General features: G+C 39.2%; 30 protein-coding genes and 2 long non-coding RNA genes across 56 annotated transcripts in view; 16 read left to right on the top strand and 16 right to left on the bottom strand.

The window, feature by feature from the left end:
• Window positions 1-112, bottom strand: part of LOC135430951 (uncharacterized) — a 673-nt gene extending 561 nt beyond the window's left edge. Inside the window, exon 1 of the mRNA XM_064685791.1 lies at window positions 1-112. This exon is cut by the window's left edge and continues 9 nt beyond it. Within this exon, the coding sequence (XP_064541861.1) occupies window positions 1-109 (109 nt within the window). The 5' untranslated portion in view covers window positions 110-112.
• Window positions 113-532: 420 nt separating this feature from the next.
• On the bottom strand, window positions 533-1,268 carry Kaz1-ORFB. The gene is made up of 3 exons (XM_064685801.1): window positions 1,179-1,268; window positions 824-1,102; window positions 533-759 (listed from the first exon to the last, which is right to left on the bottom strand). Exons 1-3 carry the CDS (start codon window positions 1,198-1,200, stop codon window positions 719-721), a joined length of 342 nt encoding a protein of 113 aa, XP_064541871.1. The 5' UTR covers window positions 1,201-1,268; the 3' UTR covers window positions 533-718.
• A 4,417-nt stretch (window positions 1,269-5,685) lies between these two features.
• LOC135430958 (trehalose-phosphate phosphatase) lies at window positions 5,686-8,622 on the top strand. Its single transcript, XM_064685800.1, has 3 exons — window positions 5,686-6,051; window positions 7,244-7,865; window positions 8,419-8,622. The coding sequence occupies exons 1-3, from the start codon at window positions 5,987-5,989 to the stop codon at window positions 8,551-8,553; spliced, it is 822 nt and encodes a 273-aa protein (XP_064541870.1). The 5' UTR covers window positions 5,686-5,986; the 3' UTR covers window positions 8,554-8,622.
• Window positions 8,623-10,392: 1,770 nt separating this feature from the next.
• On the top strand, window positions 10,393-14,174 carry LOC135430977 (uncharacterized). The gene is made up of 4 exons (XM_064685835.1): window positions 10,393-10,574; window positions 10,635-10,959; window positions 11,018-11,204; window positions 13,692-14,174. The coding sequence occupies exons 1-4, from the start codon at window positions 10,510-10,512 to the stop codon at window positions 13,943-13,945; spliced, it is 831 nt and encodes a 276-aa protein (XP_064541905.1). The 5' UTR covers window positions 10,393-10,509; the 3' UTR covers window positions 13,946-14,174.
• Window positions 14,030-15,015, bottom strand: LOC135430979 (SOSS complex subunit B homolog). Its single transcript, XM_064685839.1, has 2 exons — window positions 14,810-15,015; window positions 14,030-14,721 (listed from the first exon to the last, which is right to left on the bottom strand). The coding sequence occupies exons 1-2, from the start codon at window positions 14,888-14,890 to the stop codon at window positions 14,248-14,250; spliced, it is 555 nt and encodes a 184-aa protein (XP_064541909.1). The 5' UTR covers window positions 14,891-15,015; the 3' UTR covers window positions 14,030-14,247.
• A 332-nt stretch (window positions 15,016-15,347) lies between these two features.
• chm (chameau) lies at window positions 15,348-28,633 on the top strand. Of its 2 annotated transcripts, XM_064685833.1 has the most exons (7): window positions 15,361-17,045; window positions 17,446-17,603; window positions 17,666-18,038; window positions 21,459-21,564; window positions 27,959-28,116; window positions 28,184-28,279; window positions 28,344-28,633. In XM_064685833.1, exons 1-7 carry the CDS (start codon window positions 15,573-15,575, stop codon window positions 28,458-28,460), a joined length of 2,481 nt encoding a protein of 826 aa, XP_064541903.1. In that variant the 5' UTR covers window positions 15,361-15,572; the 3' UTR covers window positions 28,461-28,633. The 2 variants fall into 2 exon arrangements, with proteins under 2 accessions (XP_064541904.1, XP_064541903.1); XM_064685834.1 differs by lacking the exons at window positions 27,959-28,116; window positions 28,184-28,279; window positions 28,344-28,633 and having other exon boundaries at window positions 15,348-17,045; window positions 21,419-21,541.
• LOC135430978 (uncharacterized) lies at window positions 26,115-27,120 on the bottom strand. Of its 2 annotated transcripts, none has more exons than XM_064685838.1 (3): window positions 26,917-27,120; window positions 26,472-26,784; window positions 26,115-26,415 (listed from the first exon to the last, which is right to left on the bottom strand). In XM_064685838.1, exons 1-3 carry the CDS (start codon window positions 27,056-27,058, stop codon window positions 26,262-26,264), a joined length of 609 nt encoding a protein of 202 aa, XP_064541908.1. In that variant the 5' UTR covers window positions 27,059-27,120; the 3' UTR covers window positions 26,115-26,261. The 2 variants fall into 2 exon arrangements, with proteins under 2 accessions (XP_064541908.1, XP_064541906.1); XM_064685836.1 differs by having other exon boundaries at window positions 26,851-27,115.
• A 5,682-nt stretch (window positions 28,634-34,315) lies between the features above and the next one.
• muc (dihydrolipoamide S-acetyltransferase muc) lies at window positions 34,316-37,897 on the top strand. 4 transcript variants are annotated; one of them, XR_010436712.1, is made up of 8 exons: window positions 34,320-34,682; window positions 35,110-35,297; window positions 35,359-35,772; window positions 35,876-36,093; window positions 36,747-37,095; window positions 37,154-37,256; window positions 37,327-37,650; window positions 37,719-37,897. XR_010436712.1 is itself a non-coding variant. In XM_064685793.1 (7 exons), exons 1-7 carry the CDS (start codon window positions 34,546-34,548, stop codon window positions 37,454-37,456), a joined length of 1,491 nt encoding a protein of 496 aa, XP_064541863.1. In that variant the 5' UTR covers window positions 34,316-34,545; the 3' UTR covers window positions 37,457-37,897. The 4 variants fall into 4 exon arrangements, 3 of the variants coding, with proteins under 3 accessions (XP_064541863.1, XP_064541864.1, XP_064541862.1); XM_064685793.1 differs by having other exon boundaries at window positions 34,316-34,682; window positions 35,924-36,093; window positions 37,327-37,897; XM_064685794.1 differs by having other exon boundaries at window positions 34,318-34,682; window positions 35,359-35,685; window positions 35,924-36,093; window positions 37,327-37,897.
• Window positions 37,898-39,342: 1,445 nt separating this feature from the next.
• On the bottom strand, window positions 39,343-42,604 carry LOC135430964 (retinaldehyde-binding protein 1). The gene is made up of 4 exons (XM_064685810.1): window positions 42,533-42,604; window positions 42,069-42,376; window positions 39,707-40,168; window positions 39,343-39,639 (listed from the first exon to the last, which is right to left on the bottom strand). Exons 2-4 carry the CDS (start codon window positions 42,306-42,308, stop codon window positions 39,457-39,459), a joined length of 885 nt encoding a protein of 294 aa, XP_064541880.1. The 5' UTR covers window positions 42,309-42,376; window positions 42,533-42,604; the 3' UTR covers window positions 39,343-39,456.
• Window positions 42,605-49,651: 7,047 nt separating this feature from the next.
• LOC135430961 (alpha-tocopherol transfer protein-like) lies at window positions 49,652-61,107 on the top strand. 2 transcript variants are annotated; one of them, XM_064685804.1, is made up of 8 exons: window positions 49,652-49,977; window positions 59,388-59,589; window positions 59,659-59,750; window positions 59,827-59,980; window positions 60,043-60,168; window positions 60,283-60,461; window positions 60,533-60,683; window positions 60,744-61,107. In XM_064685804.1, the coding sequence occupies exons 2-8, from the start codon at window positions 59,403-59,405 to the stop codon at window positions 60,791-60,793; spliced, it is 939 nt and encodes a 312-aa protein (XP_064541874.1). In that variant the 5' UTR covers window positions 49,652-49,977; window positions 59,388-59,402; the 3' UTR covers window positions 60,794-61,107. The 2 variants fall into 2 exon arrangements, with proteins under 2 accessions (XP_064541874.1, XP_064541875.1); XM_064685805.1 differs by lacking the exon at window positions 49,652-49,977 and adding an exon at window positions 56,292-56,418.
• Window positions 61,108-62,876: 1,769 nt separating this feature from the next.
• santa-maria (scavenger receptor acting in neural tissue and majority of rhodopsin is absent) lies at window positions 62,877-70,004 on the bottom strand. Its single transcript, XM_064685784.1, has 5 exons — window positions 69,790-70,004; window positions 65,206-65,369; window positions 64,736-65,041; window positions 64,154-64,673; window positions 62,877-64,028 (listed from the first exon to the last, which is right to left on the bottom strand). The coding sequence occupies exons 2-5, from the start codon at window positions 65,344-65,346 to the stop codon at window positions 63,289-63,291; spliced, it is 1,707 nt and encodes a 568-aa protein (XP_064541854.1). The 5' UTR covers window positions 65,347-65,369; window positions 69,790-70,004; the 3' UTR covers window positions 62,877-63,288.
• Window positions 70,005-71,441: 1,437 nt separating this feature from the next.
• Gr28a (Gustatory receptor 28a) lies at window positions 71,442-75,380 on the bottom strand. Its single transcript, XM_064685787.1, has 3 exons — window positions 74,751-75,380; window positions 71,695-72,297; window positions 71,442-71,634 (listed from the first exon to the last, which is right to left on the bottom strand). Exons 1-3 carry the CDS (start codon window positions 75,378-75,380, stop codon window positions 71,533-71,535), a joined length of 1,335 nt encoding a protein of 444 aa, XP_064541857.1. The 3' UTR covers window positions 71,442-71,532.
• On the top strand, window positions 72,795-73,248 carry LOC135430948 (uncharacterized). The gene is made up of 2 exons (XR_010436710.1): window positions 72,795-72,906; window positions 72,964-73,248. It is a non-coding gene; the product is annotated as an uncharacterized LOC135430948 (long non-coding RNA).
• Window positions 75,381-77,107: 1,727 nt separating the features above from the next.
• LOC135430946 (putative gustatory receptor 28b) lies at window positions 77,108-85,408 on the bottom strand. The gene is made up of 3 exons (XM_064685786.1): window positions 84,725-85,408; window positions 77,560-78,117; window positions 77,108-77,385 (listed from the first exon to the last, which is right to left on the bottom strand). Exons 1-3 carry the CDS (start codon window positions 85,367-85,369, stop codon window positions 77,257-77,259), a joined length of 1,332 nt encoding a protein of 443 aa, XP_064541856.1. The 5' UTR covers window positions 85,370-85,408; the 3' UTR covers window positions 77,108-77,256.
• A 2,652-nt stretch (window positions 85,409-88,060) lies between these two features.
• Window positions 88,061-88,795, bottom strand: LOC135430941 (uncharacterized). The gene is made up of 2 exons (XM_064685781.1): window positions 88,124-88,795; window positions 88,061-88,066 (listed from the first exon to the last, which is right to left on the bottom strand). Exons 1-2 carry the CDS (start codon window positions 88,793-88,795, stop codon window positions 88,061-88,063), a joined length of 678 nt encoding a protein of 225 aa, XP_064541851.1.
• A 2,789-nt stretch (window positions 88,796-91,584) lies between these two features.
• Window positions 91,585-94,428, top strand: Sardh (Sarcosine dehydrogenase). The gene is made up of 3 exons (XM_064685795.1): window positions 91,585-93,193; window positions 93,255-93,397; window positions 93,458-94,428. The coding sequence occupies exons 1-3, from the start codon at window positions 91,616-91,618 to the stop codon at window positions 94,416-94,418; spliced, it is 2,682 nt and encodes an 893-aa protein (XP_064541865.1). The 5' UTR covers window positions 91,585-91,615; the 3' UTR covers window positions 94,419-94,428.
• A 4,464-nt stretch (window positions 94,429-98,892) lies between these two features.
• LOC135430949 (uncharacterized) lies at window positions 98,893-106,590 on the top strand. The gene is made up of 2 exons (XM_064685788.1): window positions 98,893-99,032; window positions 105,750-106,590. Exon 2 carries the CDS (start codon window positions 105,788-105,790, stop codon window positions 106,445-106,447), a length of 660 nt encoding a protein of 219 aa, XP_064541858.1. The 5' UTR covers window positions 98,893-99,032; window positions 105,750-105,787; the 3' UTR covers window positions 106,448-106,590.
• Window positions 106,591-107,161: 571 nt separating this feature from the next.
• LOC135430970 (uncharacterized) lies at window positions 107,162-109,172 on the top strand. Of its 2 annotated transcripts, none has more exons than XM_064685826.1 (3): window positions 107,162-108,300; window positions 108,653-108,800; window positions 108,862-109,172. In XM_064685826.1, the coding sequence occupies exons 1-3, from the start codon at window positions 107,360-107,362 to the stop codon at window positions 108,892-108,894; spliced, it is 1,122 nt and encodes a 373-aa protein (XP_064541896.1). In that variant the 5' UTR covers window positions 107,162-107,359; the 3' UTR covers window positions 108,895-109,172. The 2 variants fall into 2 exon arrangements, with proteins under 2 accessions (XP_064541896.1, XP_064541897.1); XM_064685827.1 differs by having other exon boundaries at window positions 107,164-108,300; window positions 108,653-108,791.
• Ziz (dedicator of cytokinesis protein Ziz) lies at window positions 109,156-141,175 on the bottom strand. Of its 13 annotated transcripts, none has more exons than XR_010436717.1 (14): window positions 140,351-141,175; window positions 123,449-123,565; window positions 121,610-122,130; window positions 121,250-121,553; window positions 119,733-121,187; window positions 118,997-119,332; window positions 117,291-118,766; window positions 115,007-116,608; window positions 114,800-114,946; window positions 111,160-111,370; window positions 110,806-111,094; window positions 110,518-110,750; window positions 110,195-110,278; window positions 109,156-110,047 (listed from the first exon to the last, which is right to left on the bottom strand). XR_010436717.1 is itself a non-coding variant. In XM_064685818.1 (13 exons), the coding sequence occupies exons 1-13, from the start codon at window positions 140,444-140,446 to the stop codon at window positions 110,268-110,270; spliced, it is 6,798 nt and encodes a 2,265-aa protein (XP_064541888.1). In that variant the 5' UTR covers window positions 140,447-141,175; the 3' UTR covers window positions 109,156-110,267. The 13 variants fall into 13 exon arrangements, 9 of the variants coding, with proteins under 9 accessions (XP_064541888.1, XP_064541893.1, XP_064541892.1 ...); XR_010436718.1 differs by having other exon boundaries at window positions 110,632-110,750; XR_010436715.1 differs by having other exon boundaries at window positions 110,195-110,750; window positions 140,351-141,174.
• LOC135430969 (uncharacterized) lies at window positions 111,854-114,293 on the top strand. The gene is made up of 3 exons (XM_064685824.1): window positions 111,854-113,610; window positions 113,669-113,816; window positions 113,875-114,293. Exons 1-3 carry the CDS (start codon window positions 112,094-112,096, stop codon window positions 113,938-113,940), a joined length of 1,731 nt encoding a protein of 576 aa, XP_064541894.1. The 5' UTR covers window positions 111,854-112,093; the 3' UTR covers window positions 113,941-114,293.
• A 553-nt stretch (window positions 141,176-141,728) lies between the features above and the next one.
• Window positions 141,729-179,132, bottom strand: LOC135430950 (uncharacterized). Of its 2 annotated transcripts, XM_064685789.1 has the most exons (3): window positions 178,942-179,132; window positions 178,646-178,718; window positions 141,729-142,831 (listed from the first exon to the last, which is right to left on the bottom strand). In XM_064685789.1, the coding sequence occupies exon 3, from the start codon at window positions 142,829-142,831 to the stop codon at window positions 141,863-141,865; it is 969 nt and encodes a 322-aa protein (XP_064541859.1). In that variant the 5' UTR covers window positions 178,646-178,718; window positions 178,942-179,132; the 3' UTR covers window positions 141,729-141,862. The 2 variants fall into 2 exon arrangements, with proteins under 2 accessions (XP_064541859.1, XP_064541860.1); XM_064685790.1 differs by lacking the exons at window positions 178,646-178,718; window positions 178,942-179,132 and adding an exon at window positions 142,891-142,970.
• A 4,285-nt stretch (window positions 179,133-183,417) lies between these two features.
• On the bottom strand, window positions 183,418-199,952 carry tim (timeless). 2 transcript variants are annotated; one of them, XM_064685831.1, is made up of 15 exons: window positions 199,116-199,952; window positions 198,586-198,680; window positions 195,281-195,529; window positions 193,732-195,220; window positions 193,525-193,666; window positions 192,957-193,465; window positions 192,698-192,896; window positions 192,506-192,633; window positions 192,009-192,162; window positions 191,801-191,953; window positions 191,374-191,734; window positions 190,845-191,085; window positions 190,684-190,785; window positions 184,854-185,207; window positions 183,418-184,343 (listed from the first exon to the last, which is right to left on the bottom strand). In XM_064685831.1, exons 3-15 carry the CDS (start codon window positions 195,375-195,377, stop codon window positions 184,253-184,255), a joined length of 4,020 nt encoding a protein of 1,339 aa, XP_064541901.1. In that variant the 5' UTR covers window positions 195,378-195,529; window positions 198,586-198,680; window positions 199,116-199,952; the 3' UTR covers window positions 183,418-184,252. The 2 variants fall into 2 exon arrangements, with proteins under 2 accessions (XP_064541901.1, XP_064541902.1); XM_064685832.1 differs by having other exon boundaries at window positions 192,957-193,462.
• A 1,285-nt stretch (window positions 199,953-201,237) lies between these two features.
• LOC135430973 (trypsin-1) lies at window positions 201,238-202,699 on the bottom strand. Its single transcript, XM_064685830.1, has 2 exons — window positions 202,240-202,699; window positions 201,238-202,173 (listed from the first exon to the last, which is right to left on the bottom strand). The coding sequence occupies exons 1-2, from the start codon at window positions 202,512-202,514 to the stop codon at window positions 201,618-201,620; spliced, it is 831 nt and encodes a 276-aa protein (XP_064541900.1). The 5' UTR covers window positions 202,515-202,699; the 3' UTR covers window positions 201,238-201,617.
• Window positions 202,700-203,246: 547 nt separating this feature from the next.
• Window positions 203,247-208,036, bottom strand: LeuRS (Leucyl-tRNA synthetase). Its single transcript, XM_064685828.1, has 6 exons — window positions 207,880-208,036; window positions 206,882-207,717; window positions 206,255-206,826; window positions 205,183-205,641; window positions 203,871-205,117; window positions 203,247-203,808 (listed from the first exon to the last, which is right to left on the bottom strand). The coding sequence occupies exons 1-6, from the start codon at window positions 207,880-207,882 to the stop codon at window positions 203,371-203,373; spliced, it is 3,555 nt and encodes a 1,184-aa protein (XP_064541898.1). The 5' UTR covers window positions 207,883-208,036; the 3' UTR covers window positions 203,247-203,370.
• Window positions 208,037-208,365: 329 nt separating this feature from the next.
• On the top strand, window positions 208,366-210,146 carry LOC135430972 (PAT complex subunit CCDC47). The gene is made up of 3 exons (XM_064685829.1): window positions 208,366-209,304; window positions 209,367-209,714; window positions 209,776-210,146. Exons 1-3 carry the CDS (start codon window positions 208,459-208,461, stop codon window positions 210,013-210,015), a joined length of 1,434 nt encoding a protein of 477 aa, XP_064541899.1. The 5' UTR covers window positions 208,366-208,458; the 3' UTR covers window positions 210,016-210,146.
• A 635-nt stretch (window positions 210,147-210,781) lies between these two features.
• On the bottom strand, window positions 210,782-213,398 carry LOC135430943 (uncharacterized). Its single transcript, XM_064685782.1, has 2 exons — window positions 212,028-213,398; window positions 210,782-211,959 (listed from the first exon to the last, which is right to left on the bottom strand). Exons 1-2 carry the CDS (start codon window positions 213,176-213,178, stop codon window positions 211,098-211,100), a joined length of 2,013 nt encoding a protein of 670 aa, XP_064541852.1. The 5' UTR covers window positions 213,179-213,398; the 3' UTR covers window positions 210,782-211,097.
• A 1,521-nt stretch (window positions 213,399-214,919) lies between these two features.
• Window positions 214,920-217,314, top strand: LOC135430944 (myosin-4). Its single transcript, XM_064685783.1, has one exon. The coding sequence runs from the start codon at window positions 215,075-215,077 to the stop codon at window positions 217,055-217,057; it is 1,983 nt and encodes a 660-aa protein (XP_064541853.1). The 5' UTR covers window positions 214,920-215,074; the 3' UTR covers window positions 217,058-217,314.
• A 2,196-nt stretch (window positions 217,315-219,510) lies between these two features.
• LOC135430957 (uncharacterized) lies at window positions 219,511-220,097 on the top strand. The gene is made up of 2 exons (XR_010436714.1): window positions 219,511-219,794; window positions 219,852-220,097. It is a non-coding gene; the product is annotated as an uncharacterized LOC135430957 (long non-coding RNA).
• Window positions 220,098-220,730: 633 nt separating this feature from the next.
• On the top strand, window positions 220,731-224,954 carry LOC135430956 (uncharacterized). The gene is made up of 2 exons (XM_064685798.1): window positions 220,731-223,492; window positions 224,805-224,954. The coding sequence occupies exon 1, from the start codon at window positions 221,518-221,520 to the stop codon at window positions 223,477-223,479; it is 1,962 nt and encodes a 653-aa protein (XP_064541868.1). The 5' UTR covers window positions 220,731-221,517; the 3' UTR covers window positions 223,480-223,492; window positions 224,805-224,954.
• Spindly (spindly) lies at window positions 224,909-227,680 on the bottom strand. The gene is made up of 6 exons (XM_064685797.1): window positions 227,063-227,680; window positions 226,845-227,010; window positions 226,566-226,781; window positions 226,366-226,507; window positions 226,118-226,216; window positions 224,909-226,064 (listed from the first exon to the last, which is right to left on the bottom strand). Exons 1-6 carry the CDS (start codon window positions 227,609-227,611, stop codon window positions 224,996-224,998), a joined length of 2,241 nt encoding a protein of 746 aa, XP_064541867.1. The 5' UTR covers window positions 227,612-227,680; the 3' UTR covers window positions 224,909-224,995.
• A 594-nt stretch (window positions 227,681-228,274) lies between these two features.
• On the top strand, window positions 228,275-231,979 carry IFT57 (intraflagellar transport 57). Its single transcript, XM_064685796.1, has 3 exons — window positions 228,275-228,583; window positions 228,635-229,409; window positions 230,865-231,979. The coding sequence occupies exons 1-3, from the start codon at window positions 228,290-228,292 to the stop codon at window positions 231,008-231,010; spliced, it is 1,215 nt and encodes a 404-aa protein (XP_064541866.1). The 5' UTR covers window positions 228,275-228,289; the 3' UTR covers window positions 231,011-231,979.
• A 9,276-nt stretch (window positions 231,980-241,255) lies between these two features.
• Window positions 241,256-250,500, top strand: drm (drumstick). 4 transcript variants are annotated; one of them, XM_064685808.1, is made up of 3 exons: window positions 241,256-241,524; window positions 247,586-248,473; window positions 250,109-250,500. In XM_064685808.1, the coding sequence occupies exons 2-3, from the start codon at window positions 248,253-248,255 to the stop codon at window positions 250,149-250,151; spliced, it is 264 nt and encodes an 87-aa protein (XP_064541878.1). In that variant the 5' UTR covers window positions 241,256-241,524; window positions 247,586-248,252; the 3' UTR covers window positions 250,152-250,500. The 4 variants fall into 4 exon arrangements, with proteins under 4 accessions (XP_064541878.1, XP_064541876.1, XP_064541879.1 ...); XM_064685806.1 differs by having other exon boundaries at window positions 250,042-250,500; XM_064685809.1 differs by having other exon boundaries at window positions 241,259-241,524; window positions 249,417-250,500.
• The last annotated feature ends 31,385 nt before the right edge of the window (window positions 250,501-281,885 follow it).

Raw genomic sequence — 281,885 nt, 5'->3', positions numbered from 1 at the left:
GAAAAAGCCCTGGTTTCAGCATTTTGTGTGTATTATTTTTTTTTTTTTGTAAATCTCTCACTTGAAACGCAGCAAACAGCGAAACGTTTCGACTACGACTGTTTGGCATCGGCTTTTTACACATTAGACTAGCGGCGAATAATGCGAGAGTGTGAGCATTGAAATCTCAGTTGATTAATCTGTTTGTTATACCTTATAAAATGGCCCTGGTTGGGTATGCACTTGCGACTCAAGTTCAAAATGTAACTTATTGTAGTAGCTACAACTTACATTAGATCTATTCCTTACATTCGATCTATTCCTCAGTTAAAACAAGAGAACTTTAATTTTAAACAATGATTTTATAAAATCTTTTTTAAATCAGGCTTTAATCACATTACTCTTAATATTCGTCATAATTGTAATTACGTAATACAGAAATTTAAAATAAAATTCTCGTAAATTATTGTCCACCGCAGAATTTTGATTTTCAATTACAAAGATATTTTTCTCTCCGCATTTAACGAGTTTAGCCAAAATGTTGACTTAGTGATTTATATGTATAGGTATTTTTATTTATTTTTTGTACAGGGTATCAGTTGGTCAAGCACCGTCGCGTAATTAGCGCTCGCTTGTTTTTATTCACATATTTTTTTAAAGGTCATTCATTAAGCATTGAACTGTAGATTGTGGAACAGACTAGTTGCTGGAAGAATTAAAATTCCCATTCAGCTGTGCTCTACGTTGTGCTGCAGATTCCCAAGTGTAAACGACGAATATCTAAAAATAAAAGTTATTCAATTAATTTTTTTTTTGGCTAATTCGTAAGCAAAAAAAGACCTACTTTGACCACAGCGAACGGCGCAGTCGAAACGTCCCGCATTATAATAGTTAACATTGTCGCTGCCGCAAATGGGATTATATTCGCTGGTCGCCGGACAGGATTGGATGCAGGCCAGGACGCGGGACGATGCTGTTGTTGGCTGTGGCGTTGTCGTCGAGCTGGAAGGTCCAATCGGCTGCCCTCTGATGAATGTATTCAGCAGCTGATCGTCGGGGCTGCGTGCATTCCAATTCGCGAATTGCGGATAGGCGTTAACCCCTGCGATTAGCAAAAACAAAGCTGCAACCGGTAATTTTATTAGCTATTTGATTTCAAGTTTTTTTTTTGTTATCAATTACTAAAACAAAAAACCAACCGAATAAATGGGAAGTTTCCATATTTTTGTGTGCGAGAGCCGAATTTGAGAATTTGTCCGATTGACTGTGAAACTGAAACGCGTCTGAGAGCGTCAAACGACCCGTCGCGTGTTTATAAGCAAGGCCCAGGGCAGATATTTTGGTATTGATTGTTAATTCAGCGTCGTTTGTATTAAAACGTCACAAGAGTAGCACGCTTAGGCGTGTCTGGGTATATAGATCGAGGGGATTGCCCCCAGTTCGCTTGAAGGCACAACTGGTTACAGATGTTCTACTAGCTGCATTCATAAAACAGATGTGAGTCATTTTTAAAGCCACATAAAATATGCAGTTTTGCGGATCTGCAGTTAAGGCTTAATATGCTCTTCACGATCAAGACTTAATAATACGCGTAGTTTGCATCGTTGAGGGCATTAAATCAGTTGTCATCAATTGTGACGTATATATATTCTTGATCAGTATTCAACTTGAAGATCAAAAATTATGTTTTTGTATAAACTAACTTTTGTTTAAATATCTTGCCCCTATATAGTGAAATCTTATCAACATCGGACAGCTGACAACTGATTTATCGAAAACAAAGTTTTTTTTTTATAAAAGCTACTTTATGGCGTATGTTTACAAGGGTATTTAATCTTCGTCTATATACATATATCTACATATATCTATCCAGTGTACAAATAAATATACCAATCTTAAAGCTACAAACTGGTTCTTAATTGAGCTGCTTCTCTGTCTAATTGCTCTGATTGAATAGTCTTTTAATTATTTAATTCAATATAATTAACAATGCTTTGTAGAATTTAAGAAGCTTAGAACTATATCTATTTATTTCATTAAGAGTATTACAAATCAACAGCAACATATTAAATCATATACTAAAAAGAAAATATGTGTATAAATATATTTACATATTCCAATATAAAACGTTTGATTGGGTTAACGAATTTAAAGCAAATACAACTAAAATTATATTTAAATATTTAATTATGCGTATATTTATATTTTAATATAATATTTGGCCTAAAGAATTCAAAGAAAATAATACAACTTTGCATAAAAAAATATATTAATAAATCCATAAGATCAAATAATACTTCGTTTCTAATTCTAGCCCTCTGCAAAAGCTTTGCTCATTTTAATAGTAATTATTTACAATTATTGCACTTTAAATTCAAAATTAAAAATCAATATACACAATACACAATTCAGTTAATTATTTTTGTTTTAATTTTGAAATTTGTGTCTTTTATTTTTAATTTTACTGTTAATAAGGAACAACTTTAATTTAACTTTTATGAATAATTACAATACAACATTTTCTACAGTTAAGTCTAACAACACAATTCAGTATATTCGAAATTCAGTTAAAAAATGTTAGCATACTTTTAGGATCGTATAAACATAACATGAGTGCAACACAGCGCGGCGAGTTTAAAAAACTATTTGACGCCAGAAAGCATGCTACACGCATTTTGTCCCTTAAGATCTGTTTAAATTATAAACACGAATTAAAGTCTTTTATTTATAACATTGGGGTAAAGCTTTTTTTTTTTAAATTTTACTGTTATTATGGAAACAACTTTAATTAAACTTATATAAATATTTACAAAACAACTTATTCTACTGTTAGGTCTAACATAAAAATTTACAAAGTTATGGTGATTATATAAACCGATCTGAGAGATCGTTTGGATGATTGGGGTAATGCATGTCAGAAAGTAAAAACAGCATTATTATATTGAGAGAATGATTTACTTAGTACTAGTAAACAACTTGTTTACCTAAATGCCAGCCGAAAATAATGTAAGCAGAAAGTGATTTCTGGCCTTGGACAAACCAATATTAGATTTGGCTGTAGACATGCATTTAATTTGTATAAATATTTATATTCTTGATCAATAGAATAGCCGAGTCGATTAAGCCATGTCCGAGCCGGAAACGACCGGATCGAACTAGTTTATAATATAGGAAGCTAAGGAAGAATGGATCAAAATTGTATTACAGCCTGAATAACTTATTGTTTTCAAAATATCTTAACAAAACTTTGAATATTGAATTTTGAAATTACCAACATATCATATAGCTTAATATGGAAAACTTTTCACCTAACATATCTGCAAGATCGTAATAAAAAAAAAAATAAGTTGTTTGCAAGATCGATTATTTATAAATCGAACTTAATTTCACAGATTTTTACTTTTTACGGATTTGCTTTATTTTGCCCCACTGTGCGCACTTAAACTTAGCCATTTAGGCACTTGCGCTCTCTCGCCGTATTTTATGTTTATGGATTTTTCTATTTATGGTGCCCGATCGTTTGGAAAACAGATATTCTTGCAAAAAAAAGCTCTGCGAAAGCTATCGGAAGAAAACAAAAACATATGAGATCGTTTAGAAAATATATTTACCAATTGACTTGAACAAATAGAAATTACGTTGTCCGCTTACAAAGTTGAACATTTAAATATTTAAAGCCAAAAATAGCGACAACTAATCAAAGCAATCACAAGTGAGTGAACAACATTTGAATAGCTTAAGATTAATAGTAGCAAATTTTCTTATAATGGCCAATGGAAAAATCGATGTCAACAATATTTGATTGTGATAATATTTGAAATGCGACGGAGGCCAAAGACACTTGTTGACAACGTGAATTTCTCGTGTTTTTAATTGTAATTAACTCGTATTAGCACTCAGAGTGAGCTGTCTGCCCGAAGGAGCACTCGGAGGAGGAGCTATGACTAACTGGGCGACCCGACAGCCCGAGGCTGCAGATATACCTATCTTTACTTCTATGGAAAGCAACTTGTTTGTTTTAGATTAGGCGCTTTGGCTCTCCAATAAATGCGCGTATTTATCGCCTTTGCAGTCAAATATCGTGAGCAAACAGTTTGGTTCCCGGTCTGCGGATTGTGTGAGCATGAGCATGCGCTTATGGCATGCTCCAGACAGATTTGGCACTCGTGCAGCCCAAGCAGACAGCGTGATCCACTGTGCTCCATGGGGCACAGCTGGCGTGGAGTTTCAGTCGAACTGGTCAGGTTTTTTATCAATTATTTCCTGATTAGAGCATGACGTCCATAAGCCTGCCGCTTATGTTTTATAGGGAATCTCCCGCATATAGTTTATTCTAATTTTAGACAGGTGCTACTTTTAGAATACCTCAGGAAATCATGTCGTCATTATTAGCACTTTAAGCTTATAGCTAATCGTAACTCATAAATAAACTAATAATTCATCAAAATTGTAAGGGCGCATTACATAGTTTTGATATAGAAAACGATATTACTTAAAGCTCTTCAGATATTGTAAATTATAATATGTTAATAGACAAATATAAACCTGTTGAGTATGTGGAGTCTTGAGTCCGGAGATCAATAAATTGGAAATGCTTAAAGTTAAATACATCTAAAAGTAAACAGATAAAAAATTCTTATAATTTTGCAATTTTCTCCTAATACTTATATCAAGCCACATCTCTTATGGAAACAACACGAACATTTTTTTTACAAATGGGGTAGGGATTTATGATTATGCACATATATCTCTATATTAACTAATTATATTAGAAATGTGATCAAAATTGTTGTGATTTTCTTATCTTATTTTGGCATAGTTTTTAATTTTTTGTAGATCTAAAAATGTGTTCATTTAAACAATCAAAATCCTTAAATAAAAGGAATTACTGTATTTAATCTATGTTTGCTAGTATTTAGCCCGTGTAGCAATAAATATAAATATTAAACAAATATTTGACTAAAGTGCAATGCCTTAAAAACAATGTCATTAAACGTTGTTCTTTGTTTGTTACTAAATATAATTAATGTATTTTTTTTCGAGGTCAGCGAATGAGTTATTTAAGAAGTTTTTGGCAAAACATAAGTTTTGCTAGCCTTTTCTAACCATATTTCTTATTGAAACAACACGGAAACCTTTCTTAGAAATTTGTTGAGTTTTATGATTATTTTTAGATAACACCTGCCAAAACCAGTTAGTGCATGCGCCTCATGCTTCTGTGAAGAGAACAATTGAACAGACTTCTGGGACAGGACAGACAGGCACATGGGTAACCCCTGCCTGTTTAGCTACCCCCTGCTAGGTTAGGAGGAAAATTTATAAGACAAATGGAAAAATTATGAGCGTTATTAAATTGGAAAATTTATGCTTAAAAACGAAATTACGGATTAAATGGCTCTGCCGAAACGAACTTGGGGCGCGGGCGCAATGCCCCATTGTGTGTGGGGAGCATGCAACTGCCACGCAGGCAACGCATGATGCATTGCGTACTCCGGGGAACTGAGAGACAAGCCAGAGAACGTAAGGTCGGGGCTGGGGGGAAGGCGTCGCCTTTGTTTTCCCAAAAACAAAAAGAAAAAACAATGCGCGAAACAGTTTTTGTGGAAATTATTATAAAAACTCAAGTCGGCGGCAACAGAAGCGCACAGTGTTCAGATTCTCAAGTAGTGTAAGTTCAGGGCTTGATTAGAGACAGTCGGAAAGCCATAGGCCGTGAAAGAGAGCGAGTGCGAAAATCGAGAAACTTGTTTGAGCTGAGCGCGAGATATTCGTTATCAACCCAGACGAACTATCATCGAACCTCGCCGATTTAAAAAGCAAACTGCGCTATCCCAGCTACTCACAGTGCACCCTGAGCCGTCGCCGAGACAACAGCATTAGCATTAGCTAAGCCCACAAAATATATATTCTCTGAAAATTATCGCCACCAGTGCAAGTGCCGCTCTTATATCTGCAACTCATTTCGAGTCTCGTGTGGAACACAGCAACAACAAGAACAGCTGACAAAATGCCGGAGAGACAAATTGCACCAGTTATCAGCCGATTGGAGGAGTTTGAACAGAGTCTGCCCGGGTAAGTGAGATGGCATCAGCATTCTTATCAATATGACCTTGCCGGCGAGAGGAAGTCATGTAATGAGCGCCGACGATAAGGCGGATTAGGTAGTCAAGCTAGCAAATCTATACACTGAGAGAAAAGCAACTGCAATATCACAAAGATTACAATTTGCACTCGAAAGAAATAAGTTTATTTGTGACTAGATTAAGTCTTGTCAAGCAGCCTTAAGCCAAACAGCTTTATGCTCATATAATTATATTGTTTCAAAGGTTTTCTAAAACATAAATATACTTGAAATTAAGGAGCATGGGCAGAATTATCTAAAGCAAAATCGGTTTTATAAAAATAGCTCTATTTTCTGTTGATCCTTTTAACTGTGATATTAAGTAAACCGATATGCTTTTTTCTATTCTATATACTTTTATTTTCAATTTTCGTAAGCAATAACAAATAAGATGTTTAGAAATAGCCAGACTTGTACTTTGTCCATTTGTTGAAGTATTTTCGCTTTATACTTTATACAAATCTTGACAAAATAAAAAACAAAAACCATATGCACTGGGGAAACAATTGCCTTCTTATTGAATTGAAAACAAATTGAAAATTAATAAAATGTAAACTAATTAGTACACATTAATTGAACAATGTTTAAGGACTGGGATCCTTTCCATATATGTATTATTAAAATATATATTATTAAAATCGTTGTTATTTATACGATAACTATTACATATTATATTTTTATACATTTAGAATCTTTACTCAAGATTTTCATTCTACCAATTATAGTTCATTGTCATTCATCCCAATAATATTCGTTTATCATCAATCTATTTCTATGATTTTTAATAAATACTTGAAGTTTTATAAAAAACTTTCTACATTTGGAACCTTTGCTAAAGATATTCAACCAATCATCGATATTTCTATACATAAAATCAATCAATTCCTATTATTTTTAATAAATTCTTGACTGCCAAAAAATTTGTAATACTTTTGACGAACTATTAAAAGTTACATTTTTGGACTATGAATTTGTAAAATCGCTATTATTTATACAATTATTTTAACATATTAAATTGTTCTTCATTTTGAACCTCTGTTAAATATTTTCAATCCCACATTTATATTTCATTATCAAAAGTCAATGCCTAACATTTTCAGTAAATTTGTAAAATAAAGCTCATATTATATATGTTCTCTCCAGTTACCTGGGCTCCCACGCCAAGCTGGCCATACTGCTGGACTATGATGGCACCTTGGCGCCCATTGCGGACAATCCCAGCCAGACGAAAATGGACGATGAGCTGGAGACCTTGCTGCACAGGTTGGCCAAGCACCCGCAAATCTTTCTGTCTGTGATTTCGGGCCGTGGGTTAAAGGATGTCCAGGCGCACGTGAACATCGAGGGGGTCACCTATGCGGGCAATCACGGACTCGAAATTGAGTATCCGGATGGTTCGCGTCACGATTATGAGCTGCCCGCGGACGTCAAGAGGAACTACACGGCCATGGTGGAGGAACTAAGGCAGCGTTTGGAAAAGAATGGCGATTGGGTGGAGGATAAACGCGTCTCGCTCACCTATCACTATCGCGACACGCCCGCGGAGCTGAAGAATGACCAAATGCAGGTGGCTATCGAGATCTGTGAACGTCACGGCTTCCGTGCCAATCTGGCGCACGAGGCCATCGAGGCGAAGCCACCAGTTAATTGGAACAAGGGCGAGGCAGCGCTCTACATACTGAAGAATAAATTTGGCAATGCCTGGGCAGAGGAGGTGCTTGTGGTGTTTGCGGGCGATGATACCACTGATGAGGATGCCATGCGGGTATGTCCAAATAACAGTCAAACAACTTTAAGGAATTTTCATACCCTGAACCCATTGAAAATGGGTAAAAAGGGTATTAGGTATTTGTGCAAATGTAAGTAACAGGCAGAAGAAAGCATCTCCGACCCCATAAAGTACATATATTCTTGATCAGCATCAACAGCCGAGTCGATCTAACTACGTCCGTCCGTCTGTCCGTCCGTCCATCTGCCCGTCCGTCCGTCTGTCCATATGTATGAACTCAAGGATCTCAGAACCTATAAGAGCTAGAGACTTGAAATTTTAGCTGTAGGTCCTCCTAGTCCCCGCGCAGATTGAGTTTGTTTCAGATATTCGATAACTTGCCCCGTTTCCAAGTAATTGATAAAAATCGAACTAGACATGTAGCTTCTAGAATAGTATATATAAGTATAAGTATATATAAGTATCAAGTATCTTTCATTTTATACCTATCGCCTGTTGGAAGAAGAGGATTCAGGGTATCCCCTAGTCGAGAGCTGCCGACTAGAACCTCATACTTGTTATTTAATAAACTGGAAATTCTTTTGTTTAGGTGCTCCAGGGTTTGGGTCTCTCATTCCGCATTGCAGCCGATGCAAAGACGCAAACCTTTGCGGATTTCCGACTGCCCAAACAGGATCTGATGACGGATCTGTTTAAATGGATAGCCTCTGTTTATCTCTCCTAGAATTTCTAGCTATTTAACTACAATTTATTAAGTTATTCAAATTTGTTAAAATTAATCATTTACATTAAATCTAAAATTGGTTATGCTTTTTTTTTGTAAGTTTTTATTGAAAAATATAAACTATATTTTTGTAAATCCATATATATGCTTATGAATATATTCATTTTGATATCAAAACTAAAAATATATAGTAGATATACTAATATTTGATTATAAAGAAAAACTGTTTCTCTCTTTCTTCTCTTTCTCTCTCTATCTCTTCTCGATCTTATCGATAGATTTTTCGAAGTTAAATATGCGAAGTTCAAACTCATAAATTTAGCAAATAAATACTTCTCTGAATCTGACACATAAATTTGGTAAACAAAAAATTTTTTTAACATTTTTAGGAATAAGAAAGCATGTATTTATTATATATGTATGTATTAATGAATGCATGTTTGTATGTATAAATGTGTTTGTATTATATATGTTTATTAAAATGGAGACTAAGTCTACATCATATCAACACCTGCCCCAGCTGCACTGCTAACAATAATACAAACATATTTTTAAATAGCACCCTACTCTGAGATTCTCATGAATGCAAGTAAGCAATCAATTTTACAGGTTTTCATGCTCTGACTATAAGAGGCTTAAAAACAAGTTGTGTTGCGTCTAAAAAATGTAATTCCTGCACAAAGTCTCATTACAATTTACTTTATCTCTCCTTGAATCTCTCTAACTCTTTCTCTCTCTCTTTCGCTCTCTCTCTCGCTTCCTCAATTAAATTGCCCTTTTTATGATATTACTCGTTTTCCCGTTAGTCTCTCTTTTTCTCTGTGTCTCTTTCTCCCTCTCTCTCTCAATCTCGCTCTATCTAAATCTCTCTCTCTCTCTGTCTCTCTCTCTCTCTCTCTCTGTATCTTTGTCTCTCTTTCTCTGTGTGTGTCTCTCGTTCTCTAATTTTCTTTCTCTCTATCTCTTTCTCTCACTCTCTTTCTCTCTGTTTCTCTCGCCTTCTCTCTCTCCCTCATTTAAATTGTCTTTCTAATGATCTCGCTCTAGTCAACTCTCTTCCTCTTTTGGCTTTTTGTATGTTGTGTATAAATAAAAATCGTCTACCTTCTACTTATATTTGGCAATAAATTACAGTAATTGTGGTTATTTGTGTAAATTTATGGCTAGGTAAATATTTGCATATCAAGAAGAATTTATGTATGTTTAGCCAATTAAGACCTGGGCTATATCCGATTCCTAAACATAAACAATGTAACAATCTGCATTGTTTATATTACAATGCCAAAATCCACAATAAAAATCGTAAAATAAAAAAGCTTGATCAGCTGATCAACAGTTTGTGGAATCCCAACTACCATTCGTAGCATTCGTTCAATGAATGAATATTTTGGCAGCCAGCTGTCAAGGAAAGTCAAAAGAAAAACGCCCGCTGAAAACTGTGTCAACTGAGGCAAATCCAAAGAACAGCAACGACCTCAGAGGAAGGTGCTTAAAGACATCGTCAACGGTCACCAACCACTCGCTGAGCACCCACCTATGTATATAACATACATATATATATATATGTATATATACCATATAGAACACGATCTTGTATATATATAGAGCACTCACATGGACGTGATTCCAATATGGTGTGTGCTTTTTTTATGCGCATATGCCTCATAAATAACGTGCCAACCATTACTTAGCCAAGTCTCGGGCGGCGGCGACCAGGGTTGCCACGATCAGCCGGGGAGAGTTGTCGTGAGAACTGATGAGAGCACATTTCGGTCTGTTCTCGTACATATAGGATGGGTATAGTATAGCTGTGCAGCATGGGGCTAGCGTTGGTGCGCCTTGGGCATTAGTATTAAGTCGGTCGAGGTACGTCCAGCACGTCGCACAGTTTCCGGTAGATACAGCGCGATTTATCATATTATATATAGAGTACTAGTCTGCTAGTCTAGAGGCAAAATGGCTGAGCAAAAGAAGGCACCACTCTTGAGAAAGGAGGAGGACTACGTCAAGGCTCTGGAGGGGTAAGTGCACAGCGCGCAATGCGAGTGAGTCCTCCAAAATGGCTAACGTTGTGCGATTAGTTTCATCACGCCCGACAAGGATCAGGTTGTCCTGTTGCTGGATTATGATGGCACACTGGCGCCACTCACCGAGGAGCTGTCCGTCATGCCCAAGGACACGGAGATCAACATCAAGAAATTGGCCGCCAACGAAAAGATCTTCATGGTTGTGTTCTCCGGCCGTGAACTGAGCGAAATCAAGAACCATCTGAAATTCCCCAATGTCACCTATGCGGGCAATCACGGTCTGGAGGTTGAATATCCTTCCGGCAAGAAGTTCAAGATCGAAATGCCCGAAGAGCTGCTGGAGAAGCACAACAAGCTGGTCGCCGAACTGAAGGAAAAGGTAACCAAATCGAAATTCCAAAGTACTGAGAAATATTTTGTACATTTTATTACGACAGGTCGTTTGCTCCGGCGCCTGGGTGGAGGACAAGAAGATCTCGGTGACCTATCACTACAAGGGTGTCACCGATAAGCTGAAGGCCAAGCTGATTGCCGAGGCCAAGGGTCTGATCCAGTCCCATGGCTTCCAGCTGATCGAGACGCCCTACGCTCTGGAGGGCAAGCCACGCGTCAACTGGGACAAAGGTTAGTCCAACATCTAACAATATCCTATAATATATATAAATATATATATGTATATATATATATGAATCAATATATATTTCAATAATCTTGGCCAACTGTTGCCGCCCATTTGCTGTCGTCTGCGGCTGCGGCACCTGTTCGAAACAATTCGATTTTGAACGCGACGCTTCGATGATTTAATTATTGCTTTATTTTCTATGAAGCACGGGCACCCAGCATTTATTTTTCCACCCAGGCATGTGGGCGGCTGTTTTGCTCAGATATTCTAGAAAAGATCTACACACAAAACCGAAGAAAATATTCAAATATATATCTCAAAATTTATGTCGACAGTCGTCGCAGCAGTCAGCGCATAAAAATGTTTCAAAAATGCTTTTTACTTTTTTTCGCCCCTCTTGACAAACAACCAGAACGAAAGCTGATGTCAAAAGCGCGCCACCAAACGATTTTATTTATATATACATACATATATCTATATATGTACATATATGCCCGATTTTATATATAAACATTTACTAGCCTGATGATAAATTAACAAATTTCGTGCAATTTTTCATAGAAATTTTCGCTTTCATTTCAAGTATTTTATGAAAAATTGTTTTGTTTTATTTTCCCCTTCGAGATGAGGTTTTTTTTCTATTTTAAAGATACACAAAAAAACCATCTTTGTGGTCTATATACGCTTGTAATTATAGCGAAGCAATAGATCACTTTTTTTAAATTTATTTTTATTTTTTTTAGAGCTTAAGCTAAGCGCATCTAATTCGAAACATTTTTAGCTAATGATGCGTTGCTTGATAAAAATACATATATGTCTATGTGCATGAATATATTTATGTATATTTCGGTCGAAAAACATAAACTGTATATAGCGTGGGCCTTTGGAATAGATTTGATTCAGTTGTCTTGCTTAAGTTATAAAAGTTCGAATTTATTGAGATTTTATGGGCAAGCAAAAAGAAAACTTATTTCGATATTTCAAATCGACGGATGCAAAACATATTAAAAATGTATACTCAAAAGAATAAAGACAAACATTCAATTTTTAACTATTTCTAGTTAATTATAGCATTGCACTTTCTGACATAATATTACGTTTGTTACATTATAAATGTTAGGCAAAAATAGAGCTAGAATTTGAAATTTATGCGACATCTGTTGTTATCTCTCTCCAAAATTAATGCCCAACGGAAAACATAAAATCTGCGTAGATCACAAAAACAATTCCCACTGCAACTGACACAAAGTAGATTTCAAATAAAAATAATATCTGGTCTAGCTGAAAGCAAATCAGACATTTCCAATGAGACGCGACAAATGTGCATAATTCAAAAGACAAAAAAATATATACATATATATATTTACGAATGGCAAATGAAAATTAATTATGATTGTGCCCGCCTTCGGGAGCAATAAATTTCTGGTGGACAAAAAATATTGCAGAAGAGTAGAAAAACAAAAAAAAATAAAAATAAAGAGCAAAGCGATGCTCAGATATTTATTTTCTTTTTCTAACGTGAAAAATGAAAGCCTGCCAAGCGCATACTATGAAATGGCAACAAAAGATCCGAATTGTTGGTGCCGTCTGAAAAAAAGGAAAAAATGCAATACTTGGGTCGAGACGGGACGGGACGGGACGGGACGTTGGGCACCAGACGAATGCTAATGCGTCATCAATTAAACAAAAATGTAGCGATAATAGGTTGCAAAACAACAACAGCAAGATACAAAAACAAATAACAAACCAAAAACCAAAAGCTAGCATAATTAAAATAATCAAAAGGCAGCTCTACTGATGATACAGTATATACATATATGTATATGGATATAGATAAATGCGTGTGTAGTTGAATGCTTTTTAAATGTGGTTTGCATCTATTTACTTGACGGGCCGCAGGCCAAGCACAATTTGCTCACTCCACGCCCACGCAGACGCCTAAAAATAACGCCTAGTAGATACTGAACATACATATACATAGATAAATCTTTGGCTCTTTGGCGCTGCAGGCGGTTATGGATTTATATATAGCGAGTGAACTATTCAAAATATTTCAAAAAAAAAAAGAGAAAAAGGAACTTGTTGTTTGCACCACTTTTGATCTGTATTAATTGGCAAGAGATTTAATTCTCCAGAATGCTTAACGCATGAAAATGGAAATATTTTATACAAATTTAAAGATGAGAGAACATTATTTTTAAAGAACTGGGATCAGTTTACATGTACATTGCTTTATAATTAAGTGTTAACAGAATTTAGAAACTTTGGATGCATCTCTAACATTATCTATACAGATACATTATCTATACACATTTATAGTAAAGATTTTGCTTAAGCTTAACATTAAATATTAATGTTATGCAAATGCTGTAAGACTAACAGAAGCGAGCAAACCATAAAGTAGAGTATTTCAAAATGTTAACCACAAATGTTAAGCCAATGACAATATCAGTTGTTGAAAAAGTATTAATATATTGCCTTATTTGCAGGAGAGGGCGCCAAGATGATTCTGGAGAAGCACTTCGATGCCGATTGGGCCAAGAACTTGAAAATCATTTATGTGGGCGATGATACCACCGACGAGGATGCCATTAAGGTGCTGCATGGTATTGGCAAGACTTTCCGTGTCTCGGAGCTGCCAACGCTGAAGACTTATGCCAACTATCAGATCAAGACCGTCGAGGAGGTTGGCTGGCTGCTGAAAGCCATTCAGGCCTACTACGAGAAGAAGAAGAAGGTCTAAGCGTTGCGGCTAGCTGTAGCTTAAGCTAATTCCACACTCACACACACGCGCACACACACACAAACATTATTAGTTCTTGTCTTAAAAAAAAAATACAATATTTATTTATCATTATTTTGTATGTACGTATGTAATTTTTTCAGATACAATCGCTCGTCGCAAAAAAATATTGTTTCATAAACTTTTGTCTGTCCACGATTCGCAATAAAACTTTTACATACTTTAATAACTATTTCGTTTTGAAGCTTTTTGCCGGCCAAGGCGGCTGGTGTCCACCTGTCTTACCTGTGGCTTTCGCCGCTTCACCTGCGGTCCGCTTTGAGAGTTCCAGCTCGTGCTGTGCCGGCACGACCGCCGCGCGCCGCTTGCTTAACAATTGTTGGTGGCACAACCACTGCGGGCGTTGCGATCACAGGTGGCTGCACAGCGCCGGCTACCACGCCCACGGGAGTCACAACGGGCGTCGGCACGGCGACCATGCCGGCTTGTGGCGCAGGTGACTGCGGATCGCCACGTTTGGGCTCGCTCATGTTGACCGCCTCGTTGAATATCATGCAGAATTCGCCAATCTTGAAGACCTCGCCATTCTTGCCGGAATACAGCGTGAGACAATGCCGCCAAATGGACGCATAGCCCTTGGTCAGTCTTATGATATCGCCCGGAGCTATCAGCTTGCCCGGCTCATCCCAAATGGACACATTAATACTGGCTGTGGGATCGCCCACTTTAAAGTTGCGCACCTCACGGTTCTCTTTGGTTACTGTCGCGACGCCCACCTGGTAAGAAAAGCATATTTATAAACATAAACATAAAACACAACTGTTTGGCCTTGCACTTATTTGATTATCGATAACATGTGCACACCTCAAGTACTATGAAAATGACATTTATGTTTTTCAGTCCGGGCTTAATATCCTTTATGGCTATGCATTCTGCGTTGTACATGATAGTTTCCAAATGTGTATAACTTAATGCTTCAAATTGTTTAAAATAATAATTTGTTTATTTTATATATGCGTTTTAAAAGGACGCCAAATTTGAGTGCACTAATGCCACAGACAAGAAGCGCAGCAAAACAGCTGAGCAGCAATTAGAGATGGGCAATAATGCGATAGCTGTTACTTGTAACGATTATTGTTGTAGTCGCGCACAGCTGACACAAAATGAAGAGAGATTGCGTCACAATTTGTATTTAAATTCAGCTTAAGAGACATTACGTTCAGCTACATGGATACAAAGAATTTGAATTTCAGAATGTGTTGCTCTCAATTTACGTGCTAAATTTATTCTAAGCAATCAAGACATGATATTGTTGCTAAAAAATGTATATGAACATAAATGCGTGCCTTACCTTCTAAATTTATTGCATCTTGACTCAGCTGTGAGCGGTAAATGCCACTGCGAACTAGTTCAGTGCTGAGCAGAACAACTGAATTGTTCATTTTGGTGCAAAAATAATACAAACATAAAATTTGCAAATTTATTCATAGAATCTAAACAATTAAATACGCAAATTGAGCGCGGTGTGTTTTTTTGGTGCAAACATCTTTTATTGCTGTACAGAAACGCAGAATTGCCGCTCTGCAAGCGGCTGTGACGCACTTCTATTTACATATTGTTTATCAACATGGAAACTGGCAGCAGCTCGAGCTCCACGTCGGGCAGCACATCGTCGAGTGGCTCTTCCAGCTGCACGGATACGGGCAGCTCCTCGGACACCGATTCGAGCAGTTCTGGCGTTGCCGGCCCAGAGGAAAAACCGCAGCCGCCAAAAACACAACAAGCCGCAGTACGGCGCAAGGCGGCAGCGACGCCAGCCGACAATGAGAAGCCAAAAGCCGCAGGCAATAGCAACAACAATGCGCTGGCGTCGGCCGCCAGCAAGGTACGTTCCGTTGTGGCGGCCAGCAATCAGCGCAACGGTGGCATGTCCAGCGACGATGATGACGACGACGACGATGCGCCGCCGGCCAAAAAGAATGCGCGCACAATGAACAACACGGTGCCAGCTGCCGTCGCACGACGGAAACCATCAACAGGAGCGGCGACGACCAAGCAAGCGGCGGGCGGAGCAGCTGGCGGCAGCAAAGCACCGCTGCCGGCGAAAAGCAATAGCCAGCCGCAGCGCAATGGCGACAAAAAACGACCCTCTCTAAGCTCCTCCTCCAACAGCACAGATGACTCGCACAAGGATGTCAAGAACGGACGCAAGGTGCCGCTAAAGCTGGCCAGCACCGCGACGGCTGTGCGGGCCAAGCAAATGCGCGCCAAGGCGCTGCTGGCCAAGACGAGCAGCAGCAACAACAACAAGAATGGACCAGCTGCTGGGCGGCGCGAGAAGAGTCGCAGCAGTGATGGCAGCGATGATTCGGACAGCGGCTCCGGCTCGGAGACTAGCTCCATAAGCGAATCGGAGGGTAGCGATTCGAGCAACTCGTATAGCTCACAGCCGCCAACGGGTAAGTCAAATCCCAAGGGTAAGCGTGTCATTGGCGCGGGCGGCGACAGCGAGGAGGAGCGCAAGGATAAGGCGAATCCCATGCGCAAATTGACGCGCTCGCTTAGCATGCGCCGTTCCAAGCAGCAACACCTCAAGCCGGGCAGCGAGACAGAAACGGATGCAGATCTTGACCAGGAGGACGACAAGCAGCGCGTGCTCTCCAAGAGTCCGGCCAAAAAGCCGCCAACGGCCGCCGGCCTCAACAGCAGCAGCAACAACAACAGCAAGTGCAAAGTGAAGAAGGAAATGACCTCGCTCAAGTCTCGACCCATCTCGCCGGCTGTGCAGCTGGAAAAGAAGTGCCCCATCGAGGGCTGCGATTCGTCGGGTCACTTGAGCGGCAATTTGGATCGACACTTTCTGCCCGAGGCGTGTCCCATTTACCACAACATGTCCGCCTCGGAGTGCAAGGAGCGCGCCAACGAGCGCAAGCTGCGTGTCGAGCAGCGCCTTAAGATGCCCATCAACATTGTCAGCACGCCGGGCAACCAGCACAACAATCTCAAATCTCTGACGCCCGAGCAACGCGAATTCTTGGCCAAAATACGCGAATCACGTGCCAGCTTTCGTCCCATGAGCAACAGTTTTCTAAATGATAAGGTGCGTCTGCCGTGTTCCAATTAAGAAAACTTAAATTCCATTTAAGAATTGTATTCAATATGTTCCCACTCCCAATATTTGTACATCTATTGAGTTTTGTAGAGTGCAGTTCTTTCATGTTCCTGAATACTTTAAGTAAGAAGCCTTTCGAATAGAAGATTAAAAAAAGTATTCCTCTTTAGAGAAAACTTAAATTAATCAAATAGAGAACTTGTAAATATTGAGAGCTCTGCTATAAAACTTATATATTTATAAAAACTTTTTGAGTCCAAAGGAAATTGAAATCAAATTGTTTTGTAAAACATATAAACAATTTGATTCTTCTTCTTCAATCTCGTTAACTTTCTTAAACTTCGTAAAATTCATGATAATTAATATGTGTATTTTCTTCAATGCCCAGGTTAAGATAGACAAAGACTGCACGGATGAGGATCGTGAGCCGAATCTTGCGGGCCTGGTGCCCGACTACGATCTGCAGCTGTTTCGCGAAGCACAAGCACAGGCCTCCGAGCGTATCGAGGACGAGCTCAAGGATCTGCCCGTTGGCAAGGGCATCAAGTACGTTGGCTAACTTTCAATTCGCCTAATGCTATATCTAACTCCATTTCCAATTTTGACAGATATATCAGCATGGGCAAGTACAAAATGAAAGTGTGGTATCAGTCGCCCTATCCGGATGATGCCGCCCGCCTGCCCAAGATGTACATCTGTGAGTTCTGCCTGCGCTATCAGAAATCGGAGACGGGCATCAAGCGGCACGCCCAGAAATGCGTCTGGCGTCATCCGCCCGGCGATGAAATCTATCGCAAAGGCAAGCTTCAGGTGTGGCAAGTGGATGGCAAGCGCTACAAACAATATTGCCAGCATCTCTGCCTGTTAGCCAAGTTCTTCCTGGACCACAAGACGCTCTACTATGACGTGGAGCCGTTTCTCTTCTACATCATGACCCTCGCCGATGTCGATGGCTGTCACATCGTCGGCTACTTCAGCAAGGTGAGCATCAGCTCTAGTATTTAAGAGTTAATCACAGCAGTTAGATATTTAAGTTGATAAATTAATTATGCGGGCAGATTAGATTAACTTCGTCAGCAGGTTTCGGGTAATATTTGTTATATGTATATGGAAATTAATGAAATTTTTAACTTTTTGATTTGAACTTAAATCTTTTCTTTGGCATCTAGGTGTCTGGAATTTAGGGCTATATTTTATATTTTGTCATGCTCGGATTTTACCTCTAGCTTAATATTTTTTCTTAAATTCAATTTCGTATATATTTAAACGATCTGAAATAACTATAATTCAATTTTGTTTTGAACAGACTTAAGCGATTTGAAAGATAATTGAATAGTTGCTTGATAAAGTTGAGTTCAGGTTCTAAAAAGTCGGGTATTATAGTCTGGTGCATGATATAGAAATCGAGCAGTTTGTCATCAAATTAACTATATAGCTTATGGCTTATTAAAATTAATTAGCAATTTAGCCAAGCTTAGCTATTAATTAATTATGTTATAGTTTATATGTAGCTATAAAAAAAAAACTAAACTGGGCTACGAATCGGCATTTTTGTTGTCGAGCTGAGCAAATTGAGAATTAATATTTAATGAGCACAAAGGCTATTTTGGTTATCAATAATCGATTAGCATCGATTTTAGTTTAAGCTTTCCGAGAATAGCTCGGGCCTATTTAATATGTAGGTACTCGTATAGCTGAATAATATACCCTTGGCTACCACCCAACTAGTACTAAAAATAACTAAATTGACTAGTATTATTATCTCTATATATAAAACTGTTTGTCCTGACTGATTGGTGATAAACGCACAGCCCGAGCCGTAAGAGCTAGGAAGCTGAAATTTTCACTTACATGGAAAAATCGCACACTTTTCGAAAAATGTGTTCAAATTCATTGCCAAGGATCTATATGAAAAATCATTTGTGACGCATTTCACACTTTTCGCAGAATCCAAGCTTCATTGGTTTTTTTCTTTTTTTTCTAAGATTTTTTGGTGAAGTTTTAGGTTTTGTCCGATTTGTTTCAAACTTATTTTCAAAGCTCAAATTAAGATATGGTAAATTGGCGGAAAACGGATGCATGAAAGTATTTTGTTCAAACTCATTTTTATATATATTTGAGAGAATTTATTTTATACGTACCACGGGCATTTTTTATTTTTATATAAATTATATTAAGTCATTAAGGGATTTTTAAAAAATTATTTATGAAAAGGAAAATTTAAAAAAAATGTAAGAGTTAGTTTTAATGAGGTTACAAATTCGTTGGCCTTATTTATGACAATATCGTCAATCGTTATGTGTTTAATTCAGCCAAATCCAGAAGCCACTGCAAATTGATATGCCATATAATTAATCCTCATTCCTTATATCAATCTATGCCCAGGCATTTTGATGCCCAAACGCACTTAAAAAGGTATTTATTAGAGATATTACTGACCAGATTTTTTCTAGATACAATTCATAAGAAAGGAATTGTTTTGGTAAATACTTCAAATTAACTTAAGACGTTTGAGTATCAGATACTATTTCTTAGATATATCTTATCTATTCTATCCATATCTATTAAGTATACCGCCTTATTAACTAATTCCCTGGAAATACCTAGAACTTTAGTTTGTTACTTGCCATCAAATTGAATAATACCATTTCACAGTTTTATGATTCTTTTATGTGCGCAGACAGAGCCGAGAGCTCAGACAACAGCAGACACGACCCAGCCAAAGCCCAAGCCCAAGCCCCAGTCAGATCCAGAGCCAGAATCCATGTAATACATGGGAGCGATAGACGTGCTGCTATATGCCCAGACAGTCAGCATTCTTGACCATACCCAAAAATTGTTTTGTCAACCGCGAGGCGTTGAGGGGGGCGGTGTAGTAAATAAGCTGACACTATCAGAGGCGTGGCAGGCGGACTGAACAAAGTGGAGATTTCCCCAGCAACTCCAAAGAAATGGAAAAAAAAGGCAGAAAAACAAAGTATATTGTCTGCCATGTGCGCACGGTTTCTTGACCTCCCCCTGAACCTGATGTCTAGCCTGGCGCTCTGGAGCTGCAGCTTCGGCTCGGGCTCCCCCCTCCCCCCGCCTGCTGCAATTGCATATAAGTTTTTTGGGCGCTGCCAGAGACTGGGTTTGTGTTACAAATTGCGCATGTCGCGCCGGGCTGCTGCGCAGGCACAGTCCCAAGCCCAGTCCCAGTGCCAGCGCAATCGGAGTCGTAGTCGGAGCTGGAGTCTGTATTCCATTCATCCCAAACCCGTAGCAGCAGCAGCAGCTGGTAACACACTACTCGCAATTTGGGTGTCTAGTTTACATGGCTCACACCCGGACGCGGTGGCATGTTGATAATTTTTGGCAATGCTTTGTGTAGTACCTTGGCCCTGCCACCATGCGGCATCATACTGCGCAACTACGCCAATGGAGCTGGAACCAGACAGCAGCCAGACATGACGGATTGGGGCAGGCAGTCTGCCTGGGATGCTGCTGTCGCTGCCGCAGCTGCTGCTGTTGCTGCTGCTGCTGATGCTGGGGCGTACACGATTGAGGTCGTGCACCTCGACGGTTTTTGCTCGTTGTTTTGTGGCGGCTGCACTTTGTGCGCCTGCTCCAACTGGTTGGGGTGGTGGCCAAGCCCAGCAGCACCAGAGCGTATGTGCGTTCCCAGACATCATGGCAGACATCGCGGCAAACAAAGAATAAAAATTCAAAGTACATAAATGTATTTCCGAATTGCGAATTGTTGCCTTTTGGTTCACACCCAGCCAGCAGACAACGTCGCATTTTTGGCAGCCCCTGCCACCAGCACCCGCACCCGCAACCGCATCCGCATCCCATGGCCCGCCGTGCACCACGGCGTGCACAGATGCGAGTCGCAGTCGCAAAACTTGGTTGGTCTCTTTGTCGTCTCGCCCGCTCTCCACAAACGCGTATGTGCAAGCCCCTTACGCTTATATACCATATACACCAGGTCTCTATATACCTATATATATATATATATATATACACGTATCTGTATCTGTATCTGTATTTACGCATCGCACGCTGCAGAGCATCGATTCAATTCCTGCGACGCCTGGTCATTGAACTCCCGAAAAAGCTAGAAGCGATAAATGACAAGCCCCAACCAGAACTGTCTGACACTCAGTCTACCAAATATTCTGTCTATATGGCTTGTCTGTCCGGCCGATTGGCTTTTCTGTGTGAATGGCCTCAGGCATTTTCTTACTGATTAAATTCTCAAATTATTGTTAACATGGTATAATTTATAATTGTTTATAATAATCTTAATAGTTAGTTTAAGAGTTATGTATAGTTAATTCTTGCATTGTTATAAATTTAAAAAAAAACTATATTGCTTTCAGCCCATGTTAAACCTTGAATAACATTTATATCGACTCTCAGCATATTCCATTCTTGCAGGAAAAGAACTCCTTTTATAACGTCTCGTGCATTCTAACCCTGCCGCCATATCAGCGTAAAGGCTACGGAAGGCTCCTCATCGATTTCAGTAAGTGCCAGACCAGTTTATCAATGGGTCAAATAACATAACCACAATTTTTAATTATCAAATGCACCTAACCTCAATTTGAAGTTAGCACACGCGCACATAACCTCAATTTTAAGCTTAAAACTGGGCACACTTTTCTAACTAATTCCATTAAGCAATGTGCGAAAGTACACTGGGTATACATATATGCAGTAAATATTTGGATGTAGTCCCTATTGTAACCTTCACAGAGTTTCAGAAAAAAAAACTTCTGCTTTAGAGGTTCGATTTTCAACTGCAAATGATTTTATTTTGAGTGCTAACAAACTAGATGCGAGCTGTTGTCTATTTTGACAAGATGTTAAATTTGTAGTTGTGTCTAATCAACATGTCCACTTTTTATCCTCCATTTACAAAGGCAGAAAAATCTATTTTGGTATTCAACCAATTCATTTATGTATCAAGACAAAAGATATCGAGAATTTTGAGTGCTTGACATAGATATTGCCATAATTTTGAAGTTTTTTCGAATTTTCTAATAATTATGTTTCATTTACTTGTGGCTCGAATAGCTTCTACCTGAAACTTCTTGTCAACATATAACTAATCTTTTGTATAATTTAAAAAATTGATAGACATGGGTATTTTCTAGGGAAGTTACATTTTTTATGCTATTTTGGGTAATGTTTTGGATTTCGATCAAACGGTTTTCTCCTTTACCCGTTCTAGTTACATAATTCAAATCTATATAAATTCAAATCACATCAACTAATTTAAATTTATATTTATATAATATCCAAACATCTAATTTTACATTTATTTAAATTAAATTATTAAATTAAATAATTTATTTAATTTAAATCAATATAAAATAACTCAAAACTTAATAATTACTAAAACTATTTATGTATATAAATATCTAATATATATATTTCTTTTTTGGTAATACCTATAATTATTTGAGTTAGTATTAAGATACCAATTTTTGTTTACTATTTATTTCACAAGAATTGCTTTAATGCTTTTTGAGTTATTTTATCCGAATCTTGATATTAGATCTTAATACTAATACCCTCTTATATATATATCTATCTAATATCTATTTATATATAAATCAGCTTAACTGCTTTCTTTCTAACAATCAGACAACAGTTTAAACCAAATAATTTCTTTGCTTCTTCTATAAGATGGTATTCCTCCTATTAGGAGTTTAATGGCATATTAGAACAATGCGAGAGAAAATTGAAAAAATTTTGTGGATTACATTCATTTAGGTTTTTTTTTTTTGTTTGCTTTAATGAGCCGCCTATCGATTTAAGTGGGTACGTGGTGTGCGTGTGAGTCATTGGTTTATGTGGCTAGTGCAATATAGTTAATCATCATTGCATGAGAGAAGTCAAGCAACATGCCAGCTACATATATAGACAGTCGGCTATGGCTTTGGTTCCGGCACCATTCGAGCTTAGCTTTCCATGCTGCAGAGCGGTGCATGCAATTTCTGCATCAATTAAGCGTAGACCAAGCTCTGCAGGTGTCTATATGCACACACATCCACATACATATATCTCAATGTAAGTGTGTGCGTGTGTTTGTGTGTGTGTATAATGCATCGCATAAGTAATTTTTATCGTTGTTTCCACCAAAATTGTTTAAAATTAATCCGCCTTTGAAATGGACGAAGACAGCGCCAGACAATAAAGAAACGGGCGCAGCAGCAGCAGCTAAAAGAAAAAAAAAACAAAAAAAAAACGCACGAAAAAACAAAGAATTACCCCAGACCAGGGCCCAGAGCCCAGAGGCAGTCCGAGTACTTGAGTCATACGCGGCTTGGATGAATGGCAACGGCGTCAACGTCGGTCTCTATGTATAAACTCGATACATGCAATGCGGGCGTCCGCACGTTCATGAAAAAGGAGTGAGCAGGGGGTGGGGGGAGAGCATACCAGAACGAACGAAACGACATTGACCTTACACACACAAACAAACAGAGAGCGAGAGAGAGATGGAGCGCAAGAGAGAGATAGAGCAAAAGAAAGCAGGCGAACAAAAGAGCGAGAGACAGAGAGAGAGCGAACGTAGTGCGAGAGCAAACAGTTTTCGTCATTATTAGCAACACCCAGAAAATGTGTGTGCCGTTTCGGCCCTTTTGTATTGGAGAGTACAGGTGTCCGGCCAAGAAATGGGGGACAACACAGGGGTTAAGGACAGCGCCTGTTTCTGTCTGTCCATGCGGCCGGCATGTCTGGCTCATTAGCAGGCGGCCAGTCAGTCGAGCGAGATGGCCATATACATGTATCGAGTACATAGCATAGCCAGGTGTAATAACTGCATGCACGCAATATGCAAATGTGTAGAGCGGAGAGCGGGAACAGCAGCAGCAGCAGCAGCTAGGGTCGCCCTTATCTACTGGCTAATGTATTAATTAATGAAATCAAGCCCAACCACAATGCGTCGTTGTAAAAGTTTCAGCCCCAAAAATGTTCAGCAAGCGCTTAAAGCTCGCAAATAAAACAAAAAATATTCAAAAAAAAAATAAAAAATTATGCAGACAGCGTCGCAAAAACAACAACAACAACAACAAGAAGCAGCGCAAACGGCGGCAGACAACAAAGGTCAGCGCAGGTCACAATGAAAGGGCGTCGTCCTCTGCGTGCTAGTGCAGCGGGCGAGTAGTCGAGTAATCGGTTGTAGCTAGTCGAGTAGTCGAGTATCGTATACCCGGTAAACGAGCTTTTCGCTAATTGCAGCCGGCGCAACAGCAACAACAACAACAAAAATTAGTGCAACGCTAATTGACTAAGATTCTAAAGTCGTTAATTGTTTGTGCAAGTTCTCGGGTTGCTGTTGCTGGGAAAATCCAAACGTATTTATCAGCTGCAAGCTGCTTCTCTAGTCGAGGCGACTGCACGCGCCTGTTGGTATGCAGCATTGCGCAGTCCGGCCAGAAATGCGAATCAGCTATGGATCGATAAAGTCGTCTCGACGTTGCCTCTCACACCCACAAGCATACACACGCACACACACAGCCGACAGAGATAGAACGACGGCACTAAGACAGAGACAGAGAGACAGAGACGAGAGAGAGAGAGAGAGAGAGAGAGAGAGAGAGAGAGACAGAGAGAGCGAGAGAGAGAGAGAGAGAGAGCGAGAGAGAGAGAGAGAGAGAGAGCGAGAGAGAGAGAGAGCGAGAGAGAGAGAGAGAGAGAGAGAGAGAGAGAGAGAGAGAGAGAGAGAGAGAGAGAGAGAGAGAGAGAGAGAGAGAGAGAGAGAGAGAGAGAGAGAGAGAGAGAGAGAGAGAGAGAGAGAGAGAGAGAGAGAGAGAGAGAGAGAGAGAGAGAGAGAGAGAGAGAGAGAGAGAGAGAGAGAGAGAGAGAGAGAGAGAGAGAGAGAGAGAGAGAGAGAGAGAGAGAGAGAGAGAGAGAGAGAGAGAGAGAGAGAGAGAGAGAGAGAGAGAGAGAGAGAGAGAGAGAGAGAGAGAGAGAGAGAGAGAGAGAGAGAGAGAGAGAGAGAGAGAGAGAGAGAGAGAGAGAGAGAGAGAGAGAGAGAGAGAGAGAGAGAGAGAGAGAGAGAGAGAGAGAGAGAGAGAGAGAGAGAGAGAGAGAGAGAGAGAGAGAGAGAGAGAGAGAGAGAGAGAGAGAGAGAGAGAGAGAGAGAGAGAGAGAGAGAGAGAGAGAGAGAGAGAGAGAGAGAGAGAGAGAGAGAGAGAGAGAGAGAGAGAGAGAGAGAGAGAGAGAGAGAGAGAGAGAGAGAGAGAGAGAGAGAGAGAGAGAGAGAGAGAGAGAGAGAGAGAGAGAGAGAGAGAGAGAGAGAGAGAGAGAGAGAGAGAGAGAGAGAGAGAGAGAGAGAGAGAGAGAGAGAGAGAGAGAGAGAGAGAGAGAGAGAGAGAGAGAGAGAGAGAGAGAGAGAGAGAGAGAGAGAGAGAGAGAGAGAGAGAGAGAGAGAGAGAGAGAGAGAGAGAGAGAGAGAGAGAGAGAGAGAGAGAGAGAGAGAGAGAGAGAGAGAGAGAGAGAGAGAGAGAGAGAGAGAGAGAGAGAGAGAGAGAGAGAGAGAGAGAGAGAGAGAGAGAGAGAGAGAGAGAGAGAGAGAGAGAGAGAGAGAGAGAGAGAGAGAGAGAGAGAGAGAGAGAGAGAGAGAGAGAGAGAGAGAGAGAGAGAGAGAGAGAGAGAGAGAGAGAGAGAGAGAGAGAGAGAGAGAGAGAGAGAGAGAGAACGACGACCGCTGCTGACGACGTACGCAAAGAAATCAAAATGCTACCCAAAATGCGACTGCATATGTATGCGAGTAGCGTATATTCCCGCTTCAGCAGAGCTTTGCCAGCACAAAACGGTACAATGGGACGCACAGGTTGTAAAGTAGAACGACGAATAATGTGACGTAACACAGCTAAGACTTTTTCATATAAGTATATGTGCGCAAAAATCGTATATCTGAAGGCCCTTTTTTTCCCCTTTCTGATATAAACCGATTTTAATTTCGGGACGATTTAAAGCCTTCAGATTAGACAATTCTGCATATCTTAGAATGACTCTAAGACTGGCAGAATTCCCTTAATTCCTTTAATTCTATTGACATTAATTGTAGTCTGTTGTATATTTTCTTATTTTCTTTAGCTTAGTCGTAAAGTATTTTAAATTTATGGTACCACTTCTGATAGAATGTGTAGGCATCTAAAACTAGGTTATCTATTATTTCTATTATCTATTATCGTCTATTACCTATTATTTGTTTTCCTCTAGCTGCATCTCAAGCTGTAATATTTGCGATCTAGCCTGTTCCAACTTATTTTTTAATTCCCTGATTTCAGCATTGTAATTTTTGTGGACCACCTTAATGTTGACTTGTAGGCGAAGATTTTCCATACGCAGATCTTTGCTGTAATTGACGATAGTTTATAGCTAAATATTATTTATATAAATAATTTAACTTACACTTGGTTACTTAGCTCATCAATGACAGCCTCTGAGCTTTCCGTATCCAAATTATCAAAAAATTTGTCTGCCTTAGATTTAGCGGAGAGTATTGATTCTGACAATGCATGAGTTTCGCAGTTAGCGTCCTGTATATCCTCATTGTCCTCCGGCTCAGACTTTGTTTCTCCGACCTTTGAACTGGCTAAAAGATCGTTTTCTAAACGTTTGTTGTTGCGTTGTTTCTTTCCTTTGAGTCGGTCCTTTGATGACCCGCTACCTGATTTTCTGATGCATGGTATCGCACCTATTCTAAGTCGGCGTCTGCACATAGCTTCATAAAAATATATTTTGGGATTAGTAACTGTTCATTAATTAACTGTTAACCTTGCTAACAAACCTGTTCCGAGTGCCCCGCCGCCGCCTATGTCCTCGGGCCTAAAATGATCCGAGCAAACAAACGTACCTTTCATGTTCTTCAGCTTCGGGTTGTCGCAGAAAAGCAGCCACTTTTTGGCTGTTTTGCTGTTCTTCGGTAATTGGAAGAAACTAATTATTTTGCGATCCATGGCACTGGTAGAATCGCAATTTCGCACAGAGCACTTCATTTTTGTTTACTGCAAAATACAAATTGGCGCACACATATGTTTGGTTTGTTGTGACGCCACAAATTTGTGCCTATCGATAAACTGTGCTGCCAACCGTTGCACGCATAATGCTATCGATATATCGCACAGCTGTGAGCGCGAGAGATCAATTACTATTTAGCTTGTCCCATTGTACACAAAAACAACAACAACTGAAGCATAAGCTTTCACACGCGGTTTCCACCCACCCGCTGCCCGCCCATTCTTAAGTCGTCCGCCCTATAACTCAACCAGTTGCAGTTGTGTCTGCTGTTGAGTGCGTCTAGCGTCCGTATATGTATGAGTGTGTGTGTGTGTGTATGTGTATGTGTGTGCTGCGCGTACTTTTGTGTATGTATTGTATGTCTGTGTTGTTGGCTTTTTTTCCCGAGCCTGCCTCAGTGGGTTTTGTGTTGTGAGGGCACGCCGGGCTCGTCCTCGTTGATTTACTTGCTGCACCCATTGTTGCTGTTGTTGTTATCTAGACTCGAGAATTGTTGCTGCCAGACGACGGCGACGATGACAGCGACGGTGACGGTGACGGCGACGTCGAGCTTTGGGGGTTGAGCTTTTGGGTTGAATGCACGCCAGAACGTTGTTTAAATGCCCGCCGCTCGTCATTCATGTGGCCGGGCTGCCAACCGCCGTCGTCGTCGTCATTATTGTTGTTGTTGTTTTTGTTGTTGTTGTCGTCGCTCCCCACCCTCTTGGGACACACACTTTACGGAATCCTGTCTAGACACAACACAGAACGCTGAGTTGGGTTCGTTTGGGGCCATGTGGGCGGGGCAAAGTTGGTCACCATAAATAATGCGCCGGAACTTGAAAGCTAGTTCCATCTATAGCATACTTATGGGCATGTGTTTAATGTGCTTTTACCAGGCTATCTGCTAACCCGCGTGGAGGGCAAAATTGGTTCGCCGGAGAAGCCGTTGTCCGATCTGGGACTTATATCATATCGCTCCTACTGGAAGGACGTACTGCTGGACTATCTATGCAATCGCTCCGGCAATACGCTCTGCATCAAGGACGTATCTCAGGTGAATATTGAATAAAATGACAAGTTCCAAAGACTTAATACTCATAGTATCTATTGTGCTCCCACAGGAAATGGCCATTTATTCCTATGACATTGTGAGCACTCTGCAGGCGCTGGGCATGATGAAGTACTGGAAGGGCAAGCATATAGTACTCAAAAAGCAGGTGAGTTAAAGGAGATCTTTATTTTCTTTGAGCATTCTAACAATCTTGTGTGCCCCTTCTCTAGGATGTGCTGGATGAGTATGAGGAGCGCGTGAAGCGACGCGGCACATTTCCCAAAATCGACGATTCCTGTCTGCGCTGGCAGCCCTTTATACCGGCACAGCCGAGCGCATCACCTTAGCCACGTGGTTGGAAGCACGCCCAGGTGTGCTTGGTGGACTCTTCCTAATTTCCATAGAGATTTCATATTATATATTTTGTGTATAGCGCTTAAGACCTCACGTATTTGTTGGTAGCCAATTGATAATAGTGAAAATTCCACAATACCGATTCGGATTCTGACTTAAATATATATATATTCGAGTTGCGAACAAATGTTGAGAAAAAAAACCAGCCGCAGCCGTCTTGAGATTTCTTTTTGTTCACCACTGAGCTCATCACTTCAGGGGCCCCAAGATGAATCATGGAAGCGGGCAAGAAAAGCCAACGCGTTTACATGGTCGTAGTTGTGTTGTGGGCAAGCGGGCGGGCGGGCGCGGTGCTGGGGCGGTTTGTGTAGCAACAGCGCATCGCAAAAAGTGCACACTGTGGCACTGAGGCAGAGGCAGGCAACCGGCGGCGGCAGCAGCAGCAGCGCATTGACATTGCCGCCCAGACACTCCTCGGCAACGCCACACCAATACCAAAGCACAAAAAACAAAGCGTCAGACAGGTAGCGAGCAGCGAGCAGCGGACAGGGGCTGAAGAGACACAAAAACTGCACAAGCCGAGGGACGCAGCCGATGGCAGTCACTGCGACTGCACGCCACGTTTATGGCCGAAAAGCATATGCAGCAGCAACAGCAGCAGCGGCAGCTAACATCGGCAGCAAACATCGGCAGAGACGTCGGCAGCACGCGAAGCAGCCAGCCGGGCAGCGACAATTCCGCCCTACCAGACACAGACATCAATCTGTCGCACAGTGGAGCATGCGAGTCTCTGCAAGCAGTCAAAGCTTTTAAGTTCCAATGGCGCTTTTAAGCTTTTACAAAGAAAAAGTTGTATGGCGAAATCGTGTAAAGTGAATAAATAAAAATATAAAAATATTTACATTACTGATTGACTGACTGAATGATTGAAAAGGTTGTATGTAAACTTTACTGAGTCAGATTGAAATTTATTTTGAATTTATTTTATTAAAAATGAATGAATTTGCAAAATGCAACACAAGTGGGAAAAACGAAAAAATAAAAATGGATCTTTAATGTTATGAAATACACTTAAGCCCCCAAAGCGCACTAAAGCAAAAAATAAATGTGACTATTTGTTTTTTTTTTAATCTGTCCGAATTTATTTTAGAAACCCAGAAAAATACTTGCTTGCATTTATATTGACTCATTAGCGCATTGCTTAATTCGTGAAGTGCAAATAATAACTGGCGATTAAGCAACCCATCATATAACGCTGTATATTATATAATTTATCTGCTACTTTTCAGGTTCGTGTACTGATAAAAAAAAAAGACTAACTTCAAGAGAGTGGAAACAGTGTAATTTACTGTAGGACAAGTGCCGTTAAGTAAATATGGCGCTTGTGAGCTAATGAGCATGGCTTGCATTTTTACGATTATATTTGAATGTTTATATTAAACATCTGTTTGTAAATTAAGATAGGTAATATAGAATCGCTGTTCACAGTTGTTATTGCACATGTTTATATTAAGATATATGAACACATGTATGAAAATGTCAATAAGAAAGAGGTTGTAATGGAGAAAAAGTTCAACAACAAAATAACAGGATTGACAAATTACTGTACAAGTCATATTTAATTGGGAAGCTTTTGGTTAAAGGCTCATTTGTTTTGTTAACAACAATAATGGTAAAAGTTGATAACCAATTTATCATTTCATTGAAACTAAAAACTGTCTTATAGGGCCCACTGTGCGGGCTTTTTGTTGCAGTCAGTTGGCTGGTGGTGCCTGCCAGTTTTATAACAAAGGAACCCGTGAGTGAGAACTGGGCAAAAAGTACATGCAATGTATGCATGTGCATATGTATTGGTGAGCGGAAAGCGCGGTGTAGGAAGCAGGAAGCGAAAGAAACAGCAACACATACGGCTGCTGCTTTTGTATGGGTATGTGTGTGTGCGTGTGTTTGTGTGTTGCAGCACATAGACAGCTGACGACGCTGGCAGAGGCAGCGGCAGCGACAGCAGCGTCGACTTTGTGGCAGTGCGAAATAAAATTCGCGCATTCGGCTTTTGATTAAGCAGCAACATTGAGCATTTGATCACCAACAGCCGGCGTGCGCGGTTCGCTTCGCTTTGCTCAATCGACAGAGAGCTGGCAAAATAGCAAGTAGCAAAAGGCAAAGTCAAAATCAGAACCAAATAAAATAAAAGGCCACGGCGTTTCTAGGCGGCCGCACAGTCGGCCATTTGCACATCAAGTGGCCGATTGTGTCTCTCTGTATATACATATATATATATATATATATATATGTGCGTATATGTGTATGTTCTGTGCTTGTGTGCAATGAGCGACGGACAACTAAAAAGAAAATGAAGTTAAACTTTGCAGCGCGCGTGTGTGTGAACAATTAAAGCAACAAAGAAAAGAAAAAAGCTCAGCCAGCCAAAGCGACGCAGGCCAAGTGCAACGGAAGTTTAGTGTGAACGAAATATAAGACCAGAAAAGTTAAAAAGGAGAAATATAAAAAAAAAACGGACACAGAACATATTGTGAAATTCAATGCCTGTTTTCGTACAGGCGGGCGGGAGGCGGCGTCATTGACGCGTAATTGCTTCTGGGGTTTTCTGCCATTTAAACGGAATTAACGCTGGTCAAAAGCGAACCAAATGCTCGTTAAAAATGAAGACTTGAAAAAATTCTAGTTGAGGTTGGGTTTATTTTTAGCGTTTTGATATCACAAGGCACCAGCAGCAGCAACAACAACAAACGACACAACAACAAATTTTCGGTACGCACACAGAGGCGAAACACTCACGCAAAGAGGCAAAGAGACAACAACTACAATTCTTGCCGACGGCGGCAAAAGAGTGACGCAAATAGCAGCGAAAATGTTTGAAGCGACGACCACATGATTCTACACATTGTAGATTCTACATATTTCCAAATTTCTTTTGCCCACACAAACACACGCACGCACACTGAGACCAAAATCTACACTAACACAAACAGCCACAGAACTTTTTGTCGCTCAAATATTAATTTTAGACAAAAATGTTGCCCAGACCCGCGGCGACGTTACACACATACACACAAACAATTTTGGCAATTGTGCATGTGTGTGTCTGATCGGATTTGCGAAACTTTTTTGATAGCAAGCTCCAACTCAGGGTTAAGGGCGTACTCAGTTGAAAAGCATGTGCTTGCATTTTTCAGCATACATCGAGAAATGAGAGAGACGGAGCGAGAGAAAGAGAGAGAGAGAGGAGCAGGCAGCACCCACACTCAGACAGATAGACATGCACTCGGCTGTCGTCGGCGCATTGTTACTATTTGAGGTTAGGAATGCCCCACCCAAGCAAGGCACACATACAGATTGGCATATAAAGCAGTCATGTCTGCCAGCCTGCTGTTCATTATGTATATATATATATATATATAATGTATATGTATATATATCTATACGAACATATGAAGATACATACATATGTACATGGCACATACATATGGCAGCCCCGACGTCGTCGCCATTTCTATATACATATACAATTAAATGCCTCACACACACAAACTCATATACTACTCGGCTGGGCACGACAAAACGACATTCGAACAAAATTTGCAATTATTCACAACGCGCGGCAGTCAAAAGCTGCTCGCGATCGCGGCAGCAGCCGCCGTGACACATCACACATACACGCATAGGCACAACATACATATATATAGAGACTTGAGCGGCAGCAAGTCCAAGTTCATTATACCACAATCTGCGCGAGAGGCTTAAAGTTTATGAGCCGTTGTAAAATACAAAAGTGTAGCTGATGGCAATTCATTTAATTCCTTTTTGGCGAATAGCGTGCAAAAGACAAGACGCCGAGAAAGAGAGAGAGAGGCAAGAGCAAGAGGCGAAATACTTTGAACGCGTTTGCAAATTCGATTTTATGCCCTCTGTCTCTGCAGTAAGCTGCGTGTTGGTGTCTGTGCATATACATGCATATGTACGAGAGAATTCGCGAATGTAGTGGGGCACGTGTGTGTCTCGGCTGCGCCACAAAACTTGCCAGCTAGTATATGTGTGTGCGAGAGTGTTTGTCGGCGATCACGCACGTAGCGTTGCTGCGCTTAGTAACAGAGAGAGCGAGAGAGCATCGGACGAAACGCCGGTTCTTTTTCTCGTTTCTCTTTCTATATTGGATTTTTCATTTCAGCTTTCTTGGCTTTTTCTTTACAGCGTTTCAAATATAGAATATCAAGGGTCCCTGGCTGCAAATATGACTGCGACTAACTGTTGCTGCAAACAACAAAAAGAAATGTAAAATTTCGCATTTGGCCACTGATGACGTCACATCCGATTCGCTGGAGTGTGGACTATGTAGCCATTAGCACGTATGTATGTGTTTGTGCGTACGTATGGCCTGGCAGAACGAGGTGCGCAATGAAAAACATATGACTAATTTAGCATTGTTATTGCATAAATCTGCGTCAAGCAGCAAATTTCTCACAGGCTGCTGTAAGAATCGCCGAGGTTAAAGCGATGTCTGCGACAAAGCTTCAGCTCAAAAAGCTTACACATAATGGGCTATATATATGTATATATATGTGTGTGCACGTATACGTATCGTCTTTTATGGGTGTGAGTTTGAAATGAAGTCATCGGCGTCGTCGCATTAACACAAACACATACAGAGATCGTTAACCTTAAAGCTCAGCATGGACACAGCGCGCAAGGTCGTTTCCTGCGCGACTTTAGGAGTCGAAGCAGTGGCAGTGGCAGTGGCAGCGGCAGCAGCAGCAGCAGCAGCAGCAGCACAAGCAGAAGTTACTTCGGACCAGTTGGCAACATCTGTTGGGCTTATCTTGGTCTGCACTCTCCCCTAACTCGCTGCGCCGTCTTTTACCGTGCGCGCTAATCAGTGACCGGGGCTGGTTTTGGTTATCCCACAGTCAGGTACCTGAAGTAGCGCGCGTGGTGGCCAGACGCATTCATCTTAAGCTTTCCATAGCCTCCCTCAGATGGCAAACGTTTAATGTCTCCCATGTCTATTGTACTTCATCAGGTGCTCTGGTGTGACTCGTAACCCGGCACATGTTGAAGTACACTCAATATGCGGTGATTTGCATTTGCTGTTTTGGTTAATAAAGTGCATCAAATATTATGTATAAATAATTAAACATTCAAAATAAATAACGTAAAATGCGCAAATTGTTTTCTTATCATTGCAACATTTGCCTTAGCTAAATGCTGAGAGCCACTTGCTGAGGACAGGTGGCAACGCCGCTATATGCAAATGTCTTATTTTTGAGTTTCTACAATTTTTTTTTATGTGTATATAAGGCCACATTTGCGTCAAGTGAACAGATGTTTGTATATATATTTTGACAATAAAAACGTAAGATACCACAATATAAACAACAATAACTCATGTTTGTCAGAATGAACTAGAGAAGTGAGTTGTCGTTGCAAGAACCTTGTTTCCACTGTAAGCATTTTTTTGACCTTGTCAAACAGATGCATATCAACATGTGAGATACTTTTGCAAGTAAATTGGTGGACTTGAATTTGAACTGCTTTTGCAATAAAATTGTATGGGTTTAATAGAACATAAAGTATGCATAGTTAATTTTCTTTTAATTTTAATAAAATCCTTTGGTTTTTGTGAGTTTTTATGGAATTAATCGATAGCTGCCCTTGCCATTAACAGCCATATCTAACTACATGTTATATTCTCACTGTGGAGCAAACATGTAAAGTGTGGAGCAGCGGCGAGAGCTGCTTAACAAATTTAGATTAGTGAGGGGAGCATTTCTGTAAAATTATAATTGCGGAGCAGTTACGTTAGCTGGGGAGCAAACAGGGCTGCGTAAAAATAAATAAACAGAGTCGTCGTAGCAAGTTGTGACCTAGTGGCGTTAAATAAGGTCGGCTGCTGGCAAACCTTTGGTTTAAATTTTTCGACTCCGAATTCGATACGATTTATTCATCTAAATTACTAAAACGTGTAGTAAACTACTCAATTAAAAGCAAAAAGAACACTAACATTATCGCGTGTCAGTTGAAAGAACAGTAACAGACGTCGGCCACAAACAATAAAGGACAATGTTACGCTCAATCGCTGCGAAACGAAATGAATTGGGCGCCCTACGCGCCGTCTTTCTCAGAGCACAGGCGGTGCGACGTGGAGCCAACTTTGGAGTCCGAGCCCTGAGCAGCACACGCAACCATTGGGCAATCAGGTAAAAGGCTGCAATTCTAGTTGCGACCGCTCGCGTTGAGGTTAGAAAGTGTGTTGTGTAATATTGCAAATGCGAGGCTGCAGCGCATAGCCCACCCAGTGGGCGGGCTGCTTGGCCGGCGGGCAGCGGGTGCCAATATGCACTTGTGTGCGTGTGTGTGTGTGCGAGTGTGTATGTGTGTGTGTGTGTGTGCGTGCGTGCGTGCGTCCAGTGCGTGACTGTCAAATGAGCGTCGCATGATACCGTTGGTTAATCGCCACTGATAAGCGCTGGCAGCGAATTTTCAAACAAAATTCTGATTGGCATTCGCCAACTGCAATTGTTTACATTTTGTTTGCGTGTTATCGATAACAGCCATCAGCTGATGATAGCGCCTGTCAATCGCAGTCGATCGGAATGATTAACCTAATCTGAATCTAAACTGTAGGTCATCACCAAATGGCAAGCCGATTCTCAGCCGACCCCAAACACTGTCGCCATGGGGCTACAATTTCGCCCGTGCCTACGCCAACTTGCCGGAACATATACGCGTGCCGCTGCCCGCCCTGTCGCCTACCATGGATCGCGGCTCCATTGTGGGCTGGGAGAAGAAGGAAGGCGATAAGCTAAATGAGGGTAAGATTTCCATCTCCTTATCGATCAGGTAGTAAAAAATAATATAACTATTCTCTTGCAGGCGATCTGCTGTGCGAAATCGAAACGGACAAGGCCACGATGGGTTTCGAGACGCCCGAGGAGGGTTATCTGGCCAAGATTTTAGTGCCCGGTGGCTCCAAGGATGTGCCCGTTGGCAAGCTGGTGTGCATCATCGTGCCCGATCAGGCCAGCATTGCTGCCTTTAAGGATTTCGTTGATGATGCTCCCGCTGCAGCACCGGCTGCTGCTGCGGCAGCGCCTCCACCGCCACCGCCAGCAGCTGCACCGGCTCCAGCACCCGCTGCCGCTGCCGCTCCCGCACCAGCGCCAGCAGCAGCACCCGCATCAAGTCCAGATGCCGCACCAGGTACCGCTTCCGCGCCAAGCGGCGGTCGTGTCTATGCAAGTCCCATGGCCAAGAAATTAGCCGAAACTCAAAAGCTGCGTTTACAAGGTTGTTATCACTAATCCCGTATCCCGCTGTGTGCATGCACCGCATCTCCACTAATCCAAACACTGCTCGTACTGTTCGTTACTAATCCTGGCCTTTTGTGCAGGCAAAGGTTCCGGCGTCCATGGCTCACTTAAATCTGGTGATCTTGCAGCCTCGCAACCAGCAACGAAGCCAGCTGCCAAGGCTGCGGCCGGCGCGCCCGGTGCCCGCTTCAAGGACATCCCAGTGACCACCATGCGCGCAGTCATTGCCAAGCGCCTGCTGGAGTCCAAGCAGAAGCTGCCACACTACTATGTAACCGTCGAATGCCAGGTGGACAAGGTAAGTGCAAAAAGGCAGGCAATTATGATAGATACGCTAATAATATGTATGCTAATATATTGTTCAACAATATAGTGAAAACAAACTGAGATTAGTTATTGAGATTGAGACATTCACTCGAGAGCTAATGCAAATCAAGATTATTTATAATATGTTTGAACAGGGATGTGAGCTTATTTCTCCTAGGTAGCCTTGGCTAGCTGATTGCATATATAATTGCATAAAATACGTACAAAATGGACATTTAAGCCAAAAAACAAAATTTGATAGAAAATATTGTGTTGTCTACATTTTTTACATAAAGTTAAACTCTTAATTATGATCCTTACTCAAAATTGGCAGCCACGTTAAAATACAATTAATTTAAAAAATATCTCTTGCAAGTCTCCGAAAAATTAAATAATGCTCAAAAAATATCGTTCGGTTTGGGTTTGGGCATTGCTCTAGCAATTAATTAATGTAAGAGATTGTATTATGATAATTGAAAACAACACCTTTTATGATAGTTCTTTCAGCAAATGTTTTATTAGATTTAGATTAGTTAGCTGTACACATAAATGAAAACATTCACCGTTAATTATATATAATAGCATTTCTTTTTGATATAAACCCATAGAATCGAAGGCTAACAATTTTGATTTTCTCATTTGCAGCTATTGAAGTTGCGCGCTCAAGTAAACAAAAAGTACGAGAAAGAGGGCGCACGCGTTTCCGTTAACGATTTCATCATCAAGGCTGTTGGCGTTGCCAGTCGCAAGGTGCCCGAAGCGAATTCGGCGTGGATGGACTCATTCATAAGGCAATTCGACGATGTGGACGTGTCTGTGGCTGTCTCTACAGAAAAGGGGCTCATTACGCCCATTATCTTCGGTGCCGACCGAAAGGGTGTGCTGGAAATCTCGAAGAACGTAAAGGAGCTGGCGGGCAAGGCGCGCGCTAACAAGCTGCAGCCACATGAATTCCAGGGCGGCACCATATCCGTGTCCAATTTGGGCATGTTCGGTAAGGACATTATAAGATTATTATAGAGCATTTCGTTAACTTTTCTTAAATATTGCAGGTGTCAATCAGTTCTGCGCCGTCATTAATCCCCCGCAATCCTGCATCTTGGCCATTGGCACAACAACGAAAAAACTCGTATTGGATCCGGACAGCATCAAGGGGTAGTGCAACTATATAAATCAAAATTTTGTCCGGCTCTAATCTTGTGCTTTTTTTATGCCCCAAATGTAGATTCAAGGAAGTTAATATGCTAACCGTAACGCTGAGTGCCGATCATAGAGTGGTCGATGGCGCCGTGGCTGCCGTTTGGCTGAAACATTTCCGCGACTACATGGAGGATCCACAAACTATGATACTGTAAATTACGACGAAGTCCGCGTCAGCTGGCCAGAGATTTTGTAAATTCTGAATGAAGATGTCAACGATCACAAACTGGCTCACAAGCTGCTGGATACTTTCGGTGTTATTTTTATATATATTTAATTATATATATAAATATTGTATATTGTTCAATTGATTTGCTGCCCACGGCCTGCGTTCTGTGTCTTGGCCTAAGTATGGCATTCACTCAACTTTTAGCGCTTATATATTTAATTGTGTTATATCGACGTATTTTTTAACAGGATGGTAATCGATATGATTTTACTCAAGAACGCAAACTCAAATTGAACATTGTAAATTTTCGTTAAATATGCATATTACCAACATAATGTTATGCCATAACTCATCTGTTGATCATAAATAATAACATTGGAATGTCCAAAGTCGTTTAATAAACAAAGCACATGTATGTAGTATCCTATTCTTAAATAACAAGTAGCTTAAATTGGAATTGACGAATTCGCGATATTCAATTATTCGACTGCGGGGGAAGCTCTCGATATGATTGTATGATTTTCTTATATCCTGCCTCAATCTCTCTCTCTCTTCCTCTGTAAATATATGATAAATATAACTCGATGTTCCTTAAATTATAAAAAATATTGTTATATTGATCCTCCTGCGATTATCTCGTTTAAAATAAGAGAAACTTTAAATCCAATATCAATCAAAGCTTTTTGCTTGACATTTGTGATTATATCAAATTTTTTCTGCTATTCGCTCCGTTAGAGAACCCCAAAGGGGGAAACCCAAAGGGGGAGAACTCATGATGCGCTTAAAATGACTGAAATATCCCAATATATTAGTGAGCTATTAAAAAATAACAGAAACTATAATAGGTTTATATATGGGTTTACATAAAGCAAGTCTAAGGAAATTTATTGGCTCTTTAAATTTGAAATTGTATATTTGCCATATTTGGTTGCAAAGACAGTGCATGAAATATAATAACATAAATTGATTTATTATTATATTTCGGCTGAAATATAAATGTAAAACTTCATTCAGAATTAGAAACGAATTTGATATATATTGGGGATGAGGATTCATTAGACGATTTTAGAAAATGTTTTACTACTCAATTGAAAAGGAATAAGTTTATTGTTTAAAACTAATTTGAATTCTAATCATAATAGACAGAAACTGGCATTTATGTGTGGAATCTAGAACTGAGAGTGTTAAATAGTATATATGTCCAGATTATTATAATGGGGGCTATCAGCGATTTGTATACCCTTTATTTGTTGAAGCTCTATTCTTTTAGTATTCATTTGTTGTTTGAATATAAGAATGCGAGCTGATATATTTTCGACGCGTCTTCTGATAATTTTGAATACGTGCTATTAATTCCTAGTATTTTATGTCGTTATTTAAGTCAATTGAAGTGTAAGTATCATTAGTGAATTCTTGCCAGAAGGATGCTCGTTTGCATATTCAAGTCTTTAAATGCATTTTTATGCAATACTACTTGGTCACCTTTAGATCTGAAATTTTGATCCAGCTTAAAGGCCCTATATTGCTCTACACTCTATTTATCTAAGGGATGTATTTGCGGTGCATCATATATGCAAACCAAAAACAAAATTTGATGATCATATCCCTAATTGGCAAATATCTTAGATTATTCCAATTTTTGGGGCTCAAGCTATATATGCTTTAAGGCAGATTCTTCCTTAAAAGTTTTTTTTAATTTTTAAGCAAAGCTTTTTTGTCTGTTAAGCTCTTTTTTGGCCAACTGGTTTGATTTAACGTTCGGTTCAAATCTAAAAATAAATTTGAACTCTGACCTTAAATCGGCTTGTAGCCTTCTATTTAGTCTATTTATACTTCATTTTCTTAGTTCAGTTTTAATTTAAAGTCTCTGAATATTGCATTATGTAACTAGTTTATTGTCAAGTGCTAAGAACTAATCAAAAACATATATATTTATAATTACACACATTAACTAATGTTGGGCTGGCTGCCCAAGGACTTTAATTTCTACCATTCGGCGGGTCCCAGCTCGCTCCAGGTGTTCACATATTCGGCCTGCTGCTCGAGCGTGGGGAACCACTCGAGGCCGCCGTAATCGATGGCTGGCAAGGTGCCCTTGTAGTTGGCCGGCAGCACCGAGGGATCCAGGAACTTGTGCAGGGATTTCATGTCGCTGCCATGGAAGTGCATCTGGAGAAGAAGGAGTTAGTCAGTGCTGGCAAACAAAATATGGATCAAGCGTGGGCGGGCAACTTACGCGCTTGTTCAGCTTCTCCCTGACGAAGGGCTTGAAGAGCGTCCAGACCATGTTGAAGATGAAGGGCTGCTTGACGAAGTGCACCTCCTTCATGCGCAGCGGCATGGCGTCCTGTATGAAGGTGAGCAGACGCTTGGAGAAGCTGGGCGAGAGCGCCTTCACCTGCTTCATGGCCAGGCCATCGAAGTCCATGATGCAGACGACGCCGCGCACTTGGGTCTCCTCCTCCAGCTGGGCGGCAATGTGCACCATGTACAGCATGCGGAACATCTCATCGCTGGGCACCGTGCTCGGATCCCAGAGTTTGCCGCAGTTGACAATGAGGACGCGTCGCCCCTTCTGGTCGCAGTTCTTCAGCACATTGATGACGCTGCCCTTGATGAAGCGCTCTTTCACCTGCTCCACCTGCAGGCCATGCACCAAATCCTTGTATTCCTTGCGGAAGGCGGCGGTGCTTTTCATCTGCAAAAGACCGGCAAAAGGTGGCAAACAGGTAAATTACGGGCCCTGATAACAGCGTCTTTCTGCGCCGACCATTGGACGGCCATAAAAAACTATGTCATGATAAAAATGGCGCGTGGGTTTACGATCGAATCCAACAAATAGTTCCATAAGCCACGTCATGGCCAACAACAGCAGCCGCTTGCATTATGTATTCGCTCCGTTTAACTAGTCTGTGCTCAACATCCATTTGAATGTGTGTGAGTGTGTGTGTGTGTGTGTGTGCACATAGACACGCATGTACATTAAATAGGAATACTTGGGCAACGCTTATCGCTTGTGCTTTAAGTTTTTATTTTTTGTTATTTTTTTTTTGTTTTCCATGTGTGTCAGCGAGTTCAAAGCGTATCAATACGAGAATCGTCGTTCCACGTCTTAAATCGGCCTAGCGACAAATGTGGCGATCAGTCAAGCTATTCCTTTTCTTTTCTATAACCTTGTAGAGGGTATTACGCTTCTTGACTCAAAATGGATAATGAGATGAAAAGTTAAAATGAATATATTCTTGATCAGCAAATACAATCCGGCTGGATCGGACCACTATATAACCCAATTGGTTTTTGAGATATCAATGCTTCCCCATGATCTTTTCTTGTGTCCGAAATTTTTCCTGATATATATCTGTAACATATTAAAAATTTCCTTTGTTTTTCAAATATATCTTGACCCAACCTGGCATTTGTAAGTTTCACCATGATCCTTATACATCTACAAAATATGAACTACTTAGGAACCCTATATTGTATCGCTGGGAATACCTAACATAAAATAAAATTCTTTTTTAAGAAAGTGTTTTGTTTTTCAACATATCTGAATAAATCTCCCTATCATGGTCGAATATATCCAATAGCTGCCATTGGAACAGGCGAAAACTAAATTCTTTTCTATGAAAAAATATTTTGTTATTTTTTGTTTTAAGATAACTTGATCAAACCCAACACTTTATCATATAGCTGCCATAGGAACATAACTAAATTAAATATTAATTTAATTTTTTAAAAACTTTTTGATTTCAACTTAACTCAGCAAGTACGAGCTTAACTATTCTCATGACATATGTGGCTTGTATATAAATAATTGGTGCCAAATCAAGCTTTGCTTTGAAATACCCTAACTTTCCCAGCCCCAAGGGTATTTGAACTTCGGCATGCGAAGATAGCGCTTCTTTCTAGGTCTCGTTGTTTTTATTTCTGGAGCTCGGGTTTCGCTCAGATTACACAAAGCTGAGGTTGTAGACCCTGCTTTGTGCAGCCAGTTGTCTTATTGGGGGTCATTGGGTATGTCAGACCGAGTGATAAGGCGATCAATAAAAGTATTTTATGGCAAATACAATGCGAATCGCATGTTCCGAGTGGATGATATGTGGGTGGAGCAAGTTAAAGTTTCTTTACACCGAGGAGACTTGGTGGATCGTGTGTGAAGCAGATGTGCTTTATATTTAGATAGACATGTTTTCGAAATGAAATAAAATAAATTTATATATTCCTATTATATTATTACATTGAATTGTAATTGCTAAAGTATTCATAAGGATCGTGCTTGGATCGTAGATAGTGTGTAAGTTTTCAGGATCATTTTGTGGCATATGTGTGTTCTAAATGTGGTTAGCATTTTATTTATTAGCAAAATCTGAAGAGTATCGATATTGAATACTATATCTGAACCGCATTGTAATTATATTTGGGTCAACCGGAGTTGAAATATCTTTAGCTATCAGCAGGAATTGCATGTTGCAGCCACAAAAAGATTCAATGGAGTATATCACAGCTGAAAATAAGTCCCCGATTTGACTTTGTTTCAGTTTGAGGAACTTCACTTTTCACTTAAGATCTTAAGATTTTCTGGCATTTTTGATACGCACCTTCTCCAAAGCGCTTTCCGGATAAAAGTGGGTGGCGCGCAGAAAGATGGTGAGAAAGGCGTCGTCATCCTTGTAGTTGATCTCTGGCGTGGCTTTAAGCAGTTCGCGCAGCTTCTTGATGGCCTCCGCCTTCACCTCATCCGTTTCCCGCAGCTCGGCGCGTGCAATCTCCTTAGTTTCCGGCTTCAGGTAGCCGATGCGCAAATGGAAAGCCTCCTCGCTGATGTCCACTTCGGCCATGTTGTGTGTGTGTGTGTGTGTGTGTGTGGAATGTGTGAGTGTGTTAGATGTTTGATTTTCCGGCTAGCCTGCGTGTTTCAGAATGCATTTCAATTAGTTTACGATCACGGAGCAATTTTCAAATTGTGCTCAATTTGAAAAAAAAAACTTGAACACAGCCAAACGCAAATCCAACTTTCGATGTTGACAGTAATTTTCAGTAATAAGTCATGCCTCGTATTTACCTATGGGCGTGAAATGTTCAACGGCAAACGCGCTTTTATATATCTTAGCTTTTGTTTTATGTTTTTCCTGCTCTAACGGAATTCAATCGCGTTCTGGTTCTGCTTCCTCGCGACTCGTGTGTTTTATACCAACTGAAATTTGCTTTTGAAAAACCCTTACGAGTTAACGTTTACCTCTATATGTATTGCATACATGTGCACACCCATATATATATATATGTGTGTGTGTGTGTATAAGGCGTCGCAGCAGCGACGATCGACACAAGCGGCTATCGCAAATACAAGCACAAATACAAATACGAAGGCAGCGTCCGATCCATTGCTGTCGCCGCCGCTGTCGTCGTCGCTGTCGTCGTCGCAGTCGCCGTCGACGTCGAAGTTCACGGCTCAGTCGGCTTGTCTTGGGCATGACTCGATCGCAACAGCTTAAGATTATGAAAATTGTATTTGTATTCTAGTAATATGTTTGTGTTTTTTTCTTTTTTTCTTTTAGGATAGATATCCAGTTAGCTTTGGCTGTTAGCCTCAAGTTCTTATCAGGCGCTGCGTATCATAAAGCAACGTCTGCCAATCACCTTACGCCCCTTGACAGAGGGCACACCTGGTTTTGTGGGTCAGTTTTATGGCGTCATCAGCGATCAGCGTGCTCTACGGTGATCGCTGACCCGGCCTGCGCACACGAGGTAAGCTCCAGTCTTGAACCTAAGTCGAGCGGCGCAATAAATAAGTTTCAACTTTGCCAAGTTGACAAAAACAAAGGCCACAACACTCATTGACAGCGATAAGGCGGCAGCCCGGCTACATTCATGGTAACTAGTTGGATACTTATTGTTTCCCTTGCGAGTAAAGTCCAAGTTAAACAATTTCTACGCCTGATAACGGAGCCGAAAATTTCAGCTATTATCGTGTGTTTTATATTTTCATTTTCATGTTCAATTGACAGGCAGCATTTGCTGCCGCGCCCGCTCCCGCTCCCGCTGCCGTTCGCCCCCGATAGTCCTTATCAATATCGGCAGCGCAGCCCGAGATCGACAAGTGTCTCAGCAGCGACAGCGACGTCGACGTTGACGACGACGTCGCCTACAGCCGGCTAAATATCTTTTTGAAATACTCTTGCGGGGGGCTTAGTGAAAATGTCATCAGGTTTGTTATGTACTTAAAGATAAGCTTTAAACTTAAGATCTGTAAATGATCTGACATTTTGAAAACCATCTAACGTGATATATGCATATTTTATTTTATTAATAATTTACAGATTATTATTATAGCATAACTTATATGCTGGGTTTTTTGAAAAGATTTGAGTAAAGTAGAAAAGTATAGACGGGCAAAATTTATTTTCTTTTAAAACCATTTAATATATTTTATCTTATTATAGTTATTTCTTCTGTTGTTCTTTATAAAATTCTTATATACAAATTCTTCTTATAAATATGCTTAATGAAAAAAAACTCAAAATTTCGAAAATGTATTTGTATTGAGGACTTAAAACATATAGACTTTTGCAGCGGCAGGTAAGTACAGATTATTTTGTTATAGAATTTCTCAGCACAACTGTTATGGAGTCAAATCAATACGATAAGGTTCTGTTTTTTGCATTCCCACCTTGTCATAAGCATTCCATTCCTCAAATAAGAACCAAAAACTTAACTATCGGAATTCTAATTCTTTGTGATACAAGTTTTTTAAAAATGTATTTAAACTTATTTTGAGAGCACTTTTGTTTGTTCCGTTCACTCAATTTTGTTCATTTGTATTTGTTTCTTAATTACAGTAAATGCCTTGTTCAGATTTGATTAAAAATATGCTATTTTCAAAAATAATATCATAATCTACATATCTTAACTATACATATACTTTTGTTTCTACAGCAAACACAATTTCCCTAGTTGTATTTTACTTTCTCAAATGAAAAACAATTTATATATTTTTTTAAATAGTGTCGATCCTCCAAAATTATATAACAATCTACATATCTAAACAATATACAGGGTATTTCTTACATTAACACTTTTGTTTGCACAGTTAACAGAATTTCCCTAAATTTATCTTTATTTCAGTAAATGTCCTTAGTCTAATAAAAACTTTTTCTAATTTTTTTAAAATTTATGTAAACTACAATTTAATCTATATATTTTATTTACAGGGTATTTCTTACTTTAGTGACATCTTTGTTTTTTTACAGTCAAAATATTATCCTTAATTTTATCTTTATTTCAGTAAATTTCTTAATTCTTAAAAAAAAATTTTTTTCCTATTTTTTTTTAATTAGGAGATTTTTAAAAATTTGATAATAAACTGCATATTTTATATACAGGGTATTTCCTCCTTAACTCAGTTTTCATAATGTTATCTTAATTTCAGTACTTTTTTAAAACAGGCGATAATTTATTATTTATTTATTTTTAATTATATAATAATCTACATTTTCTAACAATATACAGGGTATTTCTGACTAAGCATTTACATCTCTCATATCAAATGTACGCTACGATAACTTTTGTTTTGTTCTTTAGCTCTTTAAGCATATTCTTACTTGGCTTCATTCACATTTTCATATATTGTACAGGGTATCATTTAGGTCAGCTGCATTGAATTTCGCAGCTGGTAGCTACGCTCATGTAAGATAAACTTTGAACAATTACCGTTCGATTTCATAATTTTAAGCAGCTTGACGTTGTATACACATTGGATTTATCAGGTGCCATAAAAACAGTTGTTCGTGCTTTTGATAAACCGGAGCACTGTGAGAACGTTATCTTTGAAAACTTTTTTTTCATACATGTATTTTATTATTATTATTATTGAATTTGCCAGGCGCTGCGAGACGTGCGTTTTGTGTTCAGAGAAACGCCCCAAACGCAAAAATACAAAGATTTCGTTAGCCAAGAGTTACTTTAGCCCATTTACACGTATATATATGGAATGAATATAACTGGGTACGCGTATTCGTATAGTGTAGTCATAGGGCAAAGTCTTTGCACTTGATTCGATTTGTTGTCATCGGGTTCGACGTCTATGTAAACTCTGTTCTTCTTCTTGTTCTTGTTGTTGTTGCTTTTCTTTGTTTAAAAAATGTGTACGAGTATTGTATGTTTTGAGCTTAGTTGCCGAGTGTGCTAAATTTATTGTTGTTGTTGTTGTTGCTGACGCTTTATCGAACTTCTGTTTTGCCGTTGTTAATGAGTATTTAAATATGTTAAAAGATAACACACATATTCACAGCTCAATTTGTATGGCCTGCTGCATACATTCGAATATTTTTTGCATTCATTTCATTCGAGAGCTGGCCACGATTACGATTGGTTGCCCTTATCTCTGGTTCAGACTGTAAATCCTTAGATCAAATGGTTAGAGAGGCCGGACGGAAGCGCATTTATTCAAATATTGCAATAAGAACTCTGGGAAGTGAAATATTTTGAATTGAATAAACCCTTTTTTTAATAAAAATATATGTTTTGTTCTAATATATAATATAATTTAAATATATTTAAGTATTAAATATAGTTTTAAACATTTTATATAAACACATAAATATTTTCTTACATCATTTTATTTATATTTAAATTTTTTCTTTTTTAGACAAAAACTTTAAAATCTTTTTATTATTACTTTAAACCTTCAATTACATATAATTACTTATATTTGCCCTTTTTCGTAATATTTAATATATTTTTTTTTAAATATATTATTTTTAAATATTTATTTATATATTTAATTTTTGTTTTAGATCATTTTTAGCTAGAAAAAACGGAAATATTTGTATTACTCTTTTTAAATTTTTATAAATTACCTATAAATATTTATATTCTCTAGATAGCACTGCGAATTTAAGGGCCTAGATAAAGCAATTGATAAGCGCTTATAGCTGATGACATATCAAGCTAGAAAGTCAAAGTATTTGAGAAAAAAGACAGTGAATTTATTTAAGTGCGTATTATTAGAATAAGAAATACTCGAAAAGAACCTAAGTATGTGTTCCATTTTAGATACCCCAGCTAACTATGCCAAGTACAAATGCTGTTCGGTTCCTTCCGTATTACGTGTTCCACATAGCGCTGCGACTTATGGAAACACTCGATTGTACTTTGCACAGGCCAGCGATTTCTTCCATTCATAAAGAAAACACTCGCGAGCAATTAAATTCTTCAGCGGCTCAACTCTCAACTCTTGGGCTATTAACGCGAGCCACTCGGAAATCGTGTGTTGTACTTTGGATTGACACCGCGACTTGGGCACCATTAAAAGATAATGAGGAAATAGTACAGGGTGTAGTTAGTAAGTATAAAGAGTAAATGAGTGTGCCTTACAAATTACAAGGCACAAGTGTTTGATCAATGACTTAACATTGTGTAAATCAAGTGGATCGGACAAAACTTTGAACGGCACCGCTCGATGACGTCATAAAGAATCTTTGAACAATAGGTTGAATGCTCTATGGCCCAAGCTGGGTACAACTTAGCACCTTGACTTATATTTTATGGGGATTATGTGGCACACCTTAAACCAAGTCAACTAAACTGGACGGATGTGCAGTTTTTGTTTCTTTGGGGAAAACCCATGAGTAATACTCGTGCATACTTGGTTTAAAAAACGCACCAGGACCAGATAGCAACAGGTTATATACAGTTGTTTCATTTATATACATAGTTAAAACTTTTTGCCCAGACTGATCAAATGATTGAGTGAAAGGTGATCATATAAAAGTCACCCCTAAATGGGCGATGTACATATATATGTATTTATGTTTGTTTGTATGTATGTGATTTGACCTAGCAATGGGGGTGGGATATTTCGACCTATGTTAGTCTATATACGAAAATTGAGGGTACGGTTTTTACATGAATTTTGACCAAAAATAATGTTACCAAATTTAGATGCCAAATTGATTAAGAGACCAAGCCATGAACAAAAAGCCAAACCTTATGAAAATCGGATGAAATTTGACCAAGTTATAAGGTAGGGGAATTTGGACCTATGTCTATATAGGATATTTAAGGCTCCCATTTTCACATGAATTTTGACCAAAAAAAATGTTGCCAGATTTAGATGGCAAATTGATCTAGACGCCAAACCAAAAACAAAGAGCCAATTCTAGTGAAAATCGCATGAGATTTGACCAAGTTATTGGGGTGGGAAATTATGAAATTTTCTCTTTTCAACGCTACCTGTTGCTCTGTCTCTCTCTCTCCCCCTCTCTCTCTCTCTCTCTCTCTCTCTCTCTCTCTCTCTCTCTCTCTCTCTCTCTCTCTCTCTCTCTCTCACTCTCTGTCTCTCTCTCTTTCTCTCTCTCGCTCTCTCTCTCTCTCTCTCTCTCTCTCTCTCTCTCTCTCTGTCTCTCTCTCTCTCTCTATCTCTTATTTCAATCCATCTTTTTCTCTTAATCAAACTCCTTCTCGCCTAATCAACCGCCCATAGTTTGGATTGGGTCCTACTAGGCATCAAACTCGACTGTTAATCTGCTTCCGGTCTCTTCTAGCCACACTCGATCATGTAATCTATATAAAATGATTGAAAATATATAAATTCTATAAAAAAAAACAACTTCATCCCACTCTATATACTATAAATATATTGGAAGAATTGCCTTCTACTGTCGTAAGCACATGACTAGTTGACCTTAAAAAGGTTAAACAGATGAACTGCAGTTATACGTGACTTTTTGTTACTCATGAATACATAAGTGTAATAAAACTATGATACGGTCAGTCACGGTTATACTTGCGGTTATATGACTTACATCATAAATAAATTTTATGCATATAGTTCAATGATAAGTAGCTGCAATTTATTTTGGCAAATTATTGTCGCAGAGATCTGTTAAAAATGATAAATTAAAATTACGTATACGTAAGACTAGTACTCCTTGAACATGAAATTATTATATATATTAAAATTATATACACTTCTTCGACAATCGCTTACATAATATGGTTAGTTATCAATCAACAAGCTATTAGACTATCTTTATGGTACACGTTTCTGCCAATTTCGTTTGTTTTTTATGGTAGCAATAATTTAGATAAGTAATAAGGCGACATTGGCTGATAAAGACGTTTAAAAATAAGCAACACAATATGTATCTAGCTTCTTGCATAGCTGCATAAATGAGAAATTGCAGAATTGCTTGAGTCAAGAACAAAAGCGTTGAACTTCAGCCAAATGCCCTTGGGCAAGTTAATGAAATGAAAGAAAGCTACGAATTTCATGCTTTTAAACGCCACAATCAGCAACATTGCCTTAACATGCCAAAAGCGTTAACGCCCCTTATCAGTGGGCGGCAAACTGGTTCCAGCTCGCCAAAGTCCACAGTAGAAAAGCCCCCCAGTAGCTGCACTTTATTGATAGATTAAACACGGACGATAGCACCCTATCGCATTGCTAATGAAACATATAATTGCTAGTTTATTGCAGAAACCAAAGCAAAACGCAAAACAAAAGCCAAAAGCAAAATCAAGTAAAGTCAAAAAAAAAGAAAAAAAAAACAAAATAAAAAGCTCTTTAGTGGCACAGCGGCTTTGAAATACCCTAACCAAACTAATCAGTCATAATCTGATCTTCTTTTTGCAGTGAAAATGAGTTAAATGTTTGTAAATACATTAAAATGTTTATAATTAAAGTGAACTTATTTATAATCAAATTATTTTTAATAATATCATTAAATAAATTACCATATTAAACAGTGAAATTCTTTTTTATTTATTATAAATTTCTAAAAATGACAATAATTATAATAATAATGATATAATTTATCAAGCGCATTCAGCCTCGCTTATTTGCCCGCGTCACAAACCGAATTTCAAATTCAAAAAGCTGCTTAGCGAAGCTGAAGCCAAGGCAAATCAAAACAAACACAAAAAGCGCTTGGCAGAACTTTGAAAGCTTGCGTTTTGAAGCAGAGCTTTGCCTTGAACAAGTTGGCAGCGCCGCGCAAAGAGCGCACTAGCAAGCAAAAGCTTTTTATGTCATTATTAAAGTGTAGTTGCTGGCATTTGTTGTTGTATGTATCTCTTTTTGCATTTCTGCTGCCTTTTGCTTCTTTTACTTAGTTTGTCAAGCCTGACTGGGCCAGTTAATTAATTTCATAAGCTCGCTCGTGAGCTTCCAATTCAGAGACGTTTTAACCGCGCTGCCAATTGGACGTCGTTTGTCGCGCTCGCATCTATACAACATATCCCACATATCTTAATTGTTAGCATTTGCGATAAGTCGCCGCCTTGCCACGCCACGCCGCGTCCTGCCCAAAAGCCAAAAGCCGCAGCCTTTGTACACACAATTGGACTATTTGTGTGAGTCTGCGTGTGTGTCTGTGTGTGTGTCTGTTGAGCTTGCAAAATCTCTGTAAAGTGAAACGTGAAATCTCTTTTTTTGGCCCATTGCCAAATTTTGTGCATTTTATTTTTAATATTCAAGTGAAACAGTGTGAATTTCAAGCAATTGTTACGGTAAGTGCCATTTGGTGTTGTTGTTGTTGCTGTTACTGTTGTTGTTGTTGTTAGTTATGCGCATGCGCGGCAGCGTTGACACACTTTCTGCCTTTGCCTGCCACAACGGGCAGCCATAAGTCTTGCCTGGCATTCAAGTGCCGCTCCAGCGGATTGGCAATAAAAACAATTACCACTTGCCGCCTGCAGCATTTCGTCAGCGATTCCATCTAGCTGCCCATTCATAATCAGCCCGATCAGCTGCTGCTACAACTTTCAGCTTCCAGCCATTTACAATGCATTTAGATACAATTAATGCCGCTTCTTTAAAGGTAGCCAATCTCTATATCTCCATCGCCGTCGATAATTACAGTGAGAATTGTTAAAAGGCCGTTAAAATTAAATTTGATTAAATACAGCGCGAAAAGCCGCTTAAAATACCTTATAATCAGTTTCTCCATGAACCGCTGCAACAAAACTAAAGAAAAGTAAGAAATTTTAAGTGCAAATTTAATTACCAACTTTAATTTTTATTATGGCTTTTGATTTCCTACTTTAAATCGAATATATTAACTACAGTTATCCGGTTTTTTGTGGCTCGAATGTATTTATTGCAGCGATTTGATTTGCTCGTATTTCTTTTTTAAATGCACTGACAATTTAAATTATTTTTCTTAAGTGCTTTAGAAATTATTATAAATTCCAAAAATGTATTCACAATTCATTTTAATTTATTAGGCGAGCCAATTTCGTTGTCTTCTCTTGGCAAAGGGTACTTAAGTTTTTTCACTAACTGTGTGATGCATTTAATGAGATATGCCTGACTCGATAAAGTAAATATATATATATATATATATATATATCTCTTTGATCAGTATCTAGTCCTTATAGCCATGTCCCAAAACAACTTTTCCTGTAAAACTCTATTAAATATCGTTCTACTCTTTTCTGCTTAAGATAGATATCTAAAAGGGTATTTAATCTTCGGCACCTCGAACATACCTATATTTCTAGTACTTTTTAACGATTGCATAAATTACCTGGAAAGATTCTAAATAGCACTTAAAAAGATTTTTAATGTTTGCAATTTATCACGGAAAAATTGTTATTCGCATTTGTTTGAGAAAGTTTATTCTAAATTGCCTTTAATTTTAAAGCTTCAATAGAATAAAGTTAGGTGGAATCTCGAGCTGTGCTTATCTAACAGATCGGCAATTTTATCATCTATAACCTAACTAGGGCTTGAACCGGTATCCTTTATTGGCTCAACTGCTTGAGGAACTTATTTTCTACACTCTATTTGTATGGACAGAAACGTTTTCCGCGCAATAAACCTCTATATTACTTAAAGATACACCAATAATAACAACTATAATATATTCGGTGGGACCTGGCACCTTTATTTTAATCGTAAGATATCGAGAGTGAAGTTGGACTTTATTTTGGTATATTTGGCATAACTTAAATGTACATTAACTTTGTGTTGTCCCTTTGTCAGTCTGTTTGTCAGTCTGTCTGAAGGTTGTTGAGCTTGACACGCACTGATTTTGATTGCATACAATTTGCGACTCGCACTTGTTTACCTTATGTGTAAATGCTGATTCATGGGATTTACGTACGCTGGCCTTATAAATATTACAGACGTCGCGGCCAGCGGACGGCGATCGAGCATTGTGCTAATGACACCAAAATACACGCCGATAGACGATAGGCATTCGACTTGTGCCTCAATTTGTGTTTGTCTAACCAATTTTAGACTCTTTATACACTATCAACTGCTGAAAAACTGCGACCTTGATGACGACTAACGTATTGAATAGGCCAACATGCAGTCAAGATCTGAGTACTATAATAAAAAGCGCCAAAATGTGAACAGTCCGACTGGAAACCAGTTAAACATCTTTAACAGCCGCTATACTTCAGTTATGTATGCATACATAGTTTCTCGTAACTGTCCGTGTATTTGGCCAAAAAGTTCATTTTTGTCAGGTGTGGGCTGATATATAGCGAAAAATAGCAAAAAATAAATAAAAGAGCATAAAAAGCGAACAAAAGCCGCTTTTGAGTTTTGGCATTTGTCTAAGCGAAAAAGTATATAAGTGTGCCAATCTGTACTTGAGCCGAAGTCAGGTAGTTTTGCCTATATACATATATAGTTGTATATAGTATATCGATGCCGACGATTGGCAGTTTGAAAATCGAAACCGGCTCTGCCTGATTCTAGAGCACGATTTCTAGGCCGGCACAACGCTTGATATATGCAATTACATTTTTATGCAAATTCCTCAGCAATTTCAAGTGGCAAACACTTATGGGAAGTGTGTGCAAGTCCAACATTGCAAAAGGTGGAGGGTTCAAAGTGGTCAGTTTCTTGTTTCCAGAAGACAGCCAGAGGGAGCGACATTTTATTAAATAATTGTTAACCGAATGTAATTGTGTGCCCAGAGTACTTTAAGCGGGGATCGAAACTAACAGTTACAGCAATATTATCAAAAATTTAAAACCCTTGTAGACATTTGTCTAACGCTCTTGCAGATAGCTCGTAAAAACTAATTTTTCGACCGATTCCGCCTATTGTGCTATATTATATAGAAGTGCGATATTGACAATACTTGGCTCCTATGTAGGCAACATACTTTAACTAAATATTGCCGGGTTCGGTCAAGATATCATAATAAACAAAAAAGTTGTTCATTCAAGAACTGGTAAGAACAAGGCAACTTTTTGATATAGTGGTCCGATCCGGCTCGTTGCGACATTGGTATATACTGTCTGCAACAGAAAGACGGACATAAGTTGCAAGACGATAGCTTTAAAGCTGAGAGACAAGTTCGCATAGGAACTGACAGACGGACGGATGGACAGACGAATATGGTTTTACCAACTCGACTGTTGATGCTGATCTAAAATATAAATAGTACTTTATGGGGTCGAAGATGTCTCCGTCTATATTTCTTGACAAAGTTCTAATAGCCTCTACAAGAGTATTAAAATTATTATGTGCAAATATTTCTACCCTTACTGTCCCTGATTTTAAACTTTAATCTCACCTTTTGACATCTTGAAAGGGGCTGGAAATTAATTCTTAAAAAATATCCAACAAATTTTATATTTCATTTAATTAAAACGTAAAACAAAGGATAATTGTATTATAAATCGGCATTGTTTAAATAGAGTTCCGGAATTTGCACTTTTATAAACAGGATTTGTAGTGTATTTGTTATTTATTTTAGCTCTAATTAATGTACATTTTGATATGAATTTTGACGAAGTATGAAAATTGTTTACTCGTTTATGTTGTAAGTGACCTGAGTTGGATATGTCTCCGAGTGCTTTACCATTTTTTTAATTGTTGTCCAAGCCACAAATTATTTTACATGGTTTTTATTAAGTCTTTTCAGTCAAGAGAAAAGTTTTCAAATAACTCAGTTTTCCGAGCTTTCATTTTCTCAGAAGAAGCTTCTAGCCCTCCATGGTCACTTCTATTGTGATCGCATCAGTCTTCTCTGACCTTAGTTGATATATTTTTTTCAAAATTTACGTACGTGATATTTTCAGGGATACTGCTGATGATTAGATCAAATAAATTCATTGAAATGTTTTGTCAAATTTATAATAATGCCTTTCATTTGAATGGAAATGTTTATGGGCAGAACCTTGCCTAATTTGTTGTCGAATCAACGCCTTTAGTCTTAGGCTATAATGAATTAAAAAAATGTTGTTAATCATACTCATTTGACTTGCGAATTTGATGATATCATGCATACTTTCAAATAAAGCACTTAAAAAACCACAGTTTTTATACCTTTGAGATAAAAAATGAACTCAAATGCAAAAATTAACAGTGGACAAAGTTCTTACAATATTGAAAGAGTCAACTATCCAAGCAATTTACATAACTATATTTAATTAAATAATAATAATTTCCACTATAAGCAGGCTTAGAGTAAATATAATTTCCATTCAGTTTTGGCCTTTGTAATGTCGGATACTGCAATCGCATTCAAAGGTCTGTTATGGATAGTCCCGACATATATAATTGCCTCAATTTGCATTTTGTATTGTCATTTCGAATTAATTGTAATTATGAATAATAGCCAAGTGCTAATAATATTGTTATAATACAAAAACACCTTAATGATTTGCATGAAATGTGTGTTATATTATTAATGTGTATATACTATATATATGTATATAGATAGACAGGTTATAATACACACCTCCGTTATAAGCAGTATTCATCCTCAGTCTTTCCGTTTGGCATATCCAGAATCTTCAGTTCTATTCACAGTAATACTTGTTGTTCGTACACGTTGCTACCACATTGTTATTGTTAATTCAATTAGCTCGTTACGATCTTATGAATGATCATCAGTGGGGCGTGGCGCGTGCAGTTCGCACATGGATTGCGATTATAACTACAACTACGACTACAACTATGTTTAAAGTATTTATGCACATTTTCAAGTCATCATCGCCAAATGCATGTGCTATTTTTTCTCTGTTTTTTCCCTGTACCCATAGAAAATGAATAAAACGGGTATAATGTTTTTGTGCAAATGTATGTAATAGGCAGAAGGAGGCAACTCTTAAAATGTATATATTCTTGGTCTCAATAGTCAAGTCGATCTAGCCGGCCTCCTCTCTCTGTCCGTCTGCTCGTCCGTCCCTCTGTCTTGAAATTTTGGACCTCTTTGGGCCCGCGCAGCATGAGTTTGTTTCCGATAACCGATAACTTGGCCCGTTTCCGAGCAATCGATAAAAATCGATATCGAAATCTAGATTTTTGGGGTAATTTCTTAGGTTTTTATAAAAAAGAAGTTTTAGGGTATCTCCTAGTCGGTCATTTCCGAATAAAGCACTCTTGTTTTTCCATACATTTCAGACAACAAGTGCTTTGTCATCTGGTTTGGGGTCTATAAGATTCTGTAAAAACAGTAATTTGCATTTAATGGTTGACTGCCTGATCAATTTTAGAGCTTGTTCATTTATGCGGATCACGCTATGTGTATTTCTTTTTCTTTATGATTTTTAATAGATATCGAGTGCAGTTTGAGCTTTATGAGTTTTTTTTAAGTGCATTACCAAGCAGCTTTGATATTTTACTGTACTATGTACAATTTGCTTCATGTACAAATTCAGTTTGCTTTTTTTTTTCAGCTTTTATTTATTTTTTTTTTGTTTTCCTAGCGCTAATCAGGCTTAAGCAACAAGAACAGCCAATTATCTGGCGGGTACTTAAAAGCTATTATACTTAGACGTTAATCGCTTGTGCAAATGCATTTACATTTTAACGCTATTTCCATTTATATATACATATAGTTTATATACACAACCCGATTAAACATTTCTCCTACATATATGTACAAAGGGTCGCCCTGAAACTGAAATACATGCAATACGATTCTATATAAAGACTCTTAAATGCAATACGCACAGCAATAATCGGCGGCTGATTAGGGATGGGCGCGTGAGCAATGATTAGTTTTTTTTATTAATAGAACAAAAGAAGTCCCTTAAAAGTAGTCCTCTATTATTACTTATCTCTATTGCTATACAAATTTGCACACATTTAGATATTTGGTTTGACCTTTTGTTATTTTAAACCTTTCTTTTCTGTAAGCGCAAACAGAAATTGTAATAATTGGGACTTGTTTTAAGCTTATTCAAGGCCTCATTTTTTGGGTAAACCTTACCAAAAACGAACTATCACATTCAAAAGCGAGCCGAAATATTAAGTGGAAGGTCGTTAAGATTGCTGTTAAGGAAAGGTTAGCAAAAGTTGAGATTCTCTCAACTTATTATTATACATACATTATTTATTATGCATTTATTTTTAAACCGACCTCGTGCTGCTTAACTCTTTAGCAGATGCTGAATGTGGGTCAACATTTTTTTATTTAAATTTTATTATTAAAAACATATTTTGATTGACTCCATAGGAATTTATGCGCCGGTGAAGTCTTTTATATTTGTGATACCATTCTGATATAGTTTCGAAAAATGTTTATTCCAAATGTATTCCAAATTGATCTGGTCCAAAAAATGGTTTTCCTTAAACCTTAAAACCTGCATGAAATTAAAAACAAAAATCTAATATACATTTTGTTGATATTATAAATTATAATAAATGTTATAGAATTTATATATAATAATTTTATTTAAAACAATTAAAAAATAGAATAGTATAATTTTTATAAAAGTTAAATTCACTTCTGCTCGATATTTTTGTATACACACACATCTCTAATTTCTATTGCGAGTGCATGTAGCCGATACCAGTTATCAGCATTTAAATAATGTTTCATATTTACCAGTTAGCCGGCGACTATTGTTGATTAAACGACTGTTTATTGATGGGCAGCTACTTAATTGCAGTCGAGCTAGAAAGTTCCCGGGTGCCTGTCGAGAACGACTCGCCTCATTTGAGTTGCAATTCAACAACAAATTATCCTAAGTGAGGTCAGTTGTATGTGACAAGAGAATATATACATATTTATTACTATATATACATTATTATTCATTGTGGAGCTGTGCAATAAGTCGCATATGTAACGTACGTATATATCGAGTAGGGTAAATTGCCCAATTAAAGTTCATAAATAAATAAAGTGATCTGATTTCCTGTGGACCTTGATTGGGACTGGTTGTTCATTGTTTATTTTCTTACGTATACAGCGAAATGAAGACTTCACTTTAAGTTGATATAACCTTGATAAAGATGACACAGGTTTCGGTTCAATGCTAAAGGGAGTTGTGGCTAATGAACTTTGAAAAGTGAGAAGGGCGAAGAAGGGCGTTGAGCAATATCTATTTCATTTGTTTCAAAGGTGCAAAGAAATAAAGGAAATACTTAGGTGAGAGTGTTACTTTGAACATCTATATTCAAATCCTTTCTATGAGTCAATAATAAGGTTTCTTTGTTTAGTATACTCTATGTTTTTACTATATAGTTATACTATATTTTTTTTTATTTTAAATATATGTTAATTCTTCTTTCTTATTGTTTAAAAGCAAATATTCTTAGAATGCTACAAAATCTTTTTGTATATCATGCGGCTTCTTTTCTTCAATGATTAGCAAATGGACATCTATAAAATGTTTTCAAGTTTTGTTTCGATTGTTGTTATCGATTTGTTGTTTTGCCTTTGTTTTTATTATCGATTGTTGCAATATTCAAGATCTTTGCTAAGTTGATCACATTTAATAATCTAACATCCACATAGATGGTATTATAGTTTTGTTGCATATGATCAATAGGTCAATACAGCCCTGTCTGACTCTTTCTATAAAAACAGTCTCACATTCGTATGGGAGACGGACGGGTCCACTTTATTATTTAATGTAGCTATATATTCTAATAGATTTATCAGATTTATTGAACATAGCTTTTGACAAGGGTTAGCTTAAAGGTATTTCATGATATTTATTTTGTAGCTGTTTGTTTGAACCTCATTTTAAGTAACCTTTTCTTATTGTGAAGACATAAATACCTTCATTCAAGATCACAACAGATTGTTTAAGTATTTCAACTGGCTGATTATATTTTCAAAGAGTTGACAGCTTAATTCCTTAAAATAGTCTCACCCTTATATAATGCCTTGATCAATTTAGTTTTGTTTTCTATAAGGGGGCAACATTAACTAAATTTTCCTGTCAACATTTTGTGATTTACGTGACACTTTGCATGTGGCTAATTGGTTATCACATTTCTGCCAAGATCCACAAATCAAATTAGCTGCACGCTGCTTTACAATATTATTTATTAATATATTTTTACGCTGCTCGATTCGAGTACTTTACTTTAATTAACAGAAGGTCCAAAACAAAATGTATGCGCATTACTTTATGGGCTGTTGAACTCGGGACAAAGTAAACCCAAATATAATGCCAAAAAAACAAAAAGAGAAAAGGAGAAAAAAACCTGCAAACAACCAACCCCAAGTTACAAAAGGTTTTATTTTTCATTTTTTGTACGATTATATCTGGACTTTTTGTGTGCCCAACAAACTGAAAGCCCGACATGCACGTTGTCTGAATATTAAAACCGAAATCGGTTTATATCTGATGGTTTCTATTGACGATTTCAATGAGTGCTCAAAATTAAATATTGAATTGGTTTTAGCTCTGCTCTGGCCTTGACTTTTACCTTGAAAATGTCGCACACAAATAGACTAACTAATTGCTCTTTGGCCGAGTCGTAAAACGGCTTTTGGGACAGTTAATATACGTTTGATGGGCGCTTCATGACAGCCAGCTAGATCTCCCTCTCGCTCGCTTAATATCTCTTTCTCACTCTCTCTCTCTCTTTTTTTATGTGTCTCTCTCTGCTTTGGGTCAAGTGTGGAGCATGTTTCGCTACGTCATGCTTAGTCAAGTTGGGCCTGGGTTTATTAACCAAGTCGTTGCCAAGTCGTCTACGAATAGTCAAAAATAGCCGCAACAATAAGCAGATAAAAAAATTATCATACACAAGTCGCAGCTTCAATACTCTTAACATATAATTGAGAAAATTAAACTACGGCAGTCAGCAATTAATACAAAACTGCAAAGATATTGAGAGCATAGTAGAAAAATCCATAATATATCTTATAACATTTATATCCTATTTAGTCTTTTATTAGTAATCATTTTATACTTACCCAGCACGACAGCTATAAAGTCTATAGCATATTTTCGACGAGTAAGCGATACTTTAAAGGAACTCCAATTTTATATGGATATTTCAGAATTTCGTAAATTTGCTTAAGATCTCCCTTTTGGCTTAAGAAGTGTATAAAATATAATATAACTATTGAAATATAATTTATCTGAGTTCACTTTGTAGTGCATTTAACCAATGTCTTTAGGTTCTTATGTTTCACGCTTTTCGAGTGCTGCCTGTAAAATAACAGTATAAGATTACACTCTGTTAAATACGAATGTTAAAAGAATGTTAAGCATAAGGTCAAGTTTTGCATGCGTACTTTGTTCAATATTTACCCATTCCTCGACTCTTATATAGATTCTATGTATTTGAACATATGAGATAAAGGCTATTTTAAGTTTTTTTTGACTGACAAGCGTTGTTATAAAATCAACTTACGCTTTTGTTAGGGTATTCACATAAACCTTAGCGGTTTTCGGCGTGCGGCATGCGGCTTGTGACGTTGTGTGACCAGTTTTGGTAACATTGTCTACATCTCGCCCTTACACCCGCTCTCAGCTCTCAGTCTGTCTCTCTTGGCCACCGTCTGTATTTGTGTGTGCGTGTTTTGTCGGCTTCGTCTTCCGCTGCGGGCTTGTTAATGAAGTTCAGCATTGAGTCATGTTTGAGCATTGGGCCAAGGCATTGAACCACTGCGCTAGGGCGGAAATAACCCAGTTGTGTCAAGCACTTTGACTACAAAAATCTTTGAGCTTATTGAATTGACTTTCATTCTCGATCGCAGCTCCAACTAGTCAAGATGGGCAAAGCGGAGTGCATTAGCTACGATGACAACCAGCTGCCATATATTGACCTGGGCAGTGCACAGATACGCATGGAAAAGGAGCAGGCGCCCGACTGGGCCCTGAAGAAGGCACAAGATGAGCTGCGCGAGCTGCCCGGCATCAAGGAGCAGGCCATTAAGGAGCTTAGGGAGCTCTTACAAAGTGAGTAGCCGCTGTTGGTTGGGCCAAGCTATTGTTTATTTACCTTAAATATTATTTCACGTCTCATAGATGAAAAGCACCTTCACTTGCCACTGGATGATGAGTACATGATGATGTTTCTGCGTCCTTGCCATTATTATCCCGAGAGTGCTCTGAAGCGCGTAAGTTTTGCTCGTTTTCTAGTAAAAAAAACCTGGACTGACTGATTTAGTTAATTTAATTTGTTTTATTCTACAGCTCAAGAATTTCTACAACATGAAACTGAAGTACGGCATTGCCTGTGAGAACATTGTGCCCTCCAAGCTGCGCAATGTGTTTGAGGGTGAGATCTTGAACCTGCTGCCCAACAGGGATCAGCATGGCCGTCGTCTACTTGTGCTGGAAGCGGGCAGTAAGTAACAGAACGACCTTTAAATATGCGTGAGCGTGTGTCTAATCTGTCGACCTTAATAGAGAAATGGAAGCCATCGAAGGTGCCGCTACCGGATCTGTTTCGTGGCATACAGCTGACCGTGCTGGGCTCCATGGTGGAGCCATTTTCACAAATCTGTGGCGCCGTTGTCATAATTGATATGGAAGGTAATAAAACAAAGCCGGCTACAAGTTTATTATATGAATGGCACATAATATGATGTGTACTTTGTTTTACGACCGGACGGAACATTAACAATAACGGCGCGTCTATTGTTACAGGTCTACCTTTGAGCCACATAACACAGTTCACACCATCGTTTGCCGCCATGCTGTTGGATTATGTGCAGGAGTGCATCTGCATGCGCCTGAAGGGTGTTCACATTATAAATAACTCGTACATATTCAATATGCTGTTTGCCATATTCAAGCCTTTCATTCGCGAGAAGCTGCGCAAGCGCGTAAGTTAACTAATAATAAATCTAAAACAGTTGCTCAAGTACTTAATACTAATTTGACTTGATTCGCGCAGATCTTTTTCCATGGCAAGGACTGGAAGTCTTTAACCTCGCACATTGATGCCGGCGCCTTGCCGCCTAAATATGGCGGCACCGCCACTTGGGAGCTGCCTCCTGGCAAGCTGCTGGGCGAGTTCTTTGAGTGCTACTCCAAGGATTACGAACGTAAGGAGCATAAATAAACTCACAAGCTCTTTAAAATAATATTGTTTTTTGATTTTACAGAGGCCGACAGCTATGGCTACACTGAGGACTACAAAAAGTCAAAGAAATAATTGGGATAACTCTTGCATACCTCATTTTTGTTTGATTTGTATTTTAAGTCTGTAAGTTGGGTCATTTGTGATATTGCAAATATTGTTGTACCATTGTAATTTGTAGTTATTTGCTCCAAAATTGTTTAAAGCTAAAGTGTTTTTAAGTTCAAATATGATCTGCAACACGCTACATAGAGCAAAGACTTTACTAGGGTTTTTTTTCGTAAGGTATATTGTACTATATATTATAAGTAAATATGTTATGTACATATGTACATATGTTTGTATGTGTAGCAATAAAATGTAAATTTGTTACCTTTTATACTGATAAATACTTCTTTTAAAATTACTTTGCAATAAGGCAATCTAATATAAGCACTCTGACCGTTTGACAGCCACTGACTGCAATGCAAGCAGTGAGTATGAATGCTGTATTTATATCCTTGGACAGAAGTATAAATGGTAATGAGCCCTTAAACTAACTTAAATAGAACAATTGATTACAGTTCTCCGAAAGTTTAAGGGTTATGAATAGTTCCCAAGCAGTGCATTAAGCACACATTAAAAGCATGGCACACAAGCAGTCTAGCTAAGCAGTATGTGTAAGCAGTGTTTAACGTCTTGCGATCGAATTTAAGCACGCATTACAGTTTGAGGGATACAGAGCTGCTGCCATAGTAGATACTACCGGGTATACCCCAGCCTTGCCCGTGGTTGGTAGGTATAAAATAAATTCTGTCAAAGTTCTTTAAAAATGAGTTGTAAGCCGATCGGACGGTAAGCCAATTTGCAGGCGAAATTTCCCAAATCGCTGAAACACGTATTCATTAAGTTCTTATGTAGCTTTGAAAGTAAGTTTAAAGCAAATCGGACAAAACCTAAAAACAAGAATAATGCTGTCAGATTTAGAAGCCAAATTGATCTAGAGGCCAAGCCATTACCAAAGCGCCAAGCTTCGTGCGAATCGGATGAGATTTGACCAAGTTATGGGGATGGGAAATTTTGACCTATGCATATATAAGACATTTGAGTGTACCATTTTTACATGCATTTTGACAAAGAATAATGTGGTGTGTGTGTGTGTGGGCGTGACCAAGCTTATTTGTCGCTGTACAGCAAATTTAAATAAAACGAATTTCTACCAAGTGCTCTACTCCTCGATTCTCAAGAATTCAAGTAGGCTCTGCAGCTTTTTATGCTTAGCTAGTAGTGTAAATTTTTTTTTGGATTTTTTTTTTTGTTTTTTTTTTGTTTATTTTTGGTGTTTTTTATTTTTTGTGTACATATATATTTACATATATATTTATGTATGTAGATATGTATATATGTAGATATGTAGATATGTATGTATGTAGATATGTATGTATGTAGATATGTATGTATGTAGATATGTATGTATGTAGATATGTATGTGTGTAGATATGTATGTATGTAGATATGTATGTATGTAGATATGTACATATGTATGTAGATATGTATGTATGTAGATATGTATGTATGTAGATATGTATGTATGTAGATATGTATGTATGTATGTATGTATGTATGTATGTATGTATGTATGTATGTATGTATGTATGTATGTATGTATGTATGTATGTATGTACATATGTATGTATGTATGTATGTATGTATGTATGTATGTATGTATGCATGTATGTATGTATGTATGTATGTATGTATGTATGTATGTATGTATGTATGTATGTATGTATGAATGAATGTATGTATGTATGTATGTATGTATGTATGTATGTATGTATGTATGTATGTATGTATATATGTATGTATGTATGTATGTATGCATATGATCGGATGGTAAACAAAAAAGTTTCATACAAACGTTCATCAGTCAATAAGTCAGTTAGGACAAACGGTTTTATATATAGGGATTATTTAAAAGAAGCTAAAAATAATGGCAGATCAATTTCTTTTTCCAGCCCTATAAACATTTTAATAAACGTCTACGTTAGTTATTTTTGAACAAACGCTCAATGTATTTCTTATATCGGAAATTTCTCGTCAACTAGCAAATTATTAAAAGAAAAACTTCAATTTGCAAGTCACTGAAACGAAAGTAAATATCATCAAAACACATACATATGTATAGAAAATGTTTAATTCGATATTGAGCTTTTACATATAAAAACATTTCTATGATGTATAGAAAACAATTTTATCAAAATTCTCGGTGTTCTAAAGTGTCTTAACATTTGAAATACAATTCTAAAACTATACATATTTATTTAGATGTAGAAAGAGTATTCGTTAGCTATGCAATATGCCATGCCATGCCATGGCATTTATACTACTCACCCTCAGCTATATAATCTTTGGCATTGCCACTATCCATGTATGTACTCCGGAATGAGGAGCTGTACCCAAACAGGATGAGGGACATATTTATATATATGCTTATACATATATTTGTATAATATGCATGTGTTACCTACACTAACTGACTATTAACTATGGTAAAGCACTAGGACGGCTCGTTGATCCTGTTTAGTCCGTTAGTCCTGTTTGCCGTCCGCCGTCTCGCTTAGGGCTGTTGAGGCAGTGGCCATGCTGTCACCTGTCTGCGACTTGGACATGAGCACAGTGGCCTTGCGATTCCGTTCCAGCAGTGGCGAACTGTCCGGCGTGGCGCCAACGCTCTTCTCGCAAACGAGCGTCGAGGCCTTGGACTTGAGCTCCTCGGCGCTGGAGAACTGCGAGCGACTTTTGTAGTGTCCGTTGCTCTTGTGCTGCATCTTCACGTCGTATTCACGTGTCTGGCACCAGGCGAGCAGCTGATGAACGGGAATCCACAGGAGCATGATGAGACCCACGGCCAGGCACACACCGGCAAAGATATGGCCAGACAGCAGGACCAATGGCAAGAGCTTTAGCTGATCGGCCAAATCGGGCGTGATTCTCACCTTCTGCTCAAACCAGATCAGCGGAAAGAAAATTCGTGGAATGTCCTGATACAATGCAATGCCCTCGATGGGCTCCACCAGCATGTTAACCTGAAAGCGTGCTGCCACCTCAAGCGGAATGCCTGTGCGTGGCTCCACGACCATATAGAACTCGTGCTCCTCCTTATTGGGCTGCAGGCCCTCCACCTGATCCACATAGAACGGATCGGCGTTGTAGAAATGCGGATACGACATAAACACGGGTGAGCCGAAGCGACAGGAACTGATATTCATTACGCCGGAGGGCACGCATGCGCCACCGCAGAAGCACAGATTCTCCGGATACATTGTGCCTGCAAGACAGATTTTTTTTATATTAGGTTTGGAGACGTCTCCTTCTATGCGTTGTAAATTTCATGGAAAATTTATAAAACTCTCTGGAATAGTATTAAAAAGGTATTCTTTCGCTGGTACTTACCATTGTCAACGGAACGCGCGCCGCCTGCGAACTTGTACGCTTGCAATCCTTCGATTTCCTGTGTCTCCGCGTAGTCCAGTGGCAGAGTACGACACATGTCCGGCGTGAAGAGACCGACACTGCCGCCCGGTTGCGGCTGCTGCGGCTGAAATTCGCCGGCCGAGCCATTGGCCAGGCCGCAGTATGAGTCGAAGAAGCCCGTGTGCGTCTGATAGTTCCAGGAATGCATTTGACCCAGCTTGGCCAGATCGTCGACGCCAGTGAAGACATTAAAGACACCTGTCAGATCGGCACTGCCATTGCGCGTGTAGAACCAACCGAACTTGTCGAAGGGCACCTTCACATCGTCCCCAAAAATGGGCATGGCCATGGCCACATCGATCATGGGATCGCTGTAGCCAGTGAAGAGCATTTCGTCGACCGTTTTCGTGACATACATTTCCTGGCCATAAAGCTTGAGGCCGACATCGACCATGCCCCGCTTGACAGGACTCCAATACTTGGCCGTGGCTGCCGCCGACTGCAAGAGCGGACAGTTAGCCCGGGTGAAAATGGACGGCTAAACCTACTGGGAATACGAACCAGGGCCACAGCATTGAGCGTGGTGATCTCATCATCCAGACTGCCCGCACTTCCGGCGGCATCAAAATAGTACAAGCTGCGCCGGCGATAGGTGACCGAGTTGTTCGATGGATGCCAGCTAATGTTAACCTTATCGGGCCTGTCTATAAACCGATATGGACCTAGCTGCTGTAAGATGGGCTTGCTGCTCAGATTGCCAAACTCTTCGGGATTTGTCCAGTTGTACAAGTAGATATCCAAGTGCAGCTCCATTGGCGGCGTCTTCCAATTCTCATAGACGCGTGTGTCGGGCGCGAGCGCCATTTCCTGTACAAAGATCAAATCCCAATTGCCATTAATTGAAAATCTCGACAAGTGTGCATCAATTGAGGCGGCCCGTTTGAGCCAACTGCTCGACTCGACTCGACTCGACTCGGCTCGGCTTTAATTGGCGTTAAGCGAATGCAGCTGCAGCCGTAAACTTGAATTACCTTGTGCTTGATCCAATTGAAGATATCCTCCCAGAACATGCCGTACACTATGCCAAATAGTCCAAGGCAAAACCCAAACAGGCCAATAATCAAACCCCGATTGCTTTTACGCCGCCACTGGCCGCTGTTTTCTGCGGGCATGGCTGTGCAGCTCCAAGGTGTCTCTTAAATAAAAAAAAAAAACAAGAAAAGGAAGCCATAGAGCATGAAATTTGAGCTTGTCAAATATGAAAACTTCTTGGTTGACCTGGAAAAAAATTGCTGTGCTTATGCAACAGCAACAGACGACGACGACGAGCTGTTCGTTAATAAAAATTGATATCTGGACCTAACTCAACAAACGTGAGGTAATCAACACTTAAAATGTGTATTTAATTAATCAACATTGACCCATATTGTATAATTGCTATAGGAACAGTTGAGCAGAGCTCGAGTAAAGATTTATGCAATAAACTAGCCTTTTTGTCTTTGCTCAATATAATAATAAAAGAAACCATCTTCGAGCACAAGTCTATATATTATTGATCAGTATTATCAACCGAGTTGATATAGTTATGTACTGTCTGTGCAAAAAATTATTCTTTTCGTTTTTAATCTATTGTCTAGCAATGTGTATATCGGAATAGGTCGGTTCGGACCACAATATAATATAGCTGTCATGGGCATGTTCGGTTGAAAATGAAGTTCTTACTTCAAAAAACTTGGTTTGTCTTTCAAAAAATCTTGAAAAAAACATGTCATTTATTAATTTCCTTATGCTCCTTATATATGTGCAATATTTTATCAACAACAGACAGCTATATCATTCAGATTGAGAGAAAGAATCGATCGAAAAATGAGTTTTTAAATTGAAAACGTTTCTGTTTTTTAAGAAAACTTGATTAAAGTTAGCAATTCACTATTCTCCTTACATACCCCTTGTTCCAGATCGGAATACTATATTATATGGCTTCCATAGGTAAATTGTTCGGATATAAAGCTACTAGGGTATTTAGTGCTCGGCGTGCTGAACTCAGAATAGATGACTTATCTCGTTTTTATATACTTTTCAAGCAACTCTTAATAATTTATTTATTAATGAAAAGCTTATTGAAACTTAATTAATTTCCTGAGCCAGCTTGCGTTAAAAGAATTGTAGCATACTTTAAGGAATGCCTGGCTTATACTCCTGGCTTAGATAGCTGGAGAGCTGTATAAATAACCATAAATTAAGTACACTTCCGATAGTTTTGCAACGGTAATTGTAACACGTGACTTGTTCACACTCTTGTTCAGCAAATAGTCATACATTTGCATGCATATTTATTTCTATTGATAGAGTGTATGTCATATCAGTGTTGATAATTACGGAGCAGCCTATATGCGGCGCACATGCAAGCCGGCGTTTTTACTTTATATTTTTATAATCAATGCAACCTGATACGTATACGTTATATACGTATACGTAATATAGCTCTAACTGTTTGAATTACAATTGGTATTGTTGCCGTACAGTCAGCTACCCAAAACGATATCCGAGTAGGGTTGTCTGGCGCAGAAACCAATTGATATGCAGACCAGAGCGTCATCAGTCGGTGTGAATCAATTGCCAGCTGTTATTGATAAGCGTACTTTGAACCCGATAAGCAACAGCTGAAGAGACCCATGGCGCAACAGTGCACCTATAGATAGCGCGAAAATCAAGGAAATGCTATGAAATGCATTTCACAGCAATCTTATCAATGGGTCGCCGGGTCACAAAATGCTCAACGTAATTGTTTCCTTAAAAATTCTCACGTAACGTGCCCTGAACAATTATCAACAATACAAATTGTTCAGATCGTAAATATGTAAATATGTATTTGTATATGAATATATGTATATATCTATGTATGTATTTGCCTGGGCGCTGTGCTCTGTGATATATTGCCATAATTGAGTCTATCAATTGACCCCGATGTGAGCTATGGTTGGGTCTTTGACACCTACGGCTCTGCCGCACCAAATGGCCGTACAAAACTATATAGGGAGCATCAGTTGATGAATGCATTCGTTTTGTCACAAAAAAAAAAATTGAAAAAAAAAAATACAGTTTGCCGGCACTTGGGCTTTCTTTTCATCATTTTTTTGTGAGTTTTACAAATTTTTATTGACAATTGTTGAGTTATATTGGTAGAGTTTCTTTTGAATGCGCATTAAATTAGAGTTCCAAAATGTTCTGTTAATTTGTATTTTTAATGTGTATTTAACTTAATTGAAATCAAGACCAATGCCCACGCATGAGACACAATGCACAAATATACTATATAAATATACATATACAAGAGAACGTATTTTGACTAAAGTCGAATAATTGCTTTCAATTAGGCTCGTTTTTTTTCACTGAGAGACAATTCTCGCGCTGCGGCAAGCATAAACTATTTTTCGTTATTAAATTAAGCATGTGATATTCCACTTTAATAATAAATCCAATCATTAAACGACAATGCGATTCGAGCACAGATGGCTATTTAAGAGGCGAATCGCGAATCGAGTTGTAAACGCAAAAATTGACAACAAAGAGCTCGAGTTAACCTCTGTGAGCCTTACATGCAATCAAATTTTTACAAATGGCTGCAAATTTAACCACAAATTGATAGACACCCCTCAGAATATACATATACATATCTAGACCGACAGTAATTTACAAATATAATGCAAAGTGATAGATACTAAACTATCTGCAGCGAGTCAGCTTGTATATTTTCATTTGTGTTCAACAGAGTACGAAGTGCCAAGGTTGGGGCAGGTTCTGATCAAGTGACATTAGCTAATGTCACTTTATCATATTATCATATTAACCCCCAAACTTAACCAGAATAGTTTGCAGTTGCTGAGTCTAAGTTGTCTATAAAACTAGGTTTAAATTTTACTTTTGCTTTTAATTCAATTAAATTCGTTTATTAGCTATTAAATATGTAAAAAATGTTAGACCTGGAGTACACTCAGGAAAGTGCTTATATAGAGAATCATTTTCCTACTGAGAAGCGAGAAACTTTGTCAATATTTGCGATGTTATGAGTTTCATTTTTTAAGTTATTTCAAGTGTAGGCAAATTATAAGAGTTAATTCGTGTATAGAAAAACTAAAATATTTTTAAACTAAATTGTAAAATTGTTAAAGCAAATTATAATCGTGAAAAATTAATACATGCCTTGCACAAATTACAATATAAAGTTTTATATTGTAAGTTTAAATGTACACAAAGATGAGAAAAATATTTTTAACCGATTTCAGCAAGAGCCAGAAAATAAAACAGATAATAAAAATAAACAGATAAGTAGGATTTCTTATGGAAGAAATATTTTTGAAACTTTGAAATACACAATTATTTGTGTAATAGGCACTTGATTCGATTGGAATTTGAGTAGTACCTAATAGAGTAGGATATTGTATAAAGAAGAGTTACGTACGTATACGTATTAAAAATTATAAATTCATCGATTCAATTCATAATTGAGCAAATGAGTCAGTAGCAATTATTTTTGTTTCCATTGATCAAAGCGAGCTGAATATGATATATAACTGTTTAACACGTGTATTTAATAAACATATCAGTCACTGAGCGGAACCTGATGCCGCCAATGAAAATACAAAGGCTTGGAAGAGTTACAAGTGCAGCTTATTTACAATAGGCTCTATACAAATTTAATTGATGCGCCATTCAACACTCAAATTGATATCCAGACTGAGATTCAGATACAGCTGACCACAAACAAATAAATATAATATGGCATTGTGGCATTGTGGCATTGTGGCAACCGCAGCGGCATAGACTTGACTCGACAGATTTCGAGGCAACAACGCAATTTGCATTTTTTGTCGCCGCATTCGCTGTGAGTACTTACTTATATTTACTATATCTTTGCACTTGCAGTTCTATGTGAGATTCAGCCGTACGTTGCTTCCTGACCTATGCAATTGAATTTGTATATATTTAGCGGCCCGTTAATTCTCATTAAATGCATCTCAAACTGAAAAGCTCTACAGTTCTGAGTGCCCTATTAACATTTGTTTACACTGTCGAGTTTTTTTTCTTGGCACGTGTGACAAACAGTTCAGAGCGTAAGCTACTTTAAGCTAAAAAACCGATTAAAACAATTAAGTGTTTTGTGTTGACAAACTTATTTCAATCGGTTTATAATTAGCACGCTGATTGAGAGAAGAAAAGGTTTGCAGCAACAGGTGCTGCTCAAACTGTGGCAACTATTGCTCATTAGCTGAGAAAATCTTTACAAAAGCTGCTGCCGTGTGCTATACAGTTGTGCCTTTGTATATGTATTTGTACTTTTGCCATTGTTCGTCTGCCGCCTTTTGGTTCTAGTAGAGTTCCCTATCGACAGCTAGATTAACAGCTCGAGTACTTACTGCCTCTACATATTGAATATACTACTTGTACTTGTGCCATTGTCCATCGTTTGTAATCTTAATAAGTCTGCGCGCGATTAAGCAATGAGTTTTATTTTTATTTCTTTTCTTTCTCTAATTGGAAAGCTGGAAAACAGCTGGCAGTTGTGTTAAAACCTTGTGTCAATTTGACTTGTTGTTTGCCTAACAGTAACTCACTCTTGCAGTATGTCCTGACGCGTGGCTGTAAGGATGTGGGCGAGCTGTTTGGGGCACGGATACGACACGTGGCACGTTGATGCGAAACTGTGAATGGATGCGAATGCGATCTAAATACAAAAAATGCGCTTGTGTACCGTTACTCGCCAACGCTTGATTACGACTGTGCGCGGCCCTCTCTGGCGGACGGGCAACTAACAGGGCTGCCGATGCCGCTGCCCCGACTTCGACTACGGCGTTTGTGTTCCTACTACGAGCTGTTCGGGCGGGCTGCTGCTGCTGATGATGAATGTTTGACGTGCGCCAGTACCTATGTACATATTTAAGTGTGTGTATGTATGTATGTATGCACATGAATATGCGCTCAATGAGTATTTGTGAGTGTATGTGTGTGTGTGTGTGCTAGCGTTAATTTGCGCTTCAGTTATTTGTCATTGAAATTTGAATTAAACTGCATTAAGTTTCAAGTCAATGCATGCACAACTGTAGCCCACAAGCTGTTCACAAAAAGCACAGCTTAGGCGCCCAAAGCAGTTCACAGTGTAAAGCTATTCAAACTGTAGCTCAAAGCTGCGTTAACATGCAAAGTCCTGTCATACTCAAGCTGTATATATCAGAGCTTCAAAGCAGTTAAACCTCTGATCAGTTCAGCCCAAACTGTATGACAAATGCAAGCAATATTAGTTTAAAATTTTTATTTAGCTTTAGCTTTATATCAAAAGCAAAAATTGCATTTGTAATCGTTGTTGTTCGGCAATCTAGAGCAATTTTACAGCGCCTTATCAACTGAACGTCCGATCCGACGCATATTACACATACCCAAGTACATAGCATGTATTTGGTTCGCTTTGTATATAAGCTACAAACCCATAATTTTGAGTGCATTTTGTATTTGAAAGGTGTATGTCGAAAAGTAAACAAATCATAAAAACGAACGATTTTGATAACAAATTGTCCAGGCCTTATCAATGCGGCTAATCGAAGTGATTAGCACTAAGTGAACATATATGAACTTACATGCGTACATACGTTGTAGTTCAATTTATTCACATGTTCGACTGTAAGTAGTCCTCTGGCATTCAGCAATTTTGCATATCGCTCGCCAATTGAGACAAGTTATCCACATATGTACATATATGAAAAAGCAATCACCACCCACGACGCTGGAAATGAGATTGGCACCGGCTGAGGCAATAAAACAATCAAATGTCGTTGCACTAAGCGACGTATTCGGCTTCTCTTATTGGATTATGCGAGAGTACGTGGTGACCAAATGTCGTGTCTATATGGATTACTAGTGCCACATATTAGTGGTGAATGGCGCCAAAGCCTGTCCACGATTATGCTTCACTGTGGCAATTAGATAGCGTGCGCCTTTCAAGCGAAATGCAAACTACAAACAAGTCAAAGTAGGACAACAGAGTTTGTCTCTCTCACACTTAACGGTTGGCGTTTTGAATTGTTGCTGCGCTGCCAGCTGCTGTTATGTCGCGTGCTGTGCACCGTTTTGGGGGACTGCTTGCTGACACTGCTTGCTACCAGCAGTATGTGCTTATCTTTGGTGAAAGTTGGCAACGCCGCCCAATGGGCATGGCAATGTGTCCGTTATATTTGAAAGTTGTTCAACGGAATAAGCATTATTTGCATGTCATTTTTATTTTATTGAACAATTCTGATAACAAGTTCTTTTAATATTATTGATTTTACAATACTTTACAAAAACGGCTCCAACCAGTAGTCGAGTTATATATAGTCCGTAATATTGTTAGATTCAGAATCTTCAACGTGATGAGTGGAACGAAACTGTATAAGTATAATGAGGTAGCAAGTGGCAGCGCCAGTTATCTAAAGAGAGAAGGGAAAATCAATCAGTGAGGAAATATTGAGCGATACTCCAATACGAACCGTAAATATCAGTGTGCGATCCAATCGAAATAGTCCTGCGGCAGTGAATCTCACCTTCCTGTGGGACAGCTGCAGGGACAGGCGAAATAGGCGGTCCCGCAGCTCCGTTTCATCGGTTAGGTTGAGAATCTTGTGGACAATGGCTGCGCTGAAGCTGCTATGTCGGATGGTGCTGCTGCTGGCCTCCACGATCAGAAATATGATGACAATGTACCACATCATTTGGGTCAGAAAGAAGGCAAAGAACTCGTCAGCCTCAAAGTAATCCAAGCGCTTCGGATTCAACAGTGCCTCCAGTATGTAAAAGTCGTCAAAGAGTATAAACAAAAATGATATAGCTATAATGCCGAGCAGCGGATACGTGAAGTACTCCTCGATAGTATGGCAAATGTCGCACAGCAGATTGTGTATGTTGGCCACCTGCTTGATGGCGTACTCTGGATTCTGACGTATAATCGAGGTAACACTGTAGCGCTGCATTGGTGTGCTGATCAAATTGCGTAGCCGATGCGCATAGCGCTGATGATTCACTACCGAGTGCATTGGCGAGAGCTCCAAAGCGCTGTTCAGTTCAATGTGGGCATCCAGAATATCCTGTAAAATCTATATACAATTTTTAATCAGTTAACGTTTCCATGTTAAACTATAATTATCCCTGAAAACCTTAAAATGTTAATTTAATTTAAATTTAGTTTAATCAGTAGTTATATAACCTTTTTCATCCATTACATTATTTAAATGAACATTTTGATATTTCTTTCCTTCTGGTACAGCGCGCCGCTCGTGTTATTTAACAGCGGCAGTGTTCAATTCTTCAGTTAACATCATGTTAATGGCATAAGCTTAACAGTTTAGCGATTTATACTTAACAGCTTACAGAAGCTATTTCACGGCCTTGGCCGTGGTAAGATTTGTGCTTCAAATTTTAGATATAACTTTTTTACATATTTTTCGCCCGTTCTATATAGCCAGTCAGTCAGTCAGGACAAACAATTTTTTATGTAGAGATTAGAATTTCTGTTACGTAATGCTAGCTTGTCAGATGTTGCTAATGGTTTATTTATGCAGTTTAGTAACACCTGTTATAAATCTGAAAAGATCTTGTATTTAAAGCAGTTGCAAGGGGAACTTCTTAACGGCATAAAATGAAATTCACGATTGCAGTTTTTTTGGCTTGTGGCCTCTTAGAAATTGTCTTGGGTCAGCAGCCCCGTAAGAATTGAAATATTGGATACGTATTACTCCCTATAAACCTGTTTTTTTTTTTAGCTAGCTGTTTTCAGGCACCTTCAGAGCATGGACTATGCTACGAAGGTACTGACCTGTGGAGCTACTATCCCCAACTAAATCAGTGCAAGGTATTCACTTACAATGGTTGCTTGGGAAACGATAACAGGTTCGCATCCCGTGAGATCTGCGAGAGAACGTGTAAGCAATAGAACCGAAAGAATATTGTGTCCGCATTTATATAGATCCGAACCAGTTTTGTATCTTAAGACTGGCAAGTCTTCGTCTTTTAATTTCATTTTACATAATAAAACGTAACGATTTCAATTGCTTATTTCTTTTATTACCTTTCCACAAACTATGCGCCCGTGGAAAGTTCAAATATACCCATCTTGATCTCTCCTTTTTTTTCAAAAATATATATTAAGTGCATCGATAAAAGAACCAAGTGTTGAACGTATCAAATAAATTCTCACAAATATCTTTGGAAATGATTTTGAAACCAAAATCGCTATCTGCGAGAGAAGGTGCAAGATCAAAAACCCAAAAAATAATGTGTTCGCATTTATATATTTCCAGATTACTTTTATACGTTAAGACTGGCAAGTCTTACGCTCTTACTATCATTCTACATAATAAAGCGTAACATTATTTCATTAAAAACATTTTCAAGCCCTTCTTTTGTACTCACTGACTTGTTTATTTCATTAAGAAATCGAGTAAAAAAGTTTTTTTTATGAAATCGTCATATTTATAGTTTGATCCAAAATTAAATATCGTGGCCTATGGATTTTCCAAGAAGTGCGAAACATCCATCAGATGAATTTTGACAAAGATCCTTGACAATGTTTTTGAGGCCAATCAGATGGTAAGCAAATAAGTTTCATACAAACGTTGGGCTGTGAGTTGACCACCAAACAGTAGGTCAATAAGTCAGTCAGTCAGTCAGTCAGTCAGTCAGTCAGTCAGTCAGCCAGTCAATCAGTCAGTCAGTCAGTCAGCACAAACAGTTTTATATATAGATATTCGGGGTTACGGTTGGATTTCCTCTAAATTAAAATTCTTTTATTAATGTAGCTTGTCAGATGTTGCTAATGGTTTTCTTATGCAGTTTAGTTACGGTTGATTTAACTCTTTTGGATTTTGTATTTAAATGAGCTGCGAAGAGAACTTGTACTTCTTAACGGCATAAAATGAAATTCACGTTTGCAGTTTTTTTGGCGTGTGGCCTCTTAGACATTGTCTTTGGTGGATGGCAGGACCGTAAGAAATGGAGTATTGTCTATGTTATACTTTCTGTAATTCTGTTTTTTTTTTTCTTTTAGGTCGCTGTTTCGAGCGTCCTGCACAGAATGGACCATGTTACGGGGGCGAAGACAGGTGGACCTACTATCTCCAAATGAATCAGTGCAAGGTATTCACTTACAATGGTTGCTTGGGAAACGGTAATAGTTTCAGATCTCGTCGAGAATGCGAGAATTATTGTAGGGTCTAAAACCAAAAGTAATGTGTTCGCATTGATATAGATCCAGATAACTTTTATATCTTAAGACTGGCAAGTCTTTGTCTTTTACTATAATTCTTCATAATCAAGCGTAACATTATTTCATTAAAACTATTTCAAGCTCTTTTTTTGTACTCACTGACGTGTTATTTCATGAAGAATTCGAGTAAAATAGTTTTAAAGTAAAGATATTGATAAGCAACAACTAAAAAGGGAACACGAATCTGGCAGAGATAATCAAGAACAGAATGGGTTGCACATTCTTTAAAACTCTGTTGCGTGATTAACTAGCTTGCTTTATTATTTAGTTATTTCGACTACTTACCTCATTCACCATACTAAAACGGCTCTGGGCCAAGTGGGTGGTGCACAGGAACTTGAAGACCATGAGACTGATGTTGATGTGGGGCAGGGCAAACGCCGTAAAGGTGACAAAGGACGGTGAGATGGTGGCACTGACCAACAATCCATAGCTGACACACAGATAAATAACATTAAAGATGACAATGCCCAGCGAGATGAGAAAGGTGAAGAGAAGAATTCTTCGATAGTCCAGCTTCATGCCCAGCCGCACAAAGATATCGTCCACAATGATGTTGTTTTGTATGATGCTGACCAGTCGCCGGCGCTTGAACATGGCAAATCCAAAGATTGTGGACATTGCAATTATTCCCGTTAGTCGCAAGGTGCCATCGCCCAGTTTGGTGATGTTCGTCTGAAAAAAGTAGCCAATGATGGAGTCCCCCTCGGATATGGATGCCACAAAGCACACCACAAAGAACAAATAGTGTACAATTCCGGCGATAAAGGAGTACGTTGAGGTGTGCACTTCCTTGTCCGCATTTAGGTTCAATCGAAACGGCGCCAGCCCCACCAACGATATGTACGTGAGCGGGCGCAGCGATTGGAACACATTATCCGCCTGTGACATGCGCTCCAAGAGCTTCAAAGCCATATCCAACCCAGTACCGTTTTAGGTTATCGGGAAATCGGGAATTCACGTTTGCTCGTCTCGCACGCTCGCCGCCAACTGAATGCGCAAATGTTGGCCACAGTCATCAGGCTCGCAGCTCATGTGTCAGAATCGTTAGCGCACCTGGGGCAGAAGTCGTTTGGACGGCTGGACGGCATAATAAGCTAATACCAATAGCGGTAAATATTTAATTAAGCTTCAATGTGTAGCATAACGCTAGGCGCAGACCGGGGCACAAGTGCAACAAGTTATTTACGAGATATTTTAATGCCCATACCGGCAACACATACCGAATTTCATGACTGAAATGGGGTAAACAATTAGAGTAACTAATGTGGGCGGTTCAAGTGGTTTACGAGGATTAAAAGCGGTCCTTAACCTTTTTGTACGCGTTTATTTTATATTTTTATACATTTTATTGTTATTATTCTTATTATTATTTATAATATTACTATTATTATAATTATAGTTATTATTATTAATATTATTATTGATAATATTATTATTATTATTATTATTATTATTATTATTGTTGTTATTATTATTATTGTTATTATTATTATTCCTATTATTATTATTATTGTCCTGAACCCATTGAAATTGGGTAAAAAATATAATGTTTTTATTATTATTATTATAGCCCTCGGTAATACATTAGCCTTTGGACAAAACAATAGCCAAGAATTCTAGCGTGGATCCTCGTTTATTCCATACTACAATACCACTCAAGCTAAATTTATATATTATAACTGGAGTATTTTTTATTTATTTATTTAATTTGTTCGATGAGAGCCTAAAATTCTACGTAGGGTGCGCGAATAAAAGAATAATATGTATATATTTTTTCTACAACACGCATGTGAAGACCACAAGATTATATAGTTTATATATTCTATTTCTGTTTAAATTTGGAAAAATATGTCCAATGTGAATTGTTAAATTATTGCCTTAAATTACTTTTTTTCTCCTGAATTATCAAGCAGTATCTAAACATGTTCAATGGAAGCTAAAAAACAAAATTAATCGCTTTCCCTTGTATAAAATGTTAAAATGTATTTTAAAATGTTGAACGCATTAAATAATGCATTTCCATTACTTAACAACATATTCTTTAATTAATTTTTTATGTTTCTGCGTAAAATAGTTTTGAGTTCGTTTTACTTAAACATGGCATAGATTCGTCTTTGTGCTGCAGGCAGAATATATATCAACTGGATCGCATCTCAATATTATATTAGGTGCGCATAGGGACTATCATTCGAAATCAATTTATGAACATTCTTGTTTTTAAAAATATAGTGACTAAGCTAAGCAATTACGCGCTTCACTGCGTTTTTAACTAGAGTATGAGTGAAATCTTATAAATATTTGATTATTGTATTATATAGAACAATCGGCTGCATATAAATCGATTTGAGAAATCAGCCATATGTCAGCAAGGGGTATTTTACCTTTGGCACCCCACAAGTTCACTTTGCATTCCATGGATTTATTCTCCTTTTACCTATAATTGTGTTTTTATTTTAATTTTCGGTGCCAACCTCCTTATAAAAGTTTGCGGCGTTGCTCGCATTGTGAAGTACAATAAACTTCTGGGACATAATGAAATTATAATGTTTTTATTTTTTCGTATTCGTATTTTGCCATTTCTCATTTTCACAATCAAGTTATTAATTTCTCTGATGCTTATCATTTTATTGCTAATAATAAATCTATGAAAAATACATTGACAATGCATGCAAAAGCAACAACATCTAAGAAAACCACTTAATATTATTTGCCGCACACCGTTGGACGTTAAATATACATGTATTTTCACCATCTCCAGATTCAGCTCCAAGCACTTCTCGCTAACCAACTAAATTGTGCGGTTCGTCATATTATGATACGCTTCACAACAGTCGAATCCGTTGCCATTGTCATTGCTCGGTGAATTCGAGGTGAACTGCAGCAAAATGATGAGATACGTGGTCAAAGCTCCGCTAATCTGGAAAAATTAAATGGGATTATTAACTAAAGCCAATTTAAAATGATGTAGTCGAAAGTAATTGAGTACGAGTTTGTAATGAGGCACGACGGAGAAATAAGGCTTCCTAATAGGACTTAATATGTCTCACATTAACTGGTTACAGCTTGAGATCGACCAGCCGCAAGGACTCACCGTAAAGTAGAGTGTACGATCAATGTTAAAGAGTCCTGCCGCTGTAAAATTGATCTTCAGATGCATTAATTGCATGGAGAACTGCTGCAGCTTGTCCCTGACCTCCGGGCTCTTCGTCTTGTTTAGCAGCGAGTGCACAATGCCGCCAGTTTTTTCACTCTTCTTGATGGCCCGATTGCTGCCCTCAACAATCGAAATGATCGCAATCAAATACAATATCATTTGGCATGAGAAGAACGTAACAAATTCCACGGTCTTGAATTTGCTCTCCCGCTTCGATTTGCCCAGCAAGGTCTCAAGCACATAGTAGGCATCAAAGACGATGATCAAGAAGGCAATTGAAATGATCGTGAGCAGCTGATAGGTAAAGTATTTGTTCGCGGTGGCAGCTGCCTCACAGATCAACTGATGAATCTCCATGGACTCCTGTATGATCTCGACCGGATCCTTGGTGACAATTGTGTACATCGAAAAGGAGTCCAAGCACTGCAGCGAGCGTTGCTTCTGGACGGCCTTGATGCTGCGTGTGTCCCACTGATGAGCGAGATTCTTAAGGACCTGCAAGCATATAGAAGGATTCGTTAAGTAGGCCATAGATGCGATATAAAGGCAATGTGACCTCATTCAATGCACTGAAGTAAATGCGTAGCTTGATAAACAGCCCACTCACGAGTATGCTAACTATGCAAACTATGAAATTTGGCGAGAAGTAGCTGACACGCGCGGAGAAGGATACATATGTATTTGCAATCGGGAAAATCGAGCTAAGGCTATAGCCAACAAAGGCGAGCAGTGTGCACAACTGAAAGGCAGTCGACCCAGCGATTTCCCTGGCCGCTTGGATCTGGGCAAAGCTAATGCCGACACGCGGAAATGCCTCGCGCTCCAGGCCATCGAACAGGGCCAGCAACTGCACCAGCTCCTGACGTCGCCGCAGCGAGGCGATCAGCACTGCCATAATCCCAGCCATGCCATTGAACATCTCCAGATCTGCGGTGAACTTGGACACATTCGTCAAGGCCAGGCTAACCATTAGAGTGCGCCGTTCCAAGCAGCTGTAGATGAAATTCAGCGGAAAGAAAATCATGCGTCCAATGACGTTGGCCAAACCGAACCAGGACAGTCTTAGTTGTCCCGCTGAACTGTCCACATGATATGGCACGATGCCAAATAACCGAGCCAGAAAAAAAGTCAGTCGGTAGCAGCCGTAGACATTGGCCGGGTGCACTAGTCTGTCCAAACAGTCCGGAAGCCTCATGGCGTATAAAAAACATATTCAATTGTACTCTGAGCGCAATGCGTTTTATTCTATAGTCTCTAGATTGAGATTGTGGATCATTAATTAATTAGAGCGCCGGCACCGAACATCTTGACAAGGTTGACATGTTGGATCAAGTGAAGATAACTTGCTTTTTAAAACAAACACAGCCAGTCTGCCGCGGCAAATTAAATTCAAGGTGAAAAATGATTTTCAAATAAGTAAAAGAATTCAAATTTTATACGCATGCATATATCGGAAATTCTAGAGCTAGTCACAAAACAGTATTTTTATGCGTAACTCAATATTTGGCCATGTATCCCATAGTGTTCTATGTATTTTTAATTTAGAAGTCTGATTTAAATTATGTTTTTATGATCGAGCTAGTTTTTCGTAGGAAAATTCAATTATCGACTGTAGTTCCCATATGGGTTTAACGCACATATTGAAATATTTTGTCAAAAAATCTTAAAAAAAGAAATATTCATTTATTCATATTTGTATATTATCCTTATTTTAAATATGACTGCATAGTTGGTTTTCTTTGTTTTAATTTTTTTCAAAATGAAACTTTCAACATTAATATTTGAGTACAAAATATTTATAATTGCAATATAAATCATTGTATATTTTAAAACATTTTAATGAGATTAATCAATGTTAAATTGGTAAAGAAAATATGGCACGACATACATAAGTGTATGCTACATTTGATACCTTTGATATCGTTGCTTTAAATTCGGATCATTTAAAAAAATGAATGAAATGCGATTTCGAAGGAGTGCGTTTGGCAGTCTTGATATCAACAGATGAGGCTGTTAAAATTGACTACTGCCGAAATGGATGAAAGACCTCCTTGCCCGCTTACCTGGTTTAGTGCGTCAAAATGTTGCCAGCAGCGATGAAGAATAGCTCCAAAGAGCAGGACAATGCTGAGCAGAAATACTTGAGGCACATAGAAGGCAACAGCGACCGGGTAGCTGGGCCTCACATCATTGAAGAGCAGCATGCAAATGGAGCTGGCCAAATAGGCCAACTGGACGACACAGATGAGGAATAGTTGTGTGTGCCGCAGACTCATAATTTTGCCATAATTAAAGCAGATGCCCACATTGAGCAGGTGGTCATCAATTTGGGCGATCAGATCACAGAGCCGAATTAGAAGACGCACACGTAGCCCACAGCACAGGAAGAGTGTGAACATGCCGGTCATGCCAATGAATTTCTGCAGCGAGTCTCCCACCTGAGAGATCGGCGAATTGAAGAAATAGCCCACAATGCTCTGCTGCTGGATGAGGGCATCGAGAAAGCAATAGCCAAAGAAGCTCAACTGCAGCAGAGCATTCAGATAGCCGATGCGACTCAGCTGAAAATGGCGACCGGCGGCCGCCTGGCCCTTGAGCCGGAAGGGCGTCAGACCCAGCAGATAGGTGAACAGGAACAGCGTCTGCTCAGCGCCATAAGCATCGCGTGGACTGAACAGCTGCCTCCAAATTGGCCACATGACGCAAAAAATAAAAACTGATTTGGACAACGGATGTGTGGCACCTTTTATACTTTTATGCTGTGTATACTGATAGCTGTCCACATGACTAATTGATAGAGTTTAAAGCCTTGAACTTCGTTCGCTCATTTTGAGGTGCTGTCAGGAGCCGCGTAATGGGAAACCTGTCCTCCCAGCCAGACACGTAGCTTTCATATTATTTCATGGCACTTTAATTTTGTTGTTTGTTTTCGTTATGAAATTATAAAGTGCGAGCGGTGGCTAAAATAAACGTTTATGGCTGGCACATTGTGGGTTGAGTTAATTAATTTAATTGAATTTGGTGCCAATAATTGGCTCTGACACTAGCTAGAGTAAGGCACTAAGGACTATATTTTCTGTCTGCCAGTCGAACATAACTAGAGTATAGAGCTTTAAGGACTTACTGAAACATGCAATGCTATTATGTTTTTTTTCTAACTGCTCCCATGGGTGGTATCAAAATTGTCGTGGAACGAGTCATTAATATGGATAAACAATGGAAAAATCGGCCAGCTTGAATCTATATGTGTAAAGCGAGTTATTAGCTTTAAAGGTATTCCCAAGACCCAAAAAGTACTTTCTAGAACTAAATAATGACAAATAATTACTAGTTTATGGAAAATACATTGTGTTAAATGTTTCTTTCAGAGTTAACTGGAATTTCTCTTCATTTAAGGAGCACAGAACTGGATATGTCGAAGCTAGTTCAAGGATTTATCAAATTCAGGTTAGTCACACATTTTTAAGAAGAAAAAATAATATTTATATATTTGAAAATATTATTTAAGACTTTTCTTTATCTATCTTTTTAGCTTTCTAAATTAATTTAAAGAGATGGGCCCAAGTTAAAAAGTCAAAATAAAAAATAACATTTTTCTATCGTCCTTCTTTGAAATTAAAAGTAATTAAATTGCTGTATTCACTATTGTTTTAATATTTGGAAATTGTTCAACTAGCTTCTAAAAACCCCTTGATATATTTTTATACCTCGTATTACATAACCCCTCATAGAGCAGAACCCCTCTTACCTTACCTTGTTAACCATGACGAGCCGCATTTCCACCAAATATGTGAAGCAAGAGAACATGGTAATGGCCATTGCAATGACTGTGTGCTGGATCATAAATGTAAAATGCAATGCCAGACTTGGAGTCTCATTGGATGAGTACAACACGCCGAAGGTGCCCCACGAGAAGCCGAAGTTCACAACAAACATGGAGATCATGACCGCATAGCTATACCGGAGCACCTTGCTATACATAATCTTGACGCCAACGCTGTGCAGCTGAAGGTCCATGGTATGGAACGTTTGCAGGCACTGCTCCAAACGGTGTTTGGGTATGATGGCCGTCAGATAGATGACAGTGACGCCAATGAAGCCACTCACGATCTGCATAATGTCGCCAAAATAGGTGATGTTTGAGCGAAAGAAATAGCTGGCCACGGACTCGCAGTTGTTGTTTATGGTCAGAATGTAGCAGACGGAATATACCATGATATGCACAATGCCATTTATATATCCGAACCAGGACTTCTTGATGTCCCTCTGCCCAGAAGCATCCTGGCAGCTGATGTAAAACGAGGTCAGTCCATACAAATAGGTTACACGGAAGAGCGGACGCAGACACTCGTACAGCTGCTTGGCGGACAGCAAACGGCGTACGCGACGGCGCAACGGATGTTGCAGCACGGTATTTAGCTCGATTTCTACACCGATATCCTTCTCGGGGTCCATGCCGTCCTTGTCGTGGTCTGTACAGCTGGAGCCTTACGCGGCAACTGAACACAAGAAACGCAAAAAATTTGCATGTTGCCGGCGTCGGCGCCGGCGCCGTCTCTGTTTAATGAGGCGGGGCCACAATTCATTCATTTCATTCTCGTTGGCTTTAAGTAAATAATTTTAGCATTTTTATGCCGCTTGTCAACGAGTACGGATACGAAAACGAATACAAATACGAATACGAATATGAGCATGAGTGTGAGTGTGTCGACCATTTAGCTATTAGCTTAAACTGCTGCATTTTAATTAATGCCCGTTTACAGGTGACTGCTAACTCCTCCCTAGGGGTCCCACTTACCGCAGGACTCTAATTAGTTGTGCGATTTACCCGCATTTCACTAGGTCACATTTTTTTTGTTCTCAGTGTCTGTCTACGCTAAGCTCCCTGGGGAATTGGACTCAATGAATGACTAATAAGAAATTGGAATATTTCTAAAGAACATAATATAATAGACAAAATGCTGAGCATTCGTGGGCGAAATTGATTTGAGTACTTATATGCCTACAACAACTCTTGTCCAGACTGATTCAATGACCGACCCACTGATAAAGTGGGCACATTAAAAAATAATAAAAATGTTTTTCACACGTTTTAAAAGATAGCGAAAATGGTGCGAAAAGTTGTTGCTGACAACCATTTGTTTTCCACCCGATCGATTTCAATACCATATTAAAACATCATCTTGTAAGTATGTGTGTATGCTTGTACGTATTTATATGTGTATGTATGTATTAGAGTATGCATGTCTGTTTGTGTATTTGTATGTAAGTTTATATATGTGTGTATATATGCATACATTCTTTTTTTTTACCCAACACTGACAAACAGACAATAAGAAAATGTATATTATATATCGCCCTACTATGCGATTCTCAAGAATTCAAATAAAAGTTAGTGCCCAATATATATTTATTAAATATGTATATGTACGTATGTTCTCTCACACCATGTTCTTTTTCTGCTGCTTTATCTATCTCCTTCTCATCTATTGTATTTCTCTTTCTTTATCCTGCTTTAATCCCAACCCGCCCCTTTGTTCTTTTAGTGATGGGTTTATAAAATTCTCCATCTTACTTATGCAAAATTCCTGTGTGACTACGTAATTTTGTCGAATACGTATGTATGCAAATTGATAAAAAATATCCTGATGTGTTCCGCTATTTCAACTTAAAATAAAAAAGAACGTTAAGTTTATAATCTTTAATCAGGTTACCTGTGTTAAATATGTTAACATATATATAAATAAGCAAATGGTCTCATACCACAAGAACATTTTAACCAACTTTTTAGTATCATTTGGCTTAGTTATTGTACTCCATTCTCATAAATACTTATTACTAAAGCCCAATGATGTTTATGGTTGCCCTGAATGAGCTCCAATATGTTCGCATGAATTTATGTTGATTGCTCAGCGGGAAATTAGCAAAATGGTTTGTTGACATCTTAGTATAAAAGGCTGTAAACGACGGGAAGGATTTGCTAGGTTGCCTTCGAGAGCTTTGAGAGGACAACGGCTGAACAGGGCGAAAAGGCTTATCGAATAATATTATGGAAGTACAATAAAAGGCAGCGAAAAGTATAGAATAGTTGTAGCTTCCGTGTCAATTATGATTGCTATAAAAATTATGTGAGTGGCAAAAAATTATTGCTCTTTGTTGTAAATAATGCTTGGTATAGTACGAAGAAGCAGCATGTGATGCTTGTAAAAGTAAACAGAATGTTTATGACGATCTTAAAGGCGAGGGCTTTCCAGTTACGTGGAAACACCCATTTACTTTACGGTCAGTAAATGAGTTTGTTTACCTTTTTGGTGTCATCATAACAACTCAGACACTGAAATGTTTTCCATAATATTTTCCCACACAAATTATTTTTAGAGTAAGTCAAATTTGCATATCCTTTCAGAGAGCATAATTTTGTAAAGAAAGTGTGAATCACAGAATGCAACTCCTTAATCTCCAATCCTTTAAAGTGGGTAAACATGCTTAGAAATTTAAAGTTCTTTATAACAATCAAATAGTTAATGTCGAACTTACTGCAGAAAATAAATTTGTTATTAACAGCTGCCCGTTGTACTGAAAATATTGCAAGCCATAAATATTTTCATCTACAAGATGCGGGCTATATTTTAGCTCTACCTTAAAAAATTTAAAAATACACCTATAAAATATATGCAAAATAATGTAAGAGATAAAAAATGTAAATAAACAAATATTGTTTACTTATTAAAAGCAGGAATACCAAGCTTTTGTTTAAAAAGGGTTTTCACACTTGATTTTGACATAAACTTATAAAATTGTTTTCCCCCAACACGTGACAAGGCAACAATCCCATCCCCAATTTGTATATAATTAAATTTATTTAGGTAAGCACAAATAAGCGAAGCGAAAACAACAAGTTAACTAAAGTGGAGTCAACAAATATTTGGATTAAAATTAATTAATTTCACACTTAATTTGTGGTTGAGTAATAAAATTTGCTCCCTTAGGGTTGGCTGCCAACAATTTGACAGACAGAAATAGTCCGCGCTGGCTTCACTATTTGCCTAGACCCTTCAACCCAATCCACAAAGCGCGGGTCAATCACCTTGAAGAAACTTACCTGATTTACGATACTCAAACGTCGCTCGAAACTGAAGGCAATTATACAGAACAAACAAATGGCAATGGAGACCACCGAATGTTGCAGGAAGAAGGTCATGCAGACGCAGAAGGAGGGCGTAACGCCTAACGAGACGAGCAGCTGGAACACGCCCACAAAATAAACGCCCAGAATGAGCAGCTTGAAGACGAGCAACAAAATCGAGTAACGAAAGATCCTCGAGTATTTCACGCGGATCCCAATGTTCGAGAAGTTCGTATCGAGGCTATGGAGAATTGTTAATGTGCCCAGCAGCTTGCAACGCTTCAATATTGCCGATGCGTAGATCACGGCGCCCGCAATGAGTCCATTGAAGATCTGCAAACGATCGCCAATTGTTGAAATCTCAGTGCGAAAAAAGTAACCGACAATTGACTCGCCCTGGCGCAGCGATGAGATGTAGCAGAAGCCGCACAGCACGATGTAAACAAAAATGTTGAAGATGCCAAAGCAGGACATCTTCAGATACGATTCGCCCATCTTGCGGCGGACCACATGAAATGGCGTCAGACCGTAAAGGAATGTGAGAAAAAAAAGTGGACGCAGTGCCTCATAGACCTGCGATGATATAAAATACTTTCGCACCCGACGCAACGCAGTGCACATTTTGCCTGTGACAAGCGACAATTGACGAACACGCACGACCGTTTGCTTCAAAGGGACAACTCGAACTGCAGCCAGGACGACGCTGCGCACCGCCAGCAACCGCGTCGTTCGCTGGCGAAAACAAAAATATGTCGCAAAAAAAAAATGGGCGAAAAAAAGAGAAAACATCAGTTACCGGCAGCGGAAGTATAACCGAAGCGAAAGCGCGTGCGAAAATTTCATTATGATGTTCGCTATCTCAGTCAGTCAGCAGGACGTGAGAGGAACACACAACGCAGGGATTACAGCAACAGCAGCAGCAGCAGCCGCAGCCAAGTCCAACAAGTGTGTGTCCTTGACGAGGAGGTAACGCATAGTCAAGCAGACGCCGCTGTCTGTGTTTAATTTAGTTGTTGGTATAACTAAGTTGGTCTGCCCTCAGATCTGATGCGTATGATACATGGAGAGGGCGGCAACTGGCACATGGAAAGTGCTACGATGACGTATCGCGTGAGAGAGGACCTTTTTCCTCTCTTGTCACGCACAACAACCTGCTAGTTAGGCATTCAATTGTCCCACAATACACCTAATGAAAGGGTTTTATCAGCATCTAGCTCGGTTAGAAATTTGAAAAGATAAAAGATCTTAGAGTACGCGCGCTATTTTATTATCTTATCCAAAATACTTCAAAAGATTGGGCAACTGCGTAAAGAGGGGTTTGGTTGCAGGCTGTGTTGGATGTTGTAACACATCTCGATATTAAACGATAATAAAATAATATATAATAATAATAATAATAATAAATAATAATAATGAATAAAATAATATAATTTATATTAAATATGAATGAAAAATCGGAATAATGATAAAAGGTAGAAATCAGAAGAGCTAACATTATTATTTTATTCCTTGGTTCTTTAACATTTTTAACAATACATAATATAAAAAAATATTTTTTAACCCAATTTCTAGTTTACAGAAATTAAGCAGAATATTTTAAATAATTTTTTTATATAAGACCCCCCACTTTTAACATATTTTCAATCCAATTAAAAAGCAAGGGCTTTTCTTGATAAGAATATATAACAAGTATCGCTTCAATATTGTTGCCGTGTGCATTGTCTGCATTGGGCTTGAGTACTCTGCACAATTCTTAGCTCTATTCAACAGCTGCACAGAAACATAAATATGTATCTAATATTATATTTTTCACTTATGCAAATTTATTTGTATGGCTGTTAATCGGCTCATCTCTAATAAGGTGAGCAGCACCAGCCTGGCAGTTTCATGGCTGGCAATTCATTATCAGGACATATCCCTGACACTCATGAGTACACACACAGTCGCAATCGCATGCACACGGTCACACTCAGCTGCGCCGCTTACGAGGCGTATGCGCAATATGGCGCTGCGGCTGAGGCGGGGGCAAAGTCCTGGCCATATGCTGATCAGTTTTTGTTGGTCTGCTGCCTTGTGCGCATGCATAATGTATCGCATTTATGGAGCGTGGCATGCAAAATAAGTGAATAGTTTATTTTCGATGACATTTGAATGACGCGAGATATGCGAGCAGCAGGATACTAGAGGAAACCATTTGGACTTTGCGCAAACTCGGAAACTCAATTTAATTATGCCAGGTATGTAGCCACACATATGTATGTCCCCAGGTGTAATTGTGCAAAGGCTATTGACCTATTTAGCATTCAGACCTAATGTGCGTTCTGGTATTCACTTCAGTTTCCAAAAACCGCTTTGGGTGGTTAATAATTAAAATAATGAAGCGTTTTTTTTGGGAGCGCCAAAGATTTAATACTGCATTAGTTTTGATAAACAAATTAATAAAACTTTAATGTAGCTAAATTAATATCAAGCTTCTTTGATGATTCAGCTTATTTTTCCGAACTCCTCTCTTACAGTGTCTCTGCGTATATGAAATTTTTAATGAGAGTTTCAAAAACTTTAGGACAAATAACATTTCCTTTTTTTAATCAAATACCTACTTTTCAATTTATTTTTAAGACACCTTGAATTAATTGTTTTCTGATTTCAGACACTTTTGGACATGAAGCTTCTAAAATTCCATTAACTTTCAGTATGGAAAAACAGGGTTTCCGGCAATCAAAGTGATTTCGTCTGCTAAGTAATTATGGCAAAGACTTGATTAAAAAACACAATGCACATTGTTGATATATGAAAATGCATTTAATATTAAATAATAATTATAGATCTGAGTATGATTAAAATATCTTGAAAAACAGAATATTTTGATAAGATTTGGCTCATACATAAGCAGCATAGTTTGGTCAAGATATCTTGATAAACCTAAAATCAAGAACCAATAGAATCTCCATTTATGCATCACACATTTCATGACTCAATCATAATACCCTCTACAAGGAACAATCGGAAAAGAATTTAATTCATCTATCTTTCTGTATGTAGTTAATATCAGAGTAAGTATGTGTGACTGCGTATTAATGTGTAGTTATCATAAAATTCGATAATTATAATATGTGTATGAGATCCGTTTCTCAGTCTTTTAGTTTGGTCAATAAACCAACATTGTGATCGCACAGAAATACTTCCTTTCGACTTTACCTTTATACTTCTGATATTGAAAAACCTTTTAAAATATACTGGATTGGGCAAACTTTTATATTCGAGTTTTATCCAACACAAATTAATTCGCTCGAAATTAGTTTAAAACTCAAACTAAATCTTAAAAATATTAATGTATCCATATAAATAATATATTAACAGCCAAGTGCGACTCACCTTATGCAATTGAATTAAACGGCGTTGAATCGATCGAGCCAACAGGCAGAACATACAAATTGTTATCGATACGGTGATCAGCTCATAGATCATGATGAAGATCAGCTGATAGCTGGGACGCACTTCCATATTGGCTAGGCAGACGAGACAGGCAACTATGATGGTAACATCCAAGGCAGTGCCCAGCAGCAGCACCAATAGAGCCTGGTACTTAACCTGTTTGTAGTCCACGGGCAGGTGTAAACGCGCCAGGCGCCGATCGATGCGGACCAGAGTTTCGATGGCGTGTCGCAGATGGCGGCGCAGGAAAAGCGGCATTATAAAGATGACGACGGCGGCCCAGATGCCGGCCACATCGTGCAAGCGGGGGCTCACCTGCGAGATGTGGTTGCGCATAAAGTAGCCAATCAGGGACTCTCTGTGCAGATGTATGTGCACGTAGCAATACGCGAACAGCAGCCAGCGGCTGATGGAATTGGCGAATCCGTACCACGACTCACGCACCACTCGCTCGCCGTGGCAACCGTCGCGGGACACATAATACGGCGTTATGCCCAGCACCAGCGCCAGGCCAATAATTAGCCTTATGCTGCCATAGAAATCCTGAGCTCTGAAGATGCGTCGCACAGCGAGCTTCCAGAAGCCCGGCGACCCTGAATCGTGGCGTAGCATTTCGCGATGCGGCCAACGGAGCACTAAATGAAAACTGACGTGCCGCCTAATTGCTGCATACTTTAGGGAGCTCACGTCTAATCGCTGACAGTGTGGGTTTCGTCTGTTATCAGAGATTAAATATCGCGTATCGTAATCGCACTCAAGTGCTTCGGTAGGCAAATCCTCCAACTCTAAACATCAGCTTGTTGTTGTCAGCCAATTGAGCAGTGTAATGAATTAAATGTGTATACCCTGTAATCATGATTTCGGTGCTAAAGGGTATATGGATTGCAGTTCGATACCGTGTCGATTCGGTATGCAAGGAGGTTAAAATTGATTGAAGAAAAAATGTTGATAACATAATAAATTTATATTTTAAAAATTACTTTTATTTATAGTTTTTCGTGTGTTCTAAAAGTTGAAAAGCGATTTTAATAATGAAATATTTATTAATTATTATTTATTCGCAGCTTTTTTCTTAGTGTGGCAGACCCGAATACAGGGTAACTGCCAGTTGAGCACTTTCGACGAGAGCATTCTAATTTGTTTGTTTTGCCTCGGTGGATGAAATCCATCATCGTTTGTGTTGTTATCATCTGCTTAGCTGTATTACTAATGACTAGCGACAACTCAGGGTTTCATCGTTTCATTGAATTCTACTTCAGTTCATAATTGCTCGACAATTGAGCAGGTTGTGAAATTCAAGCTCGGTGTTTAGTTCCCTATGTAATTTCACCTTAATTTTTGGTCGTTTTTGCATACTTTTTGGTGCGCATTGAATTCAATAAGAGAGATACTCAATATAATTGTGGGAGCTGAGTGCACATAAAAAATATATATAAATATATAGAAAATGACTTTTTATCGTATTTCTCTTTCAAGATTGAGATCCCCAGTCGTTGCTTAATAAATATTTACTATTAAATGAAATAAATGTATATCATGTTGCCCTAAGAAAAGCTCTAATCTTCTTGTTGTATTCAAAATTTTAAAAAGCATCTACTTAAATTATTGACTCAAAAAGGTCTACTAGCCGGGCATTGTCAACTAAATAAATCTTAGGGCAATCTTAGTTGTTTACAAATATATTCATAGCATCACAACAGGTCTTGCTACTAACTTTTAATCAAAAAAGTTTTGGGGTAATTGCTATACTACGTTTTTAGGGCAAGGTTCGTGTAGACAGGGTCAGCAAGGAATCCAGTTGAATGCATATTTTAAGTAATTTATGCACTGATTACTTGGAAAAGTAATCAAAATTATTTTTAGCTGCTTAAGCTTATATTGTGTTTTTTTCTCAGTAAGTTCAAAGCAAGTTGAACGTGCTCTATTTTGTTGCAGGGCCACACTCAATTCGGAGCCAGCCAAGCAAATCCAACAAGTACTCGTCATCGTCTGCATCTTCCTCTCCAAGCGGGCTGCATCATTAACAATGCAAGCGAGATTGCATAATGAGACCAGCTTAATGAGCTGACAGCGTCGTGCATATAAGAAAAACGCAACAAATCATGCGCCTGGCTTAGAATTTTTGTCGCACAATTTGCTAACAATAACAATAACGTAAGCAACAACGACAAAAATAACAACAACAGCAACAACAACAATAATACATTAACCAAGTGCCAACTATAACAATAACAATAACGACAACAACATATGCAACCGCATTGGAAGGTCTGCATCTCGTCTGTGTCTGGCTGGGTCTGGTTTGGGTCTGGCCTGGCTTGGGGCGACCCGGTCTGCTCTGTGCCAGCAACGCATGACAATGGCGCCAACAATGCCAAGCGAGTCCCCCAGATTCTGCTCCATAGTCAACCCAATGAGGTATGTGGCATATATTTGTGTGTTTTTTTCACACGTGCAGCGTATTTCGTTATTCGCTTTTTCATTAATGGGACACGACGCTTGCTGATTATTTTAGTTTCATTTTCTTTTTATTTTGATCATCTTAAAGTTTCATGGAAGATGACAGATAACACTATGAGTTACCCTTCAATTCAAATAACAGGTGTATTACGTATTAAGCATTTCTAGAATTAAAAAAGTAAAATTTTAATCCTATTTTACCTGCAATATGTGCTCCTTCGGAATCAATTTACTCATATACGGTAATTAAGAATCCACATGAAAATCTATTTCTATTTGCAGCTGTTGTTAATAGTATAAGCTTTCGCTTAATAGTTTCAGCTTTTGTTAATAGTATAAGCTTTTATTTTACTTAAATTAATAAAATAATATATAAGTAAATTATTTAATTTTAAAGTTGTTTTCGTTCTTTTTCGTTTATTTTATTTCCTTTAATGTGGGTAGATTAATAAGCTCAAGTTTTAAATTATTGTGGCATAGAAACATCAAAAATTGCATTTTTATTTTTTTTTATATATTAAACGTAGTTTATTTTAAATTAAAATAAAACTTATATTACGGTATTTGTTTGTTGAATACCCTGGTTTTGTGATTTGTCGCTTGTTTTTTTATGAAGCTGAAACTGATCTCAGTTGAACCTAAATAATCATAAATAGAAATATGTTGTTAGCTTTGTTCGATTGATAAGAAAGTCTAAAGCGCCACCTGTCGGGCCAAATATGTGCAATATTGTGAGTTTGTGTAGTTGATAACAAAACGAAAGTGGGCAGGGTATTGCTCGTGATAAGAAGCCATGGTCCCGATTCTAGTTTGAAGGCTTATCGCCACAGTTGCCCCACCGGTTCAGGGAAGTCACACGAAATTTGATTGTCAATGCTAATCGTAATGGATCCTAGGCTTTCTCGCCAGCTGCTGTGGGCTGCTGTGGTTTAGTTTTCACTTTGGATTTGTGGCGCGCGGCTGCTAATCGAGATGTGGCGCACAGGCATCGCACAGAAAGCAGCTCGCCAGGACTTGTGGCGCGTGTTGGGCCGCAACAAGAGCAGGAGCTCGGCCCCAGCGCCAACGCTGCCCCAGTCGGCGGATGTGGTGGTGATTGGCGGCGGCTCGGCCGGCTGTCACACGCTCTACCATCTGGCCAAGCGGGGCGTGAGGGCGGTGCTGCTGGAGCGAGCACAACTGACGGCGGGCACAACCTGGCACACGGCGGGGCTGCTCTGGCGCCTGCGACCCAGCGATGTGGACATACAGCTGCTGGCCAACTCGCGGAATATGTTGCGTCAGCTGGAGGCGGAGACGGGCCTAGACCCTGGCTGGATACAGAACGGTGGCATCTTCATAGCGCACAATGAAACGCGCCTGGACGAGTACCGTCGCCTGGCAACTGTCGGTGCAGCTCTGGGCATTGAGAACGAGATACTGTCGCCCGAGGAGACGCAGAAACTGTTTCCCCTGCTCGACCCCAAGGCATTTATTGGTGCGCTCTACTCCCCCGGCGATGGCGTCATGGATCCGGCAATGCTCTGCACGGCCTTGAGACGGGCGGCAACTAACAACGGCGCCCAGGTGATCGAGAACTGTGATGTACAGGAGATTCTCGTCGAGCAGGGCACACGCGGTAAAAAGGTTGTGGGTGTGGCTACGCCCTTTGGCAACATACGCACTGATACTGTGGTGAATGCCACTGGCGTCTGGGGTCGCGATCTGGTGGCTCGACATGGTACCTACCTGCCGCTGCTGCCCATGAAGCATGCGTACATTGTCTCCGAATCGATACCGGGTGTTCGCGGTTTGCCCAATATACGGGATCACGATTATTCAACTTACTTCCGCATACAGGGCGATGCCATCTGCATGGGCGGCTACGAGCCAAATCCCATACTGCTGGAACCCGTGGCGAAAGACTTTCACTTTGGCCTCTACGAGCTGGACTGGTCGGTCTTTGAGACGCATGTGGAGGGCGCCCAGAAACTGTGCCCCACCTATGCCAAATACGGTATCAAGAGCACCGTTTGCGGTCCGGAGTCCTTTACGCCGGATCACAAGCCGCTTATGGGTCCCGATCCAGTGGTGTCTGGGCTCATGCACAACTGTGGCTTCAACTCGGCTGGCATGATGTTCGGAGGTGGCTGTGGCGAGCAAACGGCTCTGTGGATCATCAATGGCCAGCCGGATGTGCCCATGTTTAGCTTTGATCTGCGACGCTTCACACAGGAACAGGGCCGCGCCACCAAGTGGATACAGGAGAAGTCGCACGAGAGCTATGTGAAGAACTACAGCATGGTCTTCAAGTACGATCAGCCCCTGGCCGGACGTGACTTCCAAAAGGATCCGCTGCACGAAGAGATGTTGCAGTGCAACGCCTTCATGGAGGAGAAACAGGGCTGGGAGCGACCCGGTTTTTTTCTGGGATCTACTGTAGATTCTGCAGCAGTGCTGCCCTATGACTGGTACGGCAGCTATGACCACCCACGACATAAGGACAGCAACTACGAGCGTGTCCTGGAGGCCGATCTGAAGTACAGCAGCTTTTCCGAGCATCACGATCTGGTAAGTCCTTTTACGAACATTCTGTACAGTCTATGTAATTATTGTTTGCTTCCTTTTTCAGATTGGAGCTGAGGCACACGCCTGTCGCAACAATGCGGTGGTCTTCAACATGAGCTACTTCTCCAAGCTGTTGCTGGAGGGACCACAGGCTCAGCTGGCCGCCGACTGGCTCTTCTCTGCGAACACCAACCGCGATCCCACCAAGTTAGTATGACTTAATAAAACTCCATTATCAAATATTTATGTGTTATTTATAAATCATAGAACTGTCTACACCTGTGCGCTGAACGATGCTGGCGGCGTGGAGGCGGACGTAACCATAAGCCGTTTGGCATCGGGCTCTGGACAGGTGCACGATCCCAAGTTCGAGGGTCAGGGATACTATATTGTGGCCGGCGGTGCATCGGCTTATTACACGTACAGCATGCTGCTCAGCGAGATGCGACGCAAGGGCTTTGATGCCAAGTTGACTGACATCACAGCCGAGCTGGGCGTCATTTCTATACAGGGACCCAATAGTCGGCAGATTCTGCAGCCGCTGCTCGACTGCGATCTCTCCGATGAGCATGTGCCACCAAATAGCACTCGCTTGGCCACCGTTAAGGGAAGTGGACTGCGCCTGCTGCGCGTCAGCTTTGTGGGTGAGCTGGGCTATGAGCTTCATGTGCCCAAGCAGGATTGTGTGGCCGTCTACAAGGCGTTGATGGCTGCTGGCAAGGCACAGGATCTCCGTAACGCAGGTTACCGAGCACTGTACTCCCTCAGCAGCGAGAAGGGCTATCATCTATGGAGCTACGATCTGCGTTCGGATGATACTCCTTTGGAATCTGGCCTGGGTTTCACCTGCCGCAAGACGGGCGACTATCGCGGTCGTGCCGCAGTGGCGAGACAACGCGCGGAGGGCATCAAGAAGCGCTTGGTTTACCTCACTCTGCAGCAGCGGGTGCCCATTTGGGGCCTCGAAGGGGTCTACCGGAATGGCGAGCCAGTCGGCGTGCTACGCCGAGCTGAATATGCATATACGCTTGGAAAATCTCTGGGTCAGGCTTATATATCACGCACCGACGGCCAAAAGGTCGATGTGGACTATCTGAAAGCGGGTGACTATGAAGTGGACATCCTGGGCAAACGCTACAAGGCGGATTGCTATTTGCGCAGCCCCTTTGATCCCACTGGACAGCGTGTCCTCGGTAACTACGAATCAATCAAGACAAATAAATCTTAATTGTGTCCTACCTAATTTGTTATACTTTATTGTTGGGGACGTTATCTTGAAAGTTACTGTAGTTACCTTATGTGGATATTTTAATGGATTTTTGTAAAAATTCATTTGATACGTATTTCACACTTCTTCCGAGATCCTCCCCCCTTGTATTATAAATGCGACTCAGAAGTTAATTGGGCTCATTCCCAATAATCTTTAATAACATTCAATTGAGACGTGTTTCACAATTTTCGCTAAATTAAGGACTCCTCGGTGTAAAACGCAGAGGAAAAACTTTTTGGGCGAAGTTTCGTTGTTTTATTAAGTGAAGCTCTGAGTTTCTTCCGATCGGACTCAAATTTATTTTCAAAGCACAGCATAAAAACTTAATGAATACGTGATTCGGCTATTTTACAAATTCCATCAGCAGCCTTGGCTGCATCCGATAGCCTTCAAACTCATTTGCATATATTTTGCAAATTTATTTGATACGTAATTCGCAAAATCCGCCAGTTCGATGGAAAATGCGGGTCAAAAGTTTAATGAACGAAAGTTTAAGTTTTAGGTACAAGAATCTTGCCACAATACTAACAACTTTTGGTTCTTAATTTTATTGATTGCATTTCAAGATATAACGGATAACTTTCAGATTTAACGGGCGGGAACTACATCAAAAAATATATATCTAAGATTGTAAGCATACAACTTGCCACGGGCAAGGCCAAGAGTACCCGCTATGTATGTATGTATATATGTATGTATGTATGTATGTATGTATGTATGTGTGTGTGTATGTATGTATGAATTTTTGTATGTATGTATGCATGCATGTATGTATGTATGTATGTATGTATGCATGTTTGTATGCATGTATGTATATATGTATGCATGTTTGTATGTATGTATGTATGTATGTATGTATGTATGTATGTATGTATGTATGTATGTGTGTATGTATGTGTGTATGTATGTATGTATGAATTTTTGTATGTATGTATGCATGCATGTATGTATGTATGTATGTATGTATGCATGTTTGTATGTATGTATGTATATATGTATGTATGTTTGTGTTTATGTATGTATGCATGTATGTATGTATGTATGTATAGATGTATGTATGTATGTATTTATGTATGTATGTATGTATGTATGTATGTATGTATGTATGTATGTATGTATGTATGTATGTATGTATGTATGTATGTATGCACGTAAGTATGTTTGTAAGTCTGTTTATAAAAACGAATTCTAACTAAGTCCCTTCTACTCGATTCTCATAAATTCATGTAAGCCTCATAGGCTTCACTTCGAGTAGAGGAGGCGGCTTCAACTGTGGAGGAGACGGCTGCTTCAGCTGGTACGTATTATAGTTTTAACTATGTCTCATCATCTGAAATATTGATTACAATCGCTCGTATGCATATTTGTTTGTATGTATTTGAATACATATATATGTATGTATTTAGATATGTGTGCAATTATTACCCTATTCCCACAAATTCAACTAAGGTTTCGCAAGCTGGCTGCGTTTTAAGCTAATAAACATTCTCTCTGCTTTTATGTTCTTTCAGTGATGTGTTTGTATAAAAGATCGTCTCCCGCCTGCTGATAGATGACTATAAAATAATCAGTGGTCTGAATTTACAGGTGAGTACGTAACTATAAATATATATTTATATTTATTTACTATCAAAATAATGGCCAGATGAAGGTTCTTCAAATACTAAAGCAAAAAACAGCACCGATTGCTCTTTGGTTTGTTTGAATAGTTTCATGAGCTTCGGTATTGACAAATTGGCGGAGTTTGCTTTATAAATATTTCCTTGAAAAATCTTGAATTCTATTTTTATTTTGTACGCCAATTGTTCCAATCTGAAGTCGTTTTTGTTTACATTTTATTTTTTAATTTAACTCGAGGCCAATGGAAAATGTTTAGATAAACTTGAGCTACGCAACAATTAAATATTTTACCGTTGCGAAATACGCATATTTGTGGCATTAATGGCTAATGATAATGGTTTGAGTTTCGGTTTCTGTTCAAGAATCTTCAACTTTGCCACGTGATGGCAAGTCAAAGTCAGTCACTGGGTTATGGCTATGATGTTGCCACAGTCACAGCCACAACCACAACCGAGCCAGAGACAGAGGCAGAGGCAAAGCCAGAGACACCACATCTGCATAGAGACAAGTTAATTAGCTCTCTGAAAAGCAGCAGACACCACAGACCAGGTTAATTATGGCCGTATAATATGTTGTTATTGTAATTTATCATTGTTTACGCTTTGTGCGCGCACTTCTTGAAGATTCTGCCGCTAAACGGCCTTGCCTGACTTTTTGTATAGATATGGCGGGTTGGGCCAGCAGGGAGGGGAGGGGGGCATATCAGCGCCCAGAGGCAGTCGTAATGCTCAATTAAATGACAACACATTTCTTTGACAAAGCCCAATTTTTAAAAATGTTACATAAACTCAACGCTGCAATGAGCCAAAAACCTAAAAAGCAATTAAAAATTGTCGTGCTTAATGACGCAAGATGTCAAATGGCTGATTAAGCGCCAGCCGGGCGAGGCGTGGGTTGCGGCAGAGTGAAAAGTGAAAAGCAGCCTACACAGTGAACCACATAAATCTGTGTACATGTACACGTACATGTACATGTTTTTATATATATATAAATATGCATGTAGCCTCGGGCAGTTAGCTTCATGGTAAGCCGCTTTAATATCAGGCAACTTTGTTGGCTCTCAATCTGAAATTGCCTTCATTGCCAGCGCTGCCTGGCGGGGGTCATTTGGGCCCCAAATCTAATTGCAGCCACAGTTATGGCTAGGGCGCTACGAATCTGTTATTCGAATCTCAGTTTGCAAGTCAGCAGCAGCTGGTTGCGGCACTCGAAGTCGACGCCACTTCAAGTTCAAGTTCAGGCTACCCTCATTTAGTCAATCGAACAACTGCAATTTGGCAATGTTCACACTTAAATTTGTATTCACACATCTGCCAAAATGGGCTGCTGGTTGGGTTCGCTTTTGCTGCATAAATCAGTTGAACGAATGCGTTCAAAGTCAAGATGCACGGCAACATTATGGTCTACTAAGTATATTTGATTTCGATTTCGGTTTCGATTGAAGTAGCTTCGAGCAAACATTATGAGTTGCAATTAAAATTAATTTACTCAATGACCTTGCGGCAGCTGCGGCTGCTGCTCCAATCATTTGCAATGCATTTGAAGATGCACAATCTGTGAATGGCAAAGTGCGTGTGAGGATGCGCTTTTGCCTTGTCGTGAACTTGAATATTGAAAGTGCGCACATGAAAAGCTGTAAAACTCAAATTAATTCGATATTCGATATATTGCGCTTGCAATGAGCTAAGCATAAAACATCTGCTGGTAGGCTTAACATGAAAAATTAATTAAAATGTTTGATGTGCTTGAGCTTGAGCACAAGCACATCAACACAACATTAATCAAAATATAATAATCATTTAGGGGCTGGCTGAGCATGAAACTGACCCTACAATATGCTACAATTAAAGCCAACAAAAACAATAAATATTTTAAATAGTTTTCGTTTATTTTGTGCCTTTTATTAATTTTTGTTTTGTTAATTTTTTGGTTTTTTTTTCTCCAACTTTTGGCTAATGATGAACAAATTGTGCCGGAAGCAATAGCGCTTCATTGATTTTACTGACATTATTGACACAGTTTTGTAGCCCCCTGACTGATCAGGCGCCTTGTTGAGTTACATAAGTGAAATGTAAATAAATTGTTGATAAGTCACGAAAGTGTTTTTTTTTAAGTGTGCCGCCAGGGGGCACAACAAAGGCAAAGAAATAAATAAATAAATCGGTAATCATTTGTTTAAACAAAACGCGTAACGGCATCAAATATTTTGCATTTTTCCATACACATTATTATTATTTTTCACCAAAAATTCGCAAAGCAGCAGCAGGCTTAACAAAAGACTCAGGCGACAAACTTGTTTCGAGGAGCGACGCGCCTGCAAACATGTTGCTCGAACCGCTTGGCAACTGCAGCTCAAACCTAACACACTGACACAGTTAAACGAGTGTGCGTGAGTATGTGTGTGTGTGTGAGTGTGGTGTAATTTACAGGCTATTTACTGGGCCATAACTCAATTAACAATGAGATGTCCAACTGAAGTTTGAGTGGAAATCTCTTTGGTTTCGAACACTTGACTCGCCTGAGCTGTTTTTTTTTGGCCATAGGCTTACAGTAGGCTGCACACACACACACACACACACGCATATACCAACAGGCATAAATGCGCGACAAGCGCGGTTTGAGCCGTGTTCGAACGGCAACCGCAGCGCCAAGTTGTTCGTTTTATGCTGTTTGTTTTTTGTTGTTGTTGGCTTTGGCTAGTTGTGCACCTTATTTTTTTGTTTTTCCGTTTGCTTTTGTTTTTTTGCTTTTTGTTTTTGGTTTTGGGGACAAGCTATAAACCGTGGCAAGATCGTCGTTGCGTTCAGTTGGTAAAAGTGAAGCGTTGCGTGCGGTTGTCTCTCTCCACACTCCATAAAACAATTACAAGTACATCATTTTTCATTCTCGTTCAGCAAGCAAACATCGCTGACTCGTTTGTGGTGTTAGCATCGTAAATACATATTGTACAAGGTGATTATCTACGCACATCCTTCAGGGATAAACAAAAACTGTTGAAATTTTAAAGAAATCAGCCAAATCTGTGTTTTACCCAACTTTGTGTAGTGAACTTTTGAGTGCAAATTTTGAAAAATGAAGCTCTCATTAGATGATTGCCAAATGGGCTTAGTTTAGAAATGAAAAACCTTCGCTACTTGCTGTCAAATTGGAATGCTTCGCCGATTTCTTCATAAAAATAAAGCCATGTTAGGTCTTTTTAAATAATGAATAGGTTTGTGTGATAAAAACAGTATTAGACTTGTTTTAACAAAGAATTTATTTTCTGTGTGCTTAAAAATAAATTACATTTAAAAAAATAAAGATGTCTGGATCCTAATACAACCCCAAGCTGATATATAGACTTCAGCTATCCGATCACATTTTAATATCATAATAGAGCGCTTTTTTCGAGGATTTGTGCTAGCTGTGTTGAACAACAATATAAGTTTTCAATAGTAAAGCCGATCATTCACATAGCAGCTATATAGTATAGTGGTCCGATTCCGCGTAATCTGACATAAATAAAAACTGCTTTTAATAAAAATACGAATCTGTGTAATATAGTTTCAGAACTGATAGACTAGCTTGTGTTGAAACTGATAGATGAAGTGAGAGATATGTCCATAATAGCTTGTCGTCCTGATCTGGAAGAAATACATATACTCTGAGTAGTTAAAATTCTTTAATATATGATATTCTCTACAAAGATATAATAGATATATATAAGGCGTTAGTTTTTTTTCAAGAGAAAACATTTTAGAAGAGTGAATTTTAGTCCAAGAGTAAAATAAAAGTATCATTTATAATATAATGAAAAAGCTTAAAAATTCAAAGAATGAGAATGCAAAATATATACAATATATAAAAGTCAGATACAATAGATTTTATTTCCATGAAAATAAAAGATTGTTATTCGTTAATATAACATTCCTTGATCCACAACTTGTTTATAAACTCATTTATTCTCTGCATACATAAATTTTAGATTTATTAATTGTATCTTAAGAATTAAACGTATGATTCAAAATGTTAAGATAAAAAGGGATTGTTTTCTTATTCAAACCAAGAACAACATAAATAGTATATTTTAGCCTTGTTGCATGGGCCCTTCTATTAGAACTGACAACTTTAGTTTTTCATTAGGCGCAATATAAATACAGATGCATTTAAGCAGATACTTGAGGCTCCATATTTGCCGAGGTGCTTATCTAGTTGCAATTAAGCATGCCCTAGTTTCTGGTAAAACGCTTCTGTACGAGAACAGCCCACACCCATTCACTCGCTCACACACTCACACACATGCACACCCCCGACTGCACGTGTGTGTGTGTGTGTGGCTACCAAATTACATGCATTCAAGCAGAAGATTGCGCAATATGTTTTGTATTTGGCCGCCTCAGTGCAAATGAGCGGAAAATCTAATTTTCCAGCCGCATGCAAATTTTGTTTTATTTTTGTTTTTTATTATTTTTTTGTATGTTGTTTTTTTTTGCAATATGCCAAAATGTCAGGCTGCTACTGCAGCTCGTCGGAGGTCGTAAACATAAAACATGCTCATAATGCTTTATGGGGTTGAGGCATAAACGGCAACCAGATAACAGCTAAACGCATTTAACATTCTTTTGGGTCTTGTTTTTATTGTGCCAAAGCAGCTGCTGATCCGCAAATTACACAGCTGATGAGCCAGTTTCGGGCATCGTGACCATATAAATGCTGGCAATCTCCAGAAGAGCTGTCTGCCAAAGACAACAACAATGAAATTCCTCTGAAGAAATCGCAAGTCACGTCCCCAGCAAATGGCAACTGGCAACTGCAATTTCAAGGCTGCCGAATTGACAACAAATAATTTATTTTTGATTCAGCGCGAAAGTCGCTAAACAATCCGCATTGATCTGCCAACAGACTCCCAGAGGAAAGTTAGCCAAAGCCTCCGCTTGGAATTCTGTGTGTAATTTTAGCGGTATATATGCAATTGGGACTGCGACAAATGTGCTAAGACCCTGTGCAGACGCTGACAAATTGCATTTAACAATTTGGCTCAAATGCAAAAGCCAGTCATGATCATTAACTTGGCCAGTTAACTTGTACCAGTCATCATCCAGCTCAAAGATTGCAGCTATGACTTTAAATTGTTCGCTCTTTGGTTCACTTGATTTTTGTACCATTTTTCGTGTCTACCTTTCTCTTTCTCTAACGCACGGCTCAGACAGTACTCGCCCACAAGCGACAACAAAAAAATGGTTAACATTTATTCAATTCATTAGCGTTGCGTCAAGTTTCGTAGTTTGTCATTTGCGGCCAAAAACGGGCAGCCAAAAGATTAAGTACTGGCGTTCAGGAGACGCATCTTCACATCGTTCGTATCTGTTTATAGATGTGCACACACATCTTTATGTCATGACCAAAAACTGAAAATATTTTCACTATCATTTCGTCGCATTGTTATTGTTATTTATTTTTGTTGTTGTACTTTTTGCCAGCTACAGGCCTACAAAAATAAAAAACCTGAACCCCAAGCTCAAGCTGTAGCTGTAGCTGTAGCTGTGCCCGTTGAGCAGTAAAAGTAACGCACCTTGCTGACCAACCTGACAGCTCCTTTGCTGGCTGCTGTTTCATCTGTCCCACTGTGGCGCTGTCCAGCTGTCTGCTTGTCTGGGACGATCGCAAACTTGCTCGCAACTGGCAGACTTTCTTCCACAGTCTGTCCAGTTTTTCTACATATTATTTGCGCGACTTTGTTTACCAGAAAACCTCTTACGCTTCTACCACATACCTCGTACCTCGTACCTGGTACCTGGCACCTGATACCTGTTGAGGCAATTAAATGCCGCAGCCGTTGCATCCGCGTGCAACTTTCTTAACATTTAACAGCGCATCCTGCTTTGCTCAGCAGCAGCCCTTTAGACGCTCCGACGCCGCGAACTCTTGAACCCCATGACAAATATTGCAACATTGGAACAGTCCATTGTCTAAGCATACTTCTAATTGACATTAAGAAACGCAAACAGAACAAACAAACATACTTAACTAGACACACAAAGGCTTGGCGCAGACCTACTTTTGGCCAAGAGTTGGCCGCCCAGTTGTTGCCTCCGCCAGCAACTAGTTGTCGCCAGTTACTATAGTTAGTGTAGAAGTTGTTGCCAGTTGTTTGTGGTTGGCAAATCCGTCTTCTTTATAATTGCTGTCACCGGTGCATCATGCTTAGAAAAACTCGTCTCACCTCTGCGTTCTACATACGAGCATAAGCCAAACGAAACGAACGAGCTAAGCAACGAAACAACTGATTTCTCTGGCAAATTAAATGAGTTGAAATGATCTGCTTTTCTATTGATTTCTAATTAACAGAAAGCGTTCATACAGAATCTAACGAATACCTTGTTCATTGAATATCAGTTTTGGTGCATTCGGTTTTTCTCCATCAAAACTTTTATTAAAGATTCAGATTCAGATTCTTTCTAAATCAGATAAAATTGTATATATTTCAATTCTTATACAACGTTCTTATGATACTTATTAAAAACCTGAAAGTACTATCCATAATGAATTATATTGCAATTTTTGGCAGATTCGACAATATTTTCTTTCGATTTATTTAAACTACGTACGTTAACTTAGTATTCTTAATATTTGCTGTATATATTCCAATTATTTATTATTGGTAATTAGTGAAATACATTATCATATCCAATCATAACTATTTATTTATTTATTTGCATTCAAAATGTCTAAGCTCATATCAAAAGTATTTCATTGTAATCGTAAACTTTTATATAAATTAAAAAATTTCAAAATATTTTCCATCACATAATTAAAATGCATAACCTAAAGCTCTTGTTAATTGAATTTCCTTGACAACCATGGAAATAATTAATTTTCGGTGTACCAATATCTTTAATGCAGCATCTTTAATTACATTTGTTGTGCACATTGGCTTAAAGTATTAGCTGAAAATTCAATTATAGGAAAACATTTGGAAACCGCTGCAAATCGTTGAAATTTTCAAGATTTTCACACACTTTTGTGTTTTATGGCATTTTAATAATTCGACAGCCAAAATTGTGTAAAATGTATAAACAAGATAATATCAAAGTTTTCTGGTTTATTGGCGCATTAAAAACTCGTGATACATAAATAAAATTGTAGTCAAAAATAAAAAGGAAATACGTAAAATTGCACAAGTGTGAAAACCAGTTGCGATTAGATGATATTAAAGATTTGACTGCAAAAAGTGCATAAGCCGGAGATTAATTGTCGTATGCAGAGAGCGAGATGGAGAGCGGGGAGGGGAGTGGGGGAGGGGTGGGCTAGGAATGCAGCTGCATGGACAGGCCAAATGTTAGGCAGATGCCACATGGCCAGGCATGGAATAAATTATTTAACGTACACAAAGCCGCAGACAAATATTGGAATGCTGCACAGATGTGCACGTTAATAGCGAAAAAAGGCAAAATATTTTTAAACATTTAATTTGTTGTCTTTCAATTTTATTTGGCTATTGAGCACGCTTTGAAGGTTGAATTGTTTTATGTTTTTTTTTTCGTTTGCCATTTATATAAGGTATTAAGTGGCATTTAAGTTGTCGAGCTCCTCGCTTATTAGTCATAATGTTTATACACATGGAGTTAGCTGTATCAAATGCCTTTCTCCCAAAAACTGATCCACGCAATTAACAAGTGCCCCAAAGCACAAAAATTAAAATATTCAATGAAATGCGTTAAAGGTAATTGCATAACAATTTATAAGCGTTAACAAAATTCAAAAACAATTGGCCACTTCAAATACAAGTAAAGAGGCCGCAATTGTATTCGAATTTGGTTTTTGTTTATTTTCATTTTTTATTTTTTTGTTGCTTTGGGCCTTTCGTCTTACCCACGACAATTAGCTCGACAAGAAATAGACAATGCACATAGGAAGAGCAAATGAGGCAACGGAAATTTAAATTACAAAATTTACAAGCCGTGAAAAAGTGAAATATAATAAAAGCATGCACAACCACAACAAAGTATCTGACAATTGCGCGTGGCACAAATTGGAAAAAAATATAAAAGCCAAAAACCAAAACAAAACCAAAGTCGTTAGCGCTGTTATCAGACGGAAGAGTCAAGTTGGACAGTTGAATATTCAGCCAACTGTGTGTGTTATATATGGCCCAACAAAAATTAACTACAACAACAACAACAACAAGTAGAGAGCAATGCAACTTTCTCCAAGAAAACAAATTGTTTGGTATGCAACGCCAGACTCTGACTGTGCTTGGACTCAAGAGCCAGAAACTGTCGGGTATGGCATGTGCCCTGCCCCAGAGTTAGCTCTGGTCTCAGTTCTCTTGTAGCGCAGTGTTTGCTGTTGGCTTAGGTCAGTTATTTTCTTCTTTGCAGCTTGGGCTTGGCCAGCATGGAATTGGGTAAAGGTCAAGAGTTTATGCGGGCACAAATTGTTGAAATTTTTGGCAACAGACAAAACTTAATTACGCTTTTGCTTTGCTTTTAATGTTTATTTAAGTGAAGAGCATTTTGATTTATGGATTGTTATTAATTAGTTTTTTATACAGTTTTGTGTACAAGCCAAATATTAGATTTTTTTAAATCTAAAATTGAGATACTTGTAAGGTCTTTAGAGTCGACTGCTAAATTTTGTGAAATAAAAGACGTCTTATCGCTCAGTTAAATATAAAAATATATGAAAAATAAATATATTTTTTTAAATTTATTTATGTTGTTTGCGAGGCAGTGAAAAGTTACAACAAATTTGGATACATAAGAAATCTAAAAATTTGCTTAATTTTTCGGGCTATTATAATTATTCACAGAATTCTTTATAACTAGTTATTGCTATTGATTAAAGTAAAAATTAAGAGGCTCGATTGATCTTTCTTGTGTTTTTCTTGTATTGAATATATTTAAACTTTGGCATTGTGTTCCATGTTTTCTTGAGAAACTTTTTAAACTTTGAACTTTGAAGCTGCGGTTGACTTATTGCATAGCTTTAAACAAGTCTTTCAATCATAGCATCTTCTTTTGCCAATTAATTTGCCTAACAAATGCAAAAGCTAATCTTTCCGGATTTAATTGCAATAAACATATTTATATAAGCCCATAGACAGCTGCACTTTTGTTGAGTCTGAGCCACAGCTGCCATCAATAGACCATAAAATTTGCACATTAATTAGCTGGGTTTTAGCCATAACTAATAATAGATAAAAGCATAAAACAATTAACTAATTTGCATGCACAGTTATTAAAGAGTTAACCCAGCTGATACGATTGTTGCCAAGCAGAATATGCTCAGGGAATTCTCATGATTACGAAACAGGGCGCTCAGCAAGGCCGTTGCCGAACCTATTACGAATTGAAATAGAAAAACTACTCAATTAGGCGAAATGAAATCAAACTGTGCGAATTGACAATTGTCAGCGACAAATTCCATACACAAGCCGAACAAAGCGCACAGTCAAAATCGCTCAAAATCGATCGAATCGAGCCGAGTGACCGATCTGTGATATTTCCAATCACTGATTTTGCATAAAAAGATGTCGACTCATCCGAGCGGAAATGGGTTGGGCACCTTTTGGGCGATGGGTCAATCGGCAATTCTCCAAAAAATAAAAAGACAACTAGAAAATCTGAACAGCAAAACAGTTTCCAATTGCGCCTAATCGAAACAACTTTTGATTTTTTACACTTGCAGCCGTTTTTAGATTTAAACCGAGCCACGCCCACTTGAAAATGTTTGCGCTGCGCACGTTGCTGCTGCTGGCGGTGAGCGCCACCGTGGCGCTGGCCCAGCGTCGTCTGGCGCTGCCGGATCCGCGCAGCTGCGCCAATCGTGTGCGGCATGCCACCTACCGGGACGCCAGAGGCGTCTCGCACTCATACTTCTTCAGCTGGGAGCATGCGCCGACGCGCAGCCTGGAGGTGGACTGGCTGGATGCGCGCAACATTTGCCGGCGGCACTGCATGGATGCCGTCTCGCTGGAGACGCCCCAGGAGAATGACTTTGTGAAGCAGCGCATCGCGCGTGGCAATGTGCGTTACATCTGGACGTCGGGCAGAAAGTGCAACTTTGCTGGCTGCGATCGGCCCGATCTGCAGCCACCCAATGAGAACGGCTGGTTCTGGTCCGGCTCTGGCGGCAAGATTGGACCCACATCGCAGCGCAACACCGGCGACTGGTCGCAAACGGGCGGCTACAACCAACCGCAGCCGGATAATCGCGAGGCCGCCCAGGGCAACGACGAGAGCTGCCTTTCCATTCTGAACAACTTCTACAACGATGGCATCAAGTGGCACGACGTCGCCTGCCATCACATCAAGCCCTTCGTTTGCGAGGATTCCGATGAGCTGCTCAATTTTGTGCGCTCCCGAAATCCCAATGTGCGCTTGTAAATCTAAAATAAAACTTAAAATAAGCTTAAAAAATGAAAAACAGGAAACACAAGAAATATTTATGTACCATTAAACGGGGTAGCCTGATTGGTTGTCTGATTGACTGATTGATCAGATGCTTGCCCAGCGCTTTTGGCCAATTACGTTCATGTTTTTTTTTTATGGTTTTGTTTGCAACAAATTCTAAAAGCAAAAATTTGAATAACATTTCCGATGTCGATTCGCGCATAAAAAAACAAAATTGTTAAATAATTTTAAAAAAACTGTTAATAAAAATACAACTCGAAGCGATTTTTAAAAGTTGCCTGATTCGCAGGATAATTGAAGCTTACAGATTTATCCTGAAATCCGATGCCTACGTTTCGTTTGAGGTTCGTAGGTTACATTCATTTGCAAATAAATCTCTTTTCTTTTTCTCTCTCTTCTTCTTTAGAGATAAAGTAAGTAAAATGTTCTGTATATGGACTATTCTAATTTTTCTGAAGCGCAATTAATAATCTTCCCAGAATAAGCCACGAAATCGAAACTTTAAATTAACCGTTTAAATAGTAATATTAAAAAGCTCCATCCAAGCTAAGCTTTCGAAGTAAAATGTGAAACTTTCACATAGATGGCGCCACAATGGCGGCGCTGCTCATTTCAATAGATTTTCAAATATTTGTTTAGATTTCAGCTCTGTTGTGGGATTGTTCAGTTGAGCCACAGCTAGAACACTAGGATGCCTTAGTTTTTAAATCGAACAGTTTCCATAGGAACTTTTGAATATTTGAACATTTGAAACAAATACATTATTTCTTAACACTCATACAGTTTTACACATTAAAGTACAAAAAATAAATTATTAGATTGTTTACCACCTAGATACAATTACAGCTATTCAAACACATTTTCAGTTACGTTTCGGGCATAGTCATGCAGTCCAATAAAATGGGAAACAGAGGCGAAAGGAAGCAGGAAATACCGTGCAAAGCTATGCCAATTCTTTATATAGAGCCTGACGGTGAGGGCGAATCTTCGCTTAACCCTTACGCCTTGGAGTTTATTCCTTCGTATCTAAAGGGCGGTAAAAACGATAATAATAAAAATAATAATAATAAAAGTTGCCAAAAAAAACAGTTGAAAACAGAGGCAACATCTACAACCACACTGGCTCAGCGTGAATTTGTGGGTGATGCATCCTATTTGCAGGCACAGAGGCAGCTATTCGAGCTGCTGCATCAACTGGGAGACAAGTTCATGCCACTAAAGGCGATCAAGTTGAGTCTGGCCCCGGACGGCCAGGGTATCAATGTTCAGTTTAAGGGAGAGCATGGTGTGACTGGTAAGCAGATGTTGGACGAGAGCCTTTGCCAGAACTCGGCGCTCCATTTGGAATTGAGCGACCGCTCCTTCATGCCAAGAAGACTGCCCAATGTGTTGGCCGCCAATTTTATGGTCCGCATGGGCGATGTTCTCAACGATAAGATGGAGTGGAATGAAGAGACCATGTGTTCAAACAGCCCAGCCGTCGCCCAAGAGTCAGCTAGCAAGCAGTCAATGGAGACCAAGTCTTTCATAGAGAGCAAACCCATGTCGGAGGTCAAGCGCAAGTCCTGCTCAGTTTCTGCCAGCAAGGACATTCATCATGTCCATCAAATAATTGCCACCACAGCACCAAGGGAAACATTGCCAAAGAAGCAGCAGCCAGAGCCTCTCCATCTGAATGGCGTTCGTCCCACTCTTGCCGTACCAAGCATTGTCAGCAAAGTGCACCATTGTGCCACCACTGGCAATTGGAACAGTTTGCCGACTGGCCATTCCAAAACTGAGACACGCCAAAAAACAGTGAACATTAAGCAGGAACCCAAAAAAGAGTATGTGCTCTGCGACTATATTTCTTTTAACAATTCTTTTTAAGCTCGAGGAATAGTATAATTATTATTTTAAGTATAGGATAAGGCAACACTAGTCAGGGATTCCAGCCCGGATCCTAGAAATGTAAATTTTGCACTTTTCCATATATAGAATTCGTATGTTTCTGGCATTCTAGTGAAAAAGGCTCAGATCTATAAACCCACTTTTGGTTAATTAAAACACAATCATTTTCTTTTTTTTTAATATTTTCCATATTAATATTTTATAGAAATTGATTTTCCTAATTTATTTTTCGTATATATTCAGAATGTTACATAACAATCATAAATCGCAATTTTCCTGCACTCTCAGAAAGAAATCGAATAAGGGAATCCACACGCCCCGACAAAGCCTAGGACAGATCATAAAGAAAGGCCTGACGACTGGTGCCCAGAAATTCGCACCACGGAGCACGCACACTTCCCAAATGCGCCAATCGCAGGTGCAAAAGGTAAGCCAGGTTAATATGATAAATATTGCTGCCGATAAGAGCAATCATTAATCATTCTCAATATTTGCAGCGCATGAGCCTCTTGAAAGCGAATAACAATTAGAACCTGACTGAAATTTAATATATCTATGTACAATATGTGCACATAGCCAAGGGAGACTAAGGGAACTCAGGGAACTCAGGGAACTCAGGGAACTAAGGGATCTAAGGGACCAGTAAAATAATTCTTTTAATTTTACAGAACACTCTTTGCGATGGTTAGTTCATTAAACTAATGAAGTGTCGCACGTAGAAGAAATCAATATTAATTCCAATTCTGCTTTAAATCCAAAAGGGGAAAAATAAAGGGAGAACAAATTAAAACTCATTTTGTTTAACAAATATTTTATTTAGTACGTTATTTGATTTCACTAGAAAATGCATGTAAATATATATATTCATGTTTAATTGTATCATAATTGTTTAAATACTTTGGTAAGTTCTGTTGCTTCTGGAACTTAAATCTAGGCATATCGTAAGTTTACAAATAATTGCTTTAGGTGTAAGAGCTACATAACCATCGATAATGTTGCAATTGAGAAACATGTCCAATCTAAATGTACATTTTCTTTTTTGGGAGACAATTTGATTTAGATTTAAATATTTATTTCACATGCGCACATGCTATAAATAGTTTTGCAGCTCTATTAGGTAAAGTGTTTTTCATAATTTCATTATCAAACAATTTGTAAGTTGAAGACACAAAGCTAGCAGATTTCATCTAATAAGGGACGCATTGAGTGCTAAACAGGAAGTAAGTTTAGGTATTTAAATGTATATCAGGTTTTTTTTTAGTCATGCTTCACACTGGAAATATCGTACGTGTAACAATAAATTATGAATAAAATACAAAAAAAAAAAAGGAAATAAAATAAAACTCAATAAAAATAATGTACATTCAAAATTAGGTTCTTAGATGTATATACAAATATGAATTTACTTAAAATTTAACAACAATTAAATAATCAATTCGTTATGCTAGTCGGGTTTATGAATTAACAAGTGTTTCTCGTGTGTACTGGAACTTGGTCAACTGGTCGAAAAATTAGTTACAATTTCGTTTATCGTGTGTGGATGTGTGCGTGTTCGTATATATCGTATATCGTATATATATTTTAATATAGTATATGTAGTTCTATATGCTGTATTGTTTGTGTGGGATATATATGTGGTAGTTGCTGGTTTGCATGGACTTTAATAAACGGCAAAACCAAAACCTAAAACGGAAAATAAAATTGAATTAAATGCATGAATTGGCTGGCTTTCGATAGGGTTTAAGCAATTAGTACAGCTTATTAAGTTTTGTCTTTTTTAGTATATCAATTGCTTAGTTAGATTAGTTTTGTTTAGTGATGACCAAATACCTGGGCGTTAGTCATATGAATGCGTGCGATTAGCAGTTAGATGAGAGACACAAACCAAGGTATGGGGCGAATTTCAGAGTTTACCTGCCACAACAACAACGACAACATCAAACATCAAAGGTCAAAGATCAAACATCATTACAAAGGAACGCCAAACAAGTTAAAAGCTACAATTTACGCTTCTACGTTTTTTTTTGTTTTGTTAAAACCGTTTTTAGTAGCTGTGCGTATGTGTGTATTTTGGTATTGGTATTGGTATTGGTACTGGTTGGTAATTGTTTAAACTGTTTTGGTTTTTGTTTGGTTTTGAACTTAAGCTGTACTTGAGTTATGTGAGGCCCCACTGATCGCATTGAATAAAGCCATGCTATTGCGCTGGGCGGCTGTGTCGGCATCATCGCTAAGCGGCTGGAATGACTCATCTTGGAGTAACTCACTGAGCGCCTGACACAGCTTCTCGTAGTTCTCCTTGAGCACATGATGATACTCCTTCTGATCGGCACTGATCATGCGCTCGTTCACACACAGCGCCTTGTGACAGACACCAATAAAGTCCCTGGATGAGAGAGTGTTTTTAATCAATGGTTACTTTTCATTGGGCTGTTGCCTACCGGAACACATCCTTCAGATCCTCGACACGATCCAGCGAAAAGTTGTTGATCACCTTAGCGTCCAGGAAGGCGTGCGCATAGGCCAATGGACCTGCATTCACAGTAACTGCCACGCTGCCCTGCAGGCGCAGCTGCAACTTCTTGACGTCCGCCGGGGGCAAAATAATTTCTTCCAGCTCTGAAACCTTTGATTGCATCTCGTCGATGGCCACCTCAATGGGACTCAGCTCGATAATCTCACGCGATTTGACGGGTATACGTTTGAGCACGTACGGAAACGAATATTGAGCTGCAAGCAAAAAAATGCTCAATTAGCTGATCCTCAATCTAAATACATGCTTCGTTTCGACTCACTCTTAATGACCGTTTTGCGTTTCCATTGCTCCTCAACGCTGCCACGCGCTGCGCCGGATTTGGTAAAGGGCGTTTCATACATGAATGTGTCCACATCATGATTCTGTTCGAACTCATTCAGACGCTGGTCGAGCTCGTCTTTGGTGAAGAAGGGTATCACATGGGTGACCTGTATGTAGGCTAGTTTCGCATCCAGTTCGTCAACTTTAACCTGCAAGCGATGAGAATAAAGCAGAAATGAAATCTCTAAATAATTTAAATAGTCGAGCAATAGAAACTGAAACTGTCTGTGAAAACAAGCGACAGATGGCGTTAATCACTGTCTTTACGATCTTGATAACATTGATCAAAACATATGAACAACAGATGGCGTACACAATGTTGCGGAATTTGAAAATGTTGAATAATTATTTAGTTCTGCAAAATATTAATTTATATGAAATTCCATTTCGAATTGCCAAAAACAAATGTTTTCTAGATTTTAAATAAATTTAATTTGAGTAGTTTCTAGTTTCTGTTTCTTCAGATTTCGATTACGAATCTTAATTCCACAGAGTACTACGAATTCAAGGGAACCTTTGCAAATTGTATAAAAACTATAAAATTACTCGAATAGTACTCAACGAAGTACTATTCGAAAGTAAATTTCTGGATGAAATAGAAACAAATTGAACTGTCTCGATCATAGTTGCTTAGAATGTTGGAGCTACAGAGGGCGTTTGGGCATCATAGCAGCATTTGTGTTTCGGCTTACTTCAGCATCACTATATATTCAATCATTTCAAATGTATATATCACTAAAATACCCTTGTTATAACTAAAGAGCACCGTACAAATAGTAAATTGTTTGTAGCCCAACAGAGTGCATCAGTACCAAATTACATTTACAGTTAACATTTTAGTATAGCGCTCAGTCAAGCAGTTAGCGGTTAACATGGACATTGGCAACGAGATGCACCAACAGTTCATAAAGGACTTTATCCAGTCTCTGCAGGCGGGCAGCGAGGACAGCAACAGCAACAGCAACAGCAACAGCTGCATGCAAAGCAACAGCCGGAGCCTGAGTGACTCCTCACTAAATCCCAATGCGGCCGAGTTTGTGCCTTCCTTTAAGAAGAGCAGCGATGCTGACGACGATGACGAGCCACATCAATATCAGCGGCAGGAGCAAAAGCCATCGGCCAGCTCGTCAACAACGCTGGTGGAAAACACACTGAACCGCATTCAGCGCCAGCTCTACAATTTGATGAATCAGCTGGGCAACCAGAACTTGCCGCTAACGCAAATTCTATTCACTCTGGCACCCAATGGCCAGGGCATCAATGTGCAGTTCATGGCGCTGGACAGCGTCAAGCGACAATCGTTGAATAAGCATCTTTGTAATTCGGCCGCTTTTCGCCTGGAGATCGGTGACGTCGCAGAGCAAAACAATCGACCTGGTCATTCGCTGGCTGCACAGTTCCTGAGCCGCATGGGCAATGTTCTGAACGACAAGAGTAATGACAAGTTGCCGTCGATATGTCCCAAGTGCACGTCCTTGCCGAAAAAGCGCAGCTTCACCGAGCTGGAGATAGACCGTCAGATCGAGGACATTAAGGCGTTCGAGAAGTTGATAAATGAGGATGCCGGCGCACGTTATCAGGACGCATTTAAACAGCTCTGCCAGAAACTGGGCCTTAACACAAACGGCGGCCAGGAACTCGATTTTGAGTCCACAGAAACGGCTCCGCTGGCGATCAACGAGATCAACAATGAGGAACTTGAAGACAGCGAAGTGCCATTTAATGAAGATGAGCTGTCCACCTTGGAATGGGATCCTTATATGCCGGAATTTACGACGATGAAGGTTTATCGATACCCGGCTCCGAGTGCCACCGATATGCACGTGAACGATCAAGAAGATCAGCAAAAGGTGCACCAAGAGCAGCTGTCGCTGAAAGAAGACTATGATGAGCTGGACGCGCCAACATCAACACCAGCTATGTCCACAACCACAGCACCTGTGTCCACAGTCTATCCAAAGCTCTACAAGGTTAATCAGGTAAAATGGACCAGTTCGCCGGGGCCGGGGCAGCGCAAAACCGGCACCCACAAAGAGAAAGAGAGCAAAATACAGCGATGGCGCTACAGTTCACCAGCAGCAGTAACAACAGCATCAGTAAGCACTACATCAACAACAGTAGCTGCAGCAACAACAACTGCAGCCGCCGCAACAGTAGCTCCAGCAGGAGGTGCCACAGGATCAGCGGCTAAGAAGGCGCCGGAGCGTGGCCATCTAAATGGCAATCGCATCAAGCGCGCATATCAGTGCACAATGCAGCCCAAATCTGGCAATGCCGGCAACATGCCCGAGGTGACGGCCAGTCAAATAGCCAAGCCGAGCTCCAACTACAAACTGGAGCCGCGTTCACAGATCGCCATTCCCAAGCAGCAGCTAGACCAGGTCCATGTGTAAGTGTCAATAATTCAGTTGTGCGTTTCGCCACGCTAATTAACTGTCGTCTTTCAGTAACAAACTAAATAAGGCAGCTACCTTGAGCCGCACGTCCGGCATAGGGCCAGGTCAGGGCACCAAGCATAGTCCTGCAGGAGCTCAGCGAATTGTGGCACCACGCAGCACCCATGCATCCCAGATGCGGCAGTCCGAGGTGAAGCGCGTAAGTGCATCGCATATAATCCCAAATGAATACGTATATATATGAATCCCGTTTTCAGCGCCTGAACCTGATGCGAGGTGACAACGACACCGATGTCCAGTATAATGAGTATCTGTTCAAATGAGCTAGTCGTAAAAATTGTTTCATAATTGTGTTGTTCGTAACAGCATATGTCACTTGCATAACAGTCTTCATCTTCTACTTATCAAATATGTTCCGAATCAGCAGAAGTAGCTCAATTTCTATCAACTAGTTAGTTTGTTAGTCCTGCCGAACTAGTTCTCTATATATATATAGATTCATTTATATGTATATATAAAGCACCCACTATATATTTTTTACTTAGCTGAGCTTAAGCTGCGAATTCAATAAGATTGTTAAGCATTCATCAGGCAGTGATTGTGTTGTTATAAAATATAAAAATTTTCGTTTTTATTATTTCTGTAAGCCCAATAAATATGTAGCAAATGAAGCCTATATTTTAGATTGTATTCAATATTATATAATTGCCAGTAGAACTATGAAACGTTGGCCTTGGATTTAAACCAGGATCATTCTATTTGAATATTTGATCTTTCATTTAAAAATCAAGAATTCCGGAAATTATATTTTTTATATTTCCACGATTATAGTAAAATCGTATGCTTTTAAAATTTAAAATATTTTTTCATATGATCCTTGATTATTTGCAAGGACAATACAAGAAATTCCATTTCTATAGGTGGAATTTTGTAACATTAATTTGTAGATTTCAAATTCAATTGGGTAATTTCCGTCCTATTAGAACGTATTAAATTTCTTGAGAAAAAACAACAATTCCTTTAAAGCCAATCCAGACAGCAAATACTGATGAAAAATATCTTACTTTATGGATCTTTTCTAGTACACTAGACTTTTACACTAAAAACCCCAAGCCAATTGGATGGACAACTTCAGTTTTTAATAAATATAGAGATTAGGAAGAATTTTGCATTTCTACATACCGGCGATGAATCCATAATGAGTTTGACGACATCGGCACCGAACTTTTCCTTATATTGTTTGGCCAAACGCTCCGAGATTTCGCTAAGCGATGTCAACTTTGGCTCCTTGTACACAAACTCAATGGCGTGATCCTCCTCAAAGTACATCTACAAACATATTATTAACATAGGTTAAAGAGAGGCTTTTAGCTTAGTCTTTAGACTTACCATGCCATAGAAGACAACCCGATAAAAGCGGCCCAACATGCGCTTGCCGGAACGATTCACCTCGACAATTTTATTGTAGGCCTGGGTGAGATGCTCATAGCTTTGGGCCAGTTCGATAAAGTTGCGCGCACGCTCGTAAATGGGCAGGATGAGCTTGTAGAGCTCGCCGAGGCACTCGAAACGCTCGGCACGATCGAGAAAGTCGGCACATTGCTTGAGCTGCTCCAGCAGCATTTGCTCGGTGTACTGTGAGTCCTGGGCGCCCGCATCCAGCTTCAGGCCCTGCTCGTCCAGCGGAATGTTGCGCGATATCTTGCCAAATGCTGTCGAGGACCAGCTGAGCGTGCAGCCGCCGCGCAGGCGCAGATATTCGCACATGAGCGCCGCAATATGCAAATGACAGCAGGCGGCCTCCGAGAGATTGCCATTCTGCTCGTGATTGCGCGCCATGGTTACCAGCCAGGTGTGTCTCAGCTCCGGTGTCGAGGCATACGAGTTGGCCAGCGAGTACTGCAGTTCGAGCAGGCGTTCCGGGTCCATGTGATGAGCCTGCATTTGCGCCGTGGCCATCAGCACTGTGCGGACGCGTCGCGTCAGATCCTTGACCTCCAGGGGAAAGCCCGTGCCCTTCATGGCCTTGTCGCTGTTGGCATAGCTGTTGATAATCGACAAGCTCTCCTGGAAGCGGGCATTGTTCAGGCCAATCACATTGCCAATCATCTGCGATACGGAGATGATGACCTGCAGATGGACGCGGGTAAGGGCCTTGCGGCCGCTAAACTCAAAGTTGCTGCGCATTAGTAGATACAGAACGGCGCAGGATTCGTGGCGTATGTCCACCAGCCGGCTGTCGCAGGCCTTGAGCAGCTCATAGACCATTTGGCCACAGAGCATGGCATTGCCCTTGAATAGGGCCATCGAATAGTTGTTGATGAAGGCGCGCAGGGCGGCGAACACGTGCTTGGACAGACGCTCCGACTGGCCCAGCTGTAGAAAGCGCAAGTAGACACGCGCCAGCTTGGGCAGCACAAGACTCTCCGCCAGCAGCTGTCGGAACTGCAGCACATATAGTCCGAGGCAGTCCAGTATTATCATGCCCACTTCCGTGGCCAGATTGGACTCGTAAAGCGCCTGCTGTGATCTGGCCGACAGGTCCATGTCCTCCAGCAGATGCTCTCGCGTCTGGGTGAGAGTGCCCGTGTTTGGCTCCTGGCTGCCGTTCTCCAGCACAGGCGGTGTGCTGCGTGCGGGCAGTGTGTGTGCCTTGGTGGGCCTCTGGAGGCGTGCATCGCTGGCCAGCACAATATTCTTCTTGCCCACGTAGCGGAACTGCAGCAGGCACAGGTCCAAAATTGACAGGAACTGCAGTGTCTCCGTCTCGTTGCAGTTCTGCCACCAGGCGACCATTTGGTCCTGCGACAGATGCTTCACAATGAACAGGAAGCCAATCAGCAGGTCCTTGCTCTCCGCCGCACTAAACTTATCGCAGCGTGCCAGGACCTGTGCATGTGTCACGCTCACCGAACGATTGTGGCCATTTCGCAGGGCCACATCCGTTTCGCCATTTGTGTAAGCGCCAATTGTTGTCGTGTCCTGCGAGTGCTAGTGCAAAGGAAAATGAAAATTTAGGTCAATCGTTCGCTGAAATAAGGGTTTCTATTCACTGAAAGTGAAGCAATAAAATCAAAAGTGCATTCAATACTCTAGCTTATTTCTCCGGTAAAAGAGCGTGTCAACCTAATAGACAATGAATAGAAGAATCAATTCAGCCCTGGATGTTATTTGGCTTGCTACTCAGGCTCTCAAAGAACTTTTGAACAAGGAGTTTATGATAGTGATTACAAAAATCTTTCTCTGCGACTTCTCTAGCCATTAGAGCGTGATTCGACAGGCAGATCCGCAGATATCCCTAAACAAACTACAAACGCATCAATATAGCTTTGAGCATGAGCATTTTCTATTAGGAGCCAATTAAGTTGACATGACATTTAACAGATCTTATAGAAAAATCCTGTGTTTCTGATCGAACGGATCGAGAAGGCAAATATATTTCGGAAGTACTTCATTTATAGTTTGAGTTGTCACAGAAAAGCGTTGATAATTAAAAAATTAATTTTTAAAATATAGCTGCTAAATGTGAGTAGGAGCAAGGCATTTAAAACTTGGTGACTCGAATGCAACTATCTTTTCATATGATGCGTCGTTTTTATAACATTTCAAACCAGTTTTCCTTCATCTCAAACTCCTTTGGTTAAACGCAAAAATAAAAAAAAATTGTACTTACGCCAGAATCGGAATTCGAGTTGAGCGACAGATTGGAGATGCCATTGCCAATGGCTGTGCCAGCAATGGCGGCCAAATAGTTATGATCCTTGATGTGCATGGAGGTGCGACAGGGACTCGCCTGATCGGTGTGAAGAGTGACGCGGTTTTTAGACCTCGGCGTAGAGGTCAGCGAGCTAAAGGTTGACGATTCCTTGCTGAACACATAGCTGCTGGAGCAGCTGAGACGCTTCGTATAGGACGCGGAGTCCGCATAGACATGGCCGTTGGGCGTGCAGCCGCCGGAGTCGGAGAGATCATCGATGCGATGCAGATTGTCCATGACAATGCCCAGCCAGGGCACATACAGGAGCGCGATGCGGCACAGTTGGCCGCGCTGCTGATAGCGTGCATCCAGCTCATGCTTGGCCAGCAGATCCTTGAAGATGGAGAGCGCATGGCGACGCACGTGTCCGATCTCGTTCAGACTGCTCTTCAGCTCCTGCAGCAGCAGGCCGGAAAGGAAATGCTGGCGACAAAACTGCTCCGAGAGCGTGAAATGCTTCAACAGCTCCGGCGGCCGATTCTTGGGATTCAGCACAAACGGCAGATTGAGCGGCACATAGTGCTCGTGCTGGCAAATCTCCTGCAGAAAGTTGAACTTGTACTCGTGCAGGACGCGCGAATTGCCAGGCGCAAACTGTTCCATGTAGAAGCGAATCAGCTTGAGCACAAATCCACGATCCATGTAGCTGAGGCACTGACGCACAAAACGCGCCAACGAACGATTCAACAGCTGCGTCTCTTCGCCGAGATCCTCGTAGCGGGTTGTTATATACGGCACCAGCGCCTTGATCAATTGCTCCACGCGATCCGCATACTCCTTGGGAAAGCGTTCGTTGCGCAGCATGCGTATGCGACCCGTGGCCAACAGATGCTGAGCCATGCTCTTCACAATCAGATCGAAGAAGATCGCCGAGTAGCGCATGAACTTGTTCACGATGAGAAAGTCCGTGTTGTTGGGATTGAGCAGGTAGGGCAGATGACGGCACAGTTCGCCGTGAACCGTGCGCAATCGTGCCGTCTGCTGACTGTAGTAGGGAGCATGGAACACGTATTTGACATAGGCGGCCAACAGCTCTGTGCGCTTCGCCTCGTCGCTGATCTGATGGATGATGTTCGTCAGCAGACGTATGACATTCAGGCCGATCTCTTCGGACTGGGTGTGCACCAGCAGCGTGAACAGCTCGTTGAGCAGCGTGGGCAGAAAGTTGATCAGGGAACGCATGTCGATGGCATGCGCCGCCTTCAGGATCTTGCATGTCTCCGTCTCGGCGGGCAATGCGCCAGTCTTGCCGCCCTCCAGCAGTCGTTCGCAGTGGGCGAAGAAGTTGTGCAGATGCTGATCGGACGTTAGCACCGTGGAGTCCAGACGCAGGCCAACGCTATAAAGAGCACGCTGATTGTCGATCCACTGAATGTCCGGGCCGCAGTTCTGCTGAGAAATTGAAAGGGTTTGTAGGCGGCCATAGGGAGGGGTGGAGTAACGGATGCGGTTGGCGGATGCGGTGCATGAAGAGAATGTGCGGAAAAGAGAACACAGAGAGCGGGTTTTTGGTTAGGCAAGCAGCAAGGTATGTGGATGTGGATCAAAAAACACAAAACGATGCATGAGTCGATGATCGGCAGCAGGCAGCGACAATAGCAGCGGCAGCAGCAAAAACTTACCCCCTTTCCCCAGCCCAGCGGCTGGATCGACAGATAGCCCACGGGCAGCGTTGCAGCCACGGGCAACAGCTGCTCCTCCAGGCAGATGCGATTCTTCTGCAGCAACGGCAGCCAGGCATAGCCAATGGGCGTCTCGAACGACGCATGTGCATCCCGTTTCTTGCTCAGATTACACGACACGTGATAGAAGGAGAAGAGCAAATGATGCTCCGGAAAGAGACCCAGCGGCAGGCGCAGTTTAATCTCCTCGTACCAAGTGGGCGTCACATTATGATGCAGCACCGGGCAGGCAATCTGCGAGACCAACAAATCCTGACCCGGTCGCCCGTAAATACACTGCAAACCAGAGAAAAAGGCATAAGTGAAAGTTTGCAAAGAAAAGTTTGAAAGAGTTAGAAAAATAACAGAAAAATTGAAATAAAATGACCATGGAGACAATTTATTTGTCTCAGATACGTGAATTACTTAAAATTCTGGCTTACAGTTCAGATTCAATTATTGTTTATCTGTACTGGTGAATAATATAATATAATAATATAATACATAATATAAATTTAAACCCTCTATACGTGATTTAATTCAAATGTTCAGATTCCAATTACTTTTCATTTCACTTGCCCAAAGACAACCAATTTAAAATCGGAAAAAAGCGATTTGAAAAAGGAAAAGTGGCAAAGCTCTTGAAATTGTAGGCACTATTTTATTTCTGATAATGTATTAGTAAGGATTAGATTACCTTCAGGGGTTTACTGTACTCGCCATCGCCATCTCTCAGCTCGACGACGACTGTGATGTTCCGAGCGCGTGAGAACAACTTTTGGCTATCGAACTGCAGGCTCAGGGGATACACATAGAGATGATTACAGAAATTGGTATAGGGATACGCATCGCGCTCAGATTGGCTCTGAAACTCGGAGAGTTCCAGGGTGAGCGGCTGCTTGGCGGAGGCACTGAAAGTGGACAAGGGCGCCAGGGATTTGCTCAAGCCACACGGGGCCGTCTGGTCCAGCAGCTGCACCTGCAGCCGCATATAGCCCGGTATGATGTTCAGCTTGCTGAGCTTCTCCGGCTTGCGGTAGTCGGCCAGCAGCTTGAGCAGCTCCTCATCGCGCAGCTTGGCCAGCTCCTGGCGATAGATGGTATTGAACTCGAATATGCACTGCGACTCGACGTCCAGCTCATGACTATAGGCCTTGAACAGAGGTCGGGCGGCCCAGGCAAATGGCTGGCGATAGTGTCCAATGTGCTGGGCACAGCTCTTGGCCGCCTTGTGCACCTTCTGTCCCAGCTTGGCATCACGTGCGGCCTTTAGATACGGCTCGGCCGCCTGGGCAATGCTGCTTTGCAGCACCTTCTCAATGCGCAGCACCAAATAGATGTCCGCATGCGGCGCACTCACCGACAACATGCACTGGCGCAGCTGCTGGAACTGCTGGCGCGGACAGCGCAACAGCTCTGAGGAGACGCCATCAAATAGTGAATGTGGCGCCTGGGCGGCATTGCGCTCATCGCTCTCCGCACGCCTGGGTATGCCACAGGCCGCCACAGAGGCGGGCACTGGGGTATTGGGCAGCATCTGAGCTGCCGCCGGCTCGTTGATGTTGAAGTAGAAGCTCTCGCTGAGCTTGCGGCCGGCCTTGGCATCGTACAGCGCCAAACTTGTAATGTAGGGCTCCACCTGACACAACTGTTCGCCGCCTGCACCATCCGCCAAATCAGCTGGCTGGCACTGCAGTCGAAAGCGCAAGGATTGACAGGTGAGCAGGATGCGTGTGCCAAAGTGCTCGCGATATTGCTCCACATTATCATTGGTCACAGCCTTGCCGGGGCTCTGATAGCAGGCGAAGAGGCGGCGGCGCTGCTCGCGACGCGCCTGCGCTATCGAGTGATCCGTCTCGCGTCCGTATTTCATCAGCTGCGGATGCAGTGATTGATCCAGACCCTTGAGTGTGCCAAACGTGGGCGGCTCCATGGCCAGCGGCTGCAGCTGCGGCGTGAGCGTCGCATTGGCAGCCGGCTGGCGTTCCAGCGATGCATTGCGCTTCTCCTCCTGCGCCTTGTTCTGTGCCAGCACCGAGGATAGTTTTGTTAGCCAATCCTTAAAGTCCTGTTCGTTCTCAGCGGCCAGGGTAAAGGATTTGTGGCCAGCTGTCATGCGCAGCTCAAAACAGAAGCGACCACGTTTGGGATTCTGTGCAGAAAAATTTGAATTGGTTGAGATCAGGTTGACTGGAGCTGATATATGGTACTCACCTGCACTACCTCTGTGCAAAAATCCATGACAATGGTGGCCTTGGCCTCGCCCTGTTTCTCATCCTTGTGCAATTCGAGCATGTAGGTGCCATCGATCTCCTGGCGCAGATAGCAATAGCGACGCTTAAACGACTTGTTGCCAATGTTGGCGAACATGCGATCCGATGCCGAATCGGGCCCCTTCAATAGATAACCCTGCTTGGTAATCGTATCCGCCTGGGAGCGCGTCATTTGTTCATCAATGCGATCCTGATCGGCATCGATTTCGTACAGCTCCTCCAGTAGCTCTTCAGCGGGTGATGTGCTATCAACATGGAGTCAGTCAGCAAGGAAATTCCATTGAACTACAAAGACACTCACCTGGGCAGATCGTGACAGTTGCCACCATAGGCACTGTATTTGTAGTGGATGAGATGATTCTTGGCACGATACGTGTACAGCGCTTGGCGTGTGAAGCGCGTGCACTCGGCACGCGAGCCCAGCGTAGTTGCGTCTGTCGCATCTTCGCCAGCTGCTGTCTCCTCATCCGCATACTCATCCACCTCCTCGGGCTGCGCCAAATGCGAACGCAATGTTGTGGAGGACAACGCCGATTCATAGGAGGACTCCTGGGATGTCTTTCGACTCGCCGAGCCATTGGAGCACTGTGAGCTCTTGCGCGACAATTGACCATTGCCGTTGGACAGGCTGGTGTTGCTGCTGTGCCCATTGTGGAGGCTGCCATTCGACTGCAGGCTGCTCTGCCGGCTCACCTGACTGTGACCATTGCTGCCCAGCACCACGGAGCCATGCAGTGGACACACGATTGCCTCATTGGGTGGCTCAAACCTATCCGCCACAGATTTGACATTGGTGCGCTGCTTGCGCGGCATAACAATCTCCTGCAATAAATATGTCACGCAGTTGCAATCAATGAATACATCACAAAAACTGTAAGGTAATAAAGAAGACCTTGTCAAGGTCTTGAATACATTCCTAACCTATTCCCCATCAGAAACTAACAAAACTAGTCTATTAATATCAAAGCAGAATTGGTTTATATTAATTAAGTCGCAAATGCAAATATCGCATTACCATATTATACGTCATAATAAATGCAAAGCCATTTCTATTCTAAACAAGAAATGGCACTATCTTCGGCGCATCGAACATTTAATACCCTTTTAGAAGCTTGGTTTACGGTTTTGTGGATATGCAACTAAAATATTGACGCTTGTATTGCTGAGTTAGGTAAAGAAATCGCAAATTGTAAAAGTAAGGCATGGTTTTATTGACAGGCAGTAATATGTATACTTTATATTGTCGGAGATGTCGCCTTCGTGCATTACTCATTTCAAGACAAAATACGTAAGAGCACTATAGTCGGGAGTGCTCGACTGCATAATCCCCTGTACGCCTTAAATTCTTAAAAAACAAAAAATGAAGTCCTATTTATAGATGATTCTTTGCGAACATATTCAGCTGCTTCATCTGAATGCACCACATTATTGGAAATTTAATGTTAAATAATTTCTATATTTGTTGTCTTGTCTTCATAAAATTTTAAGGGCATTAAATGAAATTCAAATGTGCTTAGATACTAAATACATGGATATAAACTTAGAAAATGAGTTTATTGTTTCATACTTTCGGGGGGAGATATTCAAAATATGAAATAATCCTACACACATGTACATAACACTAATATACCAATTTTTACCCATTTTTAATGGGTACAGGGTATTGTGATAATATTACAGCATGATACAGTATAAAAATATAAGCCTGACCTATTTGCCGTCCTATATGTATTTATGGCCTTCGGCTATGTTATTCTGCTTTGAGTAAACTGTATTAATTACAATAATAATTACATTTTCTTAATATTGCAAACTATTTTAATCAGGAATGAAATTAATAAGGTAAAAGCTTGAGTTCCACGTAATGCTCTTTACTGTTTAAACATGATTTAAATATAAATAAGAGGAGCTCTAAATGGGTCTAATCTTTAGATCCACCTTACTGAATTCCTTTACTCAAAAGTAGCACCACAAAGCTTATAATGCACATATGTGAGTATTATACAGCTCAGTTGTGCTACTCGCTGATTTATGACGCTGCATTTAATTCCGGGTCGATTGAAAGTAAAAGTTTTGTGAATACCAATTGAAATGAATAAATTATTTGTTCTGGCTTTTAGGCTTTTACCACGAAACTTACCGAGACATCGTCCGCTGGATAGATAAGCAGCTCCCGCTGCGGATCATTTTGTATGAGTGTTTTATTTTTGGCTATAAAGGCTTCAAAGTCGATCGGCTCCACGACGAGTGGCTTGCTCTGCAAGTAGAGAGGGTGAGACGATATTTTGGTTAGATATTTGCTAATTTATGTGTGCCACTTGTAAAAGCAAAAGCGCGTTTATAAATACATTTCTCCCCCAATAACCAAATACCCATGTCCATACCGCAGCCCCATTTCCAGTTTCGAATTTATTGAATTTGGGCACGCCATAAATTTTTGGATACTTTTCCTACAGCCTACAACCCTCCCTGGCCCCTACTCTGGAAATGTTTGGACCTTGACCGCATTACATAGCGGATGTCGACGTCTCCGTTTGCCGTCCACTGTTCAATATTGTTGTGTCTGGCCGCGGGTGCAACTTCTAATGATATGTTCCATGTCGGCGTGGGCCGAGCCGTTGGCATAAACAAATCTATTTTGTTCACGCATTTGGCATTTTGCAATGCCCCGCAGCCAATTTAACAGATTTATTTTTGCGCTCTTGAGTTTCAGATTTTGGTCGCGATGACACCATGGAGGTGCGCCTGCAGACGGCTGACAAGTGGGCAGCAGGGGATATTAAGTGACCCAACCCTTTATGACATGGCGCCAGGCTGAAAGGTTAAAGTGTCATTTCCGGTGTCGCTTTTCATTTGACGTGAACCCTGAGCCTGGGCTTGGCTCGTTTTTCATTTAATGAGGGTAATGGGAGCAACGTGTGATAACTGCGTAGATGTGCAACAATAAGGAAAGGTTTGTCAAAGGTTGTGGCAATCATTAAAAGGGGTTGGGCTGCGAACAGGCTATTTACCTAAACGCGATTGTCTTAGGTCAGAGGTAAGCTTTTGCTATAAGTGAAACTAAGTTTTATTATTAAATCATACGCATGTTTTTTGTGCTATTCATAAGACGAAAAGATTCAATAGGGAAGAAATCGAAATCGCTGTTTTCCAGTAGTTAACCAAATTTATGGTCAGAGTTTAGTGAAATCTGCGAAAATTATTTAAGTTTTATACAATCCAAAATGAACAAAAACTAAATGCCAGGCATTTAGCTATAAAAAGCTTTATAAATCGAGCATAAATTTAAAGAATTTGCATATGATAAAAGTCATTTTGTGCTTTTAATTTCGCATTTATAACAACTCGTTTATTGACTAGCTTTAGCAACTCTTCCAGCCAGGCCCGCTAGCTGCCAACCAGTCTATAAGCCAGCCCGTTGCATCGGGTTGCTTATAGGCAGCGCAGCCTGTAGGCTTCAATGTCAATGCACTTGTCGCCTGGTCGCACTGATGGCCTGTCACATGTGGAAAGCATTTACTTCATAGGCTCAAGTCGCATCTGCTCTCTCCTTCACTCAAACACCCCCCCCCCCCTCCCCTTCCCCCTCTCTTTATCTTCTTGTACACACACTGCATGCAAATTGTCTCCGTCCACGTCGTCACTTGCGTAATTAAGCCCCCTCGCAAATGCCTGAGCCAGCGGCGGCGACAAGTGCATCGCGCGTTACGCAAAGCAATTACCAAATCAATTGGGCAGCCAAACTTAAACGCGCAAGTTGAACAACAGATTGCCAGCGAGTAAATATGGTATATACCCTGTAAAAAATACGACGAAGAATGGGTGAACTTGCTTTAAGGCGTACTAGGTACAGACTGGCCTGCTAAGTAATTCATACGTTGAAACAAGGCAGTTTTTTTGTTTTATTTTTATTTTAAAGTGCATACAAATATACCTATTTTACAGCTCAGCAATACTAAATGCATTTTACTGTACAGGATGTGAAATACAAGTAAACACGTGGTCTTAAAAAGAGGTAACAGTATTAGGAATATTTATTAGACGATAGGTTGACTAAGCTAGATCCTTTCAAACATTAATTTCTGTGAAGGCTTATGCTACTGCTCGAATTATTAAAATCTATTGAAGAAGCCATATTTAAAGATTTAAATATTCAATGACGTTTTCTTTAAACTAAAAATAATTACTCTCAAGAATCATAGTTCAATGTTCTTGTTAAAGTTATCATCATCTTCAACTGTCAACGTATCATTTATATCAGCTGAATCGTTATTATTATTAACTAAGCAGTTAATAATAGTAGTTATCACACCTTATAGAGGAACAATATTTGCATATGAATAGTACAATTTATCTATTCATTTATATTGTTAGCTCACAAGGTATAAGAAATAGAATAACAACTTTACTTGCATGTAGCTGAAGCATTATAATTTCTATTACGTTAATTTAAGAAAAGGAAGATTTCTAAGAGAAATTTGTCGAAGAAATCGTACAGCGAGCTCTCTTTGAGCTGGTTACGCATACGACAGCTACATTTGAGCAGAGGATGCCAAAAGCCATGGGCGTTGCTCAAATGCCAGCGAGCCAAGAAACTTGTTCATATCAGTCAATACCAGATGGGCGCAATCTATCGGCGGATCTAGATACACAGCCCAACACGCAAATTTGTTGTAAAATAAGAAACTGGCAGGCAATAATAACCGCAACGGCCAACCACAACAGCTACAGCCACTGGTCCAGCTGCCTGGCAAGGCGTGAAACCTGAGCAGAAGGCATCATTATCATTATCATCATCATCGTCATCATCATCAACAGAAAGCAAACGCTATCATCAGCCGTTGGGCTGGGTTTGAGGCGCCACCACGAAACGTGATGATTTCGTATGCCTGGCCATGCAATTGCAGTGCAGCAGCAGCAGCAGCAGCAGCCAAGTGGCATGCGGCGGGCTACTTGTCGCTGGTTATGGTTAATGTTCGACCGCTATGGCAATGGCAATGACCGGGCCGGAAGGGGCGCCCCTTGATTTCGATATGGCAAGCGTAGCAAGTCGCCTGCCCTGGCCATGTCAATGTCTATGAGTGCAGCCCCACAATGTCACTTGAGTAGATCAACCCCTTATTGCCGGGCTGCTTTTCCCCCAACTCCCGCAGCCGCCAATCAATTTAAATTGCAACAATGCAGCCGCCTTTTCATATAAAAAGATCTTGAGCCGCTTAAATGAGCAACACAAAAGAGCGGGCGAAAATCTGGGGAGGGGAAATTGTATTTTTTGTTTCGCTTTGAAGTGAATTGGAAACCATTGAAGTGGTCTGCTTCGGCAATCCGCCCGAAAGTGATTTGCATTACGGGGTCTATGGAAAAGTTTTGACTAAATTTAGTTTGCTGCGTCTGGCGAACTTTTGACCCACACTGAAACCACCAAATGATGTCCAGCTCTCCCATATTGCCAGATATAAACCAAAAGCTTGTAGTTTACAAAAATCAAAAACAGAAAACAAATGTTTTTATTGATGCGAAAGTTTTTATTGAATGGGTTCACTATAAAACCACTTAGTGTTTTTCAACTTTTAAGACCTTTTGCAGACTTTTTATAGCAAAGGGAAAGATGGATTATATATTATATATTATGTTGTATAATATTAATAAATATATATTTTTATATTTTTTAATTACATGTGCCTATGTCTGATATAATATATATATATATAGAGAGAGAGAGAGATAAATAGGTTTCTTTCTGTTTGTGATATTTATGTTGACATTTATTTACCGACACTTGCTGTAAAAACATGTTCAATTTAAGCAAAACAAATCAACAAAAGCAAATCAGGTCATTATTACTAACCGGAGTTGACAAACAAGCTACGCTTTTTTACCATTCCGCAATTAACTGGTCGTCATGTTAACCAGACATTGAGTTTTGAAATTATTTGACTGGCGGTTTGTCGATGCGATAAATGGAGCATACGGTTAGTTACCCAGGGCATAAATTCTATAGAAAGCAAATATGCTTGAGTAGCTAGAAGTCCATTTGAATTTTCAAAATTGATAAAAGAAATAATATTGACAAAAAATTAAGTTTAAAACATATTGAGTTCCACCAAGAGAGTTCTTGAAATTTGTGACTAAACAAAACATGACTAAGTTTTTCAGCTGATTAGGAATGTATAATATAATGCCTCATGTATATATATAATATAATATATATGTGCATATACAAGGTTTTCTATGGCTTTTTAGCTGTATCCGTTGGATAAATGTGCAAATTCTTGAAAGCAATGCACGCGCTATTTCCTGTTGCAGCTGTTCTCATTCATATTATTGTATAATTATTTTTATACTTATAAATAAAAAGAAATATTGCCAACAAGAGCTGAGAATTTGCATGTGAACTTGAGCCATAAAAAGGGCGCAATTTTGCGCTGATAAAAAATGCTTTGCATAGCAATGTCATCATATCAAGCGCTTGGGTTTGTCCGTGTGTGTACTTGGTTAATTTTGTATTATTTTTTTTTTTTGTATAAAGTTTCATTTTTTATGTGGCTGTCACCGGGGCCGGTTTCCCAAGTGACGCAGCAGCGGAAAAGGCCCCAAAAGGCGCGTCGGCTTTGTTTTGGTCATCATCAGGGCAGGTTTTGGTTCAATGAACTCGCAACTCCGAATCGTCAGAAATATGTGAGTGTAACTGAAAACGTCTAAGCTGGACTTTAACTTTGGCCGTAATTTTAAATGTGACGTCGAGTCAGCAAATATTGGGCTGGAATTTGACCACTTGTCGCTGCTGTTGTTGACCATGTGATATCGTAATCAAAAGCGGCAAATTCCAGCTGTGCTTTTAAAAGTCTCTCGAATAACTTTGACAATCGCATTTATAAAGCTTGGACTTTCTAAGCTGCTCAACAATTCTATTGATTTGTAAGCTTTTGTAACTTGGCAAAAAATTTCACCCAGTCTTAAGTCTTAAATCTCAATACAAATTGCTCGATGATTTGTAAACAAATTTACATGCGCGAATCCACAAATCAGGAAGTTTATCATTAGGCGCTCAATTCAAGCGCCAAACACGTTCGACATTTTCGAGGCATTCATTAGACGGCTTTTTGTCCATTTGCGCACAATGCTATCCGACGATGTCGAGCAACTGCAGCTCATTTAAATCATTTCGTATAATGCCAATAACCATGGCATTATATACACACATATTATAATGCACTAATCGCATCACATGACGCAATACTCAAGTGGGTAAAAGTGCCGCAAGACTTTCATTCGATTGCATAATGTGCTATTATGATGGCACTAGCTAACAAGATGCTGTACTCTATAATATCTAAATAGTTGTTCAGACAAATCAAATAGATTAAGGATTAATAAAAATGTACTTTAGAATTATCTTCGATTTGACTTTGAGAAGCAACAAATTAAAACTAATAAGCACCCCAGCATTAAAGAGATCTGTTATATTTGACAGTTTGAGATAAGGCTTGACTTTTGATCTATATTTTCTATACAAAGATTATTTTTGGGAATTTTAACAAGTTAAATACTGTATTAGGGTGACAAAGCAGTTAATACTTTCAACATTTTCAATAATAATTCTGATTATATTTTTTAAACTATATTTTTGGATACAAATTTTCTTAATTCATGGAAAATCAATTTATCAATTTTAATGTGGAGTAAAATGTATTTTATTACACAGTTCTATCAGATCACACAGATCTACAAGAACAAGAATCGGATGTTTTATAAAAACTCCATTTGTATAATAAGTTCAATTTATATTTTGTAGCCTAGTGTAGGCTTAAAGATCAGCTTGAGAGTCTTGAGCGGCATTTGGGTTCTTGAAACTTGTTTTCGGGCCACCAAAATGGCAACTCCAGCAGATTATGGGTGGGTGTGTCGTAGTCGACTCCGACGTCTGCGGCAGTTGGAAAAGTTCAAGCTGCAGCAGCTTAAGCGGTTTATTCAACTCTCGAACGACTGTCGACAATTGAGCAATTAATGGGAGACATTTAATTTTGGCCATCTGCTTAATTAACGCTTATTTCACACTTTGCAAAAGAAAAGCGGCTTTTGGTGTCTTGACCATAATTAGTATAGTCGACAGGCGCTGACAGGTTCTTGTCTGTTGTTTTACAACTATTTATGGCTGCGCTTAGACAATTGAAAGTGCTAAGTACTTTTTAGAAAGTAGCCGCTTCTCTGTATTTAAACACGTGTCTGTGTGTGTGTCTAAACACACACGCACACACACATACGCACCCAATTTTCCTGCACTGAAACTGTCAACTTTCCCAAGCAGACGCCAAGCACAACGTTCATTAAATTGTAGATGGGGGCAATTACGAGTGAAGACTGAAGACGTCGCAATATTCTTTTAACAATGTTTGTCATATACGCTTTTTACTCCAAAAATGTTTTTTTTTTCATATCGTTGTGTTTGCTTTTCTTTTACTTTCTTCGAAACGGTTTCAAGTGCTTTGAAATGTGTTTAATTATTTTCCTATACCCTCTAGAATGTGTGAAAATGTGTGTATTAAAGTTATACAAATGTATTTAATGTTTGCTTATCTATCGCTAATTTATCTCTTAGGCGAAAGTTTAAGTATAGTCTAGGCAAAGTTATGATGGGCAAAAGAAAACAGTTTTTCACATGGGTGTTAAGAAAGCGATATTGTATATGGTGACTCCCGTGTTAAAAAGTGATTCCCGTCGTGTGCAGATTATTTTTGCGTTGACCTACTTGAGATTCGGATACAGTGTATATCTTAGTCGTGTTTTCTTAACTAGAGCTTTCCTACTGGTTTTTTAAAGTTAATTTTTGCTGTTGCACATGACCAAGAATTGAAAAACTTTACGTGCTATTATTGTTGTCTTAGTTGTTTTTTTTTATACGCTTAGCTTTTGCACTTTTGTCGCGTGGGAACTTTTTTCCACATTTTGTGCGCATTTTCCTCTTCACTGCACTTGCTTTGCCATGCGTTGTTTATTTTTGCCCGCTTTGAAGTTGTCCTCAAGGCTGACCCCCCCACCTCTGTGTGCAGCTCTCAAATGGATTGTTGTTGTTGCTACAGTTGTTGTCTTTTAGCCGGTCAGCAAAAGCGGTTGAGCAAGTGCCGCAGGGCAAAAAAAAAAATACCTTTTTTTCAAAATATGTAGCAAAAGTTGCCAAGGTGGGCAGGCGGGAAGTACAAAGTAAATGAGTTAAGTGTAGCATTTGACCTTGAAAGGTGAGACTGACAGGTGACTTTTCTCATTAGGCTACTTAGAAGGTATTCAACTGTTAATATTAGTGAAGTACTAAATACTTTAGGCCTAAAAGGCAGCTGTTTAAATATTCATTTTGTACAGAGAATAGGAACATTGTAATTTTGTTTGTATCCAATACAACTTTACACGCTTGATTAAACTGTTTTGATATAGTACGATTGTAGGTAAAGAGTAACAAATATTTGAAAAGCTTTCTCTGATGCTCACAATTGAACACGACGAATCGTGTAAGTATTTTCTTGCAATCTAAGTATGGATGTACTTGTAGTTACGACTGAATAAGCACATTCACTGTTAATAAATTAAACAGGTTTTACAGGTTTCGGTTTGCAAATTTTATTTCAATTCGTAATATCTGCTACAATGTTATGTTTCAGTATTTAATTAGCGGAGTTGTAAGTTGAAAAATTAATAATATATAACAAATGGAATATTTGAGCTTGAACTTAAACAGAAATTAGTTCTGATTTAGTCATGGCATTTGCAGATACAAATATTACAATTGAATGACTTTAGTTGAAGTTCGGAGAGTAAACAAAGTCAAAAGTCTTAGTTTGAGTTCGTTTATTTACATAACATTTCATTAGAATATTTTCAAAGTATTCAAGTGTTTATAATATTGCTTTCACAGATATATAATGGGATATTGAATGGATATTGGATTGCCGATTGGAATCGTCTCAAAGTTCTAATCTTTGAGCGATTGCTGTGTTCAAGGTAAGAAAGAAAGAGAGAGAAAGAGAAAAGAAAATTTTCTGTTTTTACATTGTAAAGAAGATCCTGATACTATAACGAAAGAAAGTTTTTTCTTAGTCTAACTTTACGAACTTTCAATCAACCATTAAACTATTGAGCTTTCATATGAAAAATGTGTAATGCAAATTGTATCTCCAGACGCGCACACACAGTGCCACGCCCCATTAACCAATCTATAAACTGTTTAGGTGCCATCGCCCTCTGCACATAGAGCTCCTCCTCCTCCTCCACAGCAACTACCCTTTCGCTTTGCGCATCTCGCACTTTTGTTATTTGCAAACGTCTGCGACTTCATTTTTTTTTACTATGTTGACAGAAATTGTTGTTGTTGTTGTTGCTTTTTCTTGTTGACAACTGTCTCTCAGCGTAATTGTTGTTGTTACTTTTGCACTTTACTCTATTGCATAATAAGCAAACAAGCTGCAGTCGCTCATCTTCCACCCATCAGCCTCCCTCTCCTCAACAGCATCAACTTCAACATCAATTTAACTTTTTCTCATTTAACTTGTTTACAGGCTCTCTATGCAAACTAACAGCCCCTCCCCCGCAATCTACTCTCTGGGGTAGCCCTCTATTTGCGCATCTATCATTAAAAAAACATGTGCAGTGAAATAATGTCGCATCGTAAAATTGAAATGCATTTTCTCAGATGCGCAACAATCATTTTTACGACTATCGTCAACATTTTCCCCAATTGCCAATATTTGTGCAAATGTCATTCACATTTACGGGCGGTGGGTGCGCTCGGGCAGGGTGTGCGACTAGTCGGTGCGGGTGTGAGCAAATTGTTAGCATTTTCTATAGAAATTTATACACCAGCCCGTGTACACATCTATCTATATATACATATGCATATGTATATCTGCAAAGTTAGTTGGCAAATATTCAGTATTCGGTATGGCACATTAGAATCGACATCGTTTGTTGTGTGTCTCGAGTCTCGAGTTGACACAGTTACTAAGCTAAAATAAAAAACTGAAAAACAAAAAAAAAAATAGTTAACTCGCTTCCGTATGGAGCTTCATACAATACACGCTTTGTCTCTCTGCGCTGAAGTCAGAGTTTGGATCTGTCGTGGATTTCATTCGCATTCGCATTCTGCTTTTTTTGTATTTTTGTTATTGTCGCAAATGCTTAAAAAGGGTATGTGGACACACGACTAACAATGCGACATGTCAGCGACCTTAACTCGTCTGATTTATCACAGAATCTTTTCTGTCTGTGTGCGTTTTTAGGGCTCTTATAGAAAGTTGAAGGCCCTACTGCCCCAATTACACGAATTACCCAGGCTACTCAAAACAAAATTTAAGCACTATTAATAAACTCTTCAGAGAAAGATCTTTGCTTAAGATGTAATATTGTGACATTAAATTACTCGACTAATTGGGAAAACCTTGTAATAGATTGTTAACAATTCTATTTATTTCGAAGTTAATCCAAAAATATATTTGTTTGTCTAGTTATAACAAATTTTTATACATATGTATATATATATAAATATATTGTTATTTTATATGTTTGTACGAAATATAGATAAAATTTAGCATTTCAGAAAAATCGCCAGAGAAAGATCCCATCTTAAGCTGTATTTTTGTGACATTAACTGACTGATAGGAAAAAGTTTGATTATTAACAAAAAAATAAGATGTAAAATATTGTGGACATTTATCGATTATATTATCCTTAATAATGAGATAGATGAAGAAACGAGATTTTGTATATTACTATTTCTATTTTGAGTTAAAACCAATATTTATTTACTCATTCAATTTTTCGCAAAACCAAATAAAGTCTGTAAATTGATTAGTATTTTATAAATATTATGAAAAAATATCGCCAAAAGCGCTCTTATATTTCTGTCTGTCCAAGTCTTGTGCACAAAGAATCATATAAGTTGCAAACATCTTTTTAAATTCGCCCCATCATTGTAAATCTTTGAGTTGTAATAGAGAACGGCAGACAGGCATTTTGAAAACCCTAAACAGCTCTTTGATTATTAAGCATATAACAGCTGCAATATTCGCACCTTTCACCTGGTCGTACGTTCGATCGTATCTGGAGTTTCTCTTACAGCTTTACAGCTTTACAAAGTTACATTTTGCAGACACGAGTCAAACATTTGGTTTTAACACCTTCCGCGGTGCCTGTTGTTGTTCTTTCACTTGTGGGTGCACACAATTTAAATAAGATCTAGAGAATTGTTTGTTTATCGCATTATTTATCAGTGCGGAAAATCGGAGGCAAGATCATAAATTAAGATGCCATTAATTTTTATAAATTCGCAGCGCGTCGAATTCGCAGAAATGTTTTTATTGTGGGTCAAGTGAGGCGGCCAATACAAAGCCGCAAAAATATTGTTTTATTTTTGTAGAATATTTTTTCTTTTGTGTGGAAATGCGAACAAAAATTCCCAAAATCTAAGCAAGACAAATGCAAAAAAACAATGTGTGAGAAGTTTTTTGGCTTTTTGCGCACAACATTTTTGCTATAGAAACACGAAATGTGGGATACATTTAATTTATTTATTTTTGTTTGTCTGTCTTTCGCTTTGGTTTGCCGGTGCCGGCAATTGTGTCAATTCCGGCAAATTTTGCAACTATAGTAAGAGCGTGTATTATTAACAATTTATTTTATTAGCATCAATTGTGTGAAGGTCTCTCGCCTCGGCAATTTGCGGCCCAAATGGAGCATTCAATGGCCATGAGTCAACAAAAAGAAAACTCACAAACCATAAAACTGATTGCACCTGCAGTTATTAGTTTTTTCACTTTTCCTCTTCCATCAAAATGGAATAGAAATAGAAATAGAAAAGCCAAAAACTTGACTCATTCTCAGCGTAGGAACGGCTCTCGGCTTCGGGTTCGGGCCTGGTCTTGGGTTTCGAGTTTTTCCACTAGACACCATTTTCAATGTCAATATTAGCACGACTGGTAGTCGGTTCGCCTCAAAAGGCGGGCGGCAAAATAAATTCAGATAAAGCTGCATCTTGTGCATTTACATAGATACAACAACATCATGAAAACAGCTTTAAATGGTTTCGAATATGGAAAGTTAGGTAAATAATAATCGCATGACTTATGTGTGCATGGAAAGTGCCTGAAAGTTATGAGCTGAGATTATCAGAGGCACATTAAATTACACTTAAATTATGCATGACATGCATGAATTAATCATTCAGGAACTCAGCTGTTGGATGAGCTGTGTTCCTCAGTTAGACAAGTGAAGGTCGTACTCAAGAGAATCAATAAAACCTTTGACATCATGTGCAAGAAATTCAGGTCAGCCTTCGTTGTGGTTAGTTTCTATACATGTTCAGTGCATATTATGAAGAGTTTTATGTGGGCTAAAAGGTTGGCAATTGTTATATCAATGTGCTTTACCAAAATGGAGAGACTGCGCTGATAGCTTCCAGGGCAGTATATCTAAAATGATAGAGAAAAGTAACGATAGGCTTGGATCAGTACAAGCTGTTAGTATGGCAGGAACTGCTTGAACAATGATTAAATAGTTGCAGTAACAATATATATTTATACAAATGCGATGAGCCTGGGATATACACATGAAAATGTACAAAGGTATGCATGATATATTAAATATACATCGAAATATATACACAATTTTCTGATGTTAATACTTAGTTTACACATACATATGAGTCAGGTAAACAAAATCAGGTATATGTAGCGCTCATTAAATCGCAAACACACACAGACACACATGCATACAGGTAAACGTCAAAAGTTCAGAGGCGATGCTTCCGCTCGGGTAAACTACGCCGAACAACTGAACAGCATGAAAAATACAGCAAACAAATAACAAAGAATACACGTCTACCTTTAAAGCAATAAAATATAGAGAGGAAAACAAATAAGCATAATTTTTCAGAACGCATCGACGCTTTGTTGCCCTATTATAAATGATTTAAGTTTTATATATTTAATGTTTTTGATACTTGGCGAAAAGGGAGAACATTTTTATAAGCTAAGAAATTAAGCTTTTAAAGTGCCATACATATTTGCCTAGAGTTTAGTCTAAATTATTTTAGCAAAACGATATCTGCAAGAACTCTAAAAAATAAAATTATAGTAAAATGTATTTAAGTGTAACTTATTAAATTTGAAATATTTGATTTCATATATAAGTATTTGTGCCCTCTAAACGGAAGGAGTTGGAATCAGAATAGGAAAAATGGAAATAATCCTCACGTTTTAGTTATTAAAATTGAGAAATAAAATCAGCAGAAGACTAAATGGATTTGGAAAGTGCTACTTAATGGAAATAAAAGAAGATATATAAATTCATATTTATTTGGGCCCATTAAATGTCAAAAAAAAAAAACTAAAAATAAGTTAAGTTGCTTTCCGCGAAAGTTGTTGTTTTTTTCGATTCAATTTTTGTTTACCTTGATTCAAAAAAACCTATTAAGTTATTAATTGTTATTAAACTAAAACATATTAAGAAATCTTTAAAGAAACCTATTAAAAAACGTATTAAAATTGCATTTTATTTTAGTAATCAATTAACTTGGAATTTATAGTAATTGTTTTATGCTTCAGTAAGGTCCTCAGCAAGCTTTCAAAAAAGTTTTAATATTTGCATTTTTTAACTAAACAAATCCTAAATGTTATAGATACATAAATAAATATAATAGATACATTTCAAGTAAACAGAAATATAATTAACTCGTAACTTAACTTTACTTCGCAATCATAGTACCCAAATGGAATCCACCCTTTGCAGCAACTAAGTACAGGGTATAGGCAAACAGACCCCAAGCAGTTGAGCCGTGACAAAAGCGCTCAACACGTGAAGCGTCACTTTCGAAAACAATCAGACAAAATGGGTAATACGAGTGCGAGCGCAAGTATGAAACAATTAAATAGAGGAAGCACTTAGGCAAATACATGTTCATACCCAAAAATATATTTGAGCAGAGAAAAACTAGAAACTGTAGCATGCGAATAAACAGAGAAATATAAAATAAATTGAAATTATTTCATAACAAATGCCGCCAATAAAAGTTCTACATACAAAATTATGTGTATATAGGCTAGATGTTAATTTGATTTGCGTATTTAAGTACTAATGTATACATACATATACATATGTATGTGCACAACTCTACGAATACTCGTTTAACACTCAAGTATCTGACGCGATATTTTGAGCCAGGTGATGTTTTTTTTTTAATTTTTATATTGTGCTTTTATGGTACCCTGCTTATAATGCATGTTGTCTGTGCTCAACATAATCGAGAGATGAAGTCATGCCCAAAGGTGGGCAAAACAAACAAGGAACACGAAGCACAGCTTATCATAAATCAAAGCTGCAAATTTTCAAGAAATAAATGTGATTTATAAAGGCAAACATGGGATTGAAAGAAATGAAGTATCCAAAAGCGATATATGTACTTGATTAGTTTTAAAAGTTGATTTTGTAAAGACTGAAGTAATGATTAGTGCATATTCGAGCAATATTTGCGATTTCGGGCTCATTTCTCACAGCAGTTTTAAAATTGCAAAATTCTCTGTTCAACTAAACAATTTAAACAAAATTCTACAACTGTCGCGTTATCAGAAATGTTCGTTTATTTTAATCTAAAAAATTACAAGTTCTCGGCCTTATCGCGTGCTTGCTAAACAAATTCTAGACCCCAGAGTCGTGACTTATTTAAAAGCTTAGACGCAGTGGCGGCTTACAAGATTTTGCTTTTCAGTAAAGTTAATCACTCAGTGTGTGTGTGAGTATGTGTGTGTGTGTGTGTACACATGAGAACAATAAGCAGCAAAGCGCAAGTATTTTAATGAAAAACAGGCATCTGCAGTAGGGACTCATGGCTCGTAAGTGCAATGGGGAGGTATAATTTAATGCACTAAGTGCTTTATGATAAATATGTACAAGCTGTAAGAGTTTCTGCATACAAATTCATGTAAAGGAATTCAAGTTTTTTAGTTGCTTAAAAGTTTCTATAGTTTTTTCCCAGCACATTCCCAAAGCTAACTTTTCTAACTGAGTTTAGGGCTTACATTATCTTTAATTTAAAGAAAATTTTATAATATGATATATTTGTACATGCTGTAAGAACTTATATATCAAAGCTTTTTTCTCAGCACATAACCTTAAAGCTACAGCTTTTCCATTTTTAGGAGATACATTATCTTTTTTTTATAGAAACATGTATAATTTGTGAACATGTTCATCTGTATAAACTGGTAGATCTCGAGAACTACGCAGAACAAGTTATCAGCATTCTTTAATACCTTTTCCCATTTCTATAATATCACTAAATATTGATTTTAAGTATTATATTTTTAAGGTATTACTCGATATTATGTTGTAGTTTTAAAGATTTTGTTTATTTAAAACAAATTTTCTTAAGGCAAAATCATATAAATTGGGCAATGCATAAATATTTTTAGTCATGAGTAATGTGCAATGATCGCTTGATGCCAATGTGTTTCGATATCATTAGTTGTGGAACTGTGTGAGAGGGTGTGAATAATAAAAGCAAATATGTGGCGTATCTGCGGGTTCGGGGCGTGACTTCATTTCGGATTTGAATGCTGCTGCATCATGGTCCACGTGTGACGGCTGCTAACTGTTCCACTAATTACATTACTTGGCCCGCAGCACACAAAATCATATTATTATTATGGGAGGCAACATTGGGCGTGCTTCAATTCCAATTAGAGTGTGCTCCAAGCGATCCATGTTGTGGGTGGGCACACACCTCCCCTCTCTCCCTCCCTCATTTTCTCTGCCCCCTTACTAATTGAATTAGTGTGTAATAATGCGGCAAGTGAGAGTGCCTACAGATACCAGAGCACAAATATCGTATGTACTTATAAATCAATTTCCAGTCAATCAGGCCGCAGAAAAATTTAAATAAAAAAAAAAGAAAATGATTTAAAATCGTTGAAGTTGTTTGACAGCGAATATGTGAGTATTAGATCAATATTAGACATGATCATAAACTATTTTCTGGGCTCTGACACTCAGCTAATATACTCATTATCTGTTTTAAAACAGTGCATATTAAATATATACATTTAATAATAGCTATATGACCGAAATATGTAGTTAAAAGTTGACGGAGCCGTATCTTTCAGCTTGTTACGGGTCTTGCACAGCGAATGGCCGCAAATTGTTGCCGCTTTTGTGCAAAATTTCACTTTAGCCTCTTGTCTACTGGCCCAAATTTGAATTTGGCAAAACAAAATAAAGCATTTGCCTTAGTTAACATTATCTTATCTGCTGCACAAGGCCCAATCTCCAACCCCATCCAGGTCCATGCTCATAATCGTATTAATTAAATATGTTGACACTCGCAGCGTATTTAACCTTTTCTTAATTTTGGGGTTCAGTGTAGTTAGACAACAGTTCATTGGCTTAAACTCTGACATATTTCGAGCTACGGAATTTCTGTTGTCTATTAACAAAATGTGGATGACACAGAGTTCGGTGGAGTACTTAAGTTCCGCTTTGTTTACTTATTAAATATATTTCAAAACATTGAAACTTGTTAAAGGTGCGTCTCGTAGATAACAAATGAATCTACTTGTGTTAAGGTTTGGCTTGTTATTATTTACAGTATTATTTTTCAATCCCAACTTAAAAGGTTTTTTTTCCATCTAATACACGTATAGAAAGCCTCGCTGCAAAAACGAAGACTGCAACGGAATATATTCGATTTGTATGTGTCAACGAGCTAATCAGTCATTGAATTAACAAAATTAACTAAAGAATTGGAAGGTGATTAATTAAAGCTACAATAGTCAAAGTAAACTTGTTGCAAAAACTAACCAATTTACAGAAATGAAAGAAATGGTCATTTGTTCATGTTGAAATCTTTAAAACGGATTCCAATTGGCAATAAAAACGTCATTACCAGTCATAAAAGCAAGCCCATCAGAGTTGAGCCCAGTATGCATTATGGTACACTATATTATAGCCATATAAATGGAGATTCTTCTTATATATGTAATTTATTACAAAGTGCATTTTTGTTGGTTCTTGCTGAGTGTTCCCTTTAGGGAAGCTTTACTGTGCTGTTTAAGGCAAACACATCATTATCATTATTTTTTTTTTTCAAACTTGTATGTAAACAAAACTGGAAGTTGCGGTATTTCAAATCTCACGGCCTTGGCAGCTGCTAGCCCCCTAAGATTATTATTAGAGAGAGAGAGAGAGAGAGGGAGAGAGAGAACAACAACAACTGAGTAAACTTGCGATGACAAGAACAAGTTGAGAAGTCAACGTGTCTGTAGGGCCCTCCCTTGTCAGTTGTTGCTATTTCAGTTGTTGTTGCTTATGCAACATTGGTTTTCAGCTTAATTTGACTTGCAAAGCATTTCACAAACGTCATCAAATAAAATTAAAAATGTGCCGAAAAATTTGTTTAGCTGCGAGACACAGAGAGAGATAGAGAGAGAGAGAACGAGAAATATGATTGGACAACGCAGAAGTCAAACATTTTGGATGTTTGCCAAAACCAGTGTTGCCAAATGCTTACCATAAAATTTAGCCTTTTAAAGTAAAACTATCAATACTTTTGAACCTTAACTATTCACAAAATTAGATGAGATTGTAACATAAGTAAATATTAAACATATTTTTAAAAATTTTTAATACAAAATTAAGTTTTTTATTGTAAATCATTTCCTCTTGAAACTAGCTTTTTTTGCAACTGAAAAGTTTGGCAGCACTGGCCAAAACTGACAAAAATACGATGCATTGCAACACGAGCGGAAAGCGAACATGGAATGTGAAGGAACAAATAAAACATTGAAGACTGCTCGAAAAATGTATACAAAATAATCGTATAAATTTACAGCTATTATTTTAACTGCATACAACAACAACAATAACAACGGCAATGGGCTGACATGCAACGGGACACACCCACAGCATAGAGGCACCAAGGCTAGAAAATAGGGAACAAAACACGAAGGGAAACCAATGCAAATGCAGTAACAACAAACGGCAAAAAAAACTGAAAAAGTCAACTTACCAAAACGGCGCTCTCACGCACCACCTGAGAGACGCTCTCTCTCAGCTGTGCGGCCATGCCCGGCTTATTCAAGCCGCGCGTGAATTTACGCTCCATTCTCAATTCCTTTTGCCTGCGTTCTTTTGGTTGTTGTTGTTGTTGTTGCTGTTACACGCACGCAGGGGTTAAACGATGCATGGAGAACAAGTTGTTGTCGTTGTTGTTGTTGTTGCTGTTAGTGCTGAAGCTTTTTTTGTTGTTTTTATTGCTTTTTTTTTGTTTGTGTGCGAACCGGCACTAACAGACAGGATGCGCTGGCTGCGCTGCCCGCTGCTCTGCTGCTGTATTTGCTGATGACTAATGCGTTATCCTGCGCTGACGCTGCTGCAGCTCAGCTTTTGCACAATACATATACAACCTTTGTAGCACCTTCAAAGGACACCCAGCGCAAAAATCTTTTTGTTATACACAAAACTGGACCACACACGCACACGCATACAATCGCACACTTTTAGGGCGCACACAGACACAGCATAAGACGCATATACGAGATTATTGTCTTCGTTTTGTTGCTTTTTACACAGCATCCAACTGTTTTTTTTTTCGAAACTATTTGTTTCACTTAGTTGAACTTATTTGCAGCTGTTTTACAAAAACTGGTGAACAGCTTTGCGCGTCTTGTCGAAATTGTATTAACCGTGTTTTGCTGTTCACTTTTGCTTTTAGCGTGTTTCGCGAAGTCTGCAGTGTTGCGCGTGTTTGGTGTTTTAAAAAATTGGTAAAACGCTCATTTGGCCTTTTAATCCGACGCGCACAACCGCACCGCACGAATTTCGAAGAAGAATACTTCCACCTAGCCCAAGTCGATAGTATGTGTGTGTCGAGTATATCGATAGAAAATGTTGCAAAGCAACATGTGTATTACAAGCACTTTAGCAACATGTTGTGCGAGTAATAGGTTGGCAGGTCTGGACATCAGCTGTTTCGTTCGCGGGTTCAAATAACAGCTGTTACCATTGTATTCAAAAGTGGAACGTGATTTTTGCTATGTTAAAATTTATTTTACTAAAAAGCAGGAGACTGCCTTTCATTATTAGTTTTTACCCGACAAGCAATTGGTCGTGTAAATTGAGATTAACTACGCAGAAAATGAAGTTCTGTTAAACTCAAAATGACACTGTTGTTTAGCTGAGCTGATATATCGATAAGCCAGTGTTGAAAACTGCAAAACTTAAAGGCGCGCAGAATGAATATTTGAATCTGTTCAAATCAATTTGTTGTTCGTTATTTGCAGATTAAGTTGATTCAGTAGCAGCTGCGAAACAAAACTATTCCCAAGCAGTAAATTTAATAAAAACACATCTCTTTATCCATTTTCAATGCATTTATTTTGTGAACATTCAGCGGTGCGCATAGGATAACATACAAAATGCTTGCAATTATGTGTAAAGTGATATTTAAAGAAGCTTAAAAACTACACAATAAAATTGTTTTGTTTTATTTAAATATATACAATAAACAATTTATAAATTCTCATTTAAATCTCAAAAAGTTATCCGCACCACCCAACGGTCCGTGACCGAAGTGCAGCGCATCCGAGGTGGACTCGGACCGGGTGCGTGCATCCAGAACGGAGGCGACACGCTGCTGGCCACTGATATAGCCCAGAGAGCCGGAGCCCAGATACACATTGCCATTGGGCAGACGAATATAGCCCAGGCCACCGGAGCCCAAGGCAATGGCATCGGTCTGACCCTGATTCTGGTTCTGCGAACGCGGCTGCAGGCTCAGCGCCTGCTGCTCCAGGATCAAGGCATTGGCGCGCGAGTCCAGCTGGAGGCCGCTGCCCGTGGCGCCGGTGCCGGTGGCACCCAAATGCGCCCGATAGCGATCGAAGAAGCCGGAGCTGAGGAACGGCGCCGGATTGTCGTTGATGTCGTTGTCGATAATCTCGATGACCGCGTACTGCTTCAGCTGGCGTCCATTGGCCACATACGACTCGCCCGGCGCGAAGAGCGCCTGCTTGCCATACGGAATGCGCAGCGGCTGTGCAGCAGCCGGAGCACTGGGCACATGGATGGGCTGCTGCAGCAATTGCGGCGCCGACTGCTGTCCAAAATGCCCCGCCTGACCATGGTAGCTGATGGAGGACTGCGGCGAGCCAAAGGACGGTGACGAGTAGCTGCTCACAATCGGAGCAGCTGGCTGCGCCGGCAGATAACGGCTTAGAATGCTGCCGGTGGGCTGCGGCCGACTCCTGGGAATGGGCACATGCGCTGTGGGCAGCGGCGGCAGCGCCGGCACCGGCGGCAGCGGCTGCACCGTGGGCAGCGGCGCAAAATGATGGCCCGTATAGATGGACGTGTCGGGCCCGCTGGGCGCCGATGGAGCCGTGCCAGGGCGATCGTAGTGGTAGCCTGCCGGCTCAGCTTGGATTGGCTGCAGTGCGACCAGCAGCAGCACGAGCCTGGGCAGCTGTGTCAACAAGCGATAACGAGACATCTGTAAGAAGAGAGATAGAGAGAGAGAGAGAGATAAGTTTCACATAACATCACACACACGTTTATGACATCATAATAATGATAATAGTTCCCTCCTCCTCGCCAATCAATCTTATAAATGTTTAATGAGACGCACAGACGTAAAACATAATTGACGAAAATCACTTAACGTTGACGGCTTACAGTTTTTTCTTCGTTGTTGTTGTTGTTTAAACTGTGGGTTGTTAATACCCTATTGGAGCTATACAGCATAACGACTGAGTTGTTCAGTTGGTAACCTATAATGGAATCTGCCTCTATATGTCTATAACTCGTCATATATAACAATAAATTATATTTAATACTAATATAATACGCTTTTAACTCATGATTGAACATAAAACAACAATAATTAAAAGAATATAATGCTGTGTGTTTTGTCTTCTTACTAACCTAATATTAACAACGAATTATAAAAATATATATTATTTAAATTTTATTTATTGATTCCCTTCAAGTTTCTTTATCTTAGTTTAAAAATTATTATCCTAGAGCTGAGAACAATTTTTAATGGTTTAAAATTATATGTTTAAAAGTTAGTTTGTTTAGTTTCTGCATAGAAAACATTTCCCTAATTTAACAAAGTTTTTCACTGCAATCTCATTTATTTTTCTTCTAAATTTCAAGTATTATCTATCTCAAGTTTTTCTTAGCTAATTTTAAGAGCTGAGCAAGATAACTTTCTGTTGCTTTCTTGAAATCTATGTTATTCTCTATTATAAGCTATATTTAAGAGCTGATATAATTTCTATATCTTTCTTTTTATACCGTGATATTCTTCATTTAATTTTTACTCTTCGAACATCTGATATATTCATATCTGAAAGTGAGTGTATCGCGAGTTTGCCCAAAATAAAATTACTTTTGTTAATCGTTTGTCGGTTCATTATAGGCTACTTGTTTTGTTAGAGTATTTATAGTTTGTGGCTGAGCGAGTTAATCAATTTGGGTGTATTGCTTTTTGTTATTTAATTGATTCAATTTGCGGCGCACGCTTACAGCAGCCACTGTGCGAGCTGTCGAGACTGCGGACTGGACTCCGACCAAGCTCTCAGCTTAACTCGAGCTGTGGCCCGTAATTGGCGTGATATTTCATGCATGGATTGAGTCTCGCATGTTGCCCAAGGCAACGCAGCCCGAGTCAGAGCCAGAGCCAGAGCCTGAGCCAGAGCCAGGCCAGAGCCAATCGGCATAATGGAGTGCAACTAATTAGCCGGCAAAGCGAAGTAAACAAACAAAGGAGAGAGGAGGAGCATCGCCGCATGCAAAAGTAGACGCTGGGCGGTCTTTAATCGGGCGTTAAATAGCATATTCACGAGCTGTCATGAACATTAACAATAACTCTTTTAGACTAGGGGCGAGGGGGGGGGGGGCGGACTGTAGCAGCATTAACGGCTCCACCCGCAGCCAGAGCCGGCGACTGATGATATTAATCAACTTGGAGCTGCGAACAGTTGCTGCCACAACCGGCGGCAGGTTCAAATGTGCTGCCACTGGGTGGACTACTTGCAACAGCAGACAAAACTCAAGACTTGTGGCGTGTGGCCACAATTGCCTCTGCTGTTGTTGTTGTTGTTCTCGTTGTTGTTGCTGTTGTTGTTGTCTAAGGTTGCGCGTGGGCGTCAAGTCAGCGCAGTTCATGGGAACATAATTCAAGCTATGCGCCGTGTTTACATAAACGCCGCTTAATTAAGCTATTAACAACAAAGCAACAACAACAATAGCAAGAAAACTAAAACTGGGGTTAAGGGTCACAATTGTAAGCCCAAGTTTAATTTTTAGTTTGAGCTAATTCTGCGAACGTGTCACATCATTTGATCACAAACTTAACTGCTTGTCAAAATAAACTATATGCTGAATTTTAATAGTCATATTAGTTAAAGGCAACGTTAGAATATAAAAGGAGTAAGAGGCTCTAGTCGGGAGCTCCCGATTGGGGGATACCCTGAACCCTCTTATAAAACTTTGATGTAAGCCTCCGATATTGACAGACAATCGATAGTAGGGATCCGTACGAATTCAAAAAGGTATAACATTTCAAAATCAGTCGATATTTACCCGAGATATTAAAAAAATATCATCAAAAAAGTTTTGATTTTCGAACCGACCCCGATTTTGAGGAAAAACGTGATGTAACCCCTTGCCATTTTGTTGATTTCGGTCAAAATTTATATTTTCAAGTTTTTAATGCCAATCGATAGTACGGATCCTTACGATTTAAAAATAGTATAAAAATTGAAAATCGGACAATAATTGGCCGAGATATGCCAAAAAATCATCAAAAAAGGTTGCCTTCATAAACGAATCGTTTTTTGGTCCACTGCTATTTTTAACCCATCGATTTTTAATTTGTTTGAATGCCAATTGATAGTAGGGATCCGCACGAATTCAAAAAGGTATAACATTTCAAAATCAGACGATATTTACCCGAGATATTAAAAAAATATCATCAAAAAAGTTTTGATTTTCGAACCGACCCCGATTTTGAGGAAAAACGTGATGTAACCCCTTGTCATTTTGTTGATTTCGGTCAAAATTTAGATTTTCAATTTTTTAATGCCAATCGATAGTACTGATCCCAACGATTTAAAAATGGTATAAAATTTCAAAATCTGACAATAATTGGCTGAGATATGCCAAAAAATCATCAAAAAAGGTTGCCTTCATAAACGAATCGTTTTTTGGTCCACTGCTTTTTTTAACCCATCGATTTTTAATTTGTTTGAATGCCAATTGATAGTAGGGATCCGTACGAAATCAAAAAGGTATAACATTTCAAAATCAGTCGAAATTTACATGAGATATTAAAAAAATGTCATCAAAAAAGGTTTTGATTTTCGAACCGACCCCGGTTTTGAGGAAAAACGTGATGTAACCCCTTGCCATTTTGTTGATTTCGGTCAAAATTTAGATTTTAAATTTTTTATGCCAATCGATAGTACTGATCCTTACGATTTAAAAATGGTATAAAATTTCAAAATCTGACAATATTTGGCCGAGAAATGCCAAAAAATCATCAAAAAAGGTTGCCTTCATAAACGAATCGTTTTTTGGTCCACAGCTTTTTTTAACCCATCGATTTTTAATTTGTTTGAATGCCAATTGATAGTAGGGATCCGTACGAATTCAAAAAGGTATAACATTTCAAAATCAGACGATTTTTACCCGAGATATTAAAAAAATATCATCAAAAAAGTTTTGATTTTCGAACCGACCCCGATTTTGAGGAAAAACGTGATGTAACCCCTTGCCATTTTGTTGATTTCGGTCAAAATTTAGATTTTCAATTTTTTAATGCCAATCGATAGTACTGATCCTTAAGATTTAAAAATGGTATAAAATTTCAAAATCCGACAATATTTGGCCGAGATATGCCAAAAAATCATCAAAAAAGGTTGCCTTCATAAACGAATCGTTTTTTGGTCCACAGCTTTTTTTAACCCATCGATTTTTAATTTGTTTGAATGCCAATTGATAGTAGGGATCCGTACGAATTCAAAAAGGTATAACATTTCAAAATCAGACGATATTTACCCGAGATATTAAAAAAATATCATCAAAAAAGTTTTGATTTTCGAAACGACCCCGATTTTGAGGAAAAACGTGATGTAACCCCTTGCCATTTTGTTGATTTCGGTCAAAATTTAGATTTTCAATTTTTTAATGCCAATCGATAGTACTGATCCTTACGATTTAAAAATGGTATAAAATTTCAAAATCTGACAATAATTGGCCGAGATATGCCAAAAAATCATCAAAAAAGGTTGCCTTCATAAACGAATCGTTTTTTGGTCCACAGCTTTTTTTAACCCATCGATTTTTAAGTTGTTTGAATGCCAATTGATAGTAGGGATCCGTACGAATTCAAAAAGGTATAACATTTCAAAATCAGACGATATTTACCCGAGATATTAAAAAAATATCATCAAAAAAGTTTTGATTTTCGAACCGACCCCGATTTTGAGGAAAAACGTGATGTAACCCCTTGCCATTTTGTTGATTTCGGTCAAAATTTAGATTTTCAATTTTTTAATGCCAATCGATAGTACTGATCCTTACAATTTAAAAATGGTATAAAATTTCAAAATCTGACAATAATTGGCCGAGATATGCCAAAAAATCATCAAAAAAGGTTGCCTTCATAAACGAATCGTTTTTTGGTCCACAGCTTTTTTTAACCCATCGATTTTTAAGTTGTTTGAATGCCAATTGATAGTAGGGATCAGTACGAATTCAAAAAGGTATAACATTTTAAAATCAGACGATATTTACCCGAGATATTAAAAAAATATCATCAAAAAAGTTTTGATTTTCGAACCGACCCCGATTTTGAGGAAAAACGTGATGTAACCCCTTGCCATTTTGTTGATTTCGGTCAAAATTTAGATTTTCAATTTTTTAATGCCAATCGATAGTACTGATCCTTACGATTTAAAAATGGTATAAAATTTCAAAATCTGACAATAATTGGCCGAGTATGCCAAAAAATCATCAAAAAAGGTTGCCTTCATAAACGAATCGTTTTTTGGTCCACAGCTTTTTTTTACCCATCGATTTTTAATTTGTTTGAATGCCAATTGATAGTAGGGATCCGTACGAATTCAAAAAGGTATAACATTTCAAAATCAGACGATATTTACCCGAGATATTAAAAAAATATCATCAAAAAAGTTTTGATTTTCGAACCGACCCCGATTTTGAGGAAAAACGTGATGTAACCCCTTGCCATTTTGTTGATTTCGGTCAAAATTTAGATTATCAATTTTTTAATGCCAATCGATAGTACTGATCCTTAAGATTTAAAAATGGTATAAGATTTCAAAATCTGACAATAATTGGCCGAGTATGCCAAAAAATCATCAAAAAAGGTTGCCTTCATAAACGAATCGTTTTTTGGTCCACAGCTTTTTTCAACCCATCGATTTTTAATTTGTTTGAATGCCAATTGATGGTAGGGATCCGTACGAAATCAAAAAGGTATAACATTTCAAAATCAGACGATATTTACCCGAGATATTAAAAAAATATCATCAAAAAAGTTTTGATTTTCGAACCGACCCCGATTTTGAGGAAAAACGTGATGTAACCCCTTGCCATTTTGTTGATTTCGGTCAAAATTTAGATTTTCAATTTTTTAATGCCAATCGATAGTACTGATCGTTACGATTTAAAAATGGTATAAGATTTCAAAATCTGACAATATTTGGCCGAGATATGCCAAAAAATCATCAAAAAAGGTTGCCTTCATAAACGAATCGTTTTTTGGTCCACAGCTTTTTTTAACCCATCGATTTTTAATTTGTTTGAATGCCAATTGATAGTAGGGATCCGTACGAATTCAAAACGGTATAACATTTCAAAATCAGACGATATTTACCCGAGATATTAAAAAAATATCATCAAAAAAGTTTTGATTTTCGAACCGACCCCGATTTTGAGGAAAAACGTGATGTAACCCCTTGCCATTTGTTGATTTCGGTCAAAATTTAGATTTTCAATTTTTTAATGCCAATCGATAGTACTGATCGTTACGATTTAAAAATGGTATAAAATTTCAAAATCTGACAATAATTGGCCGAGATATGCCAAAAAATCATCAAAAAAGGTTGCCTTCACAAACGAATCGTTTTTTGGTCCACAGCTTTCTTTAACCCATAGATTTTTAATTTGTTTGGATGCCAATTGATAGTAGGGATCCGTACGAATTCAAAAAGGTATAACATTTCAAAATCAGACGATATTTACGCGAGATATTAAAAAAATATCATCAAAAAAGTTTTGATTTTCGAACCGACCCCGATTTTGAGGAAAAACGTGATGTAACCCCTTGCCATTTTGTTGATTTCGGTCAAAATTTAGATTATCTATTTTTTAATGCCAATCGATAGTACTGATCCTTACGATTAAAAAATGGTATAAAATTTCAAAATCTGACAATAATTGGCCGAGTATGCCAAAAAATCATCAAAAAAGGTTGCCTTCATAAACGAATCGTTTTTTGGTCCACAGCTTTTTTAACCCATCGATTTTTAATTTGTTTGAATGCTAATTGATAGTAGGGATCCGTACGAAATCAAAAAGGTATAACATTTCAAAATCAGACGATATTTACCCGAGATATTAAAAAAATATCATCAAAAAAGTTTTGATTTTCGAACCGACCCCGATTTTGAGGAAAAACGTGATGTAACCCCTTGCCATTTTGTTGATTTCAGTCAAAATTTAGATTTTCAATTTTTTAATGCCAATCGATAGTACTGATCCTTAAGATTTAAAAATGGTATAAAATTTCAAAATCTGACAATAATTGGCCGAGATATGCCAACAAATCATCAAAAAAGGTTGCCTTCATAAACAAATCGTTTTTTGGTCCACAGTTTTTTTAACCCATCGATTTTTAATTTGTTTGAATGCCAATTGATAGTTGGGATCCGTACGAATTCAAAAAGGTATAACATATCAAAATCAGACGATATTTACCCGAGATATTTAAAAAATATCATCAAAAACGTTTTGATTTTCGAACCGAACCGATTTTAAATTTTTTAATGCCAATCAATAGTACTGATCCTTAAGATTTAAAAATGGTATAAAACTTCAAAATCTGACAATAATTGGCCGAGTATGCCAAAAAATCATCAAAAAAGGTTGCCTTCATAAACGAATCGTTTTTTGGTCCACAGCTTTTTTCAACCCATCGATTTTTAATTTGTTTGAATGCCAATTGATGGTAGGGATCCGTACGAAATCAAAAAGGTATAACATTTCAAAATCAGACGATATTTACCCGAGATATTAAAAAAATATCATCAAAAAAGTTTTGATTTTCGAACCGACCCCGATTTTGAGGAAAAACGTGATGTAACCCCTTGCCATTTTGTTGATTTCGGTCAAAATTTAGATTTTCAATTTTTTAATGCCAATCGATAGTACTGATCGTTACGATTTAAAAATGGTATAAGATTTCAAAATCTGACAATATTTGGCCGAGATATGCCAAAAAATCATCAAAAAAGGTTGCCTTCATAAACGAATCGTTTTTTGGTCCACAGCTTTTTTCAACCCATCGATTTTTAATTTGTTTGAATGCCAATTGATAGTAGGGATCCGTACGAATTCAAAACGGTTTAACATTTCAAAATCAGACGATATTTACCCGAGATATTAAAAAAATATCATCAAAAAAGTTTTGATTTTCGAACCGACCCCGATTTTGAGGAAAAACGTGATGTAACCCCTTGCCATTTTTTTGATTTCGGTCAAAATTTAGATTTTCAATTTTTTAATGCCAATCGATAGTACTGATCCTTAAGATTTAAAAATGGTATAAAATTTCAAAATCTGACAATAATTGGCCGAGATATGCCAACAAATCATCAAAAAAGGTTGCCTTCATAAACAAATCGTTTTTTGGTCCACAGTTTTTTTAACCCATCGATTTTTAATTTGTTTGAATGTCAATTGATAGTAGGGATCCGTACGAATTCAAAAAGGTATAACATTTCAAAATCAGACGATATTTACCCGAGATATTAAAAAATATCATCAAAAAAGTTTTGATTTTCGAACCGAACCGATTTTCAATTTTTTTATGCCAATCAATAGTACTGATCCTTAAGATTTAAAAATGGTATAAAATTTCAAAATCTGACAATAATTGGCCGAGTATGCCAAAAAATCATCAAAAAAGGTTGCCTTCATAAACGAATCGTTTTTTGGTCCACAGCTTTTTTCAACCCATCGATTTTTAATTTGTTTGAATGCCAATTGATGGTAGGGATCCGTACGAAATCAAAAAGGTATAACATTTCAAAATCAGACGATATTTACCCGAGATATTAACAAAATATCATCAAAAAAGTTTTGATTTTCGAACCGACCCCGATTTTGAGGAAAAACGTGATGTAACCCCTTGCCATTTTGTTGATTTCAGTCAAAATTTAAATTTTCAATTTTTTAATGCCAATCGATAGTACTGATCCTTAAGGTTTAAAAATGGTATAAGATTTCAAAATCTGACAATATTTGGCCGAGATATGCCAAAAAATCATCAAAAAAGGTTGCCTTCATAAACGAATCGTTTTTTGGTCCACAGCTTTTTTTAACCCATCGATTTTTAATTTGTTTGAATGCCAATTGATAGTAGGGATCCGTACGAATTCAAAAAGGTATAACATTTCAAAATCAGACGATATTTACCCGAGATATTAAAAAAATATCATCAAAAAAGTTTTGATTTTCGAACCGACCCCGATTTTGAGGAAAAACGTGATGTAACCCCTTGCCATTTTGTTGATTTCGGTCAAAATTTAGATTATCAATTTTTTAATGCCAATCGATAGTACTGATCCTTAAGATTTAAAAATGGTATAAGATTTCAAAATCTGACAATAATTGGCCGAGTATGCCAAAAAATCATCAAAAAAGGTTGCCTTCATAAACGAATCGTTTTTTGGTCCACAGCTTTTTTCAACCCATCGATTTTTAATTTGTTTGAATGCCAATTGATGGTAGGGATCCGTACGAAATCAAAAAGGTATAACATTTCAAAATCAGACGATATTTACCCGAGATATTAAAAAAATATCATCAAAAAAGTTTTGATTTTCGAACCGACCCCGATTTTGAGGAAAAACGTGATGTAACCCCTTGCCATTTGTTGATTTCGGTCAAAATTTAGATTTTCAATTTTTTAATGCCAATCGATAGTACTGATCGTTACGATTTAAAAATGGTATAAAATTTCAAAATCTGACAATATTTGGCCGAGATATGCCAAAAAATCATCAAAAAAGGTTGCCTTCATAAACGAATCGTTTTTTGGTCCACAGCTTTTTTTAACCCATCGATTTTTAATTTGTTTGAATGCCAATTGATAGTAGGGATCCGTACGAATTCAAAACGGTATAACATTTCAAAATCAGACGATATTTACCCGAGATATTAAAAAAATATCATCAAAAAAGTTTTGATTTTCGAACCGACCCCGATTTTGAGGAAAAACGTGATGTAACCCCTTGCCATTTGTTGATTTCGGTCAAAATTTAGATTTTCAATTTTTTAATGCCAATCGATAGTACTGATCGTTACGATTTAAAAATGGTATAAAATTTCAAAATCTGACAATAATTGGCCGAGATATGCCAAAAAATCATCAAAAAAGGTTGCCTTCACAAACGAATCGTTTTTTGGTCCACAGCTTTCTTTAACCCATAGATTTTTAATTTGTTTGGATGCCAATTGATAGTAGGGATCCGTACGAATTCAAAAAGGTATAACATTTCAAAATCAGACGATATTTACGCGAGATATTAAAAAAATATCATCAAAAAAGTTTTGATTTTCGAACCGACCCCGATTTTGAGGAAAAACGTGATGTAACCCCTTGCCATTTTGTTGATTTCGGTCAAAATTTAGATTATCTATTTTTTAATGCCAATCGATAGTACTGATCCTTAAGATTAAAAAATGGTATAAAATTTCAAAATCTGACAATAATTGGCCGAGTATGCCAAAAAATCATCAAAAAAGGTTGCCTTCATAAACGAATCGTTTTTTGGTCCACAGCTTTTTTAACCCATCGATTTTTAATTTGTTTGAATGCTAATTGATAGTAGGGATCCGTACGAAATCAAAAAGGTATAACATTTCAAAATCAGACGATATTTACCCGAGATATTAAAAAAATATCATCAAAAAAGTTTTGATTTTCGAACCGACCCCGATTTTGAGGAAAAACGTGATGTAACCCCTTGCCATTTTGTTGATTTCAGTCAAAATTTAGATTTTCAATTTTTTAATGCCAATCGATAGTACTGATCCTTAAGATTTAAAAATGGTATAAAATTTCAAAATCTGACAATAATTGGCCGAGATATGCCAACAAATCATCAAAAAAGGTTGCCTTCATAAACAAATCGTTTTTTGGTCCACAGTTTTTTTAACCCATCGATTTTTAATTTGTTTGAATGCCAATTGATAGTTGGGATCCGTACGAATTCAAAAAGGTATAACATATCAAAATCAGACGATATTTACCCGAGATATTTAAAAAATATCATCAAAAACGTTTTGATTTTCGAACCGAACCGATTTTAAATTTTTTAATGCCAATCAATAGTACTGATCCTTAAGATTTAAAAATGGTATAAAACTTCAAAATCTGACAATAATTGGCCGAGTATGCCAAAAAATCATCAAAAAAGGTTGCCTTCATAAACGAATCGTTTTTTGGTCCACAGCTTTTTTCAACCCATCGATTTTTAATTTGTTTGAATGCCAATTGATGGTAGGGATCCGTACGAAATCAAAAAGGTATAACATTTCAAAATCAGACGATATTTACCCGAGATATTAAAAAAATATCATCAAAAAAGTTTTGATTTTCGAACCGACCCCGATTTTGAGGAAAAACGTGATGTAACCCCTTGCCATTTTGTTGATTTCGGTCAAAATTTAGATTTTCAATTTTTTAATGCCAATCGATAGTACTGATCGTTACGATTTAAAAATGGTATAAGATTTCAAAATCTGACAATATTTGGCCGAGATATGCCAAAAAATCATCAAAAAAGGTTGCCTTCATAAACGAATCGTTTTTTGGTCCACAGCTTTTTTTAACCCATCGATTTTTAATTTGTTTGAATGCCAATTGATAGTAGGGATCCGTACGAATTCAAAACGGTTTAACATTTCAAAATCAGACGATATTTACCCGAGATATTAAAAAAATATCATCAAAAAAGTTTTGATTTTCGAACCGACCCCGATTTTGAGGAAAAACGTGATGTAACCCCTTGCCATTTTTTTGATTTCGGTCAAAATTTAGATTTTCAATTTTTTAATGCCAATCGATAGTACTGATCCTTAAGATTTAAAAATGGTATAAAATTTCAAAATCTGACAATAATTGGCCGAGATATGCCAACAAATCATCAAAAAAGGTTGCCTTCATAAACAAATCGTTTTTTGGTCCACAGTTTTTTTAACCCATCGATTTTTAATTTGTTTGAATGCCAATTGATAGTAGGGATCCGTACGAATTCAAAAAGGTATAACATTTCAAAATCAGACGATATTTACCCGAGATATTAAAAAAATATTATCAAAAAAGTTTTGATTTTCGAACCGACCCCGATTTTGAGGAAAAACGTGATGTAACCCCTTGCCATTTTGTTGATTTCGGTCAAAATTTAGATTTTCAACTTTTTAATGCCAATCGATAGTAATGATCCTTACGATTTAAAAATGGTATAAAATTTCAAAATCTGACAATATTTGGCCGAGATATGCCAAAAAATCATCAAAAAAGGTTGCCTTCATAAACGAATCGTTTTTTGGTCCACAGCTTTTTTTCACCCATCGATTTTTAATTTGTTTGAATGTCAATTGATAGTAGGGATCCGTACGAATTCAAAAAGGTATAACATTTCAAAATCAGACGATATTTACCCGAGATATTAAAAAATATCATCAAAAAAGTTTTGATTTTCGAACCGAACCGATTTTCAATTTTTTTATGCCAATCAATAGTACTGATCCTTAAGATTTAAAAATGGTATAAAATTTCAAAATCTGACAATAATTGGCCGAGTATGCCAAAAAATCATCAAAAAAGGTTGCCTTCATAAACGAATCGTTTTTTGGTCCACAGCTTTTTTCAACCCATCGATTTTTAATTTGTTTGAATGCCAATTGATGGTAGGGATCCGTACGAAATCAAAAAGGTATAACATTTCAAAATCAGACGATATTTACCCGAGATATTAACAAAATATCATCAAAAAAGTTTTGATTTTCGAACCGACCCCGATTTTGAGGAAAAACGTGATGTAACCCCTTGCCATTTTGTTGATTTCAGTCAAAATTTAAATTTTCAATTTTTTAATGCCAATCGATAGTACTGATCCTTAAGGTTTAAAAATGGTATAAGATTTCAAAATCTGACAATATTTGGCCGAGATATGCCAAAAAATCATCAAAAAAGGTTGCCTTCATAAACGAATCGTTTTTTGGTCCACAGCTTTTTTTAACCCATCGATTTTTAATTTGTTTGAATGCCAATTGATAGTAGGGATCCGTACGAATTCAAAAAGGTATAACATTTCAAAATCAGACGATATTTACCCGAGATATTAAAAAAATATCATCAAAAAAGTTTTGATTTTCGAACCGAACCGATTTTCAATTTTTTAATGCCAATCAATAGTACTGATCCTTAAGATTAAAAAATGGTATAAAATTTCAAAATCTGACAATAATTGGCCGAGTATGCCAAAAAATCATCAAAAAAGGTTGCCTTCATAAACGAATCGTTTTTTGGTCCACAGCTTTTTTCAACCCATCGATTTTTAATTTGTTTGAATGCCAATTGATGGTAGGGATCCGTACGAAATCAAAAAGGTATAACATTTCAAAATCAGACGATATTTACCCGAGATATTAACAAAATATCATCAAAAAAGTTTTGATTTTCGAACCGACCCCGATTTGAGGAAAAACGTGATGTAACCCCTTGCCATTTTGTTGATTTCGGTCAAAATTTAGATTTTCAATTTTTTAATGCCAATCGATAGTACTGATCCTTAAGATTTAAAAATGGTATAAGATTTCAAAATCTGACAATATTTGGCCGAGATATGCCAAAAAATCATCAAAAAAGGTTGCCTTCATAAACGAATCGTTTTTTGGTCCAAAGCTTTTTTTAACCCATCGATTTTTAATTTGTTTGAATGCCAATTGATAGTAGGGATCCGTACGAATTCAAAACGGTTTAACATTTCAAAATCAGACGATATTTACCCGAGATATTAAAAAAATATCATCAAAAAAGTTTTGATTTTCGAACCGACCCCGATTTTGAGGAAAAACGTGATGTAACCCCTTGCCATTTTTTTGATTTCGGTCAAAATTTAGATTTTCAATTTTTTAATGCCAATCGATAGTACTGATCCTTAAGATTTAAAAATGGTATAAAATTTCAAAATCTGACAATAATTGGCCGAGATATGCCAACAAATCATCAAAAAAGGTTGCCTTCATAAACAAATCGTTTTTTGGTCCACAGTTTTTTTAACCCATCGATTTTTAATTTGTTTGAATGCCAATTGATAGTAGGGATCCGTACGAATTCAAAAAGGTATAACATTTCAAAATCAGACGATATTTACCCGAGATATTAAAAAAATATTATCAAAAAAGTTTTGATTTTCGAACCGACCCCGATTTTGAGGAAAAACGTGATGTAACCCCTTGCCATTTTGTTGATTTCGGTCAAAATTTAGATTTTCAATTTTTTAATGCCAATCGATAGTACTGATCCTTAAGATTTAAAAATGGTATAAGATTTCAAAATCTGACAATATTTGGCCGAGATATGCCAAAAAATCATCAAAAAAGGTTGCCTTCATAAACGAATCGTTTTTTGGTCCAAAGCTTTTTTTAACCCATCGATTTTTAATTTGTTTGAATGCCAATTGATAGTAGGGATCCGTACGAATTCAAAACGGTTTAACATTTCAAAATCAGACGATATTTACCCGAGATATTAAAAAAATATCATCAAAAAAGTTTTGATTTTCGAACCGACCCCGATTTTGAGGAAAAACGTGATGTAACCCCTTGCCATTTTTTTGATTTCGGTCAAAATTTAGATTTTCAATTTTTTAATGCCAATCGATAGTACTGATCCTTAAGATTTAAAAATGGTATAAAATTTCAAAATCTGACAATAATTGGCCGAGATATGCCAACAAATCATCAAAAAAGGTTGCCTTCATAAACAAATCGTTTTTTGGTCCACAGTTTTTTTAACCCATCGATTTTTAATTTGTTTGAATGCCAATTGATAGTAGGGATCCGTACGAATTCAAAAAGGTATAACATTTCAAAATCAGACGATATTTACCCGAGATATTAAAAAAATATTATCAAAAAAGTTTTGATTTTCGAACCGACCCCGATTTTGAGGAAAAACGTGATGTAACCCCTTGCCATTTTGTTGATTTCGGTCAAAATTTAGATTTTCAACTTTTTAATGCCAATCGATAGTAATGATCCTTACGATTTAAAAATGGTATAAAATTTCAAAATCTGACAATATTTGGCCGAGATATGCCAAAAAATCATCAAAAAAGGTTGCCTTCATAAACGAATCGTTTTTTGGTCCACAGCTTTTTTTCACCCATCGATTTTTAATTTGTTTGAATGTCAATTGATAGTAGGGATCCGTACGAATTCAAAAAGGTATAACATTTCAAAATCAGACGATATTTACCCGAGATATTAAAAAATATCATCAAAAAAGTTTTGATTTTCGAACCGAACCGATTTTCAATTTTTTTATGCCAATCAATAGTACTGATCCTTAAGATTTAAAAATGGTATAAAATTTCAAAATCTGACAATAATTGGCCGAGTATGCCAAAAAATCATCAAAAAAGGTTGCCTTCATAAACGAATCGTTTTTTGGTCCACAGCTTTTTTCAACCCATCGATTTTTAATTTGTTTGAATGCCAATTGATGGTAGGGATCCGTACGAAATCAAAAAGGTATAACATTTCAAAATCAGACGATATTTACCCGAGATATTAACAAAATATCATCAAAAAAGTTTTGATTTTCGAACCGACCCCGATTTTGAGGAAAAACGTGATGTAACCCCTTGCCATTTTGTTGATTTCAGTCAAAATTTAAATTTTCAATTTTTTAATGCCAATCGATAGTACTGATCCTTAAGGTTTAAAAATGGTATAAGATTTCAAAATCTGACAATATTTGGCCGAGATATGCCAAAAAATCATCAAAAAAGGTTGCCTTCATAAACGAATCGTTTTTTGGTCCACAGCTTTTTTTAACCCATCGATTTTTAATTTGTTTGAATGCCAATTGATAGTAGGGATCCGTACGAATTCAAAAAGGTATAACATTTCAAAATCAGACGATATTTACCCGAGATATTAAAAAAATATCATCAAAAAAGTTTTGATTTTCGAACCGAACCGATTTTCAATTTTTTAATGCCAATCAATAGTACTGATCCTTAAGATTAAAAAATGGTATAAAATTTCAAAATCTGACAATAATTGGCCGAGTATGCCAAAAAATCATCAAAAAAGGTTGCCTTCATAAACGAATCGTTTTTTGGTCCACAGCTTTTTTCAACCCATCGATTTTTAATTTGTTTGAATGCCAATTGATGGTAGGGATCCGTACGAAATCAAAAAGGTATAACATTTCAAAATCAGACGATATTTACCCGAGATATTAACAAAATATCATCAAAAAAGTTTTGATTTTCGAACCGACCCCGATTTGAGGAAAAACGTGATGTAACCCCTTGCCATTTTGTTGATTTCGGTCAAAATTTAGATTTTCAATTTTTTAATGCCAATCGATAGTACTGATCCTTAAGATTTAAAAATGGTATAAGATTTCAAAATCTGACAATATTTGGCCGAGATATGCCAAAAAATCATCAAAAAAGGTTGCCTTCATAAACGAATCGTTTTTTGGTCCAAAGCTTTTTTTAACCCATCGATTTTTAAGTTGTTTGAATGCCAATTGATAGTAGGGATCCGTACGAATTCAAAAAGGTATAACATTTCAAAATCAGACGATATTTACCCGAGATATTAAAAAAATATCATCAAAAAAGTTTTGATTTTCGAACCGAAACGATTTTCAATTTTTTAATGCCAATCAATAGTACTGATCCTTAAGATTTAAAAATGGTATAAAATTTCAAAATCTGACAATAATTGGCCGAGTATGCCAAAAAATCATCAAAAAAGGTTGCCTTCATAAACGAATCGTTTTTTGGTCCACAGCTTTTTTCAACCCATCGATTTTTAATTTGTTTGAATGCCAATTGATGGTAGGGATCCGTACGAAATCAAAAAGGTATAACATTTCAAAATCAGACGATATTTACCCGAGATATTAAAAAAATATCATCAAAAAAGTTTTGATTTTCGAACCGACCCCGATTTTGAGGAAAAACGTGATGTAACCCCTTGCCATTTTGTTGATTTCAGTCAAAATTTAGATTTTCAATTTTTTAATGCCAATCGATAGTACTGATCCTTAAGATTTAAAAATGGTATAAAATTTCAAAATCTGACAATAATTGGCCGAGATATGCCAACAAATCATCAAAAAAGGTTGCCTTCATAAACAAATCGTTTTTTGGTCCACTGCTTTTTTTAACCCATCGATTTTTAATTTGTTTGAATGCCAATTGATAGTAGGGATCCGTACGAATTCAAAAAGGTTTAACATTTCAAAATCAGACGATATTTACCCGAGATATTAAAAAAATATCATCAAAAAAGTTTTGATTTTCGAACCGACCCCGATTTTGAGGAAAAACGTGATGTAACCCCTTGCCATTTTGTTGATTTCGGTCAAAATTTAGATTTTCAATTTTTTAATGCCAATCGATAGTACTGATCCTTACGATTTAAAAGTAGTATAAGATTTCAAAATCTGACAATATTTGGCCGAGATATGCCAAAAAATCATCAAAAAAGGTTGCCTTCATAAACGAATCGTTTTTTGGTCCACAGTTTTTTTAACCCTTCGATTTTTAATTTGTTTGTATGCCAATTGATAGTAGGGATCCGTACGAATTCAAAAAGGTATAACATTTCAAAATCAGACGATATTTACCCGAGATATTAAAAAAATATCATCAAAAAAGTTTTGATTTTCGAACCGACCCCGATTTTGAGGAAAAACGTGATGTAACCCCTTGCCATTTTGTTGATTTCGGTCAAAATTTAGATTTTTAATTTTTTAATGCCAATCGATAGTACTGATCCTTAAGATTTAAAAATGGTATAAGATTTCAAAATCCGACAATATTTGGCCGAGATATGCCAAAAAATCATCAAAAAAGGTTGCCTTCATAAACGAATCGTTTTTTGGTCCAAAGCTTTTTTTAACCCATCGATTTTTAATTTGTTTGAATGCCAATTGATAGTAGGGATCCGTACGAATTCAAAAAGGTATAACATTTCAAAATCAGACGATATTTACGCGAGATATTAAAAAAATATCATCAAAAAAGTTTTGATTTTCGAACCGACCCCGATTTTGAGGAAAAACGTGATGTAACCCCTTGCCATTTTGTTGATTTCGGTCAAAATTTAGATTTTCAATTTTTTAATGCCAATCGATAGTACTGATCCTTACGATTTAATAGTAGTATAAGATTTCAAAATCTGACAATATTTGGCCGAGATATGCCAAAAAATCATCAAAAAAGGTTGCCTTCATAAACGAATCGTTTTTTGGTCCACAGCTTTTTTTAACCCATCGATTTTTAAGTTGTTTGAATGCCAATTGATAGTAGGGATCCGTACGAATTCAAAAAGGTATAACATTTCAAAATCAGACGATATTTACCCGAGATATTAAAAAAATATCATCAAAAAAGTTTTGATTTTCGAACCGACCCCGATTTTGAGGAAAAACGTGATGTAACCCCTTGCCATTTTGTTGATTTCGGTCAAAATTTAGATTTTCAATTTTTTAATGCCAATCGATAGTACTGATCCTTAAGATTTAAAAATGGTATAAAATTTCAAAATCTGACAATATTTGGCCGAGATATGCCAAAAAATCATCAAAAAAGGTTGCCTTCATAAACGAATCGTTTTTTGGTCCACAGTTTTTTTAACCCTTCGATTTTTAATTTGTTTGTATGCCAATTGATAGTAGGGATCCGTACGAATTCAAAAAGGTATAACATTTCAAAATCAGACGATATTTACCCGAGATATTAAAAAAATATCATCAAAAAAGTTTTGATTTTCGAACCGACCCCGATTTTGAGGAAAAACGTGATGTAACCCCTTGCCATTTTGTTGATTTCGGTCAAAATTTAGATTTTTAATTTTTTAATGCCAATCGATAGTACTGATCCTTAAGATTTAAAAATGGTATAAGATTTCAAAATCCGACAATATTTGGCCGAGATATGCCAAAAAATCATCAAAAAAGGTTGCCTTCATAAACGAATCGTTTTTTGGTCCAAAGCTTTTTTTAACCCATCGATTTTTAATTTGTTTGAATGCCAATTGATAGTAGGGATCCGTACGAATTCAAAAAGGTATAACATTTCAAAATCAGACGATATTTACGCGAGATATTAAAAAAATATCATCAAAAAAGTTTTGATTTTCGAACCGACCCCGATTTTGAGGAAAAACGTGATGTAACCCCTTGCCATTTTGTTGATTTCGGTCAAAATTTAGATTTTCAATTTTTTAATGCCAATCGATAGTACTGATCCTTACGATTTAAAAGTAGTATAAGATTTCAAAATCTGACAATATTTGGCCGAGATATACCAAAAAATCATCAAAAAAGGTTGCCTTCATAAACGAATCGTTTTTTGGTCCACAGCTTTTTTTAACCCATCGATTTTTTAGTTGTTTGAATGCCAATTGATAGTAGGGATCCGTACGAATTCAAAAAGGTATAACATTTCAAAATCAGACGATATTTACCCGAGATATTAAAAAAATATCATCAAAAAAGTTTTGATTTTCGAACCGACCCCGATTTTGAGGAAAAACGTGATGGAACCCCTTGCCATTTTGTTGATTTCGGTCAAAATTTAGATTTTCAATTTTTTAATGCCAATCGATAGTACTGATCCTTACGATTTAAAAGTAGTATAAGATTTCAAAATCTGACAATATTTGGCCGAGATATGCCAAAAAATCATCAAAAAAGGTTGCCTTCATAAACGAATCGTTTTTTGGTCCACAGCTTTTTTTAACCCATCGATTTTTAAGTTGTTTGAATGCCAATTGATAGTAGGGATCCGTACGAATTCAAAAAGGTATAACATTTCAAAATCAGACGATATTTACCCGAGATATTAAAAAAATATCATCAAAAAAGTTTTGATTTTCGAACCGACCCCGATTTTGAGGAAAAACGTGATGTAACCCCTTGCCATTTTGTTGATTTCGGTCAAAATTTAGATTTTCAATTTTTAATGCCAATCGATAGTACTGATCCTTAAGATTTAAAAATGGTATAAAATTTCAAAATCTGACAATATTTGGCCGAGATATGCCAAAAAATCATCAAAAAAGGTTGCCTTCATAAACAAATCGTTTTTTGGTCCACAGCTTTTTTTAACCCATCGATTTTTAAGTTGTTTGAATGCCAATTGATAGTAGGGATCCGTACGAATTCAAAAAGGTATAACATTTCAAAATCAGACGATATTTACCCGAGATATTAAAAAAATATCATCAAAAAAGTTTTGATTTTCGAACCGACCCCGATTTTGAGGAAAAACGTGATGTAACCCCTTGCCATTTTGTTGATTTCGGTCAAAATTTAGATTTTCAATTTTTAATGCCAATCGATAGTACTGATCCTTAAGATTTAAAAATGGTATAAAATTTCAAAATCTGACAATATTTGGCCGAGATATGCCAAAAAATCATCAAAAAAGGTTGCCTTCATAAACGAATCGTTTTTTGGTCCACAGTTTTTTTAACCCTTCGATTTTTAATTTGTTTGTATGCCAATTGATAGTAGGGATCAGTACGAATTCAAAAAGGTATAACATTTCAAAATCAGACGATATTTACCCGAGATATTTAAAAAATATCATCAAAAAAGTTTTGATTTTCGAACCGAACCGATTTTCAATTTTTTAATGCCAATCAATAGTACTGATCCTTAAGATTTAAAAATGGTATAAAACTTCAAAATCTGACAATAATTGGCCGAGTATGCCAAAAAATCATCAAAAAAGGTTGCCTTCATAAACGAATCGTTTTTTGGTCCACAGCTTTTTTCAACCCATCGATTTTTAATTTGTTTGAATGCCAATTGATGGTAGGGATCCGTACGAAATCAAAAAGGTATAACATTTCAAAATCAGACGATATTTACCCGAGATATTAACAAAATATCATCAAAAAAGTTTTGATTTTCGAACCGACCCCGATTTTGAGGAAAAACGTGATGTAACCCCTTGCCATTTTGTTGATTTCGGTCAAAATTTAGATTTTCAATTTTTTAATGCCAATCGAAAGTACTGATCGTTACGATTTAAAAATGGTATAAGATTTCAAAATCTGACAATATTTGGCCGAGATATGCCAAAAAATCATCAAAAAAGGTTGCCTTCATAAACGAATCGTTTTTCGGTCCACTGCTTTTTTTAACCCATCGATTTTTAATTTGTTTGAATGCCAATTGATAGTAGGGATCCGTACGAATTCAAAAAGGTTTAACATTTCAAAATCAGACGATATTTACCCGAGATATTAAAAAAATATCATCAAAAAAGTTTTGATTTTCGAACCGACCCCGATTTTGAGGAAAAACGTGATGTAACCCCTTGCCATTTTGTTGATTTCGGTCAAAATTTAGATTTTCAATTTTTTAATGCCAATCGATAGTACTGATCCTTACGATTTAAAAGTAGTATAAGATTTCAAAATCTGACAATATTTGGCCGAGATATGCCAAAAAATCATCAAAAAAGGTTGCCTTCATAAACGAATCGTTTTTTGGTCCACAGTTTTTTTAACCCTTCGATTTTTAATTTGTTTGTATGCCAATTGATGGTAGGGATCCGTACGAATTCAAAAAGGTATAACATTTCAAAATCAGACGATATTTACCCGAGATATTAAAAAAATATCATCAAAAAAGTTTTGATTTTCGAACCGACCCCGATTTTGAGGAAAAACGTGATGTAACCCCTTGCCATTTTGTTGATTTCGGTCAAAATTTAGATTTTCAATTTTTTAATGCCAATCGATAGTACTGATCCTTAAGATTTAAAAATGGTATAAGATTTCAAAATCTGACAATATTTGGCCGAGATATGCCAAAAAATCATCAAAAAAGGTTGCCTTCATAAACGAATCGTTCTTTGGTCCAAAGCTTTTTTTAACCCATCGATTTTTAATTTGTTTGAATGCCAATTGATAGTAGGGATCCGTACGAATTCAAAAAGGTATAACATTTCAAAATCAGACGATATTTACGCGAGATATTAAAAAAATATCATCAAAAAAGTTTTGATTTTCGAACCGACCCCGATTTTGAGGAAAAACGTGATGTAACCCCTTGCCATTTTGTTGATTTCGATCAAAATTTAGATTTTCAATTTTTTAATGCCAATCGATAGTACTGATCCTTACGATTTAAAAATGGTATAAGATTTCAAAATCTGACAATATTTGGCCGAGATATGCCAAAAAATCATCAAAAAAGGTTGCCTTCATAAACGAATCGTTTTTTGGTCCAAAGCTTTTTTTAACCCATCGATTTTTAATTTGTTTGAATGCCAATTGATAGTAGGGATCCGTACGAATTCAAAAAGGTATAACATTTCAAAATCAGACGATATTTACGCGAGATATTAAAAAAATATCATCAAAAAAGTTTTGATTTTCGAACCGACTCCGATTTTGAGGAAAAACGTGATGTAACCCCTTGCCATTTTGTTGATTTCGGTCAAAATTTAGATTTTCAATTTTTTAATGCCAATCGATAGTACTGATCCTTAAGATTTAAAAATGGAATAAAATTTCAAAATCTGACAATATTTGGCCGAGATATGCCAAAAAATCATCAAAAAAGGTTGCCTTCATAAACAAATCGTTTTTTGGTCCACAGCTTTTTTTAACCCATCGATTTTTAATTTGTTTGAATGCCAATTGATAGTAGGGATCCGTACGAATTCAAAAAGGTTTAACATTTCAAAATTAGACGATATTTACCCGAGATATTAAAAAAATATCATCAAAAAAGTTTTGATTTTCGAACCGACCCCGATTTTGAGGAAAAACGTGATGTAACCCCTTGCCATTTTGTTGATTTCGGTCAAAATTTAGATTTTCAATTTTTTAATGCCAATCGATAGTACTGATCCTTACGATTTAAAAGTAGTATAAGATTTCAAAATCTGACAATATTTGGCCGAGATATGCCAAAAAATCATCAAAAAAGGTTGCCTTCATAAACGAATCGTTTTTTGGTCCACAGCTTTTTTTAACCCATCGATTTTTAAGTTGTTTGAATGCCAATTGATAGTAGGGATCCGTACGAATTCAAAAAGGTATAACATTTCAAAATCAGACGATATTTACCCGAGATATTAAAAAAATATCATCAAAAAAGTTTTGATTTTCGAACCGACCCCGATTTTGAGGAAAAACGTGATGTAACCCCTTGCCATTTTGTTGATTTCGGTCAAAATTTAGATTTTTAATTTTTTAATGCCAATCGATAGTACTGATCCTTAAGATTTAGAAATGGTATAAGATTTCAAAATCTGACAATATTTGGCCGAGATATGCCAAAAAATCATCAAAAAAGGTTGCCTTCATAAACGAATCGTTTTTTGGTCCACAGCTTTTTTTAACCCATCGATTTTTAAGTTGTTTGAATGCCAATTAATAGGAGGGATCCGTACGAATTCAAAAAGGTATAACATTTCAAAATCAGACGATATTTACCCGAGATATTCAAAAAATATCATCAAAAAAGTTTTGATTTTCGAACCGACCCCGATTTTGAGGAAAAACGTGATGTAACCCCTTGCCATTTTGTTGATTTCGGTCAAAATTTAGATTTTCAATTTTTTAATGTCAATCGATAGTACTGATCCTTAAGATTTAAAAATGGTATAAGATTTCAAAATCTGACAATATTTGGCCGAGATATGTTAAAAAATCATCAAAACAGGTTGCCTTCATAAACGAATCGTTTTTTGGTCCAAAGCTTTTTTTAACCCATCGATTTTTAAGTTGTTTGAATGCCAATTGATAGTAGGGATCCGTACGAATTCAAAAAGGTATAACATTTCAAAATCAGACGATATTTACGCGAGATATTAAAAAAATATCATCAAAAAAGTTTTGATTTTCGAACCGACCCCGATTTTAAGGAAAAACGTGATGTAACCCCTTGCCATTTTGTTGATTTCGGTCAAAATTTAGATTTTTAATTTTTTAATGCCAATCGATAGTACTGATCCTTACGATTTAAAAAGGTATAACATTTCAAAATCTGACAATAATTGGCCGAGATATGCCAAAAAATCATCAAAAAAGGTTGCCATCATAAACGAATCGTTTTTTGGTCCACAGCTTTTTTGAACCCATCGATTTTTCATTTGTTTGAATGCCAATTGATAGTAGGGATCCGTACGAATTCAAAAAGGTATAACATTTCAAAATCAGACGATATTTACCCGAGATATTAAAAAAATATCATCAAAAAAGTTTTGATTTTCGAACCGACCCCGATTTTGAGGAAAAACGTGATGTAACCCCTTGCCATTTTGTTGATTTCGGTCAAAATTTAGATTTTCAATTTTTTAATGCCAATCGATAGTACTGATCGTTACGATTTAAAAATGGTATAAAATTTCAAAATCTGACAATATTTGGCCGAGATATGCCAAAAAATCATCAAAAAAGGTTGCCTTCATAAACGAATCGTTTTTTGGTCCACAGCTTTTTTTAACCCATCGATTTTTAAGTTGTTTGAATGCCAATTGATAGGAGGGATCCGTACGAATTCAAAAAGGTATAACATTTCAAAATCAGACGATATTTACCCGAGATATTAAAAAAAATCATCAAAATAGCTTTGATTTTCGAACCGACCCCGATTTTGAGGAAAAACGTGATGTAACCCCTTGCCATTTTGTTGATTTCGGTCAAAATTTAGATTTTCAATTTTTTAATGCCAATCGATAGTACTGATCCTTACGATTTAAAAATGGTATAAAGTTTCAAAATCTGACAATAATTGGCCGAGATATGCCAAAAAATCATCAAAAAAGGTTGCCTTCACAAACGAATCGTTTTTTGGTCCACAGCTTTTTTCAACCCATCGATTTTTAATTTGTTTGAATGCCAATTGATAGTAGGGATCCGTACGAAATCAAAAAGGTATAACATTTCAAAATCAGACGATATTTACCCGAGATATTCAAAAAATATCATCAAAAAAGTTTTGATTTTCGAACCGACCCCGATTTTGAGGAAAAACGTGATGTAACCCCTTGCCATTTTGTTGATTTCGGTCAAAATTTAGATTTTCAATTTTTTAATGCCAATCGATAGTACTGATCCTTACGAATTAAAATGGTATAAAATTTCAAAATCCGACAATATTTGGCCGAGATATTTCAAAAAATTATCAATAAAGGCTGGCTTTACAAACGAATCGTTTTTTGGTCAACAACATTTTGTAACCCATTGATTTTTAATTTGTTTGAATGTCAATTGATAGTAGGGATCCGTACGAATTCAAAAAGGTATAACATTTCAAAAAACAGACGATGTTTACCCAAGATATTAAAAAAAAGCAATGTTAACTTAAGTTCAGTCTATACATTCACAACTAACTTTCACATTAGCTTTATAAAAGTGAAATGGAGAGCTTTTAGAAAAGATTCCGGATTTCTTAAGCGCGTAGTAGTTTACTCATTACAAATCAACAGTCAGACTTAATTTAGATCTTTTATATACACATAAATGTTACATAACTTCAGACCTTCAAGTCCCACTACTCATTGAATATGTATTGTGGGTATATTTATAAAGAAAAACAACTGTGTTAAAAATACTTTTAATAGCTGGCCACACTCAATGTTTAAACCACATTTATCTATTAATAAACCGGTTTAATTAATTTAATTAAAAGAATTTATGAATTACATTTGAAAGAAAAATCGTGCCGTAGCCTATAATGTAAAAGCGCCCCCAGTCGAGGGGTGACAGCTGTTATTTATAACCTGGTTCTCAACACCACTTAGAGACAGTTACTCCTCAAAGTGATTGTTAATATGATGAAAGAAGTGGGCTTGGGCCTTTCAGACAGGTTATACAACTTGAGAATGCCGGCGTAAATACGATATGCAGAAAGAGGAACAACTAGGCACATTCTCCTTGAATTTACAGCCATTTGTTGGGCTGGAAGAAAGCCTCCTGGCAACGAGTTTGTCAATCCAGCTTAGGCAGGGCTCTTTTAAAACCGTGTCCTAATATATTTTATTTTAATTTCAAAAAGTTTTCAAACTAGACTTCTTAGTACGTTTTTTGTTATTCAATTTAAGTGCACATTTTGTTGAAATGGTTTTTTCCACCAAGTTTGTTGCCCAAGTCTTTTGTTTGGCTTGGTCTATAAATCAGCTGGCACGCACAAAAACGCACACATGTCCCCAAAATTCGTACAGCCGTGGCTATAATCAAACTGCAAGCCCAACACAAATAGATTTGTAATAAATTATGCGCTCCATGCTCCACAATAAATCAATAAATGCGGCCATACGCAACTTTTTGTGTGACCCATTTGCAGTGGCTTTTTTGTGGTCTTTTTTCTTGGGTTCTGCTTGCTTTTTTTTTTTTGCATACGCACCCAACGCATTTTTTGTGCAGCAGCGTGTGCCAAAATTGAACAAAAAATTAAAGTGCATTCATGTGGAAACGACCGAACGAACAACTGACCAGAGCCTGGTCAGAGGCTGGCAAAGAGTTTGCAGAGGCTGTCGCAGCAAAATACCCATGCCACAAGATCTGACATCAGGCAACAGATAAATTGCACGTAGAGTTCAGAAGTCAGAAAATACTCGATATTTTAATTATCATATTTTAAATTTCAATGAACGATTTTACTGAAATTTCTTGAGATTATAATTAACCTACAAGTTTGGGATCTTACCAACGATTCTTTCTAAAGCAAAAACAATTTATACAATTATAATTGTAATTATGTTAATTAATGTTTATTAAATTTATTAACAAACGGAAAGGTCGTCAAGACTAGCATTTAATTATTTTTATTATTACAATTATTGTAAATTGACTGGCTGCGCAAACTCTTTGTCCGCCTTATGCTTGGAATGCAAACTTTATTGAAATATATTAAACTGATTGGAATATTGTATTGTGGCCTACCATGACAGACGATGAATATTGGCTGATGTAAAATAACTTCTTCGTCACATAATCAACACTTGTCTTATTGTATTAGTTCTTATTTTTAATGTTCTTATTAATTTTCGACTCCTTCAGCCATGCCAGATGTAAAATAACATATGGTAGAAACACAAACGGCTGAAAGCTCTCAAACAAACATCGTTTTGCATGAGACTGCAAACTGCAAACTTGAAATGTTTACCCCATTCTATTTTATTGCTAAACTTACTGTAAGTAAACATGTCATGTTTAATAAATTCTGATGTGTTGTTTTTTAAAAATGAGAACAAATCAAATTAATATTATGTTCTACTTCCGTTTATATAAACTTTGGCACTTTTTTCCTACTATAAATATAATTTAGTCTAAATTATTTTGTTTATTATTATTCAGTTGGGATATTTCCAGTGTGCACAAACTTACAGTTTCAATAAAAATAAATATATTTTTGCAATCTTAAGTAAAGGCGTTTTTTTTTTATTTGTAAAGAGATCCGTGAATAAATGCGCGTGAGTCAACATTTGAGCAGCCGCCCTCGCTGGCATTTATGTGTGTGCTAAGTGAATACTTAAAGCCTGTGCTATCAAATGCTGTTGCATCACAAGCTGTTGCCCCTCTCCCACCACCTGCTGTCCATAACTGAATGCCACTGTGTGGCAGAGACTTGAAAGGCACTTGGCCAAAGGCAGCGCAGTCCCCGTCCCAGTCCCAGTTCCAATTCCAGTTCCAGTCTCAGTCTCTCAGGTCTCAATTCGGTGTCCCGCGTGCCGTTGCCCATTTCAAACTCAATGAATGAATTGCATTGATTGAGCGACATCGCACGCACCACGCTGCGGGCCTGGAACTGGTCCACAGCAGCAACAACAACAACAACAACAACAACAACAAGAACAACTACCACATCCACATCCATTTAAACGCTTTGCGTCTCTCTACGCGCTCTATAAATTTCGTTTGTGGTTTGATTTTCCACACGCTGCTCCTGAGCTCCAAAAAAAACTGTGTCAAACGCGACGTCGGCGTTTGATTTGCTGTTAACTTTTGCGTGGCACTCAATATATATATATATATATATATCTATTTTTTAGGTGCGATTGCATCAGGCATAGCAGCAGCAGAGTCCCAGTTATGTTCAGGACGGAAATTAGATTTTTGTGCAAATAATTAAAATCCTTGGACTTTGTTGTTGTCGGGTCTGCGTGTCCAATGCGATTGCCGCTCACTTTGCTGGCGAGGCTAGGGGCACAAATCTGGCCAAGATTGGGCCGTAAAATGCAATCAATGTGCGCATATTAAGTTACCCAGTAGCCAGTAGACCCCACCATTACGGGCAGTGGAAACTTGCCAGGATGTCACGTCATACCCTGCAATTGGGCAATGTTCATAGATCTCGTTAGATGCTGTCGGGGCGGGACTTGAAAGTGCGTCACATTTATTTTAAAATAAATGCCTCTACGTGTTTTTTTTTATTTTCGTTTTGTGCGCTGCCGCGGGGCATTACTCCTAATGAAACCAGTTTAATAAACTGGTATAATTTGGCAAGTTTAGCTGCCCAGTCGGTCAGGAGGGTGTCGTAAAGTACCCAGAATTCCCACTCATCTGACCGCCTGCCATTAATCATTCGCCGATAATCAGTCGGCTGCACATCCTCCAAAATGCCAATGTAACCGGCTAAACCAACAGCACGCAAATAAATAATAAATGATACCAAAACATAAACAAACTGCCTTTTGACAACTGTTGCGTATACGCAATGTGCGCCCGCAAGCAGCATAGAAAAAACCAACGCAATGTAATATTCAAATTAGCATAAAGAAGTCTAAATACTCTACTCCAGTTGCGCTGGTTACACTTACTGGATATTCCACATAACATATTAAGCCGAAATAAACAAACTATAATGTAATATATATTGTTTGAACTCATGGGAACTCAATCCTGTTAGTATGTTAATCCTGTTTCATATCTTCACAAACAATTAATTTCATATCCTCCAAAACCCAATTGCTATCCTCCTCAAATGAGTTTTGATGGCCATCATAAAATCAAATCTCTTCTGTTTTATATGCAATCAGCATGCATTATGCAATGTTCATGACTTAGTTACTGAACCTTTCTCAATCTCAAGAGTATCAAAAACGAACGACATGTTTTTAATTACCCGCACAACGCAGGCCTTTCGAATGCGTAAACTAGTTGGACGGGCAACGCAGATTTCAATTAAACTCCCGAGCGCTGTCTGAGACCGAGAAGGCAGATAGCATTAGGGTGTGCCGGCGTTGGAGTTGTTGCTGCCTGGTCTCCATCTGCTTTGAGCCTGGCGGCGTTTACAAAAAATTTGCGTAAGTTGCCGCGTAATTCGAGTGCCGCCTTTCCAAATGGCTTCCAATCTAACATCGGCATCGGCATCGACATCGGCATCGACTTCGGCATCGGCATCGCAATCTGCCAGACCCATTGCGTCCAAGGCTGCGTGGCCAACACTTTGAGGCTAGTTAACCTGGTCGTGGTCCCGGCTCTCGGACACGTTGCGAGTGGCTTGTAATACGCGACGCTCGACACACACAACAAAATTGATTGACTAGAGGCGTTTTTCTACGCATTTTACTTGGCGTTTCAGCCTGGCTGGCTGCCTGGCTGCCTGGCTTGGCTCTTTTGCAGTTTCACGCCAAATGCGACCGCATTAAAAACTTTGCTAATTGATGTCGTTCACAAGCCTCGCCGGTTGCACGTTGCAACAAGTTGCATGCTGCACGTTGCAACAGCTGATCATTTGTCACCGCGGACCCCATTCGCGACACAGCATTTCGGCAATGTTAATTGCCCGAGGGGTGCCGGCATTTAAATTCCAATTAGCAACGCTTCTCGCGCAACAACAACAAGAATTTTGTAATTTATAAAATAAAATTTTGTAATCATCACAATTTTTTAAAAGCCTAGAACTTTTTAAAATATCATAATATATTTTTTAAATGTTTGTATTTCAATTCATACTCTTCTAAAACTGTTTCTAGGCACTTACGAGCGATATTAATATATTAGTTTTTATTTTAATTCATTATTGTATAGTTTAGGGTCAAAACAAACGATTAGTTATATTGAATATATTGATTTGTTTTAAAGGTCTACTATTAGCTTGTTCTTCTTAATTTCATTCATCAAATTATTGGCTTCCAGAATTTATTTAAGCTGTTTGCCAGATTCCAGGTTATTTGAATAATATTAAAAATGATTTTACTGTTGTTCAATAAAAAAATAAAATATTTAATCAGTTTAAGGCAACCTGTTGGCCACGCATTCTTGTAATAAAGAATACGAAATCATTGAGAAATTCCCATGTTGTTGCTCATAATCTATAATTTCCTATATTTCATTTTTGGAACACTTTACAAATTACCCTAACCTTACTAAGTGCTATAAACAAATAATAAACAATTGCTTCTTATTAAAACAACTGTTATATATAAGCTTAAAAATGTTTGTATGTTATTTTTGTGTGTTCCAAATTACCAGCTAGTACAAGCTTACTTTGTTTTTGAGAATGCCATTAAAAAGCGGTTTACGGCTCTCTAAACAACAAAAACACAAACGTTTTCCAATGTGATATGGAAATACCCTTACAAATAAAATATTTTTAGGAGTGGATTTGTTGAATGTAGGAGGAAATAATTACAAATACATAATAAATAATATAATATAATAAAGGGATTTCTTCTATTTGAACTTGGCCTAATCGACAAGAAGATGTACTTAGAGCTGAATCCCAAAACCTTCGGGATTGCATTTACCTCTTGCTATAAATTTGTAATACTCTAGGAAAGTGTATTGAAATCTGGTTTTTGTACTTGCCAAAAGAACTTAATTACAGAATTTGCGCGTTCAATAACCCCACAAAGTATATAAACAATTAAGAACGCTTCGTTAAAAAAATATTCAATGCCCATAACTTTGCCGGCACTGAACGGACTTATTCATACGCAGTACCTTATTAGAATATATAAATTCTAAAGATTAAACATTGTTAAAAATATTTGTAAACATTTATTGTACTTAGCTCTAACTCATTTCTGCGCCTTTCATTTGTTTTTAGTTATTTTAGATAAGTAAAAATGTAGATTAAAAGTGCGCTAAGGAAACAAAACCTCGAACTCAATGGCTACGCCGACTTCCTCGCGGTTCATGGCAAACAGCCCGACGCATTTGTTGAAAACATTTTCTGTGCTCTTTTGTAAGAATTTGAAATTAAAGTAACGCCTTGTGCTCAATAGCCTACAGCATGGCCACGCCCACATGCGTTAGCCACTTGCACAAGCCCCAATTTGTAATGGAACAAGCTAAAACATTGCGCAATAATTTGCATTAAATGACAGCCATAGACATGCCGACTTGACCTGGATACCTGATAATAAACATGTAGCCAATGCCCACAACAGGTGTTAACTATTGCCACCAATCGATGCCAATTGACCAATACTTGTAAAGAAAAACGAAGAGCCAATAAAGTAATTAAAATGCTTAAATCGACGAAATTGCAGACTTAAAAAAAAACAAAAATTCAGATAAGAAAAAACTCTGATCTTTCGACAACTCGATAATTAATCAAGCGAACATAGTTTAGCTGGCCGTGCTCGACTAGGAGATATGCCATACACATACAGTACATTGGAATTTATACAACAATATATTAAATCAATTTTTGTTTCTTATTCATGTGGACACATTTATGCTTTACAATTAAGACACCACATAGCCGAAGTCCTCGACATCCGATGCCATTTTAGTGTTAAGTATATACATATATATATTCATACAGTAATAAAATATATACATACTTTTTTATATTCTTAATTATTTTAAAATTATTTAAAAAAATATATATAAATAATTATATAATACGATAATACTATAATACTCCTAATTAGGTCAATTTTTGTTGTCCAATAAAGCATTATTTATTTTGCATTAAAACTTTATCCACCGTGTTTTACTTATTCTGTTAATCATGATACACTAAATATGCATCGTATATATTATATATATATATTTTTTATAGGTCGTGTCTGCCTTCCCCTTGTTATAGCATTTTTAGCCTTTTTTATTTACACATGCTAAAAAATTTCTAAAAAATTAAAGTTCGCTGTCTGTCATTTGTTATAATGAAGCTCATTTAACAAAGCCGCAATAAACTCATCATACTAATATAATGACATGAATAAACAAATATATACCCATATATTATCATACTTGCAATCGGAGTAGCCGACAAATTTCTGGAGAAGACAATTGGCATACGACGCGCTGCCAATTCGAATGTCAATTTTGAGTCTCTGCTAATTGCCACAAAGTGTCAACTAAATGCTGTTAATGCTGTCACAGTTGTTGTTGTTGTTGTTGTAGTTGCTGCTATTGTTGTTGGTGGTGCCGAGGCTGTCCTCCTTTTTTTTGTTTTGGTGGGGCACATTCTAACGCCTGTGACATATCACGAACTTTGTTTTGAGAAATGCAAATTCAGGCAAAAGATAAATTTGCATTGCGCTCGCATTTGAGTTGAGTAATCACCACAGAGATTCGTAGAAATCGAAAGGCATGCGTGACTGGCCAAATAACTGACAAACCCCAAAAACCCAAATCCCCCGCCCCCCTCGATTCACCCACACACCCAAAAGAAAAACTGATTGACTTACTGTCCAATTGAACCCGTCTTTGAACTCTGGCCAAAAATAAGACACTCATAATAGCCAAACGCTTGAACTTTTGGCTGACCAACGCCGCAGGGCATTGTAAACAAAAACCCTTTTGTAATAATGCGCGATAAATAGAGAATTGCTTTGATTTCTTAATGAATGTTTCCAAATCAAATTTCGACAGACGACTTCTGTGCCATTTAACACAAATCATTATCAACAAAATTGTGAGTGTAATACGAGTCACAACAGGATAACCCGCTGAGATATTGAGGCACTTCTTTCATTATTTTTTAGCCATAATTATAATAGTGAGTTAAAATTGTTTCAAGGGAAAATATAGGTAATTTAATAAATAAATAAATAAGTTTTATTGTTATATAAACTTGTAGTTTTTGTTTGAGGCGTGATTATTTCTTTAAAAGTACTCTGTCTATATTTAATGTAAGAAGTAAGAAGTAGAATTAATATTTAATTTTCTTAGCAGGAAATAAAGTTTGGAAAGCAAAAAAAGTTGTTTATATTGGAACCTACTTTTCAAACGATCATTCCTACGACAGCTATATGATGTACTGGTCCAATCAGGCTGGTTCCAAAATGTGTACTGCCTGCAACAGAATAACTGAACGACGCAAAGTATCAAGACGTTAGCTTTTAAACTAAGGGACTTGTTCGACTTAATGGGTTAATGGGTTCGGTGTTGTCTCCTACTGAACTTTACACATTTCATGACAAAATTATAATACCCTCAACAAGGGTAAAAGAACGTGACAATGATATTTAAATTGAGGTATTGGATACATTTCTCAACTGACCTGAATAAAAAGATTCCCTATACTACATTCCCAATGAGAGCATCATTAGCAAATATCAAAGCAACGGACTCTTGTGTCGAGCTGAAGGTCACCTTAGTTCAATTCGGCTACTGCATTTAATTAACCAACATTCTTAACTGATTTCAGATGTTAATAGACTCATGCACTTTTGATGGTCTTAAACTTCGTTACGATTTCTAGTTACAATCTTTTTTTCCTTACTTCAGATTGCCCGCTGGGCTCAATCAGTTGGGCCTCTGCCTGCATGGGCTTCTTTTTGATTTACAATTGTGATTCGCGTGTCGAATGCCTGTTGATTTTTAGACGAATGCATTCAATTCGTGTTGTTGCCCTTGTTATATGTAGCTGTAGTTTATGTATGTTTTGATAACAAGTCATTACGTAAAGTTTCTCTCTTGGGAGCTGACTTTGCAGTTATTGTTGTTGTTAACGCTAAACTCTTGCAATTGAACTTTGAACCAAAAATGTTGGTTAATTTGTAAGCCTAACCAAATTGATTCCATTTGTTACACAACCAACAGCCGAACAGGGTACGCCCAGCCAACAGGGGCCTTGAATGCACTTGAGGTTATACCAGAGATGCCTGCTCCAAATCGGGCCGCTCCAAATGCGAGTCTGGTAGGTGAGATCGACTAGGCAATCACTTGAGCCGCTCTGGTGGAAACTCAATTAATGTCGTTAGTTTCACTTGAGTCCGTCTGGTAATGCACTTTATTTATTTTTTGTCTTATTTTTTGTGAGCCTGGCAAATGTCAATCAGGCCGTACGCATTTCTGGGCGCAGTCTGGCATGTGGCTCGCCCTGCCGCAAGCGGCTGCCTGTCGTGGTTAGAACCAAGTCCAATTTGGCTGGCAATGCGTCGACTTCATTAAGATAAATATCTGTGTTCCCTGTTCTATTAGTCAAGCAGCTGTCATAGCTTTGCTTATTTATTACCTGCGTTATCCAAACTACAAAACGGTGTGCGAATAAAATTATTCTAATTTTACAGAAACTTTAATACTCTTACAGAACCAAAAATGTTTGAAATAAAACATCGAGCAAGGTTTTTTGCTGTGTATAGTAAGCAATATATCTATTCGTATTTAATTGTTCCTGGTCTCAAAATCCAACTAAAGAAAAAATATTTCTAGCAACTTTTTAGCAAAGTTAACTTATATAAAACATAAAAAATTACATAAAATTTTCAAAATAAATTTCTAAATATTTAAAACTATTAAAAATATTATCCAAACTGAAAATCACAACAACATTTTCACGAAGAAACAAAATACATTATGTTCATATACATATACATATGTATTTGAGACTTCCCTATTACAACATTGTGTTAATATTATAAATATGCCATAAAGAAAGGCATATGTAACTCCTTTCCATATGCATTTATATACACACATATATGTATATATGACATCGACATATTTACATACATATTTGAATAATTCGCTACCTTATATAGTCAATGAGACCATTTGGTTGTACTCTGTGCTAGAGTATATAAAATGTGAATTTAATGCGGTTCGTTAATTTGCAGCCTGAACGCATTAATGGCCTTAGCCCGGGTGTTAATTAAAGTTGTCAAAATATATATTTATGGCAAGTAAGTAAAAGATGCACACAAAGATTAAACAAAGTTTTTGCATAGTGTCTAATATATCTGATAATATATAATACGTGCTGACTTCTGTTTTGTTAGTCCCTGAATAGAGCATTAAATGTCAATCAAGTAATCAGAATTGTATCGCAGATCCTCAAGTCCAAGCTCAATGTTTTTTTGGTTTTGTGTTTTTCGCACACAATTAAAAGTCGTGGGAATCAAATTTGCATATGCAAATCGGATATTCGTTTTTTCTTTTTATTTGGCGAATTTTAGTCAAGTTTTATTTAACTAAGCTTGGCCAATGCCATCATGTAATCTGACTTGGGCCAAACATTTACTTTCAAGCCGGAAGTGAAGGATTTTGAATAGCTTATACAGAATATATAACAAGCCATATGCGTGGCCATACAAATTTGATGACCATCAATTGGCAATCAAAAGACTTAGGCAACAAACTGGCTCAACTCAATAGATTTTCGCACATATTTGAAATGCCAAATGAAAATAAAATGCGTTAAGCAGTTAACACGCTGCACGTAAGAGCCAACAAATGTCTATCGACTGCAGTACATGAATTATTCATTAGACAGGAGTTCAGGTCCAGAGAGCAGAGCACAGACTCAGCAGATATTTGGGACACTTTGGAGTCCACACTTTCGGAGCATTTGTTCGCCTTGGTGTTTGACAATCTGTCGCTGGCAGCTCGTATTGTATGTTAATTTGTGTTCATTACAAGCAAACGGTTGTTGGACCTACCGCAGCTGCGGCTCCAATGGCTTATTCAGCTCGATTTCATTTGAATCTGGAATTGTTACTCGAATTTGACATTTTCAATTTCAATTTACTGACTGCACTTCATCGTCGTCTCGTACTCGCGTACTCTCGTAATTTTCAGTGTCTTTATGTTGTGCGCTCAATTAAAATTAATATGCAAATTTGTCCAGTTATCTTAGCTCTCTTGCAGCGACTGACATCTGTCCGATTGATTAAAGCTAATTCAAAGTATTGAGATCGAATATTGTTATTGTAATTGCAAACTTTTACTGATATATTTTATGGTGAAATCTGGAATTTGCTGTTCGTGCGACCGACTTGTCATTGTTGTTGTCTTGACAAAGGAGAAACCTGATCTAGAATATAATACAATGAGTCGCAATAAATTTTTTATTTTAACATGTCTAATTGTGTATTTATATTGGCGACATTTCGCGAATGTCTTGCTTTTTATTGTCAAGCCGTTTAACACAGGCAGCATCAAGTTATATAATTTACTAGTATTCTATGTCTGTCCCAGCTGAACTGACTTTTTTATCTAATCAAAGTTTTTTTAAAGAGCAGCTTTATTAATTTTTTGTGTATTATTTGCATTTGTATTTAAACGTTTTTTTCACGAACAAAAATTTTAAATGTTAATAAATTTCCATGACAATAAATGAGTTGTGAAATTTTTAATTGAATTCAACAGATTTTTTTAAATACTTTAAAAAATATTTATTTTATGAAACTTAAAGCAATTTAGAAGTTAAATTTGACTTTTAGTTCCTTAATAAATAATAAACCTTTTTACTACTTCAATATATTAATTTAAAAATATATATAAGTGCATTCTCTTATAATTATTTTTTAGTTGTATTCTTAAACAAAATAGCCTCCAAAGCGCACAGAAAACTTACCTTCGATTAATTTATAACAGTGTGCAACCGCCTATAAATATATATGTATCCAAATATTACGTATACGTCGTAGCTGCAAATGCAAATTTATATTTATAAATGTTAATTAACATATAGGAAGAACAAAATTCTCTAGAAATTTATATTCATTTTATTTATTCGAATTTGCAACAATTGTTTTAATTTGCATAAGACACAGATAAATAAAGAAGCCCGTATAATTTCTTTATAAATTCAAAAAGAATCTGGATGAGCACAATAGATTTATTTAAAGAGTTTATTTATTAAACACCTACACCTCACTTCCGCGCCGTTTAACTTAAAGTGTAAATATCTTTGAGATACTTTTAGCCGCGCACGCGATGCTTTCAGTCTGAAGCCGTTTGCTCCACTGAACCACTTTTTATGCAACGCCAAGTTGAAGTAGCCAGCGACTCGAACAGCTTCGATCCGTCTCAGCCGGAAAGCCGAGGCTTTAGGCTCAGCCGAAGCCGAACCCGCAGTCGCAGCCGAGCTGCAAGCGAAGCTGCCAGGCGAATATACATCAACGGTTTGTGTCTTGGCTAAGGTGCGCCCACAATATATACAAAAAAATATAGAATAGAATGCATTTGATTATCGTTTTGATGCGAGCTGCTGTCCATGGCCTTTGTTTAACTTAATTAAATTCGTAAACATATTTTATTTTTGGCAAGCGCTCAGCTCTTGTGGCCTGACAATAAGTTTGCCGGCTAGATGGCCGCAATTTTAAATATTGTTTTATGTACATTTGGATAAATCATGCCTAAATTAGTCATAAATTGTTAACGGAAAATACACGTATCGCCGGTGGCACTTTGAAATTGGCAAACAATTCATTTTTCAACTGCACGCTCGTGTTTTGATTATAGAAATCATAAATTCAATTTAATAACTTTATTCGAACAATTCAAGCGGAATTCTCGATGCTGCCCGATAGACACGCCTCGCCTGCTTTATCAACTCATAAACTATACAAAGTGGCAGCGTGTGCATGTAAAATTTCATAATCACCTCAGTTCAAGCATAATTTTTGCTCGGCATCTGCATGGATTGCATGCACCATGCACCATGCGGCATGCGGCATGTCGATTCGCGTTGTGTTGTGGCAGCCCATATACAAGCCCAATGGGTCGCACCAAAGTGAGTGTGAATTATTGCACTTTGTCTCAACACGACTTCACTTCACTGGGCTCAGGCTTCGGTCTTGTGGCCGCAGCCAGAGCCATTGACAAAATAGGCACCAAATATGGAACTAGTACACGTCTAAGTATGTACAGCCGGAATATGGTCAGGCAAATTGTGAACCACGCCAAGCTAAATGCTATCTAAATGGCATTCATTTCACTCTTACATAAACTCTGACAAGCCTCTGCAAAAAGGTTATGCAACTCACTCGACCGCGAACTGTCCAAAAAGATGGCAATAACCAATTATGTGCTGAGCTTCTTACATATGTTATGCGGCTTGTGGATCATTAAATATATACCTAAGAATAATGAGAAATTGAAATATATATGACAAGCAGCATAGAATAAGTAATACCGGCTAGTCTATCCTTTTAATATACATTCATACAAGTTTTCTTATCCTTAAATTTAAATAAAGTACAAATGTATTTAAGAAAAGGTTGGCTGGCTGGCTTTTCTTACAAATTTGTATTTCCTAATTTATTAATTTAACATCTTTTAAAGGTCTTACATGACAACCGTACTATAGCACACAAAACTTAAAAACTTCGTTGCCAAGAGGATGAAAAATTTACATAATTTTTGATTGTAGCGAAAGCTTCGAACTTCTTACTAAAGAATGCGAGCTTGAGGCAAGAGATTAAATCAGTAAAATGTAACTAACCGTCTGCTCAAAGTATAATAATGAATTAATTTACAATATTCTTATTCTCTCATATGAATATTTTGAAACTTACGTAGTTATGTCAGCTTTAAATACGTTGAGTTATCTGAGAAGAGTATTAAGGTTTCGTATATCTAAACGCAGCGCTGCTTTCATTAATACTGTTTCTTATTGTCAGCAAATCTTCACTATAATAATAATGCGCTTTGTAATCTATGAAACTTGTTGTTGCTAACACTGAACTTAAGTTTTACTTTCAAGCGAACCAGTTTTTGGCAATATTTGACGGATTCTTTTGTGTCTATTAAAGCCATTGTATCACTTTTAAATCAAATGTTGACAATCGGCTGTTGCGGCGATTTCCTGTTCAATTTGCATATTATGGCCGAAAAAAGCAGAAAACAAATTAAATTTTGAACATTTCAACGCCTTCCATTAACACCCCGAAAATAACAGACTGCGAGTCCGGCTTGGATATCATACCACTTATATACCCAAAGACCACCCTGAGTAATGGCTTGTCACTTGGCTGACAACTCAATTGACGCTGACGCTTTTTGTTTGCCCCGACTGGCTGCTGGTGGTGTCTAATGCGCTCCAGACACGCAACGCCTGAAAAGTCATCGTCAAATAATTCCCACCGAAAAAATCAGCTCTAATAACAGCAACAGCAGACTGAGGCGCACGTTTACAGCAAATAAAATTAGCTGCCTGTCTTGGTAATTGCGGCACGGCCAAAGCCAAAAGCCAGCCAAGTTACAGTAACCAGCCACGACGATGACGACGTGGACGTGAGCCCAGAGACTGCATTCTGCATTTGGCAAGAAGAACGAGGGCTGCAAAATAAGATTTTCAATATCCCACCAAAGTGTCAAAGTTCTGCATTTAAATATTAGTAGGAAATATGAGCTTGCATACAGAATTGGCAAAACCCTGTGACTAAACAACTTGATTTTTGGCTTACTTTTAAGCTATAAATAAAACACATCTAATCTCTGGCTGAGAAATGACAGAAATGTCAGGAAATTTAAACAAGTTGAGGCACAGACGAGTTTTGCATGCAGCATTCTTGGATTAAAATCATAAATTAGAACAACGTACTTTCTGATCGACTTTGTCGTCTTGAAATGAATTTTATATCATTTCAGAGCTGAAACAAAAATTATATAACATTTTAAAAACAAACAACTTAATAAGAATTTGCTGCAGCAACAGACTTAATAAGCAATAAAAATAAACTTTTAAATTTTATTATGTGTTTGTTTTTTTTTCTAATTATTTTAGACAACTTTATCTTTAAGTCCGAAGTCGGCAAGCAATCAGCATTGTGAAATTCAAAGTTTTAATCTCCAAGACGGTTGCCGATATGCAGCCGAAAATATCGGAAAATAAATATTGCAACAAAATTGTTTTCAACTTTTTATTTTAATAATTTTAATAATTTTAATCTTCGATTAATCGAACAAACCCCCAAAATTAGATTTTGGTGCAAATTGTCTCTATCTAATAATAGAATAACAATAAAAACAGGCTAATTTTTAATTCCATAAAAATATTAATCTGAGTGTGCCAGCAGAATTCCTTTAGTATTCTTTACATAATAATAATTAACAGTTGTATTATATATGGAGAATTTCAGAGAACATCCTTTATTTAAAATATTTTTAAAACTGCGTAAGGCAGCAAACTTACAAATATGATGACTTTATCATCTAAACTCTAAGAAAGCATGCCAATTATTTTTATATAAAAACAAACCAAAAGTTTGGCAGTTTATTGATCTCTTTTTCATAACAATTTTTTTTGTTGGTTTTTAAATATATGTTTATATATTTTTTATATTTTGTAATACTTTGTTTAACATTTAATGAGAAAACTTAACGAGTTCATGATTTTAACATCATTTTTGGAAGTAGATCATATTGTATTTGTTTTCACTTTTTTGAAATATTCTAATTTAATATTGATGCATAGTTCTTGGAGCTAGCTAATATTATTTAATTTTCAAATGTAAAAGTTTAACGAATTCGTCTTTGAAAATTGGCTGTTGGAACTAGTTCATTAACTTTTTAACTGTAATTCATGCTTGATCGAAAAATCATGCATTAAACATGAATTCATGATTTTTTGTTCTAGTACATGTACTTTTTTTGTTCATCTGTAAAAAATTAACGAATTCACGTTTCGAACCGGTTCATTGGCCTTTGCCTAAAATTCGAGTGGCTTTGCATTTGCGGAAAAGAACAACAAGACCCGGAGAACTTTTTGGCGGACCAACTCGTGCAGCTTTGCTGTCTTGGCCATGTTGCAATTAACTGCCAACTAAACAGCAATTGGCCACAATTATTATTATTATTATTATTTTGGTACGGCTATTTTTGCAATGTTTTCTGTGTTTGCTCTCGACTTTTGCAGTTGTTGTTGTTGTTGTTGTTGTTGTTGCTGCTGCTGTTGGCTGTTGTTGTTTGCAGCATTTGGTAATTGTTTTTGGCATGTTTACCATTTTGGTTGGCTGGGCTTTGGCCCGCACATTTATCTATTCATGTGCACTTGGGCCATATTAAGCATATGTCTACCTATGAGATATACTTTTTGCTCGGCTACCGTTTGGGTGCACATGCGTGGAGTGCACAGTCACAGATTTTAGCAACAGATTCCGCTTTAGCCATCGGTTACGCCAATGACCTTAATTCGCAATGGTCATACATAGCTCGTTTTTCTTCTGGCTCCGCCAATTTGCAGCACATATTTCACATTCGGCTTAGATCTTTCGGCCAACCAACAGGGTTCAAATGTTGTTTGATTTTGTCATTTGTTTGGTCGCACAGCGTGTGGGCCCATGGCGGATTTGGCTTTCCCAGCTGGGCCAATGCAATACAGAGTAAATCGTAAAACATTGATTACTACACGGAAAGCTTTATTAGTTACAATATCTAAGCATATTTTCAATAGCTTAACAAAGAGATTTGATGGTTGTAATATGTTTGCATATATGCACAAAAATTGTTTCTTAAAATCTAATTTAGTCTAACATACGAATATTTCATGGATATTGTAAAAATATTTTCATGGTATGTGTATATTTGCACTATTTCATCCAGGAACTGCCCATTTATCCATTTAAACCAAAAACATGATTATAAGGCTCGCTTAACTAGTCTACATATGTCTCTATAGAGTTGCAATATGTGCATTTTAAGTGTATGTACTAAAAGTGTACATTTTTTATATCTTTTTTTTACTAAACAGTATAATGCACTTCTTATAGCCCTGCGAATAAATATTTATGATTTTAATAAAAACTAATTTGAAATAAAATCAATTTCAATTTTTCCTCTGTCTTCATACAATTTTTTTAAAATAATTTTTTGGTAATTAATTTTCATTGATATCTCAATTTTTTAAATAGATATTTTCCTTGCATTTGCAAATGCGCCAACAACAAGGTAAATCTTTGTTGCTTAAGAAAATTCAACATTCAATATAATATTTGATATATGTATATACGATATGGGTATTATAGGTTTAGGTAATAGATTTCCAATGTTAAGGTACTAAAATTAATTGTCATAAAGCTGGCTGGGGTCGGTTCATTGTCTGCCTTTGTCTGCCTCATTCGAATGACTCGAATCAGTCGCATGACTCGAATGGCTCGAATCATTCAACTCATTCGAATCACTTCAATCGCACCTTAGTGTCTCTCTCTCTCTCTCTTTCACTCTGCCTCTTAGTCTGTTACTCCACCTGCGCTTGTAATTGGAGCTCATGCTTCTCATCCTCATCGCTGACATACATCAAGTCCGAGGCCACTGACACATTGTCGCTGCTGCGATTAGAATTGAAGATGTAAAAGTCATCGGCAAACATTAGCAAACTCGGTAGAAACCAGACGAAATTTCATGAAAATCGAATTGTTCAAAATGAATAGGAAAAACAAACAAAACACCACTCGATAAGTATTTTGCATTTCAAATAGTCGCGCCTTTAAAGGCTGCCTAATGGAAATAAATAATATTAGAGTTAGAGTTGGACATGCAACCGCCTCCAATTTTGGTTGGAATCGAATTCGCCTTAAATTGAATAATTGCCCGCCATAAATTTATGTGAGACACTGTATAAAAATGCTTGGCATGCTTCCGCCGCGCTTCAGGGCGATCGGGCGATCGGGCGACCATTGACTATTGGTTATTGACAGGCTGACATTCTGTCAGTGCTGTGGCTCGAGATTCGTTTCATTCGATTTTGGCATTTGCGCAATGTGTCTAATTGTCAATTAGCTGGCCCGCTCTTGGCATGGCTCAGTCTCAATCTCAGAGCCAATCACTAACTCACTCACTTGGCAAACTCGCTTTCGTTGACCGATGCCACCAAGGCTCTGTAGTCCCGCTCCTTATTGCTGGGCCGCAAGTAGCGTGCGCCCGTCACCGCCAGCCGCTCAAACGACGACTTCATCAACGCAGCCGAATTCCCATCCGGCCCACTTGGCATTGACATCGATGATGCAGTGCCGCCGCAGCCGGAGCTGCTGCTGCTCTCATTCGGTGGCGCCGTGAAGCTGCAGTTGCTCATCTTGTTCAGACAGGCCAACATACCAGTCGGATGGGCGGCGTTCAGCTTTGTTTGTGAAGCATGAGCCATGGAGGCATACGATTTGCCCTCGTCCTCGCCAGTCATTGTGTGGGAGCTGATGCTGCAAATAAGAGAGTTTCTTTTATAAGACTTTTGAAATCGAGAGAAACAATACGAAAGGATGTTTCAATTATAGATAGAGTGATCATAGAAGCTGTCAATAATTAATGTAATTTTAATTGATATAATATTTGTTATCGATAGTTATTAATCACTTGCATTACACCAAGCAGGTTAATCTATAATTATTGATTAAAAACATTACATCAATCAAAAAAACATTAAACCATTAAATTGTTTGTATATGGGGTCTTCTAATTAAATGGGTTCCGATCTTTTCAGTATGGATAGAAAAGAACATGTGAAGAATTTGTGAATACTTTTTTATTCTAATTTAAAATATGAGAAGGCAGGGTATTCCAAAATTAGGCTCATCATATTAATGCTCTTTTTATGGTAAAAGTTTTTTTATTAGAAGATATTTGTTAAGGGTATTAGCTGAATCTTTCGCAATTAAATCGACCATTGAAAAGCTTAAATTATGATGCTCTTATTTTCAATATTTACTCAAAATAAAACTTAAAAAATTTGAAATATTGGCTAATTATTCTTTCTTTAATATTTAGTAAGACTATGTGATTCTCGAGCAAAAACTTCTGTATTTAAGTGTTGACAGAGTTATATATTTTTATAATAAATGCTCTTTTTAATCATTTTGAGCTCTTTAAATGAAAATGCAGGATATTTACTAATTACTACTCAGAAACTCAATGCTGTAGTCTGGTGATATTCTAATTGAAATGTTTGCCAAGTCTTATGACCATGTAGGGCAATTGCCCATTAACAAATCAACATATTAAATTTTATATACGGTTTCAACTTTAACTATCCATATAAACATTATGCATCCAATTAATTATTTTGTGTGTCTCAGTCACGGTAGCCCCAAAAACACACACACACACAGCTATTCTCGCCCATCTTTTGCAGAACAAAACCGAATGCAACATAAATCGTTGCTCAATTAACCCTTTGATAGTTTGGCTCACACCCTGTGCCTGGCCCAGTGGCAATTGCATTTTGCTGGCCGTCAGCGGAGTACAATGAGTCAGCGGCTCAAAACTCAAAACTTGTTTATTTAATAATTAAAATGATTTATGCGACTGATTGATGTGGCGCTGTTGCTGTTGCTGCTGCTGCTGCGGTGCAGTGCACTGCAATCCACACCATGGAGAGCAATTGGTGTCCATGTTTGTCTGCATGTTGCGCTTAATGCCTCTGCTGTCTGTTGTTGGCTCATAAATTGCAGCAGCCATAAAGCAAAATGTTAACAACATTGGGCCAAACCCAAAAACAACGCGCCCCATAGAAGGTCGACAGTTGAACCCACAGTCCCCGCGAATTGGTTTCGGATTTGGCTTCGGCTTTGGCTTTGGCTCCCATTTGACCAAGTCTTCTGCCTGCTGCCGTTTGGCCAAGTACCGAGTACAATAGAATGCAATTCATGCTCTTATTTGTTTGCCAACTGACAGACACTCGACGGGACATTTCGGACAATTTGGACAGAAAGTCAGCCCACACGGTCCACGCGAATAACTCTGCTCGTGAGTGAAGGCAGTTCGGCTTTCGGTTTGGCTTCCTTGTGGGCCGCACACACAACACAAATGTCAATTTCAATTTTCGCCAGGCGTCAAATTAAATTACTTTGGAAAATTGCTTTTTGTCAACGCCCACGCACTGCAAGCGTAAAATCCACAAGAAATAACTGTGTCTTGTGCCCACTTGGTAAGGCCATTGTGTTAATTTGTTTAAAAGTTATTAAGTAAATGCAGCAACAAATGCTTGCCTGCACTAGTTGGGAATTATATGCAAATTTGCTTACAGAGCTAGCATGCAGTTAAATTTCAAATAAAAAGAAGTTGCCAAATAAAAATATTTATGGCTTAATCTGACTTTCTCACTAAAACTGACAAACAGCTTAGCGTTCCTTTTAAACTAAATTCTTTTCGGTAGTTGTCAATCTATGGTTCTGCAGAGTATTTCTCATGTTTCTGTCAAAGTTAACTATCGCATTAAATACGTTGTCAAACATTTCGTGTTTTCATGTTCTTTTTGACAGAACTGTCAATCGACATCAATCAGGCTATTAATTTCTCTGTTAGAAAAACTCTAGATAAGATCAGCAAATTGCAGTGTTGCCAGCTTGCAATTCAAGGCAGATATGGCAGCACTCAGCTTTGAATTTGTATGTTAATAGATTTTAACGCAGTTCAAATTTTTGGCAATTTTTTATATATTTTGATTGTTCTTCCAAAATGATTGCTAATCGCATTGTTTGTTTTTTAAATAAAGATGTGATTTGCTTTCCAGTAACTTTTAACAACTTGTCATAATATAAGACTGGTTAGCTGTCTTGTTCTATCAAGTTCCAGCGGATAAGTTAGTTGTTAGGCAAAGTGGTTTTTGTTTTCATTTCTTTTTGAAGATTCTGCTCGTCAAATTGTTCATTGATTTTAATTGAAACCTGTCTATCCTCGTGCAGTCTTAATAGCTCCACACCTAGAGTTGAGCCAAGAACTGACGCAATTGATTAGCTAAAAACCTTCTGTTATAAATCGAGCTGCCTTCAGACTTTGGTCTATTCGCGCATTAAAGAACTTGTTTGCCATTTCGCGTATCGAGAGGCGATCCGTGCACGCATGCGATATATGTATCTTTGGGTGCGATCTCCCATTGCTGGCGATTGGCGGGCCTTTGACCGTCGTCGCACAACTTTTGACTTTTACTTTCCGCGTGCTGGAACCACAAGAGCCAAACTCGTTTCACATTTGCCCAAAATGCAGCAGAGTATCTGAACAATAAATAAAAATCAGCAAAAATATTTCACATGCCGTCAAAGTGTAGAACGCAAAAGTCTATTGAAATTTTCGGGGAATGATATAAAACTCAAAAAATAAACTGGTTCATATATCTCTCTCTATCTCTCTCTTCCTCTCTCTATCTATCTGTTAGTATTTCTCACGGGAGTCTAAAGACATTGAACCGGCTGCGTGCCATTGAGATGAGGATGCAGTTGTAAAATCAGCTAAATGTCATTTGGCATTGTTTCCCCAAAGTCGTTTTTTTTTATTTTAGATTTATAGCATATTTATGGTCTATTCAAAGCCCAGTTTTAATTACTTTTTAACAATAATGGGCAATTGTTAATTGGCAATTGGCAATTAACATCTTAGATTAGAATAATTTACGCTGAGAGAAAAAATCGCCAGACTGAAAACAAATCTCAAAATTTAATTCACTTAAATTTATTAATAATATAAATCATTGTATCTTGTTTTGGTCTTCCCAATTATTTTTGCTGTCACTGTTACTTTTAGAGCTCCTAACTTCTAATAATATATAATCTAATTTAAATATTTTGTATAAACTTTTAATGCCTGTGATGAATATTTGGATTTTTGTTTAATTTAAAAAGAATTAATTAAAATTGCAGACAACAAAACTCATTCACTTTCTAACCTGAACTTCCTTTGGAATTGTTTTGCTCAGTGCAGCTTTCAATGATTTATTTGATTAAAATGCCCAAGTTAATAACGAGGTCGCAAATATGTTGCACAACACGCGCTTAATTAATTCATATTAATATTGATATTTCTACTACCGTCCGCAACGCTGCACTTAACCATATCCATCAGATACAAGATACAACTGCTGCGCGTGCTAATCGCGATGATTTCATTTCATGTTTCGCCGGGTGCGCTGCGGACAGAGGTCAGGCAATGTATCTCATGGACAGCGTTGATTTAAATTCGGTTTCAGATTCGCAAAACTGATGCAAAATCTAAAAAGGTGTCAAGCGACAAAATAATTCGCCAAAATACAAAACTAGGGCATCTAGAGAAAAGGCGACTTGGAAATGCGCTGCAAGCGATTTGGAATTTATAATAGGAAAAATAAAACAAACTTTAAAACCATTTGCTTGTGAAAGAAAGTAGTTCGATCTAAAAGTATATTCCTTAAAGATCTTTTAATAAAACTCAAATATTTTTCAACAATATATAGTTTAACAAAAATGATATACCTGTAAAGTAACCAAAAAAAAACTTTCATCTCAAATTGGGATCCAAATAAACTGCGAAACCAACATTAATTTTGGTCAGCTTGCGTCATCATGCTCTGGCTTAACTATCATAAATCCAATTTATCGTCTGATAAAACAAAAAAAATATTTGGAATTTCAAAATGCATACAAAATGTAGCGAATTTTAAATATATCATTTCTATTACTTAAGCGAAACTTTGAAATATGTAAATCAAGTTTAATTTTGTCTGATATGGATGGGTTGTATCTGCGAGTCTCTGAGTTCTTCAATATCAATGGAAATGATATGCAAAATATGATATCTAATAGCTATAGAGTTATTTATTTGCTGCGCCAACTGCAATATTTCTTGCGTATTCTATTATGATTAGTATACGGAAACTATGTTTCGAAAATAAATAATAACATATCCAAAAAGGTATTCTATTTCACTTCTTGCTTTTAGGTTCGATGCGCAAACCTGATTTACCGCTGCACAGACCAAAATATTGATTAAAGAAGTCAATTTATTATTTATAATTGCCCGCTCTAAAGAAAATTCTATCTTTAACCAAAATTGGCGTCTATCGAATATGGCTAATACTTTAATACTGATGGTTTTTGATATTGAACCAAACCATCTTTATAGACAAGTATGGTGCGATTTGTGCTTTGTTTAGTTAGTTCTTAAACAAGTGGTTTGATGTAAGGTTCGCCTGAGAGTAAAGAGCAATATGAAATATGACAGAAAGCAAACTAAACGCCTAATCGAAATCTAGAAGCCCTTTAGTTGTAAGACATCAACAGGTTGCTGGGCAAACTTTAGCCTGGTCGAGCCAAGTTATACTGTAGCAAGAGTTCAGGGTGCATTTATCGTTGATCTTAGAGTTGTGTGCAACAAAAAATATCATAAAACAGACAACAACAACAGAAAAAGGCTATCATAAACAGTACGCAAAATGCCGTTCAACATGAGCAGCGGGCGATCGTGTGAGGTCCAAAAGCCCCAGAGATGCAAGCGGTTAGATAGACACTCACACACAGGCACACAGGCATACACACACATATGGACCATACCGAAAACGGATGAACGAGCTTATGGATTCAGATGGCGCGAACGGCAGGGAGGCCCGTTCTAGGCACACAACACACAAGACAATGGCCAACGGAGCCTGACATTTGGTGCGAGCTGTGAGAGTCGCCAGTCGCAAGTTGCAAGTTGCCAGTTGCCAGTTGCAAGTTGCAAGCTGCAAGCTGCGAGTGGCGCGTTGCAAACAACTGTCAACACACGAAAGTAAATGTTGAGTTGTGCGGAGTATGTGGAGCCGGGTCTTAAAGTTCATAAATTGCATTGAGGGCGCCGTGTAAACAATATGCCGCAGTACGAGCGTCTTAACGGCTGCCGTATGCCATAAATCTGATGGCTTTTGGGACAATCTTTGGGGCAGGCACTTACCAATCGCTGGCGTATGTGGCCGGACTGCGCCGCTTGTTGCATTTGCTGCGCATGACCAACTGCAGCCAATTGGGCACGGGCGGTGTCGGATCCGGAGTGTATCTGCCAAAAAGTAAAGCAATTAAATCAGTTAATCACAGAGGCTACACCTAAACACACACCTGATGATGGAGTTGGAATGCTTGACCCTGGGCAGGGCAAATATTTCATTGTGTGGTATAGAAGAAGCCGCTGCTGCTGCCTTCTCCACAGCTGCATCCACCTCGGGTATGAGTGCCAGACCCTCAGAATCGCCGAAATCAGCCTCCAGGCTGCTTATCGAGCTGAGCGAGTTGCGGGCGCCGGTGTGATGGCGCGACGGGGGAACATCCTCCAGATCGCGAGGATCAAACTTGAGCGTCACTATAAGAGCCGAAAGTGAGGAGAAAGAGAGGAACAGAGCATATCGAAATACACCGATTGACACACAAATTCAGCCACAGTCAGAGATATGTTTATGGGTGTAGGGCAATGGAGTAGGGTTTATGCAAATGGAGGTGTTTGATATTTTGTGCGTTTTGACGATGCGAGGAGCGAGGGACGGGCGAGATTCCCATAATCAAAATTTGTGTCATCAACATAGAGAGCCAAAATTATTGATAACGGTATATACATCACCTTTAATTTTAGATTGCTATGAGTTCAACTCACGTTTATCCAACGGTCCCAGCTTCTTTGCCAGCCCATACATCGTCTCCGGCGTCCAAAAATCTGGTATTCTGGCAAATATCGAGCCCGCATCCGTGGGCAGCTGTATGCCCAGCTTGTGCAGCAGCATCACGAACGGCTGATAAAGCATCGTCGACGACTGCTCGTTGTTCCACTGGACCACCGGTATGGGCTTTTGCTTGAACATGCAATGATAGACCACCGGCTCCATGATGGGCTCCACATCCGTCTGGCAACTGCCGCACTTGATCATCATCTTGACGTAGCAGCACTCGAGCAGCAATTTCTGCAGCCACACCAAATGCTGGGACTTGTCATCCTTTTTAATCAGATCGAGCAGAACCTAGACAAGAAATTAATTGCCATTTAGTATGCTAAAAGCTAAGCTCCGATTCAGATTCCAACACACCTGCACATCATCCGAGGTTTTTCCATAGGCGCTTTCTTTCAACTCAATGCCCGAGTCGGTTGTTAGCGATGTCGGCGTGGCCAGCAGGGTTCTCTGATATTCGGCATCCTCGAACTTCATCAGATCATCGTACTCCAGCAACGTAATGATGTCCTAATTAGGAATCAACTGTTTAGCCAAGCACAAACAATATGATCTGTGGACTCACCTGTTGCAGCAGCTGTTGAATTATGGAAATACGTGTCTTTAACTTGTTGCCATTGTTGCTAAACAGCTTCGCAATTTTGCCAATCACGTCGTTTTGCCTCTTGCTCTGCACAAAATACCAACAGAGCGAGTCCATGTCCTCCTGTGACCAGGGGCTGCAAATAAAAACAACATTTCCAGATAAATATATATAAAATATCTTCCATATAGAAGGAGCCATTTAATATTGGGAGAATTTAATGGAAGTTTATCTTTGAGCTAACAAATAAATTGGGCTCTTGATAATATTGTAGCACCTATGTGATATAGTATTAGGACTCTGTGATTCCCAAAATGGAAGCTTTCAGTAGATAAGGTATATCTTAAAAGTTTTTAAAATGATAAAAGTAGCTTTCATAGAAGCAGACAGATCGATTAAGCAATATCGATTAATATCGATCCGACCGAGAACACAAAATCCCTTCTTTACAGTCAAGATCTCTTTGAATTTAAACTCACCAAGCAGTGTGTTCCTGATTGTGCTCCTTTGTCATTTCGGTCAACGAAGTGGTTGGAATAGCCATCGGTGATTTGGGTGGCGTGTTCAAAAACTTGTGAATAACATACTCAATTAGATCGCTCCAATCCTGCAGGTTAGAGGAAGTAAATTGTTAGAAAATAGCCCTACGAAGTATTCCAACGGAAGCTTACATCGCATATATCATAGTCGGCCTCCCAAATGCGAGAGTAAGCCTTCAATATAATAGGCTGATAGAGAACGCCAATCTGGCCCAGATCGCCGCCAATGTGATGCATCATGGTAAAGATGCAGTCATTGACATATTCGCCATTATTGTTGAAGTCCTCCAACAGAATGCCATAGTAGTGCATCACCTCCAAGGTGGCAAATCTGTTGAGGTGAAGACAAAAGGTTAGTCGAAGAACATTGGACATTCATTGGGTAACCTACTGTGAGATGTGCTCCGAAAGTCCAATGGTCTGGCCGCCTTCCAATTTGGCAGCATTGTCCAAAATCAGCAATAGGATGTGATTAGTTACGACCAAATCCTGTAGATACTGCTTGGAATGGATGCTGGGATTGTATCGTCGCAGCAACAGAACAAACAAACAGCGCAGATCTGTGGTGGCGCTTATCTGCAGCTGGAGCTGGCGCAGACGATAGCGATCATCCTCGCTGAGATGCGTGACCTTGGTGTAGGCCTCGATGGCCTGCAGGAACTCGCGTATGGCCGTGACCACCAGATGCATGCGACGCAAACAGGGTCTCAGATCGCTGCCCTCCTGTCGCACATTCAGCTCCAGCTGCTCGCAGAGGCTAACACCCTCATAGGTTAGAAAGCTCAAAACATCGAAGGTGAGTATTGTATCGATGTGTTCCATGTCCAGCTCCAGCTGGGCGGCGAACTTGAGAAAGAACGTGACAAGCCAGAAGAAATGCGATGTATCAATGGGCATCTTCTGCGAAAAAGGAAACTTTAAGCAAACATCCTTAGCCCAGTTATCCAAGGTTGACCTACCGCATTGGACAAGAGCTGCGAGTGCAGCTCCTCTACCAAATAGTTGTAGCCTTTGAGCAAAAAGTCGACTGTAAATTCTTTCAGCAAATTGGATATGTCATCGTCGTTGGGCGTGTGCAGCACCAAGCCCTTCATGTTGATGCTATTAAAGAGGTTGAGAAGGGGATTGCAATTTTCTGTTTAGGTGAATTCCCATTTAGTACTTACAGGCTGCTCTTGCTACGCTTGACCAGCTTCTTGCGTCGCAGATCCTTTGTATCCTGCGGCACTAAGAAGGTGCGTTGCTTGCTGCGTTGTTTAGTATTGCACGGCGGCTTCTGATGCTGCGGCTTGCCCTGAGGACCATCATCATCATTGCTGGATGTGGATATGGACTCTGGATTGTCCATCTGGGTGCCATAGCCGCAGTCGGAGAGTTCCGACTGTGAGGATGGGCACTCTCGCTTCTGCGGACAGCACTTGCCCTTGATAAGCTGCAGTTGACCCGCGTGCGGTGACTTCTGGCCCAGCTTGACGGCCGAAAGAAAGGAGAGTGGTGCGTAATTGTCCGACAACATGGCCGCAAGGGTGTTTCGACGCTTAGCCAATGGTGCGGGTGGCTTAAAACCCTCATGTTTTAGGCTATCTGTGGTGCTAGCGTATTTCGCTTTGGTAGTGTAGTTGACATTGTCAGCTGATTGTGAAAGATTTAATGGTTCGTTGATGACGGCAGTCATCTGTTTGTAGTCCTGCATCTCATAGTCGGACCAGGGCTGTTGGGCCGAGCAGGGTCCCTCGAGTATATAGTTGGCCGCCTTCGAGCTGGCCATGGCATTCTGGTATTCATGCCCTTTGCGACTGACCGCGTGTAGAGTGGCATCAGTGCCCTCGCGCAGAGCCTGTCGTCGCTCCTCGCAGCTTTCCTTCTTGCCGCGGCCGCCGATGCCATTGTCCGAAGAGTCCGATGTGGGATCTGAGGTGAGCATGGGACTGGAGTCGCCGCTAGCCTGCTTGGGTGGCGTCGTGTTGCTCTCATTGTCATCCGAGCTCTCCGACAGTGAGGCCTCAAACCACAAGTTCAGCAGCTTCTGCAGGGTGCTCACATGCTGATCCTTGTAGATCAGCGCAATCAGCTGCACCATGGTCACACCCCAGAGCGAACGCTGCGGACAGGTCATCAGATAGAGGAGCAACTTATCAATGCTCTGTATGAACAGGTTCCACAATATGGTGTTCTGCATGGACACCTGATGACCATTGCCCGACTGCAGCATGGGCATCAGGAAGTGTGCTTGTGTCTCCGGTATGTGCAAAATGTTGCGCAACAGCAGGAGACAATTGTTGATCTGATCACATTTGTGCGGCGATAGCTTTGGATCCGATTCCAGAATGTGTTTCATATACTCGACGACGCTCTTGGTGCTCTTCGGATCGGTAAAGGCCTCCTTGCTGTTGTAGAGCAGCTTGTTCAGCTCGAAAATGGTGTGACGCCCTACCTCGGTGCGGTACATGAGATCCACGGAGAATAGGCATTCCACAGGCACGGTAAGATTAACCAATATGCGTATGACCGACTCGAGCACCGCATCGTCCTTGGCATTCTCCAGCAATGGTATTAGATCGACGCGCACATTCTGGCCAAAGCCGATGGCGCGACGGAAAGTGCGCAGCGTTTGATCCTCATAGGTAAGCTTATGGTTAATTTCCTCCAAAATGGCTAGGATAGACAAGAAACAGTTAGCTAATGCAGTTGATGTCTTTTAGGCTCTTCGCTTACCTAATGCATTGGGACTAACCACGTAGGTGCCGCCAACAAGGGAGCCCAACGAGGAGAAGACGCTCTGAAGCTGAGGTGTTGCGAGTAACCAGTCCATAACAGATCCTCTTTATATATAGTCTGGTATGTGGATGCTATACTTTACCTGGTTGTTCTTAAACTGCCAAGCTTGGCACATTGCTCAATTCTGACATATAATGATTATATTTTAACAATGGACTTTAATCAACAATTGTTTTATCCCATGTGCTGCAAATAGCCAGAGAAGTGATAGAACGTTTAATAAAATAAACCACATAATCATGTATTAATTTGTCTCTTAAGTATAGTTAAATATTTATTTATAAAAATTTCGCTCTGCCTTATTTGAGTTAGTTGAAAAGTTACTGAAAAGCTAAATATAAAAACTATAATAGACATTTTGACAAATTCTTATAGCTGCTTCTGGCATTTAATCAGGGACATAGCTTGTCGGACAGATTAGAGATAATTCCCTCATTGGGATCAGTAACTGCCGAGACCCTAACTATTTAATATAATTATTTTTGTACTCCCATTTCTTTCTATTCTATAACAAATTTCTTTATCCTTTTTAAGAACCTTATCAGAATTTTTTTCTAATTTATTATAATTTCTAAATTAAAATAATTAATAAAGATTATTTTGAATTTATAATATTATAATTTGTTAATAAATAAACCTGGGCTGAGCGATATTATCTAAAAAATATAAGAGAATGCATAAAAATGCATTTTAGTATTAATTGAAAGCAGAAGTTAATGATCTAATATATACATTAACCACTAGAAAGCCAACCAGCACCATTTGCCGTTCCATTATACAATCAACAATTGTCGAAGCTTTTCAGTCCGTAGCACAAGAGCTGGCCATAAATAGAAACCAGAGCCGGCCACGGTGCGCTGCATGTGACCAATACGTCAAGTGCTGCGCTGGCACCACTGCCTCACCCCACCCCATTCCTCCTCTGCCCACTCACTGTCGAACGTCCACTGACTCACTGACATTGGGGTGTCAGTCGGTGCAATGTGCAATCGCAGCGTGCAGGATAATGCGACACAGGTGCCAAGGCAACACGTGCCCAGGCAGCGTGTTTTGTTCAAATGGAAACTACGCAAACAATAAAGTTCCTAATTGATGTGACTATGTCACATAACCACACTCAGCCCCCTTCCCCACACAATCGACCAACTCAACAAATTGTAAGCAGCAGCGTTTTACAATGGAATACCAATAAAAAGAAAAAAAAAAAACAACAAAGTAAGCTCAATCGAAACGAACTCAAGCGAGTTCAGCGTTTACCCTAACCCTCTTCAGAAGCACACGTAACTATTTGACGCATAAGCACTTGCAGGCATCCGCAGGCCGCATGTGACTTACACACGCACATACATATACCCATGATTGTGTAAGCTTCTCAGCGGGAGCATAGAAATCTACAAAATTGATTTTTTTAGACTATGCCATGGACACCCCCAATCCCCAATGCCGTCTTAGCATATCCTTGAAAGACACTGCGAGAAATGGGGCAGCTTCTATGGCCATGCAGAATGAACGGAGAATGAACTAAAGAAATAAATGACATCGATTTCCGAGTCCAATATAATGTAGCTAATTGACTGTGTGTGCGTGTGTATCAATGCTATGGGAGCAACAAAAAGTGTTGCATACTTTTGAGCGCACACCTTAAATTCCGTGCGCTTAAAATGCAACAAGTAAGGCGCAAATATAATATAAAAAAAATATTTGCCAAATCTATTGAGTGCATTTTAAACTAAATCTGTCTACTAAATTTACAACAATACAAACTTTACTTTTAATATATATTATTTGCCTAAAAACAGTTCACCAATAAGGTGAACTCTTCTCAGCTCCGCATTGAGCTAAGCTAGGATCAATATTTAAAAGCCAACCTTCTCAGCTTATGGTATTATTAATTAACAAACTAAAATTATTTCATTTATTGTAATATAGTTTTATTTTAATTAAAATAAAATAATTTAATTATTTTTGATTCTTTAGCTATAGCTCGAACTTTTAAATCAACTCCATGACGATCTATAAAAATACATGACTCATTTTCATTAATTTATCCCTATATATCTGTCTACATACATATATTTTCATGTTTGCACCCATTCTAATGCTGTGGAAGTACAACCCCGATCCCATTTCCGCTAGCAGTTATGAAACCAAATACACTTTCAAAGAAGGCTTACATAAAATTTGTTTCACAAACAGCAAAAGATAAAAAATAAAATAAAGATAACAAATGATATGCGCATTGGATTTCAACTAATCAAAATGCGTTTTTATTCTCTCGCAAAGGAAAATTCATTCAAAAAACCTTTCGAATATTTTACATTTGATACGGTGCTCAAGCTACTTTTTTCACGGCATATTGGTACAATGCAAATGACACAATGTGATGGCAGGGAGAGAACAATATTTTCTAGCTGTCAAAATATAAATAGCTCATTGTCTAGATGGATGTCTAAAGCAGATTCATGCCCACAAGTCTAGCCTGCCTTCAACTGCAGACGACAGAATACCCTTTAACAAAGTTGCAAAATGGGGTGATTTGGCTTTACTGTTTTGCTGGGGTTTGTTTAAAAAAGAAAGAAACCCAAGAACGAAACAAAAAAAAAAACAAAAGACTAATTAAAGTACTCAAGCAAAAGGCATTAAATGGGAATTATTAAAAATTTACAGAAATAAATGCGTAAAATAAATTCAAAATCTTCCATTTACCTATTTTTGAGTAGAGAAGAACAAATCGTGTATTGAGAGAATATTGGTTAAAAGGAATACTCCTGATTATATGATGGAATTATTGATTGCAATGATGTACACATCAGAACCTAATAATAAATATTGAAATCTATGACGAATCGAAGCTCCCTCGAAAAGTATCATATGCTACTCTGTCAAGCTGGTTCAACGACTGCAGCTCAGAGGCCTTATTTCGCTGAGCTGTTTGAATTTATTAAAAGAGTCTATTTGAATATTTAGAGTGTGCAGGTTATATAATGATTAACATATTTCCGCATAAGAACTCGAAGCTAAGCTGTCTGCAAAAGAAAACCCAAGCAACGCATCGTTTAATTTTAAAATTATGCATCGTCAGCGAATTGGCTAATTATTTAAATTTGGCGCGTTTAAAGCCGAAAGCTTTGCAGGGGTGAGCTTTTATCAAAAGCTCTGCGTAGTGGGCTACGTCGTAGCACACTGTGATAGGTCGTGTACTTGCCGGATGCATATATTAACTAACTAATAGATTAACTTACCCGATTTCGTTTTGTGTTTTTTGCAGCTGCAAGTTATTTCACAGTGGTTCAAATGTGATTTGTTTTGAAAGGGGGTTTTTCAGTTTTTTGTTGAGCTGCGTTAAAAAAAAAGAATAGAAGAATATACATGAAATACTGTTAATATAGTTTTGTTATAATATGGCACTTTGTTTCATATCACTGCAAGAGCATTTAAAAAATAAATTTACTTAAATTCAATGTATTTGTTGTTAATTTTTTCAATCTATGTATCATATGCATTGCATTTTAATTATAGTATTCTTGTAAGCTATTTCGCATGATTTGTGCAATCTACGTATTTCAAGTTGAACTTACGTAAAATGCAAAAAGAACAACAACAATAATAATAAACTACAACACAATTTTGCACATTTATCTATTATTGAGAGAAACAAAAAACAACATATTTTCCACTGACATCAACACAAGCACAAAAATATACACACTAACAACTGTATTTAGTTGCCGCAAATATTTAATTTTAATTATTATTCAAGAGTTGCACATACCACAAGCTCAATTGGTTGAATATATTCAACAATAATATATCAAATGATGTTTAATATATAAAATATATTTTTTGGATAAGTCTCAAGTGTTTGTATTTATTCTAGAAATTGTTGCGAGACGCGAGAACACGAACCGTTTGCCTAAAGCGAACAAAGTTGAATGCTCAATATATTTGCATTGGGCTCCAGTCGACGTCTCCAAATGCAGCGAACCGAAGCTTCCACTCACACACACGGGCACGCGCCCGTTCGCATTCACATTGCACTAGCATGAGACGTAAAAGCTGCGCGGCCACAAGTTGCCGTTGTGCCGGCCGCTGGCTGTGTGTGTGTTCGTGTGCCTGTGTGCGCCAAAGCTTTACTGTTCTAAATGTTTGCTTCTCACTCGCGCTCACGCTCTGCTAGGGGGCTCGAGCCGCTCACGTGTAGCAGCAACGTGCGGCAAGTTTGTGTGTCTGTGGTGCACTGTCTGCGCAAGTGTGTGTGTCTGCTTGTGTCTTTATCTGTGTGTGTGTGTGTGTGAATGCACAGCAAGCACAATCAATAAAATAGCAAACCGTTAAACAATTAAACAGCCTACGCTATTTGCTGCCTGCTATGCTCTCTATTGATTCTTGGTGTTGGTGAGGGTGTTGATGGTGTTCGTGGTTGCACCCACGCTCTTGTTACCTAACAGTGTTGCCTTTGGGCTACATTTACACAACATCCAGTCAACAGTTGGTCAATTAACGCGGCGTATGCGCAATGTGCAAATGTAGAAAAAAACTCAGATCACGTCGTCCAGCTGGTCAGCGGCGCGAGCCCCGAGCACGTCAGCTCTACGCGGCTGCAATAGAACTAATGACGAGCCCAGATCGGACACATAATCACGATCACAAGCAACAGACGAACGATCGACGTATGTATATGTATATATGTATGTATATATGTGCATCTCCAGTTGCATGCGAAAAATACTTACAATGCCATTTGCTTGCATAGAATCGTTACCTAATCAAAGTAAGTTCTTAACGAATTCAGCTTACATGTACATATCTCTATTTGTGCGTGAATGTGTGCGTATCTGTGTGTGTGTGTGTGCATGATCATTATCAAGTTCAGGGCGCGAGATATCGTAAACAACTTTCAATATCATTCACAGAACAGCTAAAAGTGTTATTTGCAAAAAAGATCAACGTGTGACAGGACTTATTAAGTGCTTAAAATAATATTTTTTTAAATATATATACATATTTAACATTTATAATATTAATTTATGCAATTATTCATAAAATATGTATATCAAATTGGGTATTAAAATAACTTTATCTTTAAAAATTTCTCTCATGTTACCTATTAACATTTATAGTTTATAGTAAATTTTTATTTAATTTGATTTCTTATTGCTGAGCTTGACTTAGCGAAAGACTGTGACTATGTGGACGTTGTTTTCTATACAAGGTTCAATGTGTACAGTGCAAGCATTATTTTTCCATGATAATGATATGAGCATTTCCCAATTAACAGAAACAGACTTTAAATAATTATTATTATTATTATTACTATTTCATTATATTGAACCTTTTTCGGAGAATGTTGTTTTGAGCATAATATTAATTGTGAATAAAAGTAGGATAAATTCATTTTTATAGTGTTCGATTTAGATCGTTATGTGTTTTTTCCCCCAAATATATGTTTAATATTCAAGTGCACATTTCGAAGGAAATTCATTCAGATTTACACACTTTTTAAGATATTCTTTAGCCATACTTAATAATTCGCTTTAAAGACTTTATTTTAATTTTATTGCTTATAATGTTAAAGTTGGTTAAAGGAATACAGAAATGAAAATTGATATGTGACTCATTTCACAAGTAATAAAAATTGGATGTTTTTAATTGCAATTTCTTATATAAATGAATACATTTTTGATATGGTTTGGCAGAAAGCAGACGAAAAATAAATCAATAAAACGGCAATCAAATAGTTATATTTCCATAAAAGATTGTGCAAGAGGTGAATAACAATGCACGCGCTAAGTTGTTATTAAACTGAATAATCAACAACAAAAAACTTAAAGCTGTTCGCGCTGTCGTATGCGTAATATTGATTGTGTAAGCGCCCATGAAAGTGGAGGGGCATTTGCTAATAGAAAGGGCTAGGCAAAACAGCAGGAAACCGGGCGGCCTATAGACATCCCCCTTCAGGGACCTGCCAGACATGCCCCACACTCAAAAACTTCATAACAGATTCTAGAAGCTTCAGCACATGAATGCCGCACGTGGGACGCGAAGAGTGGGTGGGTGGGATTTATGTGGCTTATAAAACAGAAGAACAAACAAATAAGAAATAAAGAAACCCCTTGTCAAGCCGTTGACATGCGTGGCCATAATGTGAACATCGCAATAAGGTCGCGTGTTTGGCGGTTCGAGAGCGCGTGCTGATGCTTTAAGGAACACATGAGTGATGAGGATTTGGAATGGTTGCTGTTGTTGTTGGTCATTTATTGAGATAGTTCATTAGCTAGATGCCGCTGTGCTCCTTGATCCAGTTACGCGCCTGGGCCACTCTGGAGTAGACACCGGGGTAGTCGGGCTTGGCGCAGCCGTAGCCCCAGGATACGACGCCCACAAGGACACCCGCCTCGTTGACCATGGGACCGCCGGAGTCGCCCTGGCAGGCATCCTTGCCGCCCGCCATGTAGCCTGCACAGATCATGCGCTCCGTAATGCCGCCGTATAGCTTGTACTTGTCGCTGCAGACCTGCTGATTGACCAGCGGCACCTGCACCTGGCGCAGCCACTCGCGTGGCTCGAGCAGATTTTGTGTGTTGCCCCAGCCGCTGACAAAGCACGGATCACCGTCCGCAAACATTTCATCCGGCTCCGGCAGCTTGATGGCCTTTTTGGTCTCATCAAATTCGATCGGTTCCCGCAGCTGCAGCAACGAGAAATCGTAGTCGACATTCGTAAAGTTGAACTTTTCGTGTTGCACAATCTTCTGCACGTGCAACAGCTGCCCATACCGCGAGAATTCCGAGCTGCCCAATCGAACGCGCAGCCGATCCGCAGTTTTGCCCCTATAAGTGTCAGGATGGGACTAAATTAAAAGCTGCCACTGGCAAAAGGCTGACCGTGCTACTCACTCGGTGCAATGAGCCGCCGTTAGTATCCACTGTTCGGAGATCAACGAGCCGCCGCAGATATGAGCCGATGTTTGCAACGAGATTTGATGGGGCGCATCCGTTATGTTTATGCGTCGACCGCCCACAATGCGGCCATCGAGCCGCGGACGCCTGCTCCACAGCTCATCCATTAGCGAACGTTGCCGCTTGACGGGCTCGGGTATTAGGCACACGCCGGCCACGACTATTACGGCAGCCTGGAGCAGTAAAAGAATCACAAATTTCTCTAACAACATTTTAAGTGTGGCTTTGAAAAAAGGCCCTCGGCTTTTATAGGCCCGGCCCAGACCCTGAATGGGCTGCCTTAGCCGATAGCCACCCACTGAGCCACAAACAACCCACTGAGACGCTATCTGACATGCCCCACAAATAGCATACTGAAATAGTTGGACAAGAAAGCAAGCTTTAACTTAATGAATTGTAGATACACTCACTCGCACAGATCTCACAAGGCGCAAACCTTATATTAATACAAATTAAATTCAAGTCTAGACAACAAAGCAATTATTTCCTGAATTATTATTAGATTATACACTGCTGACAATATTTTTTACTCGAGTCTTACTCACTATGTCTAACCTTTATTTTACTCAAGCATAATTTTGTCATTACTTCAAGGCTTTATAAACTTTAGTTAAATAAACATCTTATACGTTTTTTATTTTTTTTCAAATTGAAAACAGATATTCGAGAACCAAAGTTTTGAACATATTATTCTTAGCCCGTCGCTACTTTAATCCAAAGACATACAAATGGCGTCCAAAAAAGTATTACGGGACGTGATTAGCTTTTTTAGCTTTAAGTATCATGTGTAGCAGTATATAATCAGTATTTGCTATTTCACATTGAGCTCCACCTCTGCTAAGGCTTATAAGGCAGCCAATATACCCGATACCCTAGCAGAGCATTTAATCCCCAATAGACCTAGATTATATTTAACTAGATCAAGAGTATTTACGCATAATGGATTTTGGTATATACTTAAGCACATAGCAAAGTAAGGTATTCATTTATAGCCAACAATTGTTTTACAATGTGCCAATTCCAAATTCATTTATAAATTAAGACGCGTGACCAGAACGGAGATGTTCTCTACTCGACCACATAGATTAGATTGCGTCCGACCTCGGCCAGTTTGCCAGCTTGATCGACGCTCACTCGTTTTGCCGCCACATCCAGCACAAAGTTGCCTTCGCTCAGCTGTGACTTGCCAGTCTTGTAGTCCTGGAAATTGGGCAGCTTGCGTGGACCCAACAGGGGATCCTCATAGCGCCAGATTTGGAGCGTGGAAATGTCTGTTTTCAGGCCAATAATTTTGGCCAGTTTTTCACGCAGTGTCTGCACCGTATCGCCCTCGGATATGATGGTGTTCACCTGAAACAGAGAGGAGCGTTCCGTGGGATTGACCAGTTCTACACTGATATGCGGGGCAGCGCTGAACAAAATGAAAGGCGAGCCGGGACGCACTTCTTCGCGCGTCTTCTCAGGTGCTGAGGGATCATCAGTGTACTTGATTTCCAGGCTGTCCAGCTGAGTAAGAAGTATTTTTTTAGATAAGTAGAGTAATCTAGTAAAACCGCTTAGCTACTCACATCCAAGGTATTCTTAAGATAATCCAGATTGCTGAGCAGCACCTGCCGCTCATCGAACTCCAAGGTGACAGCTAGTGCGGCCACGCCCTTGCCGCCCGTTTCTACCTTCTCGCGTATCATTTGTGCAAAGGGCATCACGCGCTTCAAGAACTTCTTCAGCTCGGGCTTCTGCTGCAGCGTGGCCGCAATGATCTTGTTATCGGGCAGTGTTTTCGTCTCCTTGTTGTACAGCTCACGCATGGTGTCCAGTACGCAACATTGCCAAGGTGGATACGTTTTCGCTACCCAAACAAGACCGCGATTGGGTTTTGCAGTTTGCGCATCCAGAGCCTTCTCTTTGCCGCCCTTGCCCCTGATCTGCAGCAGATTCTTCAGGTTAAGGCGGAAGGAGTGCGCTGACTCCATTAAATACTCTGAGCACATGATATCCAGCTCATTAATTGCGCCCACATCTGGCCAACGGGCGTGCACAATGGACTCCTTGTTGCCCAGCAGGCCCCACACATGGTCAGCCATATGCGGGCAAATTGGTGCCACAAGCAGCGCCTGTCGTCGTATAAACTCCATGACGAGATCCTCATGCATACCCTGGGCGCCGCACAGCTCGCGGTACTTGTCACGCGCTAGCTGCAGCTCATAGAAGCCACTGCGCAGCGCCTCCTTGAACAGCATGCGGCGATAGTTCTCATCCGTCTGCTGTGTCTTTAAGTTGAGCTCGCTCAAGAAGACCTGATCATTAAAGGTTTTGGCCGCATCATGGCGCAGACTAGTGCGCGTCGCCAACATCTCCTTGACCCATTCAATGAAAGTGTACAGACGCAGAATACCCGCATCCGCGGTGCTCTCCACAAAGTTGGCATCCTCGACGCTGTCGCCAGCGTCGGCCAGGCACAGGCGCATGCCATCTGCCGAGAACTTGTCAATCGCCTCGTGCAGCGTCAGGAAATTGCCATCTGACTTGGACATCTTTGCCGAATTGAGCAGCAAGTGACCATTGACGCGCATACCCTTGGGCCACTTGGTTTCGTCGTTGGGCCATATGGCCGCATGATTGTACAGGCAGAAGGTCAAATGGTTCTGTATCAAATCCTTGCCAGACGCACGTAAATCCATTGGATACCAGTACTCGAACTCACGTCGCAGCACAGCCAAATGTTCCTTTTTGATGGCTGTTTTCTTAGGCAGTGGCGTCTCCTTAAAGAATATATAGTCCCAGATCTCGGCAGTCATGTCGGCAGGTGTGATGCCTATAGGGGGAAAGTGCAAAATAATGTAATCAAATAGGCTAAAAGTTTCTAAGGATCGCGCTTACCGAATGGGCCTGGCTTCTCGCCACGGAATGTGCCGCCTTGGAGCAAGTGACTGACCGTATAGAAGGCCATGTAAATGGTTGAGTCTGACAGGGATTCAATGAGCCACTGCTCATCCCAGGGCAACTTGGTACCCAGACCGTAGGTGCGCGAACAGGCGTACTCGTGCAGCCAGTTCAGGCAGGCCTCAAAGTTGTTGCGCGCCTCCTCGTGAAACGTTTCCATGTCCTGCAGTATTTTGGTTGCTTGCGCCTGCCATTCGGGTTCGCCATAGTTGAGGTACCATTGGTTGCACAGGGCCACCACGCACTCATCTGCTGAGCGCGACATTATGGTCTTCTCAGGTTCGTAGTAAATATCCGCCTCTTTGGCATCAATCATGCGTTTTTGCAGATCTTTCTTTATATCCTGGATTTTACGACCCGCAAACTCGCCTACAAGCATAACGCCATCATAAAAACCTGTTAAGATAATAAACAATAGGTGAGATTTATAATTTATCCGCTAAACCTAGTTCAAGGCTGATTTATATATATTTTCATATAAATTTTTATTATAAATCTTACTAACTATTTGGGAAATATAGAGAGATCAATTTTCATTATTTGTAGGATACGAGAATCTGATTGCTTTTGTTTTTAATTTTTGATCGGCTTTAAATATTTAAGGAGCTTTGTGAAATATTACTATTAATTACTGAATTTAATCAATGGAGAGAGCAATTATTATTTATTATTATAAGAAATACACCAACAAGGGTGAAAAATGGATGATACGTTTTCGTAAAAAGCTTTTTTTTTTCATCGATTGGTTTCAAACTCATTTAAATATATATGCTTGAAGTTTATCCGGGAAAAACATATTTCGTGGAATGCATGGCCAAAATATGAGGATATGGGGAAGTGGGAATACAATGCGCCAAAAATAAAACATTTGTTATAACCAAAGGTGGAAAATGCCAGTTTCTACATGAATAATAATAGTTACTACCTGAACAATAATATTAATATACCTCTACGTATCTTTGTTATATCTATTAGTTTTTAACAACATTTATTAAGGATAAATACTCACTCTTCAGATAGCAAAGCTCCTTGGCCTCGGCCAGTTTATCCTTGTCATTCTGCGACTGAATCTTCAGCGTGTCGTAGGCATGCACAGCAACGAGCTTGCCCAACGTGGGCACTTCGATGATGGGTATGGGCTCATATGGCAAGACCATCTCATCCTTTAGTCCGTACTTTTGCCGGAACGCTTCTTTTTTCTGCAAATCCACCAGCGCGGCATAGTCATCGGGCGAATCCGATGGCACCGAGGTCACCACGCCCGTTCCCTTGTCCGCCTTAATGCTCAGCATGGGCAGTGTGTAAATTGTCTTGTGCTTTGTCAGCGGCGCCGACAGCGGCAGACCCAACAGCTCCAGGCCCGTCACTTCGGCCAGCACAACGATATTGCCCTCTTCGGCGGTAAATCCCTGATAGGCCATGTTGCGTGCGGCACGACGAGTGCTTATCCACACCTCGTTGTCGCGCGTGCTCTGCCAGGCAATGTACTGAATGTCCGGATGTAGCCAGCAATTGGTTTGACCGTACATGGTCTCCGGACGAAGTGTCGCTGCCACCAAGTAAATGGGCTGCTTGATTGCACTATAGACGAAAATGATTGTCTTGAATTCTTTCGTAATCGAAGATAGATTCATACCTTAAAGACTTGGGCGTCTGCAACACCTTCATCTTGATAAGCGTGTATTCTTGGGGACCAACACCCTCACCGGTGGAACGATCGTGATCCATGCAGGGCTGTCCGTCCTTGGGCGAATAGATTGTATAGCGCTTGCCATACATGATCTTGCCGCGCTGCTTCAAATGGTTGAACTGCCAGCGTACAAACGAGTCGAAGTAGGGATTAGCATCTGTGGTTATGAATGTGCGCCGCCAGTCGATATGGGCGCCGATGCGCTTCAGATCCTGCACCGCCAGCGGTGGAAAGTAGTTGAGCCAGTGCTCAGCATTGGCAAACTGCTTGATATCCTCATCCTGCAGGCCCAGGCTTTGCATGATTTGCCATTGGTATTTGGCGGCACCCGTTTTGGCCACGGCTTTGCTCTTCTTACCCTTGGACTTGTCCTTGGGCACCTCGGACTGAGTCTCCTCAACGACCGGCGCTGCTTCCTGCGTGTCCGGAAAGTTGGGCGGATAACCAAACATTTCCAGCTCGCGGGCCAGCTTATCTGCGCACGCCTTAATTGGCATACCCGTGCAATGGAATCCGAAGGGCCACAGCACACGGCGGCCCTTGAGACGCTGGTATCGTACCGCAAACTCTGCCTTCGACATTGAGAATGTGTGGCCCAAGTGCAAGCGTCCATTCATATACGGAAACGGAAATGTGACGAAGAACTTTTCCGCCTGCCGCTTTTTGGGCGCCGTCGGGGCATCCGTTTCGTGCACGCGCTCCGCCTCCCAGCGCTGTTGCACTTCGAGCTCGATTTTCTGCAGGTATTCCACCTTGAAGGTGCCTTTACGCTCCACGTTCGCCTGTTTGCGTCATGCATGAATAAAAATTTGCATTATTTACTTTTTGATTCCGAATCTACGTAAATATTGCATCAGTTTGTGAATTAAGCAATTGTACAGTTTGTTATATCGACATACCGCAAACTTGCTATGCCGGTTATTATTTCAAATTTTCTCACTTACCATTTTGCGCTGTTTGTCTGTGCAACTGACTTTTAGTTAACTTTATATTCAAATAAATAAGTTTTAACAATCAACAAATTGCAATCTGCAACGTGTTTACCTCACAGCGGCGGCTAAAAGGTTGGTTATCGTTCGAATTTATCGAATTTACGGACAACTGTTATCGATATTTAGAGGGGAAAACGAAAACAAATGTAGATTATTCGGACAAAGCACCATACGAAAATGCCAAAACAGAAAATTGTATGTACCCTATGTTCTATTCGATATGCCACGTCGTATTTAATGTGAACAATTCAACTAATATATTTGTGCCATTATTCAAAATTCAAATAGCGCGTTCTCTCTCTTTCTCTCTCTGTGTGAACGCATATCTTGTTCAACACACTCAACTGTTTGCCAACAGTTTTTCAACGATTCAATCATTTCTAAATTGACAGTTTTAACTATCGTGTTGCGATATTGTCATATCGATATTTTCAGTCCACTTAACCTACTTTTTTTATTAGGTGAAAAGTTTTAGATTTAGGTTAATATTAGCTGAATTACGTTATTTTTTTGGAGTATTTATATCACAAAATGCGACCAGTGTTTGCATTTCTGTTGCTGTCGCTTCTGTGCGCCTGTCAACTGAACAACGCGAACGTTAGCCCCGACGCCGAAGATGAAACTGACAATGATTTTGCGGAGTTCGACGATGACTTTGTGGAAGCTAGCTACGACACCGAAACCGCAGAGAATGCCGACTCATCCAGGGGTGCGGGCGGGGACAGCTTTAGCAGGGAACGATTGGAAGTGCCCAAGAAGTTCGCAGTAAACAGCGACGAGGAGGAGGATGGTCTCGTTGAGAACGACGACGAGTTCGAGCATTTCCAGGACGAAGAGGAGTTTGAGGGCTACGATGCTGGCGACACCATGGAACCGCCCATTGATCAGAAGACCGAGCCCAAGCTGAAGATACCGAATATACCATTACATTTCCGCACTCACTGGGACTCCTATTGGATGGAAATGCTTATGGTGGCCGGTCTCTTGGCCTACTTTGCCAACTTCTTCGCGGGCAAGACAAAGAATGCTCGTTTGGCGCAGCTCTGGTTTAGCACCCACAAAGCACTGCTCGACGAGAACTTTGCCCTGGTCGGCGACGATGGCAAAGTTGAGAACGAGAATCCGGGTCTGATCAAGGAGAGCGAGAGCCTGTACACTCTTTGGTGCTCCGGTCGCACCTGCTGCGAGGGCATGTTGGTGGAGCTGAAAATGATTAAGCGACAGGATTTGGTTTCGCTTGTCGCTGGTCTGATGCGACCTCAGTTGGATCAGGTGCACATCAAAATCGAATTGACACGTGGCCTAATGGATTCATTCGTATTTGCAGTCGGTAGCAAAAAGACCATATCCAAAGTGTTCAAGGAGTACACAGATTTGGTAAGGGCTTAACTAGCGTTACAGAGACCGTAACAGGTTATATAACCTGACTTCTTTTGCAGACCAAGTTTTGTAGTTTAGTTGCCAAGCCGGAGGATCGCTATAATGTGCCCAGCGGCTTTGGCGTCCTTTCGGAAATACCGGAAGCCACATCCGCCATACTCGAGTCACGTGTTATTACTGCACTTAACAAATACCAAAGCTATATCGATTACCTGCACATCTCGGATCAATTCAGCGGCCAAGTCCAGCAGGAGGAGGGCAGCACGCTGAAGCAGCCGGAGACAAGGCCCGTGCTGCTGGCCGGTTTTAATCTGCCAAAACATGCCGAAATGGAGACCATTAAACCCTTGTTATTGTTGATCTTTTATCTAATGGAACGCTTGAAGACCTATCGCATGTCCAAAGAGGTAAATCATATATTTTAACCCCCCTATTGACGAAACATGTTAACCATTTTTTGTATTGCAGGCCAAAGCTAAGGCGGACAAGAATCGTCTGCGCGTCGAGGAGGAGTTCCTGAAGAGCACTCATGCCGCACGTGCCGAGGCAGCCGCCCAGCGTCGCGAGGATAAGCGCAAACAGGAGAAGGAGCGCGTGCTCGCCGAGGAAGATCCCGAAAAGCAACGCCGCTGGGAACTCAAGGAACAGAAGCGTCAGGCCAAAAAGAACGCGCCCAAAATGAAACGCCTGGCAGTCAAATCGCTGTAAAAATTATTGCGCCCTGTTGTGCCATCTATCTGTGCTCGCTCGTCCCTACAACTTTTAGCGGTTGTTCCTCAAATGCCACGTCAAAGCAATAAAGTATTTGTGTTTCCTATTGAGCGCCAAAAAAAAAGAAAGTTTGTTTTTAACCTTTTTAACCGGTTTAAGAAAAAGTGTAGCTGTGCTTTATGATATGGTCATCTGATCTGGTTGTTTTTGAACTTTGTACTGCCAGCAGAAAATCAAATTTAACAAACGATGAGCTTATCTGTATCTGTATAAGATTTGGCTACTCTTGTAGAAGTTATTATAATTTTGTCATAAAATGTGTAACGCATAGAAGGAGACAGCTGCGACGCCATAATGTATATATATTCTAGATTAGCACCAACAACTCTTTGTTGATATAGCCAGGTCCATCTGACGGATGCAGGATCGGACCACTATATCATATGGCTGTCATAGGATCGTTCGGTCGAAAATGAGGTTCTTATAAGGCAAACTATTCCGTTTTCCAAGATATTTTCAGCGAACTCAGCATTTAAGAGCTAAACTTTTCTAAAATATCTGAAAACTAGTAGGGTAATTTAAAGGTTACGATTTTTATGAAATTTTTCCGCGTTTGCATATATACCTTTATAAATAGGTATGGAATGGATGAGGTATCTAAAAGTAATCACAATACTATACGGGAAAGGACGGAACCGAAGGAATGCATGCATTTAAATTTTTAGATACTTTACCTAATTGTAGGTCAATTAAAACGGGGAAATTGAAAAGGACCTGTGTTTGCACCGATTTTATTATCTAGAAAAGTATGGAAAAATTTAGGAAAAATTTAGGACTAAATCCGATACAACCACAAGATTCCTAGTGAACCGAAAGTGAGTGTAAGAAATTTTGATAAAATAAGCAACCGAAGCAACATCCTTGCGTTTTGTACATTTCAGAGACAAACATTGGATTCCATTTGGAAATCTGGCAGCGATCATTGACATACACAAAACTTTGGTCACGATTGGACGACTTGGACGGCTTGGATTTGTGGACACTGTAAGTGAGCGGAGAGAACACAGCTTGGGATCCGGCTAACACTTGACCGGGAAGCAGTTCTCATTGGACACGTAGGCAATGTGGTTGCGGAGAGTTTTGATTTGTTTCTGGGCAGCATCGAAGCTGTAGGAGAGCGTATTGAGCTGGCCCTGCATCTCGCGAATGACAGCCTCGCGATCGTTGACCGACAGAGATGCTGTGGCGCGGCATTGGGCGAGCTCCTTTTCAAGGCGATTGATTTGTTCCTGCTGCTGGGCTTTGATCATCTCGGCGCGCTCCTTGGTGCCAGCTATAATCTTGGCAGACTCGGTGCGCAGCGTGTCCAGATCGTCCTGTGTGGTCTTCAGCTGCTCGCAGAAGAGATCGCGCTGGCGCAGCAGCTCCTCGATCTCATTGCGCGCTTGGGTTAGATCAAGCTGGCACTGGGCCAGCTGTGGACTTAAATCTGGTACAGGATTTTCCAGCTGAACCTTGCAGGACTTGAGCTCCTTGCATACGACCACGAGCTTGCTCTGCAAATCATCCTTCTCCTTGCACACCTGCGCCAGCTTGAGCTGTTCGTTCTCCAGCAGCTTGGGAAAGTGGAGCAGCTCGTTGAGCTTCTCCTGAAACTTGGAGCGTATCTCCTTCACCTCCGTATTGATCTGCTGCTCAATGCGCTTATTGTTCATGTTCAGCTTGTCGAGGGACACGCACTGCTCCTCGACCTTCTGCTGCGCCAGCATATACTTGTTACGGTAATCCTCCAGTTGCTGCGACTGCTCCTTCATAATGCACTTGAACTCCAGCTGCTCCTCCTTCAGTTCGTTGACGCGCGCGCGCAACAGATTCAGTTCCGCAGCGTCTGCATCCGTAGTCCCTTTGGATGGGCCACAGCCGCCAATGAAGCCCTTCATTCTGAGTTAAGGAAAGGAGAGGAAAGTGAATTGAAGAGATTTTTGAGAGTTGAGGATCAGACTGCTTACCTTTTCTCCAGCTCCTTCATCTGGCAATCCTTGCGCTGGAACTGGGTGAGTAGTCGGGCGTAATTGTCCTTCATTTTCTCGTACAAATCTGCTTTGGTGTTGCGTTTGCCACCGCAGATGACCAGAGGATCGGGATCCTCGGGACATGGCCGCGCCGGGCAGGGTGAGCTGCATGGATCATCATCGTCATCATCATCGTCATAGGCGCACGAAGGGGGCTCCTGCGTCTCACGTCGACTAACCTCGTTGAGCAGCTTCTTTACGGAGCACTGCATGCCCACAATGCGACGCTTAAGCTTGTCCAGCGATTCGCTTTTACTGCACGGCGGCGGGCAAGGCGACGGGCATGGCGGCGGGCAGCATGGCTCCGGATGTGGACGCGAGCGTTTCGATGGCCGGCACGTGGGCGGCGGACACGGCGGACAGGGTCCGGCGATGCTGCTGCTGCTCTCGGCGCAGGGCGAGGGCGGTTTTACGCACGGCCCTGGATTGCAGACTTGCTTCGGCTTGGACTTTGAGGCCATGATGGCGCAGGCGATTTCCTGCATCATTTTCATGTCCTCCGGGCAGGCGCCCTTCATTTTCTGCATGGCCTTGCTTAGCGCCTTAATGAGGCGATCCTCCTGGCCCTCCACTTGGCAGCAGCTGGAGGGTGGCTCCTCGCTGCATTCTGTGGCGGTGGCGCCACTGCCTAGAGTAGTGCCACAGGGTCCCACACAATATGGCGATATGTTATCCTCGTCGACGGTGGTGGTCAAATTCAATTCGCGATAATGTCGATGCGATCCAAAGTTCTGTAGCTGCACCGCCCGGTTCATCATGGTATGGAGCTTGATGTTCTCCTGCTCCATGCAGATGCGCAGGCGCTTGATTTCGCGCAGCTCGTTGCGCGTCTTGCACGGTCTGCCGCACATATCCATTACCTGTGTCTTAATGTCCTGTATTATCCTGTTTTGGCAGTCGATCTCCTTGATCAATGCTAAATACTCCATATACATACGCTTCTGTTCCGGATCATCGGAGGATTCGCCCAGGCGCGAAAATAAATCATCCTCAATGCCCTCCTCCATGCCGCCCTCATCCATGGCGGCCATTGCGGCATCCTCCTCCTCATAATCCTGCTCCTCCGCACCTCCCTCGTTTTCAGCCATATTTGATTATGAATTTATAAATCTAAAAATCAGGAGAAAGATGTTCCCCTTTGCTTTTGTGGCAACGTTTAATGGTTTTTGGACGGTTTCTTTTTTATATTAGCTCCAATCACTTGTAATTTTAAAGCATAATCTCAAAATTTTGTCAATATATTCTGGAAGTGATTACTATAAAATTTTAAGGTTGTTGTGTTGTTTTTTTAAACAACTAAAATGAACTGAACAATTTCCGTCTGGTTTTCTGCTCTTCCAAATCTATGGGCCATGGCCTGCTACGACACGCCTTCTGCCCGAAGACTACACAGAAGCCATTTTGACGTTTCCCATTTCGGAAATCTCCGAATATCACCATCACAGCAATAATTGGCTTTCAAAGTAAATATTATTTAATCCTCTGATAAAATAGCCTATTCAAATCAATCAAAATTGTTCCTTGCTATTGAAGCACGAAATTTGAAAGTGGAACTATATATTCGTTACGTGTCAAACATAGAAATAAGTCGCACATATCTCCCAAAGATCTTCTTTAAAAGGCATGCCCGACCTTTAAGGCGACTTAAAGGGCAAGGTTTTGCCAACACGATTGGACGACAAGGGCTAAGGCTACCTGCATCTAAAATCTTCATACAGCGGTATGGGGTTCGGTTTTTAATTACATTTGCCATCCATGTGTTGTTAAGGTATTAAATTATGATTGTACAGGTTCTACACTTAATAGAAATAAAAAAAAAATAATTTAAAATGCATCTAAAAACTAGATGCCCTTGCTTTGGTACCTATTCTCTTTTAGATCTCGCCAAGCAAAGACCCAAACGCTATCTAGAGGTTATTCCTATATTATTTATATTGGTCTCTGAAACCAGAGGTAAATCTGTCTGAACAATGGACCCATTGTGGTCTATGTGAAACGAAGGAGAGCTGACCTCGGCTAATGTTGCTCACATAACGCAGAAGAACTCAATTTTCAGCTATATGTTCTTTAGTATTTAATAAGCCGATATAGAAAAGATTTTATGTTGGTCTAGCTCGTGTTTGCTTTGTTTCTTAGAATGCTTTTAAATCCAAAAGAGTTTTTCATGCAAGAAGCTTTAATCGAGCAGGCTTTGAACGAAATTTAGCAATACTTGATTAAAAAACGAAATTTCGACGAACCAAGGTTCGAAGAAGAGACGCTGGTTCGAGCCGTGAACCGAACCAGCAACGACTAGTCTTGGCTTGGCTTAACAAACACTTAATTCTAAAATTGTTTGAGATAGGGAGTTTGATGCGACCGGAATTATGTACCACCTGCGGAATATGTACCTATTCCAGAAAAGTTTCGACAGTAAAGATCTTAAATTTAGTTCACAGGCTAGCAAGGCTTTATAAATTCAGATATATATATTATATGTTATAAAAGATCTTTTCTTCGATGCATTACAAAACATTGATGCTCTGTAGAAGGGTATAAAAACCGAGCCGATAATATTATATAAATAATATATAAAGCAAAGCTATATAATAGAAGAGTATAAAAAATAATTTTTGTGACTAGCTAAAGCAAAATGTGATGAACGAATGCTAAGATGTGGAAAGACTTGGTATGTAGGTAAGACTTAACATAATGGCATAACATAACGTGGCATAACATAACATGGCATAACAATTCAGCTGTAAAGTTGCTTGCAAATATGTACGCTCTTCTTGGTAACATTTTTGGAATATCTTCCGAATTTTATAGTTTAGTAGGCATTAAACGAAATTTTGTTGATACTAATTTCGAATTGTTCCATGTCGAACTAATTATTACTTTTGGTAAACGAATGTGAAACTTTCCTTTTAAAATTATCTGTTGGTAAAAAAAAACAGGACAAAAATTACGGAAGTGCATTAGAATTATACGCAAAATTTTTGTAAATGTTAATTCCGGCCGCCTACAAATCGAATACCGAACCCACGTCCATAGAAGTGTCCCCGGACGGCCAAGAGCGGGCCGTGTCAATGGGGAAGCAATCGGAGGGGGATAACACAAGCGGGAAAAGTGTCAAGACCTTGGCGCAGAACAGCTATATAAGCATTCACCAACGGGCATCCTTACCGCTGGCCGTTATCTCCAAAGGTCTACCTTCAAGCGAAGCCAACAGCAACAACAACAGCAACGACTGCACCGAAGATGATGACGAGCTGACGCTCAGCGACGGCGATCAGTTCGGCTCCGTGGACGACGACGAGGAGGAGCAGCAGCAGGCGTGCACGCCGAAAAGGCGGATCACCTCGCAGGGCGATGAGATGGGTGCCAAGCTGAAGCACGAGCTCTCCAAGTACAAGCAGGAGCTCAAGGAGTACAATGAGACCACCAAGGATCTGGAGAAAAAGTACATGAAGATCAACTATGAGCTAAGCGAAATGCAGCAGAAGCACGATCATTTTGTCGGCCGACGCAGCCAGAGTCCCGATTTGGAGCTGCCCAGCGAAGCGGATGCGGATGGGGATGGGGATGCCGATGGAAGCGTACTCGACAGCTACTGTCCCTCGACCAGCAGCATCGGATCGGAGCTGACGGTCAAGAGCAAGAGCACCAAGGTATTCCGCAGCAATTCGAGCTTCATGACGGTGCTGGCTGCACCCAGTTCCTGCGAGGAGCTGACGACGCGGCAGAAGCACAAGGAGCTGCGGCAACCCAAGATCAGGCATAATCTTACCGCCCAGGTGGAGGTCGGTGGATATGGCCAGCATATCGTGTCCAGTCGGCATACACGACGTGCCCTGCGGGCACCCTCCGACCATCTGGAGGAGCAGGAGAATGAGCCGAACTCGTTCAAGCAAATGTACCATGTGCTCAAGGATGTGATGAACACGCAGCAGCAGCAGCAGCAGCAACAACAGCAGCAGCAGCTGCAGGAGCACAAGCCAAAGTATGGCTACGAGCGCGGCAGCGGCGAGTTCAGCCAGCTGTACACGACCATCAAGGATCTGAGGACCGAGCAGTTGCAGTTCCGTAACATCATACGGCATCAGCAGGATCGCATCACGGACTATCATACGCGCTGCGTGAAGGCGCAGGAGATAATGAAGACGCAAAAGCACGAGATTGACAAGCTGCACGTGAACAATAAGCAGCTGGAGTCGAGCATCTATCACGATATCGATAGCCTGCGCTCGAAGATCGACAGCAAGCTGAAGAGCGTCGCCCAGCTGCCGCATCTGATGCGCGAGGAGCACACCAAATACGAGAAGGTGCTGCGCGAGAACTGTCTCATGGCCGAGAAGCTGCACGCCCTCCAGAAGGAGGCCGCCCAGCTGAAGTGCAAGATCGATGAGCTGGGCAAGCGCAAGCTGATCACGGTCAATCGCCTCAAGGCAGCGGAGCGGGACCTAAAGATTTTCAAAAACTACAATGCGGCGCTCAAAACGGAAAAGCGCCGCCTCGCCGAAGAGTTGTCCACATCGAAAATGCAGCTGGACTCGCTGCAGGCAGCCGGCAAGCGGCAGCTGTCGCGGCATCGCGAGCAAACGGAGAAGCAGCGCCGGGAGCTGCAGAAGCGCATCTTTGATCTGGAGCTGAAGCTAAGCCGCAGCCAAAACTCCACATCCAGTCTCATCCAGGAGCGCGACAGCCTCATTGCCGAGCTGCAGACCCAGCTGCACACGCTGGTCCACAACTTCGAGGTCTCCCAGAAGCACATACGCGTGCTGCGCCGCCACATCTACACCATGACCTCGGGCGGCTCCGTTGGCAGCACACTCGGCTCTGGCTGTGCACCGGGCAGCGGCTCCAGCCCCCAACGATCCTGTCCCGGCAGCGAACAGAATGTAATGCGGACCAGCCAACAGAGCCAGCCGTCCAGCCCTTGCGTCACACGGCTGAGTACTCCACGCACGCTGAAGAGCAGAGCCTAGGGATCCTAGGGCACCGTCAGGCACCGTCTCTGTTAAGCGGTTCAAGCAACTTGAGGATATGGCCAGGATCAGCTAAACGTGATCTGTATAGTTCACTGATTCCTGGGCCATATCATCAAGTTGCTTGCACGCTACATTTGCAGACTTGCAGACTGTCCCGTGTGCGGCAATAAGTGTGTCCATCCCATTCATTTTCATCTGTGTTGTTTCTATTGATTTTAATCAAATTTTCGTTCATAAATTGTGTTGCAAATTAATCATGATTTTAAGTTTACAATTTTCATATTTTTATTGTTTAGAGAACTTGACAAAAAGTGGCAATTCCTCTTAGATAATGTTTGCTAAGTGAGTCGAATATCCTCAGGATAATATTTAGGTTAAGTGATATATTAGCCATGATCCAGTAATAGTTAATTCAATTCAAATGTTTTTTTTAATAGTTTTGATCCATTTTCGGATTTTTTCATTTCGATCATATTAATTATGAATATAAATATAATTACAAAATATTAGCATTAAGAAACTTTGAGCATATCGTAAACCAGCTAAGTTTTTATTCCTGGCTATAATTTTATACCCTAGACATGGCTAAAATATAGTAAAATGAGTTAATAACTTTTGATTTGTCAATTTACCAAAATATCAATAAAAATGGTTCTTGAGACTTGTTTTTTAAAGCATAACTCCAAAATATTAGGCGTAGATACCCCCAGCAAGCTCTCGTATTGTATGCACAGATAAGAAATATTTAACATTTTGGATATCTCCCCTAGTTTTCCACAAAATTTAAAGGGCTTTAAACTTGTGAGTTGTTATCTTGACATAATTATGCCCTTTAAATTTCATTTAGATCGGACAACAAACATAGAAGTTATTCAACATTAAAGCAGCTGAGCATGGCCAAAATCACAGGCATTGTGAGCTATATTTTATGACTAGCGGGTATAACCCGGCCTTGCCCGTGGAACGTATGTTAAAAATCAACGTTCTCAAAAAGCTTTGAAAATGATTTTGAAACTTATCGGACGGTAAACAAACAATTTTCATAGAAAAGTTTTCCGCCAATTTACCAATGTTGCGAGTGGAATTTCCCAAATCGCTGAAACACATATTCATTATATTCGTATGTAGAGCTTTGAAAATAAGTTTGAAGCAAATCGGACACAACTTAAAACTTCGCCCAAAAAATCTTTAAATCGCATTCCCTCCGAAAAAGTTTGGATTCTGCGAAAAGTGTGAAATACGTCTCAAATGATTTTTTTTATAGATCTTTGGAAACGAATTTGAACACAAAACGTCATCCACCAAATCTTTGACCTCCATTTGCACCAAGGAGGACCGGATTTTTCGAAAAGTGTGAAACACCCCTCAAATGAATTTGAACAAAGATCTTTGAAAATAAGTTTGGGGCCGATCGGATCGTAAACAAAAAACTTTCATACAACCGTTTTCCGCTAAGTTACCACTGTTACGGGTGGAATTTCTCAAATCGCTAAAATACGTATTTATTAAGTTCTTATGTAGAGCTTTGAAAATAAGTTTGAAGCTAATCGGACACAACTTAAAACTTCGCCCAAAAAATCTTTAAATTGCATTCCCTCCGAAGAAGTTTGAATTCTGCGAAAACTGTGAAACACGTCTCAAATGATTTTTCTTATAGATCTCTGAAAATGAATTTGAGCGCGAAACGTCACCCACCAAATCTTTGACCTCCATTTCCACCAAGGAGGAACGGATTTTCCTAAAAGTGTGAAACACCCCTCAAATGAATTTGAACAAAGATCTTTGAACATAAGTTTGAGGCCGATCGGATGGTAAACAAAAAAGTTACATACAAACGTTTTTCGCGATTTTTTCACACTTGCGGGTGGAATTTCCCGAAACCCCGTCTTAACGTGCACCTACATCACATAAGGTAACTACAGTGAAAATTTCAGCTTCCTAGCTCTTACGGTTTGGGCTGTGCGTTGATCACCAATCAGTCAGTCAGTCAGTCAGTCAGTCAGTCAGTCAGTCAGGACAAACAGTTTTATATATAGAGATTTGAAGAATTCAAATTTAAATCCATAATATTGTTCTCGCTATTAAATTAAAAATCCATAATATTGTATTCCACAGAGTGGAGAGTATTGGTAGAGAGTATTTTGTATTCGAGCACACTTTCAGTTTTTTATTTTAACCTCTTTTCTATTTTATAATATAGATCTTTCCAGAGTGAATGTGAATCACAATTTAACAGTCCAATATATCTGACATTATATATATTCTGGGAAGACATATCGGATAAAAAATTATATAAAAACGTTTTTAGCAATTTTCTTCACTAGTTTTTGTAATTCTCGAGAGTTATAAAAGAGTATAAAAGCTTAAGGTGGGCTCTGAACGAGTCATTCTGATGAGCAAGACTTATATTTATATATAAATATATATTTAATATAAATATATATACATATTTATATAAATATATATTTTTTTATATGGTATAGTATATAGTAAGGTAATACGATTTCAGGGCTATTTAGTCTGGAAGCGTGCAAAACTAATGTATTGACGTTTAGCTCATTGCAAAATAATTTGATCAAGTCATGTCTATATAAGTGTCAGATACACACGATCCATTGCGAGATCTTGGCAGTTACTGAAGCAATATTATAAAAGAATAACATGAAGTTCGCTGCATTTATTTTCCTAGTGTGCTGCGGTAATATTTGCCTTGGCGAGATCCTACATTTGGATGGTAAGTGATATCAGCTATCGAGCCAATCAATTTTGTTATTTTCTCATCTACTTCAAGAACGTTGCTATTTTCCGAACGCGGTGAAAGGCAGCTGCAACAAGAATCGTATAAAATATAGCTACTTTTCCAATTTGAATGCCTGTCATCCGTTTGTTTGGGGCGGTTGTAGGTCAGCAAGTATCGAAAATCGCTTCAATTCGCCGAAAGAGTGTGAAGTGTGCCGTTCGTGGATTAAGGTTTAAATTTTTGATTTCGGTTTGATTTACAATAAAGTGAAAACACGTCCCAAATGCTTTATATAAACATCCCTCAAAAATAGATTTTAGGGCGAAACATTATACACCAAAACATGACCACCCCGGTGAAATGGATTTTGCGAAAACTGTGAACAAAGATCTTTCAAAACGAGTTTCAAGCCGATCGGATGGTTAACAAAATGGTTTCATGCAACCTATTTTCACGATTTTTCCACAATTGCGGGCGGAATTTCCCACCTCTAACGCAATTTTGATATAGAGATACTGTATATCCTGCAGGTATATGTAAGCTTGAGAATCATGGAACTAATACAAAGTTTCTTGATTAACTTTAGCAAGTCGTCGAGCTATGATTAAAGAAGAATACACTTGAAAAAGTATTTATTAAAAAGAGACTATTTAAGTATGTTCCGAGCTAATGTTGAAGTGAGTGGGGATTTATTTATTTATTTATTTAAATCGGTTCGGGAGCAAAAATATATATATGTTTGTTGTTGTATTAAATGTCTGGAACCTATCTAGCGAGGCAAACTAAAAGTTATTAGAACTATAACTATTAAATCTTAAGCAAGCGGAACTGTGAATTCGATTTGTCTCACGAATCAAGCGATTAAAATGTACTTTCGTTTCATTTGATATTTATACAAGAAAGGAACTTAACAACTACGCAAAAGAGCTAACCATATTAAACAGATCAATTTCATACGAACGTTGGAAAACTCTTGAATTAATTTAAGAGTTGAAAATATTGAAAAAAAATCCTTTAAAAATATGTGTGTAGAAATCTTGAAGATCATTTCAATAATTGTATCTAAAGTTGTCCATCGCACAACATTTTCAAGGATTCTAGCTCTGATCTCATGCCAGATGCCAAGTGCTCAAACGATGATTAGTAATCAAAATTAAATTTGTAAATACATGCATAAATATATGTACTCAAATGCTGTGTAAACAAAATTCACAGATTCTCGAGAACTCTCGCCACACAGCTGATTGTTGCTGGACCGAAATCGCAAACGATTCTTCAGATACACACAGATCTATATATATATATAGAGAAGGTTTATATATAAACAATTTCCACAGCCACTTCGGACGCATGATTTTGAGTGGGAAAAGTGCGACGGGGTGGACGAGGGGGGCGGCACAATGTTGACAGCTGTGTGAGAAGTGCGCAGTGTGTGTGTGGAACTTATATAGGAAGCGCTGTCGGAGAGCGTCAACGGAATAGCTAAATATATAAAACCGAAACTGAACAACTGAGAAATCAGCATGTTTTCAATATTAACATGAGCACAGCCGGCGGCAACAGCGGGGGGGCGGGGCAGGCCACGAGCGTTGCCGCTGACCTGGCGCGCTCTTACTGAGCAGAGGCAAAGGTGCGACGCTGAGGCTTTTCCGCTTTTCCGCTTTTACCCCAGCACAGTTGAGTTTTCGCACGCGTCGCGAGCGGCTGCTAAACAAAGATGCGCCACGCTTCACTGATCCGCTGGCATGCCACCAGCCCGATGACGCACTGCAGCAGTAGAAGAACTTTTGGAGGCAGCTACGTGTTGCTGCTGCTGCTGCTGATGCACGTTCATTCATCTGCTGCTGCCGCTGCCGACGTCGATGAGCTGTGCCTGGTACGCGCCACACTGTATATCACAGCGCCGGAGGAGCGCAGCGATCAGGACTTTGGTCTGCCGCTGGACATCGATTGCGCCGGCAATGGCAGCAGCTCGACTGCAGCCTTTGACCTGGGCCCGCAGCGCGTGGCGGGCAAGTTGCACGTGCGGCTCAATGGCAGCCAGACGCCGCCGCTGGCCGTGGCCAGCTACGGCCTCGAGTATCTGGACAACTGTGCTCAGCTGCAGAGCATTGAGATCGAGCGTTTCGTTGTCGACGCCAGCCTGGCCCTGTGCTGCGACGCGGGCCTTCCGCTGGAGCGTGTGCGTGCGGTCGCCCTGCGCCGCAACGAGCTGGGCACGCTGAGCGGCAACAGCTTTGAGCTGGTGCCGCACGTGCAGCAGCTGTTGCTGGAGGACAACGCGCTGCGGCTGCTCGAAACGCTGCGGGGCTGCGGCGAGCTGCAGCAGCTGGTTATACGGCGGGAGCGGCAGCTGGCGCTGCGGCAGGGGCACGTTCTCGGCCAGCTGGGGCAGCTGCAGCGGCTGGAGCTGACACGGCTGAAGCTCGTCTCCGGCGACTTCCTGGAGGCGCTGCCCGGCGTGCTCACAGAGCTCGTGGTGCAAGAAACGCCCATAGAGCCGCGCCAGCTTCGGCTTGACAATGGCAGCGAGCAGCTGGTCAATCTCAGCCTGGTGCAGTGCGAGCTGAGTGGCTTTTCATTGGAGCCGTCGACGGCGATCCGGCTGCTGCATCTTAATCTGAGCGGCAATGCCCTGCGGCAGCTGCAACTGCTGAACAGCTCGCTGCTCAGCTTGGATCTGAGCGGGAATCATTTGAGCAGCTTGAACAGCAGCTGGTTCGCCCAGCTAAACCGGCTGCAAGCGCTGCATCTGCAGGGCAATCAATTGCATCGGTTGTCCTGGCAGCAGCTGCTGCAGCTGGCCATGCTCCGGCTGGTTCAGCTGGACTTGAGCTCCAATCGGCTGCTGCGCCTGGAGGACACGGAGCACGCTGCCTGGGAGCAGGCGCAACAGCTGCGCATACAAATCGACGACAATCCCTGGAGCTGTCAGTGGCTGCTCAACTTTTCGCATGCCCAGCCGCAGTTGTTTCGGCTGTTCCGCTACGCCAAGTACATATCCCAGATCAATGTGAATGGCCTCAGCTGCAGGCCAAAGCCGGAGGATCAAGCGATGGAGCCACCACTAACCACCAGCAGTCCACAATTGGCCCAGGACAATTGGACCCCGCGCAATGCCCACCTGAACGTCTCCAGCCATACGGTGCTCTATGGCAATCCCATTCAGCAGTCGCGCAGTCAGCGCGCCGAGGCGCTCATCATAGTCTTCATGCTGCCCCTGGGCATTGCGCTGCTCTTCCTGCTGCTCTACCTCTACCTGCACTGCGAGCGCCTGTTCCACTGGTCCTACTACTCGAGCGGACTGCCCTGCTTTGGCGGCAGCAAGTCGGCGCGCAGCCATCGCTTTGTGGATCACATTGATATCGTGCGCTATCCCATTGCCAATGGCAATAGCTCGGCCAGCATGGCTCTGGAGCTGGAGCCGCCGGCCGATGGCTATGAGACGCCGCTAAGTGGCGCCGCCTCCATTTGCAACTGCGCCGGTCACAGGCAATCCGCATGCTCGCGCACCCATCACGTCACCTATGAGGTAATGCCCACGGAGCTGCCCTACCAGCTGTACACAGAGATCAAGGAGCTGGCCGAAGGCGACGAAACGGATAAAACGCTCGATGAAATTCCCGCCGCCACGGCGCCCATTTATGAACCCTTGGATGAGAAGCCACTGGAGGTCTAGCAATTGTCATCAGGTAAGCAAAACATAGAAAGCAAGACTAGGAGATGCCCTGTACCCAGCATTAAAGTACCTTACATGTACATACTGTGCTTCTTCTCTTAACACCGCACAAGGGAAATGCATAAAAACTCAAAAAATTAAAAATCGATATTTATCGATTATATGGGTTTTTGATAGAAATCGGAAAATAGTTTCTAAAAACTGAAAGAATATGAATCTGTTTATACTGTACTAGTATCTACATACAAAAACCTAGGTTTAATAAGCCTCAAGTTTAAAAACTCAAAAAATAAAACTTGATATTTATCGATTATATGGGTTTTTGATTAAAAGAGGGAAAGAGAAAGAATCTGAATATGTGTATACAGTACCAGCATCTACATACCAAAGTCTAGGTTTAATAAACCCCAAGATATTTATAAAACTCAAAAAATAAAAATCGATATTTATCGGAACATATGTTTACTTTATGGCTGCCTTCTTCTGCCAGTTAAAAGCATTTTCACAAGGCCATAATACTCTTTTTTTAACAACTTCCAACGGGTACAGGGTATAAAGTATTTTATACAAAGAACTCGTATGATGGCTATCAGTACAATATTGGCGACTGTTTTAAGTGCCAGATGATCTAATCGGATGTGATTCACATTTACAAAATCGTTGCTTTATATCTTTTGTGCGTTTTAATTGCCAAGGTTCAGTTGGCTTCTATGAATATAGAAAATGTTAAAGGGGTCTATGAACTGAGATAAATGTATGTGGGAGGCAACTTCCCCGTAGTTATATAAACTCTTTAATAGGACTAAAAACAGTTCAATCTCAGAGACTGTTAAAGCCATAGGATTTAAATATAATATAAAGAATTTTGAGTTTAAAGAGTAAGCTTTTAAATGAAATTGTTATTTTCCAAAAAATCGATTAAGTATTGATTCTTGGCCTCAGCTATTGAAACATTTCAAATTATAGAAACAAGAATATCAAACATTTTTAATATTTCTTGCATATAAGCAACATTTTATCAATATGGTGTTAATATATTATATAGCTCTATTGGAAGAATCAGACGAATTAGTTTTTGTATTGCAAGATATTTTGACCAAACTCAGCAATTAGCATAGCTATAGTATAAAATTGGACTTATGGCAAGTATTTCTCTAATCTCATCAATTTAGTTATTTAATGTTAGGTATTGAATCTTCCCCTACTTTTCTTTTATGTTAATTATATTTTTATCTGATTTCAATTTCATTTTAATATTATTTTCGCTGTCACAAGCTAATATTATTTCAATTACTCAATTACTTTATAAAACACTATCGTTTCAGGTATACAAATTATCTATCGTGACAGCTGTTGGAAAAAGTCTCCACATGAAAATCTCTTCGATTGCTGTGCTCGACATTGGCAAGAATTATTAAGTTTGTATGTCTCGTTGTTGTTTGGTGTGTAATTTATCGCTAAGTCTTAAATTTAATTAAAATCTCTTTTATATCTATACATGCAACAGTTTTAGATTTTAGGAGCTAGCTGGCTTCTTGGATGCGACAACAATGCGGCGTATTATGTTGTGCGACTTTTTGGGAGGCTTTATGTCCTGGACAACAGGCTGCGCGTTCTCCTTGTTGCGCGGGGCCGGACTGCATTGGTCCTGGCTCACATTGTGTACGATGGGCTCATTGCTGCTAAATTGCACATACTTGTGTGTATCCTCGGCAAATAAATCGCGCCTTTTTGTTAGTATGGAGCGCACAGGACAGTGGACAGCTGCTTCCAGTTGGGGCGCAACGTCCACGGCACTTGACTTAACTCTAACTGGCGTGCCCTTCCGCATGGGTTTGGCTTCATAGATTCCGTCAATTTCAATGTGTTCTGCTTTGGGCTTGACTGGCGTGCCCTTGCGCTGTGGTTTGACGGGCGTGGACACATCTTGCTGCTCGTTCTCAAAGCGTTCGGCTTTAATTTGGCTTAATTTGATGGGCGTGCCCTTGCGCTGGGGCTTTGCAGGCACAAGCAGGTCAGCTGCTTGGTCTAGTTCCTCAGGCTCGTTTTTAGCCGACATCAGCTCCTGCTCACTTTTAACTTTAATATTTCCAAAATGTGGCTTGACTGGCGTGCCCTTCTTAATGGGCTTGGCAGCGACATTTAACGACTCGTTTACATCAGCATCATCTGTTTCGGTTTTGACTTGCAAGTGCTCCTCCCGCTGCTGAGCATCCGGTGGACAAACTGGTTGCTTCTCGGGTTTCTGCTCAATTTTAACGACAGGCTGAGATTCCTGCAGCGGATTAATCTTAAGTGGAGTGTCCAAAACGATGACTTCAGTTTGCAGATTGGAGCACACCGTGGTCGGTTTAAGTGGCGTATCTAGGACTATGACTTCAGATTCAGTTTTCACGTTGGCTAGACTGTCAACAGCTGCTGGTGTGGGCGTGACGCTGACAATGCGCGGCAAGGCTGCTTGTAGCTGGGCCTCCTTAATGTCAAACTCCATGGCCTGCATGGGCTTAAAGGTAATCTTGTGCTCCGACAGCAGGCTCTCGCGATCGATGAGCACGCAGCGCGACTTCAGGGACTCAAAGCGCCAGCTGTTAAACATCAAATATTAAAGCGGCTCGAAATTGAAACTGTTTGCACTTACCGTGCCATTTCCTGTTGCACATTGCGCATCTGCTCCTCAAGTGTGGCCTTTTGGATGTGCATGGTATGCAGTTGGGCCTTCAGCTCGTCCGTTTCGCGTCTAAATGGGATGGGAATGAAGTGAACTAAATCTAAACGCATCCTAACCTAAAGGGCAATCACAGCAAAAACATTCTGTAGCTGGTAAAGCTGAGCAATTGATTGCCAAGTTTTGCTACTACATGGCCCAAGCGTTCGGCTAACTCATACTTGCAAAAGTCCAAAATCGAATCAAGCCAAGTGACCGACTTCTCGCTGGCCAACTCGCGCAGACGCTCCTGCGATACGTTTAGATTGCGCTCCAGCTTAGCGTTCTGTTGCATCAACTGGCGAATGCGTTCGTTGAGCTTATCTGGAAAATGAATCAACCATAAGTTGGAGTTCAAAGGATACCATGAAATGTTGCTCACTCTGATAGGTCTTGTCGGCGCTGCAGAAGATCGTGCTGCACGCTTGGAGCTCGGTGTGCATGGCAATGTTCTCTCGCTTGAGTCGATGTATTTCGTATTTGCTTTCATTGAATATCTTTTTCATGTCCAAGTAGCTCTTCTTTTGGCTAGCCAGCAGTTGCTTCATGGCCTGCCGCTGATCGTCCACCTCGGCAAACAGAGAATTACCTTTGCGATCTGCAAGCGTCGAAAAAGTGATTAGGTCAAGTTTTAAGGATCATTCTGGACTTGTATATCAACCATTGTGTTCTGGTGCGCTCGTGAGCAGAGCTATTTTGGCATTGGCTTCCACCAGCTGTTCCTGCGCGCTCTCCAGCAGCTGCACCTTCTCCTCCAGCTCATCCCGCTTGCCGCGCAGATTCTGCTCCAGGCAGTCAATTTTATCCTTGAGTATCTCAATGGTTTTCTGCGCGTGGAATTAAACTATAGCAACAGCTAGATATAATCTTAAGACATACCTCCTGCTCTGCTACGGCAAAGGTATTTTTCACTTTGGCATCATCGTATTCGGCCAGCTTTTGCATTAGCTCAGCATTTTCTAGCTCCAACATATTCAAACGCGCGACGAATTCATCGTCTGCGCTGTTGGCTTTCAGCAAGGCATTCGCTTCCAAGTCGCGTGCTGCACTCTCCAGCTTTGCCTGGAGTTTGCCAGTTTCCTCTGCCTTGGCATCGTAATTCTGTTGCAAGGTTTCATGCTCCAGTTGTAGATTCCTGTATTTGCGCCGCAGATCCTCCAATTCCTGCTGCATGCGTGGCTCGTCGCTTGGGCAGGAAGCTTGCGCCTGTGCGCTGAGATGCTCCAGCTCCTGGGTTAGATATCGCTCAGCTGCCAAGGATGTATCAAGGCTGCGCTTGAGCTCGTGTAGACGTTGGGCATCCTCCTCGCTGTGCTCCTTCAACTGTCGATGGAGTTCCTTTAGATGCTCATGGCGACCATGCAGTATTTTGTACTCTTCGACAATGTCTTCGATGCTCAAAGCGCTTAAATCTAAGTTGTTGTACATTTTTAATACAGTTCTGAGAACGTTTTTTCTATCATGGGGCGTCGAATTTTTGAATTAATTGTGCAAAAGTGACGCTTACGCACAGATGCAAGTTAATTTAAATCGATAGTTTTTGGTAGCATATCGATTAATTAAGCTGCGTTCAGACTATACAGTTTTAAAATGATATTATTCAATCATACTATTTTGCATGGATACAAACTTTAATATTATTTCTTAAATCTCATATCATATTTTTATGGAATTTGTTTCTCTTTATCTGCGCAATCGATAAATACTGCAGCGTTAGCGTAGATCTCTCAAATACTCAGCAGCCTTTCTGTGTCGTGTCGTTGACTTACCGATAGCTGTACACTGGAATCTAGTGCGTGCGAATGGCAATTTCTATAGCGCCATCTGTCGAGTATTTTTTTGTTATAGCGCGCTAAATATGGAATTATTTGAATGAAGTGAAAATGTAAATTGTAAATGCTTCAACATGATTTTTTTGAAATGAAATAAAATTAAAATAAAAAAAATTTAAATACTATTTTTTTCTTGCGGAGTAAAAACATTAAAAGCTGCATTTTAAGCGCACGCGTTGCATTGCGTTTGTCCTTTGCGGTTGTCATGGAGATAAACAAACTGAACAAACAAACATTTTTAATTTTTTCATACATTTAATTCAGCGCCGACAAAATGCAGGAAGACGCCGAGGCTAAAACGCAACAATTGCAAAATTTTCAATCGGATGATTTGCTGGAAAAGCTCAAATTGCTCAACTATGAGAAGCATCTGCTGAGGGAATACAAATTGAAGCCCTTGTCGCGTTTCTATTTCGTCAAGGCCACAAATCCTGGCGAGCAGTTCTTCATGTTTACGTTGATTTGCTGGTGGCTGTGCAAGAAACTGGGCAAGGACATGGAACGGCCACAGGAGCACGATGATCCCAATACGGTTATAGCCAAGATCATACAAATACTCGAGGAAATTGTGAGTATGTGATTCCCTTAGGCTAACAGCCAGCTCATGCAATCCTTGCAGGATGTGCCCGTGGAATTTGCACCCAACAAGCTCATACGTGGCGCCGGTCCCATCTGCCTCATGGTGCTCGACGTGCTGGCCACCCAGGCGCTGAAGGTGACCAAGGTGAACTATCAGCGCCTGCACATTGTGCAGGAGGAGGAGTTCGTGGGCGACTATTTGGAGGACAATGCCGAAATCATACTGGAGAAGCTGGAGGATGAGCAAAACGCCGCCGCTCTCAGCGACGACAGCGATCTCGAGCTGGAGGCGCACAATTTCAAGCAGCTCAATTGGCTCAATCGCCAGAAGCGTGCCATGGGCGATATGCCGGCGTCGAGCGTCGCGACGGACGAGCAAAGCCGTGAGCTGAACGCCCGGCTCAGCGACCATCAGGAGTGGCGTTTGGAGCTGGAGCGCGTGCTGCAGCAGCTCAAGGTGTTTGTCAAGGCGGATGCCCGCGACTGGCGCACCCACATCAGCCAAATGGAGAGCCTCAACACGGGCATCGCCAATGTGGCCGAGCCTACGCAGACGCAGCTCAAGAAACTCCACAGCGAGTTCACCTTCAGCCTGGAGAAGATCGAGAGCCGTGAGAAACATTTGAACAACGAGCTCCAGCAGCTCATCCAGCAATACAAGGAGCTGTCCATTGAGCTATCCACCGTTCAGTACGCTCAGACGCAGCTCCAAGCGGACTCCGAGCAGCAAATGACGCAGCTCAGCGAGGTGATGGCCGAGCAGGAGCTCAAGAAACAGGAAATGGAGCGACGCGGTCAGGTTATGTCCGATGGAAGTAAGTATGTCATAGAATACAATTAAAATCTCAAAATGGGCCGAAAAACTATAAAAATGGGAATCATTTACAAATTATAATTTTCAATAGTTCGAATTTATTCCTTTATACTACAAAGATAATAAGATAAAACCACAAATTGGAATATATTTAGATTTTTTATATAATAATTATTATACATTTCTGATTTATAATCATCTATATAGAAAGATGTTATGCAGTCATTTATTTAAAAGAGATTTGCTTAAAGACAAATTCATTCTACTAAAAATTTAATTTAAAGTTTTTTGACTTCTGTTTGAGACCAATGTTCTATAAAAATAGTTTAAATTTCTGAAAGGTATTATTCTTTCATACATATGGTTAAAGTAAAGGGGGAAGAGTGATCTATTCGAGCTGTGGCCGACTGGGAGATACCCTTTACCTTTTTTCTCTCAAAGGGATGCAATAGCATTAACGACAAGTTTATAAAAAAAAGGAAAGTTTAGTTTCCTTCGTTAGTTGCCTTCACCTCATATTTTACAGCCATTCTAAGAATCACTTTTTAGTGTAAAAAAAAACATATTTATAAATAGCAGAAACATTAGGAAGATCTACAAATACAAATCTGTTGACTCTAGCTCTCAGAACCTAAGAGATTTGCTCAAAAAACGTAATTTCGATATCGCTTTCAATCGGAAAGTTATCGATCAGCAAGAATATATATACTTATGTGTTCGAAAATAATTTCTTTTGCCTTTTACATACGTTTGCACCAAATCATTATACCCTTTTAACCCATTTTTAATAAAGGGTATAGAAATTATAATTTACTTAATTTTAATTTAAAGTGTTGAAAGTATAAAATCTTTTTTTTTCAAAAGTTCAGAGAGAAAATCTCAAAAAATGGTTCGAAAATTCGAATCTTGAGCTCAAGTCAAATTAATGCAATGTTTATTTAAATATGTAGGCAATATTTTTGGAGGTTTTCATTTCATTTTTATATATTCATTTTTTCTTTCATAAACTTTTCACTTTTCGGCAAAAACTTTGATAGAGAAAACTTGAATACTCTCTGCAAGATTTTCATATATATTATAGTAATCCTCTAAAAACGTTTGACTTTAAAGATACCATATTCTATAGCCTAAATGTGACTAGTATGGATCAGAAGCATCATTATAATGAAATGCTTAAAAAAAACTTATCCATTGCTTTAAGGATTCGTATCTCCAACTTCTGGTAGCATTTATCTCTTCTGCTTGCCATCTTGATAAATTCCCCAGTAAATATTCAGGTGGAAATTCCCATTCGTCAAAATACCAGAATAATTCACAGCATTTTTCTTTGTTGACTCTTTTCACGATTTCAGAAACCAAATTTTGGCTTTTTTTCCATCGGACTCTATCGAAAACTCTCTCGAATCTTAAGTCAGTTATTCACATGCTAATTAAACCATTTGGGTTTCCTTTGCAGGCTCCGTTCAGCAGATCAAGAAGGCGATTGTCAAGCTCAAGGATGACATTGCGCAACTGAATCTGGAGGTGGCACTGCTGGTGCATGCCTACGACCAGGACACAGTGCGTCAAACGCTCGGCGCTGCTGACCAGACAAACAACTGATAGGACAGGCAGGAGTCTATAACAATGTATATTTAGCATATGAATGCGATTCCGGTGCCCGGTCATATTTCACACTTGGCCATGGGTGCGAGTTGTTGTTGTTTCTGTTGTTGTTGGCCTTGTTTTTACACCGATCGATGCCTATCACAATCAGTTCAGGTGAGCGCAGTGGATGGGGGAGGGGGTAGGACCACCGGCGTTGCTCCGCCCCGTCGACGAGCGTTTGATTTGATTGCCGCTCTGCTGATAAGCTTCGTAATTGGTTGCTAAGCCAATAGGGCGGTCAATTATCACCTCTTTGTTATCTCCACTTCACACGCACACACACACGCACACACAGATGCACACACAGGCACATGGACACGCGTGTCCTGCGCGCTGATCAGATAAGCAGCCACGTCGCACTATCGTCCGCGTAGATGAGAAGACGCCGCTTCGGCCGCGACTACCACATAACCGAAGCCAACCCAACCCAACCAAACCCAACCTAACCGAACCTAACCAAACCGATCCGTAACCAAAACCAAAACCAAAACCAAAACCAAAGCAAACCTAAGACGCAACCGCGAAACCCCGGGCTGGCCGTAGGTGTTGCTACCCCCGACCCTGTCTCTCCCTCTGCCCGCTACCTCTCCCTTTACGCTGCCTGCCGCGCACGCGCAAACGCTTTGTTTGCCCACTTGGCCCGGCTTATCAGCCCAATGTGCAATGCCCAATCCCCGATGCCCAATTGCCAGGTCCAGGCTGTGATCCCGATGCGCAACTTGTTGTGATTTTCGCTGCGGCTTGCCAAAGGTGCTAAAAGGTTTTCCCAAAAACCAAAAGGAAGCAAAACAAAACAGCGTGGAAACAGCCAAGGAAAATTCTTTGCACGCGTGCAGGTTTTTCCATCCTTGAAATAACCGTATGTAAGCCAATAGACCATCAAATAAACTCTATGTTAAATGCTGCATCTTATACTTATATATATATCGTACTTGTGAGTTCCAATATCGGAGCATACTATATGTATTTTATGTAAATCATTTATAGATTTGTTATATTAATATAATATATAATTAATGACTTGAAATTTGAATTATAAAAAATTATGGTATAGAAACTCAAGAGCATTGCGTTTTTGTTCAACTGGTTATACAAAGGAAACGATTTTATAAAAAATATTCAATTTAGATTTTAATTGGTTTAACTTTTTAAATGGGATATAGTCCATTTCGGCGTTGGTACTATAACTAAAAAGGACACGCATCGATAAAATTGAATATTTGACTTCTTTTGAATCTTGTTTAAGCAAATTGAATTTGTTGTCAATAAAATGTATTTTGGATTATTGTGGAATGAAAATAGGAACTGTTTAATGTCAAGAAACTATAATATTCGAAGAAAATATTAAACAATAGTTAATAATTAAAGTCCAAATTCGACAGGATATATTTTGTCTAGGGTAACATGTTTACTACTTTCATGTTTTATAAAAACCGAAAGTTGATTCTTTTTTTACATATATGTATACTAAATATATTTACTATATATGTACATATATCTCTATATATAAAACTGTCTGTCCTGACTGACTGACGTATTGACTGATTGATTGGTGATCAACGCACAGCCCAAACCGTAAAAAACTAGGAAGCTGAACTTTCCCTGTAGTTACTTTCTGTGATGAAGGTGCACGTTAAGATGGGGTCTCGGGAACTTCCACCAGCATATGTGGAAAAATCGCGAAAAACGTTTGTTTGTTTACCATCCGATTACAATAATTCATATGTAAATACATACACATATATGTATGCATGAATTTTTGCATATATAAATATATGCATGCATACATATATGTTTGTGTGCATGTTTTCATATACATATATGTATGCATGTTTCTTTGCATATGTGCAAACATGCATACATACACACATATGTACATACATACATACATACATACATTAATACATACATACATACATATATATGTACACACGTACACTACTAGCTTAGCATGAGAAATTGCAAAGCCTACTTAACTTCTTGAGAATCGAGGAGTAGAGCACTTGGTAAAAGTTCGATTTATTTAAATTTGCAGCACAGCGACAAAGAAGCTTGGTCTGCGTTTGGTATTAGAAAACAACTATGCATGCAGACATATATACATAAATGCATACATACATGCATGCACACATTAACACACACGCCTATATACACACACAAACACATATTACTTACTCTTCGTACAAAATAATTAGATACTGTAAATGTTTACTATATTTTTGATGATTTTAATTTTTGCAAAAACAAACAAAACATTAGCTTAAGTCGAATAATTATAGCTTTAGCTGTATTGGCGTAGTTATTTATTTAAATTAAAGGATATATTTATATATTTTATTTAAAAAATATATAAAAAATAAATATATAAAAATATACTTCGTAAATTGTATATCAATAGAACGAGCTGAACAGGCAAGGTATGAATACTTTTAAAAAAAATCCAAGTCATTTTCTTATTTTTTTTACAAATTTGCAATTTCAGAATCGGCCAATAAATATGGCATAAGGCAAAATTGTTGTAAATTTAGCTTTAACATATTGTTATTACACATATTTTATATTTATATAAAGACATATTTGTCTAATTTTTAAGCTTAGGCAATAAAAAAGTAGTCTTAAAAATATATATTATATATACTCTTAAAATATAAAATATATAAATATTTCAATTAAAATAAAAGCTTGCAATACCATAAAATACCATACAAATTTATTAAATATGTAAATTGATAGCCAAAAAAGATTGGTATTACTTTTTAAAACTATTGAGAAGAAAATATTTGAAAGAATCTGGGCTTGAATCCCATTGTCTTGGCCGAGAATGATGATGAAATATTTATAATAAATATGAAATAAAAATAAGAAATATTTTTGCGTATAATTTAAGTCGAATACACACCTGAGGAAAGGCCAAAAATGGAATTACAAATGTAAAATTAAACTATAAAAATTAGCAATTGATTTCATATACATAAATCTCTCTCTATCTCTCTCTCTTTCTCTTGCTCCCTGTTAGCCCTTGTCTCTTTGGTTGCATCTCTGTCTGTGGCATGCAAAATAGAGCAAGTCAAAAGTCATTTTGTGGCTCTTTTCATGCTTGCTTGGCATAAATTGCATTATTATTAGGCTTATTTGATATGCGCCGACGACCGAAAAGCTGCAGTGAAATTGCAAAGCCCACAACAACAAAGGCAACAACAACAACAACAACAACAGCAACAACAACAACAAGAAACAACTGACTGTAGCATTAAACTTGTTGTTGCTCCAAAAGCCAAAAGCAACTACTGTTCATTTCCCACGGTAGGATTCGGATGCCATTCCACTGAGTGAGTGGCAGGCAACTCGCGACTTGCGACTCGCCAACTCGCTCTGGGGCTGGGGCTGGTTTTTGGCCGCAGTTGCTCAGAGTCTCGAGAGTCTCCGAGTCGCTCGGCCGCGTCTCTCATTGTGTGGCTGCCGCTGCCGCTGCCGCTGAGTGCGGTGGGAGGCAGCAGCTGGAGCTTAGAGCTGGGAGCAGCTGGATAAGAGCGAGTACGCAGATGAGTTTCATTTTCTCATTGTTTGGCACGACCAAGTTGCAAGCTGCCCCAAAATACAATAACAACAACAACAACAGCAACAACAACAAGAGGCAAGACGCGAAACCTGTTGCCCAGTTTCAACTTTACGTTGAATGAACAAATTTGTGTTCAGCTTTTTGGCCGCTGGCTAAAAAGCATTTGCTGAGCATAAATCGTGATTTGCCCACAGTTGGCCGGAGAGAGCCAAAGATAGTGGCCAGAAAAATATATAAAAAAAAAACATTGCCCCGTACTCCGCCCCGCTCCGCCCCACGCCCTTTGCTCAGACGCCACCTACAAAGCCACAAGTTGCATTTGTTAATATTTCATTCGATCAAAGCCCGAAATATTATTGAATTATTTATGATCTAATACTATATCCGAATCGAGAGATTCATTCATTTTTTTGTTAGTTTCTTTGAAAATTCATTCAAGATTCTTTTTGTTTGTTTGGGTTTTGGTTGCGGGTTCTCGTTGTCAGCTTGTCAACATTTCTGCCCTCTGCCCGCTCGCTGTGCTCGATATCAACAGTCCCCCAATTCCAGATCCAGTCTAGATATATGCATATATATATATATATATATAGCTGTCTCTGTCGGAACATCGATTTAAATGCAAATCAATGTAATAAAACATTTTTCTTTCACTCTGTTTTTTCTTTTTGTTAGCGATACCATCCACGATTAATTTTAAATTCAATTTGTTTGAAATGGAGCTGAAGCTGGAGCTGGAGCTGTAGCTGGTGACACCTACGCCTGCCAGTCAGCCAGCGAGTCGGCCAACACCTCGGCTGCCAGTTTTATTATTTTTTTTGTATTTTCGTTTTTTGGGAACTGATTTTTGTTGGCTCTAAATCAACGGAAGTTCATGTGGCGCTTAGCACATGAAAATCGATCGTAAATCTTATTTCACAGCTTGGCAGCTTTCTAAACATCGGAGACGTGAGTAATGCGGGGGATTGCATTTTGGTTCAGCTCATAATAAAACGCTTGACCATTGACTTTTGTGGCCAAACAAACCCTATTATTCGTATAACCCACAAAAGGTATTTTATTTTTATGCATTGCCATTGAAGTGCTCTTCTGGGTGTGTGCCAGTGCGTGTGTGTGTGTGTGTGTGTGTGTGAGTGTGTGTGAGTGTGTGTGTGTGTGTGCGTGAGTATTATTGGATGACTTGACTTGAACAAGGCTTTGCTGGCATTTTGTTTCGGAAATGATGCTGAATGGTTTCCTTTATAATCCTTGATTGTTCTATATTGGGCTAGAAATACTATTCTCTGAATGGAAATAAGTAGTAAGTATATAGAGATTGCGTTTGTTACTATAAGCAAATTTCTTACAAATTAGAAATCGATTCAAAACAAGTCATTTTGACAGTTGAAGATAGAGTAAAGTAGAGTAAAATTATAAATAACCATGACAATAATAAAATTCATATAACAAAAATATATAATAATAATAACAATTATAGTAATAATAATAATAATAAAATATTAATAAATAACCATAACAATAATAATAAAATCTAAAAAATAAATTATAATAATAAAATAATAATAGCAAAACAAAATTAAATAATCATAAGAATAATAACATTCATTCTTCGTAAAATATAACAAGGGATAGGATATGGATGAATTTGAATGGGTGAAAAAGATATATCTAAAATTGATGCAAAAATATTGTATGGGCGAGGCCGGGGAATACCCGCTATTATATTTATATGTACACATGTATTTTAACTATAAATCAATTATTTTAATAATATTGATAGTAATAATAATAACAATAAATAGACATAATAATAACAATACATATTTCATTTCAATTATTACTTACTTTTCTGCTTACTTATTTATAACTATAAAATCATTTTAAATCTGAAAGTATTTAAAACTAACTTAGCCAATTGTTGGTTCAAACAGGTCAAAAAAACAAATAATGCAATTACAATTAATTTAATTGCGAGCGCTTAAATGTTACAATATTGCATTTTTAATGGAATTTGTAGGTTGCATTGGTGTGTGGTAAAGTTGTTAAATTGTTTAAACTTTAGCTTCATATTGTTTTTAGCTTTGCCTATAAATGATAATATAAGATTCAAGGTGAATGAAGACTAAACAATTATAATATCTTGTATTTCTCGTATCTTCCTTTTAATAAATGTTGTATAGGAAAGTCTTTCCTTCATATTAGATAAAAAATAGAGTTGTTCTTTAAATATAATATAATATAATGTTTACATTGATTCAAATTTCTTAATAGCAGAATTTGATGCCCAAACTTAAATATAGACAGTTTTCCATAAATTTCATTTTATTGTATGTTTAGTTAGTTTCTATCAACGTCCTTATATTAATATTTTTGGTAAAGTTCTACAATTAACTGCTCTACATGGTTAATGGATAACTAACTTTGTTACGGATAATGTTGAGCTCAAAAATTGTCCATAAATTTCCATTTTAAATTATTGGTTAATTTGTATAATCAACTGCTCTGACTGAACATTAACTCACGATGACTTGACAAAAGCTGCTCGCAACTGTTTGGTTTTTATTCACAAAAGTATTAAATTTCATTAATTGCCAAAATTAAACAAACAAAAAAGAATCAACAAACAGCCGCAACAACAAATACAAATACAAGAATAATAATAAAAAAAAGGCGTTTTTGTGAAAAATTAAAAATTCATACGGCAGCGATGCGTTCGCATAAATTTCACGAAGAGACGCAGCCGGAGCTGGGCCAAGGAGGAGACAGGCGCAGACGTGGGCGAGATCTGAGCTGTGTATTGCCGCTATATAAATAAGCCCAAACTGGACCGCAGCGAGGTGCGAGGCGGCATTGTCAACAGCTGATGACAAACTTTTCGGGGCTGCTGATTGCCTCACGGCAGCGACAGCGACGGCGACAGCGACGGCGATAGCGACAGCGCTGCCAGGTTTCATTCAAGGTGTCGGCCAAATTTGTGATGCGCTGATGCGCTAAAAAGCTTGATTTATATCGCTTGGCTATGCTGCGGCATCCATCTGCATAAATTTGATTTAGGTACGAGCGTTAGTTTTCGACCCGACCACACTTCCAATATGGCTGTGTTGTCTGTCTCCTCCATGTTGAACAGTTAGCTGCCGTTATAGCGACACGATCCATCAATGAATTCGGAACTCAATGAACTCGTACTATGGCCATAAAAAACCAACCAAAAAAAAAATGGAAAAAAAAACTATAGCCCATAAAGCGCTATCGATCGAACTGTGAGCAGCTTCTCTGCCCGCTGCTCTGCTCATTTCGTATGCATTTTAGTTAGTATGTTAATTTTTTGATTATTATTATTATTTTTTCTACTTCTGCTCGGTTTCTATAGTTTCCAGTTTCCATTGTGTTTTATTTAATTTTAATTTTTATTTCGTAAATTTTAAATTTGTTGTCACTTCTGTAGGAGCGCAAAAGGTTTTTCCATTGTTCGCGCAGTTCTCAATCGAAACAATAACAAAAAAAAAAAAAATCAGACAACAACAACAAAATTACCGAATTCGAAATCGATTTCGTTTGTTTTTTATTATAATTGGGTGCGGTGCGGTAGTTTTTGCTGTCTCTCTATATAAGCATATATCTTCTTTTTTTTTATTTCTTCAGAATAACGTCTGAATCGCTGTCATTGTAGCGACAATTCAATAAAAATCTAAAAAAAAAAGATACTTTTCATGAATAGCTCTTTGAATATTTAAATTTACGTGCGCGTGTGTGTGTGTGTGTGTTTATTTGCTGGCGCGAGAAGGTGGCAGCTGTTTTAGTCGGACATAGAAAATTAATAAAATTTATGGTTTATTTGGAATTTTCGTGGCTTATTAATTTGCCATAAAGCTGGCAGGCAAAGTGTGTGGCAAAGTTAAGTGGCAATCGGTGGCACATACACGGCGAGAAAGCGAAACAACTCACATACAGTTATGCACACACATACAAACATACACACACACACACACACACACACACACATTCACATAGATATTTAGAGGCCTATTTTAAGATGAATCACAGTCTGTTAGCTGCGAACAGAGCTGAGTTACTTTGGTTTGTTTGCGTTTGTTTAGGCTCTTTTCGGGACAGGTAACATTTTCAGAATGTTGCCAACAAGCTTTAAACTAAATGATCTAAGCATATTTATGTTGTTCCCCTGAAACTAGTTTTCACTAGATCAAATAAGTTAGTTACACAAATAATAATTGAGCTGTTACCATTAACATTTTATTTTAATAGGTAAGACTTAATCCACTTCCATCAATTGCATGCACACAAGTATTTCTAGTACTTAACATCATCCTTGATTTAAGATAATGTTTAGAAATCGAACTTAAATTATGTTCATTTTTCTTCAAACTAGTTTGTTCTAAAATTGCACATAATGCTCTTAAGCTAAGCTGCGATCTGCACTTACAAATAGCTTAAATTAAAAATTAAGTATTAAATATTTTGTACTTAAATTAAGATAGCTTGAATTTTGATTTCCGAAAAATGTTGTTTTCAGTAATTTTTAAGAATATTATTATTTTTACATTTATTCCGTCAGATTACAATCACAGACAAAATAGAATAGGAAAATCTTAAATATTAACTGTATTGAAACTTATAATATACAAAGAGTCTCACTTAAAACAATCCCAAGACAGAGACAAGAAGAAATAGTCTATAAATAAGTATGTGTTCAATGAACAATATATACATATACATATGTATGTATATATTTAATATAATATATATGCATATAACATATTATATGTGGATAAAATTGTATTTTCGCATACAAATACAAATGTTGAACTTTTTTTTAAAATACAAATATTGATAAGTAAAATACATGTTAAATATTTTTTTAATGCAACTTTTGGCAAGTGATTATAAAGTATATTTATTTATATGTTTATTCGATTAAATTGCTTATAAATGCTCTTAAAATTTCACCAGATGTCAATATATGTACTTGCGCATGCTTCATAAGGCATTACCACATGGTTGTCTGTAAAAAATCAATTTGCGGATCTGCTGATTGGATATATGCAAATGTTGAGCACAAAATACGGAATGAAGCCATCAAAAACGAATTGAAACAGTTGTTTTTATTTACAAATATAAAGAAGTTGCCTTTTTTATGGAAAGAAACTGCGCTCAGCCTCACAAGGAGAAACAATTTGAGCATTTTTTGTTAAACTTTATTGATGCTTCATGTCAATTCGCCGGCTCCGCAAAGCGAAAACTTAATTAAAAAATCCAACAGCAGGCACCAAAAAAAAAAAAACAGAAAAAAAAACAATAACAAGAGGCAATCCTTTTTGGGGCCACTTAATTAAAATAACAAAAGGCGCAGAGTTGTGTAAAATTAACGAAATTTGTTCATTTTGCTTTTATTTTAGTTTTTTTTGTGAATCTTTGTGAATGAAGCGTTTGTTTCATTCAGCAGAAGATGAGACGAAGAAAATGAAAGGCAATCAGTTAGAGCGGGCCGAACGCAAGAGATAAACAGACAATAAATATGAGGTCGGCCCTTTTGCGGCGCATTACAAAATGTATTTCGGTATTTTCTCGTTTATTTTTGTATTTCGTTTTTTTTTTTTGTATTTCTACATGTTATTTGTTGTTTGCTGGGCACAAAGAGGCCACACAGCGACAACAAATGCCGCAGCGGCTAAAGAAAAAGGCATTTCAAGAGTTTCCCATGGCGGCACACACACGCACACACATGAGCACAAGCATTCACACACGCACACAAAATGGAGCCGCGACAGTTAACAAAGTTGGCAGCGCAGTCAATGCGGCGTATGCGTAATACGGCTGCCTGGCGCGCTGCCACTGGTTTTCAGCACTCACACACACAGACAGAGAGAGTCATACACACACTGACGCATGCGAGTGAGAGACACACGAGAAACGGGTTAAGGGCAGGCAACTGACAGTTGAGCGCCAGCAGCGACGCAAACGTTGCTGCCATTGGCCGCCCAAAAGCGCCACAAGGCAACGCCCACTTAACAACTGAGTATATGTTTGCGTGTACGTATGTGTGTGTGTATGTGTGTGTGTGTATGTGTGTGTGTGTAAAAGAAAGTTGGCTGCGTTGCACAGCAGCTAGACGACAGAGAGGGATAGCACTACATGAGTTTGTGTGTGCCAGACAGAGATCTTTGCGGCCAGCTACTACTCTTTGGCATATAATTTGTGTGTGTTGCGCACGCTCTTAATTAAAATGTAAGCCTTTTTGGCGGGCGTAGGCGCATTTAGGCTTAATTAACAGGCCAGAGCACGCACGCACGTAACGCCCCAGCGCAGCAGCGCTCAAGAAACAGAAGAAAAAAAAAATTAAGAACTCGACTCACCTGCTTTGCTCTCGCACACACATAAACACACTCGGCGCTCTCATCCAATCAGCGCACGTTGCGCTCACTCAAACTCGTTTTGCGCTCAATTGTGCTAGAGCGAGACAGTGCAGAGACAATTGAATGCAAGCAGCGAACAGCAAGCAGCAACAGCGAACAGCAACAGCAGCAGCAGCAGAAGCTGTTTTATGCTCTTGTTGTTGTTGTTGCGCCGCTCAACTGTTTCAACACAGGCAGCTGTTAAACCCATCAAGCTGAAGTTTCGATCGTAACTTTGCAGTTGACTCTCGCGCACAGAAGCGTTCGGAAGTGAAATATATTTTATTAATAATATTAGCAGTCGAGCTGTGCCAGCTTTTTGTGCTTTATAAACTTTGACTCGTACAAGCGCCGTCGCCGTCTGTTAGCAGCAGCAGCAGCAGCACGCAAATTAACAAAAGTGAACGAATTTACGAAAAGGCCAACCAAACCAACTGTAATTAATTTTCGTTGCTGCGGGTGCAAATATATACATTTGCGATTTGCGGTACACAAGAAAAAAGGTAAGCAGACGCCATTTTGTTAGACGTTGCCATTTTGTGGCTACTGTTAAAAGCTGCCGCAGTTACGCAGCAGCAGCAACAACAACAGCTCGCATAGAGTTTGGGGCTGAGTGAAAGACAGAGAGAGAGAGAGAGCGAGCGAGCAAGTGCGCGGCTTGGGTGCTACTCGTCTTGCGCATGCGCAGTAGCCGAAGCTTATAAGAACTTGCTTCGGCTTCTGGTCTTGAGCTTCCTCTTCGTGTCACGAATGCGTCTTCGGGTTCGGCTTTAGCGCTCGTGCTTGACCAGTTAGAAAGAAGAGCTAGGCAGAGCTGCTGCTGCTGCCGCTGCTGCTGTTGCTGTGGCACTACAGTAGTCCGATGACTCACACACACACACACATTTACATACACACACACACACACACACACACATACACTCACATCCACTACTGTATTGAGCCGCACTCAAGACACACATACACTGACTGAAACGCCTCGGTCTTTTGGTCTTGACTGCGTCGTCGCCGCTTCCTCAACTTGGCAGCAGCGACGCGAGCAGCAGCAGCCGCAGCCGCAGCAGCAGCTCTCGGCAGCAGCAGAGTTGACTACTATTTCTTTCAGTTATTAGTAGCATTCATTCATTCAACTTTGTGCCGCGCAAGCGTGCGTAGTTCCTCAGTTCCTTCGCGTGTACCTACCTAAGCAAAATAGAAAGAAGAATAAAAAAAAGTATAAAAATAAAATAATTATCATAATAATAATTACGCTACACACATACAAAGATATTGCGCTACGTGACTTTAATTCATTCGTCGCCAGTCGTCGTTGTCGTCGCGTTAATTCCAGTGATTAGCAGAAGCAGAAGCAGCAGAAGCAGCAGCAGCAGCTACCAACATTTTGTCGCACTTTTCCCATTGGGTAAGTTTTGCCTATGCGACTGCGCAGTTACGCAAGCGTCGCCATTGCTATGGGACCTGACTGCGCAGCCAGCGTCGGTCGGCTGCACCTAGGCGGCGGCGTCGCACAGTAGCCAGTAAGCAGCGCTTGGCGCTTATGTTCTTGTTCTTGTTCTGTTCTCTTCTTTTAATGCTGTTCTTGTTGTTTCTGTGTTTGTTTGGCTACCAGTTTTACGCGCTTTCATTGGCCCAAGCCAAATGTGCGTGAGCGCCTCTCGTTGCGAGTGTCTGCATGTGTGTGTGTGTGTGTGTGTGTGCGTATGCAAGAGCGTGAGAGTTGAAAGAAATGGTTTGTCAATGGCGTTCGTTGAGCTTTTTTGCCTGCTTGTAAAAGTGTCGCAAAATGGCGACCATAACGGAATATCTAATTAGCCTATTAGATACGCTTTTTTTTAGGCCTACAAATCAAATAGGTAGCAGAGTTGCCAGATCTGCGCTGTAGTTACAGCCAAGGCATATTTTTACTGGAACTTAGTTTAAGATCTAACATTCCGTATTAAGAAAATCGAAAAGCTTCATTTAAATATGGAAATTCTTTAAAAAGTATATACCTTACATTTACCTTAAAATCTGTTTTTATAAAATTGTAAACAATTATATTATAGCTTAAATCTGGGGCTTGTAAAAATTATCATCATATTAATCTTTTGCCGACGGCATTTTTTCAACATGAGCTTACGGGCTTAGCTCTTTCCGTTGTAAGCCCATGAGTCAGCACTACTTGGCCAACTTCTTATAAACGATCAAGGTCTCTGCGAGGTTAATAAAACTTGCCAAACGCACAAAACATATCGCATAGACAATAACACTCACAACCGCAAATCAGTTGCCACAGATCATCAAATGATTGTGGCTTAGACTAAGCTCTGACTCACGCCGGTGACTTTAATTTATAAAGTTTAGCTGAATGAGTCGCAAGATTTAACAAGCAGCTAAAAATAACTACACTTTTACCATTGTTCCGAGCAAGGCGAGATTTTAAATATTGTGCAAGAATTGCCCTCGGCAGGGAACTCTGGCCTCGTCCTTTATCTGTGGACTTGAGACCACACGCTGCGTGCCATCAATTAGGCACAAATTAGTTAAGCGAACAGTCTAGCAGACATTTTGCACCTTTTTGGGTGCATATAGGATTCCTGCAGGATCCTGTTCCCGAACTGTCTGTCATAACCGATCACGCAACATTTGATCTCGCATCGAGTTAGGATTTGCCGCGGCGAACAAAGTGCGTGTTTTCCCACAAGCTGTAAAGAAGGGCACATTTGTCTTTGGCTCAATAGTTGAGCGAGGACCTTTTGTGGTTAGGTGTTGGCTCCTTGGCTCGACTGTGTCCAGTTTGGCGCGCCTGGCTCCTTGGCCGCATTGTTCCCATTCTTCGACTACTTGAAGCGCTGTGGCACAGTGCCTAATTGTTGTTGGGCATTTCTTGAGAATTCTGCGCCATTAGCACAATTAGATTCGTATCAAATCGTTTCGGTGCCTTTGTCCTTTTCATTTTATATGGCCACGGCCCGACTGGGCCCGGCTTATTGTCATTTTTTCCACATTTCGGCTGTAATTTTTAATGACACCTTGCCAACTCACTGTCCGCCTCCAAATGAAAGAAAAAGGCCATTGGTAAGTGTGGTAATCGCTTTTGACCATGTCTTCTGTGCCATGGGCCCTTAACAACGCGACGTGTGTGTCACTCTTCTGTCCGACTGTCCGTCTGTCTTCCCTTTTTTGTTTTTTTTTTGTTCTGGTTTTTTAGGTCCTTGCTGCCTTATCGTTGTGTACCGCTACACATTATCGCTGGGCCGGGGTGTTAAACTGTAACTTTTCGGTTTTTGGCTTCGTGGAAGGCGCTGGCGCACTAACACTTGCACACACACACACACACACAGACACTTGCCACCCGACTTAGATACAGATTCAGATACGATGCGTATCTCTCTCTGTTCCTTGTGTGTGTGTGTGTTGCCATTTTTGGTGCAAATCTAATTTCACGCAGCATTAACGCCTTTCGCATGCCCTTCACAAGCTGCTGCATCTTCACTTCACTTCACCGTCTGAAGTCTGGATTTCACGCTGTGCCTTGATCTTTCACTATGGACATATATATGTGCCTTTATATATATATATATATGTGCAGCATCTTTCTCGTTGCGGTTCTCAGTCAGACCTGGAGCAGACCTCTCGTTGCGCTGTGTGTACAAAACACTAATTATTTTCACTGCGGATTAATGGGATTAGCTGCATGTTGTACAACAGTTTATTATACAATATTTGGCCAGTCTCGTAAGTACGTGTGGTCTGCCAGCCACGTCTGTGGGTGTTGCTGTTGACTTGGGCTAACGCTAAGCGGATTTTGGCCGAAAGTCACTTGCCCAACAGCAACAGTTGGCAAACGGATTATGAATAACGTTTGCAAATGTCAAATGGAAAATATTTATCATCATCACAAATGCTTTATAATTACTTAAATATTTATAAAGGAGGAATTTGCTGAGAATAAGCAGAGAAGAATTTACTTGACATAAGATCTAAAGCCACATTCCACAGTATAATATAATATATTTACCATGGAAAAACTGATAAGAAAATATTTGAAATTTAAGAATTTCATATTTTTTAATTCATAATAATTGAACTATAAATATAATTACTTGTAAGGAAAGTCGCACAATCGTCAAATTAAACTTTTATTATTTATTTATTAACATATGATATGTACTATTATGCGAAGAAAGTTCTTTCAATATTTCTCGAATAGTATAAAAGTGCGTAATCATATATAATTTAAATTTCAACTAGAAAATTTAGCAGTTGACTCTGTGCAAATAACTAGTTGACAAAGTTGATCTCAAGTTCAAATGTTTTCTTAAGTAGATGCCATCGATCTATTAGACCTCACTTAATGGCTAAACCACTTTTTTTGTAAAACGCATTCATCTCTCGGTTGCCCGGCTAAATAAAGTGCTTAGACGCAGTCGTAAGCCGTGGCTAATGCTGCTCCACTTAGGCCCACGCCAAATGACGGAAAAGCATGGCCAAAAGCAAAGCCAAAGCATAGCCAAAGGCCAAGCCATGGCCTGGAGATGCACATGCATCTCCATCTCCGAATCCATATCGAATCCATGGCCTTATGCAGGCGCCCTGTGTCGCATGATTAACGGCGTTAAAATGCCAATGTGACGCCACATTGTGTACACAAATTAACATGGAGCTGGGGCTGAAGTCGGAGTTGGAGTCGGAGTCGGAGTTGGACTAAGACTGGTTGGAGTTGGCGATCAGCGACCTGGACGCAAAGTCAGTGTTATAATTTGAATATGTTTAGTGGGCATTAATGTTATAATGACAATAACTACGTAGCGTCTGCGGCTGGTGCAGCACCCGCTGTGACGTTTGCCTTTTGTTGTCAACGTTTGCCCCCAGTCAAAAACCGAAACCCAGTCCAGCTCCAGCTGCGAGCGTTCAAACCAAACCAAACGGAAAAAAAACAAAAAAAAACAGAAACATATAAATAAATATCGAAATCGGGGCTTGCCGAGAGACGTTGTCGCTACCAGTCGGCGCAGGCTTTTGTTTGCGCAGAAATCTCCGAATCCGCTCTCCAAACCCAAGCCCCATCCCCATCCCCAGAATATATGGCATAACATTAAGGGACTGACGCGTATTTATATACATATTCATATGCTATCCGAAAAAAATGCCATCCAGCGGCGCCGAAATGACAAAAATAAAATTACATAAAAAATAACAGTTGTTAACTACCGCACAGGACCCAAAACGCGGCATCGGCATCGGCATCGGCATCGGCACCTCGATACCCCAAAAATCATCTGGCATAAATTTAAAAGTCCAGCCTCAACCCAGGCGCCAATTAAAAATAAACTTGTTACAGCGCCACTTTAATGAAGCGACTAAAATATGGCAACTGTATGCGGCCAGGGGCTGTCGTAAATGCATAAACACTCTCGAAGAGTGAATTTGTGACGCCTTTCAGTGTCTTTATAGTTGTCTGTCCTATGGGAACTCGGCTGTTAGTGCAGCTACGATCATTAAATTTGGTATATGATCTGATTATAGCAGTAGATGCCTTATAATACAGAAAGCTCTACAATGGCAACACTAAATCACCTGAGAAAACAGCAATTCGATTAAAGGACAAGCAATATGATGTATGACTACGTTAAACAAGCTAGATCATAATTTACTTGTATTTAAAGTTATATCAGAACTAAGTTCATAATAACTAATGTATGATTATTCAGGGTTAACCATTTGGTAAACATGTACTTAACATATTCATGGTAAAGACTATAAACACGCTACACGTGATTTTGTGACGCTTTTCAGTAATTTTATGGCTGTCTGAGCAGTTGGTGCAGCTACGATCATTAAATTTCGTATATAGCCTTTTTATGGCAGCAGATGAAGAAATCCCCTCAATTCCCATACTATATCTTGTGAGTTCTCGAGGTGCTTAAGGTTTCTAAAGCAGTTCAGATTCTATCGTACAAATATGGAATACTAAAATACTAAGTATATCTAATAACTTTAGATAGTTGATAGGTATATTTGACTTATATGAATGCTTATGCAAAAGCCTTCCTATAAAGTAAAGTTTAACCTAAAAATCGCATCCTTGAGCTTTTCAGCTCTAGGGCATGCAAGTTTTTTCTCAGCTTCGCGCTAATTGAACAATTTTGCTGCGGAAGTACAGTTGACAACAAAATACGGCAGCTGGTGACAGTTGAGACGTGGCAACAATGGGCCAGGTTTGGAATTACCGCTACAAAAAAAAAAAAACAAAAAGCGCACAAAAACACAGTTAAAAGATGTCGTTTAAGACAAATTATAAGCGAAGGTTAGCAACTGAAACTGGGCGGCTGGTGATTTGTAAATGTCAACACCAAGTTCGTGTTGCTTATGGGCCAGCGTTGCGGTTCGGGCTTTAATGAGTCATTTTCAATTTCATGTTGCGTGATTTAAGTTGACAACTTGTCGTTGTTGTGGTTGTTGTTGTTGTCGAGATGTTGTTGTCGTGGTATTTTCGCTCAAATTTATTGGCACATAAAAGATGTCGCAGGCGTTGCTAACTTTATTTAACTTTGTTTCTTGTCTCTCTGTCTGTATTTTTAGGTGTTTGCCTTAAAGTGCGCCATAAACTAAAAGGCAACGGCAGCAGCAGCAGCAGCAGCAGAGCAGCAGAGCAGCAGCAGCTGGAGAGACGGCCCACCCAAAACGCCTACAACAACAACAAAAAAAACTAGCAAACGGAGAAATCACAACGCCAACAGCCAACAGCCAACGGGCAGCGAGCGTGTGACAGTTGACAAAACTAAAATAAAATAAGAGAAAAAAAGAAAAGACCGCAGCGTTGCCACATTTCAGCAGCAGCAGCAGCCATACAGAAAAAAGCGCCGTGTGTGTATTTGTTATCTGCCAGCTAGCAATAGAGATAGCGATTACGCTGTGAGTACCGTTAACAACGTCAGGCATTGCGCTCATTGCACAGAGCAAAGCTCAACAACAGCCACCCCACTCGGCAACTGAGTGCAAGAGATCGAGCACACACACTGACATCCAGAGAAAGAGAGCGAGAGAGAGCGTGCGTGTGTGTGTGAGCGAAGAGAGCGTGTCGTCGGGAGCAGCAGCAGCAGCAGCAACACCGACGCCAACTCAACGAAAAACTTCACCCACTGATTGTGCGAGTAGTGAGCGCGCGCGCGTCTGTCGCACGTAGGCAAAAAAAAGAAGAAAAAAGAAGTCAAGTAAAAAAAGAGGGAAAATATTATCGTCTGTCAAAATGTTTGCTGTAATGCGAATCGACAACGATGACTGCCGGTCGGATTTCCGTCGCAAGATGCGTCCAAAGTGTGAGTTCATTTGCAAGTATTGCCAGCGGCGTTTCACCAAGCCATACAATCTGATGATACACGAGCGCACGCACAAATCCCCAGAGATAACATATTCCTGTGAGGTCTGCGGCAAATATTTCAAGCAACGTGATAATCTGCGCCAGCACAGGTGAGTTCCACAACAACAACAACAACAACATAGATCCTATGCAAAAGATCTACATTTTGTATAATTACTTTATAAATACATATGTGCATGAAAAGCTACAAAACATATTTTCGGTGTTGGTTTTGGTGAGATATATGCAACATTTTGTTAATATATCTGTGTAAATTCAAAGACTAGTCATATACTTATGTATATGCATTAGTTTTGTATAAATTACGACTTGTTAGTAAATTGTTTAGGCCGAAAGCACTTTGATAAGTCTTCCAGGTATTGACGGATTCCCAGTCTTTCTTTTTGTAGTCATTGCACGAAATTAAAATTTATTATGGAATTTGATAAGGCACAATTCAGGTTTATTTATTTAGCGTAAGTCAATTTATTTGTGAGAAATAATATTAAAGAGAGGCCGCCCATTAATTGAGTGTAGTTATTGGCTAGAAGCTTCTGTGGAAAGTTTACACAAACAAATAATCTTTGAATTTAGAAATCAAAATAAAAAAAAAGGTAGAATTTTAGCAAAAAAAAAAGAAAGTATGTAACTTGGAAGACTTTATTATATTTAGGTTCTTATATGTTCAATATGGTCTGTATACCTGTAAACTTTATTCTACTTATATGAAAGTCTTAAAAGAAAAGAAAGACAATTCCCAGATAGCTTGCTAGCTTCAGACTTTATACAGAATATGATTCTATCATCAAAGCTCTGGAATAAACGAATAGTTTCTGCACATATCAATCACACTCACACAGACACACACACACACACACACACACACATTATATAAGCACAAACACACACACACTAAGCACATAAATTGTCACATGGAGAAGAAGAATATGTGATGCCTGATTTTGTACATATGATTACTTTTGAAGACTATTTATCACAACACGGTTCTACTACATCACTTTATTGTTTCTCTATTTTCTCTTCTATTTGTAGATGTAGTCAGTGTGTTTGGCGATAAGCTAAAATATCATAAATACAATATATACGAAAAAAAAACAAAAACAAAAACAAAATAGCAACACACAGCAATATAAAATATATAAAAAAAAAACAAGAAAAAAAGAACACACCATCAGATATCTAAGCACCGCAGCACCAACAGCAAAAACAACAACCGCACGCAATATCACAAATATTTTATATTAAAGCAATGGAAAATGGGCAAATGTCATATTGATAGAGTTATCGATATTTGTTGGTTATCGGTAATCGATCGCAGCAGCAAGCACAGCACAGCACAGCATAATTGCACCACCACCACCACCACGCCCACCGCCCACCCTCATGCACCACACACACACACAAGCTTACTTCTTGATGCAATCGCCAGCAGCAGCAGCATCAGCAGCAACAGCAGCTGCTGCAACAACAGCTGCAACAAGTGCAACTGCAACGATAAACATCGGAATGCAATCGGGTGTTGGTATTCGATAATTCGCTTATGTTTATTACACGGTTTGGTTGTTTTTTTTTTGTTTTTTGTTCTCTTCTCTCTCAAAATATTAATTAATGGTTTTTCGAAAACGTGCACTTGCCACGCCCACCACATGTTGCGCAGGCGCAGCAGCAGCAGCAACAACAACAACAGCAACAACAACAATCAGAATTCAAAATAATCTTTGCAGAAATTTACACATGAACACCTGTGGGCGTGCCTACAGCAAATAAAACAGCAACCAGCAGCATGGCACATGCAACATGCAACATGCAACATGCCTCAGCAACATTGAAAAGTTAGCTTTGTTTATGGAAAGCACAATTAAGCTCAAGCTTCTTGTGCTTTCCTCGGCCAACAACAAAGCAACAACTTTTGCAACATTACGAGCTTGGCAACACCAATCAATCAATCAATCAATATTCAATCAACAGCTGCAATTCTCTTGCCTTATAACTCGGAACTTGTGCGATTCTCTCGCTATCTTATTAATAATACAATTAATTACAATTTAATAATAAAACAAAAATAAATCCTAAGTATTTTTATTTTAAAATCACAACAACAACAAAAAAAAACAAACACGTTGAAAATGTATTACCTAAAATTTATAATAATAAATAATAATAAAAACAAAAACTATTAAACTATATAATGAATGATATATGCATTGTTTTGTTTAAGTTGACCAATTAAAAATGTGAACGCAAAAAACTATTTGGAAAAAATGAAAAACAAAACAAGAAAATATATTTTCACCTAAAAGCCTTAAAAATTAAAATAAAAATGTTTCCCTTTAGAGCGCTGCAATAAGATTGTAAATGTTTTGCTATTTATAAAAGAAAAAATGAGAAAAAATGAGAATGGAAAATGATATATCATACGCAATATGTATTACGTGCAGCTTGCCATGCCCACAAAGGGTTTGAGGGGGCGGGCTAGTGGGCATCGCCTGCATGCATAAACAATAATAATAATAATAATAATAATAATAATAATAATAATACTATTTTATTTTAATGTTTTTAATATGTATGATGACTTTTTTGTTTTTATTTTTGGCATTTGTGTGGTAAAGACAAAACAATAAGTAAATAAATAAACATATTTATACAATGTAATCCTTTCAAGTGTCTTCTTCTTACTATTATTTTTGTTTGCATAGCAACATCTGGCAATACGCGAAACATGTTGCGCAACATCAAAGGGAAATATTGTTGCGGCAACATTCTTTTGTTGACATGTTTTATTATATTCGAACCCATTGAAAATGGCTAAAAAGGGTTTTTTTTATATTCTTTGTTGTTATTTAAGTATTTTCTCAGCTGCATTAAGTAAAAATTATATTATTTTAAACTAAATCAGATATAGTCCTAGTTGCCTGATAGATGCGCTAAAGCTCGCATTAGCAGACATGGATCAAAAAAATTGCTCGTTAGTTGTATGTATACCTCAGAATGTTCTCTCTAATTTGGATTAATTTAAAAAAATATTAAGACTATCTTTGCTTCCAATAATTCAAAAGGTTTAATAGATATACAAAATTTGAATATTTATTTAGCTGGCTCGAGGTCCTGGGCTTAATTGGAAAGGTCGCCAAATCCAGCTGTATATACAATTTGAATATAGTTCAAACTGATTTTGATCTATTTTTGATCATTTCAAAATACTTTTTTAACACTTTTAGTGGGAAGTGTTGATGTATTTAAGCAGTTTGTACTTGAATCTTGACTCAATGCATGCATGCTTACTTGACTTTCCTAAGGTTAAGTTATTGTAGACACAGCTTTGCTTATACCCACATGCTATTTGTGTGCCTGCTGTTAGGTAAGACAGCTATTTAGCTAAACGATTTGTTAACTGACAGAACGTGCCGTAGGATTATATTTAATTAATATCTTTTAAATGATTGACGGATTACTTAATGCATTCATGGATGTACATGACGTGCTTGAGCTTCTGTGAACTAACTGCAATGCACAAGTCCATCTAAGGTCATCTTTAGTAAAGCTTTACTTGTATATTTATATAATTAACGCTTACATCGTATATATACATAAATAATATTTAAATAAAATGATCAGCGAGGAGCGTGGGTGGGTGGCAGAGTGGGGGATGAAGGCTGATCGCCAGCAAATGCAAATTGCTTTCGCAAATTAAAATATTTACTATTTTTTTTAATAATATTTATTAAGAGGAAGTTAAGTGAGGTGTTAAGCTATGGCCGAATGAATAGCTTTGTCTACATACATTAAATATTTGATTACATTTTACAAGGCTTGTAAGGTGCTAATCTCCAACTTCATAAAATATATATAGTCTTGATCAGTATTAACTGCCATATCCCTAAGTCTGTCTGTCTGTTAGTTTCTAAGCTCAGTTGATGGACATTTGATTTTATATATTTCTACAAAAGGCAGAACAAATTTCGGAGAGGATTACTCTAGATATAAGTATATATATAAATAAATATATATATATATATAAAATATTATTAACATCAGACCATATATGAACATGTGTGGTTTATTGTTAACAACAAAATTGTGGTTAAAAAACTTTGTTAGTTTGTTTAAAAATCCTTTAAAGAACAAGACTTTGATGGTTCTGAACTAAGAGAAAAGTCGTTCTTTCTTTCTTTATAATATTTCATAAAGATATTTCATTCAAACTTAATTCATTGTGATCCTAACTCTTGAGCAGACGAACAGTCGATTATTATATATCAAACAGCTCCCTTAGAAATATCAGAATTAATTTATTTTTTCTTAAATATAAAATATTGTGCTGCAACATAAAATGTTGCCAGATGTTTAAAGCATTTAACCGGGACAGGGTCCTCACACAAACAGCTGTGTGCGTGTGAGTGTGTGTAGGTGTGTGTGACTGTGTGTAGGTGTCTGTAAGTGTGTGTGTGTGTTATATCTTGTGGATTGCCGTATTTGCTATCATTATCATAGTTAACTTGCAAGCATTTGCCCCTAGACACACATCATTAAATGCACCATTAAGGGCCCATGCACACACCCCCACCCCCAGCTGGGCCCCATCACTTGCCGCGCGCCCCCTTCACAGTCGTGTGAAATGGTTACCTTTGTCGGCGGTTCAATTGACCCTCGCGCGTGCAGCGACCCTTTAACAAATTAGTAAGAACGAAGAAGAAATTTCACATTGCAAGCGGGCGGCGGGCCATAAATCATGAGTGTGCCACACGCTGCGCTTCGTGTTAATTAAATATTGACTATGTTTTGATAAGCCGTAACATTGCCGCATCCAATTTTCCAATGAGCCGACCAAATTTAAATGTTGCACTCTTCCCAGTTGCGCGTTGCACTGTTGCACGTTGCCAGAGAGCGCGGCAGGATGCGCCACTTGCAAACTGGCAGCCGATAATGAAAGCGTTTCCAAATGCGAAACGAATGCCAGCTCGGCTACTGTGGCGAGTGTGTGTCCATGGTGTGTCCAGGATGCAGCCGCATGTGGTCCACTGTGGAGGCACGTGTGGTTTTCCAGCTAACCGCGTTCCGCTAGCCGCTGAGCCACTGCGCCGCTGATCCGCTGAGCCCCTTGGCCCGTTTCCTCCTGCTGCTGCTTATGGTATTAAAACTAAACTGTTTCCACCTACCCGCAAAAAGGACGACAACTGGCGCAGTTTGACTTCTGCAGTCACACACACACACACTTGCACACACACGCACAACAACTGGCCAAATCTTTTGCCTGGCTGCAGCGCAGACTCGCTGCGTGCTGCGTTTTTGGCCACCACCCGCGGCTTTTGTTGGCTTAGACGCAGCTCTCAATCTGCATCTCTCTCTTTGACTGACTTGCCCTGCTCTGCCCTGCCCTGCCCACCCACTCGCCGTGTGATCTGTGCCCATCCTCCGGCCCGACTTATCAATTGCGGCCATCTGAGCTGGAATTGTTGCTGCTGCTGCTGCTGCTGATTCAACACTTCGGTAGCGCAATCTTCATTTCCGCCTTTGGCTCAGCTGCACATTTTGTTGATGGCATTTCCATTGGCCATGTGATTCATGCGCCACTTTGGCCAAGTGCTGCAGCCAAATCATAAACGCGTTAAATAGTCGTCACTCCGGCTCAAGAGTTTTGCTTTAAGTTTTTTTCTCCCGCTCACAGTCTCCTTCGCTTTGACTCATCCCAGCGACTTTCTAAGCAGCGGCCTTCGCATAAATCTCATCTCTTGGCAGCGCGACGACAATATTTGGCAACAGGTTAACAGGTTTCAATTGCCCCGCTTAAAGGTGCGTCGCCGCGATTGCGACTGCGACTGCGACTGCGACTCACACCTGAAGCGACCAAGTTGTCTAACTCATTAGATGTCATTTGCTGATAAATGCTGCCGATACCCTAACCCAGTCGCGTCTCTTAACTTTGTGAGACTGTTTGATGAAGCAAGAGACATCTTAGATTAGAGATTTCTTCCTTTATCTATAATGTTTGTGAGTGTGAATAGTCGATCTCAGCAAGTGGTAGCTGGTTCAAACTGCCTGTAGGTCGCCAATATTACATAATTACTTAATTAGTTATCTAATAACACGAATTAGATAATTAGTTAACCAATTAGTTAAATAGTTAGTTAAGTAATTGTTAAGCAAAACTTGTGTTTTTTTTTATAACAAATTTTCTACATTCCCAATGTAGTTTGATGCTCCTTAAAACTTAAAAAATTCTCTAAGTTTATTTTAGACTCAAATAAACAGAAAGTTTTTTAATTTTTGAAGCAGATCTAACATATATATCAAATGGTTCTTGGCTATGAATGTTATCAAATTTAAATAGGTTTTCTTTAAATATATCAAAACGTCTTAAAAAATATAGAAATATAAATAATATTATAAGAATTACAAAGTAAAATCACTTTTACTAGCTACCTTTTAATTTTTCTTCACTTTAGAAAAACAGTTTTCTATTTTTTATCAATTATTTATAACGATCGAAACGTTATTGCACGTTTGTACATATTTATTTACATAAATATATATAAAATATTTAAATTTTAAAGTAATATACATTTAAACACACCTAGTTTTCACTTTAAAAGCTCAGTTTTCTTACTCCTTCCCGTTTCTTTTTTCTGTATATTAATCAAAAACAATTGTAGGTAATATACCTATTGCTGTCTGACACGACCTGATTTGTAGAGCATCCGGCATTCGTTATTGTCTGGACGCTCATTAATTCCATTTAATTTATACGTAATATCTGACAGAGGCAAACTCGGAGGCTGAGACACGTCCGGACCGGCGGCTGGCAGTCATAGCCCAGGGCCCATAGTGGATGATGAGATAGCATCTGGGCGACGTATTGGAATGCTCCACCTTGTTGTCAACACGTAGCATCGCATAATTTTACTTTTACTGTTAAGAGACGACGCGTTCGTCTGTCTGTCTGTCGGCCGTCATTGTTGGACTGGGAGCCGCTCCTGTGCCGCTGTGGGCTGCAATTAAAAAAGCGCAACTACCACAAAATGTACAGAGCCAAATCCAAACAGATGCGAGAGACACCAGCCAGTGGGCAACCGGCAACCGGCAACTGGCAACTGGCAACTGGCAACCGGCAACTGGCAACCGGCAACTGGCACCCGGCACCAGCTCCAGAGTCGAGAGTCGAGAGTGCGGCACGTACAACGTGCGGCTATTTGTCTGCTTTGTTGTTACTCGTGTTTGTTGTTGCTGGCATTGTGACTGGCCAAAGATTTGTGGGCCAAAGCCAAAAACAAAATAAAACACCAGGCAACGAACGGTTTGGTTCGGTTGGGCTAGGGGTAGGGGTAGGGGTTGGTGGTCTGTGGACGGTGGAACGGTGGAACGGTGCTGCATGCCCGCTGCCTGTCGCTTTTAATCTAGCAAAGCAATCGTTGAATGCCACTAAACTTTTCACCACAACTTATATCAATTGTCGTCCAATGTACGACGTCAACGCGCCTCTGATATATTGGATCTAAAAGTGATCGTAATCGCAAAGCGGAGCAAGCCCAGGACCCCAGACCAACTGTCGGTGCCAGCTCTGAATCTCTCAGTCTCAGCCGCAGACTCAGCTCCAGCTCTAGCTCCAGCTCCAATTCTCTGCCTATGTGTGTGTGTGTGTGTACCTGTGTGTGTGTGTGTGTGCCGTTTGGCCAACAGTTAAGGGACCAATTTGTCCTCGACGGCGGCTATCACAAATTTCAACATGATCGCGACTGCATCGCGCTGCACCGTGGAATGCACATGACACTAGGCAGCTACATGGAAATTGAGGAGCATTTTCCCAGGAATTTCAATGGCATTTTTATCGATTTTTAAAGAACCTATCAATGGAATTTCACAAACTTAAATATTGTGGCTAAACTAGAATATTGAAAGGAATTTCCTTTTCAAGGTTTTTTCAACCAAATTTATCAAACTTTTGAAAAGCTTAACTAAATATGTTATAATTATAAGCTCATGTGGTCTTAAAATAAATTTAACTTTCACTTTAATAAGATTTAATAAAAAATATATATAAATTTTGTAAAAAGACATAAAATTAATAAATGATGTTAATAATATAATAAAATAAACAAATAACTGAATCATTAAAATTTAATGAAATAAAAAAATTATAATAATAATATATGTATACATTATTAAATTAATTTAAATTTATGCTATTTTATAAGTTGGCCAGAAATCCAAATTGAGAAGTTTCAAATTATAAAAAAAAAACAAAAACCTTAATCGAGTAGAAGGAGAATTAAATTAATACGAATTTGTTAAAAATCATTGAAACTCAATTTATTCAAAAAGAGAGCAAAATAATGAAACCGGATTATTTGATATATGAATTAAAGTAAGTCAAATTAAACATATGAATTACAAAAACGTTTGGTTAAATGATTTTTGTTTATTTTAAGTAGCTGGTCTTACGAATTTATGCCTACATATTTCGTAATATTAATTTTGACAAAGTTTTTTTTTACATTTCTCAATTCCCCTTTGTGTCGCATACGTAAACGTTTTATTGAACTGCCAACGGTTTTTAAATCTGATTGAGAAAACAAGTTAATGCGAATTTTTCAATTCGCATATTAATAATCTGCATATATGTACTATCTATTTATAAAATTAATATAAGATATAAAGATATAAGTAAATATATAATAGTCGAATTTAGCACAGACATTAACTAGGAGTCCAGTAAAATTAAATTAAACACTGCTCAGCGGAATTGAGTTAAACTGTGTAATAGTTCAAACGACTAAAATGATGCGAATTGAAGATGTTTCCTTTAGGTTTTCTTTTATGTTTAAATTTAAAGATTAGCTGTGATTTTCGCAATGATGTTGGCCAGTGTCCTCCAGGGCTTGTCCCTGACCCAGCTCTGTGCTAGCCCAGTAAGCTAAGCCGCCCGGCAGTGTCCGGCTGTCCGGCTGTCCAGCTGTCCGGCTGTTCGACTGTCCGTGCTGATCTGCCTTCCGAGTTTGCATTAATTTATGAAGTGATGATGACAAGTGGGATAACGGGGTCATTTCGCGCTTAATGTCGCCAACACGTAAAATGATTTGCATCGAAGTGAGGTCCAAGCCGCAAAACCCAAACCCGCAAACCGCAGGCCCAATGCCGCGTAACTTTAGAGCCTGTCGCAAGGCTGACGCTGAGACATGGACCGGAACGGGGATTGTGCCCGGCCTGTTCCAGCTGCAGTTTCAGCTACCCAGCTGCACAGATCCTCAGCGAGAACTTATCGCTGCCGCCCGATCATAACAACACATTTTAAAGGGCTTAAGAGGCGGCGGTCGAAGAGGCGTCGTCGACGTCGTCGTCGTCGACGTCTTCGTTGTTGTTGTTGTTGTTGTCGCCGTCGGTTGCAGCCGAAGCTGACATAAGCGGACCGCAAACGTGACAGCTCACTTCACCCAGGTGACAGTTTTGGGGGCTTTCTACTTATGGCCAGAGTCGTCTCTGGGCAATTGCTTCAATATTATTCCTAATTTGGCACTTAAGTGCGTCGATGCCGTGGCGGGGCGGGGCGGTGCGGGGCGTGTTGGGGGCATCGCGTCTGCAATGGGATATGCCGAATGAGTATCTTATTTATATATTTTTCCTCCTTTTTGTTGTTTTGTGTCTTTTGGTCAACTGTGGTCTGATGGTCTTTGCGCCGTGTGCGTTGACATAAATCAAGCGACTTCCAACTTTTATCACGATCTCCTAAATAAGGCGATGCGGCCTGAAATCCGCTTCATACATTACACGCCGCCGTCGCAATCACTAAGTAAGCTATCATCAGGCTACGCTCGTTCTACGTCCGTTCCCGACCTGGCGACTCTCTGTCACAGTGGGCCAGCAGTGTCAGCCTGCTCTTGGACCTGGTCAGCCAACAGATCTTCTCTCGGCTGCCGCTGCTGCTGCTGCTGCTGCCTCGTAAAATGCGTGTGCGCGCCGCGCGCGCCTTTTAATGACAGTTTGAAGTTGCGGTCAACTCTGCAGTTTCTTTAACTTTGCCCTAGCTGCGGCTCATGCAACTATATTATCATGCTTGCCACAGCAGAGAAGTCCATGGCAAATGCTACAGAAGAATACTATTTACCATTTTGTAAAGACTTGACTGATGCAATCAAAGTAAATATAATTATTTACCTAATGAACAGGATATACGAGTGATATACGTTTTGGCAGACCCTAAGAACTTAGACCTAATAATACGATAATATATGAGCTCAAGTCTCTTCAGACTTCGGAAAACTTCCCTCTACCTACTACACTAACTCGTAATTCTAATACACTTTTATCGCTTTAACTTTGTTTAACTAACTATGCGTTGCATGAACCGTTCCGGGTCCTCTATGGTAATTGATTAAACATTACGGAGAATTTTCCTCGGAGTCTTCTCTTCTTCGTACAAAGTCATCCGTTTCAAACTACAGGTATATAATCTTAGTCTATAATCTTATTTTGCATTTGTAAATGTACTTCGCCCCTCGGTCGGTTGGGCGGGAGGTGGAATGCAGCACGTTCCATAGGGATTTGCGCGTGAGAACGATATAGGTTTACATTCACATTCATAGTTCATTCATATTTAATTTAGCATTCAACATATGCAACTCGGCCTTACAATATCGGAAAATTGTGTGATTAAGCTTTAATGTTGGGTTAAAATGGGAACCTTAATTTCTATAAAATTATTTCTAGTAAACTCAAGCTAATGGATAAGTAAAAGTTTTTGATGAATCCTGAATCCATTAAAAATATTTATAAAAGAATTTAGTTTTTTATACATATTTTTAGATAATCTAAGTCTCTGTTATATCCTTTTCTGAACATATTTTAAGCTTTTTAAGCAAAAGAGCTACGAGATATTAAAATCTCATTTTAATTTTGAGATCCTTTTCGCCCTTCAGTTAAACGCTGGTAAAGTGTATAGGTGATTCGTAGTGTGAAAATTTGAATTTTCATGCTTGTTTTCCCGTGTTGCCGTCTTGTGGGGAATTGTTCAGTGAGTTTTAGCAAATGCGATTAAAATGTCAGAGAGACTTTGGCGACGGCTGCGTGTGAAGCAAATGTGGCGCAAATGTTGTTGGCCGTCTGTCAACGGGCCTTGAAGGCAACAGACTCTAGGCATGTTATGCCACTGCCCTCCCCCCCCCCCCCCAACTACCACCCCCCGCGGTTCCACAAACCCCTCGCAGCAGTGTAAATTGTAAATGTCTGGGCGGCAAGCCTTGCATGTTGTGCGCGCTTGCTGTTTGGAGAGCGAGGACCAGAGGCTGAGCCAGAGGCCTCTTTGCATAATGATGACATTCCGCCGCGTATTTGATTAAGAATTTTGACAGGCGACATAGTGTCGCTTTGATGGCCACCCAGGCCATGCATATCCGATGTCAGCGTTCCCGATCCCGTGCCCGATTCCGATTCTGAGCTAAGCAATCCCGAACCCGAACTCGAACCCTGTCCTGGTCCCTGATTCTCTGTCGGTTTAATCAACAGCGCTGATCAATAACAATCAACATGTTTGCTGATAATTTCGCCCAGACGACAGTCGACAGTCGTCCCTCCTGTGCCAGCTCCGACAGCTCCTTCTCCCGCTGGCCCGCTTGTAGGTGGCATTCTTTTTTCGAGTCATTTTTGCGGTGCATTCTTTTTAATGGTTTGATTGATGGCTGGCAGTTTTGTTGATCTTGCTGCCTTGAATTTGTCAGCAAATTTGTCAGCCACGGGGAGACGCCACGCAAAAGTTTGACACAGCGCTAACTGGTTTTTTTTTTTCTTTTGGAGCCCGCATCCACTTGGGTTTTTTTTAAGGCTAACTGAATCATTGGCCAAAGCATTTTCGAGGAATGCGGCGAAAGTGAGTTGACGACTTGTAAATCAAGTGGAAAGTTTTCCCAACTGGCTGGGAAATTCGGCCATTAGAACTGCGCGGGGAAATGATTCATGCTCAAATAGTTCTTGTAACTAGTTTGTGTATGAGATGCAATTGAAATGTGTAATTTTTTTTAATAAAAATAAAATTCTATTTAAAATATGTATCGTATATAAAGTGTGTATTGCAATTTTATGAAAATCTTGATCCGATGGGATACTTTAGAGAGAGAAAGGGCTTTAACTAGTTCACTGCTGTATAAGCACAAGTTTACGGAACTAGTTAATGAGAGCAATCATAGGCTTTTACATATAGGTTTATTTATTCATACTATAGCTTGGATTTCAATGAATTGGAGTTAGTGCAGCTAGCAAAGCATTAACCAAAGGCTCAACAAATGTTTCTATATAAAATACTCGAAAGAACTGAGTGAACTAGTTCATGTTGAAGAAAAAGTATTTGCTATGCTCACTTATGAAGAGAATTCGTTATAATTCAATTGAAAAACATGTATATATAAAATTATCGACAATGAACATTTCGACATTAGTCATTAACTGATTCAGGGAGCAGCTCGAACTACCGAATAGGAATGTGAACTTATGAACTAATGAACCGATCAAAATATAGTAAATAAACTGATTGTATATGAGCTAAACATAATCAATACTTGACTTGGGTATATTTTAAGAAATGAACTAGTTCCCAACATTAACTTCTAGTTCTCTACACAAAATACAGCTGTAATTAAATTTCAATAAATTAATTTAAGTGCTAATAGCATCTAATGCATGTGTAATATGTTTGGAATTTTGCAACTGAACAAATTGTTGATAATTAAATCAACTTTAGACATTTTTGTTTTCAAAACGGGATACCTTAAGTATGCTGGGTTATTCCTTTATTATATCCGATTTAATATTTTTGCTTGGCAGTTAGCTGAATGGAACTATTTGCTAATGATTGGTTTACAGCTACCTTTTGCGACCGCACATTAAACTAACTATAGCCTTAGATCGAACTGAAATGCGCCCACAACAGATTCAACAGATCGACAGAGATCATGTTGGCGGAACATTACCAAATCTGGACAAGGCCAAAGATAATTTGCAACAATTTGCAACGTCGCCCGAAAAGAGTAGAGTATAGCACAAAAGGCGAACGCAAAATGTTGTTTAATAATTTAATTTGCCACAATTTAGCAGCGTTTATCAAAATCAAGAGCCATAGAAAGTCAAAGAGGCCCAGCGAATGTCTATGGGGGAGATATGCGAGCGTCTAACAACGCCGATGACGATGACGAGTCAGAAAACTGAAACTGAAACCGAATCTGAAACTGAGTCTGAAGCATCGTTTGTGGGATTGAAAAGTTGGATTACCACCAGCACGCAGATAAACGGCTACCTAAGTGAACGGCATGCTGGAACGTGATCAGCCCAATTTTAACGCCCATCCAAAACTGACGATGCTACCAAAAGAGTCGGCCAAACAGTCGGCAGACTCCAACTCCAACTCCGACTCCAACTCCCGGCTCGAAACTCTTCATTTCTACGAAATGTGGTGGGCGCATTGTGCGAGTCCAGAGTCCGTCATTTGGTCAGTGCGAGTGCAGCCTATTATTAAATTGTCAAAAGGTCGAGAAATATATGTAGTATATGTGTGTGTGTGTGTGCGGTGTGTGTAGCCTACCGATTTGTGAACCCTTGCCAGGGTCAGGCCCTGGCATCGTCTGCCATCTCCTAAAATGCAACTCCACCTCCACCGTTCGTCTACGACGCGACGCGACGCGCGTATCAGAAGCAAATCGAGCTAATTGGGGCAACTGGGCAACATTTACGTGCTGCCCAGGCATAGGCGATAGGTGCCCCGGGAACGGGGGCGGGGTCGGGGGTTGCTGCACATTAAGACAATATGGTCTGGCGGCCGGGTACGACGATCCTGCCAGCAACAACATTTTGTTTATTTTGTGTTTAGGCCGTGTGAATTTTCAAAGGCTCAGGGCTAAAATGAAAAACAAAAACAACTGTCGAAATTCCAAAAGAGGTCTGCGCCTCGTCTCTGTTTAGGGTAAGGGGTCGCGGGGCACGGGTCTCCGGGTCGCGGGGCTCGGTCTCTCGCGCTCTCGATTAGCGTCGTCTGCCGCCGCTTCTGCTGCCGTTGCCGCCGCTGAGCAAATGGTGGGCGTATCGCGGCATTTATTACAGCCAATGTTACAATTTGTGGCTTTCGGATTTATGCGTTTATTCAGGCAGCGCCCCGAAATGCCAGACAACTTATGACTGGCCAACGGTCGCCGCGGAGGGGAGAGGCGGGCGGGGGGGCTGACTAGGGGAGACCAACCGTTCGCTAAGCTACCGAAAGCGCGGACTCTGCCGTCGCCGTCGCCTGCTGTCTGATTGATTTCTGGGAATCGGACACACATCTCCGCACAGTGCCACACAGCATAATATTCAGAGTTCGTTCACAACAAAGTTATGATTAAATGTGTTTGGGTGGGTCAACCGCAACAACAACAAGAACAAAGGCAGCAATATTGTTGCTGAGCTATGCGCGGTGGCAAGTGTTATCATTATTTTGGTCAGCTCTATTATTAATTAGCAGCAAACTGGGAATTGCTTTGGCTGGGCTCTAGCAATCCCAAAGTCGGGTGTGAGTAATGGGTGGGAACTAGATAGCTTTGAAATTGTAAAATACAATCCACTTGGCTAGAACTGAAAACTTGACCCGAACTATCGTGTATAATCTATGTGGCTGCGTTTGTAAGTACATATATTCAAAGAAGGCTGAAAATAATTATTGCATATAACAAATAGCAAACAATTATCATGAGTTTTCCACAGATTATTTGTAGTTGATTAATATATAGTTTGATAATTCTTAGACGATGTGAGATAAAAATTCAATCAGTGAAAGTTAAGTCGGCTGAGCTTACATGAGTTCTTATATGTAATTGCCAATAGAATTATAAACCTTAAGTTCAAATACATAAATAAATTATATTTTTAGTGAATCAATTATAACTCCTCAAATAAAATCATAGAACAAATCTATGAAGTTAACAATATAAATACATAATTAATTGAAGTTATGCATTGATAATAATTTCGTGATATTATTATAAATTACATTATATTTATATGTATGCATTATGGCTAATATATAGCTTATTTCATTATATGTTATTATTTATATAGAATTTTTCCAATTTTAATCAATGTAATCCGTCGTTTATCAGAACAATGTGCTATCAGTTTAATCATTTATCACTTATTAATCAATTTTATGTGTGGCATTATGTCTAATGAGTTTTTTATAACCCCCCACACTTTTATCTAGATTAAACATTGCTTATCCGTTCTAGATTTCAATATCTATATTAATTTGTATTGAAGAAAACTAAATATTATTCATTTCATTGGATACAAAAACTAAACCATTCGCTCGGCTATCGTTTATCTTTTCGATTGGTTTCTCCACTCCAAATGTTAGTTTATTCGAACCTCAAAACAGCAGCTACATTTGACCCATTTATAATAGAATTCGATTAGTCATGCCGCTTTATGAAATTTCCATATTTAAATGAACAAATCAATGGCTAATTAGGCGGGCGGGCAGTCAGTCGCGCCAAGCCCCCGGGCTGCGTACCAGTTCCCAGGCAGACGGTAGCCGTTGTCAGGCGGCTGATCTGATAATGCTCCAAAGGCTGCAATTAAAATGTGATCAGCAGGCGACAACAAACCGCGACTCAAGCGATCTTCCCCCAATGCTGACTAAGTCGGCAGCTGACTAACTTGAACGAAATTAACATAAGGCCAAACAAAATGGTAAACAGCTTGACAATTTACGATGCCAATTGACACACATTTCATAGCGACCGCATAGAGGGAGTTCGGGTTGGGAGAGGGGGGGGGGGGGGCAGTACAATGAGCTGGGGCAACTGTTGCATATGCCGCGGCGTCCGCACCTAATCGATTATAAATGTGCCTAGCAATGTGCGATTAAAATAAATTGCGAAAAAAAACCCAGCGCTGCGCTTAAGTTTCATAATTAATTCAGCAGTCCCGACGACAACAGCCGACAACAACAACAGCCGACAATAACAACATTCACCTGGAGAGTAGCCCCCAGTCTGCATTGTGATTCACTAACCGGCCCCCAGTTTGCTACAGCTGCCCCTCCGCCCCGCTTCCCAGATGTTTCGCCTGCTTGTCAACTCTTGTCGCCCATATAAAATATATGTATATATAAAAAGGCAGCGGCTGTGGCTCGTTTCATAAACTCTTGTCAAGCTATCGCCAGCTGCTCGTCCACCACATCCCAGGCCACATCCCAGTCCACATTCACATCCACGTTCAGTTCGTTGTCGTAAAGTCGCTGGCAAACACCTAGAAAGCAAGCAGCTCGCTGCTTATGAGTGTATTTTCCAGAGGTGTCAGGAAACAACTTGTCGGAATGCATCTAACAAGGAATTCGATTTTGCCAGGCGTTCCAGTTGCGCTCGGCTGGTCACTCTGTCGGTCAGTTGGCTCCGTCTCTCTCCGTCTCTCTCCGTCCATCTGTTCCTCAGTCCATCCGCCCGTCGGGCTAATGGCACGTTGCATGTTTTACCACGCTTGATGACATGAATGGGCGCGGGCCCAGACAACAGTCCACACAATCCAGACATGCAGCTCCATTTTGCTTCCCTGTTGGCGCGCTCTCTCGTATCAATCGGCTCTTCGGTTCGTTGGTCGTTTGGTTCTCTCGATCAGTTCGGGTTTGGTTTATTTTTAATTGGCATTCACAAATATTGTGAAATATTATAGATATTATTAATTGATTTAGTTTTTGATTGATTTAGTTAAGATGGGCTTAAAGTGCGTGTGTGCTCTGTAATAAGAGAACTTCAGAAGACAGGTAATAAAATGTTTTGACAATCAATATTTTATCGATTGTATTAGATAATATTCAATTAACTCAACAAAAAGTTGACATTAAGTACAAACATATTTCGTATTATTTTTGTTTTAAGCTAAATAAATTGGTATTCGAGGTTTACATTTCTTTTGAACATATCTTGATCCGTTTATAACGAATCATATATAGATGAGTCTTAAGAACAACTTTTAAGATATTGATAGATATTTTGCTTGATTGCTGTGATTTTTGTTATATCGAGTTTTCAGAACTTTGATTGAACAGCTTGTAAAATAAATAAAATAATGTAGCGCATTGCAACTGTTTCTCTAGCCGAAACATTTTCGATTGTCAAATCTGAAACAAAGTGCGTGAGGCAGAGAAGACGAATAATGCGTGAGAGAAGGAGCGAGACAGAGTATTGTTGATAGCAGACCAAAATGATTGAATCAATGTGGCAGAAAACTTTCATGAACACACACACACACACACACACACACGCACACACAAAAGGGTAAAGGAGGCATGTCGAATGGAACAGGCAGAAATTTTTGGAATTTTTGTTAATTTGTAGGACGACATTTTGGCTGCCCCTGTTGTCCTTAATGCTGATGAGGGTGATCAGTTTTAGTTTCTTGGCTAAGCTTTGCGCTACACAAAACCGGCATGTAGAGGCGAAAGATCAAAATGGGATCATTTTAGATTAGATGGCTGCTTGGGATTTTGCTGGTGGAAGGAAATGCAAAAGCAAGCTCAAAGAATGTCAACTATGTGCGAGCTGCGAATGAATTCAATAAAATGAAAGAAGATTTAATTAACTTCCGATCTGAAGATGAACATATAATAACAAAGAAATAGTAAGAGTAGCTCAGTAAAACTTGGGCTATTTATAGAAAGTAATGATTATATATGAAGTACTAATTACCATATAATAATCTATTCGAGTGCCTTTTCAGTTGTTCATTTTCTAGAACTTTACCACAATGTATCGATAGGTTTATGACATTTCTTTCTGTAGCTCATATACCGATCACTCTGATCACTTCTCCCGCACAGCTCCAGCGTGGAACTTCATTCATCCATTTACTGTGTTTCATTTTTGCTGTGTTTGGTTTTTTGTTTTTGATCGTTTTACAGCTTTGCGAGCTTGTCACCACTTTCCTGGGCAATTTGTACGCATTTTCAATGGTGGCGGCATATCGAAACTTGTGTATCTTGGCCACAAACAACAACAACAGCAACAACAAAAACATACTCGTAGGTGTTTATAATGTACACTTTCTTGTTGTTGGCGATCGATCGAATCGCATCGCATCGCACCAAGTCGAGCCTCGTCGAAGCGAGCGGCGTTGAGTGTGGAGCGATTTTAAAAGTTGCCGTTGCGCATTTTCGCAGTTTACTTTTTGGACATTAAAACATCCGTTTACATAGTATTCCCATTAGCAGTGCTCTTGTCTGAGTTTTGCGACGCCTTGTCTGTCCACCATGTTGTCGTTGTTGTCGTCGTTGTTGTTGTCGTTGTTGTCGTTGTCGTCTTGGTCGAGCGCGTTGTTCGATCCTCGGTTCGACTTGTCTCGGACACGCGACAATCTTTGGGGGATAAGCGACGATTCGTTCTTGCCTCGATTTCCAGACCAGTTGAAACAAAAGCAAAATTAAATTGTTATGAACACAAGTTTTCGATATAAGTTATGCGGTTGCCCCTACTTAACACATATTTATGGCGCGTGCAGCGGTAGCGCAGATTTTTCAGATACTCTTCATTTGGCATATGCCCTGCAACATTTCGAACTGGCCCAAATGTTGTAAATTACGGGCTTTATGGGCGCTGAGTCAGCGCCTGGAATGCGGGCAGCCACCTTTTTATATTCGCCAAATGGCTGCCAATTGATGGGCTTAACAACAATACAAATGTGTGGCGCCCTCTGGCGTTCCGAACCAACTCACCTCCGTAATGTACTTAACTCCCACGTTTCCCCTGCATTTTTCTGTCAATTAAAAAGTTGTACAGTTGTAGAGTAAAGGGTATGTATAGCATGTTCTGCTTGACGATGTAACATCTGTACTTGAGGGGCGTGAAGAATATTTGGCAAACTGTGATGTCCTTTGCTTTAGGGCTTGATCTTATTGAACATACCCTATACTCTCTTTTATTTCAGTAAGTAAGAAATAAGAAATATCGAAAATTCGAAATTTCTAAAAACAGAAAAAGCTGCAAAACTGAATCAGTAATAACTGAGCTACGGCTTAATATAAAGACAGATAGAATGTTGATAAACTCTTGAGGACATACTTTTTACAAGACCTGCAGCATATTTCTTCTATCAAAGCTTATCCTGCTCGTCTGTCAGCTCAATATACCCTTTCTTCTCATCAGGTGCAGGTATAAGCCCGCCAGCTATATCATTTGTTTGAGCGCCTTCCTTATATGCGAACCAGACTTAATTAAATATCAGTGACATTTATCGAGTCTCGTGTAGCTTTGGCACGCCACTTTAACGATAAAAGTGGGTGCATATTAAAAAGCACAAGCAGCACGAACCCCACCAAGGCACGAACACGAACTCGAACTCGAATCAGAATCAAATACCGCAGCTCTGTCAAATATAAATCACCGAAAGCTCGCGTCCCCTAGCCGAACATCATCAGGCCATCTCAGCTCATTTCGGCTCGTTCCAGCTCATTCCTTCTCGGCCCGTTCCCGGGGGGAGAGACCTGCGTCTGGGGCTCCAATAAAAACTGAAATTGGCTAACTGCCTGGCGGCTGTGCAGGAATGTTTAATGATGTATAAAGCATGTTAGAGTTTATCTTTATGGTGGCGTTCCTTTGCAAAAAAATAAAAATAAAATAAAATAAAAGTAACAAAAACAACAACAAGTAAAATATTTTGAAAATTTGTCTCCATGCAGTGCGTTTTGAATTTATGGCGCTCGATGCTATCAACAAAAAAAAAAATAAAAAACAAACGAAAAAAAAATTAATAAACATTGTGAAATAAAATAAAAATAAAATTGTCGCCAAGTTCCCGAGCTCGTCTGGACTGTCTTTCCTATTCGGCCTGCAATTAGGCGTCGCTAATTAAGTGCCCATTATCGGGCAGAGAATGTCAAAGTCACCGTTGCCATTCGATAAGTGTGCCAAATGTGTGACGTGTTATCGAGCGGCTGTCGATATCGCTTAGATACGACGCGCCCTTATCGCCTCTGCAGCTTGTGGGCGGCGCCGTACCATTGGGCCTTTATCAAATCTAAATTTTCCCCACTTTATTATCGGTTTATCGGCACAAGTGCAAACTACTGGAATTGGAACTTCCACGATACTCATATATATACCCAATATATACCCAATAAATAGTTAAAAGGGGTATCATTAAGCTGGCAGAAGAAAACTCTACCAATTCTCCGAAGTACACATATTTAACAAAATTTCAATAGAAAGAAAAACACATTAAAAGGAAATAACAGATTCATTGTTAATAATAAAGAAATGGGCAGCATACTTGAACAACTATAAATTTGGGCTCCTGATAAGTACATTTTATTAAAAACTAAAATTATTTATTATAAAATTAATTCATTGAAGACCATGACCCACAATTCATGCCAAATAGAGCTCGATTCAATTTGGAGGCGTACAGGGTATCGCCAAGTCGAGCAGTTTGCTTTTATTTTCTGTTCTTCTGCTTTTGTTTTACTGTTTGCCTATCTCAACCGCTTTATAGAACCCATTCAAATTATAACGAGGGTATTATACATTTTGGCCAATTAATGACGCATATTATGTTGACCGATAACCCGATACTGTGGAATGTGTTGGGGATGGCCAGCGACGGGTACTTTAAATTTTATTGCGACACACGTGTGGGAGAGACTAGGTCTAGGTTAGGTAAACAGAATAATTGCAAACTAGAAACATTTTCTGGTAATTAATATGTGATTCAAAGAAACATTTAATGACAGTCAAAATAATTGGCTAAATAATATAAATTTTCTTATTAAAAGAGCAGACTCACTCTAAGTCAAAATGACTAGAAGGAGTGTCAAAATAATTGTGCTATCTCTATATATAAAACTGTTTGTCCTGACTGACTGACTGACTGACTGACTGACTGACTGACTGACTGACTGACTGACTGACTGACTGATTGGTGATCAACGCACAGCCCAAACCGTAAGAGCTAGGAAGCTGAAATTTTCACTATAGTTACCTTATGTGATGTAGGTGCACGTTAAGACGGGGTTTCGGGAAATTCCACCCGCAAGTGTGGAACAATCGCGAAAAACGTTTGTATGTCACTTTTTTGTTTACCATCGGATCGGCCTCAATCTTATTTTCAAAGATCTTTGTTCAAATTCATTTGAGGGGTGTTTCAGACTTTTAGGAAAATCCATTCCTCCTTGGTGGAAATGGAGATCAAAGATTTGGTGGATGACGTTTTGTGTTCAAATTCGTTTCCAAAGATCTATAAGAAAAATCATTTGAGACGTGTTTCACACTTTTCGCAAAATCCAAACTTTTTCGGGTGGAATGCGACTCAAAGATTTTTTGTGCGAAGTTTTAAGTTGTGTCCGATTTGCTTCAAACTTATTTTCAAAGCTCTACATAAGAATATAATGAATACGTGTTTCAGCGATTTGGGAAATTCCACTCGCAACATTGGTAAATTGGCGGAAAACGTTTCTATGAAAAGTGTTTGTTTACCGTCCGATAAGTTTCAAAATCATTTTCAAAGCTTTTTGAGAACGTTGATTTTTAACATACGTTCCACGGGCAAGGCCGGGTTATACCCGCTAGTTAAATTTATAAAATTTTAATTTTATAAAATAATTGTGCCTACCTCAACATACTCATTAATCTCTTGTCTAACCTATTAAAGTATTAATATTATAAGCATACTTAAGAAATGAATGAGATAATCCTCGTCTAATTTTTGGACCAAGTAAATGTTAAACAAATGAGTGAATAATTAATTAACCAGTTTTCACTCGGTAAATGAGCTGCATGGGTGGCCCACCCACTTAGACAACATAAATCCGGCTTTTGATTCCCTTGATAATAATAACAATTTTTATTGATGTAATACTAATAAGAATAATAATAATTCAAATAAAAAAAGTAGGGATTATAATACAAATTTAGTACAAAATATCTACAGCTTAGCGACCAGGAAGTAAACACAAAAGTCTCTCGCCTTTCTCTTTAAGGGAGTCACTCTCGATGCTTCTCTCTTTCCGCTCACTGAGCAACACTTTCTCTCCTTGCTGCCACCCACATCTGCTGTAGCAATACGCAATCATAGCTCTATAATTTGGCATAGTTTTTTGTTGTTATTATTCCAGTTGTTGTTGCCGTTGTTGTGGCAATATTTGTGGGCACACGCACGCATTGCTATCGATCCGCCGGGCTTCATCATGTCGCATAAATAATAATCAAAAGTAACATTTTCTATAACGCCGCCGAGCCACCCACACACATGTGAGTGAGTGCCACAGACGCGGGCCCGCATGTTAGGCAAGACCAAGACCATGCATAACTATGTATATGAATGTGCGTGTATACAAGTATATATTTATATGTACAACAAAGTAGCCGGCCGGCCACTTGAGAAACAGTCGAAATTTATGGCGCAAAGTACAGTGCCCGATTGTCACCCGTGCCACGGTGGGGCATTAAGCAGGGAATGGCAAGGGGGTTGGGGGGAGGGCGATTGGTGGCAACCAGTTTGAATAATGCTCAGTGCTCAGTTGGCCAGTTGGGCAGTTGAAGCTGGGTCTCTGTGCAGATTAGTCACATGTCAGTTTCAATTATCGTCGAGTCAATTTGTTGAAAGGCCGCAGCATATGCAGCCGCGACACAAGGCAAAGATTTTGCACCCATTCGGCTGTGAGCGGAGGAGAGTCAATCGATACCGCGCGATTCGAATCCGGGCGATTTTCGCTTGAAATATTCCAACTGCGTTGCCGCCGCGGGGGGAATGGCAGCCTGGTCACTGCTCAAGTTGGCCAGGAGCCACCAAGCGCGTCTGATTATCGGCAGGAGAAAAACAACAACAACAACAATCACAACGACCACGTCGTTGGCATAGGGCATAACTCAGATGCTCTGCTATGATAATTTCCAATAAGAGAGCGGGACAGCGAGACAGAGTCGGTTGCACGGCCTGTGAAATTGATGATGTTGGGTATGTTTGGAGTCAGCTTGTTTACACAATTCAGCGCACATTGGGGTCGTGTGTTGCCTGTGGTGTCGTCGTGTAGCTCTTGGCCAGCCCAGCCAGGAATTTGTTTGTTGGCAGTGCCATCAAAGAGGCGCCGAACTGTATATCAAGATCAAGATTGAAATCAAAGCGATGTGTCGCATCAGCTCGCCAAAGATTTCAGCCAGACAAATGCGAGATCAATAGATACCAGCAACAGCAGCAGCAGCAGCAGCAGCAGTCATGGGCCACATAATCATCGTCATCGTCATCGTCATCGCCATCATCATCATTATCATTATCATTAGCATTAACATTATCAGCTTTGTGGCTGGTGTCACCCCAGTTCACGTACGCGCTCAGCTCGCTCACGTACGCGCACTATTTGTTCTGCTGACAAATTGGTATCTGTATCCGTAAGATACGCGTCGCGTCGCATCGCAGCGCAGCCTGCGACTGTGCCTGATCTGGCCAAAAGCGTGTCAACACATTGTCTGCGCGCCTCTGCCCTGCCGCCAGTCGGCTGGCTCATTTGTCAGCTGCCGAAGCTTTGCTTTGTTTGCCTTTAGCCATTTGCTTTGCTTCACTTTGCTTTGCTTTGAATGCTTGGCCATTTGTCTTAATGGCTCAATGCAGTCGCCGGGTTTTCCAGTTTCCCAGCTCAGCTTCTCAGCCACTCAGCCAGTCAGCTTCCCAGCCTTTTTCGGGCTGCAACTGGCAGCTGGCTGCTGCAATCCCACGCAGCTCGCCGCTGGCATTGGCCCTGACTGGCCTGGACTTTGTCACCTTTATTCATTGTCATTGTTGTTTGGATCTCACTGTGGCTCACTGGCTGCACCGCTAATGCGAAATATCAATTTGTACTTTACAACAATGTCTGCCGTGAGCTTATTGAATTTCGAATAGATCGTAGTTCCGGTGATTTTTTTTACTTTTATTCTTTTTCTGCTTGTGGTTTGGCATGTGTGAGAATTGCGGTCGAGATCGCGGAAGCGGATATTGGCTAATGATGAGGGCGGCCAGCTATGACTAATGATCTTGTTGATCGATGTGTGAACTTTTGAGAAGCTGACAATACATTGTTTATCCGTACGCACTTTAAGTACATTTGTAAAAACTATTCAAATATTTATGCAAATGTGTACTGTTTTTAGAATATAGAGTATATATCTTGATCTATTACACACATACAACTGTAAGTTGGACTCCAGACTCTCAAAAATTGTAAAATGTTGCTTCTAGCTTTTTAGATTTGAAGCAGCGCCCTCTTTACCTAATCGTAATGTACGTTTACCCTTACTTGCATTTTGTACTTTCCAAAACACTTACCTGCCCACATTCAGCCCAAAGCCATCTGTTAAAATTTCAACTTCTTAGTCCTCGCAGCAATCAAGACGGACTCTTTTATATAGTTAGATAGTTCTATCTATTATAGCATCTATCTATCTCGCCATTCAAATTCTAACTGAATACTAAAAAATATATAACAAATAAATTAATCTCCGGATTATCCACTGGCAAGCCACGTAACAGCTGCTGTTGGCACTTTTGCCAGTTTTCAATGGAAGCGATCATTCCAAAGGTAATTAATCCAGCAGCAGCAGAACGTAAAGGAAAAAAGTCCCCGGCGCTGTAGAGTGTGTGTGGAGTGGACTTGAACAAATGATTACCAATTTCTTCACACAATTCATGCATAAAAATAATTCCCAATTAGCTGTAGGCCCCATAAGGCCCCGAAACGTTAACAGGCAGGCAGGCAGGCGCCTTGTGGATTGTGGCGTTAAAATGCCACAGCGGTAAAAAAAGATAATAATAATCGTAAAAAGGCGACGTGCCGTGTCGCCGAGAGCCGAGATGTCCAAAACTCAAGATTCAAACCGAACCGAACCGAACCGAAAATCCCATCCCAAACCCAAATCCAAACGCAAACGCACAACTGTGGGCAGTTGTTGTGCGAGTGCGACATGATGTTGATATGTTAACAAGACACCCGAGAGTGCCAAGTGGTGTGTGAGCTAAGCTCCGTGTCCCCCCCGCCTGCCACCAGTCCGGCTGCATGACGATGATCATCATCAGCATTGACTCGAAGTCTGCAACTGGGACTCAGTCACTGTCACAGTTGGCAATATATATACGTATATATATATATATATAGTCATATACCTTAATCCGGTAGCGATGTTTGGCATATGTGAATGAATGTTTGTTTTTGCCAATGCGCCAAGGATAACAAGCCTCATCCAAGTGCCAAGTGTGACTGTGTGACTGTGTATTGTGCCTGGCCAGTCATCTTTTAATTTCCATATGCAAACACATACCAAAGCAACTTCTTTCTCCTCTATAGATCTCAGTAAGTGTGTAAGTGTGTGTGCGTGGAACCCACACAAGACAAAAATGTTATGACCTTAAGTTTTGGTTTCTAAAAATGCGCTTTGATTTATTTTTATTGATGAGCATATAAAAGCTGGCCACGATTGGGGCTCTGGGGCCGGCCCGGCCCGGGCCGGGCACAGTAGTAGTTGCCTGGTAGTAGTCATCGCACACCAGCGGGGGGGAGTCTCTCAGAGTTCCCAGCTACAAAGCTACAGCTACAGCTTCAAGCTATGGCAGCGGAGCATTTCACGCTGTGTGAACGACATTTTCGTATATTCGTATATTGGTATATTCGTATGGGGGCTCTTCGTTAAGGATTTCTCCTCCTACATTTCATAATTCACGGAATATTATTTCAGCTGCCGAACAATGTGTCCATGTTGGGGCCTTGGCCCTTGGCCTGTCATTTGCCTGCCTCACAAAATATATTCTCATTAAAATTGTGCTTTTTGGTGCTTCTTGTCGTCGGGGGCACTCAAGGTGTCCCTGCTCGGGCGCCGAATTCGAGACTATCGGCCAGCCACCACGCCCACCCCCCATGGTTTTGCTTCCGTTGGAGACGCCACTGTGGCGTGTTCAGCCCGTCCCGTCCCGTCCCATCCCGCCCCGCCCCCAACCAACAACTCGGTGGAAATCTGAAATCAAAGCTTTACGCTGTTTATGTGCAAATGTCGAAACAAAGATATTTCTTTAAATTGATAAAGATTAACCATAAACAATGAGGCATGCAACAGAGCGACAAGCTCCGAGCTGCGGCAAGTGGCTGTCTGCAGGGCGCATAGCAATGTCCCAGCTGAAAACTTTAGTGGCTACTTTCTGCTTTATATAAATTTTGAAATTGGTGGCAAAGTCACCTCAAAGAGTCGTAATGCTTATTTACCCGCAAAAGAATTGACAATGGAGCAAAAGTAATAAGCATAAGCGTAATAATATAGTATTATAAATGAGAAATCTATGAGTCTAGGGTATTATGATTTCTGGGGGCGATAACAACTTGAACATTTGAGCAGAGAAATCTGATAGAAAATGGGAAAAGGAAATTGAACTTAATAATAAGATGGAAGAAGGCCCTTGAGTATATGTATATCTCCAAAACTGAAAATTAAAAACGTTCAAATCTTAAAGAATGTCGGTAAAAAATATCAGAGTGTTTCTACTAAGCATAACAAAGTTTCGGGCTTGAATCGCATATTATATTTTATTTGTCGAATGACCTATATTTAATAAATACAATAAGACCAATAATAATAATAATAATAATAATAAGTATTTTAATAATAATAAGAATTTTAAAATAATTATATTTACAAATTTTAATGAATCTTTTTTCCTCTCAAATATTATTGTAAGCATACATAATTAATATACACTTACATTTTAAGAGATTTTATATAAATTAACCTCCAACTCTTAACTTTAAATATCCAATTGCATATTTGTACACCTGCTCCATCTTGATTTTCATAAAATATTTTCTAAAACATGTTCATTCAGAGCTCTCGAGATTCATTCATTGGACTCGCGCTGAAGCGTAAAGTGTTGGCCTCGGCCTCGATCTCGGAACGGCCAAGTTCTCTCCACCGGAGGTGGGCGTTAGCAGGCATGTAATCTGATCCCTGACAAATCGGTCTATTAGAATCGTCGAATACTGTGTTGAAATATTTGTCGCATGCAATGGCGACGGAGCACACGAAGAAGATGCCGCCAAATGGACGCTCGCTGCACTGGCGCATCCAAACGGCGTAGGTGGCGCAGGGCAAATGTGCATTGGGCTGCGGCAGTTACTGAGACTGGGGCTGGGACTGGAGCTGGGGCATAAGCCATGAGCTTGCCACGGCGGCTGCAGCTGCATGCATTGCAGGCGCAGTCGAAGGGAAAACTCGGCGCAAGTCTTTTTACCACAGTTTCAGGCGGCGCGTGTGCCTAGCCCTTATTTTGGCTTTGGTTTCGTTTCTTTTGATTTTATGAGGCGCAAGTGGCGACGTTTTGTGGTTGCGAGGCAGACGTTGGCTAAAATGTTGCACGTTGCTGGTGGCGGCGTCGGCGGCCGCTACGACTTTGGCTTCAAGTTGGACTTGGACTGAAGCGGCGCCGCAGCAATTCATAAACGTGGGCGATTGATTCTCGTACCTCATGGCCTCATCCTCATTGCCGAGGCTGTGGCTGTGGCTGTGGCTTCAGCTTCAACTTCAGCTGCGGCTGTGGCTGCTTTTGGGCTTTGGCTTTGCCACTAAGGCTCGGCAAATGGCCCGCGGCATTGCGATTGAACTTCAAGTTATGATCGTCGTCGCAACGACAACAACAACAGCAACAACAACAACAACCACAGTGCCCACATTGATGGACGTTCGCTCACGAACGAACTTGGCTACAACAACAACAACAACAACAGCAACAACAACAACACACGCTGTTACCACTTATTGATGGCACATTGTGATGGTGATGCGTTCGCTCCACAACTTCAAGACCCGACGACGACCCAGCGAGCGGTGCCAGCTCCCCCTGCTACAGCCCCAGTCCCCCCTCCCCACCCCCGCCGCCGCACTTTACTCATGAGCACGTCGAATAGAGGCGTTCTACTCAAATGTATGATACCCACCCACGAGCATATCCACAGCTGTAGCCAAAGCCAAAGCTCCAACTATGATGATGACTGAGGCTCACTGAGTGTGTGTGTGCTTGTGTGTGTGTGTGTGTGCCATGCTGGGCTCTGCCCTGCTCTGTCCCTCAGCCTTAGCCTCAAGTTAATGTAGCTTAAGGTGCATCCATGGAGCTAACTCTCGAGCAAGCGCCCCATGCATTCATTTTAAGAGCTGCTTCGCTTCATTTTTTTTTCTTTCTGTTTTTCGGGCCCAAAAGACAATGCAAAATTAAGCGTTTCCTTTATTGTTGTTGTTGTTGTAGTTGCCGTTCGTTGCCTTTGTATTACTTTAAGGTGTGCTCCAGGTAATAATTTAGTTAAATCATATTTTCGGCAAAAGACAAAACAACAACAACATCAGTAGAGACGACAAGCGACCGCTTTGCACTGCAGTTAAAATTATTTGCCTTTAACACTCACTCACCTACTCAGCGCCGCCTATCCGACGGGGTCTTGACTCGGACTCGATGGGGGCCTCCAGCTCCGACTCCATGAATGGCGCAACATTGTTGGGCCCAACACACACACACACATACATACACACGTGGAACTATGCTGAGAACGACATCAAATCATATTTGAGAACAGTTTATGACGTTTGACGTTTAGTACAAGTTTCTATGGGTCGTTCTGCATAATGGCTTCATTTTTGATGACCGACTGATGGAGCACCAGAATTAAAGAGACTGCTATAACTTCTGGGTCTAGCCTCAAGTGGAAGAAGCTTTATTCATGTTAGCCTCAATGAAGTTATAGTAGAAAGTTTGACGACAATTAAAAACACAGAATCAATAGAACAATAGATTGCATCTCCGTAATATCATAACAATCATTATGCATAAATATTATATATATAATTTTAAACAAGCCACAAACGGAACCTTAAGCAAAACTGAATGCAAAACTAACAACTTTTGAGACCCAGCATCTAATCATTTTCTTTTTTAAATTCATGATTGAGGATTAAGAAAAATATGTGAGATATATATTTTCTTACACTTCGGGGAAATATAGATCGTGAATATATCTAAGATCATATTTGTTATTGACTGCTTAAGTTTATGAATCATTACTAATTTTTTATTTCTTTTTTTATTATTTATTTTTATATAATTAAATGTATTTCCAGCTGCTCAAAAGCTATTATAATATATTATGTACTCATAACTAAAGAAACGATTGTCAGCAAAAACATTTATTTAAGCTGATATTTATGTTTAAAACTATATTATTATAAGCATTAGCATTTATATTAATGTTTACATTTTGTGTTTAAAAGAGCTTTAATTTACAATTTAAATAAAACCAACAATGACACGTCCAACCCATTGGCAACAATTTATTAACCAAAGTTGATGCGTTTGTCGCGCGATATGTTCCAAGCAGAAAATAATCAATATTTTTTAAAGAACGGGTTTAAAAACACATCAGGGAATGTTGTATCAACTAATAGATGGAAAGGGGAACAGTTTAAAATGTTTATTATAAAAGTATGTATTATTTAGTAATATATTATTATTTAACATTTAAATTTGACGAGCCCGTATTAATTTAAAGCAATAAAGTGTTACCATTTATTATTATTAAATTAATAGTGTATGTAATTGAATGGATTTATATTATTTTTATGGATTTATGGATGGATTTATTTATATTAAGATTTGGTATAGAAATAATAATGCAAGTGCTGAATCATGTCTAATATTGTTTATTCTTTTGAAATAGAATAGACTTAAAGGTCTTGGTATCAACATCAAGGGTTCTGGATGCGGTCTAGGTCAAAAATAGCTCATATAAAGATACTTGAGTTTTTGTACAGATTATATGTTAGAAACTCACTTAATTTTATAGATAAGCCATCAGTCTGGAATTAAGCTAGGGTATATGAAATCGATATAAAATTTTATCAAATTTCAGATTTTCTATTGTGTTTTAGTTATGTGTGAACTTTGGCATTATTTATAATTCTTTCTTTTGCTTACAGTTAAAACTAAAAGTTAGTAAATTCCATAAGGTATCTAACCTGATTTTGGACCGAACTTTCTCGAGTTGAACATAATCGAACTTTTTTTTATACACTCTTCTATCCGAGATCATATTATTTTATACTTTGTGAACCGGCGGAAAACACCTGATATTTAGGTTAAAACTGTTCTCAACCTGTTCTAAATGAACATCTTGTAGAATGTCTTGTAGAACATAATTTTAGCGATAAATAAAGTGATTTTTAGAGGTCGCTCGTGCTCTGAATTTCGGTATACGGTATTCGAACTTCGAGTGTGCTGTTCGTATTCAATGATTAACATTCATTGCCAATTCAAACCAATTTTCGAAACATTAAATTCAGCTGGCTAAGACAAGCTATAAATATAGCCAAATATTTAATGCCAACTAACGGCAACAACTTCATAAGTCAAACGAGTCTCATCTGCCAAGTCTGTGAGCTCTGCTCATAGCACCTACAAGTCTAAGATATAATCATAATTTCTGTCGTTGTTATTGTTCCTGCTACTTTTATAACCAACAGAAAAGAAAAAAAAAACAAAAATACACGAAAACAAAGCATTCAAAGTTTTTGGCATGTCGTAAATAATCGTTGTTATAAATAGTATCATATCGGATGAGCAGCAGCAGCATGGAGGAGCTACCTCCTCAGCTTGAGCAGCTTGCCGCTTGTCTTGTCTAACGATAAATTACAGTTAGAGCTGTACCTACCGTATACGCCGGCGACAGATGCCAACCAGCCAGCGGATCCCCAGAAGATCGGCGGAGAGTGCGATCGAAACGAGAAAGGAAAAAAAAACTGAACCACGTTGCGCGCATTTTTAAGGTGTGACCAAAAGCGAACGAAACTCGTAATTTTTTAAATTAGCATTTTTTTTCATTCTCTTACTTTTTCAAGATCTGAGCGCTGCCAACAGACGATCGGTTTTATTTTACGTGGTGGAGCGCGCGCGTTGTCATAAAACCAAATTTACAAATTGTCCCCCCCAACCCACCAAAAAACGAAAAACCAAGAAAAAAAGAGCCCAAAGCTCACAAAGAATCAACTCATATGGTGCCCGTGACTTGCGACGACATAGACATCATCGACATCATCAGACAGCGGCTGCGGCTGAAGCTGGAGCTCAGGGCCAGCGGCTGCCGCCGAGTTGTTGCAATAAACTCATCAATAAATTGCCCTCTGTTGCGGTTCTCGCATTGGTTATATGACGCCACAAGACAGAGGAGCGAGGGAGAGAGGGAGAGAGACACCACCAACGCACTTGATGATATGTCCCCGCGATCTGCCAAGTCGCAGCAACCATCTCCATTTCCATCCCGAATGTTTCGGGTGGTCGGCCGGCCTTTCTTTCGGTGAAGCGCGTGGCTAAGTGGATTTGTGTGTTCGGTGGTGCGAGAAAAATGTTTATTGTTTCAACATTGTTATCAACCTTAAGTAAACACAGTCAAAATGCTGTCACTCGCTGTGGTCAATTTTTGAATTCTAATTTGTTTACGCTCATCACGAAGCAGCAACAAAATTATTATGCTAGTTGATTATTTATGGCTGCAATTCTCAACTGATTCTACCCTCTCTACTAACCGGAAGAGTCCCCCCCTCCCCACACACACACACACACAAACACACGCATACATTAGTAATTATTCTTTTCCACACTTCTTTTCTGAACTTCTTTTATTCTTATTTTTGGTATGTGCTCTTATCGCTTGTTCAGGAATTTCTTTCATTTTGTTCGCCTCTTGAATTTGTCTGAATTTGCTCAGAATTTATTGGTACAAAGAAGGCGCGTGTTGGCATCATCAATCAGTTAGGACAAAAACTGTTGCCGTAGTGCTTAGTCGATGCCCTCGACTTATAGAGGTAGCTATCCCCCCTTCCGCCCACCCCTTTCGCACCACTCAACAACATCTTTAACGCTTCGCGCGCCTAACAAATTAATTTTGTCGAGCTGTTCGAGTTGAGCCTTGGCATTTTTTTTCTGTAGGTAGCTGATGACATAATCGGGCTAAGGATAGTCGCTTAGTCTTGTCGTGGACCTATGGAATTCAACTTGCTACAATCAAAAGAGCAAATAATTATAATATGAATTATAAAAAATATATTTTAATAATTTTAATTAAAATCGAAATAACAGGCAGTAAATGAATATCACTAAACATTTTTAAAAAATATTTTTAATCGTGACATTTTCATAATATATCGCAAATTATAAACCTCTCTCAGACTTTTCCTGGCATATCATTTATTTGTCAGTTCCTCGTGTAGCTGTCAGTCAGACTTTCTGATAAATTTGTGTGGCTTAAATTATTAAAAATTCAAAAGAAAAGTGTATATTAATTTCTGATATAAGCGGTAAATAAATGTTTTATTGAGGCCAAAGGCATTTTTGTTATTCAACATATTCAACTTTCCATACCTTTTATACTTATTTGCCAATATATGTTTTCTCTAATCTTAATCGGAATAAAATAACTTAGAGTAAATACATTTACACACCTTTACATTAATATACAAAAAGTAAAGGCTTCAATTCTTTCCCAAGAACTTGTAATTTCCATTTCACTCAACTGTCTGCTACTCTGAATTATATTTTATTCAGACAGCTCTCACAGCGTTAACCTCTTACAGTCTCAATGCATTACTTTTTATGTTTCCATCAAAATCACTTAGCTAACTCTTCTTTCATATTCGCCGTGACACATCACATGCCCGTTTGTCAGTTGATTTGATTCCATTCTCCAGCTCCATCTGCTGGCTGCCGCCTGCTGCTGCTCCTCCTCAACCAGCTCCGGCTCTGGACACAGCTAATCCGACAGTTGTGACATTATGGCGCTCAATTTATGCCTAATTAGGTTGAGCTATGTCAACGATTACGACACCTAATAACAAAGCACATTCAGATGCATATACAGATATAGACACAGATACAGATACACAGATACAGATACACTTAGATAGCAGAGGCACATCGAAATCAAACGCAGCTAAGCCGATGCAGACGAGCGATAAGCCGAGCAATACCGATTCGAGCTAGGTAGTGGCAGTTTTTGGTCCGAGGCCAGTTGCCAGTTGCTTAAAACCCAAACAGATGCACTCAACGAAACGGAACAACTGGACGACGGGGCCCATTTCTCTCGACTCAATTACTGTTATGTAAGCCCCGTTGAGTGTGCGAAAGATCAGCGATGCATATAACCCGAGCAATATATGCGATGCCTAAGCAGCCTTGCGGCCGCTGCCGTTGACAGTTAACGGGCCCATTTCGAGTGGCCCAGGACAATGCCAACATAGATATATTTCACGCTTATCAGCACCCGGTACCCGGACAACCGGCAACCGACAAACGGCACCCTCTACCCCGCTAACATGTACCCAAGAGCGGATCACAAATTGCTGCCTGACGCCGTCGCTTATCCTCGCCTTGTTTTTGTTGTTTATTAGCTTAATAATTTGTGCCCACTTTGGAGGGTATCTACCACTCATAGAGCGCTGGTGGTTGAAAATTCGGTAGGCG

The sequence above is a fragment of the Drosophila montana genome, unplaced genomic scaffold (assembly GCF_035044405.1).
Source record: "Drosophila montana isolate Dmon_TW-CO22-7 unplaced genomic scaffold, ASM3504440v1 contig_3122_1, whole genome shotgun sequence".
Taxonomy (NCBI): domain Eukaryota; kingdom Metazoa; phylum Arthropoda; class Insecta; order Diptera; family Drosophilidae; genus Drosophila; species Drosophila montana.
This window is presented reverse-complemented; position numbering and strand designations above follow the sequence as displayed.

Excerpts from the sequence above, each read along its gene's own strand:
- Kaz1-ORFB (XM_064685801.1), bottom strand. The coding sequence starts at position 1,200 with ATGGAAACTTCCCATTTATTCG. Across the intron at positions 1,103-1,178 it reads GGAAACTTCCCATTTATTCG|CTTTGTTTTTGCTAATCGCA; the intron begins GTTGGTTTTTTG and ends TACCGGTTGCAG. Across the intron at positions 760-823 it reads CGCCGTTCGCTGTGGTCAAA|ATATTCGTCGTTTACACTTG; the intron begins GTAGGTCTTTTT and ends TTTTATTTTTAG.
- LOC135430958 (XM_064685800.1), top strand. The coding sequence starts at position 5,987 with ATGCCGGAGAGACAAATTGCACCAGTTATCAGCCGATTGGAGGAGTTT. Across the intron at positions 6,052-7,243 it reads TTTGAACAGAGTCTGCCCGG|TTACCTGGGCTCCCACGCCA; the intron begins GTAAGTGAGATG and ends TGTTCTCTCCAG. Across the intron at positions 7,866-8,418 it reads CTGATGAGGATGCCATGCGG|GTGCTCCAGGGTTTGGGTCT; the intron begins GTATGTCCAAAT and ends TCTTTTGTTTAG.
- LOC135430977 (XM_064685835.1), top strand. The coding sequence starts at position 10,510 with ATGGCTGAGCAAAAGAAGGCACCACTCTTGAGAAAGGAGGAGGACTAC. Across the intron at positions 10,960-11,017 it reads TCGCCGAACTGAAGGAAAAG|GTCGTTTGCTCCGGCGCCTG; the intron begins GTAACCAAATCG and ends TTATTACGACAG. Across the intron at positions 11,205-13,691 it reads ACGCGTCAACTGGGACAAAG|GAGAGGGCGCCAAGATGATT; the intron begins GTTAGTCCAACA and ends CCTTATTTGCAG.
- LOC135430979 (XM_064685839.1), bottom strand. The coding sequence starts at position 14,890 with ATGTACAACGCAGAATGCATAGCCATAAAGGATATTAAGCCCGGACTG. Across the intron at positions 14,722-14,809 it reads TCATTTTCATAGTACTTGAG|GTGGGCGTCGCGACAGTAAC; the intron begins GTGTGCACATGT and ends TTTTCTTACCAG.
- chm (XM_064685833.1), top strand. The coding sequence starts at position 15,573 with ATGGAAACTGGCAGCAGCTCGAGCTCCACGTCGGGCAGCACATCGTCG. Across the intron at positions 21,565-27,958 it reads AAGGCTCCTCATCGATTTCA|GCTATCTGCTAACCCGCGTG; the intron begins GTAAGTGCCAGA and ends TGCTTTTACCAG. Across the intron at positions 28,280-28,343 it reads ATATAGTACTCAAAAAGCAG|GATGTGCTGGATGAGTATGA; the intron begins GTGAGTTAAAGG and ends CCCCTTCTCTAG.
- LOC135430978 (XM_064685836.1), bottom strand. The coding sequence starts at position 27,058 with ATGAAGTGCTCTGTGCGAAATTGCGATTCTACCAGTGCCATGGATCGC. Across the intron at positions 26,785-26,850 it reads CGGCGGGGCACTCGGAACAG|CTATGTGCAGACGCCGACTT; the intron begins GTTTGTTAGCAA and ends ATTTTTATGAAG. Across the intron at positions 26,416-26,471 it reads GATGAGCTAAGTAACCAAGT|CAAAGATCTGCGTATGGAAA; the intron begins GTAAGTTAAATT and ends CGTCAATTACAG.
- muc (XM_064685792.1), top strand. The coding sequence starts at position 34,546 with ATGTTACGCTCAATCGCTGCGAAACGAAATGAATTGGGCGCCCTACGC. Across the intron at positions 34,683-35,109 it reads CGCAACCATTGGGCAATCAG|GTCATCACCAAATGGCAAGC; the intron begins GTAAAAGGCTGC and ends TCTAAACTGTAG. Across the intron at positions 36,094-36,746 it reads TCGAATGCCAGGTGGACAAG|CTATTGAAGTTGCGCGCTCA; the intron begins GTAAGTGCAAAA and ends TCTCATTTGCAG.
- LOC135430964 (XM_064685810.1), bottom strand. The coding sequence starts at position 42,308 with ATGGCCGAAGTGGACATCAGCGAGGAGGCTTTCCATTTGCGCATCGGC. Across the intron at positions 40,169-42,068 it reads CGGAAAGCGCTTTGGAGAAG|ATGAAAAGCACCGCCGCCTT; the intron begins GTGCGTATCAAA and ends GGTCTTTTGCAG. Across the intron at positions 39,640-39,706 it reads GGGAGAAGCTGAACAAGCGC|ATGCACTTCCATGGCAGCGA; the intron begins GTAAGTTGCCCG and ends CTTCTTCTCCAG.
- LOC135430961 (XM_064685804.1), top strand. The coding sequence starts at position 59,403 with ATGGGCAAAGCGGAGTGCATTAGCTACGATGACAACCAGCTGCCATAT. Across the intron at positions 59,590-59,658 it reads GCTTAGGGAGCTCTTACAAA|ATGAAAAGCACCTTCACTTG; the intron begins GTGAGTAGCCGC and ends CACGTCTCATAG. Across the intron at positions 60,684-60,743 it reads CTACTCCAAGGATTACGAAC|AGGCCGACAGCTATGGCTAC; the intron begins GTAAGGAGCATA and ends TTGATTTTACAG.
- santa-maria (XM_064685784.1), bottom strand. The coding sequence starts at position 65,346 with ATGCCCGCAGAAAACAGCGGCCAGTGGCGGCGTAAAAGCAATCGGGGT. Across the intron at positions 65,042-65,205 it reads TCAATTGGATCAAGCACAAG|GAAATGGCGCTCGCGCCCGA; the intron begins GTAATTCAAGTT and ends ATCTTTGTACAG. Across the intron at positions 64,029-64,153 it reads CGCGCGTTCCGTTGACAATG|GCACAATGTATCCGGAGAAT; the intron begins GTAAGTACCAGC and ends TCTGTCTTGCAG.
- Gr28a (XM_064685787.1), bottom strand. The coding sequence starts at position 75,380 with ATGGCTTTGAAGCTCTTGGAGCGCATGTCACAGGCGGATAATGTGTTC. Across the intron at positions 72,298-74,750 it reads GTTTTAGTATGGTGAATGAG|ATTTTACAGGATATTCTGGA; the intron begins GTAAGTAGTCGA and ends AATTGTATATAG. Across the intron at positions 71,635-71,694 it reads ATCGCACACTGATATTTACG|ATAACTGGCGCTGCCACTTG; the intron begins GTTCGTATTGGA and ends TTCTCTCTTTAG.
- LOC135430946 (XM_064685786.1), bottom strand. The coding sequence starts at position 85,369 with ATGTGCACTGCGTTGCGTCGGGTGCGAAAGTATTTTATATCATCGCAG. Across the intron at positions 78,118-84,724 it reads GTTTGAGTATCGTAAATCAG|GTCCTTAAGAATCTCGCTCA; the intron begins GTAAGTTTCTTC and ends ATATGCTTGCAG. Across the intron at positions 77,386-77,559 it reads ATCGTACACTCTACTTTACG|ATTAGCGGAGCTTTGACCAC; the intron begins GTGAGTCCTTGC and ends TAATTTTTCCAG.
- LOC135430941 (XM_064685781.1), bottom strand. The coding sequence starts at position 88,795 with ATGCTACGCCACGATTCAGGGTCGCCGGGCTTCTGGAAGCTCGCTGTG.
- Sardh (XM_064685795.1), top strand. The coding sequence starts at position 91,616 with ATGTGGCGCACAGGCATCGCACAGAAAGCAGCTCGCCAGGACTTGTGG. Across the intron at positions 93,194-93,254 it reads TTTCCGAGCATCACGATCTG|ATTGGAGCTGAGGCACACGC; the intron begins GTAAGTCCTTTT and ends TTCCTTTTTCAG. Across the intron at positions 93,398-93,457 it reads ACCAACCGCGATCCCACCAA|AACTGTCTACACCTGTGCGC; the intron begins GTTAGTATGACT and ends TATAAATCATAG.
- LOC135430949 (XM_064685788.1), top strand. The coding sequence starts at position 105,788 with ATGTTTGCGCTGCGCACGTTGCTGCTGCTGGCGGTGAGCGCCACCGTG.
- LOC135430970 (XM_064685826.1), top strand. The coding sequence starts at position 107,360 with ATGCAGTCCAATAAAATGGGAAACAGAGGCGAAAGGAAGCAGGAAATA. Across the intron at positions 108,301-108,652 it reads AAGCAGGAACCCAAAAAAGA|AAAGAAATCGAATAAGGGAA; the intron begins GTATGTGCTCTG and ends CTGCACTCTCAG. Across the intron at positions 108,801-108,861 it reads AGGTGCAAAAGGTAAGCCAG|CGCATGAGCCTCTTGAAAGC; the intron begins GTTAATATGATA and ends CAATATTTGCAG.
- LOC135430969 (XM_064685824.1), top strand. The coding sequence starts at position 112,094 with ATGGACATTGGCAACGAGATGCACCAACAGTTCATAAAGGACTTTATC. Across the intron at positions 113,611-113,668 it reads CAGCTAGACCAGGTCCATGT|TAACAAACTAAATAAGGCAG; the intron begins GTAAGTGTCAAT and ends GTCGTCTTTCAG. Across the intron at positions 113,817-113,874 it reads GGCAGTCCGAGGTGAAGCGC|CGCCTGAACCTGATGCGAGG; the intron begins GTAAGTGCATCG and ends TCCCGTTTTCAG.
- Ziz (XM_064685814.1), bottom strand. The coding sequence starts at position 140,446 with ATGGAGCGTAAATTCACGCGCGGCTTGAATAAGCCGGGCATGGCCGCA. Across the intron at positions 118,767-118,996 it reads CGCTGGGCTGGGGAAAGGGG|CAGAACTGCGGCCCGGACAT; the intron begins GTAAGTTTTTGC and ends TCAATTTCTCAG. Across the intron at positions 111,371-114,799 it reads TCATTATGGATTCATCGCCG|GTTAAAGTTGACGAACTGGA; the intron begins GTATGTAGAAAT and ends CATCGCTTGCAG.
- LOC135430950 (XM_064685789.1), bottom strand. The coding sequence starts at position 142,831 with ATGTCTCGTTATCGCTTGTTGACACAGCTGCCCAGGCTCGTGCTGCTG.
- tim (XM_064685831.1), bottom strand. The coding sequence starts at position 195,377 with ATGGACTGGTTACTCGCAACACCTCAGCTTCAGAGCGTCTTCTCCTCG. Across the intron at positions 192,634-192,697 it reads CCGACTATGATATATGCGAT|GATTGGAGCGATCTAATTGA; the intron begins GTAAGCTTCCGT and ends TCTAACCTGCAG. Across the intron at positions 191,735-191,800 it reads AAACCTCGGATGATGTGCAG|GTTCTGCTCGATCTGATTAA; the intron begins GTGTGTTGGAAT and ends TTTCTTGTCTAG.
- LOC135430973 (XM_064685830.1), bottom strand. The coding sequence starts at position 202,514 with ATGTTGTTAGAGAAATTTGTGATTCTTTTACTGCTCCAGGCTGCCGTA. Across the intron at positions 202,174-202,239 it reads ACGGCGGCTCATTGCACCGA|GGGCAAAACTGCGGATCGGC; the intron begins GTGAGTAGCACG and ends TGACACTTATAG.
- LeuRS (XM_064685828.1), bottom strand. Across the intron at positions 205,642-206,254 it reads GGAGCTTTGCTATCTGAAGA|GTTTTTATGATGGCGTTATG; the intron begins GTGAGTATTTAT and ends TTATCTTAACAG. Across the intron at positions 203,809-203,870 it reads ATCTTAAGAATACCTTGGAT|CTGGACAGCCTGGAAATCAA; the intron begins GTGAGTAGCTAA and ends CTTCTTACTCAG.
- LOC135430972 (XM_064685829.1), top strand. The coding sequence starts at position 208,459 with ATGCGACCAGTGTTTGCATTTCTGTTGCTGTCGCTTCTGTGCGCCTGT. Across the intron at positions 209,305-209,366 it reads TCAAGGAGTACACAGATTTG|ACCAAGTTTTGTAGTTTAGT; the intron begins GTAAGGGCTTAA and ends CTTCTTTTGCAG. Across the intron at positions 209,715-209,775 it reads CCTATCGCATGTCCAAAGAG|GCCAAAGCTAAGGCGGACAA; the intron begins GTAAATCATATA and ends TTTGTATTGCAG.
- LOC135430943 (XM_064685782.1), bottom strand. The coding sequence starts at position 213,178 with ATGGCTGAAAACGAGGGAGGTGCGGAGGAGCAGGATTATGAGGAGGAG. Across the intron at positions 211,960-212,027 it reads ATGAAGGAGCTGGAGAAAAG|AATGAAGGGCTTCATTGGCG; the intron begins GTAAGCAGTCTG and ends TCCTTAACTCAG.
- LOC135430944 (XM_064685783.1), top strand. The coding sequence starts at position 215,075 with ATGTTAATTCCGGCCGCCTACAAATCGAATACCGAACCCACGTCCATA.
- LOC135430956 (XM_064685798.1), top strand. The coding sequence starts at position 221,518 with ATGCGCCACGCTTCACTGATCCGCTGGCATGCCACCAGCCCGATGACG.
- Spindly (XM_064685797.1), bottom strand. The coding sequence starts at position 227,611 with ATGTACAACAACTTAGATTTAAGCGCTTTGAGCATCGAAGACATTGTC. Across the intron at positions 226,217-226,365 it reads TCGATTTTGGACTTTTGCAA|ACGCGAAACGGACGAGCTGA; the intron begins GTATGAGTTAGC and ends CATCCCATTTAG. Across the intron at positions 226,065-226,117 it reads GTGCAACAGGAAATGGCACG|CTGGCGCTTTGAGTCCCTGA; the intron begins GTAAGTGCAAAC and ends GATGTTTAACAG.
- IFT57 (XM_064685796.1), top strand. The coding sequence starts at position 228,290 with ATGCAGGAAGACGCCGAGGCTAAAACGCAACAATTGCAAAATTTTCAA. Across the intron at positions 228,584-228,634 it reads TACAAATACTCGAGGAAATT|GATGTGCCCGTGGAATTTGC; the intron begins GTGAGTATGTGA and ends CAATCCTTGCAG. Across the intron at positions 229,410-230,864 it reads TCAGGTTATGTCCGATGGAA|GCTCCGTTCAGCAGATCAAG; the intron begins GTAAGTATGTCA and ends TTTCCTTTGCAG.
- drm (XM_064685806.1), top strand. The coding sequence starts at position 248,253 with ATGTTTGCTGTAATGCGAATCGACAACGATGACTGCCGGTCGGATTTC. Across the intron at positions 248,474-250,041 it reads GATAATCTGCGCCAGCACAG|GCGCAGCAGCAGCAGCAACA; the intron begins GTGAGTTCCACA and ends CATGTTGCGCAG.